The following is a 288,358-nucleotide window of genomic DNA, read 5'->3' as shown; positions in this document are numbered from 1 at the left end:
AAGAAGAATATGTGGCCAGGAGCAGTGGCTCACACCTGTAATCCCAGCACTTTAGGAGGTCAAGGATCACCTGAGGTCAGGAGTTCAAGACCAGCCTGGCCAACATGGTGAAACCCCATCTCTACTAAAAATTACAAAAATTAACTGGGCGTGGTGGTGAGCACCTGTAATCCCAGCTACTTGGGAGGCTGAGGCAGGAGAATCGCTTGAACCTGGGAGGCAGAGGTTGCAGTGAGCCGAGAATGTGCCATTGCACTCTGGCCTGGGTGACAGAGTGAAACTTTGTCTCAAAAAAAAAAACAAAAGAAAAGAAAAGAAGAGCATGCATCGAATTCAGGAGATCCATTAGGGTGTCTCTTAGTATTACCATGCCTGGTGATTAAGGTCAATGGGAAACTACAACAGTCCAATCCAGGGAGGATCAAGACCCTTCAGGAATGAAGGTTTTGGTCACTCTACCAGGAAAAAAACTGGGACCTGCTGAGGTGCTTGCTGAAGGCAAAGGGAATACAGAATGGGCAGTAGAAGAAGGTAGTCATCAATACTAGTTACAAACACATGACCAACTGCAGAAATCAGGACTGTAATTGTCAAGAGTATGTCCTCCTTCTTTTGTTAAAAATACGTTTGTGCATGTATACACTTGTACTAATAAAATATCTTCATGTTATTCCCTTTTCCTTTATCATGTGACATAGGATTTATTGACTTCATATCAGCATTTAAGTATTGTTAACTTTATGTAATAAAGTTAAAGAAATGTTTCTAATCTGACTGTAATTTTACCTGATGTTTTATTTTCTGATTTTATTATTTCAATAGTTGAAGATGTAAACATATCAAAATCTTAGAAAAAAACATTTTAACACTTTTATATCATTAAATGACTTGTACAAATATTGGTGGTAATAGGACCCTCGAACCTATTACAGTGCTTAATAAATTTAAATTATAAAAATGTATGTTCCATATAAATATTTTTTAATAATTTCATATTTGACATCCAAAGCAATATTATTTATCACAAAATTTGGTGGAATTTGTTTCTTAATTTTTGTTGTAACATTTTCATTAAGATGTTTTGAAGTATTTTTTTAAGTATTAATTCCTATTATAGGACATCTTAAACATATTGCTTGCTATTATTTGTTCTAATAGGATAATTGTGGCTCTATTTATAATGTGTTTATTTGAATATTAGATTGAGCAGTATTTTAGGGTTTTTTGAAGTTTTACTATCTCAATCAATCTTTACATATGGAGTTACGTTAACAACTTTTATTTTTACTTTATCTTTAAAGTTATCTGATAGATAAATTATGCAATACATAGGTATCCAAAGTTAAAGAGGTTTTGAGTTGCAAAGATAAAAATGCGAAATGAACTTTAGAAAACGTTCTTAAGTACCTCGTTATCATGTTAAGTACACGTGTGGCAAACAATAGCTATATATAGAGAGATATTTTATATACATATCAAGCTATGCTATAAATAATGGTCAATATCAGTGGAGTATGAGTAAAACCACAAGCTCAGATATACCTATGTCTTGAATATCACAAGGACATATATTTAGCATGACATTTATTTCCCTTTCTAATTCTCTATATTATGAACTGGATGCCTATCATAAACTGGATGCTTTCTGACCCATCTAGCCATAAATTGGGTCATGCACAGCAGCATTCCACTGCTATGTACGTGATTGGGCTCAAGCAGGCCTTGAAGGCACAAGTTACATGAGGAAGTGGTTCAAATGCCCCTGGTCTCCACTAAAATTCTAAAATTTTTCTAAAATTTTTATTCTAAATTTTTTTCCTAAAATTTTTATTTCTGAATATAATTTTAGGTTCTTGTTTTGATCACCAATTGCAATATATTTAATCAGGCTTTAATAGGGGTAACAGGGGTGGAAGTGGAAGTGGCACCACTCACCGTCACCCCTAGTGATCCATAAGCAAAATTTTTGCTTCCTTTTCCCACAACATTATGTTCTGCTCGCCTAGATGCTTTAGTTGCAGAGGGCAGAAACCTGCCACCAGGAGACATAATAAAATTGTCTATTTAGTTTTAAAAGATAATAAACTGTTAATTTTAAATAATATTCTTCCATTTGGGTGTCAAAAAATTAGCATTCTAATTCACTTTTTTGGTAAGAACTGTAATGTAGTATGTCTTACTAAAGAAAGTCTCTAGTTCTGAAAACTGTAATGTAGTCTATCTTATTAAAGACAGTCTCTGGTTCTAATTAAATGTCTAAATTAATGAAAGTCGCATGATGTGTCCTGTGATCCTCCTAAAAAAATGGACCTTGCCATGAAATATAATTATTAATATATTTATATTTAATGAACTTTTAAAATATATAAATAATTAAACTTTCTGAATCAGAGAGTGTACAATTAAAATTTGATAGAAATAAGAATTTAGTTTTTCAATAAATAAAAATAAATATCTGTATATAAAAGGATACCATTTACATTACAAATATTGATAACACATATCATTGGATAATCAGTAAAACTACACATTCAGGTATCAAAATATGAGGGTATCAGGAAATGAGAGCAAAATGTGAAATAGAACAATGGTAACAGGGTAGAGATCTCCAAAACGTGTTTCATATGAAAAATGACAAAGGCTAAAGGACTTTCAGGAGCAGAATTATAGAGTGAGAGGGTTTTCTTGTTTTGTAATAAGTCTGGGTAATGCTGCACGCTCTATAGTCTTCTTGGAGTTTAAAACACTTATAATCATATGAAAAAATATGGAAAAGCTCTGTCTTAATAAATCTTGTTTTTTAAAACTCATTTCATAAACATATTTAGTTTTATAACATTTGTTTATCATATCTTTGCAAATCTATTAATGTTTTCTGAATACTTTACTGTATAAAATACAACTTGGGAAATGTTGTAATATTTGCATTTACAGCCCGCTACACTGCTGCTATATAAAGTGAACACAGTAAACATTTTAAAATTGTTTTTCCACCAAATACAATTATGCCCAACACTATCTTTAAAGTAAAAAATATGTGTACTGGATATATAATTGTAAACAGCCTTGTCACCTTTAAAAAGTTAACAAGATTATACATCTAGCATAAAGTGAAATTTGATAATACTTATAACATAACAATAATTACATAATAATGCAATATGCAATTATTTTGAAACAAATGTTTTAAGAACATGTATGAAAAGGCTATTAAAAATGCTATGTGCATAAAAAGCTATGATTTATAATCATTTATATCTGGAAATAGTTGTCTTTTGTTTGTTTGTTTATCTTGTTGAATGAAAGAATCAGTAGTATTAGGGAAACTTTAGTCCATCATCCATGAAGCTTATCTTTGTTGCTAAAACACATGAAGAAACAAATATGATACAAGGGGAGAGATTGGATTGTCTTGATATTATTGAGATGACAGAGAGGCAAAAATTGCATATGTCTGTAAGGAGTTTATATAAATGAATGTAATAGAGAAAATCGAGGCAAGGGTTTGATTTATGAATATAAGCATATGATTTAAGCTTTCAAGCATGAAAACAGTACCCACACTTGATTCTATCAGCTGCAGTGGTAGTGAAATTACAAGTAACCTAAGGGATTATGTGTCTGTGTTGCCTCATCTCTCTTGCCTTTTGGTATTATTACATGGTTGAAACCCCAGAGTAAGAGATGTGACACTCATTTTCCAAGAGGCTTTTGTAAAGTGATTTTGGTTGTTAATTTGTGACAACCTGGTTCTGGAATGATCCTCCTGACATTTGCTGCCACCAAAGTGAATAATGATGACCAAAACAGCAAGAAATGGTAAGAACATATTTAAATGATCTATTTTCAGAGATGAGTCACTAAGAAGAAAAGGGGGCTAATAATTAATTAAAAAATACTTTGTGATTAATCCTGAGAGTAAAAAGAAAAAAAGAAATTAGTTTTCTTTGTTGTGGGTACTTTTTAAAACCTTCCTTCTGAAAGCTATCTCAGTCACAGTTTTTAAATCTATTGTCTAATTTTCTAATCTACTTTTTTCTTATCTCCTCTGAACTATTCGTGCAGAAGGGTGTAATGGCCAGATTTTTTAGGATTTCATATCATCCACTATCTTGTTTCAGGTTTAAACTTTTCTCTAAAATTATATCTAATTTTCTGAATATTCAATACTGGCTATTGAGCAATATCTTTAACACAAATAATGAATGTTAACTAGAAATGTTTACTTTTCATACTGGCCTATGGTGAGGGTTAGCACATTTCAAGAAAAACTTTAACTATACAACATGTTTAATCTCTACTTAATTCCAAGTAGATGATGTAAAGCAATAGCTTTGTAGTTGTGCAACAGAATGAACCGTAGAGTTTGTTAAAGTCTTATTCCTAGGTCCCACCCTTAATAAATAAGGTAAATCAGGGTGGAGCCCAGGAGTTCAAGTTTATAACAAGTGACCTAGGTTACCCAGACAGAGGTGGTCACTGTGCCACAATTTTTGAAATACTGGTTTGAAAGGTGCAAGTTAGACGGCTTGTGTCCAGTGAGAAGTTGATGCATTATAAAATTTGCATTTTGAGTTTGATTATGTCTAATTCTCTTTCAGCTCAATTTGCCACAGATGACAAGTGGTAAGTAATAATATAACGTCCTCAAAGAAAAAGGAACATTGCAAACAGAGAAAGATAAAAAATAGTAACAACATTTATTCAAATCCTTGTATACCCTGAGATTCTTTACTGAGCTTGACAAAAAAGTAAGTTAAAAATAATATAGGAATTAAGAAGAAGTGCTCTTAGTAAAAAAATAATTTAACTCTGCAATCTAGGGCTAGTGTTGGAATTTTGTTGCATAGAGCACTTGATGAGCCATAAAGTAGAAAGAAATCATTCTTAAAGCAAACAGACTAGCTTGATATAGTAGCCGCTAGAAAACATTATGAGGAACTCTTGGTATATTTTGGTGCCCTGATTGAATGAAACTTAAAATTCAGGGAGTTCTTAAAGCAAAATACACCTTCTAAATTTATAATGACAACTATGATCCTTCTCATCCACTTCTTCACTCATTTCAGGTTCCCCACCCCCAAGTATCCTTTCAGCAATGCCTACCATGACCCTCATATTAAAAACTGAAAACTTACCTCATATTTTTGTGATCCATCTTTCTTGCTGCATTTCGTTTTGTTTTTCCTTATTACTTAACAAGCTCATTTACTTGTTGCATTTATGGATTGCTGCACAACAAATGACCTAAAATTCAGTGGTAAAGAAGATAATACTCTTCTTTGTTATCACTCATGGCTTTTATAAATCATAAATTCAGGAAATACCATGTAAGTGGTTCTGGCTCAGGCTTTCTATTGTGCAATAGCTAGAGTTGGAGCATCTGGAGGCTGGTCAGGAATTTCCCTCTTTAGGAAGTCTTACAGCTTCACTATGGTGCCTCTCAGCCGGGGCTGGTTTAATCTTTCCTACAGTATGGAGGACTTAGGGCTATCAGATTTCTTACATGACACTACAGGGCTCCAGGGTGAGTGCTCCTGCAAAGAAAACACCTCCTTCACCTTTTGTCACCTATCCTTGGAAGACATACCACATTGCACGCTTCTGACTACAAAGGAGTTACAACTTTGCCCACATTCAAGCAGAGAGGTCCTGGGCCCCACTTCTTCACTGAAGGAATGTCAGATGACATTACACAGTAGCACAAGGGCATGGGAGATACTGGTGAGCTGTCTTCAGAAAATACAATCTGAGACATTCATTTATTATATTTATGACTATACCACTGCAACATATGAAGACGTGAGAATGTAAATTATATGAGGGCCGAGCCATTTGTGTGTTGTGCTTATCTGTTCATTTATGAAGTTATTAACTTGTATCTTCAAATCAGGCACCTTACTAAACTCATGAAATAATGTTTCAGTTATCATCAATAGTGTTGCCACTTGGAATATCTTGTAGTACTTACTATATGGTAGACACTCTTAAATATGATATGTATATTCATGTGATATATAGATTTGTAATTTATTTTTCTTATCTCATTGTACTGTGGTATATACTATTAAAATAATGTTGAATAACAGAGATGGCAACCATATTTTTTTATAACATCAGTGATGTCCCTGTATTCAACAGTACACACTGTACAATTTATACTTTTTTTTTTTTAATGTTTTAAATGGAGCCTCACTCTATCACCAGGCTGGAGTACAGTGCCACAATCTTGGCTCACTGCAACCTGCGCCTCCCTGGTTCAAGCAATTCTCCTGACTCAGCCTCCTGAGTAGCTGGGACTACAGGTGCCCGCCACCATGCCCAGCTAATTTTTGTATTTTTAGTAGAGACGGGGTTTCACCATGTTGGCTAGGATGGTCTCGATCTCTTGGCCTCGTGATCTGCCTGCCTCGGCCTCCCAAAGTTCTGGGATTACAGGTATGACCCACCATGCCCTTCCCAATTGATACTATTTTATCCCCTCTTTTTAAATTGTCTGGTACAAATGAATCACTTTGAAATATTTTTACATTTATTTTATATTGATGAATTTATCACTTACTCATGTCAACTTTAAAACAGATATCTGTGAGCACAGGAATAGTGTTCCCTGAGTTCTTCAAATTTGTATAAGTATATTTAAGGCTTTATACATTAAATATAATAATACATATTAACTACTTATTAAGTTGCCTGTTACACAAGAAATAGATGATTTATAAAAACCATTGTTCTTTTATCTTCCTGTATTATCTGCAATTTGTATTCAAAATGTGTCAACTGTTCTAGGAACTTAATATCAATGAACAAAGCAAACAAGCATGTACTTATATAGCCAAGAAATTCATACAATTTAAAAGTTTATTTGCATAGAATGTAAGTGCAACAATTTAAACTACAATGCTATTTGATAATTTCAGAGATCCCACATTTTTACGTAATATGCTAGTAAACAAAATTGTTTCATTTTGAAGATGTTTTCTTTACCTGTGTATATTTTATTCTTGAAAACATAAAGATAACAGATGTTAAGGCTCTTAGCCCAAAAATAATAACTATGTGAGGTAAAGCTTTTGTGAATTTACTAGATTTAACCATTTCACAACTTATATATACCTTAAAACATCATGATGTACATGATGGAAACATACAAGTTCATTTGTCGATTACAAAATAAACTACGACCATCTGCTCTTCAACAAGGTTGACAAGAACAAGCAATGGGGAGAAGACACTCTGTTCAATAAATGTTGCTGAAATAACTGACTAGCAGAAGAATGAAATTGGACCCTTGCCTTTCACCATATATGAAACTTAACTCAAAATAGATTAATGGTTTAAATATAAGACCTCAAACTATAAAAAATCCTTGAAGACAACCTAGGAAATACTCTTCTCAACATTTCTCCTTGTAAAGAATTTTTGGCTAAGTCCCCAAAATAAACTGCAATGAAAGCAAAAACAAACAAGTGGGACCTAATTAAACTGAAGAGTTTCTGCACAGCAAAAGAAACCTACAACAGAGTAAACACACAACCTACAGGAAGGGAGAAGATATTAGCAAACTATGCATATGATAAAGATCTAATATTGAGAATATATAGAGAAGTTAAATCAACAAGCAAAAACCAAATAAATCAATTTTTAAAATGGGCAAAGAATATGAACAGACACCTCTCAAAAGAAGACATACAAGTGGCCAACAAACATGAGAAAAATGAAACAATGCTCAGCATCACTCATAATAAGAGAAATGCAAATTAATACCACAATAAGATATAATCTCACATCAATCAGAATAGCTATTAAAAAGTTGAAAAACAACAGATATTACTGAGGCAGTGGAGAAAAGGGAAAGCTTATAAACTATTGGTGGGCATGTAAATTAGTCCAGCCACTGTGGAAGGCAGCCTAGAGATTTCTCAAAGAACTTAAAACAGAGCTGGGAATGTACTCAAAGAAAATAAATAATTCTACCAAAAAGACACCTGCACTCATATGTTCAATGCTGTACTACTCACAATAGCAAACACATGGAATCAACCTAGGAGTCCATCTACGGTAGATTGTATAAAGAAAATGTGGTACATATACACCATGAAATACTACACAGTCATAAATAAAGAATAAAATCATGTCGTTTGCAGAAAAATGGATGGAGGTGGAGGCCATAATCCAAAGCGAATTAACACAGGAACAGAAAACCAAATACTATGTCTTCTCACTTATAAGTGGGAGTTAAACATTGAGCACACATGGACAAAAATATGGAATGAGTAGACACTGTGAACTACTAAAGGATGGGGTATTGATTAAGAAACTACTTATCAGACACGATGCTCATTACCTGGGTGATGGGATCCATACTCCAACCTTCAGAATCACAGAATATTCCTATGTAAAAACACACACATTTTTCCCCATATCTACAGTAAAAGTTGAAATAAAAATAAATAAATAAACAAATGTTTTATGTAAGATAAAAAATTAATTAAAAAGTTATAAATGTGTTATAGGTGATGTAATAAATGTTTCATAGTAAATTAAAATAAACTTTTACATTGTCATTTACATTATCTAGTATTATAGTACTTAAAATAATATTTTTCAGAAAATATAGCTTTTTCCTTATAGGATGCTATATAAATTTTATTATTTTAATAGGAATAATATAAAAGGTTATAGAAATAGTAATATGAAGAAATTGAAAACAAATGTTAGAGTATGATATGGTTTGGCTGTGTCCCTACCCAAATCTCATCTTGATTCCTACATGTTGTGGGAGGGACCTGGTGGGAGGTAACTGAATTATGGAGGCAGGTCTTTCCTGTCCTGTTCTCATGATAGTGAATAAGTCTCATGAGATCTGATGGTCCTATAAAGTGGAGTTTCCCTGCCCAAGCTCCCTTCTCTTATCTGCCACCATGTGAGACTTGCCTTCCACCTTCTGCCATGATTGTGAGGCCTCCCCAGAGACGTTGAACTGTAAGTCCATTAAACCTCTTTCTTTCATAAATTGCCCAGTCTCTGGTGTATCTTTATCAGCAGCATGAAAATGGATGAATACAGTAAGTTTTTACCAGTAGAGTGGGGTGCTGCTGAAAAGATACCTGAAAATGTGGAAACAGCTTTGGAACTGGGAAACAGGCAAAGGTTGGAACAGTTAGAATGGCTCAGAAGAAGACAATAAAATGTGGGAGAGTTTGGAAATTCCTAGAGACCAGTTGAATGGCTTTGACAAAAATCCTGATAGTGATATGAACAATAAGGTTTGGGCTGAGATGGTCTCAGATGGAGATGAGGAACTTGTTGGGAACTGAAGCAAAGGTGACTCCTGTTACATTTTGGCAAAGAGACTGGTGGCATTTTGCCGCTGCCCTAAAGATTTGTGGAACTTTGAACTAGAGAGAGATGATTTAGGGTATCTGGCAGAATAAATTTCTAAGCAAAAAAGCATTCAAGATGTGACTTGGATGTTGTTAAACCATTCAGTTTTAAAAGGGAAACAGGGCATAAAAGTCTGGAAAAAATGAGGCCTGACAATGTGATATAAAAAGAAAATCCTATTTCTGAAGAAAAATTCAAGGTGATCACAGAAATTTGCATAAATAATGAGGAGCCAAATGGTAATCCCCAAGGCTATGAAGACAATGTTTCCAGGGCATGTCAGATGTCTTCAGGGCAGCCCCTCCCATCACAAGCTCAGAGGCCTAGGAGTAAAAAGTGGTTTCATGGGCTGGGCTCAGGGTCCCCATGCTGTGTACAGCTTAGCTGTGTCCCAGCCACTCCAGCCATGGCTGAAAGGGTCCAGCATAGAGCTTGGGCCATAGCTTCAGAGGGTGCAGTGCAATCCAAAAGCCTTGGCAGCTTCCATGTGGCGGTGAGCCTGGAAGTAAACAAAAGTCAAGAACTGTGGTTTGGAAACTTCTGTCTACACTTCAGAGGATATATGGAAATGCCTGGATGTCCAGGAAGAATTTTGCTGCAGGGGTGGAACCCTCATGGAGAACCTCTGCTAGGGCAGTGTGAAAGTGGAGCCCCCACAGAGAGTCCCTACTGGGGCACCACCTAGTGGAGCTGTGGAAAGAGGGCAGCTGCCCTCCAGACCCCAGAATGTAGATCCACTGACAAGTTGCACCATTTGACGGGAAAAGTCATACCACGCCAGCCCATGAAACAGCCATGAAGGGGGCTATACCCTGCATAGCTAAAGGGGAAGCTGCCCAAGGCCATGGGAGCTATCTCTTGCATCAGCATGACCTAGATGTGAGACATGGAATCAAGGACATGATTTTGAAGCTTTAAGATTTGACTACACCATTGGATTTCAGACTTGCATGTGGCCTGTAGCCCCTTTGTTTTGGCCAATTTTTCTCATTTGGAATGGCTGTATTTACCCAATGCCTGTACCTCTATTGTACGTAGGAAGTAACAAACTTGCTTTTGATTTTGCAGCATCATAGGCAGAAGGGACTTTCCTTGTGTCACATGAGACTTTAGATTATGGACTTTTGAGTTAGTGCTGAAATGAGTTAAGACTTCGGGGGACTGTTGGGAAGGCATGATTGGTTTTGAAATAAGAGGATATGAAATGGAGGGGCCAGGGGTGGCATAAGATGGTTTGGCTGTGTCCCCACCCAAATCTCATCTTGAATTTCCACATGTTATGGGAAGGACCTGGTAGGAGGTAACTGAATTACGGGGCCAGGTCTTTCCCATGCTGTTCTTGTGATATACGTCCCATGAGATCTGGTGGTTCTATAAAGGGAAGTTTCCCTGTGCAAACTCTCTTGTCTTGTCTGCTATCATGTGAGACGTGCCTTTCACCTTCCGCCATGATTGTGATCCCTCTCCAGGGTTGTAGCTCCATTAAATGGTAAGTCCATTAAACATCTTTCTTTTGTAAATTGCCCAGTCTCCAGTATGTCTTTATCAGCAGCATGAAAACAGACTAATACAGACTATAAAATTAAATGTATTATAAAATAAATAACTAGATCTCTTCCCATTGTTTCTATTCAATAAATATTTTAAAAGTGCCTACTTTATCCTAGATACCATGTGAGGCAATGTTGAAAATACAATGAAAAGAACAGATTTTCAATGACATAATAGGGCTTATCATAGAGCAGAAGAAAGCTGAAATACACAAAATAATGAAAAATCTTGTTCAAAAATTGTGCAAAGGTGTTGATATTAAAATATAATACTAAAATGGAGAATAATAAAAAGAATATATGTTAAATAGAATGGCAGAAATTACTTGACATTCCACAAATATATTTCCATTTTCTTCTTAGCAGTAGAACTCCTAGAGATTAGATGAACGTGTGAGCACTCAGAATGAAGACTGACTTTGTATATTTTCTTTGACATTCAGAGTGGCCAACTTGACCAACTTCTAGCAGAGGAAGAGAAAGACAAGTTTCTCTCCTTTATCTTCTACCTCCCATGTGACTGTGATGTTAGATCTGAAGCAATCATCTTGAAACATGAAATGGGAGCCATATGTTGAAAAAGAAGATAAAGAGGAAAAGGGTTAGGTCATGGATGACTGTGAAGCTACTAAGTTCCCCCAAGACCCCCTGTCAGGAGTTTTATATGAGAAAGAAATAGTCCCTCAAAGTTAAATCATAGGACATCAAAAAGAACCAGTCTAGTTAAAAAAATATATGTATGTTGTGATGGAGTAACAAGAACAAGGAGAAATAAGACATACAAAGGCAGGAAAGAGCTTTGCCTTAAAGGGAAGAAAATTGAGTGGATCAACTCAGTGCATTAGCGAGAAGGGATTAAAATATACAATTTTAATAAATGTTAGGAAGATGCACACAATTCATTCATCAATGATATATTTATTCAACACCTACTCTGTATTTGCCGTTTTAAGTTTAGGAATATGATGCTTAACAAGCCAGAAGGATACCTTTTGTGTCACTGTACTCTCCCCTTTAGAGGAAGAGTAAATGATAAATAAATATTGTACAGGCTAAACATGTTTGATTTCTAGGATACAGGGGTTCTTGTTTCAAGTACTTAAAGAAGCTCTGTTTAAGAAACTAGATTTAAGCAGAGACTTATATGAAAAGAGTAAAACAGCCATGTCAAAAGTAGTTAAGAGAAGAGGTTTAAAAACTGGGTTGGGAATAAATGGCAACTGGCGATATATGAACTATATAGGGATCAGATAGGATTGTCTATCAGTGCAAGAGATCTTAGAATTCAATGTGAAATAATTTGAGAGTGCTAACAGTGAACTGATATTACCTGAAATATCAATCTACTTCTTACCTGGAGAATGGAATAAAGAGCATAAAGATACCTAGTAGAGGATGCATTGTATCATGATGAAAGATGCTTGTTTGGGACAGAAAAAGGATTGTAAATATAGAGATAAAATACATAAATTCAAGATGCATTTGGATTAAAAAACAGGACATGCTGCCTTTGATTTCAGCTGTGACTTGCAAAGTGCTTAGAAGTTAGTCCCGACCTTACAATAAGAAATAGACTGACTTTCAGAATAAATATTGATATCAGTAGTGGCCACATGACAAACTAAATATCAACAAACCCTATTAAATGCATAAGAGAATGAGATTGCAGAGTAAATCACTAACCCCAAATCTTGAGAGTTGGATCTATACAGACAGTCACAGCTGAGATCTGCTTATGTGGCGCAGAAGCCACCATTTGCCATAAACTGGTAGGAATATCCCCAGTATATTGACAAGTTACTGAAAGCTAAATGCAGACTAGCATGAGACTGAAAAACTCGTGGGATCTGTATTCCTGGTGATTTCGTACAAACTTGCAGATTTTTTTTCTTCATGTATCTGACCAGGTTTTCAAGGTGATCAGAGAAAGCTCCCCAGGTAGAATCACCAAGAAAAAGAAAGAAGTAGCCATTATGAAACCTACCCAGACTCTTCACCCTAACAAAGGCCTGACTTCAGGAGAAAGTACTTCACCACAGTGGAATCTGAAAACCTTAACCTAGTAGAGTAATGAACTTCCACACCAAACCAGTTATCTCTAGCCTTCCTGTCTCACTTAAGAAAAACATAAATAAATACAAGCCATAGTCAACAGGGAAGAGGGCTTTGAAGAAGGAGTCTGCAAATATTACCCAGGAAGAGACTAGGGGGCAGGAAGGGGAAAAAAAGGGACAAAGTACTTCTGAAGGGCACAGCCCCAGAAGACAGGCCCACTAAATAAAATAAAATTTATATAGATAGTTATATAATGTCTCCCTAAGTCACCAAAACAATTCAAACTTCTGGTGCCTATAATGACAATAAACTTTAAACACCTTTCAGTTTCTAGAAAGAATCATAGAAAATCTTGCTCTTTAGAGGTTTCAGACTATTTATCTCAATAAATATTACCCTATACAACATGTTTGGTTATTCACAAAAAAATTACAAGGCATTCCAAAAGGCAAGAGTAAAAAAAAAACATCTCTGAAGCGGCAAAACTATCATCTGAAACACATTTAGATATGACACAGGTGTTGGAAATATCAGACAGAGAATTTTAAAGAACTATGATTAATATGTCACAGCATCAGTGATAAGTCAAAATAATAGCACCTATTCTTTAACTGTGGCATTGAAAATGACACTTCACCTTTGTGGTCTTCCTCTCCAAACCCAAAAATCCAGTGTAACCATGAGAAAAACATCAGACAAATCCCTTTCCCACTATTTCAATAGTGCTCTAACCTCAAACACAAGAATCAGAAATAAAAATGTTGAATCTGTGAGAAAATACAAGAAAACAAAGCAGCAGGAGATTATTCTAAGCATAATTAGAGCTTTCTTATGTACATTTGCCTAAAGAGAAAATGCAGGTTGGATACACCATGGACTCTTCTTCTGAGGCTGTCAAGAGCTCAGCTGAGCTGGAAATGGGGGAGAGAGACTGAGAAGGAAAAAAAAAAAAAAGCGTGCCAGAAGTGCTGAGCTGTCTGGTGTCAGAGTAGCCAATTAAAGCAACACCAAAAAAAATAAAGAACTTAGTCTTTAATCACGTACTGGAATGATCTAAGCATATTTTAAAGCAGGAAAAGGTGCTGACTCCCTGTTCCATGTTCCGCCATAGAAAAACATACCAGTGGAGGGTCAGGTGGATTAACAGAGACATAGAGGTTATCTCATTGAGGAAGAACCCTCACCCCGAAAAAAAAAAAAAAAAGGCTCAGGCAGTTGTGTGGACCTTGGTGGATTATGGGTGGTCGTGGAGTGGAAAAGTACTGGGTAGTGGAGTGCTAGAAATGAAAATGTCAGAGTGGGGAGAAGCATCTTTTAGGTTTTCCCTTCTACCTACTCCCTCCTACCCTGTAAGAAGGCTTCAGTAGAGAAGCCTGAAGAAGAGCTCTGCCAAATCTCAAATAAAGAGAGCTGGAAATGAAAACCAATAGGCTAGGAATACAGCTATGGAAAAATCATGACCTGTCAGATTGTCTGAGTCCTTGACTGTAACTCCTTCCAAAGAATGCAGTGCACTGGCTGTGCAACATGTCTAGTGTGGGGAAGACAACTTTGCCCTGTGAGTCCTGCCAGGTAACGCCTTTGTAAATTGCCTGTGGTTGGGCTTGTAAAATCAGTCATGGATTTTTAACCAGGAGCCAGACTACTTACAACCTAACTACTGTAGTTAGATTACGGAAAAGGGGATTCAGCCAGGATCAGAGGCAGGAGCACACACAAAAAATTTTAATCCTATTTTATATAGAGCATATATTAAATCCATTCCATGATTTAAACATTACTTAGTAGTGACATTCAACTGTTGGATTGCCATATGCTGTGAAATGTCTATGTGTAGCTAAAATATAACTGAAACTTGACTGTGGAAGCTGAAAAAAAATAGAACAGAATGTTATATTGGCAAAAATATAATGAAGATTTCCTAATTAGAAGTGTTCGAAGAGACATGCATAATTATATAATTTTAGATTTGGAAGTGATCTGATATATCAAAGCCAATCTATTGATTTTAAATAAGCATATATATATATATATATATATATATATATATATATATACACACACACTTAAAAAGTAGAATTTTCAAAGTTGGTCTAACCTCACACAATTAATAATGACATATCTAGAGTTAAAACCTACAGCTATTGATTTATTATCCTATAATATTCTACTACACATAATTCTAAAGTCAAGGCCCATATTATGCATTATAAAAATAGTATGAAATAATACTTAACACTAGCAGAGTGTAGAGTACAAATTTTGGAGAACAATATTTTAACTTTTACCTAGAAAAAGCTAGTTAAGAGGATAAAAATATTAACACATGATACCCAGTCATAGCTGGCATACTCAATTAAGCAGATTTCTAAGAAACCATTACTATTTTAGTTTGTATGTATCCTTATTTTATATGTATTTATTGAGGGATTGTTACTGTATTAATCTGCTAGGGCTGCCATAACAAACTTCCATAAACTGTGTGTCTCAAACAACAGAAATTTATTTCTCACCCTCTTAGAAACAGAAAGTCAAAATTTAAGGTCCAGCAGGATTCAGTCTGGTGAGGGCATTCTTCCTGGCTTCGAGGTGGATACTTTCTCATTATATGATCACAATGCCTTTCAACGCCTTTCCTGTGTGCAGGGGAAAGAGGGAGAGAAAGAGAGACAGAGAGAGATCTCTCTGTTTTTTCTTCTTTTTAAAATAAAGTCATGAATCCTATCTGATCAGGACCCTATCATTATGACCTCATTTAACATTAATTGCCTCCTATGGGCCTGTCTAAATACAGCCACACGGAGGGTTAAGGCTTCAACATGAATAAATTTTGAGAGGACAAAATTCAGTTCAGAGTAGTCACTGACAGTAAAATTAATGGAGAGAGCTATTTAAATATGTTACCTCTACTTGGCAAAACAAAACTGCCCAAACCCTCAGGGTTAAGCAAATAGATTTTTGTTTTGAAAACTTACTCTACATTAAAAATCAATGTATAGAGTTATACTTACAAGTATAGAAATAGAGTGAATTAAAAAGTTTTAACTATTTCTTTTATTTTCTGATTTCAGTCCTTTGAATTTTATATTCATTAACATCTCCCTTCATTTTTCTGTACATTTCATTTTAACATTTAAATACTGCAGTTCTTCTGCTTACTTTATCCCTTCTATTCTCTTATTCTTACTGACATTTTACATTTAATTAAATTAGTCATACCTAAATAACCATAGACCTAAGCTTAGTTAGAGCCCACCTCAGAATACGCTCTTACCCAGATAACACTTGCCAAAATATTGCTGAAAAGACCATCTCTTTCCTATAGGGAAACAAAGGTAAGAATTACATCAGATTCTCTTGAGAAATTATGAAAGCAATAATAAAAAGGAGTGAAATATTTAAGGTCCCGAATGAAAAATAAAAACAAAACTGGAATTGTGTATTGCGTATCTAGAAAATTATCCTTCAAAACGAAGGAGAAATAAAGACATCCTCTGACAAACAAAAAATTGATTAAGTTTATAACCATTGGACTTATCTTGTGAGAAATGTTGAAAAATTCTTCAGAAAGAAATCATAAAAGCCAGTTTCAGATCTACATAATGTGAGTGAGTGTCTGCACTAGACATTAAATGAAGCTAAAATAAAATCTTTTATTTTCCCATTCTTTATTGATCTAACAGATAACAGCTTTATCCAAATAACAATACCAGCAATATGTTACATCATTACAAGTTATGACAAGAAAAATGAGTGACAATTTTATAAGTGGTAGGAGGGAGGTATTGGGACACTGTGTTTTATGATATCTTCACTACCCATGAAGCAGTATGGTTTTCATAAGAGTAGACTTGAATCACTTGTAAATCTACACTGCAAACATTAGGGCAACCAGTACAGTTTTTATTTTAATTTTTTAAATTGATTTATTTTAAAAAATAAAGTTTTAAAAACATTGCTCTATTAGTAATTGTCAGATCCAACAAGCAGAAAATCACTAAGGAAATAGTGAAAATCAAGTCTCTACCATTTCTTTCAGATATGGATAGTAAAGGGAATACTTCCTAACTCCTCTATGAAACCAACATTAGCCTCATACCAAAACTAGGTAGAAGCATTGCAAGAAAAAGATGCTATAGAACAGTATCTCTTCTGAACGTAACTACAAATATTCTCAACAAATCATTAGCAAATCAAAAATAACAACATTATATATCACAACCAAGTGGGTTACATTGATTCCATCCATGCAAGATTAGTTTAACATTTGAAAAACAATGAATATAATTAATCATATTTACAGACTAAAGTGGAAAATTGTCTGATCATATATATAGATGCAAAAAAAATCTGATAAAATTCAATACCTATTCATAATCAAACAAACAAAAACACTCGGTAACTAGGAACAGGACAATTTATATAATTGATAAAGAATGTATGCAATATACATTCAGCTAAACATCATAATGATGAGAATTGGGATATTTTTCAGTTTTAAGGATATGCTTTTTCATTAACTATAATTAACATGATACTGGAAGTCCTAGAAGTCAATAAGAAGATAAAAGGAAATAAAAGATACACAGATTGGGAAAGATGAAATAAAACTTTTTTTCACCAAAAATATGACTGTCTACGTAGAAAATCATAAAAAAATTGTCAAGAATCTCCTGGAATGAATTAGTGATTAAAGCAAAGTGGCCATTTCTAATGTTAATATAAAAAATACAATTGTTTGCTTATATAGCAGCATGAATAATTAGAGTTTTAAGTTAAAAAACACAATACTTTTTTTTGTTTATTTTTTTTTTTTTTTGAGATGGAGTCTTACTCTGTCGCCCAGGCTGGAGTGCAGTAGTATGATCTCAGCTCACTGCAAACTCCGCCTCCCGGGTTCATACCATTCTCCTGCCTCAGCCTCCCGAGTAGCTGGGACTACAGGTGCCCGCCAACACATCTGGCTAATTTTTTGTATTTTTTTTTTTTTTAAGTAGAGATGGGGTTTCACCGTGTTAGCCAAGATGGTCTCGATCTCCTGACCTTGTGATCCGCTCACCTCAGCCTCCCAAAGCGCTGGGAAAAACACAATACCTTTCATATTAAAACAAAAAGTTGAAATACTTAGTAATCTAATAAAATATGTATCAGATCTGTATGAGAAAAACTATGACCTCTGATAAATCAAAAGGAGCTAAATAGATATTTTATATTCACAGTAAGAAAATTAAACATTGTTAAGTATCATTTCTCTCCATCTGCTTTTCATGTATAGATTAAATATCATCTCAATTAAAATATTGCTAGATATTGTGTGGATATCAACAAAATGCTGATAAGTTTTATTTGGACAAAAACTAGAATAGGCAATATAGTACTGAAGAACAAGTTGAATAACTGAAACTACCCTATTTCAAGACTTTCTATAAAGCTACAGTCATCAAGAGACAATGATATTGACTAAATAATAGAAAAAAGATGAATAAAACAGAATAGAGATATCAGAAATGGACTCACAAATATATTCAACTGATCTTTGACAAAGAAGAAAAGAAAATTTAGTGGAGAAAGGGCAGTCTTTTCAACAAATGATGATGGAGTAGCTAGAATTCTACATGGTGAATAGGTAAATTTAGACAGAGATTACACTTTTCACAAAAATAAAATAAAAATAGATCATAGTCCTAAAATGTAAACAGTGAAACTTTGAGAAGATAGCATCAATGAAAAATTAGGTGACCTTGGTTTTGTTAATGAGTTTAGATAAATATGAAAAGCATGATTCATGAAAGAAAAATTAATAGTCAAACTTCATTAAAATTAAAAAGTTCTGCTATGTGAAAGACAGTATTAAGAGAATGAAAAGACAAGCCACAGATTGGGAAGAAATGTTTGCAAAATACGTGTCTGATAAAAGACTATCTGAAATATACAAAGAAAACTTGAAAGTCAACAACAGAAAAACAATCCACCCAATTTAAAAATGAGCAAAAAATCTGAACAGACACCTCACCAAACAAGATACAAAGATGGAATATAACCATATGAAAATATGCTCATCATCATATGTCATTAGGAAATTGTGAATTAAAACAAGCTACAACCATACACCTATTAGAATGGCTAAAGTTCTGAACTGATAATAACATATTCTGACAAGGATGTTCAATAAACAGAAATTCTCATCCATTACTGGCAAGAATGTATCACTACTTTGGAAGACAATCTGGCAGTTTCTTTCAAAGCTAAACACAGTCTTACCATATGGTCTAGCAAACCCACTCCTTGGAATTTACTGAAATAAGTTAAAACCTTATGGCCACACAAAAACCTGCACACAAATGTTTACAGCAATTTTATACATAATTGCCAAAAACTGAAAGCAACAAAGAGGCACCTCAAAAGGTGAATAAATAAGGAAACTTTGGTAATCCATACAAAGGAATATTATTTAGTGACAAAAAAGAATAATGTATCAAGATACAAAAATACATGGATAAATTTTAAAAGATTAATGGTGAGTGAAAGAAGCCAATCTAAAAGTGCTAGATTCTGTATGATTCCAACTATATGATATTTTGGGAAATGCAAGTCTATAGAGACAATAAACGGTCAGTGTTTGGGGGCAAGGGAGGAAGAACTAACAAACAAGTGAAGCACAGGGCGTTTTTAGGGCAGTAACACTATTTTGAATGACCTTTGGCCTGGGGTATAGTGACCCCTAAGTAAGCACAGAATTAACACTGACAAAGTTTGCAAAGTGAGTGTCCCTTTTTTGTATGTGTGTTGTCATGTTTGATGATCCTTGATTAGATTCTTCTGTTTTGTTTTTGATCTATGGCAATAAATTTAACCAGAATGACTCAGGTAGGGTAACTTTGCAACACCCCCGTTCTTATTACTGATGTGTTGATTTTACAATTTTTACCCTAGGAAGGCAGTATAATTTTCCTGTTTTTCAATGATTTTGCATAATTTGAAAATATTTGAAAAATATTTTCAATTATTTTTCATATTTCAATGTAGTTTCCATTAATGATGGAACATACATCCTATAGGTCTAATCATTTGATTAAATTATAGACTCCTAATTGGTAAAATCATTGTCTTATTTAGCTTAGCACTTCCAAAGGTAGCACACATTCTACAAAGTAGATGATGTGCCATTAATGTTTTTAAATCAAAGTTAAAATTGGAAAAAATAATTAACATTAAAGTGAGCAAAAAATATAACCAGTTGATGAATTCTTTGACAAGGCTAAAAGATAATTGATATTATACAAGTTATTGAGAAATATATTTTTAAAATTTATTTATTTTTGTTGAAGGACCACTTAGATAAAATGATCATTCTTCAATAGTACTGTCAGAATGACTGTGTACAAACTAATATTTTACTCCCCACAGGCAAAAATTAAATTTTGCAAGGTAAAAAAGACTTGGGGTTTATAAATACATTTAATACTAATTGATCTAAAAACTGTCATATTGAATTTTTCTCATCTCTTCTGGAAGGCATTCGGCCAGGCTCCTTCATGGGAAAGGGAATGGGCAGCAGTCATTTCAGGTGGCAAATGGCTAGCACCTAATAACTACTTTGGGAATATTTTAGACAAGAAAAATACAGTAAGTATACAACTAGGTTAAAACTAAACCCCTTAAAAGGGGTCAAAATAACTAGGTAAGCATTACACAAAGTCTCCTGAAATGATAATTTAATGTTATAATTTCCAGCTGATTCTCTATGCTTTACTCTCGTATAATCTCACACAGAGTTCTTCCCAGAATCTACTGAAAACGTTTTGATAGTATTTAATTAATTCATTCATAAACTCCTTCCCCTTCCCCCGAAAAGAACAAAGTCATTCATTTGAATCCTTACTTCAGTAGTTTTCAATAGAGGAAGCTACATGGAGGATACATGGGAATTTTCTGTGCTACTATACAACTTCTTGCAAGTCTAAAATTATTTTCAAATAAAAGTTAAAAAAATGGAATTAATCCTAAATTGCCACAAAGTTATCAAGGGCTCAAATTTTAGTTTACCTAACATGAAAGGGAAACAACTGTTACATAACTAAATAAATAAATACCTGTTTGGAGTTGTAATGTATTCTGCATATTTTTCTTCTTCTAGATTAGCAAAATGCATGTTTTTAATAGGTTCTTTTGTTTTGTTAAAGTGCAGAAGAGCTGCCGTGTGTGTGTTTGTGTGTGTGTAGAGATTATGATGATGATGTTTTAATTACAATTACTCAAATATTTTCTTACATTTTAATTGTCACATACTAAAAGTCAAGTTCTTATTTTTTCCATTAGTGTCCTCCATTTTAAAAAACAAAATTTGCTTATGAGTGTATAATAATTTTTCATTATATGTACACTTTAAAACATAATTATTAGTGATGAAGCTCAAATCTTTCCAAAACTTCTGCAAAGATTTTAAAAATGCATTTCTATAGCAACATTATAAATGGTAAATAATGAGAGGCATCAAATTTGTTTAATACATTAAAATTGCTATTTTATAAATATATTCTTCATGTACAGACCAAGAACTGGGTAATATGACTACCTTAATCGAATATTCTGCACTAAAACACTGTATTAACTATTTAAGCAACAGTTTAGTAATAATTTGATTCATCATAGTATTTCTTTCTCTGGATGGGAAGTAGTCCCCAAGTCTTATTTTATTTTTCATAGTCACAGATGAAATACACAGCTCCTGAAAAGCAAATGTCAGTGACATTCAGTAACTGAGATATTTCATGTGCAAAAGAGGCTTATGAAATTCCCTCAGAATAATTTTACCAACAGTTGGTGATCCAATCCTCACAAAAAGTGAATATTTTAGTGAGCATTGATGGCTTTCAATCACCATAGAGGATCATCAAGTTCCTCTAAAACTTTCACTAGGTCATTTACCTTGAGAAAGATATTTTTGCTGTATTGTTTTATTTTGACAGTCGCCTGGGTTTCCTTGAATCTGATAAACTGTGAGAAAAACTCTCTCCACTCTTAAATAGCTCCGCGTGTGATGTAATATAGTTACTTTTATTCAGAAATTCCTAAATTGCTAATATATATGTATGAGTGTGCGTGTGTGTGTGCGTGTGTGTGTAAAACAAGTGCAGATCACCTTTAATACATTTAACTAAATTGATGTAAACATCAATAATATAATTTTGTTCACTTTAAAATCATTATTCATTGGAAAAAATTAAGTATATAATTGTTTTTAATGCAATGTATCTCTTAACCTGGATATTATTATTGGTCACCCCTAGACTGCACCTACAAGAAATGCTCAAATTAGTTCTAAACATGGGAACAAACGTATGAAACTTACCATCAGGAAACATTAGTGCAAAGCTCACAGATCCTATAATTATACATTTGAAACTCCAAGGCAACTAGCTAACAACACTATGACACTAGCAAAACCTCACATATCAATATTTAATTTTTATTGTAAGTGACCTAAATGCCCCACTTATGCTTACACATGCATGTTTATAGCAACACCATTTGCAATTTCAAAAATATGGAACCAGCCCAAATGCTCATCAATCAACGAGTGGACAAATAAAACGTTTTATATAAATATACACACACACACCATGGAATACTACTCAGCCATAAAAAGGAACAAAATAATGGCATTCAAAGCAACCTGGATGGAATTGGAGACCATTATTCTAAGTGAAGTAACTCAGGATTGGAAAACCAAACATTCCATGTTCTCACTCATAAGTGGGAGCAAAGCTATGAGGACCCAAAGGCCTAAGAATTATACAGTGGACTTTGGGAACTCAGGGGAAAGTGTTGAAGGGGGAGTAAGGGATAAAAGACTACACATTGAGTAGAGTGTACACTGCTTGGGTGATAGGTACATCAAAACCTCAGAAATAACCGCTAAATAAATTAATGTAACCAAACACCACCTGTTCCCCAAAAACCTATCGAAATAATAATTTTATAAAGATACAGAGTGGCAAATTGGATGAAACTCAAGGCTGAAACTGTGCTGCCAACAAGAGACCTGCCTACTGGCCAAAAACAGCTGCAGAATGAAAGTAAAGGAGTGGGAAAAGATACATCATGCAAATTACAAAAAAAAAAAATGAGTAGAAGTAGATATCCTCATAGCAGATGAAACTGACGTCAAAAGAACAACAGTGGGAAAAAAAGGCAAAGGACATTATATAAGAATAATGGTTCAATAAAACATATATAACTATCTTAAATACATAGGCATCCAAAACTCAAGCACTCAGTTTTATAAAACAAATTCTTTTTTATTTTATTTTTGTTTGTTTGTTTGTTTTTGTTGAGACGGAGTCTCTCTCTGTCACCCAGGCTGGGGTGCAATGGCGTGATCTCAGCTCACTGCAACCTCCGCCTCCCAGGGTCCAGCAATTTTCCTGCCTCAGCCTCGTAAGTAGCTGGGATTACATGTGCACACCATGTGAAACAAATTCTACTAGATCTATGAAAATATTTATACTGATACAATAATAGTGAGAGACTTCAACACCTCCGCTGACGTCACTAGACAGGTCATCAAGGCAGAAAATCAATATAGAAACTTTGAACTTAAACTGAACTATAGACCAAATGGATCTAATAGAATATACATTAATAGACCATTTAATCCAACAACTACAGATTACACGTTCTTCCCTTTTCTGAATGGAACATTCTTCATATGTTTGGCCATAAAGCAAGTCTCAATAAATTAAAAAAAATTAAAATCATACCAACTGTCCTCTTGAACCACAGTGAAATAAAATTAGAAATTAATACCAAGAGGAAACAAAAAAAACTACCCAAATACATGGAAACTAAACAAATTATTCAACAATGACCTTGTGCAAGCAATGAAATTAAGGTGGAAATAAAAACAATTTACAAGACAAATGAAAACAGAGACACAATATATCCAACCCTCTGGGTTACAGCAAAAGAAAATTCTAAGAGAAAAAAAAATTACAGAATTAAATGCCTGTATTAAAAAAGATAGGAATATCTTAAGTGAACAACCTAATTTCATACCTGAAGGAACTAGAATATCAAGAATAATCCAAACCCTAAGCTAGCAGAAGAAAATAACAAAGAGGGGAGGAGAACTAAATGAGAGTGAAATGAACAAAAAATATGTGAAGGATCAATGAAACAAAAAGTTGGTTCCTAGAAAGGATAAACAAAATTGACAGACTTCTAGTTAGATTAACAAAGAGAAAAAGAGAGAAGATTCAAATACGTATAATCAGAAATGACAAAGGCGACATTACAACGGATACTACAGAAATACAAAAGATCATCTGCATCTACTATGAACCTCTATGCACACAAGCTAAAATTCTAGAGGAAATGAATAAATTCCTGAAAACATACACCTTCCTAAAATTGAACCAGGAAGAAATAGGAATCTCAAACAGACCAATAAAGAGTAATGAAATTGAATCAGTAGCCAAAAAGAAAAAAGACATCTAGGACCAGTGATATTCACAGCTGAATTTTACTGGACATGAAAGAAAGAGCTGGTATCAATCTTACTGAAATAATTTTTAAAAATCAAGGAGGAGGGATCCTTCTTTAGTTTATACTATAAAACCATTATCATAGAATGGTATCGCCCTAATATCCAAGTCAAGCAACGAAAAAACAATAAAAGAAAACTACAGGTCAATATTTTTGATGAACATAGATGCAAAAATCCTCAACAAAATACTGGCAAGCTGAATCCAATAGCATATCAAAATGATAATACATCATGATCGAGTGACATTTATTCCAGGAATGCAAGGATATTTCAACATACACAAATCTATAAATATGATTCAGCACATAAACAGAACTAAAACTGAACACCATATTGTCATCTCATTAGGTGTAGAAAAAGCATTCAATAAAATCCAACATCGCATTATGATAAAAATCCTCAACAAATAGGCAGGAACATACTTTAAAATAATAAACGGCATATATGAAAAACTCACAACCAACATCATAAAGAGTGGGGGAAAGTTGACAACACTCTCAGCATTCCTATTCAACATAGTACAGTAAGTCTGAGCCAGAGCAATCAGGCAAGGGAAAGAAACACAAGACATCCAAATTGGAAGAGGGAGTCAAATTATCTGTATGCTAATGGCATAATCATATACCTATAAAACCCCGAAAACTCCTCCAATAGACACCTAGACTTGATAAACAACTTCAGTAAAGCTTTAGGGTACAAAATCAACATACAAAATCAGTAGCATTTCTATACATCAGTATCATTCAAGACGAGAGCTAATATTCAAGACCTCAATCCCATTTACAGTGGCTACCAAAAATTAAAATACCTAGAAATATATTTAGTTGAAGAGGTGAAAGATCTCTACAAGTAGAACCACAAAACACTGATGAAAGGAATCATAGATGACACAAACAGACTGAAAAGCATCCCATGTTCATAGAGTGGAAGAATTAATATCATTGAAATGACCATATTGCTCAAAGCAATCTACAGATTCAACACAACCCCTATCAAATTCACAGTCATTTTTAAATATGTATTTATTTATTGTTTGTTTTTTGAGATAGGGTCTGGCTCTGTCACCCACGCTGGAGTGCACTGGCGCCATCTCTGTTCACTGAGATCTAGATCTCCTGGGCTCAAGCGATTGTCCCACATTAGCCTTGTGAGTAGCAAAGACTATAAGCATGTGCCACCATAACCAGCTAATTTTTAAAATTTTTAGTAGAAACGAAGTCTTGCTATATTGCCCAGTCTTGTCTAGAACTCCTGGGCTTAAGAAATCTTTCCACCTTAACCTCCCAAAATGCTGCAAATACAGGCATGAGCCACCACACTCAGCCTATTTTTTACAGATTAAGAAAAAACAATTGTAAATTTCACATGGAACCAAAAAATAATCTGAAGAGGCAAAGCAATTCTAACCAAAAAGAACAAACCTGGAAACATCACATTGCCTGACTTCAAATTATACCAGAAGCCTAAAGTAATGAAAACAGCATGGTACTGAAGTGGCTATGTTGTCTTGGGTAAATACCCAGGGTTTGTTTTCTCATGCCAAGAAAATTTAGGACAAGGACACACACGAGGAGTTTAGGAATGGAGGTTTAATAGGCAAAAGAAAGAGAAAGAAAGAGAAAGGAAAACAGCTCTCTTTCTCTAGTGAGAAAGGGCGGACTTCTGAGAGGAAAAGGCCAGCTGTCAGTGGATGTGCTGGATTTTACAGTCCTGCTTGAGGAGGTGGTGTCTGATTTACATAAGGCTCACAGATTGCTTCAATGAAGTATGACGTTTACATAGTGCACAGGGAAGGCTGGTTGTCCTACCCTAATCATATTATGCAAATAAACTTTCTCTTTGGTGGGAGCCATCTTGTCTGCTCCTTACTGGACGTGTGGCTGACAAAGAGAAGGGAAGATGGAGCCACCATGTTGAACATGATTGGCACAACTGCTGGCATCTGTGTCCGCAGCTCAATTTTACAGGCTGCTCTTTGTTAGAAAATGATTTATAGCTGTTTTTCATTAAAAGGAAACCCTTACAGAGGACTTCTGTACCCTCTTTATCTGCCTAAGTAATTTCTTCTTAACTCCTATGTCATTGTACAAAAACAGAAATATAGAGCAATGGAATAGAGAACCCAGAAATAAAGCCAAATACCTAAAACCAACTGATTTGTGACAAAGTTGATAAAAATAAACATTGGAGCAAAAACATCCTATTCAATAAATGGTACTGGGATAACTAGCTTGCCATATGCATAAGACTGAAACTAGACCTTTATCTGTCACCATACACAAAAATTAACTCAAGATGGATTGAAGACTTAAATATGATATTTAAAACTGTAAGAATCCAGAAATAATAAAACAAGAAAAACTACATAATGTTGGCCTAGGCAAATAATTTATGATAAAGACCTCAAAAGCAAATGCAACAAAAATAAAAATAGACAAATGGGACCTAATTAAACTACAGAGCTTCTGTAAAGCAAAAGAAATACTCAATAAAGTAAACATACAACCTACAGAATGGGAGGAAATATTTGCAAATTATGCCCACAACAAAGAACTAATATCCAGAATCTACAAGGACCTCAATTCAATAAGGAAAAAAAAAAACCTACCCAGTGAAAAACTCGGCAAAAGACATAGACATTTCTCAAAGGAAGAAATACAAGTAACCAACAAACACATGAAAAAATGTTCAATATCACTGATTATCATAGAAATGCAAATTAAAAACACACTGAGATGTGATTTTGTACCAGTCAGAATGATTCTTATTAAAAAGTGAAAAAAACAACAGATGTTGGCATGCATGTGACGAAAAAGGAATGCTTATACACTGATGTTGGGAATGTAAATTAGTTCAACCTCCATGGCAAACAGTATGGAGATTTCTCAAAAAAACTAAAAATGGAACTAACATTTGGCTTAATATCCCACTACTGGGTATTTCCCCAAAGTATTACAAATCATTATACAAAAAAGACACCTGCATGTGTATGGTTATCGCTGCACTATTCACGATAGCAAAGACATGGAATCAACCCAGTTTCCCACCAATGGTAGAGTGATAAAGAAAATGTGGTATATACATACCATGGAATATTATGCAGCCATAAAAAAGAATGAAATCCTGTCCTTTACAGCAACATGAGTGGAGCTGGAAGCCATTGTCCTAAGTGAACTAACTTAGAAACAGAAAATCAAATATCACATGTCACTTACAAGTGGGAGCTAAACAATGGGTACACATGGACATAAAGAGAAAAGTAATAGACACTCTAGGACTGCAAAATAGGGGAGCATGGGAAGGGGCAAGTATTCAAGTATTGAAATATTACCTATAGAGTACAATGCTCACTACTTGGGTAATGGGAACACTAGAAACCCAATCCCAACCATTGCACGTGAAATGAAACAAGCCTACCCATGTACTCTCTGAATCTAAAATAAAATAATTTTAAAAAATTCCATATTCAAGCATTCTCCTGTGGAATTTGTAATTTGTCATACTTATTTTCGTCTTTATTTCTTCAAAACATGTTCAACATTTTTTTCCTTTTATATTAATTTAATTTCCCCAACTCTGTGACTTAGATTCATTTCTCATCACTTTGTTCCACTAATAACACATTTCCTGATTTGCATCATACTATGGAAATATTCTAAATTTATATGCGTTCAGTTGTTTCTATTGGATTTGGTAAAAGAAAATAAGGAAACACATTCATTTACTAATCATGTGCTAGGTTTCTGTTCTTCATTTGAAAGACATTTTAATGGAAAAGAATTATAATTATACATAAAATTATGTATGTTTAACTGTGATTATGCAAGTTAGTCTGACAGGTGCCAAAGAAATTATGTCATCTTTAAAGGTACCAAGAATTAGGAGCATAATTGTTAAAATTAATTTCACATCTGTTATTAGCAGCAGCATGACACCAAAGCCAAAGGGCGATATCTAAAGGGTCACTAGGGTGAATAATTTTGTGTCAGAGTAATGCTCTTATACTGTATTGTAAAAATTACCCCATGTCTTGTTTTTCCAGTTCCACTGAAGCAAACCCGTGAGTTAAATATGAAAAGTAATATTCTCACTCACTGATAGTCTTTATGTACTTGATTTTTGTCCTGCTTGTATTTGTGTTCTTGTTTGTTGGTTTTTTGTTAAATTGACCTAAAAGGAAGTTAAAAAGAATTTTGTTAGTGTGTGTGATTTAGTATTCAAATGTGGTATTAATTGGTCATTATGTTACCAACCTGAAGACAAGGCTCCTAGAGAACTCTGCTTTCCAATAATCGAGGGATGAACATATACTGGTAGAAGTAGCATCTCACAGAGTGAAGGCTATTTGTGCAGACACTAGGTGCCGAGATCTTTCTTGAAACATGATCAGACCTGATGTTTCAAAAACTTCTGTAACCATCCTCATGGAGTCACATTTTAAATGGAGGAGAGAATTCATTTCTCTGCTGTGAATTCAATTGTTGCAGACCATGAACTGCAACATGAGCTGTCTTTTTCGGACACTCATAAGGCCCATAGAACTAATGTACAGTGCTAATGAGACTGAAAATTTTTTTCAAACTACCCTATATTGTTCTTCTTGCTCTCCTTGTTTAGTGTAGTCTTTAATTGGATTTCATTTAATCTAGGAGAAAATAAGTGGAGGATCATCCTGATATATGAAGCATATTTGCCACAATAGGACATTCTATGAATCTTTCATTTCAGAAATTGTAGTTACTGAGAACGAAACAACAAATCAATGTCCACTTTCTCACTGTTCCCGGACACAGCCATTACATTGCTGTATTCAGTGGCTTTCTCAACTCATTTGACATGATTTATCAGTAGTTTTTGAGATAGTTGAAGTTTTCTTCCCCCTTAACATACTTTTCCCATTTGACTTGTTGGAGAAAACTTTCTTTTCCCTTACTGGTTGCTCCCTCTCTCCTTTCCTTATTCTGGTCTTCCCCTAAACTTCTAAACTTGGAGGCCCCAGAGCTCTCAATCCTTGGGTCTCTTCTATCTATGGTCATCTAGCCTTATGGTTGAAAATAGCATGTAGATACTCAGCACTCACAAATTTATATCTCCAACCCCAGCCTCTTTCCTGTAATTAATAGTGTATATTCAAATTTCTATCCTATATTTCTTCTTGTATATTTTAAAGCATCACAAACTCAACTGTTCTGATTTCTTCTGAAACTTCCTATTTCCACATTACTCCTCATTACCTGGACTCCATTTCTTAATTTGTTCAGGCCAAACATTTTGAATTCATCCTTGACTAATCATTGCCCACTTCCTCATTGTTCTTGGACATAGTCATTACATCACTGATTAGGATTCTTTGAATTCAAGATGGTTTTCGCTCAATTCCTAACCAGTTGCGTGAAATAAGAGTAAACACATGGGTCACTTGTATTTCCTTAAAGTTGCTGCTCAAATGTCACCTTTTAAACAATAGCTACCTAAACCATCCAAATTTCCATTTCTACCTCAAGTACTTGTTACCTACTAAAAATATCAATACTTTATTTGTTTTAATTTTCCCACTACTTTTACTTTCTAAGCTTGTATTATATAATTTTCAAGATTTATTTATTTCCCCATTAAAAGTAGTTCTTCTGATAAGAAAAAAGTTCATTGATTTATTCCAACATCTAGAGTAGTGACTGTAACATATTTGTTAAGTGATTTATGAAAGAATAAATAAATAAAATACACTTCACTATTCAGTGCCTATTATTTTTATTCTTCATAAATTTGCTCACCTGAAATAATCTGCTCAATCTTTTATTTCTTACTAAATTTTAGCCAAATTCAAAAATAAATATATATCACAAGTGTATTTTTTGTTTTATCTTTTACTGTTAATGTACTCCAGACCTTAAGTGACATTTTTTAATTACTTAAGTGATAATGAATTTTTAAAGTGATGAATTTTGACATGATAGAATTTTACAACTTCAATAGCCCTGTGAAATTATTATAATGGGGTGAGGGTAGTAACAATACTGTAGAAATCTCTCTAATCCTTTTGTCCAGTCATTACTTCCTCAAAGTACACCTCTATTTTGACCTATGACATCATAAATTAGTTTTCTCCTTTTAGAAATTTATATACATAAATTTTTATATACTTTTTAAAATATATTGCTTCGTCCTATTAAGATCATGTTAGTGATAATCATCAATATTACTGCATATAATTATTGTTCTTTTGATTGACCCAGGGTAATTGATTATAAATTTTGTACATTTTGTTCAAAATAATTCAAGCTTTATAGTATATTTTGAAGTCAAGTAGGATGATGTCGCCAGCGTTGTTCTTTTTGTTCAGGATCATTTGGCTATTCATGCTCTTTTTGTGGTTCTATATAAATTTTAAGGTTTTTTTCTATTTCTGTGAAGAATGTCATTGGTATTTTTTGATAGAAATTGCATTCAATCTGTACATTGTTTTGGGTAGTATGGACATTTAAATAATATTGAGTCTTCCAATTCATTAACATGAAATATATTTCCATTTTTTTGTGTGTGTCCTGCTCAATTTCTTTTTTCTTCTTATAGTTTTCATTATGGAGATATTTCACATCTTTGTTTAATTTCAGTCCCAGGTATTTTATATTCCTTGTAACTATCATAATTGGGATAGTTTTCTTGTTGTTGTTTTTTTTTTCCCAATTGTTCGCTGTTGGCAAATAGAAATGTTACTTATTTCTGTATGTTGATTTTGTGTCATTTTAAAGATTTCAACTTTACTGAATTTATCAGTTCTAATAGGTTTCTCGGTAGAGTCTATTTTAAAATATATTTTATATATAATATATTGCAAATAACATACATATTGGGCAATATATAATGTAAAATATGATACAATATACAATATAGTGTATAATATATTCTATATCATGTATAATATATTGTGTGCAATATTATATGCACTATATTTAAATATTTTGTGGTTCTTATGTTTTAGAACCCTTATTTTGCTAATTATATATAGATTTACCATGTAAATCATATTATAAGTAAACCATTTTATTGCTTTTTGCACTTTTGGCTAAGCTCAAGTGTAGTATACATAAACCAATTATTTAGACGTTTTATTTAAATCATGATATACAGTATACATACATTACGTATTATGTATAATAATTATTAAGGGTTGATTGTTATATATTATATACTATCACATATTAAATGCTTCTACTATTTCAATAAAATTCGTATGCATTTTCCTGCTTTTTAAATTTTTTTCCTTCTTTTTATTAAATCTAGTTATTTTACTGAACTAACATCTAATGTACTCATCCGTTTTTCTACTGTGTCTAATTTGCTGTCAAAATTCATTTTTTAAATTATTTACTGTCAGGTTATTTTTAACACATTTCAAATATTTTATATTGTGATGTAATTTTTTCTTAGTTCTTAGTATAAAAATGTTGATTAAAAAACCCAAATGTGCTTGTTTATATTGTTCATTTAAAAATTTTTCATATTGTTTCTGTCAACTTTTTGAGACTTTATACATACTTAGGACATGCTATTATGTACATCAATTAACTATTAATATATCTTTTTTCTGAACTGACCCGTTAAAAAAAGCTTTATCTCTAATAATGCATCTTGCCCTAACATTTACTCTTCCATATTAATAAACACACACCTTTTTTATTTAGCATTTTTGTCTTAGTCTTACGTGTTTGAATGTGTTTTTATACATATAAAATCACGTTTTTACTTTCTGCTTTTCAATATTCTTCTATTTAAAGAATGTTTCTTGGAAGTGGCCTAATTTGAGTTTAATCTGCTATTACTGTTATTTTTACCTTTTTATGATCACTTTTTTTTTTTTTTTTTTTGAGACAGAGTCTCGCTCAGTTGCCCAGGCTGGAGTGCAGTGGCGCGATCTCGGCTCACCGCAAGCTCCGTCTCCCGGGTTCACCCCATTCTCCTGCCTCAGGCTCCCAAGTAGCTGGGACTACAGGCGCCCGCCACCACGCCTGGCTAATTTTTTTGTGTTTTTAGTAGAGAAGGGGTTTCACCGTGTTAGTCAGGAAAAAAAAAAGCCATTTTTATGGAATTCATTCACACTGAACATAATCATTTCTATATTTTCCTCCTTTTTTATGTTTTTTTCTGTTTTGTTTGTATTTGTCTTAATTTTTACCTCCTTTAAGGTCAATAATTTTGGCCGGGCGCGGTGGCTTACACTTGTAATCCCAGCACTTTGGGAGGCCGAGGCAGGCGGATCACGAGGTCAGGAGATCGAGGCCACGGTGAAACCCCGTCTCTACTGAAAATACAAAAAATTAGCCGGGCGTGGTGGCGGGCGCCTGTAGTCCCAGCTACTCGGAGAGGCTGAGGAAGGAGAATAGCGTGAACCCGGGAGGCGGAGCTTGCAGTGAGCTGAGATTGCGCCACTGCACTCCAGCCTGGGCCACAGAGCGAGACTCTGTCTCAAAAAAAAAAAAAAAAAAAAAAGATCAATTATTTTTGTTGAGACGTTTTCCTTTAACTTATTAGTGGTTATTTATATTTCTCAGGGCTTGCTTAGTGATTAAATTGGATGTCCTGCTTGCAGTCAACTTTCAATATGTACTTTCATCACTAACAAGAAAATGCAAGGACCTTACACAACTTCCACTTAACCACATTCCACATTCTTTCCATTGTTTTTATAAATTTCAATTTTGCATATATTTTAATCTCTAAATCTCCAAAGGCTATTGTTTTAATTAGTGATGCTTTACATTTCTTCTTATATATTGGTTTAATTCCTTTAAAATTATTTACCTTAGTTTCTTTTATTATTTCTTTTAGTTCAGAATTGCTGTCAGAAAAATGTCTTTATATTTGTCAGAATTAAAAAGAAATACATTTTCAGTAGCTACAGAATTCTAGAATTTTATTTCATCACTAAAAGTTATTATTTCTTTGCTTTCATGCTTACAAGGTTTCTTTTGAGAATTTAGCAGTTACTTTTAACTGCTCCTGTGAAACGAAAGTGTATTTTTTTTCTGATTACAATTGTTAATATTTTTGTTTGTCTAATTTTCAGTAGATTTCCAGGATGTGCTCGATTTTTTTTTTAATTTTTCATGCTTGGATTTTATAGAATCTTTAGAATCTGTAAATTAATACTTTTCAACAGATTTAGAAAATTATCTACTAAAGTTACTCTTCTCCTGTAACTTAAATTATGTATGTATTATGTTTTTCACTGTGTTCCATAAATTTCCTCTTCTGTTTTAATCTGGGTATTTTCTACTGAGATAACTAAATTCCACTTTACTAATCCTCTCTTCTGCTGTTTCTACTCTACTATTTAACATCATTTATATAATACTAAATGTACGTATATATTAACAGATATATACAAATACTTAACATAGTTATATTGTTTTTCAGTTCTAGATGTTCTTGCTTGGTAGAGTCAAGTTTTCTTGTGAAATTCTTCTTTTTCATCTACTCTCCTTAAGATATTAATCATAGCTATTATGGTGATTATGCTTAATATCACCCTTATCAGTATCAGTTATGAGTTGGCTGTGTTACCTGGTTTTTTATTTTGATTTTTATGCTATTTGGTACTCTTTCCTAGTACTCCAGGTAATTTTTAATCATCTGCCAGTCATTACTCATGATAGATGGTAGAGTCTTTGGATATCCTGCAGAAAGTATTTAATGTTTATTTAGTGAACCCATATGCTGTAAGATACAGCTTTCTCTCAGTCCTCCATGCCTCTGCCACACCACAGCTAATGTTGTAACCAGAAAACAAGGGTCTCAGTGTCAGTTTTATTTCATTGAACTTGCCTTTTAGCTGGGATCTTGACACACTATATCATAGCTTATTTGGTTTATGTCCAATGTTTTAAATGGTTCATTTTGTGTTTTATGCGTTTTGCATAGTTGTGTTTAATGCATAGAGAAGCTTAATATTCACTATCTAGCCTTATTTTTATATACAGAAGTTGAAATCACACTCAATTTAAATGTTTTTTGATATCATTTGAATTTTAAAGACATCTACTTGTCAAAGAGTTATCATACATTTATTAGCCTAATTTATTTCATATTCTTAAACACATAGAACACTTTTTGGAAACATGTATCTTTTTATCTCATATGTCATGTTCAGCAGTACACTACTTAACCATGTTAAAACCATGGGATTTTGAGTCAGCTTAAAGCAATGTATTAATTTGACCATACCCTGCAGGTTATAAAATGACTATCTAATGCAGATTATATCTACTTTCCAGGTTTCTTGGAAGATGTATGATATACTGTGCATAAATCTCTCAGCACTTTTCTTCAGACATAATGTCTTGATAAATAGTAATTAGCATTATCACCACTTCTATGATGACAATTATCATTATCACCACAATACTTATCATTATTGCAAAGAACTTTAACTCAGATGAAGTTTTTACTCTTTGCAGATACCCTGTGTAAACCTCAATTGAATCATTTTTAAAATAGAAATAATGATACAGTAGTAGTCCCTTTTTATCTGTGGAGGATGCATTCCGAGACCCCCAGTAGATGCCTGAAACTGCTGTTTTTTCCTATACACACACATCTTTAATAAAGTTTAATTTATAAATTAGGCACAGTAAGAGATTAACAATAATAATTAGCAATAACAACTAATCATAAAATAGAACAAATATAACAATATAAAAAAATTTATTTGAATGTGATGCCTCTGCCTCTCAACCTTTTTTTTCGGTTTCAAAATATCTTACTGTACTTTGCAGTCTTTGATTGACCACAAATAACTGAAACTATGAAAATAAAACTGTGTGTAAGAGGAGACTACTGGACTTCTACAGTGAACATTTAGTACTTATCAGTGACCATCATTTTCCACTCTTTATTCTGGTTATTTAACTTGTTTCTTTGAGCAATTGATGCACTTTGATCCCAAATATATAGCACCTCAACCAGAAACAGGACCACTATAACCATTTACTTACATTTTTAAATCATAAATGTATTACAAATGTATATTAAAATTTACTTCATTTTATTAAAAATGTGTCATATCAAGTATGTTCATCAAAAATCAAATTTTTTGCTATTTGTTTAAATTTTAAAAGTACATCTAATATATAACAAACACCTTAGTACAGCACATCAAAATACAGTGGCATTTGTGCTACTAATTGATGAAATATTGGATATTTAATTCAAACCTGATAAACACATGTAAGCCTGGATCCTTATCTGAAGTGCACTAGAATTCTCAGGTTTTATTATTGTGTTGACAGCCACCTCCCTTCCCTGACATTTTCCTATTTCAAGAGAAGAGGCAGAATGTAATTTCTTAGAACCAGTTAAAATTGAAAGGGCAAAGTTCTAAAAAATAAAATTTAGGAAATAAATCTATCCCAATAAAGTACTAATACAGAGATTTATTTGAAGTAAAATATTTTATAGAAGCAGATATAAAATTGCTTTGACCTTTCACGCACAATACAGAGCAAGCATTTGCATTTTCTTCAATAAAATGCTTATCCGTATATGACAGAATTGTCTGGAAATAGGAAGAAATCTCAACTGAAGTTTTAAGATCTGAATTCTAAATTCTAATTATAAATTAATGTTAAAGTCATTATACATTAACAATATATATTATATATATTACTATTCTTAATCTAAAATAGACATTTCTGATACTGATTTAATAAAAAGAAGCAAAATTATATCCCTTCTATTCAATTGTTGAATTTACAAATATAGAGGAAATATTAGTATGGTATTTCATATTTAATTAAAAATTAGCAATTAGTGATCAAAAGAAAATTTGTTTTCTATTTAATATAATAAATGAGTAGCTACGGAGAGAAAACCAAAAATATAAACCACAATACTTTTGGCAGGACCTCTGAATTCAGTAACTGTGTAGATCACATTTAAAGAAAAAAATTAACGCACAAAAAATTAGATTAACAAAAGGAATACACATCTTTCTCTTTTTATTCTTTACTTTGTGAAATAAAAATTACTGTAAAAACAAAATACAAAATAGAAAAAGTGTTAAATAATTGGGTAAGTGGGTTTGATACAGCTTAATAAGTTATGCATAGGGACTTTGGACCTGTATTGATTATTTTGAATAAAACAATAACTCTATTTAAGCATTTATGATCTTATCGTATCAATATTACATTTCGATATAAATTTTCATATCAATATTACATTTAAGGGTGTGCATTTTCAACAAAGCTTCATTTATCTGGTTGATTTTTGTTTGGTTTATAAATAATACTATTGTTTTCCTTAATGTACTGAATTTTCTTTGGAAAATATATTTTCCTTGAATACCCTTGCCACATTGATAAATAACAAATAAAAACTAAAAATCAGCATAAGTGAACTTTGAAATGGTTTGCTATTTTTTTGAAATCCATAATTACTGACAGCAGACTTTGCTGCCTGTCTATAAATTTGTGTGTGCTTGTGTGTGTGTGTGTGTGTGTGTGTATGTGTGTGTAGATGTACACCTGTATGTGTACTTTTAAATGGTGTTTGGTGTTCACAGACCTGTATAGTTGTAGCTGTATAGAAGTAGGATGCTATGCCTTAGGTTCACCACTTGACAACAATCTTAATAATATTAGGGGTCAACTAAGGATTGACCTTTGTATTTTTGACATTTTGAAATCATTGTAAATGAGCAAGGTAGAAATATCAACATTTGCATTAAAACATTTACTGCAACATAGGACCACTGAAACTTACCCAGGAGCCCTAAAGCTTTTTGTCAATTATGGAAAGCCTAATAATTTGCATTTTAGTTTATAAATCTCATTTTTTAAAGAAGATTAAAATTTACTTGCTAACTTTCTTGGAAAATAAATCAATAAATAAACAAAAAATCAGTATCCTCTTACCATTTGTTTTACATATTTGATGTTGTTACTACAGGAATTACATAGTTAATACAGTAGGCTCTCCATATATATATGTTCTGCATCCATGGATTCCACAACTGGATCAAAAATACTTAGGAAAAAATTTTGTGTCTCTACTGAACATGTACAGATATTATTTCGTTGTCATTCATTATTCCTAAAACAATACAGTATAACGACTACTTTCATAACTTTTATGCTGTATTTTTTTTTTTTTTTTGAGACTGAGTCTCGCTTTGTCACCCAGGCTGGAGTGCAATGGCACGATATCAGCTCATTGCAACCTCCGCCTCCCAGGCTCAAGTCATTCTCCTGCCTCAGCCTCCTGAGTAGCTGGGATCACAGCCACCACGCCTGGCTAATTTCTGTGTTTTTAGTAGGGACGGCGTTTCACCATGTTGGTCAGGCTGTTCTTGAACCCCTGACTTCCTGATCCGCCCTCCTCATCCTCCCAAAGTGCTGGGATTACAGGCGTGAGCCACCACGCCCGGCTGCTGTATTAAGTATTACATGTAATCTAATGATGACTTAAGGTAGATGGGAGGATATGCATAGGTTATATACAAATACTACACCATTTTATATAAGAGATTGAGCATGCGTGAACTTCGGTATCTGCAGGGAATCTTGGAACCAATCAATGCCTATGGATACCGAGGGACAATTGTATTTGCTTATTTGATTTTTGCTTTTTATCTGAAACCTCTTCTATTTTAAGTATAACTACTTTAATTAAATATTAAACAGAAGAAATTAATAAAATGAAGAGACAACCCACAAACTGGGAGAAAATATTTGAAAATCACACATTTGTTAAGGAGCTAATACATAAAATATGTAAGTAAGTCAACTCTACAGAAAGAAAACAGCCAGATTGAAAAATCAGCAAAGAACTTGAAAAGACATTTCTCAAAAGAAGACATACAAATGACCAACAGATATGTGAAAAATACTCAACATCACTAATTATCAGGGAAATGCAAACTAAAACCACAATGAGATATCACCTCAGACTTGTAAGAAGGGCTATCATCAAAAAGATGAAAGATAACAGTTAGAGAAGATGTGAAGAAAAGAGGAGACTTGCATATTATTGGTAGAAATGTAAATTAGTATAGACATTATGAAAGACAATATAAAGGTTCCTTAAAAAAGGAAAAAAAAATAGAACTACCATGTGATCCAGCAATCCCACTACTGAGTATATATCCAAAAGGTATAAAATCAGCAGGTGGAAGAGATATTTGCACTTCCATGTTCATTGCAGCATTATTTATAATATTTAAGATTTGGAAACTACCTAAGTGCCCACAGATGGATGAATAGAATAAAAACGTGGAGTATATGTCCATAGAACAGAAAAGTATTCAGCCTTGTAAAAGAATAAATTCTGTCATTACCAAAACATGAATGAACCCAGAGGGCAGTATGCTAAGTGAAATGAGCCAGACACAGAAAGACAAATACTGTAAGATCTCACTTATATGTGGAATCTAAGTAAATCAAACTCATAATTCTGGACAGTAGAATGGTAGTTACCAGAGGCATTGGGATGGGAGGGAAGGGGAAAAAGAAAATATTAATCAAAGAGTACAAAGTTTCACCTAGACATGAAGCATAAACTGTAGTGATGTATTGCACAGAATAGTGTCAATAACTAATAACGTATTAAAATTGTTTAAAAATTAAATTTAAAGTGGCTTCACCACAAAAGTTAATAAGTATGTGATGTAATGGATACGTTTATTAGTTTTATTGACTCATTCCACAAAGTAAACACATATCAAAATATCACATTGTACCTCATAAATATATACAATTATTTGTCAATTAAAAGTAAAAGAAAATTTTCAAAAATAAAAACAATCATTCTTTCTCATTCAATGCATTCAATTTCATAGACTCAATACCCTCTATTTGAAAGTAAGATTTATTTGGACTATGGTTAAAGGTCTGTATTATTTCTGTCTTCTCTAATATTTTTACACAAATCTGCACCTTAAATTTGTATTATGGAAAGCATATCAGAGTAATCAAGAATTTAGAATATAATGTTTAGAGATGACTTCCATTGACATGGAAATTCATAGTTATGAGAAAAGGTGCTGAACTAAACCCTTTGTAAGACAACCCAAGAAATTAAGATTATGAGGAAAGATATATGGGAGTTAAAGAATGGTTCATTTCTATGACTATAACTGAATCCTGAGCAGCAAAATAATGGTTCATCTCAGTAATTTGGCTCTATCTAAGGACTCTTCCAACACTTCATAATTCCTGTTCTACTGTTATATCATATATAGCAATACACTTGTAAGTTAAACTAGATTTTGTCAATTTACACCTATTAGATAACAAGAAAAGAGGATATATGATGTAATGATAAGAAGAATTACAAGCCTAATATATAAATATGTTTTTCCGACTACACTAAGGAAGCTGTTGTTTTCTGAGGTTTGGAGTTGAATGAAAGTTAATGCGAAAATCGCGTATTTTGTTTTCCTTTAAATCTCATAATGTATTAATTAGAGGAGGAAATGCTGTAGTTTGTTTTTGATGGTGTTTAGTTTTCTTTTTTATTTTTGTTTGGTAATAGTTCAATCTTTCCCCAATAACAGTGAATTAATTGTTCTTAAAAATAAGGAAATCTTTATTTCTTTCATTTCAAATTTCCTTCAAATTAAAAGCTACTTGACCAGTTAAATAAACATGACTCATTCAAAGTGACTTTTTTTTAAAATTTTGACAAGCTATAATAAAAGCAAAGTGGAAGATCTAGGTCCAATGTTAATTCACATCACACATTTTTGGAAATGTAGACTATGGATGCAAAATGATAAATATTTTAATAAAGATCGAAAAGAAATTATTACTTAGATTAAAAAAAAGAAGAAGAACTTTTCTGGCTGAGGAGATTGCCCCTCGTGGGTCTAGCCAGTTCTTACACAGTAAAGGGGTCAGATGGAGCCTGCCTGTGATGTGCAATCTAGCCAATCCAGAGGTGTATCTCCTCTTTTGTGACCACTATAACCCAGAAGGCAATATTTCTTTGATTTACTCATCTTTAAATGATATTTTGCTGTTTGTATAATGCCTCCACTAAATATAACAAATCCACAAGTTCAGGATGAGACTTTAAGGTTAAGCAAATTTTAATTACATTAAGTTGATATTTAATATCTTTTTTTGGTATGTTCCGAATCCCCAATCATGAAAGGTAGAACGGAAGAGTTACTATTCCTTTTAAAATAACAATAAACTTTCACTACCTCCAAATAGAGGCAAAATTATTACGGCCAATGTTTCTTCTGAAAATGAAAGGAAACTTTAGCTCCCCCACTCTTATTATTTTTCCTCCATTATCGCTCTTGGAAACTAAATAGAGTAAGGCATCCATAAATTAACATGATGATAATACAAACTTACGTATATTATTATATTTTACTTTTTTCTTCAAAGAAGATATTAACATTTTAATCCAAAAATGTCCTAATTATTAATATATTTTATAATCATGTTAATACATAAAAAATAAAATATTTATATACTGGTAATTTATAAAAACTTTTCACTGATCTTTTTTTTTGTTTTACGTTTGCAATTGGAAAAAATACATACACATTTTTCTCTCGAAAATATTCTGGTTAACTAACCTCCAGAAATGACTGAGAGATACGAATATTGTATAAAGATTCTTTTAAACCTTGTATATACAGAGCTAAAGTGTTCTTAGTACTGATTATTCTTCACAAGCTTTTCTCTATAAGAGAGATCCACATGATGTTGTGTTCTACATAATGTTATGAATATGCTGCTGAAAGCAATTTGCTATAGGGTTACAGGTACTTGATTCTGCAAAATAGAACACAGAAATAGTAAAATTTAAGTCTATCTCTGTCCGTCAGTCACCAAAATGTGGAGGATTATTCTTATATTTTTGAAATATTTCTTTTAACATCATTTATAATTAAAACACCAGTAAAGTTATCTCCTCATCAAACTGTGAGGTGACAAACAAACTCAAAATGTTTAGAGATTTATAAACAAGAAAAATACGGTAGCCCATAGCCAGGCTGTTCACTATGAATCTTTTAGAAAATGCCTTCCTCACCCTGTGTGTTTCCATCTATTTCTCTAATGAGCTTATGTCTGAATTTCTGGAGCACTCAGTGTTGCATAAACAGGCATTCAAGATTTGCTTATTCTTAAAGTATTAAGCATAGCTATACTGAAATTTCTATTAATGCACTGACAACATGATTGAAATGTTTGAAATAATTAAGACATAACTACTTAATATTTTATTAGATGATGTCCTGGTCTGAAATTTTTAAAAATGTATATACATTTTAGATACTTGAATAAAATTGTCTTAGATCACACATAAAACTGTTAATATATAACATTTTGATCTATCTTACAGAGAAAAATATTCAGAAATAAATGTTTACCTGAACTGGCTGTAGTAACTAGATCTTTGGATATTATAACATAAGGACTATAGAACTAGGTATTGTATGCTAAATGTTTTCTTAATCTTGACTAGGTTGGTTTTCTTACAAATTATCTGTAAGATATTAAATAGCCTTCACAGTAATACATAAAAAATACGATTACTAATTTTTCAGAATTTTCTATTACCTGTGAAGTTTATTTTTAGGTTAATGAATGTCTACGTTGGTAATTTTTGTGAAATGTGATCTTGAGAACAACTGAATAAAGTCTTATGTCAGGTCAAGAAAGAAGACACAAACAGGGCTGCCCCCCAAAAGCGTCCCTCTAAGCCAATGTTCTATGTACATTTTTTTTGTTTTTACATTGAATAAAGACCATATTTTATAACAGATAAAATAAGTCTTTAAAAATGTAACCAATGAAGCATTTGTATTTTATACAGAACAAATAAATGATTTCGAAGAAAGATTAATAGTCCAATGTCCTCAGTTTCTAATATCCAGTTCCATTAGCTCTGGTGTGCCAACTTTTATGACGATGCCCTGGATGTGACTCATTCTGAAAATTAATATCCTGAAGAATCCAAACTCCCAAAAATAGGCAAAGTGGTTATATAGAAAATCTCATTCAAAAAAATTCTGGAGGCTAAATTTGGGTAAGAACTGGAATGTTACAGCATTTTAAATTTAGGAGAAATATTTTTATACCTCTGAGCAAGGAATAGATATTTGGGTTCAGGAAATCGTTCTGAGATGTTCAATGAAGAAGATATACTGAACAGGCTTAAGACATTCTCTGCCACTCTTCTCAGAAAACAAAAGCCCTACATAAATTATAACATTCACAAGTAATCTCCAGCTACTAAGACTAGAATGGAATCTGTAACTACAGGTTACCTCTCTTTGGTTTTGTTCTTTCTTCTAGCACAGTGATGTGTATGTAGCACACAAGCAAACAGATATTTGTGGTTAAGTAAGGTAGAGACCCTGTTTCCTCATTGATAGTGGTGTAGGAAGAAGAAAAAGAACAAAATGGAGCCTCAAGTATTTTTCTGCTCTATTACTCTCTATAACATTCTATAAGTTATTACAGTTTTCCACAGCGAAAAATAAAGTGCATTGACCAATGTATTAATATCCATTTGTGCACTTATTTTAAAATTTACAACGTTTGAGGAAAGTGGGTATTTAAATCCTACTAAAGTTTTTATTCTCTCGGTTATCCTCTTCTCTTACAAAATCTTAAGAAAAATCTATCTACCTTCAAGTAAGGAGAATTTTAATCCTCATTTCATCCTATGAATCTTAATGTCTGGTCATATTCCAGTATTAATTGCTTTATCTCCACACTAATGAGCTAATTTGCATTTTTTACAGCAAGAACTTGCTGTCAAAACATCCATATGAAACTGAAATTTAGTCAATCATCTGTATATGTGTTCTCATGCTTCCAAACATCTGGCTGTTTTGAAATTGCAGGGTGTTAGAAATAACATTTTAGCATTCTTCTGGAGTATTTTTTATAAACTTTTGGGGTCAAAGGACTGTTTGGCAATAGATGATAGCTATCAGCCTAATTGCCTGGGGAAAATTGCTTATTCACACAATTGCAAGATTTTGCATGCAATTTCAGACTAATGTCATTTGAAGTCTGTCCATGATCTCAAGGCTAATTATCTATGATCTTGAAGTTTACCATTTTATAGTCAATATTTTTGGATGGATTATTTTGATGATATCAAAGTTTTATCTCCATAGTTCCTGGTATTCCAATCATTGTAAGTATCTATAACATATCATATGTCTAAGAATATCGTTGTGTCATTATTTGCTTAATATCTACCTTCTCCATTAATGTGCTTCTGAGGTGAAGGATTGTTAATTTTGCTCATCAATTTACAATCAGCACATAAGACATTTCCAGAGTGTTTGTTAAACTAATCAAGTGTATTAGTCCACTCTCACACTGCTATAAAGAACTACTCAAGACTGGGTATTTTATAAAGAAAAGAGGTTTAATTGACTCACAATTCTGCAGGCTGTACGTGGCTGGGGAGGCCTCAGGAAACTTACAATATGGTGAAAGGCAAAGTGAGAGCCAGCACTTCATACATGGGAGAAGCAGGAGGAAGAGAGAGAGCTAGAGGAGATGCTATACACTTTTGAACTCTGTCATGAGACAGTAGGGCTAACCCATTAGAAATCATACCCATGATCCAATCACCTCCCACCAGACCCACCTCCAACATTTGGGATTACCATTCAACATGCAATTTGGGTGGGAACAGAGAGCCAAATAATATCACCATGCTTATGACTGAGTCATTTATTCACAGTTGAGAATTTTAAGCATCATTTTCACTGTAGGAAAAAAAATTATCTCTCTCTCTCAATATACATTTTGAAACTAAGTCTTATGCCTATCCCAAAATATTAGTTATTAATCAAATTCTGTTTTTGAAAATATGAAGAATAAACAAAATTACAGTTTAAGAGGATATAAATTTTTCTAAAAAGATTCAGATTTAAGAATTCAGAAAAATCCACTGCCTCTGGGTACAGTAGATTAACTTTACCTGTACAGACACCATCTAGCTAAATTATCACGAGAGGAAAGCACTCGAATCCAAATATGGGTTAATCTAACCAAATACAGGTTAATCTAAGTTTTTTTATTTTTTCATTTGAAATAATGCATTACTCCTTCCTTCTTGATGTTATTCCTTCACTTGGGTTTTTGAATCTTGTATCTTTGCCTCTTCTTCCTCTTATCCATGACCAGGGCTAATGTTGACAAGCATCACAGCTCAGTTCTTATTCTTTTTCTCTTCTTGTTTACACTGATTTGTGTGGTGATTTCTTCCCACCCAAGAGCTTTAAATAATAATTACATGCAAATAAATCCAAATCGTATATGTGAATAGTCAAGATATCAAATGTAATGTGTTCAAAATTAAATTCCTGAATTTGTCTTTGTTTCTCTCAGTCTCATGCATTCTCTCTGTTGGTGGTAACTGCATCAGGCCAAAAATCTTGGATTATTCCAGGACTATTCTTGACTTACATTCCATATCCTAAAATCTATACCCATTGCATCATGGAAAAACTATTGGTTCTACCTTAATAATATATCCAGCATTGAATGCCTTTCATTGACTCCCATAATCTGTAACTTGGATTGCTAGAATGTGTAGTTTCCTGCTTTATCTCAGAAAGTTTGCTCTTAATACTGGAGACACAACCATTCTTTTAAAATAAAAATAACACAATGCCATCCCATTACTTTAATCCTGCATAACTTAAATAAGTGCCAAAAATATCTAAACAATGGCTATAAATCCTCATATGACAAGGCATCCCACCCCTTTTCTGAATGCTGCTTCTTTTACTATGAAAAATTTGTGGAGAGGGCCGGGCGCGGTGGCTCATGCCTGTAATCCCAGCACTTTGGGAGGCCGAGGCGGGCGGACCACGAGGTCAGGAGATCGAGGCCACCCTGGTTAACATGGTGAAACCCCGTCTCTACTAAAAAAAAAAAAAAATACAAAAAATTAGCCAGGCTTGGTGGCAGGCGCCCGTAGTCCCAGCTACTCAGGAGGCTGAGGCAGGAGAATGGTGTGAACCCGGGAAGTGGAGCTTGCAGTGAGCGGAGATGGTGCCACTGCATTCCAGCCTGGTCGACAGACTGAGACTCCGTCTCAAAAAAAAAAAAAAAAAAAAGTTTGTGGAGAATGTAATTGTTTAACAAATAACACAATTATATTTTATCTAAAATTTTTTTGTTTATTTAAATAATTCGCATAAATATCTACTTGGCATAACAAAGAATGGAAAACACAACATTTTCCAAAAAAAATGACATTTTATTTGGAGTTGGTATAGCTTTGTCAAATCTGAAGCTCAACAGATGACAGAGAATCTTTGTCACTTTTTTAGGGGGTTTCACAAGTAGTCATTGAGTGTAAAGATATTACACAGAGTCTTTTGTCATTTAATTGATTACTAAAATTTATCAAGGATTTCTCAATTTCTCTTTTCCATTGTCAGTGCTTTATGTACTTAATGATAGATAATGGCTTAAGTTATGGGTTGAATTGCGTTCTCTAGAAAGATATGTGGAGATCCTAACCTCTGCCACCGTGAATAGGAATTTACGGGGTAATAATCTTTGCAGATATAATTGAGATGTACATGTAAATTATAATGAGTTCATACAGGAATAAGTGGATCCTTGATCTAATATGACTACTTTCTTTAAGAGAAGAGGCAAAGAGAAAGGGACATTTGCACACAGAGCAGAAATGCCACCTGACAACATAGGCACAAATTGAAGTGATGGATCTACAAGACAAAGATCAAAGATTACCAGCCAAGCCTAAAGCTTAGAAAAAGGCATGGAAATGATGGTCACCTAGAGCCTTCTGTGTGCATGGAAATAGCAATTCTTGATTTTAGACACCTAACCTCCAGAGATAATTTTTGTTGTTTTGAGCCACAAGTTTGTGGTAATTTGTCAAGGCAGCCCTAAGAGAATAATGAAGTTTCCTGGACAGAAAGGGTCATTTCCATTCAAGATGATAAGTAAATGCATGCATTTTCCTGTTAGAACCTTTAAATTGTAGACTACATTTAGGTGGATTGATACACTAAGTGCATAATCACCAAAACCTATATATTGTAGACTCTGAAGCTTGGTTTTAACAGTTGACAGTGTATTTTAAAAGACACAGGCTCATATTAAGCATGCAACCAAATATAGGCTGATAACACAGGCACCAACTTACTAATCAACAAAAGATATAGATAAGTACACTGGGAGCAGAAACATTTATGTTCAACATAGTCAGAATTTTTACAGATGTTTTCTTTGAAAAATATAATTATCAGATCATCATTAGAATGATTAAGTCAGCAATAGCAACAAGAACAAAAATTGACAAGTAGGATCTAATTAAACTAAAAGCTGCACAGCAAAGGAAACTATCAATGGAGTAAATGAATAACCCACAGAATGAGAGAAAATATTTGAAAACTATGCATCTGACAAAAATCTAATGTCCGGAATCTATAAGGAACTTAAATAATTCAACAAACCAAAAGCACATAACTCCATTAAACAGTGGGCAAGAAAGGTGAACATGAATGTCTTGAAAGAAGACACACACATGGCCAAAAAAACATAAACAAGTGCTTAACATCATAAATCATCAGAGAAAAGCAAATCGCAACTACAATGAGATACCATTTTACAAAAGTCACGTGGTCATTATTAATATGTCAAAAAACAACAGATGCCGGTGAGGCTGTGGAGAAAAGGATATGCTTATACATTATTGGAGGAAACGTGAATTGATTCAGCCACTGTAGGAAGCAATTTGGAGATTTCTCACAGAACTTAAAACTGAATTGACGTTTGACCCAGTAACCCATTGCTGGGTATATATCCAAAAGAAAATAAATCATTCTACCAAAAAGACACATGCACTTACATGTTCATCACTGCACTATTCACAATAGCAAAGATACAGGGTCATCCTAGGTGCCCATCAATAAAAAGAATCCATTCATAAAAAGAATGAAATCAGGTCCTTTTCACCAACATGTATGCAGCTGGGTGCCATTATCCTCTAGGAATTAATGCAGAAACAGAAAATCAAATATCGTTTGTTCTCACTTATTAGAAGGGACTGAACATTGGCTACTCATGGACATAAAGATGTCAACAATAAACAGTTGAGACTATTAGAGGGAAGGAGTAGGGAAGGGGGAAACTGTTGAAAAACTACCTATTGGTATTATCCTCAGTACCTGGATGATAGGATGATTCACATCCCAAACCTCAGCATCATGTAGTATGCGCATTCAATAAACCTGTATATATATCCACAAATCTAAAATAAAAGTTAAATTACAGAAAACAAAACAAATAAGCAAAACTTTCAATCACAGTCAGTAGTGTACTCATGTTAAATCCTTTTTTGCATACAGTGATCAATCTGTCAAAAGGGCTAGAAAATTTGCCTTCATTTATTCATGGAATTACAATGAGAACTTCCTAATGCCAATTTTCTGACTTTAAATGTCCAAAAACCACCACTCTTAAGTTTAGACCATGTATTTATCATCATATGCACATACACAGACCCTCCCACACACACACACAAAAAATTATTTCTTAATATTTAAATAAAGCAAGATATCAATGCTTGAAGTTAGGCTGTTTGTCAGTGGTAAAATAGTTATATATTTTCAGGATTTATGGTTTGTGCTGCCAAAAGATCCGCGACATACAATAAGGAGGCCTTGGGAGAGAAATTTTTACAAAAGCAGAAGTGACCAAGAATGCGATTTCCAGAATGGCTAAGAAGCTTACCAAAACCTTTTTCTCTATGCGCGATAAGATGGATCAAAATTATTGAAAAACAACAATTCAGAAGTCTGGAAATTGATCAAAGGCACACACAAAATTAAGAGTTTTTATTTACGAAGAAACAACTGAACCTTAGTAAGAACAGTGGGAGTCTTTGATATTCTAGGCTGGGGCTGATATGACTCCTATTCCCAATACCTCCATGCTTGAGTTCTATTATGGCAGGGAAGGCCAGGAAGAGTACAAAAGTTCAGTGCCCAAATGGATGACTTGATGTGAATAGAATTGAAAAAAAAAAAGACAAAATCATGACCATGTATGTTGTCTAAAACAATATATTTCTCATTAAGGACAATTAAGGAAGGCCGATATTAAAGTGAGTTTAGCATTGTGAAATAGACTGGGACAAGCAATACACAAACCAGAATTGCACAAGAAGAACCAGGGGAAAAAGACAGTCACAATGGGCTTTAGTATGTTTCTGTAATAATCTGGAAGGCTGCACTTATGGCCAAGGAGGTAAGTACACTCAGGAGACACTAGAAAGGGCTGAACTATCAATACTAGCTTAACGTAAGACCTTGCAAAGGGAAAAAGTAAAAGTTGGGCCAACATGTAAACTGACATATTGAATGTGTTCAACCTACTTACACACCCAGTGACAAAAAGCCCAAGGCTTGCAGGGTCAAGATGTTTAAGTGCAACTTCTGACTACTTACTGGCAGACACTAAACTGTGGTGACCCAAAGTGACTCAAGCTTGAAAACCGTAAACAAAACTGCAACAAGAACAAAATATTCATGGACATAACTGGCCATACCCTGCTAGTGTGTCATATCATCAGGGAGACAAACCATACAGAATTTTTCTAGTGAGTTAACTAAACAATTACATAAACAAAAAGGCAGCAATAATAATTCCTGGGGGAAGGCAGTCAGTATCCAGAATCAATACAATGTAAAACCAAAAATGTCAGGTTATTATAAATGATTATGAGATATGCTGAGATACACAAAAGTATTATCTATACAAAATAAAATAATGCACAGGGCACAGTGGTTCATGCCTGTAATTCCAGCACCATGGAGGGCTGAGGTGGGTGGATTGCTTGAGCCCAAGAGTTTCAGAGCAGCCTGGGCAACATGGAGAAACCCCATCTCTACAAAATTACAAAAATTAGCTGGTCACTGGTGGATACCAGTAGTTCCAGCTACTCAGGAGACTGAGGTGGGAGAATCTCTTGAGCCCAGGAGGTGGAGGTTGCAACTAGCTGAGATTGCACCACTACACTCCAGCCTGAGTGACAAAGCAAAAGCCTGTCTGAAAAAAAAAAAAAAAGAATTGAATAGATGACCTCTTACTGACCTTTTTGATTTTAAAATTAAGAAAAAAATAATAGATACTGCTTCTGAAAGTGTCTAGATATTGGACTTAACACAGACTTTTCAGGAATAATAACTATGTTTTAAAAAACAACTATAGAAAGCTGTGTTTAAAGAATTAAAGGAAAATATGACAATAATGGCTCATCAAATAGACATTATAAAGTAATAGTAATTATATTTTAAATAATACAAATTCTAGAGTCAAAAATACAATAATTGAAATACTTTTTACAAATCACTGGACTGGCTCAACAGCAGATATTAGCTGAGAGAATAAAGAATCAGGACAACATGGCACATGGATACATATGTAACAAATCTGCACATTGTGCACATGTACCCTAAAACTTAAAGTATAATAATAACAATAATAAAAGAAAAGTTCTTAAAATGTAATCAATAGAAAAAAAAGAATTAGGAAATGGAAAGATAGATCAATAAATTTTATCCAATCTAAAGAACATACAGGAAGAAAAGCCATTATTTTTAAATAGAGACTTGGAAACCTATGGGACACTATTGAGCCCACCAACATTTACATAATAGTAATATCAGAAGAAAAGGGGAGAGAAAGAGGAAGAAAAAATATTTGAAGATAAAAAGGCCAGAAACTTTCCAAATGAGATGAAAGTGTTGATGTTTACATCCAAGGAACTGAACACACTCCAAGTAGGATAAATGCAGACAGAATCATGCCTACACTAATTATAATTAAACTCTTGAAGACAATGACAGGGTGCAATCTTTAAAGGAGCAAAATTAAAATGACTCATCACAAACAAGGGCTATTTGCTTATGAGGCATGGAGAATGACTCAAAAGTGACAAGAAAACTTTCTGGTGACTTGGAACCCTTCCATATCCTGATTCATTTGGGTCTTTGTTACATAAGCATATACATGAGCACATACATTTGTCAAAACTCATAGAATGACACTTTTAAAATGTCAACATTTCTTGTACATTAATATACCTCAGTGAAAAATAGGGAAATAGTAAGAAAAACAGATTTGGTGAAAACTAAATGTGAGTTGATTGAATATGTTTCATACATCATGATCCACAAGGGAGCAATGTCCTAAATGCTCAAGGAATCAATCTGGGAAATTAAAAACTTGATAAGATGTGACTCTTTTAGTTGCCAATATAGTTGTAATGGCAGAATGCAAAATGATCACTGAATTACATTTGAATAAAGTGGTTTATGAAAGAATATGCTAATAGAAGACTATGTGATCTGATGAACAACCCGATATAGGGATCTTGATGATGGCCCCTATTGTCACTATTTCCTTAGAAGTCAGTCTGCTTTGCATAGTTTCTCTTCAAGTTCTAGATGCTTAACTGGAATACACAAGCATATAGACAGTTTAAACTTACTATACTGTGCTTACAACTCACTGTCTTCAGGTATTGTGAATGTCCCTGTTGTTTCCTTATTTGCAACCAAGTTTATGCTTTGATTTGATTTATCTTTGAATTTCCTTCTGTCAGCTCCCTCAGATATTCTACGTGCTTAGGGTCCTACAGAAGAATCACCACATAATTTTTTCTGATATAGAAGCAGCTGGTCTTTTCGTTTCCTCTCCAAGTTCTATGATATAAAGTAGTATATTTGGATCTTGAATAAAAAAGTTCATCCAGGGTATTGTCCAAACTGTAACATTTTAGATAAAAATGTACACTAGAATCCTCACTCAGAATGTGCACCATAATATTCCCATAATATAGAACAATTTTAGATCGTATTAGCAACTTTGCTAAAAACTTTCACGTTTGCAATTTCTCAATGCACTTTTCATATAAAACTCCACCAATAATGTCTAGAAGATACACCATGAACCCAATTTCTGCTAAGCCAAGCAGTGATATTCTATGTTTCTGGTAAAAGTATAAGCTAAAGAAACACTATTTACCTAGAGAAAACAAACAAATAAAAATAATAAGTCTCTAATGATAACAGGTGTTTCCTGGGTAGCATCTGTACAATATGTCTATTGATGTGACTGACATCGTGCAGTAGGTTAGTTTTGTATTTCTTCTTTTCCTTTTCTTTAAAAAAACTTTTATTTTAGGTTCAGAGGCATCTGAGCAGGTTTGTTATATAGGTAAATTGTATGTCACAGGTGTCTAGGGTAGAGATTATTTTATCACCCAGGTAATAAGCATAGTGCCCAATAGGTAGTTTTTCCATCCTCACCCTCCTCCCACTCCTCTCCCTCAAGTAGGGCCCAGTGTCTGTTGTTCCCTTCTTCGTATCCACGTATATTCAATATTTAGCTCCCACTTATAGGTGAGAACATGTGGTATTTGGTTTTTTGTTCCTGTGATTGTTTGCGTAGTATATTGGCCTCCAGATCTATCCATGTTGCTGCAAAGGACAGGATCTCATTCATTTTATGATTTCATAGTATTCTATGGTGTATATGTACCAAATTTTCTTTATCTAGTCTACTGTTGATGGGCACTTAAGTTGATTCCATGTCTTTGCTATTGTGATAGTACTGCAATGAATATATGCATGTGTTTATTTTATTTTATTTTTTTTGGACAGAGTCTCACTCTGTCACCCAGGCTGGAGTGCAATCTCGGCTCACTGCAAGCTCCGCTTGCCGGGTTCATGCCGGTTCTCCTGCCTCAGCCTCCCGAGTAGCTGGGACTACAGGCACCTGCCACCACGCCTAGCTAATTTTTTGTATTTTTAGTAGAGATGGGGTTTCACCGTGGTCTCGATATCCTGACCTCGTGATCCGCCCACCTCGGCCTCCCAAAGTGCAGGGGTTACAGGTGTGAGCCACCACGCCCGGCCGCATGTGTGTATTTTTATGGCAGAATAATTTATATTCCTTCGGGTACATACCCAATAATGGGATTGCTGGGTCAAAGGGTAGTTCTGTTTTAAGATATTTGAGAAATTATCAAACTACTTTTCACAATGGGTAAATTAATTTAGATTTCTACCAGCAGTGTATAAACATTCCCTTTTATCTGTAGCCTCACTAGCATCTGTTATTTTTTGTCTTTTTTCTGACTGGTGTGAGATAGTATCTCATTGTGGTTTGGACTTGCATTAATAATGATTAGTAATGTTGAGCACTTTTTAATATGCTCATTGGCTGCATGTCTGTCTTTTTTTGAAAAGTGTTTGTTCATATCCTTTGCCTACTTTTTAATGTGGTTGTTTGGATATTAGATATTTGACAGATGTATAGTTTTCAAATATTTCCTCCTTTTCTGTATGTTGTCTGTTTACTCCGTTGATAGTTTCTTTTGCTCTGTAGAAGCTAATTTATTTAGGTCCCAATTGTCAATTTTGGGGTTTTTTGTAAATGCTTTTGGTGTCTTTGTCATGAAATTTTTGCCAGAGCCTACGTCCAGAATGATATTTCCTAGTTTATTTTCCAAGGTTTTTATAGTTTTAGGTTTTACATTTAAGTACTTAATCCATCTTGATTTGTTGTTTGTATATGATATAAGAAAGGGTCCCCATTTCAATCTTATGCATATGGCTAACCAGTTATGCCAGCACCATTTATGAAATAGGGAACCTTTTCTCCATTGTTATTATTATTATTTTACTTTTTTGAAGATTAGTTGTAAGTGTGTGGCTTTATTTCTGGGTTCTCTATCTTATTCCATTCACCTATGTGTTGGTTTTTGTACAAAAGCAAGTACCATGCTGTTTCTGTTACTGTATACTGTAGCCTTGTAGTGTAGTTTGAAGCCAAGTAATGTGATGCCTTCAGTTTTCTAGTCTAGAATTCTATTGTCTGCAAACAGATAGTTTGACTTCTTCATTTCCTATTTAGATGTATTTTACTATTTTTTTTCTTGCATGATTGCTCTGGCTAGGACTTCCAGTACTATGTTGAATAAGAGGGATGAGAACCATCATTCTTGACTTGCCGTTTTCAAGGGAAATGCTTCTAGCTTTTGTCCATTCAGTATGATGCTGGCTGTGGGTTTTTCATAGATGGCTGTTTTTATTTTGAAGTGCATTCCTTCGATGCCTACTTTATTGAGGATTTTTAGCAGAAAGAGATGTTAAATTTTATCAAAAGCCTTTTCTGCATCTGTTGAGATGATCATGTAGTATTTTTTAGTTGTGTTTATGTGATGAATCACATTGATTATTATGCATATGTTGAGCCAACCTTGCATCCCAGGGATAAAGCTTACTCCATCATGGTGGATTAGCTTTGTAATGTGCTGCTGGATTTGGTTTGCCAGTATTTTGTTGAGAATTTTTGTATCTATGTTCATCATGTATATTGGCCTGAAAGTGTTTTTTGTTGCTATTGTGTCTCTGCCAGGTTTTGGTATCAGGATACTGCTAGCCTCATAGAATGAGTTAAGGAGGAATTTCTCCACCTCAATTTTTGGAGTAGTTGGAGTAGTGTCAGTAGGAATGTTACCAGCTCTTATTTATACATCTGGTAAATTTTGGCTGTGAATCTGTCTGGTCATGGACTTTTTCTGGTTGGTAGTTTTAAAATTCTGATTCTATTTCAGAACTCTTTATTGGTCTGTTGAGGAATTCAATATCTTCCTGGTTTAATCTTGGAAATTTATACATTTCCAGGAATTTATTCACTTCTTTTAGGTTTTCTGGCTTATATGCATAGAGGTGTACATAGTTGTCTCTGAGGGTTTTTAAAATTTCTGTGGGGTCAGCGGCAATGTTCTCTTTGTCATTTCTGATGGTGTTTTTCTGCATCTTCTGCCTTTTTTTCTTTATTAATCTAGCTAGCAGTCTATCAATCTTATTTGTTTGAAAAAACTAACTCCTAGACTTGTTGATCTTTTGTATGGATTTTAATGCCTCAATCTCCTTCAGTTCATCTTTTATTTTTGTTATTTCCTGTCTTCTCCTAGCCTATGGGGTTAGTTTACTCTTACTTCTCTAGTTCCTCTAGATGCGATGTTAGGTTGTTAATTTAAGATATTTCTAACTTTTTGATGTTGGAGTTTGGTACTATAAACTGCGCTCAACACTGCTTTAGCTGTATAGAAATGTTGGTATGTTGTATGTTTTTTTCTCATTCATTTCAAAAATATCTTTTTTTAAATAACTAATTTCATTGTTTACCCAAAGATTACTCGGGAGCTGGTTGTTTAATTTTCACATAATTGTATGGTTTTTGAGTGATTTTCTTAGTATTAATTTCCATTGTTACAGCACTGTGACACAAGAGTGAAAGTGGTGTGATTTTGATTTTTTGAATAGGCTGAGGATTGTTTTATGGCTGATTGTGTGGATGTTTTTAGAGAATGTCTAATGTGCAGATGAGAAGAATGTATATTCCGTTGTTTTGGGGTGAAGAGTTCTGGAGATTTCTATTAGGTCAGTTTGATCAAGTGTATAGTTAAAGTCTCAAATATCTTTGTTAGCTTTATGCCTCTATGATCTGTCAAATACTGTCAGTGCGGTTTTGATATCTCCCACTATTATAGTGTGGTTATTGAAGCCTCTTCATAGTTCTGTGATAACTTGCTTTATGAATCTGAGTGCTCCTGATCTGGGTGCATATATATTTAGGATAGTTAGATCTTCTTGTTGAATGCAATGCGCTTTTTTGTCTGTTTTGATCCTTGATCATTTAGTCTATTTTGTCTAAAATTAGAATTTTTAAAACTCTGCTTTTATCTGTTTTCCATTTAATTGGCAGACTTTTCTCCATCCCTATACTTTGAGCCTATGTGTGTCATTGCATGTACAATGGGTCTCTTGCAGAGAGCATACCATTGAGTCCTGCTTCTTCATCCACACTGACACTCTGTGCCTTTTAATTTGTGAATTTAGCTCATTTACATACAAGGTTAATGTTGATATGTGCTGACTGGATCCTGTCACCATGTTGTTAGCTGGTTATTATGCAGATTTCTTTGTGTGGTTGCTTTATAGGGTCAACAGTCTATGTACCTAAGTGTGATTTTGTGGTGGCTAGTAATGGTGTTTCCTTTGCATATTTATCACTCCACACAGAACCTTTTATAAGTAAGGTCTGCTGGTAATGAATTTCTGTATCATTTACTTGTCTGTAATGGATCTTATTTCTCCTTTGCTCATTAGCTTAGTTTTGCTGGATGTGAAATTCTTGATTGGAATTTCTTTTTTTTTTTCAGAATGTTGAATATTGACCCCCAATTTCATCTGACTTGTAGCATTTCTGATGAAAGGTTCACTGTTAACCTAATGGTATTCCCTTTGCAGGTGACCTTCCCCTTCTCTCTAGCTGCCTTTAACATTTTTTGTTTCAAATCAACCTTGAAAAACCTGATGATTATGTGTCTTGCGGTTACTTCTCTTGCATAGTATCTTAGAGATATTCTCTGTATTTCCTGAATTTGAATGTTGGCTTCTCTAGCTAGGCTGGAGAAATTTTCGTGGAATATACCCTGACATATGTTTTCCAACTTGCCTTCTTTCTCTTCTCTTTTAGGAATGCCAATGAAGCATAGATTTTGGTTTCTTTATATCCTCCCATATCTCTCAGAAGTTTTGCTAATTCTTCTTTAATCTTTTTTTCTTTATTTTTGTATGACTGAGTTATTTTTGGAGAACAAGTTTAGCTCTGAGATAATTTCCTCCATTTGATTGATTCTGCTGTTAGTACTTGTGATTGTATTCTGAAATTCTTGAAGTAAATTATTTTGCTCTGAGATCGGTTTCCTTCTTTCTTAAAATGATCATTTCATGTTTCATCTCCTTTATCATTTTATTGTATTTCTTGGAATCCTTGGATTCAGTTTTGACTTTCTCCTGAATCTTGATGATCTTTGTTTCTATCTATATTCTGAATTCTGTTTCTGTTAATTTAGCCATTTCAGCTTGATTAATAATCATTGCTGGGGAACAAGTTCAGTCTTTTCTAGATAAAAAAACACTCTGGCTTTTTGTGTTGTTAGAGTTCTTGTGCTAATTCTTTCTTATCTGTGTAGGCTGACATTCCTTCAATCTTTGATAATTCTGTCATTTCAATTGACAGTTTTTCCTTATACCTTCTTTGATGCCCTTACAGTTTTGATTGTATTATAAGGTGGGTTCAGTTGATTGGCTTTGTTTTCCTTCCCCAGGAGTCCTTGAGGACCAGGAATGAGTCCTGGTACATTACAGCTCAGTGCAGCGTTCTCAGCTTCCTCTCACTTCAGCCCAGGGTCTGTGTCCCCACCCCATTTACTCACAATGCCTTCCCCGCAAAGATCTGCTCAGAGTGCACCAGTTTGTACATGGTCTATTGTCACTTATACAAAATCATTTTTAATCAATATGGTTTTAATCAAAATGTGTTGATGAATCTGTGAGTGGGTTTAGTGGAGGCAACAAGTAAAAGGGATATAATGCAAAAAAACTAAAAGGTTAAAATATACTCAATATAAATTTCATGATGTGTTTTCTTTCATTTATTTTTCTTTTTTTGACACTGGGTTCTGATGATCATTTTAACTTTAGAGAAAAATATAGTAATCTCATCATTGTACTGTGATTAAATAGTAAGCATGAGTATTACTTTCATAACTTATTACTAGATGGCTACAAGCATGGAAACTTTTCATAAAAATGCAAGACTATGCTTTGGATTTGCCAAAGAGCCATGCAAGTTGTGAAAAGTGAGGGCTCTTCCTCCTCACCAAGCTGACAAACAGCAGCATTTCAGGAGGCCTTTCTAGTCAGCTGCAATGAGCAGAAACAACTAATTCCACTGAACACATGATAGATGAGGCAGACTCTCTGCTCATGGATGTCACCTACTAAAATGGGCAGTTTCATAACCAGCTGATAAGAGAATGCTCTTAACGATTCCTCTGCTCAGAGAAGGTGTGTACCTTCCCCATATGGGATGTGACCATCTATTTTGAGTCTAAGTTGACAAGGATTTTGGGGATAATTTGTTGTGGCTGGTGGAACTACTTGGGAAGGAGAAGCAACAAGATGATTTTTGTTTTCCTGCCTTTCTCTTGAGTTCACCATTATGATCCCACACAGTGAGCTCATCCTATATGAAACCCACTTTTCTTCAGACCTTTTCTCACAGCCTCCTCTACTCATCATCTTTATCCTAACCTGCTGCCTCAAGGTCCCCAAAAAATGGATGTATTCCCCAGCCTGTGGGAGAAATTTATTTAACAAGTTTGTAGGACAAAGGGCTTTGTAAAGCTCAAATTAAAACCTAAAAGCCATCACAAGAGAGATAATAAATTCAATAACATTGAGAATATTTAAGGAGAAAAGCAAAATAATGTGAAAAGGCATATGACAAACTAGGAAGAAAAAATATTGTATCTCAAAAAGCAAGACTAGCTACAATAATATAGTAAGCAAGAGCTCCTACAAATCAGCAAGAAAAAACATCCAAGAAGGTGAAATATGAATAAGCAAAATATTTGAATAGAAAATTTACATATAAGAAAATATTAGTGGGCCCTAAAAACTTTAAAACATGCTAATCTCACTGATAATATGACAAATGTAAATTAAAACTTCAATAGGATGTTATTATTTTCCAAACACATTGGATATATTAAAAGTTTGATAATTCACTATATTGAGAGGGATATGAAGAAACAGGAACCCTTACACTGGTAGAAATATCGATCAGTGCAACTTGGCAATATCTATGAAAATTTTAAATGCAAATACTGTGTAAACGGCAATTCTACTTCTAGGAATTTAATCTTACATATGTTCTCAAAGGTATAAAATGATATTAGTTCAAGATTTTCATGGCCATATTGTTTATAGTAGAAAAAGATTGAAAATAACCTACACGTCCAACAACAGGAGACTGGTTAAACAAATTATGACTATCCAAAATTCACAATGGAGCACAGTGTAGCTATTATAAACAATAAGAAATCTCTTTATGTACTGGTTTGGAATGATCAACAAAATATGTCATTAGGTTATGAAAAAAGTAAAGTACTGAGGTGTATATAAAAATATGATTTGCATAAAATCAAAAATGTCATATATATGTTCATATATATATATGGAGTGTATAAATTTCTTACATTTGTGAATATACATTCTTATAAAATACCTATGAGAGGGAGACCCCAAAATTGGAAACAGTGTCTACATCTGAGAAATGGAAATGGTGGCTGCAGGTTAAGAGGACTCAATTTTTACTGTATATCTTTTTGTACTTTTAAAATTTTATATTATGTGCCAGATAGGAATAAAAAAGAGTTATCAATGGTTCTTCTTTTACACAAGTGCTTCTTCTGAAGTATGCCCAGAGTGTTATGAGGCCCCAGAGAAAGAACACCTCATTTGAGTGTTTAGGAAGGTATGAGAAATGATCATTCTAGGTTGCCAAAGAATGTTGACTCTTAAGCTGAGTTTTTCAGGATGAGCAGACATGAGTAAGGTAGACTAAATTCTGTTCCAGAAAGCCAAGGGAATTTGGGGATTTGCATACAATTTACTATATATTGTTGCATGTTCATTATTTTGAGTACCCATCTTTGTATTGCTCAGTGTCAGGCAATTTTAGGTACCTAATATTTGCTGAATCTGACTGGTTATACGAAAAAAGAATATAAGGCAAGAGATGCAGGACCTATCCTTATAGGATACACCTTAATAAGGAGTAGTTGTGACGGTAATGAGCAGGAGGAAGAGGCAGTGGAAGTGTAGAAGGACTTCAGCAAAGACTATACTAATCGCTCATTCTTAAAAAGTGAGGTCCTGCCATTTGCCACTACATGGATGGAACTGGAGGACATTAGGCTAAGTGAAATAAGCCAGATACAGGAAAAACATATTGCATGATCTCACTTATATGTGAATATGTATTTTTAAGAAGAATTCAGATACACAGAGATAGAGAATGAAATAGTGGTGATGTGGTTTGGCTGTGTCCCCACCCAAATCTCATCTTGAATCTCACGTGTTGTCAGAGGGACCTGGTGGGAGGTAATTGAGTCATAGAGGCAAGTCTTTTCCGTGCTGTTCTCATGATGGTGAATAAGTCTCATGAGATCTGACGTTTTTAAAAATGTGAGCTTTTGTGCACAAACTCTCTTTTTTTTCTTTTTTTTTTTTTGTGCCTGCCACCATCCATGTAAGATGTGACTTGCTTCTCCTTGCCATGTGGAACTGTGAGTCCATTAAACCTCTTTTTCTTCCAAGTCTCAGGTACATCTTTATCAGCAGCATGAAAATGGGCTAATACTAGTGGTTACTACAAATGAGGAAAGGGAAGAAAAAAATGAGGAATATAGGTTAAAGGATACAAAATAGCAGATATATTGGAAGAACAGGTCCAGAGATCTAATGTACAAGGTGAAGACTGAAATTAATAAAATGGTATTGTAATAGAAATTTTCATTAAATAAGATTTTAGTTGCTCTTTTCACAGAAAAATAGCTATATGAGATGGTAGATATGTTAATCTGATTCAATATTGTAATGTTTTTACTGTCTATATCTATCTTATAACATCTTGTTGTAAACTTCAAATATATAAACATTACGTAAAAGGAATTAAAAGTCTTATGAGTATATTATAGAATAACATAAAAATAGTAGAAAATACATTTCCTATGGTATTGTCCAAGGTATATTTCCTTTGACTTGAATTACTTTTGAGTGAGCAAAATGATAGATTGGAAAAGAAATATATTTAATATTAATTTCATTTTCATAAGATTTGGTTCATAAAAAGTGATATAGTATTATACGTGCCCTATATTTAACAAAAACAACATATGTCAATTTAAAAACTAAGTGATTTAAATAGATATTTTAAAATATTTCTATTTTATTTCTTACAATTGAATAGCTAAATCTCCTTTAAAAATGGTAATATAAATAAATGCTAGAGTTACTAAAGTTACTGAACAGTAAGCCTTCAAATCAAGGTTAAAGAACTGGAAAGTTTACTAGATATTGCAAATATCAGTCTGCATAGGGAGAAAACACATAAATCGTACTGGTGTATAATCATAACTTCAATATATTTTACCCTTGGCTGAGGGATAAATTAAAATACAATTAAAAATGTTTGTTTGTTTATATGGCATTTGGCATTGAAGTCACAACTCAGAGATACTCTGAACTGATTTAGCTAACCTTTTGTTTCTTGTTCTTTTGGATGAAGTAATATGTAGTAATGCAACACACCTAGTGTTAAATATTCAATATTTCTATGAAAATTTTTCTGCTTCAGTATTCTAGTAGGCAGGTGACTCAAATATATATATATATATATATATATACACATATAAAATATATAAAATTTGAGTTTAAAGTATATATATTTTATATTAAATTTTGTGACTAAATTTGCACTCTGCTCACTCTTCCCACACAAAGTCCTGAATACATTTTGAGAATGTGAGAAAAAGAAAGAAATCTTACATTTATAAATTTAAAGGTTGCTAACATTTCTTAAGTAAAAAAAGAAAGTCTTTGAGTCTCTTTAAAAAGATCTCCAAAAAGAAGGTGAGAGGGGGAATAGAGATGAGAAATTACCTATTGGGTACAATGTATGCTATTTGGGTGATAGTTACATTACAAGTCCAGACTTTACCTCTCTGTAATGTATCCATGTAACAAAACTGCATTTGTACTCTCTAAATCTATTTTTTAAAAAAGATCTGAAAGAACGATTGCCAAACTAATCAAAAGTTAAAACAAAGAGTGGGCAAAAAGTATCGCTATTTTGGACAAAGGCAAAACATATACGTGGTGCATTTTTCACTAGTCAACTAAATTGTACATACATTAAATGTATTTTTAAAAATTTATAATATACAAGTTCACACACACACACACAGCCAATATTTTTCTTCAGTAGCAAAAGTGGCCAACATTTGTTGATAATCTACTATACTCTTAACTTTGTAGAGTTGGTACCCATTTTTCCCTTAAGGCATAAAACTTAAGTAAGTTGCCCAAGGCAAATTATGCCTCAAAGTGCATCTTGATGACAAATGTTTTATACTGCCAGTTGCTGTTTTTACACTGCCTTTCTTTTTTTTTTCTTTCCTTTTTTTTTTTTTTTTCTGAGACAGTCTCACTCTGTCACCCAGGCTTTAGTGCAGTGGCACGATCTCGGCTCACTGCAAGCTCCGCTTCCCGGGTTCACTCCATTCTCCTGCCTCAGCCTCCCGAGTTGCTGGGACTACAGGCGCCTGCTACCATGACCGGCTAATTTTTTTTTCTTTTTTTTGTATTTTTAGTAGAGACGGGGTTTCACCATGTTAGCCAGTGTGGTCTCGATCTCCTGACCTCGTGATCCGCCCGTCTCAGCCTCCCAAAATGCTGGGATTACAGGCGTGAGTCACCGCACCTGGCCGACACTGCTTTCAGTACAACAAGATGATGCCACGTATTTCAAAATTAATAAATTATGAAGACATTAAAAGAAAATAGAACACATAGAATCTGTACGTGTTAAATTATCATTTGCTATAATATTTTGGATGTTTTTAGTATGTTATTGTGATTAAAAAATAATTGAATGCAAATTATTTTCTAAAATTTATTACACCTCATTCCTATGATCCAATTAAACAGGAAGGACTAGGAAATGAATGGATATCATCCTGGCTTCTGAATTAAAGAGTTGGTCAAACTAATTTCTAATGGAATTCTATTTAAAGAAAACAGCTTTAAAAATACATCTGAACTATTTTGAATGCATCTGAATAAATTCACATGAACCATGGCAAAAATATACCATATTTAAAAAAATGTAATGACTTTCATTTGTGAAAGCATGTCAGATTCAATTGTATTTGTATACCTAGGCCTACCTGTCTATCCTTTAGAAAGTGTTCTTTCATGTGTTTAATTTCTACTTTCATGTATCAAATCAATGATAATTTATTGAGCAATGGTGATTAGCCAGGCATCATAGAAGGGGCTGGAGATCCAGTAGGGAACAAAAGAGACCCTGCTCCCATGGCCGAAATAAGATCAATGATGCACAAAGCTAATAAGTAAAGTGTATGTGTGATGTTGAGGGTAAGTTGTTGCATTTTTAAAAAAATAACATCATATTTTTTTCTTTTTTTGGGGGGGAGGGGAATGGGATCTCACCCTTTTGGTCTCCCCAGTAGCTAGGGCTACAAGTACACACCACTATATTCATCTAATAGATGCAATTTTAAATAGGAAGGTGGAAAGGCTTCACCTATAACATTTTATTTTGAATGTTGCAAATATAGAACTTTGTGTTTTTAAAATACATAAAAATTGTTTCTTCATGTTGCTTTATGTCACTGTTTGATTGCAGTCTAACAATTTATTTACACTGTTTCACATATTGAGACTTTTGGTTAGATTCCTTAAATCTTCCTTTTATAATAATGATAGTTTCTTAGCAGATAAATCACTAGGTCAAATTTTGAGGAAAAAAAATTCAAAGTGATTAAGGTGATTCACTAAATTGATCATCAAAAGAGTTGTCTGATTTACCATTAATTTTGCTTGTAAAGTGTTAATTTTATTTTACAATATCCTCAGCTACATTTAGAGCAATAGCCTCAATATTGTCAGAAAATTTAAAGTACTGCCTTATTGTAGTATGTGTTTTTCAATAGAAAGCTTGAACTTTATTCCAAATATTTTCATACTTATAATTCTGTTTTTAAAATGTAATAAATCCTGTAATCATTATCTAAGTATTGTTTTCTACTTTATACATTTCAAATAAAATTTTAAATAAAATAAATAAAATTTGTTATTTTACAGATACTCATCCTATCACATCAGAAAATTTTTCTCTTATATCAGGGAGATTTTTATTTATAGAGCATTTCAATTTTTAGAAAGTCTTGTCATCAGTCATCTTTATCGATTTTCCCCCTACTAATTCTAAACACAAACAACTTTCTTCTTCATCGCTTGGTTAGGTAATAGGTTTTCCCCTTTTCTGAGTTTGTGTGTGTGTGTGTGAGATCACTGCTGTTGTCTACTTCTAACTTCTTTGGGCCTTTGAAATGAGGTAGCAGTCTAGTGGTTTTCTTTTCTATAATTGCTAAACAGTACTATTTTATGGTGACATTTGAGCTTTCTTAGCTGAGAAATCTAATTTCATTCTTGACTCTGAATTTCATCACAAATATCACTAAAATATGATGCTGTAATGATTAGAAAATGGGCTCAAAACATAATCAATAAAATTAGTTGATCAGGAGTTCTGCAATTTTGAGTAGTCTTAGTAGTAGGTCCCCCTCATCAACTTTCTTATTCCATATCAAATCTCTGAATTCATTTTGACAACGCTTCTTGATTTCATTCTCCTCATTAGATTTGCCTTTTGCCTCAATGTATTCATTAGTTTCCTTATACAGTCTTACTTTTAAATGTGTTTCCTATCTAACTGAAATGATACCTTTTCAAAATGCAACTCACACAGGTACTTATCCAAATTTAATATTGCCTTGAGGACTTTAATTCAATAACTTAGTTGATTGATTTTTCTAAAAGTATAGGATTATACAGTATCATATTGTTAATGCATTATTCCCATATCAGTATATAAAAGAACTGTGAGCAAAAGCACACTCTACTCAATCTAATTACATTTCAAGGATTAATAGCTTATGATCAAATGAGTTCCTAAATATATTGATGGTAAAAATGTCACACGGAATTTGTACGGAGAGCAAGAATAAAAATGTGTTCTCAAGACTTTACAATGCCTGTTTTCTATTATAATCACAATATAAGTTGAGTTACATTGTGAACGTTACATTTTCTTGATTGTTCAGCATTTTTCTCAAAGAAGGGCAAACTTTGATTGACCTGTTATTAACACCTATCTGGGGGCTCTTCTGTAATCTACTCTGTATTACCCATTTCATCATCAACTTATCCTTGGCAACTATCATGTCTAACTTTTGGCTTCTCTCCAATATTGTACAGGATAGTCTAACTAGTAACCAGCTTATTATTCATCTCCCCTACTCCTTTCCCTGGAATTTTCTTTATCTTGCTTGAGTATGTGAGTAGGAAGATTTCTGGAGAAGTCATTAAAATGTTGAAACCTAAAAGGTTCTTTATACTTTCTTACAATGAAAACTTATTTTCAAAAAAATTAACTTTTTATATGTGGGATAATTTGTTATTTCCTGGCTCTTTAATGCAAGTTAACACAATGAGATTAACTGCTAGCTCAGGTCAAGATTAGAATGAATGATAGTTCTAATCGGTAAATCAGAAAAAGGAAATGAAACGAGGACATATTTCACCTAAGAAATTCTTGCGAAAGCGCAAGCCTCGGTGATCAATTAATGAAGATTGACAGAACAAAGGTTCTCCACTGGAATAGGTAAGATTATGGTAGAGGACATAAAGTGTAAATATGTTTAATAGAAATTTATTGTTAGCTAAGATGTCTTTTAAAATGTGATGTCTCTAAACTTCAAATTATGTTATTAATAGTTCAAACCTGTGTCTCTAAAATCTTGAGAATTCTTATGTGAGACAAAGAAGGAAGCCATTTTAGCTGATTGGGCAATTTGATATACAACATCAGTGTAATAATATTCAAAATCAGTATCAGTGTAATAATATTCAAAATCAAATACTAGGTAGTTAAAAGTAATTAAAATCAAATAATCTCCAAACTATCATAATTTAAATGAATTTAACAAGGCCACTCACTAGATAACAAAGTCAACATACTTTTGTAGCAACAGAACCTCTACATATTAACAAAAAACAAATACAAAAAACACCTAAAAATCTAATGAAAGGTGTGCAAGAACACTTTGCTGAAAACCACAAAAATAGTTATAAGAAACTTAACAAAAAACTTAAATGAAGAAATATACCATGTTAATGAATAGGAATATTCAATATTGTAAAGATGTCAAGTGGTCTCCTGATTGGTCTACATATTCAATGAAATCTAATCAAACTCTAGCACTTTATTTCATTAAAGTTGACTAGCTGACTCTAAGATGTCTTTTATTTCTTCCTTTCTCAATCTTCATGCTCTATTTCTTGCCAAATTGCTGTGCTGGGCAATTCTATTAGGTCATTCTCACTTTGCTAATAAAGACATACCTGAGACTAGGTAATTTATAAAGGAAAAAAAAGTAATTAAAATCATATTGTAATGTCAGAATTATTTTAAAATTTTACAAAGCAGTATGTTTGTATATAAAATCATGGATGTGCATTTATAAAAGCCTAAGGATTTATTAGTATTTTTAAATAATATATTTCTTTGCTAAGTATTATTCATCAACATAAAATCTTCTGAACAGCCATAAAGGAGATGTATTTTGTTAATTGGAGGAAAAAAAAGCAAACAGCTGAGATTAGTAACTCTCTTAGCATTTCACAAAAAGAACAATATAATTTTTCTTTTTGATAAACTAGTAACTAATTGGCACGAAAAATGAAAACAGTCTGGGGATCTGGTTATTTGTGGCAACAGAAAGTCATTCCATTCACATTTTCTGACAACTGTGTAAACTACAGCGTTTATCACAAATACTGAAGAAAACATGAGACTACACAAAAGGCTCAGACTCTCTTTAAATCATTTAAATATTATTACCTCTTTGAAGCTTATGAACCACTTTGCTTTGTAAAACAGAACATGTGTGTGTAACAGAGAGAGAAAGAAAGAGAAAGAGAGCTTCATTGTCATAGATAGTTGTCATAGGATTGCTACCCTAAATCTTCACCTGTTAACATACCTATGTCCTACGCCACGTGATGTGATCCTGGAGTTCCTTCCACTGGAGACTGGATTTACTTCCCACCACTTGACTTCGAACCTACTGAGGTAACGTGCTTTATCCATGGAGATATTAGCAAAACTGGAACAAGCATATTTTAAGGCAGATTTTTGTTGTATCTTCCTGCTCTTGCCATGAGAATGAAACAGCTTGGTACACCACTTCTACAAGAAGAATGAAAATCATAAGGAGTAGATGTAAATCAACACTGAGAATCAACTATATCTCCCAAACACAAGCCAAACAAAATATGTGTGAGCAACATAAATAATTGCTGATTATTTTTTAGGCTATAGAGTTTTGTTTTGATTTTGTTGTGGCGTATTATGGCAATAGCCAACTGAGATATAAACAAATTAATATATATACCTAAATAATCACCAGAAAATAGAAATTATTATTATGGCTTACCTTTTCAGACAGCTTGAGATTTAATCCACACAGCACCCAATTCACCCAGTTAAAGTGTAAAATTTAATGGCTTTTAGCATATTCATAGAGTTGTGCCATCTTCACCACAACCAATATTTGAACATTTTCAACACACCCCAAAATATCCTGTGTGTCTTCACACTCACTCCTCTTTTCTGCCCCAATCTTACCCACCTCAACCATAAGGAACTACTAATCTATATTCATTGCAATTCTGCAATAGATGTAAATAAATTTTGAATTTTATCAGACTTCTCTTGTCCTTTAAAAAAATCACTCTATTGAGAGATATTTCAGATACCATAGAACTCAGACATTTACTGTGTAAAATTCTATGGTCTTTAGTAGAGTCACAAAGTTGTGCAATTCTCAACATAATCTATTTTTGGAAAATTGTTATTGCCCCGAAATGAAACCATGTGATTAATTAGAAGCCACTGTTTATTTGCCTATTCTGAACATTTCCTATAAATACATCACACAATATGTGGTATTTGGTGACAGTTTTCTTTTACTTGGCACACACTTTCAAGGTTTATCCACTTTACTGCATGTATCAGTATTTCAACATTTTTATTGCCAGTAATATTCCATTGTATGGATATACTGCATTTTATTTATCCATTTGAATATTCATTGAACAATGGAGTTTAATATATTTTATATACTAAATCAATAAAGTGAAAAGCAACCCACAGAATGGGTGATTTGTAAATCATATATATAATAAGTAACATATCTAGATTATATAAATTATTCTTATAACTCAATAATAAAAAAGACAAATAGACCGGGCGCGGTGCCTCATGCCTGTAATCCCAGCACTTTGGGAGGCTGAGTTGGGCAGATCACAAGGTCAGGAGATCGAGACCATCCTGGTCAACATGGTGGAACCCCCATCACTACTAAAACACAAAAAATTAGCCAGCCATGGTGGTGTGCGCCTGTAGTCCCAGCTACTCTGGAGGCTGAGGCAGGAGAATCGCTTGAACAGGGGAGGCAGAGATTGCAATGAGCCGAGATGGCGCCACTGCACTCCAGCCTGGAGACAGAGTGAGACTCTGCCTTGAGAGAAAAAAAGAAAAAAAAAGGACAAATAACCCACTTATTTACTTATTAGGATAAATAATTGAATTTAGCAATAATTAATAATAATAATCTGTAGATTCCTTTGTATTTTCTGTATACACAATCATATTTCTAGAAATAATGGCACATATGTCTTTCTAACCACTATTTATTTTATTTCCTCTTCTAGACTGATATTGTGAGCTAAATCCTCTAACACAATGATGACTAGAACTGGTAATTGACTTTTCTTGTTTGCAATTTCAGTATTCCACAATTCTGTAGGGAGTGGCAGCAAATCTTACTGAATTAATTTCCATTGCCTTCTAAATGAGCATTGGGCTTTTCAAATACTTAGTAAATTGATAATATCACATTATTTTTCTACCTCATTTAATATGGCAAATTCTATATAATACTTATAAAATGCTAAAACAAATATACGTTTTAGCAAAAATGTAATTTAGTTAAGAGAGATCTTCCTTCCTAAACAATGTTTGATTTCAATTGGTTGACTGTTTTCAAGACTTTCACATCTATATTTATGAGAGATATCAGTTTATAATTGCTTTATCAAAATATTCTTGCCTGGCTCACTTGAAGAATATAATTGTCATTTTTTATAATAGAAAATGTGGAAGCATATGAGAAGTTTCTTTGTAGGCTTTCCCATCCAAGGGAATATGTCTAGTAGACGATTGTAAGGATGAGTCTGAAGTTCAGTCATGACCAGGCTTCATTGTTTGAAATTGCTTTGGAGTATATGGGATGGGTAGACATTTATAGTGTTTAAAACCAGAAGACTCAGTTCACTCACCTAAAGAAGAAGCATAGAAAGAAAATGCAACTAAAGATACATCCTTAATACTATCAAATTTAAAGTTTAATGAAAGGAAGAGGAACAATAAAAGGAATTGCCAGTATTCCCCTGAAAACAGAGAGAGAATGGAGCTTATTGTCATGGGGCTTACAGTCCAATGGATTCTTCCATGGACTGTCACAAGGACATTCCATGGAATGTTATAGGGACAGTGATAGTGGCATGTACGAAACCCTAAGGGAGCACAGGGCAGACTAATATATATTACTCTGCGTTGGATAAGGGAAGGCTTCCAAGATAAGTGCTTATAAGCCTACATTTTGAAGAATGAGTGTACAATAATTTAAGTAAATAAGGTAATGTAAGAGCAAGTGACAAAGAGAATGTTTTTATATTTTCTAAAAATAACAGTTGCATAAATAAAAACATTTTAACCGAATTACTCATAAGTAAAGAAATAAAAGAACCTCAGATTAATGCTATGAGATTTTAAATATATATGATTTTATTTTCATGATCAGAAAGTGCATAGAGATTGCAAGGAATAAGTTGGAGAATCATATACCCCCTAAAAGAATGCAGGCACTATATAGGAAGAGAACACTAAAGTTTGGCAGATACCCATGGATACCTAAAATCAAAATTCTAAAAATGTAGCACCAGTAAATTAAAGCTATAAGTTGTTTATGTAGCTATTTTTGATGTATATTGCAAAATATACATCAATGTATTGAATACATTATGTGTATTTAATAGTAATTATTTCTCCTTATAAAAACCCATTCAGTTTTACCCAGAGATTTCTAAAACTTATTTTAAAATAAAAAGTTTTATATTTATTTTGTTTAATTAAGAGAGAACTTTTTAATGTTTCATCTTACACAAACTTTCTATTATAATTTATTTGTTATAATAATTTGTTGGGTACTCTATAATTCAAGTCAGGTAATATGCTAGATGTGCAAAGAATATAGAAATGAGTAACAGACAACTGCTATTAAGGAGTTTAAAAGTGTGTTTGTGTGTGTATGTGTGTGTGTGTGTCTGCACACACACACACACGGAAAATTCACAGGTATATATTATGTTCATTAATTCTTCTAAGCTAGGCTACGAATAGGCTTTTTTAACCCACATTACTTTGAGTATTTATAGAATAAAAATTACAGCATTTTGTAGGGAAATCCAGAAGAGGCTTCATAAAGAAAAGACAATTTAAGACTGATCTTGCAGATTTGATTTTGACAAGCAATGACTGGGGTTGGGGTAGAGGAAAGGGCATTCTGTTGATTGGATTCATGTGATTAAAGTCACAATGATGGGGTGGGGCAGATGTCTTCTGTAACCAGAAAGTCAAATTTTGTTAGTAATTAAATCATGTGGATTGTCAAGTATGTAATCTCTATGCCAAATATGTTGTATTGTTTCTATACTTCTATTCACTTATTAATTCCACAAACATTTATTGATCTTCTATTACATTCCAGAAAGGACAGCACAATCTATGGATACAAAGGTAAAGGAAACATAACCTAGAGCAAATAAATATATTTTAATAGGAAAAATGACACATAAACAACTGCAGTATCATGTGATAATTAGTATACAATAACAATATTGCAAGTGAAAGTAGCACACAATTAGAGGAATGGGGAAGGTGGTACAGGAAAACCCATCCTGAGTTTTGGTTCTGAAATTTAAATACCACCTTATTGATAGAATAAACATCTCTCTGTTAACTACAGGACTATACTGGAAAACAGGCTGAACTGGTCAAAAATCTACAATTTAAATTCTGGCTTGTTTATTTATGATTTCCTAAATGAACTCAGCCAACAGAGCTGACTGACAGATGAAGCGGTCCAAGGGTTTTGATTTTCTTAAGTCAGTAATTGGAATCTTGGCAGTTTGTGGTTAACAAAGCCATACATTATCCAAAGTAGGTAGATTTACCTGTTCGCAGAATCTCTGAGGGCTTGTAAACATTGTCCAGAAACGTCCACTACCTTTAATTGCATCACACGTGACATTTATGGTTTCAAAAGTTTTGGAGCAGCGTTATTTTTAATCTCTATGGTTTGAAATTGCATGAGAAAATCAATAGAGCTTGTTTTATGACAGTACAAATATTGCAGTTTTGGACTGAATATTATGTCTGTTTTAAATATTCTTTTCATATTAATTAATACTAAAAATTATACTTGTTTTTCTGTCAATGCCATAATATTGTAACAACATTTTTATTAGTTTTTAGGAGCTTAAATATTAATGCAAATGAATTCATTTAAAATTGTATATGATAATATACTATAATATAATTAAGTTATAATATACTTCCACTAATTTTATATTTCTAATTTATGTCCTGGAAATATCCTTTTATGGAGTCACTTTGTATTGAAAAACTTTCTACATTTTTATCTATTATGAGCCTGTAAAATCTATATTTTATTTCAAAAATGTTACATTAAAAATTACATTTTTATGTTTGAAAACCTATGGAATAGAATATGTTTTGTCTCCAAGGCATCACTTCTATTATGCATATTTTAATATTCATCACTTAAATTTATGCAAGTTATTTTCTCACTACACTTTACAACTCACTGATACTGACTTTAAAATATGTAGAAATAGGAAATTACCAAGATAGCTTCAGAATAAGTAGATTCACAAAATATTACAATTAGCACTATATCTCACTAACTTATGCAAAATATAATGTATTTATTGTTAGTATTTCATTGTTTTTAGTAATATAATGATGAATTACACAAACTTCTATCAAAACAAATTTTGTTTTGTCATTGTTACTCCTAAAAGATAAATCCTCCCAGTTAGATCTTTATAAATCGGTGGATTATTTTACTGTTTTTTAGTACATTTCTGCAAAGGAGGCACATTTTAACTGACTGCCTCTGACTTTCAAAGTTTTCTATCTACTAAAAAAAGTTTACATCTCTCTGTTTTGGTACAAATGTCCCTGGAGATCCCCTGCAGCATTTGATCAGCTTGGTCCCTAACCAAAAGGCGACATGAAGTACATTTGTGTTGTTACTTCAGTTTTTCACCCATGGGGCATAAAAAGAGCAATACAAATCCAATTTCCAACCGTATTCAATTGTGAGAATAAAGTGAAATAATATTTGAAAGTGCTTTGAAAACTATAAAGCACTGTGACAATATAAGGCACTGTTATCGGTATTAGGTAAAGGACATTTTTCAGTCTTTGTTACATTTCCCTTCATCCTGAAAATTGCTACTTTACATTGTATTCTCACTACCTCTGATTTCTATTCCTCACTAAAACTGTTCATCAAATTCAGGGCAAGTTTCAGAGAAACAACCACAATCATTGGGCTCCTTTAATTTCAGTTTTAGATGCAGAATTTACAGAAGTTTTGCATATATCCATAGACAAATTTGAGCAGAGATCCAATGGACTTTATTCAATTTGATTCAATGATCAATTTGACCTGGCAGGCTCAACAGAATGTATGTAGCAGTATCACCTGGGTGTTTGCTATAATACAGCTTCCTTGGGCCCCTACTAAATCTAAAATCTACTAAATCAAAATTTTAGGAGATGAGGCCAAATAATGTACATTTCTTTTCTTTTCTATTTTTTTTTTTAGATGGATGGAGTCTCGCTCTGTCACTAGGCTGGAGTGCAGTCGTGCGATCTCGGCTCACTGCAACCTCCACCTCCCAGGTTCAAGCGATGCTCCTGCCTCAGCCTCCCCGGTAGCTGGGACTGCAGGCACACACCCAGCTAATTGGAGACGGGGTTTCACCATTTGGCCTGGATGTTCTTGATCTCCTGACCTCGTAATCCAACCACTTCAGCCTCCCAAAGTGCTGGGATTACAGGCGTGAGCCACAGTGCCCGGCCAATAATGTATATTCTGAAGGTCCCTACTTGATGTTTATTATACTAAGTATAAGAACTCTTGTTCTGTGGAAAGCTAGTATAGGATAGTATGATAATAGTGTGTAGTACAAGCCCAGATTTTAAGTAAATTGTAGCCATATTCCGATTTTATATATATATACATATATACACACATATATACATATATATACATATATACACATATATACATATATACACATATATACATATATATACATATATACATATATACACATATATATACATATATACGTATATATACATATATACACATATATATACATATATACGTATATATACATATATATACATATATACATATATATACATATATACATATATACATATATATACATATATACATATATATACATATATACATATATATACATATATACATATATATACATACATATATATATAATTTTTTTTTTTTTTTGAGATGGATTCTTGCTCTGCAGTCCAGGCTGGAGTGCAGCAGCGTGACCTCGGCTCACTGCAAGCTCCGCCTCCCGGGCTCAATTCATTCTCCTGCCTCAGCCTCCTGAGTAGCTGCGACTACAGGTGCCTACTACCACGCCTGACTAATTTTTGTATTTTTAGTAGGGATGGGGTTTCACCGTGTTAGGATGGTCTCGGTCAAACATATTTTTAAGGAAAAAATATATTGAAATATATTTTTTGGTTTCATGATTAAAGGGCTGAAAGCCTTTTCACTGAAATCATATGTTAACATTAACTAAATGAGTTGCAAATTTATCCAGTTTTTCTTATGATTTTTCTTATTTGAAACATAAGTGATGTATCAATTTATATTTGAGTGCCGTATTTTAAATGTTACCTAATAACAGTGGATACAGAATGGGTGAATAGTAAAAGCCTAAGATGCTACAGCCAGATAGATGTGGAGTATCATTTTAGTAGTAGTATCCAATGCCTATGTCTACGAATGATGTAGATTAAACCTGGAAATCATTTTTCCTCACAAAAGCTAGAGCAGAAGGAATCTGTGTTTTCCACCCTGCCTCAACACCGGCAGAGATACACGATCACAAAATTCAGGAATTAGATGCTATAGACAATTAGTGAGAAAGCTTAAAATTCAAGGCATTAGATGAGGTGTGATTACAGAATCAGAACCACTTAAAATGATAAGGAATAAGAAGTCTACTGGAGGTATGATACCCTATATCATTGTAGGTTCTGTTCAAGTAGTCTGTATAAAGATGTTGGTTTTTGGTCTGTTGTTGGGTCTGAAACAAGCAGGACCAACAGCTGAGAAGTTGAACATAAAACGTCAAATAATAAGGACTCACTGGCCCTAACGATGACAATCTGAAACTGAAAAGAACAAACTGAAATATGCATCTGTCACCATCTTCAATTTCAGTGGCATAGTTGATCCATGAATTAAATTGGCACTCTTCACCAAGGAGTCACCATTGTGTTTGACCCATGATTTTAGAAGAGCTGAAGAAGGAGATCTGGTGGGAGTTACAGAGTTATGAACATGGCTGCTACTCCACAGCAAGTCACTCAGCAGATGAGTGACAATGCACGGAAACTGCAATAGCACTTGGCTTTCGGTAACCTTCAGAAAGTAAAAATGCACTTCTTCACTTCCACCTTCCCAATCTTATGTAAACTACTGTTTAATCAATTCTAATTTAGAGCCATATGAAGAAGAAAAATCACATTTATGTTTAACACAATGCTATTCACCCACATACAACCACAAATACAAAACTCCTTCCCAAGAATAATACAAATTCCTATTTTTTCCCTAAATGATAATAAAATGTCCATTCTTCTGCTAGCTGAATTACCCTCTCTCTTGTAACAACCTATAACTTAAGTGGTAGATATAAAATTACCTAAAATTTACATTTATTAACTGGTAGAACAAAACAAAAGAAAAATAGAAAGTGGTATATTAGCATATATACAAATACATTCTGATCAAAATAAGGAAGAAGTATTCATAGCAATTGCATTCCTCATTTCTGCAACTGGACACATTGTCACAGTTTATATTTTTAATGGTGTCCGTTATTAACTACTCAATACACATTTCTTTCCCCTTAGCAAGTAATTCAGGTGGTCGTGGATGCTTGCTTGGTGGGCTTGCCCAAAGCTTTGGTCCTAAGGAACCTGGGTCATTATCTGCACTCTTAACTTTGGGTTGTTGTAGGTTTCCATTTTCTTTAATCACAGGACATGGTAGTATTTATTAGTTTGGTGCAAAAGTGATTGTGGTTTTCACGATTACTTTTTATTTTTGGTGAGGAGGGGGACAGAGTCTCACTCTGTCACCCAGGCTGGAATGCAGTGGCACAATTTCGGCTCACTGCAACCTCTGCCTCCAGGGTTCAAGCGATTCTCGTGTCTCAGGCTCCTGAGTAGCTAGGACTACAAGCGCATGCCACCACACCCAGCTAATTTTTGTATTTTTATTAAAGACGGGGTTTCCTCAAGTTGTCCAGGCTGGTCTTGAGCTCCTGATCTCAGGTGATCCACCCGCTTCAGCCTCCCGAAGTGCTGGGATTACAGGCATGAGCCACCATACCAGACCGGTTTTTGCAATTACTTTTGCACTAGTAATAGGGCAGATCACAAGGTAAGGAGATCGAGACCAGACTGGCCAATATGGTGAAACCCTGTCTCGCCTAAAAATACAAAAATTAGCTGGGAATGGTGGTGGGAGCCTGTAGTCCTGGCTACTTGGGAGGTTGAGGCAAGAGAATCACTAATCGCTTGAACCAGTGAGGCAGAGGTTGCAGTGAGCTGAAATCGCGCCACTCAGCCTGGGCAATAGAGCAAGACTCTGTCTCAAAAAAAGAAAAAAAAAAGAAAAAAAGAAATACTGAATGGATCTTCTGAATGCCAGACATAGTCCTTCTCACCTCCACTGAGCAGTCACAACCCAGTTTTCACTTTAGTCGGGATAAGTCACTCTATCTATGCTGAGGTAATCATTTTCCCTGTTGATGCATTGGAATGGGGAGGCAAAAGTGGCCAGATATGGTGTCTTGACTTCAAGTTTAATGTAACCCTTGCTGGACCCATTGATGGGACAATTTCCTTTTTGAAACTTAGATCTTTGGAGTGATAGACTTGAGGTGAGATCAGTAAGGCCAATGGTAAAGGAAAGTACTCCAATTTCTACTCTTAATACATGGACACCTGAGTCTTGGCTCTAGGATAAACAGTACTTGTATTGGTACTAATTTTGAATATCATCCTTGAGGGCATGAGATAATTTTAGCCAGTTTCAGCCACCCTGCTTGCGTATAATTAATATGAAAAATGGCAGTCTGCCATTTTACTGAGACAGTTACCTTATGGTAATGGGAACATTATAAGACCAGTGAACAACGTAATTATCAAGCTTATTGTCACACTTCACCTGCTGAGATATTAATTCTTTGATCAGAAATTTTGCTGTGTGTAATACTAAGATATTGAATGAGGTGTTTTGTAAGTCCAGTAACTGGTTTTAACGGAAAGTTTGGGTCAGAGGAGGCACATCCAAAAGCAGAGTAATTGCCTATTCCAGAGAGAATGATCTGCTGTCCTTCTGTGATAGAGCTGCTCTATCAGGATCAACCTGCCAAGAGGAAGCTGGCTGACCCCACTTGAGAATAGTATGATATGGACTCAGTCAGGGTTGTTTCCTGATATTGACAAGCTGTACACAGATCGGTGGATTTAGCTAGGGAGGACTTCAAGATTACAAGGCATTTTGCTCAGTCTATATATAAAATTTACCTCTGACAGCATGGCTATTTTGTGTCTGAACCAATTAGGCAATAAAAGAGAGGACTGGAAAAAGTCTGATTGTCATCCCCAGGGTTTATCTTGTTTATTTTTCTTCCTTCTCTGCTGAAGTCATTCTTTCCTGAGTATGTATATGGAACACAAATATTTGGATAGTCTGCACCCATTCTGAATGGTATGTGCCCATACCTCTTTACTAGACCATCTTTTTACCAAGCATTCTCTCTAAGTCATTGCCCATCAATTAGATCCACACCTCTGGCCATCTTTCCTTCCAGGCAAAATGTGCAACCAGATATACTGACCAAACTTCTGTCTTCTGAGAGGGATAAGCTGGTGCCCATCATTATGGAGCCATGCACAGGCCTGGCTCAGAGTTCGGATATGCTGATAAAGAAGATCTGGCAGTTCAGGAGAATTTGCAGACCAGCTGCTGCCCTTCACCAACAAGGATGGTTAGCAGATTAGTGATAATGCGTAAGTCAAAGGCACTTGGCATGGCATTTACCTTTAGAGCATAAAGTGACTGATTTTCCAGTTCTGCCTTGCAAATTTCAGAAATTTATCTCATAGAAAACTTGTCTTGGAAATATTCAGTGAAGATAATTCTGGGAAATTCAGGTAAAGTTCAGTGCCTTGCCATTATAGAATTGGAAGCTTCAGTTTCTTGCTTGTTACAGGTCAGAGGCTGTCCTCAGCTCCAAGAGGCTGCTCACATTTTGCTTGCTAAGGGATGTTCCCAAACGTAGACATTTGCTTATGTAAAGCCCATAAGGGAGAGAGAGCAAGATAGTGAGAAAGTAAGACAGAGAGAGAGAGACTCTCCAGTAAAACAGGCATTACATTCTTTCTCATGTAACATAATCAAATCACACAAACACACACACACATAATTATGTATATCCTGCCATATTCTGTTGTAAGGAGTGGCGATCACAGAAGGGCATGAATACCAGGAGTGAGAGATCATCAGTCCTCCGTCAGAGTGTGTCTGCCACATCAAGGTAGTTCCACTATTGTACAATAGTAACTAAAGACCACCATGACTCAGACTGTTATACAAATTTAAAGACCACTAAGAACACTCTTAGGTGCTCAAACCAAAATACTAAATCTTTAATTCTGAAGAAGTGCTTCCATGTCACTAAATATAGCCCAATGAAGCTTTGTATTTGATCTGTTGTGATGCTATGCCCTTCGACTCTGCCCCCATACATAGACATTCCAGACTTTTCCCATTACTGTTCGGGGAAGCATTTTACATGTTGTGTGAATCAACATAAAAACAGGTAAGGCTATTCAAACATATGGGACTATTTGATACAGAGACTATCTTCCCCTGGAGCAGGCCATAGACTTTCCTGAACTGAGCTGTGCTAATATCTAACGCTTGTTAGTGGTAGGTCTGAGCACAAAGGGAAAGAGTGAAGTTCAATTTTGAAGAAATTCAGCATCGGCTTGTGAAGGTATCTGTCCTAGGGTTACCTTTGAGATAATTTTATTAATTCATTTAATTAATAAGTAAGTAATCAATTAATATGTTTGTTTTAATTAACGTCAGAGATATTTGAAACTAAAATAATATACAGAAAATGGCTTCCTTTCCCACTAGGGTGTTCAGTGATATTTGTTGATTGAAACAACAAATTATGTGGCTGTCATTTGAGGACTCTATTCTTTACTGCTACTGTCTCTATGTTGCCTGGAAAGGTTAAGATGTAATTCTGTGATTCTCAAAATTAAGTTTTAGACTTTGTAATCACTCGCTTTTTTGGTAAATATTAGAAATGGATGCACTTTAACATTTTTTATTATTTTATAAATATATATATATTAGTGGAGGGGGACAGGGTCTTTCTCTGCTGCACAGGCTGGAGTGCAGTGGCATGATCTTGGCTCACTGCAGCCTCAGCCTCCCAGGCTCAAGTAATCCTCCCACCTCAGCCTCCGAGGTAGCTGCGATAACAGGCATCCACCACCATAGAAGGGTAATTTTTGCATTTTTTATAGAGTTGGAGTCGTGCCATGTTGCCCAGGCTGGTCTCAAACATGTGAGCTCAAGTGATCTGCCTACCTCAGCCTCCCAAAGTGTTGGCATTACAGGCATGAGCCACTGTGCCTGGCCAGGATGCACTTTTTAAAAAATGCCATGGAGGCTTTCTGATTTTTTCTTTTACATTGATTTCTGCATTCAGATTTCAGTGTTTCCTTTTATTTCTAAGGCAATTAGAAGAAACAAACTGATAACAAAGTCTTCATAAAATCTGTTTTAATGTTGTGTCCAAGTACTAGAAACATTTTTTTCTATCAAGGCCCTGCCTTCAGTCTGGATTTTGTCATATAATAGCATAGACAAACAGTTTTAGGAACCTTGATATTACTGAATGACACAGATCACTGGAATTTTATTTACAGATAGCAAGGAGGTTTTTCCATGTTAATCAAAAATTTTTAAATTGCATTTCAACGACATGTTTTTCCAGGTCAATTCTTGCATTACTATGACCGCTTCAGAAGAGAAGCACACACTGAAATTGAAAATGTAAAGAGTTTAAGAAAGAGATAATTTACATAGCTGTGGAAATCTTTAAGGACACCAAAAAAAAGTTCAGAAAAATAGCGTTACTATCAGAGAAGAAGTGTTACCATCCCTAGGCCTAGAACAGTTCTCAAAAGAGAGGATTTTGCCCCCATGAGACACGTAGCATCTAGACATTTTTAATGTACAGTTGGTGGGGAGGATTGTACTATTGGAGTACAATCTGTAATGGCCAAGGATGTTGCTAAACATCCTACAATCCACAGGACTGCTTCTCCCAGAGCAAAGAATTACCTGTTCAAAAATGTCAATAATGTCAAAGTTTGAGATACCCTGGCATAAGAAGATAAAAGTTAGGGAAGCCTAATTTAAGAAATTTGAGAAGAGTACCTCTAGCAAGAAATGCCTGAAATTATGCAAGTATTTCAAAATTAACTGGCAGAACAAGAGTGAAGGGAATAAAATCCAGATAAATTTTTCCATTGTTTTTCTATTCCTTGCCTATGCCTCCAGATAGGAGAGAACTCAATCGTATATTATATAACAAGGAAGCTGTGTTGACATTGTTCATAGAGTTCAGCCTCTTGAGGAACAGATAACAATGAGGTCAGGTAGAGGGTGAATCTGGAATGGCAAAATGGAAGAAATCTACTTTATTAATATGGCTTTAGAGTATACATATCTATCCAGGAAAGGAGTATAAATAGAAAAACAAATAGATGACATGATAAGATTTTGAGGAATAATATATAAGTGGAGAGTAAACTGAACTTTACAAAATATCAAATAGTTAAGCGAAGATATGTAAGGAAATACAAAATACTTTTTCTAATGCCAAAACCACAAATCTAGATGGGTAGCCCAAATGCAAAACAACATGTTTCACTTTTCTTTCTTTTTTGTCTTTTTTTTCTTAAATTTGGCTGTGCGTATATGCTACCCAACACCCTCAGACATTTTGCCTTGCGTAGACATTTGGTTTCCTATAAATCAGTAGCTTTCAAATTGTTTTCACTGGATAGCAAAACACTCTTTATGGAATACTCAAATTACATTCCCCCTAAAAACAAATGAAAGCAAAATCAGCATAAAGAAAACATGTCTTTAGGCTAAATATTTTTTAAATAGAGCACTCACATTATTTTCATTTTTCTCTCCTTGGCCAAGAGTTTCAAAACCATAGAGAATCCTCATATGAATGACATCTAAGTAGAACACTTGCGGCTTTTGAGTTTAATTTCTTTGGAAGCACTGAATGTGCCATGAATATATGAAGAAGGGAAATAACTGTTTGCAAAACAAATTTTCTTTCTATATGCAGACTTTGAGAGTAATAAAGCAACTACGAAAACTAAAAATATAAGGACCTTAGGTCATTAAAAAATGCTGTGACAATAACATAAACACATGTTTTCAATAACCCTAAAATTAAAGGCACTATTTCAAAATCAACTTTATTGTTTCAGTCATATCAGTTTTGTGTTATGTGCACACACTTTGCATTTGCTTATGACATTGAGCAATTTTAGTGAAATCATTTCATTTATATGCATGTCCACCATTTACTTGCAAATGTGAACTGAGGTGTCTTACGAACATCTGAAGTCTGTATTTAGGGAAAAATAACATCTGTTTAAAAGAGAAGCTTCGCAAAAGCTTCAAGGGATTTAAGATTAGACCGTTTTGTGGTCTTTGCAGAGTCAACAGTTAAAATATATGTGTGCATATGTGGGATATTTTGTGTCTTGTTTTAATGTCAAAGAAGAAGAGTGCAAGACAAAGAGACAGAGAAGCTCTTGAAAAAAGGAAAAATTATATTTGTTTGCAGATTCTGGTTTGTTATTCATAATGTATACATAATGGTAACTGGGAAGCACTGAGACATAAAAAGAATACTTAGATTTACACAATTAATAGCTACTAGAAATTATTTAAGACTTCATATTTGTAGATATCTTTAATGAGACTAATTCACCTAGGAATATACCCTTAACATTTTGATTGTGCTGTTAATTTAGGGTGTCTCTATAAACACGATTATAGTATATTTTTCCAGGAATTGTTGCTCAGGAAGAATAAACTGTAAACCAGTAAATAACTTCATTGTTTGTGTTGGAAACTTCTTAAAAATCAATTTATCTAACTGTTCAAATAGCCACATGCTAATGACAACAGATTGATGGTGTGGACAAACAGCATACTTCTCATAATAACAGATCTTTCAACTGGGCAAACCTTTTACTGATCAAAACCAGTTTACATATCAAGATTCACTTTAAGCTTCTCTCAACACTGTGTCCACTCATCATAGACTCTTACTAGGGAATTTTGCCCAACCATAATCAGATCCCCAAATTAGAACACTTGACTAAAACCACTCTTACACAGAACCCCAAACTCTGTAATATATGTTGACGTTCCCTTTCTGAGTCACTGAAACACTCCGTTTAGTTGATGCTCATCTTTATTGCTGGCGGCAAGAAACCCAGTTTTGCTTGATCAGTTGGTTATTCTAGTCATCTCTTGGGGAATCAATAGTTGAAACAGACAAGGTAGTGTATTATACTGTAGTGCAGAGTTTACACATATTTTTCTATATGGCTCTTTTTGGTTTGTTGGTTATCAATGCTTTTCATAGACATTAGAAAACCATCAGTTACACATCATTGAATTATTAATTTAAAAATTAGGAATAAATTCTACCCATCTTCAGTAGATTTCAAAACTGTGAAAATCATGCATGTGTTTGCATTTTCCTTAGGGAAGTCAAACAAACGTTACTTACATTTAGGTACAATTAAATTATATAACTTGAAAAATGGTCACAAGAAATTCTGGTGTATTATGACCCATTTAAGTTTCAGTGGGAAATAGTCACCACCGTCAAGCATGTAGGAAACTCTGCTTGACACCTAGTTTCTGGGAAACAACATGAAGATCCAAGAAACAGAAAAAAAAAGTATGAATATATAGGCATTAAAGCCACCTTTACAAAGAATGCACTTTAAAGAAGCAATATGGCATGCATAAATGGCCTTGGGTCAAGTTTGAAGTGATCAAATTACACTTAAAATGTGTGTTAACAATGTGAGAATATAAGATGCCCCATGACATTTGACCAAGGCAGCCTAATATTTCTGTGAGCATGACTTAACTTTACTGTTCTTCTCCTGAATAAGGCCCTCTACCTCCCTTTCCTTAGAGCGCTTACTTTAGATAATTTTCAGCTGTAACTTTTTTCTTTTCTGCTTTGTGATGTAAATCTACTTCTAGCTTCTGGTCAGTTTCAAAACCCAGGAGTGTCTTTCTCAAGGGCCTGAGAACCATCATTGTGAAATGTAATCAGCAAGGCTATCTCCAGCTTTCTGTGGGAGGATAGAAGCCCAACTTCTATAAGCAACAATTGGCAATTACTAATGGGCCAGGCACAGAGAAAAACATTGGTAAAATCAGAACTAATGGTGAAATTAACAGCAAATCAGTTTTTTTTCTTTTGTTTATAAAATTCTACAAGGGGAGACTTTTTAAAACACATGTAAACAGTAGAAAATCAAAGCTGTTTTATGCATCGTAGAACATTAAAAAAATCTCAAACTCCATTAAATTCTTAAATAAACTGTTTACCCATGAATCAATAGATCCAATAGATCAATAGGAGATAGTAGATGGAGGCCTTGAATTGTATAACATTACATACAATTTTGCTGTGACTATATTTCCCTCTTTCCAAATTTCCCCTGAATGATCCATGTTCTTCTTTGACTGTCCTGAAGGTCATTCTCTCAATTCTCTCTTTCCAGGTTCTGTTTCTCACACCTATGCTTATTACCCTCATCTTCTAAAGAATAATTATTGAAGGAGCTCTAGTTCTTTCTTATGTAAATTTAAGAGTCAGCCATATTGCCTTTTCTTTATTTTACTGATTGGACCAACGATGATGTAAGAGTAAGATACACAAAACATCCATGTAAGGAAGACTTTGGACTCACAACACTGTGAATAATTGTTCTTAATATCTTTTAGTTATCAAATAAACAATTCCTTTTTATTGAATATTCATTGAATAGGTTCTCATAAATAGAATATTCACATTTATGGTGCTAAATGTATGATTTACAATTGTAACATATCTTCCTTTGATAGTATAGTGAAAATAAAGAGATACCAAAATTGTGAACAAATTCTGTCAGTAGGAAAATAATTGAGATAATACAATGAGAAAATAAATATGGATAAGTTTGGGTGCTACATATTTTACTAGACAAGACACTCATTGATTATAAGTGTTACCTAAGTTTCTAATTGTGCCACTTCCACAAGTTTCTCCTCATTGTAAAGCATCTTGTACATTCCTGCCAGTGATGTTAACAAAGCAGAACTCAGGCACCATGATATCCCATTTAAAAAAATTGGTGTGATGCATCAAGATAATAAAATGCTATAAAATACTTGAAAATCCACATTTAATAGTATGAGTAATAAAATGACACGTTACTAATATAATTTGAGTAACTAAAAGCAGCAAGATAAAAATAATATGTTTATATGATCTCATTTTGCATTGCAAGAAATGTCTGTAAAAATACATAAAAATAACTAGCATTGACCTGTGTTCAGTAAAATTTTAAGTAATATTTACTTTACTCATTATTCTTAAATGTGCTTTCAAATGTTGTACAATGATCATGTCTTTTATTGCCAGGATTTTTTTTTGTTTTAGACAATAAATATTACTATTAAAATGAAGGGAAACAACAACAAACAAAACAAACCAAACTAAACAAAAATTATGGTGACAATGAGAACACAAATATTAAATAATAGATTTTATTTGTATTTTCACAGAATGTATACTTCAAAGCTATATTTTTTAAGCCCTCCAAATAACACTGGATATAAATGGGGCTATGTCAAAAACATTTGTGTGTGTATGAATTATGAAAATAAAAAAGAAGACTCAAATTAGGACAAATAGAAATTGTTTTTTCAGAGTTTGCTATTGCAAGAGAGTTGGCTACAGCCACTGTCCCTTGAATTAGGAAAGAGATTAAAAATCAAGCAGGGGGTGTATTAGTTCGTTTTTATGCTGCTGATAAAGACATACCCAAGATTGGCCAGAAAAAAAGGTTTATTGGACTCACAGTTCCACATGGCCAAGGAGACCTCACAATCATGGCAGAAGGCAAGGAGGAGCAAGTCACGTCATACATGGATGGCAGCAGGCAAAAAGAGCTTGTGCAGGGAAACTCCATCTGAAAAAAACGTCAAGTCTCATGAGACTTATTCACTTGCAGGAGAACAGCATGAGAAAGACCCGCTCCTATAATTCAATTACCTTCTGCCAGGTCCCTCCCACAACATGTGGGAATTCAAGATGAGATTTGGTGGAAACACAGCCAAATTATATCATTCTGCCCCTTGCCCCTCTCAAATCTCATGTCCTCACATTTCAAAACCAATCATGCCTTCCCAACAGTCCCCCAAAGTCTTAACTCATTTCAGCCTTAACTCAAAAGTTCACAGTCCAAAGCTCATCTGAGACAAGGCAAATCCCTTCTGCCTATGAGCCTGTAAAATCAGAAGCAAGTTACTTACTTCCTAGGTACAATGGAGGTACAGACATTGGGTAAATACAGTCATTTTAAATGGGAGAAATTGACCAAAACAAAGGAGTTACAGGCCCCAGTCTGAAATCTAGCAGGGCAGTCAAATCTTAAAGTTCCCGAATGATCTCCTTCGACTCCATGTCTCACATCCAGGTCATGCTGATACAGAGGTGGGTTTTCATGGTCCTAAGCAGCTCTGCCCCTGTGACATTGCAGGGTACAGCCTCCCTCCCAGCTGTTTTCATGAGCTGGCATTGAATATCTGCAGCTTTTCCAGGTACACGGTGCAAGATATCAGCAGATCTACTATCCTGGGCTCTGTAAAATGGTGGCCCTCTTCTCACAGCTCCACTAGGCAGTGCCCCAGCAGGGACTCTGTGTGTGGGTGCCTACTCCACATTTCCCTTGCACTGTCCTAGCGGAGGTTCTCCATGAGCACCTGTCCCTGCAGCAAACTTCTGCCTGGACATCCAGGTATTTCCATACATCCTCTGAAATCTAGGCAGAGGTTCCCAAACCCCAATTCTTGACTTTTGTGCACCCAAAGGTTCAACACCACATAGAAGCTGCCAAGGCTTGAGGCTTGTACCCTCTAAAGCCACTGCCTAAGCTATACCTTGGCCCCTTTTAGTAATGGCTAGAGTGGCTGGGATGCAGGACACCAAGTCTCTAGACTGCACACAGCAGAGGGACCCTGAGCCCAGCATATAACACCATTTTTTCCCTCCTAGGCCTCTGGGCCTGTGATGGGAAGGCCTGCTGCGAAAGTCTCTCAAATGCCCTGGAGATATTTTCGCCATTGTCTTCGTAATTAACCAACATTAGCCTCCATGTTACTTAGGCAAATTTCTGCATCCGGCTTGAATTTCTCCTCATAAAATGGTATTTTTCTTTTCTACTCCATTGTTAGGCAGCAGATTTTCTGAACTTTGGTGCTCTGTTTCTCTTTTAAAGGTGAATGCCTTTAATAGTACTCAAGCCACCTGTTGAATGCTTTGCTGCTTAGAAATGCTTTCCACCAGATACCCTAAATCACTTCTCTCAAGTTCAAAGTTCCACAAAATCCTAGGGCAGGGCAAAATGTCACCAGTCTCTTTCCTAAAACATAACAAGAGTCACCTTTGCTCCAGTTCCCAATGAATTCCTCATCTCCATCTGAGACCACCTCAGCCTGAATTTCATTGTCCATATCATCATCAGCATTTTGGTCAAAGCTATTCAATAAGTCTCTAGGGAGTCCCAAACCTTTCAGATTTTCCTGTCTTCTGAGTTTTCCAAACTGTTCCAACCCCTACCTGTTACCCAGGTCCAAAGTCAATTCCCTATTTTTGGTTATCTACAGCAGCACCCCAGTCCCAGTACCGTTTTACTATATTAGTCCATTTTCATGCTGCTGATAAAGACATACTTGAGACTGGGAAGAAAAAGAGGTTTAATAAATTCACAATTCTTTGTGGCTGGAGAGGCCTCACAATCATGGTGGAAGGCAAGGGGAAGCAAGTCACATCTTACATGGATGGCAACAAGCAAACATAGAGCATCTGCAGGAAAACTTCCCCTTTAAAACCATCATCTCTCATGAGAATTATTCACTATCATGAGAACAGCAAGGGAAAGACCTACCGCCATGATTCAGTTACCTCCCACCAGGTTCCTCTTACAACACATGAGAATTCAAGATGAGAATTTGGTGGGGACACAGCCAAACCATATCACAGGGACAGGAGAATTTTTAAAAAGGGATGGTTTTAGGTATACTCGGATTAGAGGTTATTGGCATGGGGAAGTCAGGGGTGGACTAACTAGAAGTGTGGATCTTATTTAATTAATTTGGTAATCCTATTTGGCTTTTTCTGGTTGGCCTTAATTTGGATACCGGTGTAATACAAAAGAGAAACTGGCAGTCGTTAATAAATTCCTCATCATTTCAGTCAATGGCTACAGAGGTAGTGGGTCAGAGTTCTATTGTTGTACATCATCTGTCATTTTTAATTTGTGTGTTGAGTCTCTCAGTCACCCCTTTTGATAATTCTCTCTCTTATGAGTTGCTTATCAGTGCAAAGATGGCCAGCATAAAATTCTGTCTCTTGTTTGACTGCACTCTAACTTATGATTTATAAAAGGGTAATATGAAATTTTTGATAATGTACTCTGAACAAGTTAATATTATTAGATTTCATGTATCAAGGGAACAAGGGAATACAAGCTACAGTGTTCTTAACGTAATTTTTATGCCTAATCAATTGAATATAAAATAGACTGATGGTTTAGTAAAATTGTACAAAATGAATTTTAAAAGGAGGTATCAGAATCTTGAACTAGACTTTTTTAAAAACTTGTATTTTAATAAGTGCTCCTAATTAGATATAAATGCTCTCAAAAGAAGGGTTATAGGTACTCAACTGTCCTTAAATATTCCACTTTGAGGTTAGGGGGATATATTAATATCTCATCTTTTCCCTTTCATCTATCTGTTCCCTTGTGTAGACAATGATCTGCCTTATTTTGTTCTAGAAAACTCAAATTCTTCTTTACACCTTACTAGTTGATGATCTGTAGGTAGAATGTGTGAAAACACAGAACTTAGCAAGGAGGAAAGGGAAAGAGGAGAGTATAAATATGAGTCATCCCAATGATCACCTCCACCCCATAACCAGCATCATCTGGCATCTCGTGTACCATTCTTAGCTTGAGAGGCATCTTAAATTTGTATTTGTATATAAGTATTCACAGCAAACTCATTGATAGTAAATACTCTCTTAAATATAGATGAATCTTACCTTTTTTATTTATACTAAAATGCAATTTGATCACCAATGTGTACATTTTCCTTTAGGGTTCAAAATACATAAAACAGAAGCAGATATGAATATGAGAGTAAAATGTTTTCTGGTCTGTGTATCATATATGTAGCCCTAACTTCTTCCATAAGCTTCAATAGCCATACAAAACTCACTTCTTGACATCTTCATCATGTTGGCTAAGATGTTTCTCAATATCTACATGTCCAAATTTGAATTTCCCAAAAGGATACTTCTAACTTTTCCCTTTCCACTAGACAGTGCCTTCATGCACCCAATATTTAAGATAACATTTGTGAATTACACTTGAGTTCCCCTTTTATTTTCTCTCTTATATCCAAAGATATTTAGTAAGAATAGCAAGGACACCCAATAATAAGAAACTATGCCGACGTTTCTGATGATCAAGACATTAATACTGCATTGATGGTGTGTTGAGATATCTGGAGTGTTCTGGGGAGAAAACTCAATGTGATCAGGGGAGGTACTTGGGAAACTAAAGACTGATTATTTACCAATTGGTACATATAAATTTTCCTATTTTTAAAAAACCTATCATAACTGATGACAAGTACTGGGTGAATATTGTTACTGATATTCATTTCTCAAAAGTTTTTCTGGCTGGAATTGTATAAGACATCTTAAATCTCCCCTTCTCCCCATCATTATGGACACCACCCTACTCAATCCAATTATTGTCTCTCATAGTCAGCTTCAATCCCTGCTGACCTTGTGGACATCTACTATAGAGTAGATAGAGTAGTTTGTTAAAACTGTAAATCAGATTATATCAGTCTCCTGACTGAAGGCATTCTATGACTTTTCTTTGAAGCCAGAATAAAATAAAAACTTTTACTTTGCCAGCACATTCCTGCATGATGTCAATCTGGTTTGTTCCAAATTTTATATTTTATCATTGCCCTCTTGCTCACTATTATTTAGCTACACTAATCTGATTTCTCTTCTTAGATCAAAACAAATTTATTCCTATTTCATGAGCTTTTGCGCTTCCTTGTTTCCTTCAATGAACTGTTTCTCTACTTTCAAGGCTTACCCAAAATGTACAACTCAAGAGAACATAATTTGGAGTAACCCATGAGTTATTTTCTATCATATTACTGTTTGCTTCCTTCATGTCATTTATCAAAATTTGAAATTATTATTTTACTCTTCTATTTTTATTTTTCAGTATCTATGTTCCTTAAGAGAGAATATAGACAAATTTAAGTGGGGGAACTTATATTATTCTTCACAACTCTACTCATAATGTATCCACACAGTAGAACCACAATAAATTCTTGTTTAATAAAGATATTCCTTGTTCATAGTAGAAAAAACAAATCTTCTCACAACCTCCAAAATAAATTATGGTTTCTTCTTACTGGATAGTAAAGGCTATCTTTTTTATTTCCACTTCCAGTATAAATTTTAGCAAGATTTTAGCATGATAAAATTACACTTGTGAGAAACAATTGAACAGATATTAGCAGGGACAAGTGAGATAAAAATTAGGACACCTGAAATCTATACACAACATTGATTTTTAAATGGTGCCTAAACTACATGCAATTCTCCTTCACAGGATAATTATTCAGATTGAGTGCCTATTCTGTGAATCAAAGTCTATTCATCTGTCCCAAACGCATTGACTTTCCAAATGATTTTGAACATAGTTACTGAGAGTTTTGAAGAAAAAGACAGCAAGGTTTCTGTCATAATGTTTAAAGCATTTGTAGCTCTATCCCTTTCTCCTCCATGCTGGATTTAAAAAGAAAAGAAAAAAGACTCACCAGGTTAGAAATATACGGCTTTATTATTCTATAACCCAGTGAAACATTTAAAAATCAATTATGGTTGATTTTTTTTAGCACAAGAGAAGTTGATACATTTTATAGACTGCTTTCTGTATTGCTTTTGAATAATTCACAGTGGCCATGTGTGGTAGAGCTTACTGTGGGCCACTAATTGTTCTCATTTAATCTTAATAATTATTTCACGACATTGATTAGAATAGTCAGTTGTACAAATGAGAGCTTGAGGTGCAGAAAGTTAGTTAAATCATTTAATGTATACAGCTCTGAGTAATAGAGATGTATTTTTTTTTACTTTTGTCTGACTATAAATGCTGTGTCTTATTCATAAAAAATTGCTTATTTCTTCACCTATAGATATATGGCAACATGGCCTTTAGTACTTATTTATTAACTTTTTCTCTCTTTTTAATACTAAGCATCACTAGTCATCCTGTTATTTTAAAAAGAGTTATCATTGTTAAGTTCTACAAGCATTTATTTCAGAATAAAATAATGTTAGCACTGAAAATGGACCTTTAAGATAGTATAATTATAGTCCAGTAAAGGGAGTATATATTTGTAAGATCTAATTAAAAAACAGTGTTCTAGAAACTATAAAATATATTCCTTATTGTAGGATATCTACTTCTAGAAATAAAATCTGAAAGAAAAATTTTGAGGGACAAATTAAGTGTAATGATTTTATTGTATTACTACGGAAGAAAAATTTACAAAAATTTAAGTATAACCCACTAGTCAATAATCAATATAGGATTTGTTAAATGAATGATTGAATGTTAGGTAGTCTTGGAAAATGTGCTTTTGAAGAATACCTATATACATGAAAAAAGTTGACATAATTTTTTAATTAATTATTTCAAATTTTACTTTAAGTTCCGGGATACATGTGCAGAACATGCAGGTTTGTTACACAGGTATACATGTGCCATGATGGTTTGCTGCACCTTTCATTGGGAATACAACATTGAATATCCTATAGTAATAAAATCCTAATTTATCACTATGCATTAAACTATATACTAGAATGAAATGAATGAATGAAGAATATAATTATTACATGTCTAGTTAAAGATAATTTTTGTGGTTGAATACAAAAGTCTAAAATGATGGATAGTTTTTGTGTTTCTTTCCTTGATGAGTGAACAAACATTTACATAGAATCACAGACTGACTGAGTTTGAAAAAGCAGATGTAGTCTTTAATGTTGCCTTAAGTACACTGAGAAAAAGTGGGGAAGCCTTGGGGTGAGTCATCTGCCAAACATGAGAGTCAAGATGTTAATTCTTTCTATACCAAGCAGATTCTCGTGGTCACCTACTGCTGAGATGAGTGGATTAGGCACTGGTGCTATTGAAGCAACATGAGTATCATTAGAATGATAATGATCACTCTGGTTAAACAAAGGACAGGCATGTCCATTAAGACATCTAGCAGACCTCGTATTAGGTTGGTGCCAAAATAATTATGGCTTTTGCCATTGAAAGTAATGGCTAATTCAGATAAAAGGGAAAAGCACTGTGTCCTCATTCCATTCTCACACTTTCCCCAACACAGAGAAAATAAACTAAATGGATCAGCTCAATGTGCTCTGACCTGTTCCATAATATCCAGGCATTTGGCATTAGGGGGTGCACACCTTAATCTTATACAGGATGATGGGTAAGGTACATATAAATATAGCATCACAGCCTGTATCTCTGTTTCTATGTTTTTTTCTCTCTTTTTTTTTTTTTGGTTTGGGAAGGGGGTTCTGATGGTGGCAGGACATAACTCAATGGCCCCAGCATAAATAAAAGACAAATGACTTATTACTCACAGGTCTGGAGAATAAAAGGCTTCCACACAGGACCTCATAGGGTATTGCTCCAAGGAAAAGATAAAAACAAGTGGAGCTGTAAGGGGTAGCTTCTATATGGCAAACTGGCTTCCTGTGGATTGGGTATTTTGAATAATTCCACAAGCTTAAGGAAGAAGCACCTGTTTCTAGATGTTTGGCATCTGGGACTTCTGGCAGCTTGGTATATATGTTGTAATTCAGGAGTGTTCAATCCTGGTAAGGGAAGAATTAAGAGTTTTTAGCCATAAAGTCAAAACTGGGTCAAAATAGCACCTATAAGTATCACATTACAGTCTCTCTAGGTAACAATAACTTTTAAAACATAGGCAATAATATACAAAACATAGCTTTGATTCCTACATTCAAACTGTTTTATTGCAACTAAGCTGTATCAGCAAAAGGTTAATGTATGTGTGTACAGATGTTGAGTGAGTGTGTGTGTATACACTCCGTCAGTCTTTAACTGCTTTAGAGGCAATTATCACAAGAAAGCAACTTGTATTTCAAAGCAGCTTTTGGGAAGAAACAAGGTAGGCCCTGGAAATGGATTACTCCAAAGCCTCTTTATTAAGACATTCACTTATATTGTAAAACCGTTACCATTTGCTATCTTGCAGCATTTTTATTTTCTTTTTATTTGTACTTATTTTATAACTTTTCTTCAATGTGCATGTTTAGCTTTTGTAATGGGCCAAAATAATTATTATATAAAATATCATCCAGTTTAAAGATTATCATGTTTAGATATACCCAAGGTAAAGAATATGCTAAATATTAGCTTTCTGAGATCACATTAAGACATTAATGTTTTCTGAAAAACTATGCTCATTTTTACAAGAGATTATTTGACATTTCAATCCCGCTCATTATCATACTCTTTATTAAACATTCTCTACTGTCATAAACCCTGTTCACATGACGAGAAAATAAAAATACCTATTGGAGCTTACTTTCAAAGAGCTTTGACCTTTATTTTTTAATGAAAGTTTTTATTTATCACTTGGACTTTTCATGTTATTTTTCAGTTGATACGATTGTGGGATGACCTTTAAGATTTTGTTGATTATAAATCTAGCTCATCACCAATTCATATGCTTCTGTTTCCCAGGAGAAGCACAAATATAAGTAACAAAATAGAAAATAGAGAATAGAGATCGTATTAATAGTAAGTTTTTGTATCTACTTGCAATAAATAGGGAAGAAGATCTAAGATGGGTAGGTGATTGGAAAATGAGGCAAATTTGAGTTCAACATAGAATTTGAAACGCAGAATGGATTGATTTGAAGAATTGTAAGCTCTTAAACACACACACACACACACACGTAGAAGTTGTTTTTTTAGTTATATTTCAAATGATTATTTTTAGAAGGTGAGTCTGATAATTTTTAATATTATTTCCAATAATGCTATTCAGTAATTTTAATAATTTAGAGAGGTAAAATATTTTTTCTGTAGAAAACAATGACCCTTTTATTAAGACATAAACAATGATTAAGCTATCTGGGACATTGGTTTTTAAATATTTTAACCCTAATTATAACAGAGATTATATGATGTATACAGATATTCTGAGGAGTAACAATATCACATTGTTAAATTTTTTCTTTGAAAACCTATTAGACATAGTAAAATTAGTAAAGACACAGAATACAAAATCAACATATGAAAACCCATTGCATCTGCTGTACAGAAGTTTTTCGTTTGATATAGACCCATTTATTTATTTTTATTTTTGTAACCTAAGCTTTTTGCACGATATTTGTAAAGCATTGTTTAGGTCAATCTTCTTTTCTAGGAGAAAAGGAAACCTACGGATTTATAAAATTATCTGTAAATCATATATCTGATAAGGGCTTAATATTAAAAATTTAGAAATAACTCATACAACTCAAAAACATAAAAACATAACCCAATCTAAAAAGGTGCACAGGAATTGATAAGCATTTATGCATAGAAGACATAAAAATGGCCAACAGATATATGAAAATATGCTCAACATCACTAATTATCAGGAAAATTCATGTCAAAACTATTATGAAATAATTATCTCATGGCTGTTGGGTTAGCTACTATGAAAAAGATAAAAGATAAGAGAATACTTGTACACTGTTGGTGAGAATGTAGATTGGTACAGCCACTGTGTAAAACAGCATGGAGGTTCCTAAAGAAATTTAAAATATAACTACAATATGAATCAGCAATCCCTCTGTCGGGTCTATACCAAAGGGAAATTAAATAATCACCTTATAAAGATATCAGTACTCCTGTATTTATTTCAGCATTATTCTCAATAGCTAACATATGGAAACAAAGTGCCTATTGACCAATAAATGGATAAAGAAACTGTGATATCTATACATATATGAATATTACTCAGCATTTAAAAAGTGGAGATCCTGTCATTTAGCATGTGGATAAATCTAAATAATATTATGCTAAGTGAAATAAGCCAGAAAGAAAAGCATTGCATGATCTCACTAGTTTGTGGAATGTCAAAAATAAAAAATTCAAATATAAAAATATAGAGACGAAAACAGTGGTTACCAGAAGTAGTGTTGGGAAAGACATGGGAAGATGTAATCTGAAGAAGACAAAGTAGCAGAAAATAGAATGAACACGTCTAGTGTGTGTGTGTATATATATATATATAGAGAGAGAGAGAGAGAGTACTTTTAAATATATAAATTAGAAAGTAGAATCAACATATCAAAATATATTAGATTTAATATACAACCTGAGGACTATAGTTAATTGTATTGTATTCAGTATTTTTTTATAAATGAGTATTTTGTAACAAACAAAAATGGGTAACTACATGAGATGATAAGCATGGTAATTTGCTTCAATATAATAACTGTCTATATGTATATCAAACATGATGTTGTATACCTTAAATATATACAATAACATTTATTTTAAAGTTAATAGAGAAAAGTAATGTAAAACATATCATTAGTAGTTATTTTGTACTGACTACCTGCTGAAATAGTAGTATGGTTGATATATTGGGCTAGATAAATAAAATCTCTTGATATATTGGGTTTAATAAATAGAATCTTAAAACTTTAAAAAATCTGTTTTCTTACACTAGCAATGAATTATTTGAAAAATAAATTAAGAAAACTATCCAATTTACACCATCACAAAAAGAATGAAATATTTAGGAATAAACTCTATTTAGGAGGTTAGAGACTTGCTTACTAAAAACTACAAAACTCCAATGAAACAAATAAAACAAGGCACAAACAAATGGAAAGATATCTCATATTAATCAATTTGGAAGACAATATCGTTAAAGCGTGAATACTACCCAAAGCAATCTAAATATTCAATGCAACCCCTATTAGAGACCCAATGACATTTTTTAGAGAATTTGAAAAAACAATTACAACACTCACATAAAACCACAAAAGACTGCAAATAAGCAAATCAATCTTGAAAAAGAAGAACAAAGCTAGAGGCATCGTATTTCCTGATTTCAAAATATACCACAATTCTAAGCAATCAAAACAGTTTGGTACTAATAAAGACAGATACACAGACAAATAGAACAGAGGGCCCAGAAATAAATCCAGGCATATATGGCCAACTGATCTTTGAAATATATGCCAACAATACACAATAGAAAAAAGATTGTCTCTTCAACAAAAGATGTTGGAAAGCAAGATATCCACTTGCAAAAGGATAAAACTGGACACTTATATCTTACTACAAGTAAACCCAATATGAATTAAAGGCTTAAACATAAGATCTGAAATATAAAAAAATGGGGAAAGATTTATGACTTTTTTTTTGCAATGGTTATTGGATACAACACCAAGAGCACAGTCAACAAAACCAAAAATAAACAAACAAAACTACTTCAAATTTAAAAATTTCTGCACAGCAATGAAAACAATGAGTAGTGAAAACACAGGCTATGGAATGGGCAAAAGTATTTGCAAACCAGACAGCTGATAAGAGGTTAATCTTCAAAACACGTAAGCAACTCCTAAAACACAATAGTAACCCCACCAACCCAAATTAATAACTCAGTGAAAAAAACAAAGGATCTGAATATTTTCCAAGGAAGACACACAAATAACCAAGAGGTATATAAGAAATGTTCAATGTTACTAATCATCAGATAGATGCAAAGCAAAACGACAATGACACATCACATCACACCTGTCTAGATGGCCATAATTACAGACTAGAGTAAGAGACTCAAGGCCAAAAGGATAGGAAATTCTCTTTTTCTCTGGCACTACCAGCAACAGTTTTGCTTACAAGGTAAAATTCCTTGCACAACCATTGGTGTGCAATGATAGAGTTTACATCAAATTCAGCTGTGCAAACTGTTCTTTGTAGTTCTTCCTAATTCGTGGTAAAAGTTTCCACATTATACCAGTTCTGTGGAAGATATTGTTTATGAGGAAGCCATGATATACTGAAGAAGCAGTTTTCAATTTATGTTTTCCCCACCATGGACAATTCCTTTTACATTAATTTTTGCTTGTATATTTTAATTGTATTGTGTGGAGGGTTTTGTTCTTATTGTTTTATTGAGGCTATTAATCATTTGGGAATTGCATGTATTTCAATTTTCGTCTATTAGTCTGTAACTATTACTGTGTCTTTTGACTCATAGAAGCTGTGTTTCGTTTATTAATTCATAGTTTTCTTAATGATATGTTTTATGCCATGCTTTAAAAAGTCCTTCCTTCCCCAAAAGTCATAAATATATTCGCCTATATATTTTAAGTATTTGAAAAACTCTTTTTTTTTTGCATTTAGATCGTAAATACAAACAATATAATCCTGGTGTGTGGAGGAGAAGGAAGCTTATTTTCCATGTGGATAATCACTTGCTTCAATTATTAAACGGTCTACTCATGCCCATTTATCTGCAATGACATGTTTGTAATATACCAAGTTTCCATAAAAACATATGTTAATTTCTAAGTTCCCCATTTCATTCTGTTAGCCCATTTATTACATCTGTTTCGATACTAGATTGTGTTATTTTTCATAATACTCATAAGATGTTTTGAAATCTGATAAGTCAGTATGCACACTTTTTCTTCACAATTTTCTTGGATATATTTGCCCTCGTGCTTTTTCATATAGACATATTTTGTCAAGTTCCATAAAAAAGACTATTAGTAATCTGTCCAGAATTACAATGAAGTTTTGGACTGATTTGGAAAGAATGGATATTTATATGATACTGTGCCATCTTATCCATAGGCATTATGTATATTTTCACTTTGATGGATCTTCTTTAATGCCTTTTAATAAACTACTACCTTTTTTTCTACATAAAGGTAATAAAGATACGTCACTAGGCAAACTGTATGACTTGGCTGTGATTTTAAACATTATGTTTTAACATGTTCTACTTTTACAACTGCCTCTTGCATGTATAAATCAAGCTACTCTGCTGAACTTTGTAGTAGTGTTGCACATTTACAGAATTTCTTCGGTTTTCATGTATACAATTGCAAAAAAGAAAAGACAAAATTGTTCCTTTTAAAGTCTTAGTTTTATTGATTTTTCTTTTTCTTGACTCACTGTACTGGGTAGGAGCTCCAGCAAAGTGTTGGGAAAAAGTTATGTCTCTGTTTTAGACTTTAAAAGAAATGTTTCTTATACCTCTCTATTATGAATGATGCCTACTATGGGCTTGTATATTTATTTTATTCATTTTTACATTAGCTTTTGATTGTGGTGTAACAAATTACCACAAACTTAGTGGCTTAAAACAACACATATTTATTATCTCAGTTTCTGTGGGCCAGAAGTCCAGCATGGTTTAGCTTTGGCTTGTGCTGAGGGTGTCATAAGACTAAACTCAAGGTATGAGCTGGCCACATCCTCACCAGAGACTCCACTGAAGAAAAAATCTTCTTCCGTTGTCACTCAGGGTGTTGGCAGAATTGAGTGCCTTAGAGTTGTGGAACTAAAGTCCCCACTTTTTTTCTGGCTGACAGCTGAGCACTGCTCTTGGTTTGGCTCTAGGGTCCTTGCTACAGGCGTTCCAATTTAGATCTCTTCCTCCAGGAATGATCCAGTCTCTTTCAAAGGCTCACCTGTGTTGCTTACTCTCCTCAAGATAATTCCTTTTCCTAACTTCAAAGGAAATTCATTTAGTAATTTTTCTGCATCTATTGGGAATATTATGTGTTTTTGTTTCCTTTCTTCTGCACATACAATATAGTTTTACTTTTGAATGTTAAAGTAACCTAGCAGTCCTGTTATAAAATCCATTTCATCATGTTATATTGCTTTTTAATATATTATTGAATTACATCTACTGAATTATATCTACGTCAGTGAGATTTCTTCACCTTTGCTATAAAAGTAAATTAATCACAGAAGTGGTTTTGTTTTCCATAATAAAAGCCTCTAACCAGGAGTGGTCGGCTTGCCTGTAGTACCAGCTGTTCAGGATGCTGAGGTGGGAGGATCTGGAGCTCAGGAATTTGAGTTCAAGGCTGCAGTGTGTGATGATTGTGCCACTGCACACCAGCTTGGGTGTCAGAGTGGGACCTCATCTCTAAATAAATAAATAGTCCTATCCATAGTCAAGGATAGAGAATTATACAAAGGTGTATATACAAGGGACCAAGAGTCTTGAGGTCCAATGTAGAATCTGTTGTTACAACATTCTTTGCTAAATTAATATTATCTTTTTTCAATTCTTCATTTCTCTTACTTTTAAATATATTTATGTTTATATTTATTACTCAATAATAAGAACTATAAGGCCATACCCTTAAAGTAAATCTTGAAATCAGACAATATAAATTCTTTAAATTTGTTATTTTTCAAATTTGTTTTGAACACTCTTTTTTTTGCATTTTCACATACATTTTAGCTGTGATTGACTTATTTTTTATAGATACCTTGTATTCTCTGACTTTATTAAACATTATTTCTAGCATCTTTATAGTGGGATTATTAGGATTTTCTGTGTACACAATCAAGTTGTCTGAGAATAAAGACAGCTTTTCGTTTTCTTTTCCAATGTGCATGTCTTGTGTTCATTTTCCCATTTAGTAAATTGTTTAGGTTTTCCATTGTTGATTAGAAGAGATGATGGCAGAAATCCTTGTCTTCTGCAAAATCATAGAGAAAAATAAAATTAGTTCTTCACCTGTAAAGAAGTTATTGGTACTTTTTTTAATCATCCTCTGCATCAGATTAAGGAATTTCCTTTCTAATCCCAGCTTCATGAGAGCTTTTAGCACAAATAATGCTGAATTTAGCCATATGTAATTTTCTGTATCTATTGGGAGGGATTATTATGTTTTTGTTTCCTTTCTTCTGCACATAAAATAAATTATAGTTTTACTTTTGAATATTAAAGCAATCTAGCAGCCCTGTTATAAAATCCATTTCATCATGTTATATTGCCTTTTAATATATTATTGAATTATATTTGCTACGTTTGTTAAAATGTATTGCATTACTGCATCTATGTTTGGGACGAATATTTGACTGTAGTTTTCTTATTTCTTGTTGGTCATGTAACACTGTTTTCATCAAATGGCTTGGAAGTATTTATACTTCGCTATTTTTTTTAAACAGTTTGTATTAAATTGGTGTTATTTTCTCTTTAAATCTTTGGTAAACTTTACCAGTGAAGTCGTCTAGGCTTGGTAACCATACACTTAGAAACTGAAGTAGGCTTTCGTTCAGTTTTGCTGTATTGATGATATTTGATGAGAGTAAATAATAATTTATTGCAGTTCCTTTTTGGGGATTCTAATATATTCAGACAAATGAAAGGGGTAGATTTTGTACTTTAGGGAGGCTATGATTTTGTTGGACTTATAGTCAATATTTTTGGGTTTAATTGCATAATCAATAATCACATTTTACGATTTAAAAATGAAATGATTAGGGTCAGGTGCCGTGTCTCAAGCCTTTAATCCGAGCATTTTTGGGAGGACGAGGTGGGCAGGTCACTTGAGTCCAGGAGTTTGAGACCAGCCTGGCCAACAGGGTGAAACACCCTCTCTACTGAAAATACAAAATTATCTGGGCATGTTGGTACACGCTTGCAATCCCAGATACTTGGGAAGCTGAGGCATGAGGATTGCATAAACCTGGCAGGGGAAGCTTGTGTTGAGCCGAGATCACCCCACAGCACTCTAGCCTGGGCGAAAGAGCAAAATCTCCATCTCAAAAAAAAAATTAATTTAAATTATAAAAAAATTAAAAAATATAAATGAAACTATTAGGAAGATAACCTTTAGCAGAATATTGATAATTGAGGCTAAGTTTACAGGTAAAGAGATAACTAAAGTTTTAGAACTGAGAAAGCATAGAGAATATACAGATGAAAAAAAGTAAATATGTTTCTAGGTGTGATAAGTTCTTAAAGATTAGTGTTTCCCACATACAGTCAGATAACTGTGTATCATGTTAAATAAGCAACCATGTTTACATAACAACTGTATCAAAATTTAATTAATAGTTTTCTTTAATCAACTATTTTCTAATTACATAAATTGTATAAATATATTAAATTTATTTAACATGTACACATCTGTGTGTATATGTGTGTGTATGTGTGTGTATGAAAAGGTTTATCTGAACATAACCCAAAATTATTGTACGTATTACCAGTGCCATTACTCATGGCAGCTTGATGACACATTGTGAAATGCTAACAATGTTTATTAGTGAAAAACCTGAAGCACATTACAGTGACCACGTAGACAACCTCAAATCCCATATTAAAGAACTATTTCTTATTTCAGCAATTGATGTGGATCCACCAAATTTTCTCTATGGCAGTTTGGCATAAACAGAAGTATGCTTTAGAATGATGGATCTTGAGAGGATGGATTAGAAGTCTGACTGGATGGTGAGAATTCTTCCAGGCATGCAGGTAGGAAGCTACTAAAAAACTTTTGTTCTTTTATGACACAGATTTAAGTTAATTTGTTGATTATAATGTCCGTAAAAACTAGTGGCTTAGATTTACTTTTGTTTACTTCAAGACAAGAAATTTAATAGTGAAATATATTGTTTCTATAGTACCCATGATAGGTTTAACACATGACTTAAGGGAGAAAATGAGTTGTTAAAATAGATATTTTTATATTGAAAATCCTCAGAAAGTCAATTTCATGTGAATTTTCTTAAAGGCAAGAGGAAATGTGCCTGCTAAAATAATTCATATTTGTCAAGGAATTTTTTTTTTTTTTTTTCAGACAGAGTCTTGCTCTGTCACCCAGGCTGGAGCGCAGTGGCATGATCTCAGCTTTCTTACTTACCTCTTCCTGGGCTGTATACACTTGTGAACCACAGAATTGCCTGAGAGTTATTTAGCAATAATTAGAATTGAAATAAACATAAATTGAATATTGAAATGCTGAGAACTGAGTGGGAAAATTAAAGCATAGAGGGGGGCCTTGATCTGAGGAGGATTTCATATTCCCAAAGGAATTTGAGCTAAAGAGTCAGTGGCAAGTAGGGATAGTGGGTATTTAAATAGATTTCTTTATAAAGTCAGATATTTTAGGTAACCACCTCATTTACTTATAAGGCTAGTGAAGATCACACATGATGTAAAATCAGAAAAGAAATATGAAACTAAATTTTCATAAATACTTCTATTTTAATTCTTATTCATCGTCTTTCCCTGTCTGTGAATCATATTTATTTGTTTTTGTTTTTTGTTAGCATTTTAATTCTTCCCTTCCTAAAGTGGTCTACGTTGAATTGAAAAGTGTGAGTGCTGAAAATACGTTGACTTTGAAAGTATTTCTAGCTCTACCACTAACGGGCTTTGTGATCTATACTAATAGCACTTAAACTTCCTAAGCATCGCTTTCATTACCTTTAAAATGAAAGAATTGTACTTGTTATATCTTAAAATATATGGAACACTTATAATCAGTCCTTACAGAGAAGATGCTAGCAAATGAAACAAAGAAAAATTGTGTGGTCTGCGTTATTCCAGCGAACTTCTAAGTCAATCAGTGAAACAAATAATAAAACCGAAAGTCTTAATTATTCAAATTATTAAATATTATAATCATTCTACATATTGATTTTTGAATAGTAAGTTATCCAAAAGTGATAAAATACTATGTGGCATGTTTAAGAATAATTTCATAAGTAAAATTATATAACTTTCCATTCAAAATGTAAAACTGAAACTGTAAATATGGTATCACAAGTTATACTGTGTTCCCAGGGGAGCATTATATGTTATAAACTCATAAATTGAGCTCTGATATTCACTAATTAAAATGAATATTAAGGAAGACAATATCAAATATCTGTAATATGTTTAAATTACAATATTAACTCAAAGTGTATTTGTTTGTGATATACATTTGACCAATTCATTATACAGATATTTCCCTGTATCTATCGAGATTAGTCACTAACGTATTCTAAAACAGAGTAGGAGTACTCAAGACTCGATTATTTAAATAATAATAACGTACCAGGTTCTCATAGTACATTCGAATATGTTACATTTTAAAAGAATTGTGATTTTTTAAATGTAACATTGTTTTAATATTCAATTGACCATAGCTCATTAGTTGATATTTTCTTTTATTGAATCTTTTGCTTGTGTATATTTTAACATCAGTGACAATGTTATTAGAGTAATCAAAATGTAATTCACTACGTAATTTTAATTCCCATTGTAATGGATGAAACATAAATGAACTGTAAAGGGGACATCGCATAACTGACCCTGTTTAATGTCCTTTAAAACTTTTTAGAGTATCAGTATAAGTAGTGGGTGTACGGAAAGGGTAGATATCAATACAAATGGATTTAAACATAATTATAAGTTTTTCCTTTTATATCAAGCCTCATGATTAATCTTCATTGTCTAATGGAAAGTTTTCCGTTACAGAGTATATTACTATTTAATTACTTGCATTTTATAGTATCCTGAAAATAGAATGGAGGCTTATGGGAGCACATTAAAAATCAAATTTAAAATGATGAATTTACTTTTCTTACTCTTTTTTATAGAAAACATTTTCCAACCACATGAAATGCCTGGGAATGTATTCAGAACTTTGAACATAAACAAAGCTCTTAACCAATTGTCACACAGAAAGGACTTAAAGAGTGTGATCACAGTTCTGTAACACATTAATCAGAAATATCCTACTTTATTCTAACAAAAAAATAGGAGAAAATTAGACAAAATATTTTGATTCTTTAAATGAATATCATATATCAAACCATTTTATATTGATTTTAAAATATAAAATTAGCTGGTATTTTAAATGATCACTTGTACATTTTCAAAGCAAAAAAAATTGGGTGGCTAGATAATCTGCTAAGGAAGTAACAATAATTCTCTGCAACCAAGGCATTCCTTCAAAGAGAATTTTTGGAAAAGATTTCCTTCCCTTGGGAAATGAGAAGAAGTCTTAAATTTTTTAATAATGAAATCAAAGTGAAGCATAAAATTTAAGCAACATGTTCACGGAAATAATGTAGAGAAAAATCGTATTTGTTAAAGAATGAGATGTTTCAATGTTTTTATTTAGCATGAAAAATCGTGGGTTTTTGCTTTTAAAGGCATCACTTCCTTTCTCAATAAGTATCATATTCTGGGTGTTTGAAATGTAGAATAGAAAACAAATGGCTTTCAAATCATTTTAAACCATAAATTTTATGAGCTTGGCAGTAAATTAGTGTACTTTTTAAACCTTATTAAAGTATAGTAAAGTATATAATATTAAAACATTATTTTAACCTCCCCATCTCTTAATATGTGAATATATACTATTCTAAGTCACTTCAATGATAAATCTCAATTTGCATAAAGTGCTCATTATATAATATAAATAATAAAATAATATAGCATTGCTCATATCTGTGAAGAAATAAAAACAAAATTCATTGTTATTTGTATTTGACTACTGCTATATTGGCTGAGCAATGTATAGACAAACACTTCAAAATGTTTACCTACCAGGCTACTGGTTTATCACTTAAGTCAAACAAAGTTTTCTTATAGAAGAGTTCATGCAATACTCTTCTAGTCATGCATTTAAATGGCCATAACACATTCTCGTAATATAATAACACATGATCCATATTTTAGGTGTGTGTGAGAGATTACAATGTGTGTTTCATGTTTAAGTTCCATACACTACATATGCAAAAATAAGTGTTAAGGGGGCCATAATGTGTTAACCTGATTCAACTCACTTGGATTTGCACTCTTTCAGGTATTCGCATTGTACATCTGTTTTTCAGAAGTCCTTGGCACAACTCTAGTTTCTAGCTAAACTTTATTCATCTAGAACAATGGAATATTCTTCATATATATTTTGATTTCATCGGTGCATATTAAAACTCTGTTTCATTAATTATTTGGTAAGTTTAAGAAAATATTCGTATGTTTCAGGGCATAGCCAGTGAGACATATCACCTCACTTTTATATACTTTATTTTGCAATTGGCCTGTGTAGTTTTACAACAGCTCTAATTGAATATGTTAGTCACTTCATTTTTAGATATGGTCATATGTGTGTAGCAGATTACCAGTCTCAAACAGGTGTTAAGAAACGTTAACACCTGTTACTAATCTCTTAACACTGATTTGTTATTGATTTTTCTCTCCAGAGTGGCTTAGTTTCCATTTTTGCTAACCGGTTTGTTACAAAATTTGAGAGAGAATGCATGCAACTCTTAAATTTATTTTTATTGAACCTATGGCTAATTTTATTCATGTGGTGGATTAATCTGCTCTTGGAGAGCAAAGCAGGTATAATCATTTCAATGATCCTTTGCTTTGCGTTACAGACACCTTCTTGGCTGCTACAATGGAGTGGAATATAGGGAGAAATATAAATATTAAATACATATTCATAAATAATAGATATATATTGAATATTACACATATATATTTATATGTTTGTGTGTGTGTGTGTTTGTGTATATGCCAGTGTTCTTTTCTCTTTTTTTTTTTTTTTTGTTTATTTTGAGACAGTTTTAGGCTGTTGCCCAGGCTGTAGTCCAGTCATGGAACCACAGCTCCCTGCAAACTTGACCTCCCAGGCTCAAGTGATCCTCCCACCTCAGCCTCCCAAGTAGCTGGGACTACAGGTGTGTGCCACCATGCTTAGCTACTTTTTTTTTTTTTTTTTTTTGTAGAAAGAGAGGTCTCATTATGTTGCCAGGGTTGTTCTCGAGCAATCCCCGCACTTGTCTCTCAAAGTGCTGGGATTGCAGTAATAAGCCATGTGCCCATCCCTCTCTTTATTTTGAAATCAACTTAAGCCAAAAGTGAAAGGCCATTTCACTGTTATTTCAGCCTAAATTAAATAATGTGCCCTATGTACTTAGTCAATGTACATGGCAAGGATACTTTATAGGATATTGTACAGTTGTGTCTTCTTGGCCAACTAAATACCAGAAAACAACAACAAAGTTTTAAATAGATGTTAATATTTCCTCAATAAAATATTAAAAGTAGATATGAAATATCACAGAGTTTTAATCTTATCAGAATAAAAGATATTATTATTTGCATTGGGCAATTTATATTTGTGTTAGGCTGGTCTTTTGAAGTGAAGAACATCTGGAAAATCATCAGCTCAAACAAAATTATTTTGTTTCCTTTCGTCTGCCAATGTATGGGCAATAACTGGGCCAGTTTATGCTATATTGAAATCCTAAAATCATCTTTTCCTTTCTTTAAAGCTATATAATTGATCATCAGTCCTGACAGTGGAGCTCTGAACCATACTTGTAATCTTTTTCCTCCAATGTACCATCATTAATGTAGTTAAATTCAAGTTTTGTCCATCTTTTCACAATGCAATCTTAGTAACTTCTAACCTTTTATCTATTTTCCATTTTCTACTCCTTCATTATATATTCTACATGTTAAAACATTGTAGTAGCTTCTCTAGCATCAGTTCGTATTTGCTGTGTATCAAACCACCCCCATAACGTGGTGGCTTAGAAGGAGCATTGACTTAATTATACTTCTTTGGATTGGCTGAGCACTTTATCTGATCTGCACATGCTCAGTTGAGCATTTTGGATTCTTTTCTTCATCTGTTGTCAGGTGGTAGGTCAGCTCGTAACTACAAGATTTAGAACAGCCTCACTTACTTGTCTGGCATTAGGCAGGCTATCTTGGGCTTTATCTCATGACGTCAGTCACAAAATCACAAAAACAACTCAGACAGCTATATCTATTGTGCAAACATATTTAAATCTCTGCTTGTAAAACTATTGCTAATACTGTTTTGGCCAAAATGAGTTCACATAGCTAACCTTGAAACAAAGGGTAGGAAATATAATAGATGATGCTAAATCTTGATGAAAGAGGAAGAACTTGTGAGCATAGTTGCAGTTCACACCAAGTTCCTGGATGAAAAACATTGAATGCCTCTTCATGACAGACAGCTCCAAACTCTTAAGCATGACACATAAAGACGTTTTATCTTGGGGTCCCACACTTAGCCATATCACACGTCTTCCAGAGCCTTGTGCTGCACTCCACATGTGCTTTGTCTATCAAGGAGGATTTATGATCCCACGAAGGGCTTATTCTTCTATTAACACCCTATTCACACTTACTTCCTTTTCTAAATAACTGACTCTTTTCATTCAGGATCATGTCCCTTTCTCCAAACAATCTTCTTTAAAGTTGCAATAATGCCTCCAGTAAGGTTGATTAACTTCACTTTTGCAGATCTTTATATTTAAAAAAATCATATAAGAACAGAGTTAGTTTCTTACTTTAACATTTCTCTCACTGTCTCTTCACTGTAACAATCTAAGGTCTGAATTATGAAGTATTTAGGACAGGGATGTTAATGTTGTTCTATCTTTTTGTCCTTAGAGCCTAGAATAGTGCCTCTCATATAAATAGAATTTATTGGGTTATTATTAATCCTGTGTATGTTATAACCACAAATGATTATATGCTACCTATGATTTATTTTTTTGAAATGGAGTTATATATGTTATATATGCATTTCATTTCTATAACTTTTTCTGTCATAACACTGCACATTCCTTCAAGGGAAATGTACATTTTTTTTTTGTATGGTTTAATGTCTTTTGGAAAAAAGGCAGACAATCTAACAATAGGTTTTGAATTGAGAGTTAAAATTTCCATCTTGAAAACTAAAATTATATGTTAAATATCAAACTAATTTCTATATTTGGTTGATAATTCAATGTATTGGATTTTTAAAATTGTAAAAAGAATTTTATTTTCTCAATTATAAATACTGCACTTTTGCTCTATCAAATTTATAAAAGTTTGTGGAGTTCAAACATTTATGAAAACCCTAAGTATATTTATTTAAAAAAAAAGAGATAAATATGCAGTAAAAAACATTTACAAAGCTGTTTATTTTACAATTTCTTGTTGCTCATAGTCTGATTACAAGATTGATAAAAAATCTCAGTTCAGTTTATTTAAAGAAACAGCTAGAGTCTAGATATTTTGAATAAATGCTTGCTTTTGTAAAATTTTTATTTAAGTCCTTGACCCTATTTATTCAGCTAACACTTGTGAAGAATTTAGTTGCTTAGATCAACAACTTGTGAGGAAAAACACAATAATGTATTTTGGTTGAGTGAACTTTGAGCTGAGAACTAACATAAGACATGACAAGGCTTCTGATTGTTTAACTACTTCTCTGTTCTATTCCATACTGCTGCCTTAGTCTCTTTTCTGCCCTTATAATATTTAACTTTCAAACCTTCTCTTGTGATGGATTATATCATTTATTTTGTATTATCTCCAATAAATAATAGGTCAGCATAAACATATGTACTTGTCCCTACCACTGTAAAGTTTTCAGCAGTAAAGATGCTGATCATCGATATATTATTCAAATATATATATAAAAAACCAAAAAACACATGAAAAAATGCTCATCATCACTGGCCATCAGAAAAATGCAAATCAAAACCACAATGAGACACCATCTCACACCAGTTAGAATGGCGATCATTAAAAAGTCAGGAAACAACAGGTGCTGGAGAGGATGTGGAGAAATAGGAACACTTTTACACTGTTGGTGGGAGTGTAAACTAGTTCAACCATTGTGGAAGTCGGTGTGGCGATTCCTCAGGGATCTAGAACTAGAAATACCATTTGACCCAGCCATCCCATTACTGGGTATATACCCAAAGAAGTATAAATCATGCTGCAATAAATACACATGCACACATATGCTTATTGCGGCACTATTCACAATAGCAAAGACTTGGAACCAACCCAAATGTCCAACAACGATAGACTGGATTAAGAAAATGTGGCACATATACATCATGGAATACTATGCAGCCATAAAAAATGATGAATTCATGTCCTTTGTAGGGACATGGATGAAGCTGGAAACCATCATTCTCAGCAAACTATCGCAAGGACAAAACACCAAACACCACGTGTTCTCAGTCATAGGTGGGAATTGAACAATGAGAACACATTGACACAGGAAGGGGAACATCACACACCAGAGCCTGTTGTGGGGTGGGGGGAGGGGGGAGGGATAGCATTAGGAGATATACCTAATGCTAAATGACGAGTTAATGGGTGCAGCACACCAACATGGCACATGTATACACATGTAACAAACCTGCATGTTGTGCACATGTACCCTAAAACTTAAAGTATAATAATAATTAAAAAAAAAAAGAAAAAAAAACTTGTGTAATTCTTAGTTTTGACCCATGGTGGAAAGGTCAACTCCTAACAGATAACGCAAATAATATGTGCTCTTCCTGGTCAAAGTATTGTAATCATTATAATGAGCCATATCCATGGTGGTCAATATTATTTTGATGCGTTCAACAGCTTAACCCTGGAGTTGGTTAAATTGAATTGCTTGTGTCTCAATTGAAAGTAAAAAACTCTTGCAAATCAATTGTAAGTTCAATAATCTAGATAAGCTATATCCAATCTCAGACTCATATTGAAAAATCACTGGGTTTTTTTTCTACTTTAGTACACATAGAATAAATTTAGAAGTCAAATATCTCACATCTGTAATGTTGCAATTTAGGCTGTTAAAAGGATGATTTTTTAAATTATTTAAGTGCCTTCTTGGTCCCCTAAAGGAATTTTAGAAAGTCTTCTGATCTATCCTAATCTAAATTTAAATAAGAATAATACAAATATTCACAAAATATTTTGTTAATGTCTTCATGTATTTTCAACCTCTCTAAAAAGAGATTCTGTATTTCTGAAAAGCTTCCTCAAAGTATTCAATGAATATACATTATTTATATGATTTATCATATTGAAAGTCATATATAATTTCTCACTTGATGAAAATCCTGTCCTAAGTTTCTCTCACCCTGGAGAATGACTGTCCATTTCTAAGATGTGTTTTACAGGAGACACAAATTGAAACTTGCCACTGTCACATGACCTATATTTTAAGCAAAACCTTCTTAAACTTAACCTTCAAAATGGTTTCAGATAAATCTAGGTATTTGCATGGAATGTAGAGGGAAATTTATCTATTTAATGGTCAGTTTTGTTTTAGGTTATTATCCCAATTTGGAGTTTAAGCCTAAAAAGTATTAAAAATCCACACATTACCTAAGGAGATCAGGTTACATTATAAGAACACACACAAAAGTAAGAAGAAAAAAGGCACTGGCTAAGTTGCACATGCAGCTCACATGAAAAGGTGGTATCTCACATCATTCAGAAAGCAACTCTTAGATTACCTAGACTCTGGCAATCCCAGGGAAAAAAAAATGTAAAAAGAGTGTTCCTCATGACCCAGCTATCTCTTTGTCCCTCAATATTTCCTAATCTAGTTCCTCTCTAGTATATACATATGCTCTTATTTTATTTTATTTTTTTTCTGTTGGAGACGTTTTTACACAAAGAGAGACTCTGACTGTGGCCACACATCCTAGTGAATTTCAGTACTATCCATTTCAAGTTCCCAAGCCAAGTAGCTAAAGGCCTATCTTGTGTTTTACATTTAATCTAGAGATAATTCATTGTGAACAAGGTCATAGGATTTCATAATTCAAAGGATAGTCATGTATCCAGAATATTTTCTATAAAAAGGAAATTTGGGTACAGGAAATATGTAAGAGTCTTACAGATTCCTATGCAGGGCCAAAAATAATTATTAACCATAATCATTATAATGTCTTTATTGTAATAATTGCCTATTCTGTTATAGGTATTAGGCAAAGTGCTCTAAATAACATTTTTCAAATACTAATCACAACGTATAAGCTGGGTATAATCTCTATTTTAGATTTATTGAAATCAATCTGAGTGATCAAACATATTGTCCAAAGTTCATATGGTTAATTAGAAACTACACTGGAATTTTAACACAGGTGTTTTGCCCTTTTAACTTTGTATGTACTTTCCTCAGTTTACCACAATATGTATTTTCGGAATTTTCTCTAAATATGCAAATGAAAAATATATTAAAATACTTAAAAATATGCTTGAAACAAATTTTTCTCTCTCTTTAGCATGGGGGAAAATAAATATTCCAAAATAGATGAATGTTTGAAATGTTAAACCATTTGGAAATATTTTAATATTCTGACTGATACATATTAAAAAGTAGAAAGTCATAAAAGTAGGTACTGTAGCATATACAATTTATTGTAACATACAAATCCTGGACCTAAGACAGAAATTGCTTAGAGATAGCCTTATGAAGCTCTTATATTTTATATATCATGCCCTTGGGATTTTTAAATGTATGCCTTCAGTTATGAAATTGTCATAAGGGTTGTACGTGTATGTTATTAAATTTTCTCATACACGTTACTATCTCAAATCTGAATTTTTTTCCTTTGTCCTGGAAAATATTTTCTCACCTCTTCTCTTGCCCGCCTTCCTTTCCTCCCTTTTTTTTCTTTTCTTTTCTTTTTTTTTTTTTTTTTGAGACAGAGTTTCGCTCTTGTTGCCCAGGCTGGAGTGCAATGGTGCGATCTCGGCTCACTGCAACCTCCACATCCTGAGTTCAAGCCATTATCTCACCTCAGCATCCCAAGTAGCTGGGATTACAGGCACCCGCAACCACACCCAGCTAATTTTTGTATTTTTAGTAGAGATGTGGTTTCACCACGTTGGCCAGTCGGGTCTCAAACTCCTGACCTCAGGCGATCTGCCGGCCTTGGCCTCCCAAAGTGCTAGGATTACAGGTGTGAGCAACTGCGCCTGGGTCTCCCTCTTTCTTGACTTATATTTCAACTGTTTGAAATCCTGAATTTCTTTCTATTTATTTTTTATTTGTATAAATTAATGGGGTACAAGCAGAATTTTGCTACACTTCTTTCAGTGCATCCATCACCTGAATAATGTACACTTCTACCCACTGAGTAATTTCTCATCATCCACTCCCCGACCTCTCCACAGTTCTGAGTCTCCATTGTCTATCATTCCACATTCTATGTCGACGTGTGCACGTAACTTAGCTCCCACTTGTGAGAACATGTGGTATTTGTCCTTTTGCTTCTGAGTTGCTTCGCTTAAGAGAATGGCCTCTTTTTTTTAGTATATGTGCTGCCAAAGAAAATGTTTTCTCCTTATGTTTATCTTATGTTTTTATCTCCTGGTATTTTTTTGCTATGCAAAATTTAAAATTTAGTGTAGTCAAATTTATGGATCACTTTTTCTTAATAATTTCTGCTTGTTGAATCTTGTTTAAGAAATGTTTCTATACCCCAAGGCCATTTATTTAAAAATTACTGTGATTCGTATGTTAAATAACAGATGTCAAAATGGAAAATTTTACCAGAAAATGAGAATTTATAAAACATAATTAAGTGGAAATTATAAAAATAAAAATAAAAATATAATAAGTGAAAAAAAAAGAGAATGGCCTCTAGCTCCATCTATGTAGCTGCAAAAAAAAAACCTTCCCTCTCTTCCCTCCCCTGGATGATGATGATGATGATGATGATGATGATGATGATTATGATGATTATTATTCAAGACAGAGTCTCACTCTGTCATCCAGGCTAGAGTGTAGTGGTGTCAACATAGCTCACTGGAACCTCAACCTCCTGTTCCCAGGATTATTGAAATGAGTTTCTTTCTGGTCTCTCAACTCAATTATTAACCAATGCCAAGAATTTTACAATGAAAATAAAGGAATATCATTTTACAATTTAAAGACATTAATGAACTCACTCTTGTGTTCTGCTTCATACTTCCCTTAAGATCGTGTTCAGAATCTGTACTATGATCCATAATATTCTGCATGATTTTGCTTACTTATTATGTTTAGTCTCTGCTATAGCCACCATTCCTTAGGCAGTTTTAGCTCAAGGAATATGGAACTACATTTTGGTTATATTCCATCTTGCTTTAGAACATTTACAATGCTACTTTTGGTCTCTTTCCTCTTTCCTTCATTACCTTGCCCAATCCTATTTGTCTTTTATGACTCATGTGAAACGCTGCTACTCCAGACTAGGCTCATTGTTTCACTTAGTTGCTCCACAGCTCTCTGCACTCCTTTTTATTAGGTTGTTCATGATTAAGACATTTTTCTTTCAGATGACAGATAAAATGTTGGGCAGGAATGTACTTGTCTTACTTGCTTCCGTATCTCCCATGCCTGTTATGATAAAATATTGTTGAATGGTGCATATCTTGCAATATTAACTAATTGTGATTTTGTTTGCTTGTTTGCTGTTTTCTTTTTCTCTTGGTGAGTTTTGTGTGTGTGTGTGTGTGTGTGTCTAGTCTAGTGTTTGTGTGTATTATTTAATTTTCCTTTTCCTCTTATATTAGGATTATAGCAAATGGTGGTATAATTAAGCATCCTGAGAAAAAAAATTAGCATCCTGGTTGAGACCAAATAGATTATCCTGCTTGTAAGCATTTGCACACTGTTTAAGTTCATGGAATAAAAACTTAAGTCACTCACTTTAACTACTTATGATTTAAAGTAAATTTAAATTTAGTGAGTAAAACTATTATTCGAAGTAAATTTACTTTATATAGTAAATTATTTAAATTAAAGAACTTCATTTTAATCTTTTTATATTTATGTTACCTTTACTATACCAGCTACTAAAGGCCTTTTAAAAAGTAATTCAATAATTATAATTACACATACTGACTGATTTGCTAACTTGTATTTCCTCTGCCTCTGTAAGTCCACTTTTTAATGCCAGTAATATAAATACCAATATTGAGAAACTGAAATGTTGTTGAAGTAAATTTTATGCAACATGTGCATTTAATTGCACATGATAGCAAATTTTGGTGTTTTTTCATAAGTATACAGATTGTTCTGATGATGTGGGTATGTTTAATACAATATATCTGACCTCACATCAAGTGGAACAATGATATTGACAATATTCTATGAAGCATATGGCCCAAACATTTTCTATTTGATTAAGTCACCTTTAATGATGTGAATTATGAAATGTTTTAAAACACATTTTTTAGTAAAAACTATGTTTTTTACTCTAGATATTATAAGTTCTTATAAGGGTAATTTGTAGAACCATGTAAAATATATACTTTCTCATCAAAAGAATAATCATATGCATTCTTATAGCACTGTTAATTCCTTAAACTTTAAATTGTTATTTTTAATTCATTAAGTAGCAAATCCTGAACAAATACATGGTTTTCATTCTCCTTATTTTATATATGAAAATCACTGAGCTTAAAAATTCTCACTTAATTTTCTAACAAAGTTTTTAAATAAAATGTTTTATGAATTTACAATGTTTTGTGAATTTACAATTCAAATTTTTAAATATATTAAAATGCTATATGGTTTTTTTTTTTTTTTTTTTTTTGAGACGGAGTCTTGCTCTGTTGCCCAAGCTAGAGTGCAGTGGCGCAATCTCGGCTCACTGCAAGCTCCGCCTCCCGGGTTCATGATGTTCTCCTGCCTCAGCCTCCCGAGCAGCTGGGACTACAGGCGCCCGCCACCACGCCCGGCTAATTTTTTGTATTTTTAGTAGAGACGGGGTTTCACCGTGTTAGCCAGGATGGTCTTGATCTCCTGACCTTGTGATCTGCCCTCCTCAGCCTCCCAAAGTGCTGGGATTACAGGCTTGAGCCACCGTGCCCGGCCTAAAATGCTATATCTTAAAGTGAAAATGAAAATATAATCTGTTCACATAGACAAATAATACATTCAGGTAAAAAAATATAATCTAAATCCCAGCACTTTGGGAGGCCAAGGCGGGCGGATCACGAGGTCAGGAGATCGAGACCACGGTGAAACCCCGTCTCTACTAAAAATACAAAAAATTAGCCGGGCCTGGTGGCGGGCGCCTGTAGTCCCAGCTACTCGGAGAGGCTGAGGCAGGAGAACGGCGTGAACCCGGGAGGCGGAGCTTGCAGTGAGCCGAGATTGCGCCACTGCACTCCAGCCTGGGCGACAGAGCGAGACTCCGTCTCAAAAAGAAAAAAAAAACAAATACAATCTGAATATATCTATTGAAGGACCAATGAATAAAGAATGGGCTGTACTGAGGGTGCATTATCCTAACTTAATAAGTTAATGCATTTTTAAGTCAGTAGAATGTTGGTACTCTTTTTTTCTCATAGAGTAACACCCCTCTTGCTCAACTATGGGCATTAAGACACTTCCAGATCTAGTCATTCTTGCTGTGTCACTGATTCTGCCCTTATCCAAGTATCCAGAAGTTAGCTGTAAAATTGTGATTACTGAAGCTTGATATCTGATATATTTGAGATGAGTACGGAGAACCTCTCACCACTAAGCTGGATTTTTTTAAGGAAGTGGCCATTATTTTCCTAGTTCATTGGAGAAGATTTCTGCCTTCCTAAGTTTTTAAAATTTTTCTTAAGGTAACCTATTTAGTAAGGACCTGTTGTTTGATCATAATCTTTCTATCTACAGTCTGTATATTCTGCTCTTTACTTTGTGAACATGTTCAAATGTTTCAGGACCATCACAATGAGGATAATGCCTCTGATTAATTCTGAATATATGTACTTCCTGAAGTGCTCTGGAAAGACTGAAAAACTCTATACCAAGTTCATTTCCCTTTCCTTATGAACCCATAGCTAGTCAATATCTCCCAGCCTCCCGCACAGGTAGATATGGCAGATAATATACTACGGTCAATGAATGTGAATATATTTGATGTACATTCTGTCCTGGCTGGGCATGTAAAAATTTCCTATGGAGTGATTCACCTTCTCTTTCTGTCTGTCAGCTATATGTCAACACACATAGTAATTTGCCCCTGATAAATCTTTAAATAAGAAATAGCTAGACTTCCAAAATATTAAGCTATTGCGATTTCAAGATTTAATCTCTTTCAGCAGCTAGTGCTATGGTAAATAATTCATCCACCAAACAGTTGAGTACCTTCCTTGGAAACCTCCTTTTGCCTGAGATCATATTCTTTTTTATTTTTTAATTTTGGTCTTTTTTTGAACACTTAAATTTTGCCTACTGCCAAACATACCTTGCATCAGTTTTGTCTTGACCATTGGTCTAGGAATCAGCCTAGACCAATCTCCTTTGTCCTACCAGCAAACAGGTGAATTCTCAGCATGCTTTAAAGCTGAGTCCATTCAAGATAGAATGGTATGTAACTTAATGTATTTCATTTGAGTAAATAATAATTAATCACTATATAAAACATTTTGAATTGAGATTTAACATTAATCAGGCAGGTGAGTTTTAATTTATGATTAGTATTAATTGAGATATTGTCTGTAGTAACTACATTCTTGACATTGTTTTAAATATTTTACTTATAAATTCATTTAATTCTTAAGAGTTACTGAAAATAAAAAAATGTTTTGAGGTACAGAAAAACTAAAAATATTTTAAAATGAAACCATAATTCTTCTAAAGTCCTGGCACATCCATAGAGAATTATAGGCTCTTATATTTGCATTTCATATGTAAGAGCAATCACCGAAAGTGTCACAGAAACTTTGATCCCAAGATACATATTGAGTTGAAGTACATATCCTACATTCCAATATCATTTATTAAAATGCATTTACCTATCATAAAATATATGTGTATTTTAATAACTAGTTATGTCATCATATTGTAATTTATATATGTTTCAGTATGCACTATAAAATTTAGAACATACAATTACAGTTAGAAGCATTTTTAAATATGACATTAATTGTATTCATCATAAAAATGGACTTGTGAAGATAATTAAGAACTGAGAAGAAATTTTCCTTTTTATAAAGTCAATAATTGTTATATATCTTTAGTTTAAATTTTCTTATTTCTCTTTGTATCTAAAAACCCTATTATAATTCTTTCTCATGTATTTCTCATTCACTACTCAATTTTGGTGCGCTTGAATTTGCTAGACATTCCAATTTCAATCCAGCAGTGCAAGAAAAATAAATCAACTTATTGACAATCAAATCTCATATCCAATGTGGTTGCACAATGCACTTGAAAATAACTGCCATTATGCTGTACCAAAAATAATATGTTAGTACTTTGAAACATAGCTGCCATTTGAATTGGAAAATTAACTTCACAAATTTCAATCATCACAAGATCTTAGATTTATAACTAGCATGATCTGTTACTTAGTGTGACTTAATTTCCTCATATTGGAAGACTATCACTATAAATCAAGGTACCCGTCTCAAATAATAGGGAAGAATGTGGCAAATGAACTAAACACAAGTGAAACGCAATATTTGCTAGAAAATGTCTTAATATTTCTAAGAAATCACCAAAACAAATTTTAAATTAGTGATAGCATAATCTGTAACAATGTAATGAGATTTTTCATATACAAAAACACAAAGCCCTATATCCAAATAAACCTGAGTCAAAAATTGGGAAAATAGAGAGAAATTGACCTTCCATTCAGTAAGAAGCCAAGCAATAGACGCTGTGGAGTGCTGTCATCAGCTGTGGTTTTTTTGTGAACCCATTAGAGTGTATGTGAAGGGAGAATTACTTATGTAACCAAAAAAATTAATTCAGAAATTTTCTTTCATAGAGCCATCTTCATGTAATGTTATTTATTTCTTTCTTCTTTCCATTTTCTTCTATTTTTGCTTGAATAAGAATTTATCAATTACCCATAAAGGGCAAAGCAAAGTCCAAATACTGAAATACATGTATGTATATAAACATATGCTATTAATAATAATTCTGTATAATTCAAAGTGACAAAGACAAGAAGTAAACATGCTTGGATATATCTATTTACCTGAGAAAGTGGGAGAAAGCACCATAATTTATAGATTTCCATAACCACATAGATTATGATAAAAATTGCCCAAAGGAAATAGAAGATGTATTTTACTGGAAGAGATAAAAGAGACACTGAACAACTAAAAAATAACTAAACACATGTACTGAATTATAATTTCTTTTACCTTCTTAGGGTTCTATATGTATTCATTCAATTTCATAACGTTACACTCAGTTGCAATAATATTTGTTTATAATATAATTCACTGTTTCTATATACAATTGAAATTATACTTATTCTTTCCCAAAGAACGGTAGTTAGCCTTTTATAAAATTGCAAGTATTTTAACATAGTCTTTCTGTTTTGATGCAATAGTGACTTCTGTTGACCTGTCATTCTGAGGCTAAATAATATGTTCATCCCACCAATTCACCCAAACATAATGGCAGAGTGAAAACAAAATATCTTCAATATCACATCTTTGGAAAAAGAGCAAAATGGGAAAAATAAACCACTTTGTAGCATACTATCAATTATCAAAAGATAGGGGAAAAACAATACAAAACATTTTCTGACTGATGGAAGAGTGTGTGCATGTAAAAGAATTTGACTGCCTCCTGATTTGCTTCCTGGGATTATATTTATTAGATATTTACTTTTTATGAGGCAAGAAATTAGGGGCAGGTGTTTGACAGATTTATGTTTTCTCTAGTAATGAACTTCATCTAGAATCGTGGTAAGCTGGATTTCTTTCAAGTTCTAGAAACTGTTTTTTAGTTTGTTTCTTTGTTTGTTTTTTAAAATAAAACACCAGATATCTGATCATGGTCTTTGTGGCCTTATCGCTGCAAATGTTAGCCATATACATATAATTTTAAGTATTCTATTAGTTACATGAAAAATAAAGTAAAAATTAATGGTAAAATTAATTTTAGTGATATATTTATCTAACCCAATGAACCCAAAATAGTATCATTCAACATGTAACCAATGCAAAAATTTTTGATAACATTTTAACTTATGTGTACAGGTTTTTGAATTATCATGTGTTTTGTACAGTTAAAGAACATTTCATGTGCTCAATAGCCACATGGATTAGTCAGTTCTCACATTGCAATAAAAAACACCTCAGACTGGGTAATTTATAAAGAAAAGAGGTTTAGTTGACTCACAGTTCTGCAGGCTGTACAGGAAACATGGCTTGGGAGGCCTAAGGAAACTTACAATTATGGTGCAGGTGAAGAGGAAGCAGACGCATCTTACATGGCTGGAGAAGGAAGAAGAGAGAGCAAAGTGGGAGGTGGTGCACACTTTTAAACAACAAGATATCATGAGAATACACTATCATGAGAGGAGCAAGGTGGAAATCCTCCCCTATGATCCAATCACCTCCTAACAGGCCCCTCCTCCAACACTGGAGATTACACTTCGACATGAGATTTGGGCGGTGACATAAATTCAAACCATAACACCATATCACTATAATATCAAACAGTGTAGAGAGATCAAATTTTCCCCATTTCCCTAGATTCCATTTTTACTCCTTGCTCTTGTTCAAGATTCACTCTCAATTTTGCTGTCAATAACTTTATCTTGGATCAGAAAGATGAGTCTTTTTGCATTTCTATTAATGTAATGCAAAAAGATATGAGCCACTCACACCCAGCCAGTTCATTATATTTTACTTCCAAGTTTATCAGGGCCATACAGTACACATATGTAGGAATAAGAGGTATATTTTTCCACCATCCTTGTTTGATGAAAATTAGTAAAGAGGTTATCTCCATATAACAAAGAGTTATATGTAGATTTTTTTCCCTCTCCCCACTCTTCCACTACGACTGCATTACTAGGGATCCAAAGTTTTTCCCTCTGTTATGAGCATCTTAAAATTCTTTCTTAGATCATTCGAACATATGTAGTCAACACAGCATAAATGAAACAGTGAATGAGTCATAACTTAGGACAAGTTCAGGTTTCATAATTAAGGGATACATAATTATTTGGCCTGCAGCCCTCTCAGATTATTGGCCATAAATCAAAAAAAGAATGCTGTTTCTTATGTGTCTTTATAAGACCATTGTATAACAACTTTTTAGCTGCCAGAAGTATTCAACCAACTACAACATTTTAAAATATTTCTTCACAGTGTTCTAAACCTCAATCCTCAGTGATTACTATATCCCAAAAATCAAGTCAGTAATATGTTTGTCACCTGCCACATTCTGTGTCCGTTCACTTATGTATTTTCTGTATTGCACAAGATACTTTTGTTGAAAATAAGAAATCCACCTCCAACTTTGCTACTTAAAGGGTTTTCACTGGAACAAACAACTGCAATTCCCAGTGATAAGGACAAGCTAGGAAAAGAATGGATTCAATAATACAAAATAAAGTATTCAGGTTCTGTCTTTCCCTCTATCTTTTGGTTCAGGTTGTCGCTGTCAGTACTCTTTGTTTGAAATGATCTATGTCATGAAAAATTGAAGTTAGAGATCTGTGTTTAACACATTCACAACTTAACCGTCAGTCTTAGTCCATTTGTGTTGCTAAAAGGAATACCTGAGGCTGAGTAATTTATGTACAAAAAGAGATTTATTTGTCTTACAGTTCTGCAGGCTATACAAAAAGTATTGTGCCAGTATATGCTTCTGGTGAGGACCTCACACTGCTTCCACTCATGATGGAAGGTGAAGGGGAGCCAGCATGTACAGAGATCACATGGAAAAAGAGGAAGCAAGGAGGGGGTTGGACACACCAGTATCTTTTTAACAACCAGCTCTTGTGAAAACTAATAGAGCAATAACTCCCCGCACACCCAGTGAGGGAATTAATCTATTCACGATGGATCTGCCCCCATGACATAAACGCCTCACATTAGGCCCCACCTCCAATCCTGGAGATCAAATTTCAACATGATTAAATTTCAACATGAAGTTTGTGGGGGGTAACAAGTATCCAAACCATAGGACCATCTCTATGAAAGGAATTTTGTCTTCCAGGCCTCCAACTATCAATCTAGATCCAGTTCTATTTAGTTGCTTGTTCATCCAAGCATCAAACAGGTATGGTATACAGCCAGGTATACCCATTGAATGTGCCAAATCCATAATGGTTCTATAGGTACATACAGAAAATAATGTATAATCTGCTAAAAGAAGCTTTCACCTCAGGACATAAGCTTCTACATTATTTACGTGGTCTGATTGCTCAAGGCAAAATATCTTAGGAGAATTATTTTCTTTATTATACCAACTCACAGCAATTCTATCATTTTTTTCCCTCCCTGTTGTAATACATGTGTGATAAGGTTATATTTTGCCTGCAAACTGATGTGTTCTTCTTGGTACTTCAATGATCTTTTGCTGTTGTTGTTTTACTTCTTCTTTGATGGCTCTTTCCCTTAGGAAGTCATGTAAACATGAGCCAGACACTAACTTAGGCAAAGATTATCAGAGGGAAACTAGAGAAAAAAGACTGTATACACTTTTTAGTTTTCAAGTTTCCAAGCTGTGGTCCAAGTGTAAAACAAAAAATATTTTAGAACTGATCCAAGTCATTTATTTCTGCTCTTAGATCAAAAATTCCATGGACTTCAAAATGAGTTTAAAGGGAGGACTGGACTACGTGTGTGGTAATCATGAAGAAACTCACAGCTCCACTTTCACAAGCGCCAATTTTCCCCAGGAATGTCATCGGAGCCATTGTCTATAAACCAGCAGTCTCCATACAAGAGCTCAGCACCTTATCTTTGCCACAGCTATCTTAAGTCTAGATGTCCCTACCTGGTGTCTGACTTCCCTCTGTGGAAGTTTACATTTCATTCAACAGTAAAGCCTGTACTTGTCCTGAAATATGGCTCATTCACTGTTTCATTTATGCTGTGTAGACTACATATTTTCCAGTGATCTAGGAAAACATTTTTAAGATGCTCATAACAGAGGCAAAACTTTGGATCCCTAGGAATGCAGTTGTACTGGAAGCATGAAGAGAGGGAGGAAAAGATCTCCATATAACATGGTTATATAAAGATTACCTTTTTACTATCTTCCATCAAACATGGAGAGTGAAAAATATACCTCTCTTTTATGCATACATGTAGTGTAGGACCCCCGCTATTTTGGAGGTAAAATATAATGAACCTCAGGCAGAGCATCTTCCAGGTTGACCTGAACTAGCTTTTTAAAAACACTGTTGTTTAAATATTCATCAGGGTTAAGATAGAATGTTAATGTTAATATAAATGAGATTCTGAAATTATAAAATTATTGTCCTCTCCAAATGCTCACATCATCCTGAGGACTTAAATATCCATATAGATGACATATCAAAAACCCCTGACTCAGTATTCTTGTGTTTTTAAATATCAATTATGTTTTCTTCTACTCCTTTAGATAATCTAATTTTTGTCGTATTTCTTCTGAAAGTTTAAAGTATTGTGATGTCTGAATACAATGACCTATTGTTTAGATTTCCTAACTTTCTTATTCTCCATATGTTTACATCATCATCACTATCTTCTAACTTTCTTACTTGCTTTTTCTCCTAATCAATCTTTCCTTAATATTTTTTCATTCCAAAAAGCCTAGATTGCACTTTTCTATTTTCTCTTTCTATCATCCTTAGTTGTCTTGTTGCCTATAGGACACATGTTTTTCCAAATTAAGCTCAAGCCTAGAAACAATCTTCCACATGGCATTCGATAATTGCACTTCGGTGGAAAATCCTACTAAAGAAATACATAAACAGAATCATACACCCACATCCACACCTACTCACACCCACTTCCATCCACCCTCTGCCAAACCACACACTCAAATATAGTAATACATTTAATTCATTTTCTCTAATCTTATAAAAACGGCGACATCACTTAGCCTTTGATATGGCACTAGGCGGTTATTTATTCTGTGTTCTAAAAGAGCCATTCCACTCCTTGTCTCTCTATCAATCTCTTATCTGTTTCTCTGCTCTAACATCAACTACATCATTCACAAACACTTCAACACTTCATCAGGAAACAAAGAAAACAGAAAAACTCCAAGTCACTCAGTTGGAGCCTCACTTGTTATTTTCTTCCATGTACAAAACAAATTTCAATCACCTATTATCCTTTTCATCTTCCCTTGTTTCATTATTGGTTAATATCTTCATCTTTCCTCTAAGTTACACAACTTCCCGCATAGATTCTTAAATTTTTCTAACTTAAAACAAATAAGCAAAAATACATCCAACCCTATGTTTCTCTTTAGTAAGGACACCCCAGTTGGTTTGTTGCAAATAATTTACAGGTACAACTGGAAATATTGGCCCTCATAGTCTAAGGGGTATCCGGATGGGATTTAGAATAGTTTAGATTTTGTGGGCTAGATGCCTGTAGCAATTTATGGTTTATGGGAGTTTCACGAAATTCATCTATTTCTGTAAACATGCTCTATGGCTAGCACAATGGCATCAGGAAATCATGCTCAATGTGATTTAAAAAAAAGGCTATAATAATTGGAAACTTACTTTAGCAGCCGGCTGTACAGAGCACTACTATTGATAATAGACAAGAGGACCATCCATGGAGCTGCTCAAGAAATGTGTATTCTAGATGTCAGGAAGAATGTTCTTTGGTCCTTAGAGGCAGTAAATCTAGCTGGGAAGGCAGGGTCATTTCATGACTAAAGTTTCTTTATCAAGAATAGAATATACACATTTAAAAACAAAATCTAATATGTTTTTGAGAATAATCTCATGTTTGTCATTCCTAAAATTAAATATTGAAAGGATTTGATTGCTACGTTTGACTCAAATACAATTTCAATACTTTTCTATATTTCATTTTTAAGTGTAATTCTATAACACAAATAAAGTGAGATTGATATTTTTTCAACAGTCTCCAAAATGTGTCCCTAAATCCCCTAAAGTTTTCTCTGGTGTGCTTTACAAATACTATCATTTTGTGGTGTGTTACATTGTAGAAAAGTTGCAAAACACTATCTTGTTACTTCACTTTTCACCTTCTTTTTTTATTTTTATGTTTTATTATACTTTAAGTTCTGGGGTACATGTGCAGAACATGTAGTTTTGTTACATAGGTATACATGTGCCATGGTGGTATGTTGCACCTATCAACCCGTTATCTACATTAGATATTTTTCCTAATGCTTCTGAACTTCCTGTTTAATGTTCAGCCTTCCATAACTAGTCATTCATAATCATTACTCGGTTACAAAATAATTTGAGGTCATCAGTAATTTTCTGGTTGTCAAAGCTAGTGAATGGTGCTAGATATACTATATAATTTCTCGTAACCTTTTAGCACCATCTACTACTGTAGCCTTAAAAAAAATCAGTTTTTACTTTTGTGGCACCATTTTAACTCCTAATTTCCTTGTCATTTTTTTCCAGCTCCACTGTAGATTTATTTTCCTTAATCTGCTCAATGGATGCTGTATTCTCCACAATTTCCTTTCTGTTATCTTTGCTGGTACACACCCATCTTTAAAAATCAGCTACGTACTGACGATTTGACATTCTTTTTCTCCAATTCAAAATTTTCTTGAGTTCCAAATATGTGAAAGGTTATTTTTAAAAACACATATTTACCTGTGTTCCTGTGGGGTACTACCAGCTCAAAATTCCAAAAGTAAATTTGCCATAATTTTCTGACTAAATGTTCTTCTATTTCATTTCCTCTGCCAGCCAAACCAAAACCATGGGTTTCGCTTTGACTTTTTATTCCCTTTACACTTGATATTCAAATTAACCTGTTTGTAAATTCTACTGCTTTACTATTAATAAATCCTTTCAATCTCCTACAAAATAATCCCTTTATTTTTTTTCAAGCAATTATTTCTTCCTGTTAATCTCAGAGCCTCAAGGTCTGTTTGTCATACTGATGCTAAAATGTTCTTTATAGAACTCAAAATTCTTCTTGTAATTGTTGTAGTGATTTTTCATGAAATCCTTATTCCTCATATCCAACCTCTGAAACATAATATGTGAAGCCATTTATAGACTAATGATTTTCAAAATCCTAGATTTTACTCACTTCACTTATTAACTTGAACAGGTTTTCAATACATATTTTTACTATAGTTGAAAGCACTTATCTATAATTAAAAATTTAATTCTCCATAATTATTTGAAAAATGTAAGTTGTATTTCAGTATTTCTTAAACTTTTAGTTGTATTAAACCATGTACAAATAATTATACATCTCAATATATTTTCACAAATAAACAGATGATAATAAGATGCACAGAGACTTACGTAATTTTTTAGTCTTCCTCTTAGGGAATTTTTTTTCCAATATTTTGTCCTTGAGTATATTTGCTATAGATGATATTTATATTTTATTAATTATATGAAGAAAATATTCTTCTGTGTTCAGTATTGAATTTCTTTATTGAACATAAGTAAAATTTGGTCAAATTATTTCTCTGTAATTTTTAAGAGGAATCATACACAAGTATACATGTACACACACACACATTACCAGAAAACAAATATTGGTGGTAACAAAGTAAGTAAAACATGTAGGCAAATCACCATTAAGTCAGTATAATATGTGTTTCAGATTATACTGGTCACTGCTTACAAATAATTCTCCTAAATATTAGGTAAAAAGATGTACATTTCCCAAATTCCATAACAATATATGTGCTATCTCTAAACTTTATATATTTATGAATTTCATAATTACAAACTAAATTAATCTGTACTTTTGCTTCCACAAAGGCTGTAGTTGTAGTCAGAATGATTTGGAAAATAATAACTTCTGCTGTAACAACTAGGAAAAACATTATTTATTCAACTATATTTATTTTTTTAAACAAAGGCCTCAGAGAGCTAAGTACGCAAGAAATATAATACAAATTAAAATTTCAGACTCTCAAAATTTTCTAAAATGAGCTGATCTCTGATTTTATTTTCCACTAGGAACTTTTGCTTATTCTGGGCACGTCTAAAAATCTGGCTTGACCCAGGCAAAGAACATGGCTGAATGAAGAACTCAGGTTTGTATTTGTAATGCTAAAAAATCCTGGGCTGCTCTTCCCCAGAGCAAAAATACTAACTTTTGTGGTTCTTAGGGAGCTAGTGGAAAACATTCTTTTTCATATCTTCTTAGAAACATGTGTACCTACATTAGAGCTAGAATATATACAAATAAAATTTAAGACAAGATAAAAAATATATTCTACAATGGAATGTATCTGTATTAACTTATATAAACCATTTTCTCTCTTGCTCAGTATTTTCCAATATACTTCTAATTTTTCTTAGAAGAAAACAATCTCTTACTCAGAATTTGTCCACACTGTCACCCAATCTTTTACACCACAGGTTTTTCTTTTCTATCTTTAGACCTTAGCTTTCTGGTCATGACATCAGAAGACCCTTCCTTGGCCAGCCTATTTTTAAAAATGTTTCTTAAATGAACTTTAGCAAATTGCATTTATTTCCTACTTGTAAAAAATTTATGAATGGTTACCACACTGGATAAAATATATTTGCAATATTTGAAAATCTCATATGTTAAAAAAATTGTATTTAATTTTTAGAATGTGGTTGTCACATGTTATATTCACATTTCTCCATTTTTTATTGTTCATTGATTTATTTATCTCCTGTAAATTTTCTTTCAATGTCCTCATCTCTTTTAGATTGAGGTTTCTGAGATTTTTTTACTAATGTATGAAGATAGTTTCTTGCTTTTAAATATAGAGACGTTAAATAAATGTTTGTTGTATTTGTTATTACAAATATAACATGCTTTTTTATCTTTTAAAAAGTGATTTTTTGTAATGTATAATAGTTCTCAAAATGTTTCTAAACAAACATTTGAACTTTAATAGCTTTTAGGTTATCTGACGGTGTTACAAACTTCATTTCCAAATACTAATACAATTTTTTATTTCCATAATTTTTTTAAAAAATTATTTTTTTGGAATAAAAATAAACATTTCCTCATGTTCAAGTGAAACTATTGATTAATTAAGAAATAATCTGAATCCACATCATTTACATTAAGGAGAACATTGACATGCACTCATTTTTAAATAAATCAACAGAAAAAATGTAATTTATTGCTTAAGGGCACATTTCATCATACAGAATATAATTTGCTATGCATTATCATGTAATAGTAAGAGTTAATCTGTGGGAGAAGTATACTGTAATTACAAAATTTTAAATAATTGAAATAGGGCGATATGCTAGATGTGGTGTTGCATAACAGTAAAATATGTTATTTCTATAAAATAGTCTAATTTTGGCATTTTATAGTCAATACTAATACATATATATATAATTAGCCCAAAAGAAAGTAAAGATACAGCTCTATGAAATATTAATATTATTTCTAACAATGTTGAAATTAGGAATTAAACAGTTCCTCACTCTCATAAAATGATTTGAGATTGAAATATGTGAAGTAATTAATAATGATTTGGTATTTGAAACACTTCACTGAGTAGAATCATAGAGAGTTCATTTACAGTGTTAAAAATGATATTTCAACTTTAAAAATAGACATAGATATTTGAACAATTATTCCTATTAAAATGTATATTGTATAAAATTTAACATTGAAACTTAGAAAGTAGAGTCAAATTTTTTACTAACCTATAACCAGAAACAGTACCATAATTGTTTTGTTTCATGATTTCTATAAAGTGTTTCATACTAAAATTCAATTACAATATGCACAGTATTTGTCCTGTCAAAAATAAGATGCAAATTTATTTTACTATGTTAATGGTTGTCTTTACAGAATAAAATTATTGAAAATTTCTAACAACAAAGTTAGAATTACAATGACATCTCTTCATTTATCTTCGAAGTTTATAAATAAAGATTTCCCTAAATTCAAAAACTACATTTTTATCTCTAAATACAAATTCTAAGGTTGTTCCTGGACCACTAAAACTATTTGGAATAAAAAGGACATCAATTTTTTTTTTTTTTTTGACAAAGTCTTTTGCTCTGTTGCCCAGGCTGGAGTGCAGTGGCACTATCTTGGCTTACTTCAAGCTCCATCTCCTGGGTTCAAGCCGTTCTCCTGCCTCAGCCTTCCCAGTAGCTGGGCCTACAGGTGCCTGCCACCATGCCCAGCTAATTTTTTGTATTTTTAGTAGAGACGGGGTTTCACCGCGTTAGCCAGGATTGTCTCCATCTCCTGACCTCGTGATCCGCCCGCCTGGGCCTCCCAAAGTGCTGGGATTACAGGCATGAGCCACTGTGCCTGGCCAGGACATAACATTTTTAAACAAATAATAGTATGCTGTGATATTCATGGAAGAATGATATTAAAATGATGTTTTAATAATAGCAAATTGACAGGGATAAATATTTGAAATTTGTATATGTATAGGGTTAATTACAAAATTTAAAATGCTCTGTTCTACTTATATCATGTAAGCATTTATTTACATATCGTGTAATTAAATAACTCATGTCTTATAGTGTCACATGAAGTATAAATATATAACTATGTTCTGAATTGCAGTTGTTGTACCCTTAAATGTCCTTTATTTAGAATTTCATTTCATTTCTTATTAATTGTTATTACCTGCCTAGCGTGTATCCTTAAGCAGAAATATACTACATGGATAAGAGTATCATTTCAGTTTGCAAGAGACTGCATTTTTAATATATTGTACTACCACATGGAATATAATACTATACATTCTCTAGTTCTTCCAGTCCCATTCCTAATAAATACACACACAGTTAAGGATAAGTAAAGGAAGGGTTGAAATTATGTTAGTTACAGTGAGTTAAGGAAAAAGTAGCAATGGCCAACTTCCCCACTGTCACTTCCATTCAATTTAACATTTCAAAATAATCAAGGCTTTCTGAAGACAATTGCCATGAATCCCTCTAGGTGTTAGTTACAAACAGCATATGTCAAAAAATAACCATAATTACAGGTCAAATTGGGGGTATTTTCCTTTAGTAGATTTTTCTATATTATATTCCTTAATGATCCAAAATATTAATGCTAATTTGTAATAAATGCAATTTTGTAATTTGCAGGTACACACACATAAAAATAAAACACACACTGAAAGCTTTAAAAAAGAAACCAGTTACTTTAAAGTACTACCATTTAAAAATTACATTTGTCACTGAGGATATGAACAGTGTTTGATAAGAAAAATCACATAACTCCATATTTTATTTTCCTGCCTTCTTGGAGTAGCAAAGCCTTATCTTGCTTTAAGGCAGGACCTAAGCACAATAGTTTCCTGCTCTATGTTTCTGGAAATACAACTCTCCAAGAGGCAAACTCTTTCAAAGCTAGCAAGAAATTCCAGCTATCTAAGCTTCACTTTTTCTCAGGATTTCAGCCATTGATGGCAATCTAGAGAGAGCTCAAAGTTTTGAAAAAAAAATTTAATTTAAATGGAAGATAGGGACAATCAAAGAATACCAGAATCTCAGTGACCTTATATAGACCCATGCTGTTATGTCCCATAATCTTACCTAAATGGAAATTGAGTCTGAAAGATTCTAAATATGTTATTTAAGGTAAAATGCATGGCCATTGGCAAGGTCAGGTAAGGTTGCCAGGACACTGCAAATCCTTTTTGCAGTGTTAGTTTCTAAAATACATCTTCGGTTTCTAGAAAGGATGCTATATATTTGCCTTATTGAGGAATTTCTTCTCTTCTTGTTTCTATTATGACTCATGCAGATAACAAAAAAGCATGCTTAATTTCTATAATGACAGAGAACATTGCCATTTGTGTATTCTCTAAAACTGTTTGGAATTTAAATTACTGATTGCTTCCTTAAACTTATGAATTATAACAGTTTAATAGAAAGAAATCCAGTTTTTCATTATTCTGTCTCCAAAATGCGGATTTCCCTGCTCCCTTTACTGTGGGTTCTTCCTTGGCCTCTGACACAAATACAAAGAAAAATACAGTTTCCATGAAGGAACTCTCCATGGTACCCTTACAATACTTTTTTTTTTTTTTTTTTTTTTTTTTTTTTTTTTTAACCTCAAATGCCTCAAATGAACACCTTAGGTTCACTTTTGCTTAGGTCATGTACTCTTAACTTTAACTGACAAGTCTTACAATTCCCTCATTTTAAACTGAGAAATAAGTTATTTTCCAAACTCAACATATCTGGAATATATACTTTTTCTCTAACGTATTAAATCCTGTATTTGACACTTCCCATGACAGATTTTTCCTAATGTAGGTTAAGTGAAAAAAAAAAAGCCTTTCATTTGTGTTGTATTTTGGGTGAATCACAGGTGATCAAATATTCAATTATACAGCTATGTCTTTGTTGTGGATGTTATGTGTCACCATGTTTGTGTTAGATAAGTCTATATACTAGGACTGTCTACCATCATCCTTAGCAGAAACCTCTTACTTGAGATGTGACCACTTCATAATCTTTGTTTATATTTTAGTTACATTTTTATTTGATATTTTTATTTGATAGAGGCTTTGCTAAGCATAATCAATGAATTATCCAATTATAAAATTAGTGATTTGCTAAATACAACATAGGCTATAAAAATTGGATCTTTTTGTTGTGATCAGTGCGTAGGTAAATTGGTCAAGAGATTTAGAAACCCTCTTTTGCTATGAATGAGCAAATCTTAAGCATTTGCAAGCCCTACTGCACATAGCTTTAGGGCTGACTCCTGATTACTTAGCTCTATGTCCACCATTGAATCTAAGCATTCTGGTGAGCTGATATTAATTTTACATATAAGCAATTCTTCTAGAAAACATTTCCTCTTTAGAATGGATCATTTAAATTAATTATGAACATAGCAATTAAAATAACAGAATAAGTTTTGGTAACGTTTTGGGGTAATTAAGGTTTTTTTTTGTTTGTTTTTAATTAAGCCTCCAGAATAGTACGTGTGTAGTATTTTATACCAGCTAGCTAAAGAAAAAGTGTGTTTAATAAATACCAGCATAGTAAAAGGTTCTTCAAATTTTGTTCATTAATATCTGGAAGGAATAGCAGAGAATTGCAACACTAAACACAGGCTACTCCTGCTACCTATTACAAGTATATAAAAATTGACTCAGGCCAGCTCACAGCAGGATAACCTTGACATCATATAAAGAAAGTTCACTTTTCCCAAACGTCCTTACCTATGCCTTGACTCGTATATTTTAGAAACATTCAGAGTGCAAGATACTATGGATTAGTATCCTTTGACCCTGATTATTTGATGTAAACTTACATTAAATAATATCATTATTATCTTGAGATATCTGCATTCTATATTTCATAGGAATAACTAAAGAACACATTTTCAAAGGGATCAGTGGAGTCTACAACTGTACAAGGAGAATCACGTTAAAAATACGAGTGGTAAGAGAGGGCCTTCTTGTCTTGTGCCAGTTTTCGAGAATGCTGTTCTAGCTTTTACTTCTTCAGTCTGACGTTGGCTGTGAGTTTGTCATAGGTAGCTGTTACTATTTTAGGATATATTCCTTCATGTTGAGAGTTTTTAATAAGAAGGGGTGTGGAATTTTATCAAAAGACTTTTTTTGCATCTATTGAGATAATAATACAGTTTTTGTCTTTTGTTCTGTTTACATGATCAATCACATTTAGTGATTTGTATATGTTGAACCAATCTTAAATTTCAGGGATGAAGCCTACTTGATCATCGTGGATTAGATTTTTGATGTGTTGTTGGATTCAGTTTGCCAGTATTTTGTTGAGGATTTGTGCATCAATGTTCATCAAGAATATTGGCATGAAGTTTTCTTTTTTGGTGTGTATGTACTGGCCTCATAGAGTAATAGGGCGAGGAGTCCCTCGTTCTCAGTTTTCTTTTTTTATTATTATACTTTAAGTTTTAGGGTACATGTGCACAACGTGAGGGTTTGTTACATATGTATACATGTGCCATTTTGGTGTGCTGCACCCATTAACTCGTCATTTAACATTAGGTATATCTCCTAATGCTATCCCTCCCCCCTCCCCCCACCCCACAACAGGCCCCAGTGTGTGATGTTCCCCTTCCTGTGTCCATGTGTTTTCATTGTTCAATTCCCACCTATGAGTGAGAACATGCGGTGTTTGGTTTTTTGTCCTTGCGATAGTTTGCTGAGAATGATGGTTTCCAGCTTCATCCATGTCCCTACAGAGGACATGAACTAATCATTTTTATGGCTGCATAGTATTCCATGGTGTGTATGTGCCATTTTCTTAATCCAGTCTATCATTGTTGGACTTTTGGGTTGCTTCCAAGTGTTTGCTATTGTGAATAGTGCCACAGTAAACATACATGTGCATGTGTCTTTATAGAAGCATGATTTATGATCCCTTGGTTATGTACCCAGTAATGGGATGGCTGGGTCAAATGGTATTTCTACTTCTAGATCCTTGAGGAATCCCCACACTGACTTCCACAATGGTTGAACTAGTTTACAGTCCCACCAACAGTGTAAAAGTGTTCCTATTTCTCCACATCCTCTCCAGCATCTGTTGTTTCCTGACTTTTCAATGATTGCCATTCAAACTAGTGTGAGATGGTATTTAATTGTGATTTTGATCTGCATTTCACTAATGGCCAGTGATGATGAGCATTTTTTCGTGTGTCTTTTGGCTGCATAAATGTCTTCTTTTGAGAAATGTCTGTTCATATCCTTCACCCACTTGTTGATGGGGTTGTTTGTTTTTTTCTTGTAAATTTGTTTGAGTTCATTGTAGATTCTGGATATTAGCCCTTTGTCAGATGTGTAGATTGCAAAAATTTTCTCCCACTCTGTAGGTTGCCTGTTCACTCTGATGGTAGTTTCTTTTGCTGGCCAGGAGCTCTTTAGTTTAATTAGATCCCATTTGTCAACTTTGGCTTTTGTTGCCATTGCTTTTGGTGTTTTAGACATGAAGTCCTTACCCATGCCTATGTCCTGAATGGTATTGCCTAGGGTTTTTATGGTTTTAGGTCTAACATGTAAGTCTTTAATCCATCTTGAACTAATGTTTGTATAAGATGTAAGGAAGGGATCCAGTTTCAGCTTTCTACTTATGGCTAGCCAGTTTTCCCAGCACCATTTATTAAAGAGAGAATCCTTTCCCCATTTCTTGTTTTTGTCAGGTTTGTCAAATATCAGATAGTTGTAGATATGTGGCATTACTTCTGAGGGCTCTGTTCTGTTCCATTCGTCTGTATCTCTGTTTTGGTACCAGTACCATGCTGTTTTGGTTACTGTAGCCTCGTAGTATAGTTTGAAGTCAGGTAGCATGATGCCTCCGGCTTTGTTCTTTTGGCTTAGGATTGACTTGGCAATGCGGGCTCTTTTTTGGTTCCATATGAACTTTAAAGTAGTTTTTTCCAATTCTGTGAAAAAGTCATTGGTAGCTTGATGGGGATGGCATTGAATCTATAAATTACCTTGGGCAGTATGGCCATTTTCACGATATTGATTCTTCTACCCATGAGCATGGAATGTTCTTCCGTTTGTTTGAATCCTCTTTTATTTCATTGAGCAGTGGTTTGTAGTTCTCCTTGAAGAGGTCCTTCATGTCCCTTGTAAGTTGGATTCCTAGGTATTTTATTCTCTTTGAAGCAATTATGAATGGGAGTTCACTCGTGATTTGGCTCCCTGTTTGTCTGTTATTGGTGTGTAAGAATGCTTGTGATTTTTGCACATTGATTTTGTATCCTGAGACTTTGCTGAAGTTGCTTATCAGCCTGAGGAGATTTTGGGCTGAGGCGATGGGGTTTTCTAGATATACAGTCATGTCATCTGCAAACAGGGACTTCCTCTTTTCCTAATTGAATACCCTTTATTTCCTTCTCCTGCCTGATTGCCCTGGCCAGAACTTCCAACACTATGTTGAATAGGAGTGGTGAGAGAGGGCTTCCCTGTCTTGTGCCAGTTTTCAAAGGGAATGCTTCCAGTTTTTGCCTATTCAGGATGATATTGGCTGTGGGTTTGTCATAGATAGCTCTTATTATTTTAAGATATATCCCATCAATACCTAATTTATTGAGAGTTTTTAGCATGAAGGTTGTTGAATTTTGTCAAAGGCCTTTTCTGCATCTATTGAGATAACCATGTGGTTTTTGTCTTTGGTTCTGTTTATATGCTGGATTACAGTTATTGATTTGCATATGTTGAACCAGCCTTGCATCCCAGGGATGAAGCCCACTTGATCATGGTGGGTAAGCTTTTTGATGTGCTGCTGGATTTGGTTTGCCAGTATTTTATTGATGATTTTTGCTTCGATGTTCATCAGGGCTATTGGTCTAAAATTCTCCTTTTTTTGTTGTGTCTCTACCAGGCTTTGGTATCAGGATGATGCTGGCCTCATAAAATGAGTTAGGGTGGATTCCCTCTTTTTCTATTGATTGGAATAGTTTCAGAAGGAATGAGCTCCTCCTTGTACCTCTGGTAGAATTCGGCTGCGAATCCATCTGGTCCTGGACTTTTTTTGTTTGGTAAGCTATTAATTATTGCCTCAATTTCAGAGCCTATTATTGGTCTATTCAGAGATTCAACTTCTTCCTGGTTTAGTCTTGGGAGAGTGTATGCGTCAAGGAATTTATCCATTTCTTCTAGATTTTCTAGTTTATTTGTGTAGAAGTGTTTATTCTCTGATGGTAGTTTGTATTTCTGTGGGATTGGTGGTGATATCCCCTTTATCATTTTTTATTGTGTCTATTTGATTCTTTTCTCTTTTCTTCTTTATTAGTCTTGCTAGTGGTCTATCAATTTTGTTGATCTTTTCAAAAACCCAGGCCCTGGATTCACTGAGTTTTTGAAGGGTTTTTTGTGTCTCTATTTCCTTCAGTTCTGCTCTGATTTTAGTTATTTCTTGCCTTCTGCTAGCTTTTGAATGTGTTTGCTCTTGCTTTTCTAGTTCTTTTAATTGTGATGTTAGGGTGTCAATTTTAGATCTTTCCTGCTTCCTCTTGTGGGCATTTAGTGCTATAAATTTCCGTCTACATGCTGCTTTGAATGTGTCCAGAGATTCTGGTATGTTGTGCCTTTTTTCTCATTGTTTTCAAAGAACATCTCTATTTCTGCCTTCATTTTGTTGTGTACCCAGTAGTCATTCAGGAGCAGGTTGTTCAGTTTCCATGTAGTTGAGCAGTTTTGAGTGAGTTTCTTAATTCTGAGTTGAGTTCTAGTTTTATTGCACTGTGGTCTGAGAGACAGTTTGTTACAATTTCTGTTCTCTTACATTTGCTGAGGAGTGCTTTACTTCCAACTATGTGGTCAATTTTGGAATAGGTGTGGTGTGGTGCTGAAAAGAATGTATATTCTGTTGATTTGGGGTGGAGAGTTCTGTAAATGTCTATTAGATCCACTTAGTGCAGAGCTGAGTTCAATTCCTGGATATCCTTGTTAACTTTCTGTCTCGTTGAACTGTCTAATGTTGACAGTGGGGTGTTAAAGTCTCCCATTATTATTGTGTGGAAGTCTAAGTCTCTTTGTAGGATACTAAGGACTTGCTTTATGAATCTGGATGCTCCTGTATTGGGTGCATATATATTTAGGATAGTTAGCTCTACTTGTTGAATTGATCCCTTTACCATTATGTAATGGCCTTCTTTGTCCCTTTTTATCTTTGTTGGTTTAAAGTCTGTTTTATCAGAGACTAGGATTGCAACCCCTGTTTTTTTTGTTTGTTTGTTTTCTATTTGCTTGGTAGATCTTCCTCCACCCCTTTATTTTGAGCCTATGTGTTTCTCTGCACATGAGATGAGTTTCCTGTATACAGCACACTGATGGGTCTTGACTCTTAATCCAATTTGCCAGTCTGTGTCTTTTAATTGGAGTATTTAGACCATTTACGTTTAAGGTTAATATTGTTATGTGTGAATTTGATCCTGTAATTATGATGTCAGCTGGTTATTTTGCTCGTTAGTTGATGCAGTTTTTTAGAATAGTTTCAGTAGAAATCATACAATGTCTTCTTTGTACATCTGGTATAATTTGACTGTGAATCCTTCAGTTCCTGGGGTTTTGTTAGTTGACAGACTTTTTAATTACTGATTCAATTTCAGAGCAGGTTATTGATCTCTTCAGTGAATCAGTTTCTTCCTGGGTTAGTCTTAGAAGAGTGTATATGTTAGATATTTATCTGTTCTAGGATTTCGCATTTATATGCATGGAGGTATTTGTAGTAGAGTAGTTTCTGATAGTTATTTTTATTTTTGTGGGTTCAATGGTGACATTCCCTTCATCGTTTATAATTGTTTTTATTTGGATCTCTCTTTTCTTCTTCATTATTCTAGTTAGCAGCCTATCTAGCTTATTAATTAAAAAACAACTCCTGGATTTTTCTGATCTTTTAGCTTCAGGGTTGATTTATTCTTGCTTCTCTAAGTATTTTAGTTGTGATATTATGTTGTTAATGTGAGATCTTTCTAACTTCTGGATATGTGCAATTAGTGCTATAAATTTCCCTCCTAAAACTGCTGTAGCTTTTCCCCAGAGATTCTGGTATGTCATGTCTTTGTTCTCATTTGTTTCATAGAACTTCTTGACTTCTTCCTTAATTTCATTATTTACCTAAAAGTCATTCAGGAGCATGGTATTTAATTTCCATCTAATTGCATGGTTTTGAGCGATTTTCTTAGTCTTGACTTCTCTTTTTATTGCCCTGTGGTTTGATAGTGTGTCCAGTGTGATTTCAGTTCTTTTTCATTTGCTGAGATTGTTTTATGTCCAAATATGTGGTCAATTTTAGAGTATGCATCAAGTGGCAATGAGAAGAACGTATATTCTGTTATTTTGGGATGGAGAGGCCATAGAGGTCTATCAGATCCATTTGGTCCAATGTTGAGTTCAGGTCCTGAATATTTTTGTTAATTTTCTGCTGCAATGATCTGTCTAATATTGTCAGTGGAGTGTTGAAGTTTTCCACTATTATTGTGAGAGAGTCTATGTCTTAATCATTTTATAGAATAGTAAAATCAAGAACAAACACAAAATAACAAATTTATTTCCCACCTCTTTAGTTCAATTATTCACACAGGGCAGTTGATATGGTTTGGTTCTGTGTCCTCACCAAATATCACGTCTAATTATACTCTGTAATGTTGAAGGTGAGGGCTAGTCGGAGGTGGTTGGAAAATGGGGATGGATTTTCGTGAATGATTTAGCACCATCCACTTGGTACTGCTGTCATGAGTGTAAGTTCTCATGAGATCTTGAATCTGTGTGGCACCTCTTCTCACTCTCTGTTGCTACTGCTCCCTCCACGTGATATACCTAACATTTCCTTTGCCTTTTATCATAATTAGGATCTTCCTGTTGCCTCCCTAGAAGCAAAAGGTGTTATGCTTGCTATATTGCTTACAGAACCATGAGCCAATTAAACATATTTTCCTTATAAATTACCCAATGTCAGGTCTGTTTTATAGGAGTGTGAGAATGGACTAATACAGAAATTTGGAGTGTGGCATTGCTATAAAGCTACCTAAAAATGTAGAAGCAACTTTGGAACTGGTAATAAGCAGCAGTTTTAAGAGGGTAGAAGGCTCAAAAAAAGACAGAAAGATGAGGGAAAGTTTAGGACTTCCTAGAGACTGGTTGAATGGCTATTAACAAAATGTTCATAGTGATATGGACAGTAAAGGCCAGGCTAATGAGGACTCAGATGGAAATGAGCCATTTATTGGAAACTGAAGCAAAGGCCACTTTTGTTATATCTTAGCAAATAACTTGGCTGCATTGTGCCCTTGCCCAAGGGAGACTAGGAACTTTGAACTTGAGAGTGATGATTTAGGGTATCTGGTGGAAGAAATTTCTAGGCAGCAAAGCATTCAAGATGTGACCTCGCTGCTTCTAACAACATATGCTCATATGTGTGAACAAAGAAATAACCTAAGGTTGGAATTTATTTTTAAAGGAGAAGCAGAGCATAAAAGTTTGAAAAATTTGCAGCCTGGTCAAGTGGTAGAAAAGAAAAACCATTTTCAGAGGAGAAATTTAAGAAGGCCACTGAAATTTGTTATGTAAAAAGGAGATAAGTGCTAATAGTCAAGACAATGGGGAAATGGCCTCAAAGTCATTTCAGAGGGCTTGCAGCAGCCCCTTCCATCATAGGCCCGGAGGCCTAGGAGGGAAGAATGGTTTCCTGGGCCAGACCCAGGGCCTGCTGCCCTCTGCAGCCTGCCTCAGGACATGGTTTCCTGCATCTCACCCACTCCAGCTCTAGCCATGGCTCAAAAGGGGCCAAGTACAGCTCAGGGCACTTCTTCAGGGGGTGTAAGCCTTCAAGGCTTCCATGTGGTGTTACTCCTGTGGGTGGACAGAGTGAAAGAGTTGAGGCTTTGAAGCCTCTACCTAGATTTAGGAGGATGTATGGAAAAGCCTGTATATCCAGGGAGAGGCCTGTTAGAGGGACACAGCCCACATAAAGAGCCAGTACAGAGGGCAATTTTGGGGTTGGAGCCTGCACACGGAGTCCACACTGGGGTACTGCCTAGTACAACTGTGAGAAGAGGGCCACCTATCCTCCATACCCCAGATTAGTAGTTCCACTGGCATCTTGCACCCTGATCCTGGAAAAGCTGTGAGCACTAAAACCAAGCCCTTGGGAGTAACATCAGGGGCTGAACTCTGCAAAGCCACAGTGGCAGAGCTACTCAAGGCAGGGGAACCCACCCCACGAATCACTGTGGCCTGGATGTGGAACATGGAGTCAAAAGATACTATTTTGGATCCTGAAAATATAATGATTGCCCTGCTGGGTTTCAGACTTGCATGGGGCCTGTAGCCCTTTAATTTGGATGATTTTTCCCCTTTGGAATGGAAGTAATTACTCAATGTCTGCATCTCATCTGTATCTAGAAAGTAACACACTTTTCTTTTATTTTGCAGGTTCACAGGCAGAAGGGATTTTTTTTCTTTCCTTCATTACTTTACTTTAAAAGTTCAGATCAGAGTACCAATAGAAAGTCTATCCACTCACATTTACTTTAAACTCACCTTTCACAAAGCTTTTTAATGTGAAAATGATCTTCAAGATGGCTAATCTCTTGGTCTATTTACACTTTTATTTCATTTTATTGCAATAAAAAAATAACACTTAAAGCTCTCAGAACCTTCTTACAAACCTACAAAAATGCTTTCTCCATCTTTTCAATGGGTTATGATCCTGCACATGAAGGATGTTAATAGATTTGGAACTGGGTTTTTTAAATACTTACAATTTTTACTTTTTGTGGCTACACAGTAGGTGTATATATTTATGGGGTACATGAGATATTTTGATACAAGCATACAATGTATAATAATGACATCAGGGTAAATGGAGTGTCAGAGGGAACCAGAGGTCATTATTTTATGTTAAGTAAGCACAGGAAAGGAAAAAAAAATCATAGAGGAAATAGATAATGCAAATTAGGAGAAAATATTTTCAACCCATACATTTGATAAAAAGCTAATATCCAAAATACATAAAGAATTTAACTGAATAGCAAGAAAAAGAAATCTCAATATAAAAAATGGGCAAAGGAACTAAATTCTTCTCAAAAGAGTACATTTAGATGGTCAACAGATAAATGAAAAATGTTCATCATCACTAATCAGAGAAATGCAAATTAAAACCACAATGAGATATCACCTCCCATGTGTTTAAGTGGCTGTTTTTAAAAATACAAGGGATAACAAGTGTTGCATAGTGTGTGGAGGAGAGGGAATTATTGGGTTATGTTGGTGGGAATGCAAATTAACATAGCCATGATGAAGAACGTGTGTATGTTCCTTAGAAAACTAAACATGTATTTACCATAAGATTCAGCAATCCCACTTCTGGGCATATTATGCAAAGGAATTGAAATCAGTATGTGGTGGAGCTACCTGTACTTCTATGTTTACTGCAGCATTATTTATAATAGCTAAGCTAGAAACCACCTAGGTGCCCATCATCAGATAATTAGATAAAGAAAATGTGGTAAATCCTTTATATATGATTTATGGGAATACTATTCAGCCTTATGAAGGGGGAAATCATGTCATTTGTGACAATCTGAATGGACCTGGAGGACATTGTGCTAAGTGAAATAATCCAGACAAAGAAAGACAAATACCATATGATCTCACTCACCATGGAATCTAAAAAAGTTTTGTCATTTGTTAGAGTATTCCTTCTGGATTGTTATATGGATCTTGGGCTTTAAACACAAAATGGGGCAACAATAATAACAACTGGAGCTCGAGTTTCCTTGGGGCCATTACATAGTATGCAATGTTCAATAATAACTGTCAGTGGACAATTGCAGTAACCACAATCCAATAAAGACAAGAACCATGTAGGATTGAATGTCCGGGTCACCCCACCATCAAGCTACTCAAACTGGCCAAGTTACTGGCTAAAGATAATGGAATACTAGAATACAAGAGAGAGAAAGGAGAGGATGACTATCAATTTGATTGAGCCTGACTGGAAAATTAACACTTAAAAACCTATCTTTTTGTATTTGCTTCCTAGTTTTGTATACTTCACTTCCTTTTTCTCTTTCTCCTGTCCTGGGATTATCTTTCAGAATAAATAAAGCATCAAACTCTATTTTGCCTTCAAGCTCTTTATTCTAAGGAAGCTGCCAGACAAAGACATTCCCTAAGACCAAAGTTACATCACTAGAATGCAGCAGGTTTCATGACTGAGTACAAGAAATGAAATCCCATTTAGCATAAATCCAATAGGTGGCAGTCAGAGAAACAAAGATTTACATTTAACTATACTAATCAAATATCTGTTTAAAAATGAGATAGCTGTAGTGTTTACCCACTAAAATTCTTTACACAATCAGCATCTTTTTGAAAAGGCATTATTTTAATTAAAATATTTGAAACTCAATTTAAAAGTAATATTATATTCCATGCATAGGAATTCTGCAGAATAAATAGCACATATTCTATGCAGCAGGCAAATCAAATGGTAATTAATATAGAACAGACAAAGGAATCCCCTTCACAAAAGAAGCCACTTGGAATCATAAGTGCCCTTTTAACTTGTACATTTTATAATAGACTTCATTATGCAACCTCCAAAGATTTTTCTAAGGTCAAAAGTACTGATTGGGAATGTGTGTATATGTGCATGCTTTTTTTCCCTCAGCTTTAAAAAAGCCATTTAAATTCTTTGTCATCATCTCTAGAGATGATATATCCTGACGTAAGGGCTGAAAAAAATCTTTCAAATGAAATTGCCTATTGTAACACTCTGTGAGCATTCATTTGTGCATATGAAATGTAGAAGGTTTCAGGCAATTCTTAAATATTTAGTGCTAATACTTTCTCACTAATTGGATAGAAAATGAGTCAGGAAATACAGGAGAATAAAAGATGGAAGGTTCATTAAAACATTATGGAGAGGCCGGGCGCGGTGGCTCACACCTGTAATCCCAGCACTTTGGGAGCCCGAGGCGGGCAGATCATGAGGTCAGGAGATCGAGACCATCCTGGCTAACACGGTGAAACCCCGTCTCTACTAAAAATACAAAAAATTAGCCTGGCGAGGTGGCGGGCGCCTGTAGTCCCAGCTGCTCAGGAGGCTGAGGCAGGAGAATGGCGTGAACCCGGGGGGCGGAGCCTGCAGTGAGCAGAGAGGGCGCCACTGCACTCCAGCCTGGGCGACAGCGAGACTCCGTCTCAAAAAAAAAAAAAAAAAATTATGGAGAAATTAAGAGTATTTCAAATAAAGCACAAAATCCTATATGAATGAATTTGCCTACTTGCTGTAATTCCACCACATATGTCTCACTAATTTAACAATTTTTTCCAATAATACCCCTGTAACATTTTGCTTTTATCTCTATCATGGTGTAAATACTACTGTATTATTTTGCTTTCTATTTATTCTTCTCATCAGCATATTTCAACCTAAAGACTAGTGTATTATACAAATGCTGGACATCAATGTTATCATATTAAGTAGTTTACAACCTGGCAAGAAGATAAGTATCTTTCATCTCACCTCCCTCAAAAAAAAAAAAGCAAACAAAAAAGTAACTCTAACATAATAGTATAAAACTACAATAAAGGTGTTTTACATGTTATTAAAACTCAATAGACATATTTTTCCAGGAAAAAAATGCAGTGCCTTCACAGAGGAAGTATCAAGCTGATAATCGAATGGCAAGTTGTATTTGTTAACATAAATTTAACGTTTGCAAATGAAAATAAAAATATAACCACCAGTCTCGGGTATGTCTTTAACAGCAGCATGAAAACAGACTAATACTGGTAAAACACATTTTAGTATTCTATTTAGACTAGGCAAATTTGGTTTCTTGCTTTCCCATGTCATCTAACTACTGTTTCCTTGCTTATACAGCTCTAAATTAAGAGACAAATATAATAATTAATATCTAAACTTTTTCTAGTTCTAAAATTCAATGATTCATTTAAATAAAACTTTTAGATCATTTGAGCATTGTTTTGGTCTACATCCAGGTGTTGTTTTAACAATTGATATACCGAGAACACAGAATTTAATTACTGCCACTAACAGCATACTAAAATAGCATTGTTAAGTAAAGATTTATTATCTTTTGAAACTAGAGTAAGTGAACACAGAATAGTACATGTGTTGCATTAGATAATTAGAAGTTATAACAAATTGCTGGATATATATGCATAACTAAATATTAATTTAAATACTTATTAAAATTTCAAAAATGGCAAAATAAAAAATCCTGAAAGTAGTGTAACAAAAATAGTAATATTGGTAATTTAAATTTGTTCACCATTTCTTAGTGTAAAAATCAAAACATAATTTTAGTTGACTTTTTAAATTTTATTTTATTTTTTTTTTTTTTTTTTGAACGAGTTCTCTGTCACCAGCTGAGTCAGTGCCATCTCGCTCACTGCAAGCTCCCTCCGGTTCAAGCATTCTCCTCACCTCTGAGTGCTGGACTACAGCCCCCACCCCGCTATTTTTGTATTTTAGTAGAGACGGGTTTCACTGTCTGATTCCTGACTCGGGATCGCCGCTGGCTCCAAGTGCTGGATACAGCTGAGCCACTGCGCCCGGCCTAATTTTTTTTTTTTATTTTTTTGAGACGGAGTCTCACTCTATTGCCAGGCTGGAGTGCAGTGGCACGATCTCGGCTCACTGCAGTCTCTGCCTCCCAGGTTCAAGTGATTCTCCTGCCTCAGCCTCCCGAGTAGCTGGGACTACAGATGTGTGCCACCACGCCCTGTTAATCTTTGTATTTTTAGTAGAGATGGGGTTTCACCATCTTGGCCAGGATGGTCTTGATCTCTTGACATCGTGATCCACCCACCTCAGCCTCCCATAGTGTTGGGATTACAGTCGTGAGCCACTACACCCAGCCAATTTTAGTTGACTTTACATTTTGGTAATATACATAATTATATATACATATGCCTAATATGATTACACCTTTTTTAATCTAGAAAATGGAATGTATATATATATATATACTTATTTGTCTGTATTCTTTGAATATTTCAAACAATATTCTATATTTGTTAGTAAAGGGTTTATCATTACTCTTACTCTCATTTGTTAATCGATATTTATTGAGCACTAAATATATGCAAGCAATGTAAATTAAGAAAACTTTTTAAAGCACCTTTTATGTAACAGGTACTTTTATAGTTGCTGGTGATAGAATTGTAATAAAAAGACATTTTTTAAAAAGCTGGCCCTTACCCTTCTCAAAGCAGACAAGAGAGAAGACAGATAAGAAATACATATATTATGTGAGTATTATAAGTTGATAAACACTATGGAAAGAAACAAAACACGGAGAGGGGACTAAACAGTTATAAAAAATGGCAGAAGATTGCATTTTATTTAAGGGAGCCAGTCAGGAAGACCACAAAAAGAATGACATTGGGTCCAGAACTTTAAGAAAGTGAAGCACCAACTGAAAGGATGTGTGGGAAAAGAATGTTTAAGCTAAAGTGAAAGGTCTGGTCACCTACAAAGGAAAGCACATCAGACTAACAGCAGACCTCTCAGCAGAAACCCTACAAGTCATAAGAGATTGGGCGACTATATTCAACATTCTTAGAAAAGAAATTTTCACTGATAATTTCATATCTGGCTAACCCAAGTTTCATGAGCAAAGTAGATAATAAGATTGCTGTCAGCAAGCAAATGCTGAGGGAATTTATCAGATCTACCCTACAAGAATCCCTGAAGGAAGCACTAAATATGGAAAGGAAGGACTATTAGTAGCCACTGAAAAAAACCACACTGAAGTACTCATACCAGTGACATTATAAAGCAACCACACACAAAAAAAGAAAAAAACCTCTGCATAATAACCAGCTGACAACATCGTGACAGGAGGAAATTCACAAATATCAATACAAACCTTGAATGTAAATAGGCTAAATGCCCCAGTTAAAAGGCACAGAGTGGCAAGCTGCATAAAGAACCAAGAACTACTGGTATTCTGTCTCTATTGGTATTCTCTTGAAGACAGAATACCAATAGTTCTTGGTTCTTTATGCAGCTTGCCACTCTGTGCCTTCACACATGCAATGATGCCCATAGACACAAAATAAAGGGATAAAGAAAATCTACCAAGCAAATGAAAACAGAAAAATCAGTGATTGCAATCCTAATTTCAGACAAAACAGACTTTAAATCAACAAAGATAAAAAAAAGACAAAGAAGGGCACTACATAAAGGTAAAGGATTCAATTCAACAAGAAGACCTGACTATCTTCAATATATACGCCTCCAACACAGAAGCACCCAAATTCATAAAGCAAGTTCTTAGAGACCTTCAAAGAAACTTAAACTCCCACACAATAACAGTGGGAGATTTCAACACCCCAATGATATTATTAGATCACTGAAGCAGAAAATTAGCAAAGATATTCAGGACCTGAAATCAGCACACTGAAATCAGACAGAAAACACTCCTCAACAAATGCAAAAAAAAAAAAAATTGAAATCATAACAACCAGTCTCAGAACACAACACAGTCAAATTAGAAATTAAGACTGACAAATTCACTTAAAATCATACCATTAAATAGAAATTGAATAACATGCTCCTGAATGACTTTGGGTAAATAATGAATTTAAAGCAGAAATCAAGAAGTTCTTTGAAATTAATAAGAATAAAGGTACAACATACCAGAATCTCTGGGACACAGCTAAGTCACTGTTAAGAGGGAAATTTATAGCTCTAAATGCCTTGTTGATACAAGGTAGAAAGATCTCAATTTAACGACCTCACATTACAACTAAAAGAACTAGAGAACCAATAAAAAAACCAACTCCAAAGCTAGCAGAAGACAAGAAATCACCAAAATCAGAGCTGAACTGAAGGAGATTGAGGCACAAAATCCATTCAAAAGTTCAACAAATCCAAGAATTGACTTTTTGAAAAAATTAATAAAATAGATAGACTTCTTGACAGACAAATAAAAGAGAAGAGACAAATAAAAGAGAAGAGCAGAGAATACAAACACAATTAGAAATGACAAAGACCTTATTACCACTGACCCCCACAGAACTATATGTAACCATCAGAGAATAATAGAAACAACTCTATACACACAAACTAGAATATCTAGAAGAAAAGGATGAATTCCTGGACACATCCACGCTCCCAAGATTGAACCAGGAAGAAATTGAATTTCAGAATGGACCAATGACAAGCTCCAAAATTGAATCAGTGATAAAAAACCTACCAATAAAAAAAAAGCTCAGGGCCAAATGGATTCACAGACAAATTCTACAAGATGTACAAAGAAGAACTGGTACCATTCCTACTGAAACTATTCCAAAATATTGAGGAAGAGGGACTCTTCCTTATCTCTGGCCAGCATTATCCTGATACCAAATCCTTGCCAAGACAAAACCGAAAAAAGACCTTCAGGCCAATATCCTTGATGAACATTGATGCAAAAATCCTCAACAAAATACTGGCAAAGCGAATCCAGCAGCACATCAAAAGCTCATCCACCACAATCAAGTAGGCTTTATCCCTGAGATGCAAGGTTGGTTCACCATATACAAATCAACAAATGTGATTCATCACATAAACAGAACTAAAGACAAAACCACATGAGCATCTCAATAGGTGCGTAAAAGTCTTCTGATACAATTCAACATCCTTTTCTGTTAAAAATCCTCAACAAACTAGGCATTGAAGGAACATACTTTAAAATAATAACTGCCATTTAGGACAAATCCACAGCCAACATCATACTAACTGGGAAAAGAAATATGGAAGTATTCCTCTTGGAAACTGGTACAACACCAGGATGTCCTCTCTCACCACTCTTATTTAACATCATATTGGAAGCCCTGGCCAGAGCAATCAGTCAAGTGACAGAAGTAAGGACATCTAAATTTAAAGAGAGGAAATTCAACTATCCCTCTTTGCAGACAATGTAATCCCATATCTAGAAAACCCCATATTCTTGGCACAAAAGCTCCCTAAGCTGATAAACTACTTCAGCAAAGTTTCACGATATAAAATCAATGCACAAAAATCACTAGTGTCTCAGGATATTTAGGGTATCACTTTTCCTGCTAGAAATGTCTGTGGCTGGTGACACCTTTGCCTGAGTTTTTGCTTGGGCCTTCTGGGCTTGTTCTGCCCTCTCTACCTGGCTGGCTGTGGTTTGCTTGCACTGCCAGCTTGTATTCCACACCTGTCAAGGGTGAGTCAGGCATGAGTAGCGAGGGGTGTGTGAGTGAGTGAGCATGGGTTCTGGCCACTGCACACAGCCAGACACGTTGGCTGTTATGGCACAGCAGGCAGCTCCAGGGACCAGCACAGGCTCCTGCTCCATGCAAGGCTGCGGCTAGATCAAATATACCACAAGTGGTTTTTGTTGCAGGCACCTGTGTCTGGATGAGGGGAATGAAGTGGCACCTGGAACAATGGAGATATCAGGAACCACAGAGCTCCAAAGAAGGCGTCACAGCCCTGGCTCTGTGCCCTAGGTCTGGGCTCCCCAGCTGGCTGCAGATCTTCTCACCTTCTCTTCACTCACCATGTGGCAAGCTAAGGAGCATTTCAGTAGTGTTTGTGTTACAGCTTTTTCAGTGCTGCCATTCATCAAGTCCTGAGTTCTTGTCTTGTGCCCAAGAAGAATAAGGTATGCAAAAAATTGCAGGGTGAGCAAGGTGAAGAGGAGCTTTACTGAGACACAGAACAGCTCTCAGGAGACCCATAGAGGGCAGCTCCTTTCCACAGACAGGTCATCCCAATGAGCATCCAGGTCTCAGCAGGATAGTATTTAATTGAGTTGATTTTTTATGGTGTAAGGGAGGGGTCCAGTTTCAATCTTCTGCATATGGCTAGCCAGTTATCTCAGCACCAATTATCGAATAGGGAGCCCTTTCCTCATTGCTTGTTTTTAATCAGCTCTGTTGAAGATCAGATAGTTGTAGGGGCTACCCACTACGGGGTAGTGAGACACTAGTGATTTTCTGCAGGCAGTTCATCCTGACAAGTGGAAGAGATCCAAAGTGCATAGCTCCTTCCCACAGCTGGTAGTCCTGATGTCTTTCCGAGTCTGGCTGAATCTGGGGTTGTTATGGACTCAGAACAGAGGAAGTACATGCTGATTGGTCCATGGGTGATGATAAGCAACATAAGTTCTCACTCCGGGCCACGGACTTCACCTGGAACTGGCAGCCTGGCCCCAGGCTTCAGGCCATCCCTGGCTTGAAGGTGGGGTTTCACCCTGGGACCTGCCCCTTTGTGCCCAGGAGAGTGTTTGCCTCCATCGCCATCAACATGCCATCCACAGCGCCCAAGCTGTTCATGCTGAGGGGTACATGCAGGCCCACGTTGAACCACCCTCGGCCCCCCTCCAGGCTCCCTCCCATGCTCATTGGAGCTCAAAGTTCGGAAGGGACTAGGGTGGCAGGGGGCTCGTGTGTCAGCACTGCCGCAAGCATGCACACACCCAGCCAAGTCGTGACAGTGCCCAGGGTCAGCCACAACTTTGCTTCACCCCAGAGCCAGCACCAGGAGCAGGGAGAGGCCAGGAAGCAGGAGCAGCCACTTTCAATCCTGCGGAGGCAAGGAGCTTCCTGGGCCCCCTAGAGTGCAGGGATGCCGAGGTCTGGAGCCATAGCTGAGCAGTTGAAGCTGTGCCTGGAAGCACTGGCTCCTCCTCTGCTGCAGCCAGCGTCCTCACAGGGGGCGGTCCAGATGGGGCATTGCTGCCATCACTAGTATTCCTATACAACAACAACAGTGAAGCTATTGCCAAATCAGGAATGCGATACCATTCACAATTGCCACAATAAGAATAAATTATGTAGGAAGACAGCTAACCAGGGAGGTGAAAGCTCTCTACCAGAACAACTACAAAAGACTGCTCAAAAAAATCAGAGATGACACAAACAAATGGAAAAAAAAATCCCATGCTCACGGATAGGAAAAATCAACATAATTAAAATGGTCATACTGTACAAAGTGTTTATACATCCAATGCTGTTCCTATCAAACTACCAATGACTTTTTTACATAGAACTAGAAAAAAAAAGCTATTTTGAAATTCATATGGAACCAAAAGAGAGCCTGAAGAGCCAAGGGAGTCCTAAATAAACAGAACAAAGCTGAAGCCATCGTGCTACCCTATTCCCAACTGTCCTACATGGCTGCAGTAACCAAAACAGCATAGTATTGGTACAAAAACAGACACATAGTCCAATGGAACATAATAGAAAACCCCAAAATAAGACCACACAGCTACAACTATCTGATGTTCAACAGAGCTGATAAAAAACAAGCAATAAGGAAAGGCCTCCCTATTCAATAAGTGGTGCTGAGATAACTGGCTAGCCATATGCAGAAGGTTGAAACTGGACCCCTTCCTTACACCGTAAAAAATCAACTCAATTAAATACTTAAATGTAAAACCATAAACTACAAAAATCCTAGAAGTCAACCTAAGTAATATTATGGACACAGGAATGAGCAAATATTTCAGGATGAAGATGCCAAAAGCAATTCTGGCAAAAGCAAAAATTGACAAACAGGATCTAATTAAAGAGCTTCTACACAGCTAAAGAAACTATCAACAGATTAAACACACAACCACAGAATGTGAGCAAACTTTTGCAAACTATGCATCTGACAAAGGTCTAATAAGGAACTTAAACAAATTTACAAGATGAAAACAACCTCATTAACAAGTGGGGAAAGGACGTGAACAGACACTTCTTAGAAGACAAATATGCATCCAACAATCATATGAAAAAAAGTTCAATATTGCTGATCGTTAGAGAAATACAAATCAAAACCATAATGAGATACCATTTCACACCAGTCAGAATAGCTATTATTAAGAAGTCAAAAATAATAGATTCTGGCAAGGTTGTGGAGAAAAAGAAACACCTTACATGCTGTTGGCAGGTGTGTAAATTATTTAAAATATTGTGGATAACAGTGTGGCAATTCCTGTAAGACTTGAAAACAGAACTACCATGCAACAGAGCAATCTCATTACCAGGTATATACACAAAGGAATGTAAAACATTCTATCATAAAGACATATGCATGCAGATGTTCATTGTGGCATGAATCACAATAGCAAAAATATGAGATCAACTTAAATTCCCATCAATAGTAGACTGGATAAAGAAAATGTGGTATATATACACCATGGAATACTAACTAATGAGTGCTAGGTTTAATACCTTGTTGAACTAATCTGTACAGAAGCTTCCTCTGGTTTGTGGACTTAATTAAACATTTTAGACATTTAAAATTTAAAGCTATTCTAAATTTTAAAAGCTTATTGAAAATATTTGGCATTATTTAGCCTATTCGACCGACCACTAAAAAGAATAAAAATAACAATATTTTTAATATCAAGCTGCATATATTCTTTTTTTTTTTTTTTTTTTTTTTTTTTTAGAGAAAGAGTCTCACTCTGTCACCCAGGCTGGAGTGCAATGGCGCAATCTCAGCTCGCTGCAAGCTCCTCCACCTCCTGGGTTCATGCCATTCTCCTGCCTCAGTCTCCCGAGTAGCTGGGACTACAGGCTCCCGCCACCACGCCCAGCTAATTTTTGTATTTTTAGTAGAGACAGGGTTTCACTGTGTTAGCCAGGATGGTCTCGATCTCCTGACTTTGTGATCCTCCCTCCTCGGCCTCCCAAAGCGCTGGAATTACAGGCGTGAGCCACCACGCCCGGCCCAAACTGCTTATATTCTTAAAGTACCCATATGTGGTCTGTGGTCATGGTATATTATTATTTAACACAGTGCTGATTATTATTTGCTAATATCTTGTGTTGTTGAATCAATATTTGAATATAAAATTAATCTATACATTTCTTTTGAATGTATTGGAATTTTTTCTTATAAAAATTGAGATATTATATCCCTTCATCAAGCTCTAATAATTTAAATGTGACAATCATACATCCACCAAGGGCTTACAAGTATTCACCTACAAATAATCGAGTATAATTATTTTTATAATAATCTGTATAATATTTAATGGTCTTGTTATTTTGGGAAGTACAGTAGTAATCAGGCTGTAACACATTAATATTTTTTGAAACTCCTTTTAGGATTTTGCTTTCCTTTTATTATATATTTTTTTAAATCATTTCAGTAATATGTGTTTCTTAAATGATTGTGTGTTTCTAAATATATTAACATATTAATGTATAAATATATTCCTATATTAATTTTCTATTATGGCTATTGTTATTTTCTCTTTTTTTATATCTCACGATACAAATTTTATCTTTGTTTTCTCAACCTTTGTAATTTCTGTCTGTAATTCTTCATTAGTTGAGATTAACTGATGATTGTCTCTTTTGTGTTTTTCTGCTAAATTTGTAAATACTATATTAATAAAATTTGCCTTTATTTTCTTTATTACTCATATATTCACTTGAAAATATGATTTTTGTTCTATATTTTGCCAGGCTATGCTACATCCTGGGAAGAAATGATCAACAAAATACGTGACCTCTACCTTCATGGAGCCAATAGTCATTTGCAAAAGATGGACCTCAATTAATTAAAACAAAAGGGAAGTATAATCTGTGGAAATCTTTTGAAAAAATATTATGGAATATGTAACAAGATCATCTAACGTAGTTAGATTAGACAGGTGAATGAAAATAAAATTAGATTTTATTTGTGCATAATTTTTCAATACCATTATGGAAATTTTCTTTCTGGTCTAATACAGAATAAATTTTAGGAAAGAGGCCATGTGTACCAAATATATAAAAGTGTGTCTTTTTTTCAGTTTGAAAATTTATAATTGTTCATTTTAGAGCATCTCTTTGTATCTTCTCTCTCTCTCTTTATAAATACACACACACAAGCACACACACACACTTTTTATCTGCCTTACTAAAGTGTAATTTATATACAAAAAATTGCACATATCATGTATATAATTTGTTGGGTTAGAATATATGAATGCACCAGTGGAACCATTAACACATTAAAGAAGATAAACATATTCATTACCTTCAAAAGTTTGTTTCTCCACTCAAACTTTTTTTTTGTGTGTGTGGTAGGAACAATGAACACCAAATGTAATGGTGATTACCAGGAGTGGGGTGGAGGGGGTCAGATGGAAATGAAAAGTTAATGTTCGATGGGCATAAAATTTCACCTACACAATATGAATAAGTTTTAGAGATGTGCTTAGAATACAGTGCTTAAAATTAACAATATTGTATTTTATATTGAACTCTTGTTGAATATTTTAACACCAGAATTTTATGTCTGTTGGAGTATATTTTGTAGTTTAAAATATCCCGCTAGTATTGTTTTACCTGTTAGCATCTGTGCTGTATGTCATTTGATTCTGCTTCAATTGCACACAGAATTGTATAATAGTTATGTTTGCTTTCAGAAGGATACACTTTATATTCCTATAGGGGGCCAGTTTGTAGACCAGTGGAACCGAAAAGATAACACAGAAATAAATTCGTGTATTTACAGTCTACTTATTTTTGAGAAAGAAGCCAAGAATATCAAATTTGGAAAGCACAGTCTCTTCAATAAGTGGTACTAGGAAACCTAAATATTCATATGCAAAAGAATAAAGCTTGACTCCTATCTCTCACTATATACAAAAATCAAATCAAACTGCACTAAAGACTTAAATGTAAGATAAGAAACTATAAAACTACTAAAAAATAAACAGGAGAAGCAGTTTAGGACATTGACCTAAATAAAGTTTGCATGAATAAAACCTCAAAAGCACAGGCAACAAAAACAAAAAGAGGCAAATGAGACTATATCGAACTAGAAAGCTTCTGCCAGGAAAAAGAAGTAATCAACAGAGTGAAGAGAGAATTGCAGGATGGAAGAAAACATTTGTAAACTATTCATCTGACAAAGGACTAATATTCAGATGACAAAAGGAATGCAACTCAAAGGCAAAACAAACACACACACACACACATAATTTGATTTTGAAATGGGCAAAAATCAGAATAGACATTCCTCAAGAGAAGACATACAAATGGCCAAGTGTATATAAAAAAAGTTCAGCATCACTAATTATCAGGGAACCACGATCAGACATTTTATCACCCCTGTTAGAATGTCTGTTAGCAAAAAGAAAACAAAATAACAAATGCTTATGAGGGTGTGGATAAAGGGGAACTCTTATACACTGTTAGAAGGAATGTAAATTAGTACAACCTTTATTAATAAGTTTTAGAGATGTGCTTAGAATACAGTGCTTACTATGACAAGCAGAGATATTTAAGTCCAGGTTATCAATATTCAGTTTGAGTAACATCAGTAAAGTTTAAAAGACAATCTCAAGTTTACAGTATTTTAACTGATTTCTGGTTTTCATAAAATGGTTTAATACTAATTTTAATACATTATTTTCATAAATTCAATCAGATTCAAAGGTGACCAAATTATTTTATTTATATGCTTTAAGGATGTCTTAGTGTTTCATGTACAACAAGGAATTCAATAGTTTTGTAAACCTAGGGAAATAAAGAATGTGAAGAAACAAAATAGAATCAAATCTGTAATTATATGTCTTGCTGTAAATGTGCTACATATATAGTCTAAAGTCTCAAAAGAAAATGGGAATTGTCTAGCAGGGCATAGTGGCACACGCCTGTAATCCCAGCTACTTGGGAGGCTGAGGCAGGAGAATCGCTTGAACCTGGGAGGCAGAGATTTGAGTGAGCTGAGATCGTGCCACTACACTCCATCGTGGGCAACAGAGTGAGACTCTGTCTCAAAAAAAAAAACACACAAATGTTTCTACCTGAGGACTCTTGTATCTCTGTATGCTTCTGTTGTTTTTTTCCTGGTCTTTCTCATTTAGTCTTATCTTATGGAATGCCTAGTAAACTTTTATCTGCCTCCAAAAAAAAGGGAATTATAACATGCTTAATTAAAATAGTTTAAGAAATGTGATTTTCTACTTCATTCTACACATTATAAATCTTTTTTGAAAAAAATGTTTGAGGACATGTGCTTAAATTAGAGACCACTGGAAGGAAGAGCAAATGAGTCATTCAACATTTAGCATTTAAATTCCTAAATATTCAGGCTAATATTGATCTAACCCCATAATCCACATTCTGTAGATTTATGTTTTCTAGATATACACCTAACTAATGATTTCTAACATGTGTGATGTTAAGAACTCTGAAATACTATCTTAGATTTATCTGTGCACAGTACTATAGTTTCTATGATAAATAATACAGTTATGTTTTTCCAGTTAGCCAATGATATTTTAGAATTATATTTTGCCAAGAAGACCTTATTGACTGGGTTCAATCAGATTCCACTTTATTTTGATCAGCTAAATGAAGAAGTAATGTTGGCTTTACCTTTTAACAAGAGTATTCTGAAATGGTTATGTTGTTGGCTAAAAAGGGTTTTTATTCATAGGAATGCATATATATATAATGTATAAACATATAATGTATACACATGTATACAAATATGATGTATATGCATGTAACATATGCAAATAGTATATTTTATATACATACATTATATATATAATGTATATAGTGTAATATAATGCACTTATTGCTACATTTTAGTTATCTTTCTATATAATATATATTTATAGATATAGTTATATATACATATATGTGTATATTTTATATATATGTGTGTGTATATATATATATATATATATATATATATATATATATATATATATATAAAGTTCACTGCAGCCCTGATCTCCCAGGCTGAAGCAATCCTCCCACCTGTAGCTGGGACTACAGGTGTGTGCCATCATGCCTGGCTAATTTTTTTGCTTGTTTCTTGTAGACACGGGATCTCACACTGTTGCCTAGGCTGATCTTGAACTCCTGGATTCAAGCGATTCTCTTGCTTCACCCTCTAAGGGGCTGAAATTACAGGGGTGAACCACTGTGCCTTTTCCTAGTCCATGACCCAGAACGAGAAATACCTAAAAGCTGTCTCTACTTTAAAATTAACAGGAAAACAATGACTCTGGTTTTATTTATATAAGCATTATAAATTATATATACATATATGCATCTATATTTACATTTTCTTTACAGTATATGTGTATTTATATATATATATACACATATATATGTTATTTCCATATATATACACATATATATGTTATTTCCATATATATACACACATATATGTTATTTACCCAATCTGTTCACTTACTTTCTCTCAAATCTTCTTAAATGCACATTCCTAACTCGTGCTTGTTTATTTATATGTTTATTCATTTATTTATTCGGAAGTTTTAAAGCATGTACTGCGTGTCGTTCGATGTGCTAATTATTAGAAATATTGAGATGAATAAAACACTGTCTTTGTGTGTCATAGGACAGACAGTCATGATACTATCCCTTAAGTGTTGTAATGGAAGCATAGCATGGTTGAAATAGATATAGAGAAAAAATATGTCTTTTTTGATTACTCATTCTGTACTAGAAGCTACTGCTACATTTTAGTTATCTGTTAGTGGCATAGAACAACCCGATTTATTATCCCCAGCATCTACAGCACAGAAGTCTTTGTGTGGCACAGCTGATTTTTTGTTCAGGGCCTCCGCAGGCTAAAATCAAGGTGTGGAGCAAACTGTATTTGCATCTGGAGATACACTCTTCCAGGATCATCCAGGTTGTTGACAGAATGTATTCCTTTCATTGTACGTCTGAGGTCCCCATTTCCCTACTGGGTGTTGGCCAGGAGTCACTGTGTTAGCCTCCAATAGTCTCACTCAGGTCTCAACCATGTGGACTTCTCTTAAGATTCTAGCTTATGTTTTTAAGGACAGCAGGAGGAACTCCCGCCAACCTGCTGCCTGTTTCAGATACAAGGGAATTTTATATGTTTTGTGCATATTTTATGATTATTTCTACTAGATTTGCTGTCTACAATGTTCTCTTGAAATTATTATGGAAGATAAACTAATGTGTTCTACAATAGAAGTAAGGAAATCAACTAATTAAAAAGCTATCATACTAATCTTATTAGAAAAAGTGATGGACTTAAGTAATACCAATAGAGGTAAAAAAAAAAAAGTTGTTTTCAGATCAAACTATTTTCTTTTCCATAATGTCTGATATTATTAACCTCTTCCAGTAACTGAGAACACACATTCTTTGAGGAATAAAGTAGTAAGTAGAAGATCAGAGACCAATATAATCTATAGACAGTAGTATATTCACTGCTCTCTCAAATTTCCTTACACATTCCAGTATTATTAAACTCATATTTCTCTTAACAAAACTTGACACGTTCACTTTTGAAATTTACTAGCAATGTGTGGAAGATGACATATGAACATTGTCAACATATTTGGGTATGTGTGTATACATTAATCCACTAACAAATAAAAATGTATGTTAAGCATGCAAATTTTAATAAATTTTCCTAAGAAACTAACACTACAAACAAAAATAAACCTTTATGTATAACATTAAATATTTTACTATAGGCAAGAAATAAATAGAGAAAAAATACTTTTTCTGAAGGACATACATTGGGTTTTAAATGATAAGCCTTCTGGTTTCTTTTAGTTGGTTAAGCCCGCAAAAGGGAATACGATAATAAACTACATTTTATTGCACTAGACTTCAATAACAACTTAACTTTGAAAGAGGTATTAGAATTTTCAGGGTAATTTGTAGGCATTTGTTCAAATATCTTAATTTCTAAAGATTTATTACCATGATTTAAATAATTTTGAAACTTTACATTAAATATATTAAATGGATATATATTTGTTTAAATGGTGCTGTGTTTTGAAAATGCACTAGAAGTAAAATAAGACACAGATTCTACTCCACGATAGGAGTAGAATAAGAACCAGAAAAAATGATAACAGCAAACAGTATACTAATAATAGCAATCGTGGCTATATCATTGAGGGCTTAGTACATATAAGATACTCTTCAGTGTTTTGTGTAATTAGTATCTATCTACAAAGTAAAATTTTCTTAATATATCTTGTTGTTTTCTCAAAATAATATGAAAGATTTTATCCAAATCCTTTATTTGAAGAGAGTAAATGGAGAGTAATTTGGTCAAGATTTCACACTATAGTGTAGTTGTACAATTATGGACTCTCTGGGCAAGAGAATGTAATTTTTGGTTTCAATTATCAAAAATCGTACAATGGAGTTAAAAATAATTCACACCTCATAGAATCGTAAAGAATGTTTAAAATAATAAATATATTAATAAAATTCAAAATGCATAACAAGTATAGGGAATTGATGAATATTAATTGATAATACAGTATCTGAAATATAATTAGGTATTATCTACATATTACTGGAATGCATATAAAGCATTATAGTGCACATATATATTTGCATATTAAAAACATAGCAAAAATTATGAATTCATAGGGATATAAATACAGAGATATATGATAATAGCATTTTATAGTTTATGGTACAGTATCTAATATTTCTTTTTAATTATGAAGACTATTAACCAGAATTAAAATGTAATTTTTGTAACTTCAATAGCATTTACTTTTTATTTTTTTTTTTTTTTGAGATGGAGTGCAATGGCGCAATCTCAGTTCACTATAACCTCTGCCTCCTGGGTTCAAGCGATTCTCCTGCCGCAGCCTCCTCAGTAGCTGAGATTACAGGCATGCGCCACCACACCCTGCTAATTTTTGTATTTTCAGTAGAGATGGGGTTTCACCATGTTGGCCAGGCTGGTCTCAAACTTCTGACCTCGTGATCTGCCTGCCTCAGCCTCGCAAAGTGTTGGGATTACAGGCGTGAGCCACTGCGCCCGGCCACGTTTACTATTTTTATATTGCCATTACCACTCTCAAGAAAGTAAGCACACATTTTAAACTTTCTTTCATTTACTTTTTAAATTCTCGACATGGGAGTGATGTATTATAGTACCTCAAAAGTTTTGTTTTGCTCGTTCATTTGATAGTAATGATTTTTTGATGGAGAATATATCACATGTTTTGGGTTATCTTATATCTAGGATTTATAAAATTTTTCACTTACTGTTATTTACATTTTTGAATATAAGTTGCTATTTATATCAGTTTTTTTTTTTTTTTGGTTTTTTTTTTTTTTTTTTTTTTTTTGAGACAGTCTCGCTCTGTTGCCCAGGATGGAGTGCAGTGGTGCGATCTCGGCTCACTGCAAGCTCCGCCTCCCGGGTTCACGCCATTCTCCTGCCTCAGTCTCCCGAGTAGCTGGGACTACAGGTGCCCGCCACGATGCCCGGCTAATTTTTTTTGTATTTTTAGTAGAGACGGGGTTTCACCATGTTAGCCAGGATGGTCTCGATCTCCTCACCTCGTGATCCACCCGCCTCGGCCTCCCAAAGTGCTGGGATTAGGCGTGAACCACCGCGCGCAGCCTATTTATATCAGTTTTAACAAATAATTTTATTTTGATGTAAACTGTGGTTGGTGCATTTTACATTGACACTATTTTCTGAAAAAATATATGTAAAAAAACTGGTTTGGCTATTAGTAAATTACTATATTTTCTATCTTTCTAGTTTTCATTTATATTTAACTTGAAAAAATATAAATTTATCCTTCTGTGTTGACACTTTGGGTCATAATGTATAATTTTGTGTCAATGAATATATGAATTTTCAATTCACCTGTGCATTATTAGGGCTGACTTTTTAACCTCTAAAATGTGATAAGGTATTAACTTTCATGATGAGAAATATATTTTATATCTCAGAAGTTTAATCTCCTATGCTGAACTTATTTTTCTTCACGACAACTAGGCAAAGTCTAAATATTTTTTCTATGAGCTTGCCATCATTTGCATTACATGAGTAGATAAATAAACATAAATCTGGAAGAATGTACAAAATCAATTAACTAAACAAATCATGCATGTAACTCAAAAGATGTAAATTCTAAATGCTAAAAATGTATTCAACCAAAAACGTTAGGTTTGCTGACATTTTAATAATTCTTATTTAATATAATTTTTTATTATAACATTTTAACCAAAGTTCATTTCAGTTTTGAAGGACATAAATGTGAGAATTCTGATTCATAATTATTTTTCAGTTTTTAAAAAAGAAAAATATATGTTTTTAGATCAGTGTCCATATTAAAACATAGCTCAGACTTCCCAAATATAAAATAAATCATTCAAAATAATAAAAATGAAATATTTTGTAGTTATTTCACCTTCATGCTTCTTGAGTATAGGAATTAAAATATAAAACTTTATCAAACTTCTATGTGTTTGACATTACTTAATACAAATAGAATGATTGCCAATAAAAAGATAGTGAAACTGTCCCAATACTCTCATGGACTGCTCTTTTGGATAAACATAGAAATGTATCCTTCTGCTGTCAAAGCTTGAAATTTGCATTTGTTTTATCTGAGGTCCTTCCTCAGGAAAGGACCTTCAGGTCTCTTGAAAAAAGTATCAAAGAACCAAAACTCACTAAATCAGGGCCCCAGATGAAATCAGGGCCCCAGATGCCTCCTTGCCTCTCCCTAGTTCTGGTTTTCTTACACATTGATACATTTCTTTCCTTGTATATATGCCCCTAGTTTTAGTCAGTGAGGGAAATGGATTTCAGACTGAGCTCCCACCTCCTTGGCTGCAGCACCTGATTAAAGCCTTCTTTCTTGGCAAAACCTGTCCTGTTAGTGATTGGCTTTCTGTACAGCAAGCAGCAGGACCTAGACGATACCCCTGGTGTTTCAGTAACAATAGAGCTTGGCTGTTTAAATCTTTATAATACAATGAATATTTAAAACATTATTGAGACTTCAGTATTTTCTTGGTCTGATTATCCCCACCAAGACTGTATCATACACCCTATTAATCAAGGCCTTGAATAAGTATTTTTTTCTGAACTCTTCTTAAGGTACTTAGTCAGCAATTAGTAAGTGGCCTCTGCCTCCAGCTGATATACAGAGATTGTTAAATGGCCATGAATCTAGTAAGTTGCCAATACAATTTTCCAATGGGCTCAATTTACTCTTCCACAGAACTGGGACTTAAGTTTCTGAATAATATAGTGAGCTTTCAATTAGTTCAATAAATTTTTCATAAGTACAGCTTATTAATAATAAGGATATCTTATATTTGAGACTTTTTTCAGACAGCATAGAAATAATAAGTTCCAATTTTTTAAAGAAGGGAGTTTCCATAGGCATGCCTTTCCTATTATTCAATTTGACCTTTGTACCATTTTATGGAAGGCATGATTATAATTACGATTTCTCCTTAATTTTTCTTCAATATAATAATTAAAGCAACAATTTTCAATAGCTGAGACTAATTTCCTCATCTTGTATCTCTATGTCCTTCTTTGTGTTCTCTTGGGATTAACAAATTGATTTTACTTCCCACCATACAATATTGTTCATGTTTCCTGTTGTCAGTTATGTTCAGAGTTCACTGTTGAGGATCTCTAAAACATCATCTGAGAGATTAATCCCATTGTAAGTTCCAGGCTGGGTCTTTAGGTGAAAATAAACCCTTAGGAGGCAGGAAAAAAATAAACAGGCTTCTGAACCTACGCTCCACTTATTTGAATAATTTCAATTTTGTTGTTTGTATGCTTTTGATATTATTTGTTATTTATTTATAATGAGTTGTCCACACTTGCTTAATTTCTGTTACCAAATCTCTGGCAGATACACTTATTTTAATATATTTATGCTTTATCATCCCATACCTTATCCTTGACCCTGTGCGTAGTTTTTTCTATTGCCCTTCTCAAGTCTACTTGTAGCTGAGTGGCTCCCTTTTATATTAATTTAGCATAATTCAAGCTATGTGATAATTTGTCAACTGTTTTTATCAACTGCTAGATTGCATGGTTGCAGATGTCATTGATATCACTTTTTAATCAATTTGCTAAGTAACTCAGTTACTGCAATTTTCAGATGTAATTGTTGGCCCAAACACAGCAAGCTTGCTGCAAGACCATAACCCATTAAGTTTTACACATATGTGAAGTCTTCTTTGTTTCATCCATTCCCAGTGGATCTATTATTCTTTTTATTTAATTATATTCTGTCATGTATTATTTTAAATGTACAAAATAGAAATAAAATTTTTAGGTATTCATACTAGCGTGAAAGGAAAATAAATCTTGGGGCTCCAAAATCACTAAGCTAAAAAGAAAAATCAAGCTGGGAACTGCTTGACTGCCTCCCATTCTATTCAAAGTCACCCCTCTGCTCACTGAGATAAATGCGTATCTGAATGCTTCCTTAGGAGAGGCTAATCAGAAACTCAGAAGAATGCAACCATTTGTCTCTTATCCACCTATGAGCTGGAAGCCCCCTCCCCACTTCGACTTGTCCTGCTTTTTTGGACCAAATCAATGTTCATCTCACATATGTTAACTGATGTCTCATGTCTCCCTAAAATGTATAAAACCAAACTGTGCTCTGACCACCTTGGACATATGTCATCACGACCTCCTGAGGCTGTGTCATGGCATGTGTCCTCAACCTTGACAAAATAAACTTTCTAAATTAACTGCGACTTCTCTCAGCTTTTTGTGGTTCACACTAGTATTCATATTTAGGCAGGGAAATTAAGTTCTTTATCTTGGCAAATTATTAAATAATATGTAGACGTGTTAAAGTAACCACAAAAAATAATATATCTTTTGAGAGAGATACTTTGAGACTATGCAAATGCACCATTTCTCCTTAAATTTTTGCCCACAAGTTTTATCATTAATCATTGGTCTTGCCTGCAGCAATTGTTATTATGGCAGCCTAGTGGTGACTTTCTATTTCCAGTATTCATCCTACATTAATTACCTGGAATTGTTCTATAGGAAGATTACCCTTTATTGGTATTCCCATTTTAAAATTTTCTATACGTTACAAATGATTTGTTTATTGCTACTTACCTATTCAACTATGCTTTATTTCTGGCTGATATATTTTTATTTTTGATACTTACACTTTTTTTGTCAGAATTTCAATTTTCTTACTTATCAAATATTAGTAAGGACAATGATAGGAATAGCAGGTTAAGTGCTACAAAACTTAATAAAATTAGTTTTACCTTTTTGACATAAATGTGTGTGAACCAATAAGAATATTTCAATAAATAGGTAGATTCCAAGGCACAGTGGGCCCCACTCATACATTTTAATATGAAGATACAGGCCTCAGCACAGTGACCTAACACATATTTCAATAAACAGGTGAATGCAGAGGTACAGTAATCTGACACACACATTTTAGCAAATGGGTAGATCTTGAGGAACAGTGAACCCACAGATACATGTAAATGAATTTTAAAAAGTCAAGGCACTGGAACCAACACACACACATTTCAAAAAATTCTGATAGTGCTTAAATATGGTTTCTCTAAAATGCAAATATGGCTGGGCATGGTGGCTCATGCCTGTAAACCCAGCACATTGGAAGGCCAAAGCGGGTGAATCTTTTGAGGCCAGGAATTCAAGACCAGCCTGGCCAAACATGGTAAAACCCCTTCTCTACTAAAAATACAAAAATTAACTAGGACTAAAATAAAACAAAATGCAAATATAATTTTCAGGTATATTTCCAGCATTCCTAATTTAGAAAAAACACAGAGCTTCTGATCTATATTCTGTGGGAATACCCACATCAATAATTCGACAATGCCATAATTTTAATTACAGACAAATTTCATTACAAACTTATACCTTACCAAACCCTGAGTCCCACCTAGTGACAGGTTTGGTAATTCTCCATTTTACACATAAAAATGTTGAGACATAGAAAACATAATATTCCATGGCTTAAAGATAAACAGAGTGGAAGAATTAGTGTTCAGTTCATCTGATAGTCTGATCACGGAATCTGAGTTCCTAGCCACTATTTATTATAATGAATAAATACTGAGTTTCTGCTAGATTTTGTATCTCATAGAAATGCCATTGTAGTCCAAAAGGAAACACAAGAAAATTACACATGGTATTTGTCTTCATATAATTTGCATCTCATTTATAATTTTTCTGGAAAAGGCAAATTAACTTATTAAATAAAATATTACTATAAAGGACCAATGTAATATAAAAGGCATACCATCCCATGTGGACAATATAGAGATAGAATCAATGTACATTATCGTCAAGGAGTTAAGAGTGGGCAGATTATAGAATGTACCTGTAAATGCAAAACATAAGGTAGAATGTAATAATAGTTAAAAAGAGAAATACAGATTGCTCCTATGCTTTTTTGGGGTATCAGTTTAATATACTTTTAAACTATTTGTTTTTGAAACCTTCTCTGGCATTTGCGGATATGTACAATTCACTCAATTTATAATCTAATAGCACATAAATTCTCAAATTATTTATCAAAGTTATATTAATTGTTGGGTGATCTGAATAACGTCCATTCTACCAAGGATAGCATAAACTTAAGGAAAACAGGAAGCACATTTACAGTAATATTTAACTTGTATATTTTTCTCATGACTTTCAGATGCCAATAAAACTAGTATTTCAAAACATAAAAATGAAAACATGTTCTTGTAATACAAAAATTTAGGCAATGGCATATAAAAAATATGTTACAATTTATTTTATTTTGTTTTTTCTTTCCTTTTCTTTTTTTTTTTTTTTTTTCTTTTTTAAGACTGAGTTTTGCTCTTGTCACCCAGGCTGGAGTGCAGTGGCACGATCTCGGCTCTGTACAATCTCTGCCTCCTGGCTTCAAGCAATTCTCCTGCCGCAGCTTCCCAAGTAGCTGGGATTACAGGCATGCGCCACGATGCCCAGCTAATTTGTGTGTGTGTGTGTGTGTGTGTGTATGTGTGTGTGTGTATGTGTGTGTGTGTACTTTTAGTAAAGACGGGATTTCACCATGTTGAGCAAGCTGGTCTTGAACTCCTGACCTCAAGTGATCTGCCTGCCTCAGCCTCCCAAAATGCTGGGATTACAGACATGAGCCACAGCAGCCGACCAATCTGTTACACTTTCTAAATTGTGCTTTCCTCAGCCTTTCCAAGTGAAAAAAATTTTATATAATTTGTCATACATTTTATATTCACTCAACATATAGTAAGAAACTCCTATTAATCCATAATATTAATAAGGAAATAATTCTGTAATATAGAGTGGTAATACTATATCTTCCTAACCAAAAGCTTAGTTTTTGAGTATTTAAAAGTAATTTCCAACTTTTATTAACATTAATGAAATGGAAGAATATGGAAATTCATGAAGCTACTCTTTAGGATTATTTTTTGGTCTAGATTCCTAGCAGTATAAATGTAAGAGCTGAGTGGGAACATTGGCATATTGAAAAAGGATGATTTTCAGATTATGTAGAATGTTTCCTGGAGGCACCTCACATATAATATTAATAAGAAAGATGAGGTTTATAATTGTAGTATTTTTCAACTGCAAACATGGAAAAGCTTTATAAAAGAAATTACATATTTTAAAATTACATTTTATTTCTATACTTTCTTGTGTCTAATTACAGTACACAGTAAGAATTAAAAGTTTTTGACTGATTCTAGCATTTGCAAGAGCAGCTGATTGAAAGGAGAACCATTCATGCTTATTTTAATGTGCTGTAATGAAATGAATACCCAATCAGGTTCCTGTCACTGTGTCTCTTGAATTGCATCTTCTCATACCACATCCAAGTTTAGGTTGGAAGGGATTTGGAGGCCCAATAATTTTATACTCAAAATTTACATTTAAAAAATTCTGTTATATGAGCTATTTCCTTGTGTATTAAGTGAGTGACAAGAAATAGAAAATACTCTCTGCATTAATGCAGAGAGATATAGGTCTTAGAAAATCAATATTTGACCTGCCGGTAGGAGTGAGAATCAAGATCCACAACTGGAATTACAAATTTTAAGAGGCCAGGCACGGTGGCTCATGACTTTGGGAGGCCGAAGAGGGCGGATCATGAGGTCAGGAGTTTGAGACCAGCCTGGCCAACATGGTGAAACCCCGTCTCCACTAAAAATAGAAAAAAGTTAGCTGGGCGTGGTGACCGGCCCCTGTAGTCCCAGCTACTCAGGAGGCTGAGGCAGGAGAGTCACTAGAAACCGGAAGTTGGAGGCTACAGTGAGCGGAGATGGCACCACTGCACTCCGGCCTGGGCAACAAGAGTGAAACTCCTTCTCAAAAAAAAAAAAAAAAAAAAAAAATTAAGAACAAATTGTCATTGCTGTCAGCCAGGTATCACTGCTCCAACTGCTGCTTGCAACTGAACTAGTATCTGGCCACTGAAATGCTGGCTTGCTTGCCAGAGAAGCACAGCAGAGGATGGCTGAACCTCTTCTTAAACTTTTCTCTGAATATCGATGTTTACTTTAAAATGTAACTCCCATCCAAATGCAACCACAAGAAAGTAAGAAAAAATAAGTTTTGAGCTTTTGGGTCTCTGTGGTTCAGGAAGGCATAGTAGGAGAGGTAAGGACTAATACTGAGAACCAATGAGCCATATCTTACACTGTGTCCCTACTGAAGTTCTATACAGCATACTATATACACATTTAAAAAAAACAATAATAAGAGAAGCACTGTTTCCACCTGATGTATTTCTCTCATTCCTAGGGTTTGTGCAAATACATGTGCCCCCCCCCACACACATATTAAATATCTTCCCAAGAGATAATCTAATATCTTTTTAGTCACTATTCATCCATGAATGATTGTTATTATTGTAATTCAATTGTAGTATCAATTTGATACCTTATAATTTAGGAGTAAATAATTAAGTACAGTATAAAACCTCTAGCACACAACCACTTAAGCTGTTAAAGGGTGGGGGGTGGGGACAAGGGAGAAGGCAGATAACAGAGGCTACAGTCTTAGTTCTCTATGACCATAGTTAATATTTTGAACTTTGTTCTTCCCTTACACTTTCTTTGTTTGATTAGTTTTTCAAATGGCCAGAGTTGTTTCTTTGTGGGGTAGGGGAAACCAGAATCTCTATTCCTGAGACGTCAGAATTTTATTGATATTATACCTATATTAGAGTTCTTTAATCAGTAATTATGTCTTTACTATTAGGCATAATCATTATTAGGACATGTATCAGATTAATGGTGTTGTCTAGGTACCTTGTAGAGGAAATTCAAAATAAAATGTATTTGAAAAAATTGAAATAAGAAGTATATTATTTTAAATTTGACATATAAGGCTGGGCATGGTCGTTCATGCATGTAATCCCAGCACTCTGGGAAGCCAAAGCAGGTGGATCACTTGAGGTCAGGAGTTACAGACCAGCCTGGCCAACACGGTGAAACCCCATGTCTACTAAAGATAAAAAATTAGCTGAGTGTGGTGGTGTGCACCTGTAATCTCAGCTACTCAGGAGGCTGAGCCAGGAGAATCGCTTAAACCCAGGAGGCAGAGGTTGCAGTGAGCCAAGATCACACCACTGTACACCAGCCTGCGTGACAGAGTGAGACTCCAAAGTGCTATAATTATTGATGTTTTAAAACAAAACTTATTTTGCTTACGGTATAGAAGGTTGTGAGAACTCTTCTGCACTCTAACAACATGAACAAGACATCTGAGAGCTTATTTGACAAAGAAACTAAAATCCAGTGACAAGTCTATCTTTGGGGGGGAGGGACCCAGAATGGCTTTCATTCTTGAAGGAATAGCAGTAGGTACTTGGAACTGCCATAGATTAAAGAAATAATATTGAAGAAATTTGTCAAATTTTTAAAACCTGAGAGTGGTGTGGTATGATACTTAGATACATAAGGAATCTCCATACAATTTTGGTTCTGTCACACAAACTTCCACACAGAGCTCATGAGAATAATCAAAGGCATAGCAGGAGACTAAAAGAGACTTTGAGGAAAAAGTGCTGAAGTCTGAGGGTGTAGCAGTGGGAGGTGAAGCCAGCTGGACTTCCTGGGGTGAGTGGGGACTTGGAGAACTTTTCTGTCTAGCTAAAAGATTGTAAATGCACCAATCAGCACTCTGTAAAAACGCACCAATCAGCGCCCTGTGTCTAGCTAAAGGTTTGTAAATGCATCAAACAGCACTCTGTAAAAACGCATCAATCAGCACTCTGTAAATGGACCAATCAGCACTCTGTAAAATGGACCAATCAGCAGGATGTGGGCGGGGCCAAATAAGAGAATAAAAGCTGGCCACCCAAGCCAGCCGTGGCAATTTGCTTCTGCTTGATTAATTCTGCTATTAAGAGATTCTGGCTCATTCTTCATTGTGTCAGTTGCATTTTTTGAACTCTAGAATTTCTGCTTCATTCTTTTGAATTATTTCAATCTCTTTGTTAAATTTATCTATTATCTTGAATTTCTTTGAGTTTCCTCAAAACAGCTATTTTGAATTCCCTCTGAAAGGTCATATATCTTTTATTCTTTAGGATTTGCACCTGGTGTCTTATTCGGTTTATTTGGTGAGGCCATGTTTTCCTGGGTGGTGTTGATGTTTGTAGATATTCTTTGGTGTCTTGACATTGAAGAGTTAGGTATTTATTGTAATTTTCACAGACTGGGCTTATTTAGTCTGTCCTCCTTGGGAAGACTTTCCAAGTATGTGAAGAAAGTTGGCCCCCAAACTCAATAATACTATAGTTTTTGCAGACTTTTAGAGGTACTGTCTTGTTGATCTTGGATAAAATCTAGAAGAAATTTCTGGATTACTGGCAAATACTTTATTCCTTTTCTTTGCTTTCTCCCGAACAAATGGAGTCTCTCCTCTTGTCTCCCCTCTGCTCCCCTCCCCTCCTCTCCTCCTCCCCTCTCCTCCCCTACTCTCCTCCTCCCCTCTCCTCTCCTCTCCTCTCCTCTCCTTTCCTCTCCTTTCCTCTCCTCTCTCTTCCTCCTCCTCCTCCTTCTCCTTCTTCTTCATCTTCATCTTCTCTCTCTCTCCCCCGAACCACCTGAAACTGGGGGTGTGGTCTGTGGCCACCACCACTGGTACTGCACTGGGTTAGAACTGAAGCTAGTACAGCACTGGGCCTTGCCCAAGGCCCTTTCCTTCAGGGTGGCAAGTTTTCCCAGGAATTGCAGTCCTTGTGTCCTAGACTGCCTTTCAAATTTACCTAGGACCCCAAAGCACTTCAGCCCACATTGGTGAGGCTTGCCAAGAAAATGAAGTTCAGGTTGGGCATGGTGGTTCATGAATGAACCCTAGCACTTTGGGAGGCTGAGGCAGGTGGATCACTTGAGGATAGGAGTTGTAGACCAGGCCAACATGGTGAAACCCCACCTCTACTAAAAATATAAAAATTAGCTTGGCATGGTAGCATGCACCTGTAGTCCCAGCTACTTGGGAGGCAGAGGCATGAGAACCTCTTGAACCCTTGAGATGGAGGTTACAGTGCACCAAGATCATGCTGTCATACTCCATCCTGGGTTATAGAGCAAGAACCTGTCAGAAAGAAAGAAGGAAGGACAGAAAGAAGGAAAAAAGGAAAGAAAGAAAGAAAGAAAGAAAGAAAGAGAGAGAGAGAGAGAGAGAGAGAGAGAAAGAAAGAAAGAAAGAAAGAAAGAAAGAAAGAAAGAAAGAAAAGAAAAGAAAGAAAGAAAGAAAGAGAAAGAAAGAAGGAAAGAAAGAAGAAAGAAAGGGAGGGAAGGAGGGGGAAGGAAGGGGAAGGAAGGAAGGAAAAAAAGAAAGAGAAAGAAACTAAAGTTCCCACCACTGGGATGAACAATTTCCCTCTGGCTAGGACTGGTCCAAATGCTCTCTCTATGTGTGCACAGGTGCTAAATGAGCCAAGAACAGTTTTATTATCTACTTTGACAGGGAAGTACTGAATTCAACATAAAGTCCTCTGGTCCCTGTGCTCTCCCCGACAAACTGCACAGATTCTCTTTCTATGCCACATGGCTACTGCCAGGGAATGGAGGACAGGTGGTGTCTGCAACTTAAGACTGTCTCTCCTGCCCTTCTCAGTGCCTCTTTTCATTATATGAAATTAAAATCAGATACTGTGATTGCTCTCTTGATCTTTGGTTCTTTTGACAGTATTGTTTTGTGTACAGACAGTTGTTAAAATTTGGTGTTCTAATGTTGGGGGTGAATGGTGTAGGCTTCTATTCTGTCATCTTGCTCTGCCCTCTCTCATATTTATTATTTTATTTAATTCTGTGTCCTTAAAAGAAGCTGAGAGAAGAAAGATGATCAAGTACATATTTATGTATTTTTTAAATTTATCTTTTTGTAAATCTTATAATTTTCTTCATTTTCTCCTAAGGGTCTTAATTACCATCCTTTGTTATTTCCTAACTCAATACAAATGTATGTTTAGTCACCCACTTTGTGCTGTTAATGTCAACTGTATTATATTTCTGTATGTTATATGCACAATAATATATACATGACCAAAGATAACTGTGGCTTTAGCTAGACTGGCTTTGATTATCTCTTTCTCTGATCTCTTCTTTCTTCATCAAGCTCCCAGCATGTCTGTCTCTGTTGTTATCATACCAAACTCTTAGCCTACCTTAATTGTTAACTAATGGCCCTACTGTTTTCAAAAATGCCCTGGGTATAAATCCTCTATACCTTGATCCAGTAAAATTTGTACCTCTTTCGCAGTGGTAGAGTATTGCCAGGCATTAAAGTTTGCTGTAATGTGAAGATGTGAAGAGGGGTCCTCTTAGCCTTCTCTTTCCCTGGTAAACTATGTGACATTTTAAGCCAGGCTACTAGTTCATCTGTTGCTACTAGTATCATGGATCTACCTGCTCTTACTTTTAATTGCCAATCAACAAAACCTTTTTTATGGTGTTTCTTTCTCTTCTGGAAAAGCTACTTTGCCAATGTCTCAGAGTTATTTAAAAGGAAAGTGGCCCACATTCAAAGAGTCACACTCTACATGTGGGATGCTGAATAGGGGTTTTCTCAGCTCTCTCTTTCTTGTGTGGAACCTCTGCCCTCTGAACAAGCTGAGACAAGACTGATCAGGGCCCACTGTTCTCTGTCTCCTGGTCTGGAGTAGAGTTTTTATTCTTTTGCGTTGGTTCAGCGTGGTGGAAAGGGAGCTGACTCCTCCTATGTCTACCTGGAATAGTTTCTGCAGCATAAAGCTGTGGGAGTCATAAGAAATATCGGTGAACTGGCAGGCTTGGGGTGAAAATTTAACTTTAGTTGGGAACCTTGAGGAAGAGGAAGCTCTGTGTTCTTAGATGTAACGTCTTAGACTAAAGCCTCTGTTATGCTAATCTGGAGGAGAAAGGGTAGGAGCATGTTGTGGTTCAAGTGACATAGACTCTCATCTTTAATACTGAGATTTAGTCATTTTTATGAATATGTGTTTATTTGTTGTTAAGTCTTAGGACTATTTCCAGAAACTTCAGTTTATACATACACCTGTTAAATGTGTATTTCAGTAGGGAGAAGGTATGCCAAGCTGCCATATCAGAAATCTTTGTTCTTTTTCACTGCAGTGCTGAACCATTGTGTATCTCTTTAGTTCCCTAGTTTTTGCATTTTTTTTTTTATGAGACTCTTGACCACCAAAGATAAGAAAATGACAAAAACCTTATGGAAAAGTAAAGACACAATATCAAGCACACCTGTCAGAAGCTTCAGGGTTTTTTCTGGCATCTTGACCTCTGAAGTCTAGCACATATCCCTGATCTCCAATGTTTGTCCAGCCACATAAGGCTGCTATAGTTTTGATCTTCTTTCTGCCTGACCTCCAAGCTGAATACCAATTAAGAATCAGCAGTGTCTCAGAAAAACAAGCAGCAGAGAACATCATGTTCACTTTGCTGTTTTTCTCTCCTCTGTGCTACATTGACCCTTAAATCTCAACTGTCTTGGATGCTTTTTAATGCCTTCAGATGTCAGCATTTTTGGATTTCATCTAGTTTTTAGAGTTGCATTTATTGTGTTTCTGTGCAAATCGGTCATAGGCAGGGTTCACGTCTATCTAAAAAATCTTAAATTAAAAAATGCACCTTGAAGCATTTTTATAGATAAGTACCTGAAATATGTCACGTTAACTGTGTTAATCTCGTTAATGTACCTATTACTTTTGGCACAGAGTTTTGTTTTTTTTTTTTTTTTGAGAGTCTCACTCTGTCACCAAGCTGGAGTGCAGTGGTGTGATCCTGGCTCACTGCAACTTCCGCCTGCTGGGTTCAAGTCATTCTCCTGCCTCAGCCTCCTAAGTAGCTGGGACTATAAGCATGCACCACCACACCCAGCTAATTTTTGTATTTTTAGTAGAGAGGGGGTTTCACCATGTTGGCCAGGATGCTCTCCATCTCTTGACCTCATGATCTGCCCGCCTTAGCCTCCCAAGAGATATTTTTAAATAAATATTCCAATTTATAATTAAATTAATGTTACATGCTTACTAGGAAGTTGTTTCAATTATCACTTTTTTTTTTAGATGTTGGCTGCTGGTGTTATGATTATCTCAGGTGATTGAAGAACATCAAAATTTGGAAAAGAGATGTAGCAGAAAGAATGTATTTTGTGCATTTCGATTTAGTTTTGTTTTATCTCAGAAAATCATGTGATTCAAGGGTGAATTTGGTTATAGCTTTTCACATAATTCTCACTTCAATTGAATTGGATGCACTGTGGTCAATCAATGTGTTAAATTGGATTGCTATTTAAGTCTTCAAGGAGATTGGGTTAATTCAGTATTACTACGAAAAGTTATTGTATAGAAAGGACAACAGAGCAGAGAAGTGTAATTTGTTATAATTGAAGCAAACATTTGTCTCTGAAGAATGACTATAATTCTACATTTCCTTGAAAAGCAAACAAGCATTTTATAGTTACTAAGAAAAATATATACTTATAGGTAGATAAAGCTGTGTTATGTTTTATTGCAGAGATACATACATAGGAATTTCCTATCATATGCTAAGATAGGCAACGATGCAAAAAGAATGAGAAAGTCCATGGAATAAATAACAATATTACAAAAGAATATAAATAAGAGACAGGAAGAGTTCATGAGTTCTGCAGGGTTCTTTTTCAAAGTATCGTATCATACTTTAATTGCATGAGTTTTCCAAGTTGTATATAAAATAACTTTACATCTTAATAATGGATTGTATCCTCAAATATATGAAATGTGGTATTGATCTATAAATTCTTCTCTGTGCTTAGCATACAATGCCTTGTATATCAACATGCTAGAAAGATGTTTGTTCATGTTTAAATTATCAGGTTTCTCACTTATACTTAAACAATGACTCCATACTTACTGTTTTAAAATAGCGTATTAAAATTATCCCTTAATTTAAAAGTTTAAATCCTTAAACTTACACATAAAGTTTTATGTGAAATTTACATTATGTGTTTAATGAATATTTGATATTTTGAATCCTTTAAAAGATTTAGAGAAGATCAATAACATATACTGGAGGTCTTTAGAAAACGTTTTCATTATTTAAGGACAACAAAAATCTCTGATTACATTTTTGACCATTTTTTCAGCAAAGACATATAACTAGTATTTGTTTGTAAGTTTCTGTTGATAAAATGCTGACACAGAAACTGTCAAGCCGCTGTAGTCAGTTGTTCACAAAGTCAACATTTAGAAAAAACTCAATTTTTCCTTCCCATTGATTTTCAAAAAAAATTTTCCTATGATATTTCTTCATATTATTAGAGAACTTCAGAAAATGTGGCAAATATTTTAGAGGTTATGGTTTGGATAAAAGAACTATTATATATATATTTATTCTATTATGTATATATAATAATCTATTATATATATTAAACTACTATGAAATAAAGAGTATGAAATTATAGCTTTTAAGCCTACTACTTCTTAGTGGAGTGATTCTGGGCTAAACAGTCTGTTTTTTCAGAATGCACTGTGTTCATCTAAAACTTGGGATTTGGCTGATAACTGAGTTCTCATACTTCCAACCATATCTGTTGTATTCTCTCTCTTTTGTTATAATCTGAATATAGTTATTTAAATTCTTATTATACATGTCAGAATACACAATGAGAGTTTTTACAATAATTATAGTGTTTGGAGGATAAAGGCACCCAAATGAAAAGTCATTGTTTTTAACCATTTACTTGGAGAATTAACCATGACTATGTGAATGTGTTGGCAGCAATTAATTGTTAAGACAGTGGAACGTCCATTATAAAAATTATATAACATTTTTATTCTAGAAAATATAGGAATAAGGGAAGGGATGGCACAAAAAATGTAAAGGAAATTTTACAATCCAAAGTACATTTCACCAATAATGCACTACATCGGGGCCTTTGTTATATTTCTCAGCATAATTTTAGATGGAGTAAGCAGAATTTGCAACAAATTCCATTTTAACATTTTTTTCAATCCTTTCTATAACTTAAGGAAGAATTTTAGTCATATAGCAAACTTATAAAAACAGCTTTTAGTCTGCAATAAAATGTATATTAATCCCATTACTAGTCAGTATCTGCTTTGGGTATAGAATATTGAGATCATATAGATCTTGAAGTGATGCATGCCAATTATTTAAGAGCCATTAAACTGACCTAATTAGGTTGCTGTGGAAAGATTAGACTAGCTTTTCTGCAATCCTGGATATAAAGTGTATATCCATCTGCAATTTAAAAAAGAAAAAAATATTTGAAGAATCATTTGACTATCAGCAGCCAAATACCTTGCATATTATGTCTTTCATTTCACTTCATAATTGTAGATGTAAGTGATGCATCTTACCCTTACTTCCTTTATTTTTGTCTATGTGTCTTATAACTTGGAATCCAGAAGAGCTATTTGAATAATTTGTCCCTCTTTCTGGATAAACCAATCATTACTTGACAAAACAAGGATGTAACTCATTAATCAGTAGTGCCTACATTTGAACATGTCACAATGATCTTGAAATATCTGACCATGCTGCATTGCCATAATATAGTTGATTGAAATAAAACATGTAGTTTTCTGTGCTTTTGAAATTTGTAGTCTGCTGGTCTGAATTTTTTTTAAACTAATGTGGTGAATATAGCATAATGAACTTATTTGGGTAAATAGCAAATTGAATTTATTCATTGCTGCTATGGGGTGTTTGATTTATTATAATCAAAATGTGATTCTTAACATGTTTTGCAGACAACATAATCTTAAATATGGAAATCTCTAAAGACTCTACTGAAAAGCTATTAGAACTAATAAAAATATTCAGTTAAGTCACAGGATACAAAATCCACAATAAAAAAATCAGTAGCATTTCTAGGCAGTGATGGTTGACAGAAAAAAAATTAAAAATGTATTTACAATAGTTACAAAAAATAATATATCTAGGAATAAACTTAACCAGTGAGGTGAAAAATCTGTACACTGAAAACTATAAAACACTGATGAAAGAAGTTGAAGAGAATACAAATAAATGGAAAGATATTTTACATTCATGGATTGGAAAAATTAAAATCGCTAAAATGGCCGTAATGCCCAAAGTGATCTACAAAGTTAATGCAATTCTTGTCAAAATATCAATGACATTATAGAAATAGAAAAAGAAATTCTAAAGTTTGTATGGAACTACAGAAGACCCTGAATAATATACTAAAATAATCTTTGAATAGCACAACTTCACTGTATTTACTAAAGACATACCTCTTAAGACATAAAGTTATGACTATAAAAATTGCTTGCTTTTTTAGTGATATGTTTCAAATGCAGAACTGAGTGATTGATTCTGATATGTCTGACTGTAAGACCTGGCTTTTAGGAATACACCAAATTTCAGTGAAATATTACTAGATACAGTTAATTTTATAAAGGTTTTCTTTATTATTTTTATTGTGAGAAATAGAAAAACAAGTCGTAGATGAGATTTTTCACTTCATATACTAATAATGATTGTATGGATGGACATGATGGCTGCCTCACCTCCTTTCATTCCCCAGCCAACAGTCAAGATGCAAGGGACCAAGAAAACAAAAAGTTAATTACTTTAAGGACAAGATCGGTATTAAGCACCAATTATTGCTAGCCGCATGCCTCAATGATCAGAACTCAGTTCCATAAGCATATTTAGCCACAAAGAAAAAAAATGAGAAAATTTAGTTGCTGCCAAACAGCAATTTCTTATGCTAAATTTCTTTTACTATGAAGAAGAAAAAAAAAAGAAGTGAGAGTGGGGAGTGTGTAATGTCAGCACGAAGAACCAAAGGACTGCCTTAGTAATTGGTTTTTATAAAATTCAGAGGAAACAATATGGTCAAATTGAATGGATAAATTTTAAAAACTAACTTTACAATAAATCCATAGCTATAATATTCTTTCTGCAATTTTGATATTTCAAATATTCAAATAATTACAGATTACAAGAACACTTCCATCAGGCCTTACTGGATTTCCACATTAGTAATGCAGTCTGGCATGAGAAGTAACACATAAACTCTAGGGACTGTTTGATTCTTAGACCAACTACTTGCTACTCTGTGAATTTATCCAAACTTCTTTATCTCCTTGCGTATTAGTTTCCTCATTTGCAAAATTAAAAAAATACTAATATGCCTTTCGGGTTGCAGTAAGAATTTTATGAATAAACATTTACGTTATTGCCCAGACTACGATAAGCATATTATGGGCTGGGCTAACTACTTACCATCTATATTATATCATCATTAACATTTCTAAGTTTAGATATCTGTTCTAATTTTATAGCTTTAATAACATACACAATTATCAATTTTAAAATAACTATATTTTAAGACATTGTAAATATGAAAATGAAAATATAAAGCATGCTTAATGCCCAGAATACCTTATTTAAACATAAATGTCTGCTTCCAGAGAACTATTTGCAATAAGATAAATTTTTCAGTATTATAATGTCAACTGTAAAATATTATTTTTAAGAGTTCTGATGTTAGGCACTGATGAAAATTTGAAATTTCCAAATAGTTTATTAAATATTTTGAAAATAAATGCCAATTCAAATATTAGAATTGATTTTATAGAAAATGAATGTCACTTAATCTACAGGTATATTTGGGTACCATTTAATTTAAAAAGGACAAAACCAGGATATTTAAACAATTTTTTAAAAAGTATTCAGAATATTTACTTTATTACTTATACCTGGAAAGTGAATAATATGTTTTGGTATTGAAAGCAAAATTGCCTAACCATGTTTCATTCAGAAATCTGAGTGGGATAGTTACTGATGAAGTTATTTAGATGAAGCATAAAAGCATTATTTTAAAAGGCTCTTTAAAAAGTTTGCAAGAATTATGTGATGCATGCCTATCACTGGATACTATCTAGTACTTGAAGTTTAAAAATTGCAAATATTGTTCCTCCAATCTTTCTTATTCCTTTATACTTAACAGAATTAACCCACAACCATCAGACCAAGCAAGAATATTTCAATTGTCATTTGCCACTAGTTGTTCATATTCATCAAGCACTCTGAATCTTGTATTATTACCTTATTTCATATGGCTCTCCTATTATTCTGTTTCCCTGAAATTTTATAGTAATATTTTAATGGGTATCCCTTTTTTCAGTTTAATCCCCTTTAGAAACCATCCACCATACTGTTATCTGAATCTTTCAATATCAAAAACTAAATTAAGAATTTCTCATATTTTACATTTAAACTGTTTTCAATAACCTTTTAAATAAAGACTGGGTGTACCAATAAGGGACATAATACCATTTATACTCTACTGCTTTTTCCAGTCTGATATTTTCTCAACTCCACACCTTATATTAATTAGATTATGATTTTTTAATGATGCTGAAATGATTCCAGTCTTTTCAAATCACCACAGATGTTCACATTTCCACCATGTCTTTCTGCTGGTACTTTTTCAGCTTAACCTGGATTAAATTTTTATTTTCTCTGAAAAATTGCTGCTTATTAATTATTTTGACAGTCATCTCTGGGAACATTTTTCATAGCTTCTCAGAGATAATTTATTCTTCTTTTTCTTTTTGCTTGTTAAGGTTCAAGTTCAGTTTGATCATAAACCTATTAGAATACTTACATCTCTTCAGAAGAATATGTTCAGTTAATTGAGGACCAGTATGATGTCTAAATAATTACTTTATTTCTATGAAATGTAGAGGATAATCCTTCATTTTTTTTTTTTTTAACATAGGGACAACTCACCCAGGCTGGAGTGCAGTGGTGGGATCATAGCTCACTGCATCCTTGAACTCCTGGGCTCAAATGATCCTCCCATCTCAACTTCAGGAGTAACTAGGACAATAGGTACCCACCACCATGTCTGGCTAATTTTTATTTTTATCTTTGGAGACTACATCTCTCTATTTTGTCCAGGCTGGTCTCAAGCGTCTTGGCTTTAAGCCATCTTCCTGACTCAGCCTCCTGAGTAGCTGGGATTAAAGCGTGAGCCATTGCACCCAGCTGAAAATCCTTATTAGCAAACAATTTTAATAAATTATTTATGAATTAGCATAATGTAATAATTTAATAAATTTATAATAATTGTTACTGTAATAAATTTTATACAATAATTTTAATGTAATTTAACTTTTTAACATAATAAATTTATACAATAAATTTTTATGCAATAAATGTACAGTATTTTTAATGTAATAAATTTTATAGATTGATAATTTTGGAGTATGGGAAATGTGATGAATATGGGATATATTTTATTGTTACATATTGGTCGCAATAAAATAAATCCACTGGCTGGGCACGGTGGCTCACGCCTGTAATCCTAGCACTTTGGGAGGCTGAGGTGAGTGGATCACGAGGTCAGGAAGTCAAGACCATCCTGGCCAACATGGAGAAACCCCATCTGTAATAAAAATACAAAAAAAATTAGCTGGCTGTGGTGGTGCATGCCTGTAATCCCAGCTACTCGGGAGATTGAGGCAGGAGAATCGCTTGAACCCGGGAGTCACAGGTTGCAGTGAGCCGAGATCACACCACTGCACTCAAGCCTGGCGACATGGTGAAACCCTGTCTCAAAAAAAATAAAAAATAAAAAATAAAGCTACCAAGGAGACATAGATTAAGCCATCATTACTTTATAAGAAAGTATATATACATATACCTGATGCTTTATCATATACTTTCTTATATATTTTCATACTTTCTTATATACACATGTATTATCATATATACATATATACATACATATATATTTATGTATAAATATATGTCCATATACTTTCTTATATACATACATACTTTTTTATAAACTAATGAAAGCTTAATCTATGTTTCATTGGTAGCTTTATTTTATTCCTTATCAGTATGGCTTGATGGTTATACCATTTCAATACACTTTAAAGTAATTAATTTAAAAAAATTATGGCACTGCATTCCATTATGTGGGTGTAACATAATATATTTAATCAATCTCTTTCTTAGATTTTTAGTTGGCTGGAATATTTTCTACATTCATTATTCACATATATGCATGCATTATTTTAGGATTAAATTTTATGATTACTGGGACAAATGTGTTGAAAAAGTTTGTTGAATTTACCTCCATAAATGGTATGCAAATTCATTTTATAAGCAGCCTTCTGTGAAATTTTCGCTTTAACTAATAATTTGAAATAAGTTGTCATAAACCTTTTTGATTCTCCAATTCTGATTTCAAACACAATAGGTAATTTTAAATTTAACTTAACAGTTTTCTTTTACAATAGCTATGTTTAAGAAGCTTTTTATAGATTTATACCAATAACATACTTTTTCTATTGGGTTGTTGGTTTTCTTCTCATATATTCTTATTAACTTATATATTCTCCTTTCAACTTAGCAACATTAAGGTCATGTCATCAAACCATATCACTCTTTAACTGTTGATCTACAGATCCCCTTGTAGCAGTACTTTTAGTTATCTCAGTAATATTTCCACAACAAACACCCTGCCAATTATCTTGACTATTTCAACATGCTTATCTATACCTGGACTTCTCAGTTCCTTAACCTACTTTTAATAGATCTTCTCATACACATTACCACCCATTGCCATGCTTGTGAATCAGTGTCTCAACCATTGTTTTGATATAATGATCTCCTCAGCAATTAGGGGATCCAGTTGGAACCACAGTACCGGTAGTATCTGAACAGTCTGCTCTGGGGCTTTTTAAGAGAATGGTCTAAGCAGAACAACAGTGATGACATCATATGGTCCCAATGCAGAGCAAACACAAGCATCCAGGTCTAGCATTGTTTATTCGATGATAACTCTAAGTATGACTAGGAACACACCCCACAACGTGGATATCTACTTCAGCAGACAACTGCAGAACAGTAGTTCACCATAGAAAATGAATTTCTGGTAGCCTGGATGAATTTATGTTCCATTCATTGAAAAAGAGAACAGTGTGGCCAGGACCGGTGGCTCATGCCTGTAATCCCAGCACTTTCGGAGGCCAAGGCGGGCAGATAATGAGGTCATGAGATCGAGACCATCCTGGCCAACATGGTGAAACCCCGTATCTACTAAAAACACAAAAATTAGCTGGGTGTGGTGGCACGTGCCTGTATCCCCAGCTACTCAGGAAGCTGAGGCGGGAGAATCGCTTGAACCAGGGAGTCAGAGGCTACAGTGAGCCGATATCACATCACCGCACTGCAGCCTGTCAATGGAGTGAGACTCCATGAAAAAAAAAGGAATAGTGTATGGTATAGAACTGGGAAAAAGTTGTCAGTATAGCCACTTATCTCTGTTTTCTCTGGCATTTGATAATTCAATATGTCCTCTGAACTACATGTAAGATAATTGCTCTAAATTATCTTTGCAAATTGCAGAGTCATTATGTTAGAAATACCTGATATGCAAATATTCACTTGGTTTCAAATTATTTCACATTATCCAAAATATTTTAGTGAAATGCCAGTTCAAATCTTTCATCCATCATTGTATTGGGTTGATCATAATCTCATTAATGGTGACAAAAATGAGAATAAGGTTTATAATTAATGAAGATAAATGTATGGCAAATAACCAGATGAAAAAATGTTCAGTCTCATTAATGAAATAATTACAATCTCAATATGGTATCACAAAACCCTTACTAAAATGGATAAAATTAAGGAGACCTTATACATTTTGAACTAGCTTCTACATATTACTGAAGGGATACAGTCATTCTAAAATCAATAGAATATTTGTTCTTTGTTTTTATGTTCAAAAAAAAAAGAAACGAAGTTCAATGTGGGAATAGCTGGTATGCTGAAGCTCCTTTACAAAAAAATAAGTGCGTTTGGTTGCTGATTTTTATTTTCTGAAAGTATTCATGAATGAGGACTTCATTCCCACACACATACACACAAAATTCAAAACTGCAAGAGTAATTTTTGTTAGCATCCTGATGCTACTCTTTATCTAATACCATATGTAGTCATAAGAGTAGCATAACCAATTGGTTCCCTTACACTCATAAATTCTTTGTATATGAACTAAGGATTCATTAAAATAAAAATGATTCATAGTAAAGGAATAAACTTAGTGTCATTTCCTTTTTTAATTTATTTTAGTTTAATTTTTTTAAATTTCAAATTTATTGTAGATTCAGGGGCTACATGTGCAGTTTTTGTTACGTGAGTATATTGTGTAATGCTGAGGCTTGAGGTGTGATTGATCTCATTATCCAAGTAGTGAGCATTGTACCTAATAGATAATTAGTTCTTCAACCACTGCCCCCTTTCCTCCCTCCCTCTTTCTTTTAGTGGTAGCAAGGGACTTTTGTTCCTAACTTTATGATCATGTGTACCCAATGTTTAGCTCCCACTTTTAAGTAAGAACATGAGGTATTTGGTTTTCATTTCTGTCTTTAAGTATATGCATCATATTCATACATTTTCAAAGTTTCAAATCCAACATTTTTAATAGTACATCACTTGCCAGAATTGAATTGAGAAATCAATAGGCAAGAAAAAAAATATTGGGTTGGGCGCAGTGTCTCACGCCTATAATCTCAGTATATTGGGAAGCCCAGGCGGGTGGATTGCCTGAGGTTGGCAGTTCAAGACCAGCCTGACCAACATGTAGAAACCCCATCTCTACTAAAAATACAAAATTAGCCAGGTGTGGTGTCACACGCCTGTAATCCCAGCTACTTGGGAGGCTGAGGCAGGAGAATCGCTTGAACCTGGGAGGCAGAGGTTGCAGTGAGCTGAGATCGTGCCATTGCACTCCAGCCTGGGCAACAAGGGTGAAACTGTGTCTCAAAAAAAAAAAAAAAAAATCACCTAACAAGTATCAACACATGCTTTTAAATGATGTCAAGTATTATTTACCTCACTGTCAGCAACTGTGTGTTTAAATCTGAGAAGCAGCTATGTAACACATATTATTCTAAATTACATTCACTCCAATATTGGACATTTTTGCTAGAGTTACTCTTCTCTAAAAAAGAAAGTATAATTATAACAAAAATTACCTTGAATAGAGTAGAATCTTGACAATTTGAAAGAAAAGTGTAAGTTATCAGTTCATGACCCAAGGTATTATCACAGTATGTTCAGGTTACAGGTGATTTACACGCACACACACACACACATATTTTTTAAAGAAGAAAACCACTAATATTACCTCTTTGTTTAGATGCTAGCATCAGAATCCATTTATGAATTTTTGTCTCTTGATCTTTATGTCTTAAACTTCAGGGATGTTGAGAACAATCACCATAGATATATGTAATATCTCTTATTGCTTCACCTAGTGCAAAAGCCTTAGGAGTAACCTTAGGGGAAAATCCACTCTCTTGTTGTGTACTTAAAAATCATTTATGCTCCCTGGATTCAGCATTCAAGCAGGTCATACTAACAGAGCAATGCAATTAACCTTTCCTATAAATTAAATGTGCAAATATTCTATGCAGTACTTGGTTAGAATAATTCTCCATCATTTATAAAATGTTAGAAAAGTAATTTTCCATCATCTGCTAGGCAGTTTAAAGATTAATTATAGAGTTACATTTTTATTTTTTAACAAATTATCTGTTTTCAGAGGCAAGAGGATCATAAGTGTGTGTGTGTGTATGTCTGGTTTCTCTCATTTTATCACATTTTCAAGAGCACATAAGTCCTTCTTAAGAAAATGAGATTGAAATAGACATGTAATTTTTTGAGAATACACTTGTATATTTAATGATCAGTTTCATTAATGTTCTTTCTAAAGTAATGCATATTAATTAATTTGACACACATTTACTTAGCACTTTCTGTAAAAGTTCAATGACAGTGCTGAATATAAGAGAGAGTTCTTATCCTCCAAAACTATCTATGTATGTATGTATCTATCTATCTATAAAAAACACTAAATACAAGTAACTCAAAAAACAAAACAATATGTATATATTGTTTATATGGATATTTTGTTTATATATAGTGTTATCTATGTATAACAATTATATATATGTCATTAAGGTAGATTATTTCTTTCATATATGTGTGTAACATACTGTGGCTTTGCCACATAGTTATAAAATTATAAATAAGTAAGCAAATGAAACATGCTCTTTGGAAGTAAATATTATTTTGTTGGGTTAGCTGTTGTTTAATTCACTTCCCACAATTAACTAATGAATATACTTTGATAAATAATTGATATCATAGTGCATAAAACAAGATTCTATTAAAACATATTAATTGATAACCTTCATATGAAACATAGTTCTAGATATGCTAAGATCATAAAGCTAGACATATTAAACCTTTGTTGCAGGACTTTTTCTTAGTTCAGCTAAAGACGGGGTTCTTGTCCATCCCAGGGCCATGAAAATTTAGACTCACAGATGGTTTAAAGGGTGAGTAAATCAGGGTTTTATTGGGTGAGAAGGGGAAAATAGGGGAAACAGGAATCCTCTGCAAGGCCAGACTTCCCTGCTAGAGTGCTTCCTGCCAGGGAATTGGAATACCAGTTTCTACACAGGAAGAGGAGGGGCCAGACTGATTTTTTTTATTTATTTTGCTGTGAAACCACTGCTATGGAATCAGGTTTTATTAATTAATTAATATTTGCAATGATTAACATAAAAGAAGATAGTTCATTTCTGTTAATGTAATACATTAGCCGTTTTAAGTCAGGCAATCTCAGAAATGTAACAGTAGAATTACAGAAGTATACAGTAATATGCCGTACAATGTAATATGTTGAACTTCCCATGGAAACTTACTGTTTATTTTGTATAAGATATTTAATGCAATGTCCATTGACAGAACAGAAAGATGGCTCAGTGAGATTTTCAAATTAATATTTATTTTATCACAGTTATTAAAAATACATTTGTTCCATTTCACTTCATTCCTTATTTATATAGTTCTTTTGAGTACTACATTCTATTCACTTTCTAAAACTGAACACATCCACTCCAATCAACAAGAGTTGATAGCAATGGGCATATGGCCTACAACGATAATTGTTTAAAATAATATAATGCATTCATAATAGAAATAAGATTCACTATTCCAATGATAGCAACTTAACTTTCTATCTGAAGTTAAATTATGTGTCTAGGTAAATTGCTGGAAAAGATAGAAGTATGATGCAATGACTATTCTCTGCTCTATTGTTTTCAAGTCCTATCCCACATTATATTTTTTTTTCAAGATATATATGGAAACTTCCAATTTTCTTCAACTTTCCTCTTCTTTACTCTTTGATTTACTTTTTTCATCTCATTCACTTTTTCCTTTTGCTTTCTAAAATGCCTTTTTTGTCTTCCTTGGGGTTTTCTAATTAATAATTTTGTTTCTCATTCCATGGCACATTCCTGTGACACTGCCAGCCCCTGTAATTAACTAATATGTTTTTGTACTTCCATATATCTTATATTTCAACTAATTACAATTTGTCATGGCATTCTCAGAGGCCTTTGAAGCAGAGCAATTCCATCTAGGGCAGAGGCTTGGTAAAATAAGGCTGAAAACTACAGGGCTGCATTCCCAGATGGTTAGGCATTCTAAGTCACAGGATGAGACAGGAGGTCAGCAGAAGATACAGGTCATAAAAACCTTGCTGATAAAACAGGTTGCAGTAAAGAAGTCCGCCAAAACCCACCAAAACCGAGATGGTGAAGAGAGTGACCTCTGGACTTCATCACAGCTGCACTCCCACCAGCGCCTTGACAGTTTACAAATGCCGTGGCAACATCAGGAAGTAGCCCTATACGGTCTAAAAGGGGGAAGCATGAATAATCCACCCCAAGAAATGACCATGAAAATGGGCAACCAGCGGCCCCCAGGGCTGCTTTGTCTATGGAGTAGCCATTCTTTAATTCCTTTACTTTGTTAATAAACTTGCTTTCACTTCGCACTGTGGACTTGCCCTGAATTCTTTCTTAAGATCCAAAAACTCTCTCTTAGGGTCTGGATCCAAATCCCTTTCTGGTAACAGCATCATATACAAAGAAATATTGCCATTATCTTGGAATACATGAATTCTGAAAATCAACATCTACATATATTAGTTTACTTAACATAAACTTATAAAACACGAAATATAGTGCTCAAGTAACTTAGAAGAAATCCATAAGTCAGTAAAAGGGAATCTCAGAAAATAAACAACTGTATGTACATATACATATATATAATATATGTAATATATATGTATTGTTTTCTCATTAAATGTTTATTTTATTATTACTAAAAAACTTGTTGAAAATAATTAACTCCTAGCCACAACTTACACTGATAAATGATAAAAATAGTGGATATATAATTGATGAAGTAAATTAATTGGTTCTTTCCACTGGACCTTTCTATCACATAACAATAAATAATAAATCCATAGTTTATGATATGAAGAAGCACTTAACTATGTTACCTTCATAGGCAAAATAAAGTTAAAAAAATTGGTAATTTTTGGAATAATTCTGCGTAGCAATTTTGCTTTGCTACCTAGATAATTAAGAAAAGCAGTTTTTTATTCTAATTAGCAAGATAACTTCTTTTATTTACATTTACTTAGTAGACATGCTACTGTCAAAGTAAAAAGTGCACTGGGAAAAGTGAAACAGGTTTGAAAAAAGACTGTATTCAAGACTATTGCAACAACTAGAGACTAGAACTGGACTGCATTAAAACAAAGGGTGGGAGAGCTTTGCAGTGAGGTGGAAAATAGACCCTCTGCATTTCTAACTGGCCTTACTCAAAGGAAAAGTAAACTTTCTCAAGTCTTCATTACAGAAGGTAATTTTACAACGTGGAGCAAGGCACCCACTTAATTTAGGTGGAGCCTTCCCTCCCACAGAGACTAAGATATGTCCATTCTGTTTCTTGGTGATGACCTTTGAAAGGCATGGTCCCCAGATCCTTAAAGAAGACACACTTGGGTTTTAAAGCCAGCAAGAGTCTTTCAAGGATTTACATTTTTAAGAAAGAAAGGACTTACAAGTTTTCAGTATTAAATACTCCAGGAAAAGAGAGGCCAGGGGCTTAGAAACAAAAAGAAGCTTGTCTAAATGTGATCAAGCTGAGGTAAACATTACATCTTCCTTGGTCATTAGATATAACAGTAAGGTACCACATAATAACTTTCTCATTAATATTTAAAAAAATAGGTATTTACTTGTAGCCGCAGCTACTGGGGAGGCCGAGGCAGGAGAATCACTTGAACAGGGGAGGTGGAGGTTACAGTGAGCTGAGATGGTGCCACTACACTCCAGCCTGGTGACAGAGCAAGACTCCGTCTCAAAAAAACAAAACAAACAAACAAAAAAATTACGTAGTTACTATAAAATGTTTGCCTAACAATCTTTATAGTTCTGCTTACGTTAGCTATTTCTTTCAAAGAAGCTTTTTAATTATGTTTCCATAAGTGTATTCATATCCATCTTATCTATTTATTTTATGGCATTATAATTTGATACTTCACTATTTTTGTCAATAAAGACTTCAGTGATTCACTTAAAATCTGTATAAATTGTGTTATTTTGTTTTGCGCCGATGACTTTCCTTCTTTATATTTTATGTTTTCAGGTAAAACTAAACTTTTGGTTATAGTTTTCATACAAACTTTTAATTGACCATATCACATTCCGTAAAAAAGTGCTAGTTTTTCTGCATATTTGATTTACTTCCCTCATTCTTCTTGACTTAATTTTGGAACATATATAAATGTTAAACTTATCTGTTCTTTATTCTTAGTTAAATTATCCTTAATTTGTCAGTTTATCAATTGAAAGTAATATGCTCCAACCTATTGTTTGGATCAAATGTTATTAAATTTTCTTCTCACTTACATATGTCATTTTCCTGCTGCATTTTAATCATTCTACTATGCTTTACAGAATTAATAAACAGAAAAAAAGCAACTTACTCATGCCCTTAACAGCTGAGCTTAAATAGATAAATATTCATGATGTGTATAAAATGTTTGTTGCATTAAATTTAATGTACCATTCTAAAAAATATAATGAAATTCTGAGTTTCCAAAAAATATAATCAAATGCATTATATTCTGTGTGACTCATGAGTTATTCAACAATTTCCTTTAAAGCTTCATGGTTATAAAAGTTGTATTATCTACAATTGTATTTAATTTTATTTAGGTTCTCTAAGCTAACTTTTAAATCATTACATAAAGAAAGAAAAATATGTAAAAATACGTCTAATATTGTTAGTCTCTATTATTAGTTTTGTATCGTATTTTAAAATTAGAATATATGTGCGATGTGTATAACATTTCACTGATGCAAATTGTTTAAATAAACAATAGGTACATTGGCTTCTTTTTATATCTAGATGTTGAAAAGTTGTCAGAAATATACCCAATATCACAAGACCCAATAAATTTAAAGGGCCTGAATTGCTTATGGTTAATTTCTTTCTTCTTTTTAGTGGGGGGAGGGTGGGGAGCTGAGACGGAGTCTTGCTCGGTCTCCCAGGTGAAATGCAGTGGCCCCATCTTGGATCACAGCAACTTCCATCTCCCGGGTTCAAGGGATTCTCCTGCCTCAGCCTCCCAAGTTGCTGGGACCACAAGTGTGTGCCACCAGGCCCAGCTAATTTTTGTATTTTTAGTAGAGACAGGGTTTCACCATGTTAGCCAGGCTGGTCTCAAACTCCTGACCTCAGGAAATCTGCCCGCCTCGGCCTCCCAAAGTGCTTGGATTACAGGCTTGAGCCACTGCGTCCGGCTGCTTATGGTTAATTTCTAAATAAATAAGATTAATCACTAAGAGTTTCTTGTTGAAAGTGATTTTGGCATCTCTGACTGGAGTTAGGTAAGAAAAATTGACATGGACAAAGTGACTCTGATTTCCTCATGCTTACATGCTACAAATATACAATTAAAAAAAACATGATAGCTTAGGTTCATGGTTAACAAGCATATTCACATGGAATACTATGGTCTGGATGTTGTTAGTACTTGCCGAAACTTATGCTGAAATTTAATTGTCAGTGTGACAGTCTTGAGAGGTGGTGGGAGCTTTAAGAGGCATTTGGGTTATGAGGCATCTGGCTTCATGAAGGCATTAATGCAGTTTCTGAAGGGAGTGAGTGAGTTTTACCTCTCAGGAGACACCTCAAGAGCAGGTATTTGATCTCTTCTTTTTTTTCTTTTTTCTTGTTTTTGCATAAACCCCCTCCCCTTCCACTTGCCACCATAAGTCAAAGCAGTAAGAGGCCCTCCACAGATGGAGAACCCAATATTGGACTTTCTAGTCTCTGTAATTGTGAGCCAAGTAAACTTATTTTCCTCATAAATTACACAGTCTCAGGTATTCTGTTACAGCAACAGACAACAGATGAAGACAATGAAGCTTTTACAGTTAACTTTATGGACGATAGATGCTCTCATTTTGTTGTAGTGTGTATTCACTTTCTAATCATCAAGTTCCAGCTTTTGCCTTAATAACTGCTCCCGGGTTTCCTCGTTAATCCTTAATTTTGTTCACCCTCAACTTTGCTATTGAGCTATGTATTTTGACTAGTCTTACACATATGTCAAAAGTGATACTTAATATAAAGCCACCTATCTATTGGTACACATTCATCCATTTAACAAGTACTAAATTTAACAAGTACTAAATTTATTTGCACTAAAGTTATTTGCACAAGAAGTCAATTGTTTTAAAAATTGAGTATGACTATCTATAATCATATAAAAATGACTTTACAATCACTTTACATTTAATGTCTAAAAACATTTATTTTCAATTACCAAAAATTAATATGCGCTACATGCTACACTAAGTAATTTATAGATACAGTTTATTTCTCTTAAATAACATTTAAGAAACGTATGTAAACAATTATATAAAATGATATTGAGACTTAGAAAAACGTTAAGATACTTGTCATCAACAGACTTCACTATGTAGGACTGTAAGTTGAAACAGCAAAAACAGAGGTTACCTGACAATGAATTAAAAGTACATTTATAGAAATTTTGATTAAGATTTGTTATTGTTGTGCTTTGTTCCTTTAGTGTATCTAAATAAAATTGAAATCATCCAAGGACATAAATAAAAGCCTTGTTTTTATAGAAAAGCTAAAAAAAAATTTGTTATCTCTTTAATAATGCATGAGAGATATATCACTGTTCACGTGGTTTTGTTCATTTAGTTATTTGTTGTACTATCCTACAACAGATTGTCTTATTAAAGCCATGACTTATGAATTAGTCCAGAGTGGCAAGTGTCAGAAGTGGGGAAGAAACAAAGATGGTGAAAAATATTTAGAAAGAGAGATAGGAAAGAAAATAAAACATCTGGGCCAATTAAAAATACATTTTATCTCTTTGTACTGACTTATCTATGGAAATAGTGATTCAAGCTACAGTCCTGTTCCAGTCTGCTCTAGTCTTATTTTTTTAATAAAATTATGCTGGAATACTGCCACACTCATTTATTTTCATATCATCTGTGGATGCTATTACACTACAGTGGCAGAGCTGAGTAGTTACTGAAGGGACTATGTGGCTTCCAAAGCCTAACATATTTACTTTTAAGGCCTTTACAGAACAAAGTTTACCATCACTAATTCAGATTAAAGAGGGCAAGATTTACTTTGGATTTAGAATTAAAACTAACAGAAAATGAGTATTCCTATTTTATAGCACATTCAAAAATATTTACCTATTTCCTTTCTGTTACGGATAGACAAATGACATTCATTGAGGCTAATTAACATACCCAGTATTCAAAGTTAATAGTCAAAAAGTTCAAGTATCTGAAAGATTATATAAAATCATTAGGATGAAACTGAAGTTATCTAAACACACAGTCTCAAAAAAGAAACACAAATAGTCACTAAGAGAAAAATAAAATAATAAAACCTTAATATATGGCTATGTAATAGGTTTAAGTGTTAAATTTTTTGGAATATGAACAATTTGTGAATAATTTTCAAGACCAGTTCTGAAACTTCTCAGAAACATGTAGAGCAAAAAGCCAGATTCCATGCAAACTTTTGAATTTAAATAATGATTAAAGAAATTTTAATATGAATATACAGTTTTTCATTTCATTTTCTTCAAACTGTCTAAATCATTTTAGAACATTAGCAACAAATGATTCACACTCAGTTTTATTTTCTTCCTGGTTAAATAATAAATAGATTGACACACAAGAGGGCATTCTGGTCAGGTGTGGTGGTTTACGCCTGTAATCCCAAAACTTTGGGAGGCTGAGGTGGATGTATCACCTGAGGTCAAGAGTTTGAGACCAGCCTGGTCAATATGATGAAACCCTGTCTCTACTAAAAATACAAACAATTAGTGGGGCATGGTGGCAAGTGCCGGTAATCCCAGCTACTCAGGAGGCTGAGACAGGAGAATCGCTTGATCCCGGGAGGCAGAGGTTGCAGTGAGCCTAGTTTATGCCACTGCACTACAGCCTGGGCAACAAGATCGAAATTCCGTCTCAAAAGAAAATTTGAAAAAAGAGGGCATCCTGTGACATTCTCTGGCAATACATAAGTTTTGAAAATAAGTATAGTCTAAATCAACAGAAAATAAGTAAGTGTCTTAGGAAAAAGAAGTCGATACAAATTCCACTATATCACAAAATGAGATAAAGATTGAAAATGCAAAATAATGTGTAAAATGATAATTAATATACATGTTGAGAATAAATTTTGACTTCATTTGAACTTCATATTCTCTTGGTAAAAATATTGTGGTTCCCTTCTAAGGTTGCCAGATGAAACATAAAATAGTTACATTTCAATTTCGGTAAACAACAAAAAAGTTTTTTAGTACAAGTATGTCCCCCCAGTATTCACAGGGAATACCTATATTATAAGAAAAAAACAAGTGTTGTTTATCTGAAATTCAAATTTCACTTGCTTTTCTGTATAATTATTTCCTGTAATCCGAAAACATTATATTCCCTGCCTAATTCTGCTGATGCATTTCAGTAGAAATATTGAATACCTTGTACTAGCACTTACCCACAATTCAGGTTCAGTGTTCCTGAATAACATCAGTTGAAAAAGCAAGCAAAACAAACAAAATGTGCAATTGTAAGTTTGTAAATTGATATTTAAAAAATATACTGATTTCTCAAGAGAAGCACATATTTTCTTTAAACCAAAGGTTGTACTAAGAAAGGAGGAGGGTATGTAGTAAAAACATACAGCATTACTTTCATCTCGGTGATTAAAAGTTTATGAGAGTCTGCTTAATCATGGCAGATTTAGAATAAAAAATGGAAAATTCATGAAAAAAAACAAACAAATCAATAAATAAGAGGATTTTATATATTAATAAAGTGTCAGAAAAAATGCAAAATTGAATAATGGATTAGAGAATGTCTGGAGGTCTCTGTCTGCAACCAACTGAAGCTGTTTCTCATTTAATGGAAAATTTATGTAGATGTGGGAATACTCAAAGAATTTTTGAGAAGTCTGGTGAATTGGATTCAGAAAATAGGACAGAAATGAAGAGTGATACTATGCAGCCAGAAACACAGCAATGGCAAAGATACTGAATTAGCGCCTGAATGCGGGGCTGCTGGTACTGACTGCAGAATCACAGCACCGGCACTGCTGACTCTGCCTACCATGGAAACTTGATAGTGTTGCTGCTTCTACTACGTCTCTTAGGACAGATTTTGTATTCTCCCGAGAGTCACTAGGAAACTTTATTCAAAATGAATACATCTAATGAGCTGAGATTGTGTCAGTGCAGAGTACAAGGGAAATTGAGGACATAATATTCGGGGTTTCCAGCTATTATATTAGGAAGCAGGCTCCATCTCCCACCTAGACAGAGGAACTTCAAAAATGATTAAACCATTCCAGATTTTGGACAGATAAAAAGTGGAGGAAGAGAGAGGAAAGAGAGAGAGAGAGCAGGAGGAAAGAAAAAGAGTGAGAAAAAGGAAGGAGAGAATGGGAGGCGAGAAGGAGGGAAAGAAAAAAATACATTCCTAGGTGTATGGAAACATCTGACTGACCTGAGCTGTGACCACACAAATACATAGGAATGAACTACCAAAAGCCTTCCAATAATTGCTTTGTAGAAATCTTGAACAGCAAAGACAAATGACTTGAGATGGGAATGAAGTTGGTGTGTTAAAATAATTAGGAATACAGCACGGTTCTTATGGCTCAAACCTGAAGGACTGACTCCTCTTTGCTGGGTGACGTGACTGCTGTGATAGACAGGATGCTCAGACCCTTCAGAATTTTGCATGTCACAGTAAAACTTTGGATTTTATTTAAGGTAAGTTATTCAATATATTATTGCCCTATTTTTTAAAAATATTTTTGTCTGTCCTTCATTTTTTGTAAAAGGATAATTTTAAAATGATTTAGTTTTAAAATATCACTCCACTGGAAATTGACTTGGGACATAGAGTGAAAAGAGGTAGATGAATTAGGAGCCTTTTGAATTATATAGAGAAAAGTGTATGGTGGCTTGGATTGGGATGAGGTTTTGAAATAATGAGATGTACACTCACAGACTACAAGACTGACTAAAGAAGCCGAAGGAGTTAATGGAATCTAGATACCTTTGAAGTTTATGTCTTTAGTAAATATATAGATAACATGTACTCTAAATTGAGGTTGGTAATTCCGGAACTGAAGCGTGTTTGGAGGGGATTGTAAAAGATGTGGTCTGTTTTGGGAATATTAAGTTTCACATGCTTATATACACATCCAAATAGATACGTAGGCTTAGTATTTAGATTTAGAACTCAAGGATCAAATCAAGATTAAAGTAATACATTTTAATATTAGATATAAATTGCTTTACTTATAGCCATTACTGTGTGAAAGAGTCTGAAGAGAAAAAGATACATTCTCTCCAACATATTAAAGTCAGATAAAAGCATGTTCAGCATATGAGACTTTTCAAAAAGAACGAAGTTGGTGATAAACAAGGAAGCCAACAAAAGAAAGTGTTTTAAGACAGAAGTAGTACATAATTGTTGCAGAGGCTTTAAAAGGCTGAAAAAGATGAAAACATTTGATATCCGGTAGATTTTGACAATGCAATGTACTGGTTGTTTTTTAAGACTATTCAGAAAAGATAAGTGAATTAAAATGTTTTATTCAAATGAGTTGAAGAAGGAAAATGTTGATTGGCAGGAAATTTTTTGTTCATCTACTTAGTATAGAAATACATGTCCCCAATTAATGGAAAAATATCTGACAGTGTTAATAATACTTGCTGATACTTATTAACGTGCTAATGTGTATAATGTTATTTTCATGCTCAGGCAATCCTGTGATGTAGCTGGGACAAATATAGAACAAATCTATATGAACAATTTTTTTTTTTTTTAAGATGGAGTCTCGCTCTGTTGCTCAGGCTGCAGTGCAGTGGTACGATCTCGGCTCACTGCAAGCTCTACCTCCTGGGTTCACGCCATTCTCCTGCCTCAGCCTCCCGAGTAGCTGGGACTACAGGCGCCCACCACCACACCTGGCTAATTTTTTGTATTTTTAGTAGAGACGGGTTTCACCATGTTAGCCAGGATGTTCTCGATCTCCTGACCTCGTGATCCACCCCCCTTGGCCTCCCAAAGTGCATGAACTTATTTTTATGTTAAAAAATGAATTAGAAGAATGATGTGGTTTAACCTGTTTTTCACACCCAGTAAATTATTGAGCAAGAATTGTAGCTTAATGTTGTCTTTTTAGCTTTAATGTTCTTTCTGCAATACGATGTCTATTGCTATACATATATATATACACACACACACATATACATCTTTATATATTATATTCATATATATGGATAAATTTAGGTTATTATTCCAATAATAATAACCTAAGGTAGATGAATTAGGAGCACTATTTTCCAAAAGCCAGTAAAGTGACATAATTAAGAACTTGCACGTTCACATCAATTGGCTGGTATGTGATGTCCAGATTAGCCATTTATTAGCTATGTGACTTTGGAAATTTACTTGGGTTGGTTTCCCAATATACAAAAGTGGATTAGCAATAATTAATTTTTGGTTTTACTTTAAGTTTAAAATGAAATAATAGTGTCAACTCTATGCTATGCTAGATTTTTTAAATTGAAAATAAAAATAAACACCAAATAATAATTATTTAATTAATAAAGTGAGTTAAGTACCCTTATAAATGGTGCTTAGCTTCTTCCTATTAAAAAATGTGTTTAGCAATGTAATAGGATTTTAGAAGATCATTCCTAAATTAAAAAGCTGTTCTCCAAGTTTTGGTTATTTTTGCACTGATATTAAGAATATAATTGTTAATGCAAGTTGTTTGGAAATGCACATTTTCTAAGAACAAATTTCAAGATTGTTTTACTGAAATGGCTTTGTACACTGTTTTTAATTAGTTGGTAATAATTATAATTCATAAGATATCTCCTCACTTAGGAATCTAGAAAAATTTGTTTCATGCCATAAATTGAGCAATACAAGATGAAGTGTAGCTTTTTATGTTTAAAGGTTATACTCTGTATGGTAATTGAGTTACATTGGTTCAAAATTCTGAACGTGAATTTTAACAATTGAGGAGAATATTTCTGTCTTCTGCATACTGGGTGATTTTATAATGGGTACAACTTAGAGCCAGTTATCAGAGATTTCCTATAACAAAATCTATTTACTTTTAGTTAAGATACTTGAGATAATTAAAAAGTTATCTGCATTGCAGAATAAAATTAGTTGGTGACATGTGGATTAAGAAACTGTTTTTCTCTGAAAATGTTGCAAGTTGTCGTGATGGGAAGATGCTAAGTCAATTGATGCTTAAGTTGATATGAAATTATGGCACATTTATTGCCCAAGCAACGTCATTATTGGGGTAAATGTATAGTTGTGTTTCTAGAGCATTTTCTTAAGGAGAATTAGGGGAAAATGCTATAGGCCTTCCTTATTATGCTAAAATAAGAGATGTAGGAATGAGAGATGGTAGACACATTTTGATTTTGTGGGATTAGTGTCATTTGATGACCATTAACATGGGTTATCTCTTTACAGTGAAAAACTGGAGTTTGATACAAACATTATTCACTTCACCCTGTACTGTATTCCTCTTTATTAAAGCAGCACATCCCCATATCTACAATTTATAGCAAAATTATACCTATATCTTATGACAAACTTTATTAATTTGTTCTGAAAAAGTTATATTTACATCATGGAACTTCTAATTGCTAAGTAATCTTTTCCTTTTTTTCTTGCTTTTTTTTAAAATAAGTTACGTTGTAAAATAATTTTATAGGACTCAATTATATAAATCACAAATAAATTGTATATATTTGTGATCATATTTTTTGACCATTCAAAGTATTTCAACCTATGATAAATAATATTAAGGAGACAGCGAAGTTTATTTTGTGCTATATTATTAATATCACTTCAGTAAATGAATATGGTATTTGCTAAATACCACAGTAAATACATCAGTTTATTTACATAAAGCGATGTTAGCTTGAGATTGACTATATTTATGGCACCAAATAAAATGTTAAAACATTTTGGATTGTTTTCATTGAAATAAAGTTATCAATTATTTTAGCAAGAAATATAAAGATTATTTGTCAATCCAGTTCTGTCTGTTTTATATGTATTGAAGATTAAAGTTCAGAATATAGGAGAAAACATATGTAGGAAAATAAAATAAATAAAGGATCCCATGTATGCTTTGAATATATTTGAAAACTGATTTTTTCATAAATACCATAATTTAGATATAAAATAAAATGTACAGAGAAGGTAATAATCTTTTAAGCAATGGAATAGCACTGACTTTAAAAAGCTAATTGCTTTTAAACAATTAATAAGGTCAAATACCTAGGTTACTCTAAAGGTATTATTATCTATAACGAATTGACTATATTTTTATTAGGTAAGCTTATATAATTTGTCTTCTGTTCTTTTTCAAACCAAAATAAGTAGAGATAATTAAAATTGTCCAAAATTCAGTCAGACTCTCTAATAAAATAACCAAGACATATGTTTTTTTTTTAGGATTATCAAATTCCTCTATATTATAAATGTTTGCATTTTTTTAAATTATTATTATACTTTAAGTTTTAGGGTGCATGTGCACAATGTGCAGGTTTGTCACATATTTATACATGTGCCACGTTGGTGTGCTGCACCCATTAACTCGTCATTTAGCATTAGGTATGTCTTCTAATGCTATCCCTCCCCCCTTCCCCCACCCCACAACAGTCCTCGGAGTGTGATGTTTTCCTTCCTGTGTCCATGAGTTCTCATTGTTCAATTCCCACCTATGAGTGAGAACATGCAGTGTTTGGCTTTTTATCCTTGTGATAGTTTACTGAGAATGATGATTTCCAGTTTCATCCATGTCCCTACAAAGGACATGAACTCATCATTTTTTATGGCTGCATAGTATTCCATGGTGTATATGTGCCACATTTGCTTAATCCAGTCTATTGTTGTTGGACATTTGGGTTGGTTCCAAGTCTTTGCTATTGTGAATAGTGCCGCAATAAACATACATGTGCATGTGTCTTTATAGCAGCAGGACTTACAGTCCGTTGGGTATATACGCAGTAATGGGATGGCTGGGTCAAATGGTATTTCTAGTTCTAGATCCCTGAGGAATCGCCACACTGACTTCCACAATGGTTGAACTAGTTTACAGTCCCACCAAGAGTGTAAAAGTCTTCCTATTTCTCCACATCCGCTCCAGCACCTGTTGTTTCCTGACTTTTTAATGATGGCCATTCTAACTGGTGTGAGATGGTATCTCATTGTGGTTTTGATTTGCATTTCTCTGATGGCCAGTGATGATGAGCATTTCTTCATGTGTTTTTTGGCTGCATAAATGTCTTCTTTTGAGAAGTGTCTGTTCATGTCCTTTGCCCACTTTTTGATGGAGTTGTTTGTTTTTTTCTTGTAAATTTGTTTGAGTTCATTGTAGATTCTGGATATTAGCCCTTCGTTGGATGAGTAGGTTGCAAAAATTTTCTCCCATTCTGTAGGTTGCCTGTTCACTCTGCTGGTAGTTTCTTTTGCTGTGCAGAAGCTCTTTAGTTGAATTAGATCCCATTTGTCAATTTTGGCTTTTGTTGCCATTGCTTTTGGTGTTTTAGACATGAAGTCGTTGCCCATGCCTATGTCCTGAATGGTAATGCCTAGGTTTTCTTCTAGGGTTTTTATGGTTTTAGGTCTAACATGTAAGTCTTTAATCCATCTTGAATTAATTTTTGTATAAGGTGTTAAGGAAGGGATCCAGTTTCAGCTTTCTACATATGTCTAGCCAGTTTTCCCAGCACCATTTATTAAATAGGGAGTCCTTTCCCCAAGTCAATCCTAAGCCAAAAGAACAAAGCTGGAGCCATCACGCTACCTGACTTCAAACTATACTACAAGGCTACAGTAACCAAAACAGCATGGTACTGGTACCAAAACAGAGATATAGATCAACGGAACAGAACAGAGCCCTCAGAAATAATGCCGCATATCTACAACTATCTCATATTTGACATATGATTTTTTAAAGGATAAGACCAACATTTAAAACACTCCTTAAATAGTGTAATAAAAATATACCATTTATCAGTTCCCTAGTAGTAAATTTTCCAAACAATGTGTATAAATGGTATGCAAAAAATTATGTTCACAATGAGTTGTTAGATTTCCTATACTTAAGTGGAGATTTATTCCCATATAAATTAAAGGTATTGTTTCTGAATGAAATAAGAATAATTGCAGTAGGATATTTTGAAAAACAGGGCAGCATTATTCTAAAATTTGCGTTAAATAACAGATCTCACTACTTCAAGAAAACATTGTTGAGACAAATCAGTATGGTTGGGAGACTTTTTCTACCAGGATTGAAAACTTAGACCATGCTCTGACATGTAAGAGAGTATTATATTAATATAGTGATTGCCAGAGAGTTAAAGGGAATAGAGTACCTAGAAGTGACCCCAGACGATATAGAAACATGAAATATGATAGAATTAACATCACAGATCAGTAAGAAAGAATGTTCAATAATTGAAGTTAAGGCAAAGACATGCATAGCAGAAATGTTAAAATGAAATAATGTTTCTAAGTTATGCCACACATAAAATCCAATTCTCCAAACACAAAACAATCAGACAAGACATACAGTACAATTGTTTACTATATATAAAATATCTGAAGAAATTCTACACATCAATGAACATATAAATAACCAACTTAAATGACTGACCAAACTATGAACAGTCATTTTAATGAAGAAAGTGGTATGACTAATATCCTTAGAAAGAGATGATTTAAAAAACATAAAGACTATAAAATAAGGTAGTATCACCCACTCACTTGGAAAAATTATAATATCTGATAATATCAAAAATTTATAATTTATTTAAACTCTGATCTTTTCTTAAGTTGTTAAAGCAAGTGGAGTGTAAAGTGTGATCTTGTTAAAGTTAGGGGTCAGTATAAAACTGATGGGCAGGATTTAGACTACAATTATAATCCTTCTGAAATTGTCTTTGTGTTTTCTATTTCTAATATCTAGAAGAGAAATGTTTTAAAAATAATCAAGGTATGATTTTTATACCTTTTATGTTATATTCTCCAACATCTATTTAAAAGAAAGTATAATTCACATGTTCTAGCTATTTAGTAGGTATAGCTATTAGCTTTAGCATCAAGAAAACCCTATTACTGCAACTTGTGCCTGTAATATGAAGCACTAGTAGACTATGCTATAATACTCACAAAAATAATGCTAGATAAAATATAACAAAAATATCTGTTGAAATGTATGCCTGGAGTCACAAAATAAAAGGAAATTTTATATTTCAGAAGAAAATTAAGAGCTGAATGACATAGCATTGACTCAGAAGCTAATGTTCCTGCAGCTACTCTGTGGAATTATTGGATCCTTAAACTAACAGCTTGGGCTTTACTGCCTACATATGGCCTGGGCAAAGGTTTTGAGACTCAACCTAACATTATATATAGTGCTAAAATATTCTAGGGTGAGAGGATATAGAGTCACTTTACAACATCTAAATAGTGTTTAATGCTCACAATTTTTGGCATGTAAAAAAAATTAAAGGACGACCTTCATGAAGAACAAAATGTAGTAATTGAATGCAGTTAGTGATGGTGAGAAGAAAGTGGGGGCAGATATGTAGACAAAAAAAGATGATGATGATGATGGTGATGACTTTGAGGCTGCTGTTTAAAAATATATAAATATATATCTGATAAGAGTAAAACAGGATTTGAAGGAGTAATTGAAGGAAAAGCCTTTTAAGAACAGTGCATTTTACAAGAAATACTCTTGTGGATCCTGCATTTCTCCAGCTGTATCTTGAGTCACTCTCTATTGATTTTCAAAATCCCACTGTTCTTTCCTTTTATTTCTTCCAAAATACCATCTGTTCTCCCATCCTAAGCCTTATACATATTTGACTGCCTAAAATATATTACCCTATTATTTTACTAAATACTTTTCTCATATCTCAAATCTATTATTTTTCAGTGAAGCTTTCACTGATGACATCAAACATGTTTGAGTTTTAGGTAGTTGTTTAGAACTCAAGTTCTGGCCCACAATGTCTGGAATTATTCCTAGTTCAGCCACTTAATAGCTATATGGCTTTGGGTAAGTATGTTACCATTTCTGTATTTCAGTTTTCCTCACAGTATGGTTGTTTGAGGATAAAAGAGTTAAGATATATAAAATACTTTGAATAGTGCTGGAAACATAGTTAAAGTTGAATCACAGTTTTAATACTTGCAACATATCAAAAATCTTTATTCTTTTATAGCACAATTATATCATTCTTGTCTCACCAAGATAAGTTATCACTGTAATTCTTTTCTTGGATAATTTGATTTATTTCTACTTCACTCACCAGCCTTTAGCCTCCGTGAGGTCAGGTACTATGCATGTTCTTGGTCACCATTTACTTACTGCACATAGCACTGAAAAAAGTTCATGCCAAATGTCTAGTCAATTAATGAATTAAACCATGTATTATTTGTCTTTGCCATGATCTTTTCTAAAATAATTTAAACATTTAGAAACTGAATGACTTGGGAATATAAAACATAGTCTTCTATAAATCCATGAAATATAAACCTGAGCTGCTCCTGTATCATGGAGCTCTATGCAAAGCAATTATTTTTAGAGACTTCTGGACCTATGTACTGACAAGGCAAGAGAAAGAGGTGAAGGGCTAGTGTTGTAGATTCCCAGTGCCTGCCTATAGAGGTCAGATGACACAACCAGATATGTAGAGGAGTGAAGAGTTAAGGAGTACGGGGATGGACTTTTTCAGTCAAATATTGTATTAGTTTGTGTTGCTGTATAACAAATTTTCACAAACATAGTGGCTTAAAGAAAGATAAACCTGTTTTTCACAGTTTTGATGATCCAGGAGCCTCAGCACAGTTTAGTTAGGTCCTCTGTTCAGGTTCTCACAGGGCTGCAATCAAAGTGTCCCCTGGACTGCACTTCCATCTGCAGGCTTGGCTGGGGAAGAATCTGCTTCCAACTCATTTAGGATTTTGGCATAATTTACTCCCTCGCAGCTCTATGACTCAGGGTCCTCACTTCCCATGGTTGTTGGCTGGAGGCCACCCTCAGGTTCTGGGGACTGTCCTCATTTCCCTACCCAGTGACCCTCATTATAGCAGTTTATAGTATGGCCCTTTGCTTCTTTAAGGACATCAGAAAATTATGTTTCTGTAGTCTACTAAGAAAAATTCATAACTAGTGAGACATAATCACCTTAATGATTATTTTTATCATCCCATTTTATGACATGAGTGATATCTGATCATGGTTGTGATAGAATGTAACCTAATCAAGCAAGCAAAAATCTTTTCACCTTCAGTTATAAGCAAGTCACAGTTTCCACCTGACAATTAATGGGAAGGACCTATCCGATAATTTATTCACCCCCTTTCCTATTGGTCTGCCCTAGGACAAAGTGAGCTATTGTGTTTATTAAAGAAGCCACTTGAAATGAAGCAGTCAGTGGTACCTGTTAAGAAGCTGTGGCCAGTTCATTACCTTCTTGGATTTTTTTTTCTACTTTTATTTTAGATTCAGGAGATAACAATTGCAGGTTTGTTACCTGTATGTGTTACATGATGCTGAAGTTTGGAGTAAAAATGATCTCATTACCCAGGAACTGAGCATAGTACTCAATAAATAGTTTTGCAATCCTTGCTTCTTTCCCTCCCTTACTGCTCTAGTAATCCCCACTTTCTATTGTTACCATCTTTGTGTTTATGACTATCCAATGTTTAGCTCCCACTTATAAGTGAGAACACTGTGATGTTTGGTTTTCTGTTCCCACATTAATTTGCTTAGGATAATGTCCTCCAGCTGCATCCATATTGTTGCAAAGGACACGATCGTATTTTTTATGGCTGCATAGTATACCACAGTGTATGTGTACCACATTTTCTTTATCCAGTCTACCATTGATGGGTACCATATTGGTTGTCTTCTTGGTTTTAATCTCTCTTTCTCTGCCTCCCATCTACTTTCTTCTTAACCCTCTTTTTCTGAGATTTGAGCATATTACAATTTTGTAAAAAAAAAATTTAAAGACAGGTTCAAGACAATTGTCCAGCTACATGACATTGTAAATGTCAGTGAGCCTCTATGAAAGCATTAAAGGAGACTGTCATCTCTTGCAGCTGTGTGGTTACTTTGCCAACAATCCGTTTTAGAAACTAATAATGAGAGTGACAGAACTGCAAATGAAACAAAATGTTCACACTCACTGATATCTTATGTCAAAATCTGAACCTTCCATATGGGATTTGTAGGTCACTGGGAAAAGGAATGGAAATGAACAAAAGAATTTTGAGTCTCTAAATTTCTCAGCTGGCAGAAATCATCTCATTTGCCTTTACAGAGGAAAAGAGACATCTATTGTTGAGAGAAACATAAAGCCAAGATGGTACAAGGTGTTTGCATTTTCTTTCCTCCTCCACCAACCCTGCTTTCTACAGGCCAGTGATGAGGGAATTTTTAACTGAAGTCCAAGCAAAGCAGTGCAACCTCTGTTCCAGAAAGAAATACCATACAAGCTAAAGAAAATGTGTGTCCTTGGTAATAGTTACCATAAAGAACTGGGGTTGCATCTGTGAGAATCTATTGTGTTGGTGTCTGACTGGAGAGGTGGATGGGACGTAAAGCTGTATTGGGAAGAATTTCTTGACATGGGTTATTCAATCATGATTCAAGATTCAATGTTTGGCAAAAACATCTTGAGTGATTCTAATTGTGAACAAAACGAATAAATATTGTAGCTCAACACTAATTTATGTAACAAATTAATGACCATACTCTATACCAAGCATTGCTCAGGGCACATGGTAATATTGTAAAACAAAAACTATTTTCATGGAGCTTACGTTGCATAGGAAGAGAGTTAGAAAATATATAACATGCATAATAAATATGTTATTTTTCTATGAGGCTATAACTGTTATAAAATTGGAGCAGGATCAGGTCCAGCGGGAGTTCTAAGAATCATGTTTGAAAATCCCAATATGTTGGTCAGGGCAGTAATCTATGTAAAGTTAACATATGAATAAAATCTTGAACGCAATGAAAAAGTTAAGCACTGAAGGTCTGGAAAAAAAATGTGTTACATGAAATAAGAATGAGTAAAAAGACACTAAGTTTGGAGGGTGCCTCACTTGGTTAAGGAACAACACAAAGGCCGGTGTCTGAAGCAAAGTTAAGTTACCAAAAGCAAGAAGAGAAGAGACAAGCTCAGAGAGTGAAGAGAGTAAGGCCATAGAGGGACAAACTTTTATAATGATTTTGGCCTGACTCAACATTAAAAGGAGAGCTCTCAGGAGAGTTGCAAGTAGAGGAGAGTTTATATACCATAAAGGAATTAATCTGGCTGTATGTAATATTAGATACTGTATGTGTGTGGAGTATAGGGGGAGCTAATGTGAGACCAGTTAGCACTGTATCACAGGAGACCAAGTGAGGCATAATGAATAAAAAATAATCTGCAGAAAAAGGAGAAGATATTTGTGAAATATATAATCAATACATCTGAAGAACTCATAAATTTAAAGAATGACAAGAAAGAGATGAATCAAACAGATGCAATTAAAAAATGATAAAAGGGATATCACAACTGATCCCACAGAAATACAAATTACCATCAGAGAATAATACAAACACCTCTATGCAAATAAACTAGAAAATCTAGAAGAAATGGATAAATTCCTTGGCACATACACCCTCCCAAGACTAAACCAGGAAGAAGTTGGATCTCTGAATAGACCAATAACAGGCTCTGAAATTGTGTAAATAATTAATAATAGCTTACCAACCAAAAAAAATCCAGGACCAGATGGATTCACAGCCGAATTCTACCAGAAGTACAAGGAGGACCTGGTACCATTCCTTCTGAAACTATTCAGATCAACAGAAAAAGAGGGAATCCTCCCTAACTCATTTTATGAGGCCAGCATCATCCTGATACCAAAGATGGGCCGAGACACAACTAAAAAAGAGAATTTTAGACCAATATCCTTGATGAACATTGAGGCAAAAATCCTCGATAAAATACTGGCAAACCTAATCCAGGAACACATCAAAAAGCTTATCCACCATGATCAAGTGGGCTTCCTTCGTCCCTGGGATGCAAGGCTGGTTCAACATACGAAAATCAATAAACATAATCCAGCATGTAAACAGAACCAAAGACAAAAACCACATGATTATCTCAATAGATGAAGAAAAGGCCTCTGACAAAATTCAACAACCCTTCATGCTAAAAACTCTCAATAGATTAGGTATCGATGGGATGTATCTCAAAATAATAAGAGCTATGAATGACAAACCCACAGCCAATATCATACTGAATGGACAAAAACTGGAAGCATTCCCTTTGAAAACTGGCACAAGACAGGGATGCCCTCTCTCACCACTCCTATTAAACATAGTGTTGGAAATTCTGGCCAGGGCAATCAGGCAGGACAAGGAAATAAAGGGTATTCAATTAGGAAAAGAGGAAGTCAAATTGTCCCTGTTTGCAGATGACATGATTGTATATCTAGAAAACCCCATCGTCTCAGCCCGAAATCTCCTTAAGATGATAAGCAACTTCAGCAAAGTCTCAGGATTCAAAATCAATGTGCAAAAATCACAAGCATCCTTATACAACAATGACAGACAAACAGAGAGCCAAATCATGAGTGAACTTACATTCACAATTGCTTCAAAGAGAATAAAATACCTACGAATCCAACTTACAAGGGATGTGAAGGACCTCTTCAAGGAGAACTACAAACCACTGCTCAATGAAATAAAAGAAGATACAAACAAAAGAAGAATGTTCCATGCACATGGGTAGGAAGAATCAATATTGTGAAAATGGCCATACTGCCCAAGGTAATTTATAGATTCATTGCCATACCCATCAAGCTACCAATGTCTTTCATCACAGAATTGGAAAAAACTACTTTAAAGTTCATATGGAACTAAAAAAGAGCCCGCATCAGCAAGTCAATCCTAAGCCAAAAGAACAAAGCTGGAGGCATCACGCTACCTGACTTCAAACTGTACTACTAGGCTACAGTAACCAAAACAGCATGGTACTGGTACCAAAACAGAGATATAGACCAATGGAACAGAACAGAGCCCTGGGAAATAATGCCGCATATCTACAACTATCTGATCTTTGACAAACCTGACAAAAACAAGCAATGGGGAAAGGATTCCCTATTTAATAAATGGTGCTGGGAAAACTGGCTAGCCATATGTAGAAAGCTGAAACTGGATCCCTTCCTTACACCTTATACAAAAATTAATTCAAGGTGGATTAAAGACTTAAATGTTAGACCTAAAACCATAAAAACCCTAGAAGAAAACCTAGGCAATACCATTCAGGACACAGGCATGGGCAAGGACTTCATGTCTAAAACACCAAAAGCAATGGCAACAAAAGCCAAAGTTGACAAATGGGATCTAATTAAACTAAAGAGCTTCTGCACAGCAAAAGAAACTACCATCAGAGTGAACAGGCAACCTACAGAATGGGAGAAAATTTTTGCAACCTACTCATCTGACAAAGGGCTAATATCTAGAATCTACAATGAACTCAAACAAATTTACAAGGAAAAAAAAAACTACCTCCTCAAAAAGTGGGCAAAGGATATGAACAGACACTTTTCAAAAGAAGACATTTATGCAGCCACAAAACACATGAAAAAATGCTCATCATCACTGGCCATCAGAGAAATGCAAATCAAAACCACAATGAGATACCATCTCACACCAGTTAGAATGGCCATCGTTAAAAAGTCAGGAAACAACAGGTGCTGGAGAGGATGTGGAGAAATAGGAAGACTTTTACACTCTTGGTGGGACTGTAAACTAGTTCAACCATTGTGGAAGTCAGTGTGGCGATTCCTCAGGGATCTAGAACTAGAAATACCATTTGACCCAGCCATCTCATTACTGGGTGTATACCCAAAGGATTATAAATCATGCTGCTATAAAGACACATGCACATGTATGTTTATTGCGGCACTATTCACAATAGCAAAGACTTGGAACCAACCCAAATGTCCAACAATGATAGACTGGATTAAGCAAATGTGGCACATATACACCATGGAATACTATGCAGCCATAAAAAATGATGAGTTCATGTCCTTTTAGGGACATGGATAAAGCTGGAAACCATCATTTTCAGCAAACTATCGCCAGGACAAAAAACCAAACACCGCATGTCCTCACTCATCGGTGGGAATTGAACAATGAGAATACATGGACACAGGAAGGGGAACATCACACACCGGGGACTGTTGTGGGGTCGGGGGAGCGGGGAGGGATAGCATTAGGAGATATACCTAATGCTAAATGATGAGTTAATGGCTGCAGCAAACCAACATGGCACATGTATACATATGTAACAAACCTGCATGTTGTGCACATGTACCCTGAAACTTACAGTATAAAAATAATAAAATTAAAAAAAAAAAACTAAAGTCATAATTTAAAAATTTTTGGCCGAGCACAGTGGCTCATGCCTGTAATCTCAGCACTGCGTGAGGCTGAGGTGAGTGGATCACTTGAGATCAGGAGTTCGAGACCAGCCTGGCCAACATGGTGAAACCCCATCTCTACTAAAAAAAAAAAATACATAAAAACTAGCTGGGTGTGGTGGTGGGCACCTGTAATCCCAGCTACTCAGGAGGCTGAAGCAGGAGAATTGCTTGAATCAAGGAGACAGATGTTGCAGTGAGCTGACACAGTGCCACTACACTCCAGCCCAGTCTTGGCGACAGAGTGAGAGCCCATCTCAAAATAAATAAATAAATAAATAAATAAATAAATAAATAAATTTTCACAGTAGCTGCACTGGCAAAACGAAGGCTGAAAATATGATGATGAAGATGAGAAAGAACACAAACTTTTACACAGTGCTAATGAAAATGTAAATTGATATAAAAGTTTTATAAAATAGCTTTTTGTTACAGAGTGTAAGTGAATGTACACATTAGTTATGATACAACCATTTTACTATGAGGAATAGCCCCTTACCTATGTACAAAGGCAGGGATTTTTATATCTGCATTATTTGTCATAGCAACAATCGAAATAAATTGAATGCCCAAGATAAAAATATAAATTGTAAAATATCACATAGTAATACAATTAGAGCAATTACAGTAATATAAAACAGCACATTTGATCTCAAATACAAACATTAGGAGACAATAGCAACAAATGAATTTATGCACACTATCATCTATCATCTGTCTGTCTGTCTATCTATCTATCTATCTATCTATCTATCTATCTATCTATCTATCTATCTATCCATCCCAACATTTCTCTTAGAATCAGGGGGCATATGTGCAAGTTTGATACAAAGGAATGTAGCATGATGCTAACGTTATGAATCTGTCCCCCAGGTATGGAGCATAGTACCTAATAGGTATTTTTTCAATCCTTACCCTCTTTCTTCCCTCCCCACTCTTGAATATCACATTATCTATTATTCTCATCTATATGTTCATGTGTACTCAATTTTAGTTTCCACTTATGAGTGAGAATATGCAGTATTTGGTTATCTATGTTTGCATTAGTTTGCTTAGGATAATGGCTTCCATCTGCATCCATGTTGCTGCACAGAGCATGATTTCATTCTTTTTATGGCTATGCAGTACTCCATGGTGTATATGTACATTTCCTTTATCCAATCTACTAACCCACTGTTGACGGGTACCTGGATTGATTATTTGGTGTTGTAAATAGCGATGAATTAACATATGGGTTCATGTGTCTTTTTGGTATAACAATTTACTTTCTTGTGGTTATATCTACAATAATGGGATTGCTGGATCAAAAGGCAATTCAACTCTTAGTTCTTTGAGAACTCTCCAAACTGCTTTCCACAGTGGATGAACTTATTTTCATTTCCATCAATAGTATATGTGTTCTCTTCTTTCTGCGTCTTCACAAACATGTTACTTTTTGAATTTTCAACAAAAATCATTCTGACTGGTGTGAGATGGCATCTCATTGTGGTTTTGACTTGCATTTCTCTGGTAATTAGTGATGATGAGCATTTCTTCATTTGTTTGTTGGCTGCTTGTATGTCTTCTTTTGAGAACTGTCTGTTCATGCCCTTTGGCTGTATTTTAATGCGTTTATTTTTTGCTTGGTAATTTTTGTTTAAGTTCCATATAGATTCTGGATATTAGCCTTTTATTGGATGCATAGTTTGTAAATATTTTCTTTCATTCTGAAAGTTGTCTGTTTACTCCAATATTGCCTCTTGCTGTGCAGAAGTTCTTTAGTTTAATTAGGTCCCACTTGTCAATTTTTATTTTTGTTGCAATTCAGTTTGAGGACTCAACTATAAATTCTTCATCAAGGCTTATATCAAGAAGTGCTATCTTCTCAAAGATTTTTCTCAGATTCTTATACTTTAAGTTCTTACATTTAAGTCTTTTTAATCCACCCTGAGTTAATTTTATCAATGGTCATAGGTAGAAATTCAGTTGTTTTTTTTTTTTTTTTTTTTTGCATATGGCTGGCTAGTTATCCCAGGCACAATTTATTGAACAGGGAGTCTTTTCCCCATTGCTTACTTTTGCCAACTTTGTCAAAAATCAGATGATTGTAAATGTGCAGCTTTATTTCTGGGTTTTCTATCCTGTTGCACTGGTGTATGCATCTGTTTTTATACCAGTATCATGCTGTTGTGGTAAATATCATCTTGTAGTGTAGTTTGAATTTGGGTAACGTGACACCTCTGGTTCTATTCTTCATGTTTAGGATGGCTTTTGCTATTAGAGCTCCTTTTGGTTCTATATGAAGTTTGGAAAAGTTTTTTCTAATTCTTTGAAAAGTAATATTGGTAGTTTGATAGAAATACTGTTGAATCTGTAAATTACTTCAGGAATGTGTCCATTTTAATGACATTGATTATTCCAATCCATGAGCATGAAATGTTTTTCTACTTATTTGTGTTACCTCCGATTTATTGAAGCAGTCTTTTGTATTTTTGTAGAGATATTTTACCCATTTAGTAGGTGTATTCCTCGATATATTATTTTTGTGGCTATACTAAGTTAGATTGCAATGGCTCAATCTCGGCTCACTGCAACCTTTGCCTCCAGGGTTCAAGTGATTCTCCTGCCTCAGCCTCCCGAGTAGCTGGGATTACAGGCATGTGCCACCACGACCGGCTAATTTTGTATTTTTAGTAGAGACAGGGTTTCTCCATGTTGGTCAGGCTGGTCTCGAACTCTTTCGATCTCAGGTGATCCACCTGCCTTGGCCTCCCAAAGTGCTGAGATTACAGGTGTGAGCCTCTGTGCCTGACCGATTGCTTTCTTGATTTAGATCCCAGCTTGATCATTACTGACGTACAGAAATGCCATTAGTTTTTGAGCATTGATTTTGTATCCTAAGACTTTTCTGAAGTCATTTATCGGTTCTAGACATCTGTTGGAAGAGTCTTCAGGGTCTTCTAGGTATAGAATTATGTTGTAGGTGACGAGAAATGGTGTAACTTCTTCTTTTACTATTTGGATGCCTTTTCTTTATCTCTCTTGCCTGATTGCTTTGACTAGAACTTCCAGTACTATGCTGAATAGGCGTGGTGAGAGTGGACGTTCTTGTCTTGTTTTATTTCTCAAGGGAAATACTTCCAGCTTTTGCTTGTTTGATATTGGCTGTATGTTTGTGATATACAGCTTTTACTATTTAGAGGTATGTTCCTTTGGTGCCTAGTTTGTTGAAGGTTTTTATCCTGAAGGATGTTGGATTTTATTGAAAGCTTTTTCCATATCTATTGAGATGATTATATGGTTTTAGTTTTAATGATATTTACGTGATGACTCATATTTCTTAATTTGTGTATGTTGAAACAACATCACATTCCAGGAATACAGCCTACTTGATTGTGGTGAATTAACTTTTTGATGTGCTGCTGGATTTAGTTTGCCAGGATTTTGTTGAGGACTTTTGCTTCTCTGTTTATCAGGGATATTGGCCTGTAATTTTCTCTTTCCATTGTTTCTCTGCTAAATTTTGGTATCAGGGTGATACAGGGTTCATATAGTTAGGTAAGAGTGACTCCTCTGAGTTTTTCAAATAGTTTCAGTAGAATTTATGCTAGCTATTCTTTGTATGTGTGGTAGAATTCTACAATGGATCCATCTGGTCCAGGGCTTTATTTTTTGGTTGTTGATTTTTTGAAATTACTTAATCAATTTTAGTACAGACCAATTTCAGTGGTCTGTTCAGGTATTCTATTTCTTCCCAGTTCAATGTTGGGAGGTTGGGTATTTCCAGGAACTTAGCCATTTTCTCTGGATTTTCTAATTTATGGGCAGAGAATAGATAATAATAGTCTCTGATGATCTTTGTATTTCTGTGTGATCAATTGTACTGTCATCTTTGTCATTTTTTATTTTGGACATGCTTTTTTTTCCTTGTTTATCTAGTGATCTCCCAATATCGTTTATTCTTTCAAATAACCAGCTTTTGGTTTTGTTGATCTTTTGTACGGATTTTTGTGTAGCAATTTCATTCAGTTCTTCTATGACTTTTGTTATTTATTTTCTTTTGCTATTTTGGAGGTTAGTGCTTATTTTTTCTAGTTACTCTAGGTGTGAGGTTAGGTTGGTAATTTGAGATTTTTTTAACTTTATAATGTAGATATTTAATGCCATAAACTTTTCTCTCAACATTGTTTTAGCTGCATCCCAAAGATTTTGGTATGTTGTGTCTGTTTTCATTCTTATGTCAGGTAAAACAGAGTGTCAACAATAGTCAAAATAGACAAATAAGGGCATTACATAAAGATAAAGGGTTCAATTCACCAAAAAGGCTTAACTATTCTAAACACACACACACAATATTGGAGCACTAAGATTTATAAGACAATTTCTTCTAGTCCTACAAAAGGACTTAGAGAGCCACACAATAAGTGATAGAATTCAACACCCTAATGACATATCATCAAGTAGAAAACTAACAAAGAAACCTGGACTTCAACTTGACACTGGATCAATTGAACACAATGGACACCTACAGAATACTCCACCTAACAACCACAGAATATACCTTCTTCTCATCAACACACAGAACATACCCTAACATGGACCCCATGCTCACCATAAAACGAGTCTGTATAAATTAAAAAATATGTATCATACCAAGCACACTCTCAAACCACAGTGCAATAAAAGTAGACATCAATACCAAGAAGTTCTCTCAAAACCACATAATTACATGAAAATTAAACAACTTGCTCCTGAATGACTTTTGGGTAAACAATGAAATTAAGGCATAAATACACACTATATTTCAAATCTATTATTTAGATACATATACCTGCCTGATAAAAATATGGAAAAAAGTAGAATGATTTAATAAATTATTAAGAAAGTAGATAATTATTGTCAGAAAAATGCAATCACTTAAGGTCTCAAATGAACTTAAAATATACTGGTATTCTTCCATCTGATAAATGGGTAGTTATGGGTAAATTAATGTTTTCTTGTATTATATATTGCTCATTAAAATATCCATATTGCACATATAAATATATATGTATATATATGGCAGTACATTGAATATATTAGTTATATTATTGGTGCATTTATTCAGCATTTCATAAGAAAATGTTTTTCAGGGCATTGACTAACAATGCCCTGAAAAACCATACTTTTATAGTTCTGTTCACTTATTAGTTGTATGCAATTTTTGGATAAGCATTGTAGGACTAATTTTAGCAGGTAACATTTTTTAAGCCATTGGAGATTTTTACAGAGCCTTGTTTCCCCAAAGGCTTTGTTCTAAGAAAGAAAATGTCTCACAATCTGTTTAGAAATCTTTACAATTATAACATCAGAAATATTGGACATGATTGGGTACCAAATATAACAAAAGGTGCGCCAAAAATATCATCATGATTTAATTTAGTTTAAAATGAGATAAATACAAACAAGGCAATAAGATGATTTTTAAAATCCATAATTACCAGCTTATATGCAACCATTCTCTCTATAAATAACTTATACTCTACAAACTGGCATTGGAAGAAGGTAGATAGACAGAGTGAAATCGAAGGGAAGAATAAGATTGCATACTACACCCTTTCTTATTGTTACCTGACTGGAATATCAGGAGAAGGCCGTTTATAAAAGAAATATTTTGAACTTTTGAAATCCACTGACTTTGATAAGTGTGGCATCAAAGTGATTCTCTTCATTGTTTTTATAAATAAGGAGCATCTCAAACTTACTACTCTCCTACAAAAGACACACATTGAAAACTTACAAATACTAATTATACCCCAGCCATACCTGATTTAAAAATGAAAATGGCATGTGTCTTTATAAAGTAAACAACACAATGCCGGCTATCACACTGTTTGCTAGTGAGAACAGCCAGCGAAAGTTAAAATGTGTTCATTTATGGTTAAGAAATTGGGGAACAGATGCCAGGATAAATGGAGCATATCAAGAGTATGTAAATTTTTGACAAACATAGTAAACACAATGTTTCCAAAATATGGCCTCTCGACAAATTTTTATCTTACGAAATTTTAATTTGTCGCTCTAAATCCATGCTATTTTTAAAGGATACAAATGAACTTACATTCCAATGTAATGGAATTTGAAAATTTCCTGGGTAAATATGATAAATGAAGAAAATTTATTACTGGTAAATAGTAGTGACAGAAAATGCTACAAAATGAAAAGGTGTCAAAGCTGGCCCAAACTGCAAGTAAGAAAAAAAAACCTCTTTACTGTCTAGCCATCAATGAGCCTGCTGAAGCCAGGAAAAATCTGGCATCTCTCCCAGATGAATACAAATGAAATTTTAAAAATTACAAGGCACAGGTTACTGCTTATCAATGGGCTTGCATGTAATATTAGTCACATGAGAAAATATATAATTGCTCCTACTGGGATACAAATTTATTGCAACGAATATATCCTCCCCTCAGAGATGCGAATTATGAAGAAAAATTTAAAAAGTTAAGCTAGTTCTCATAGGAAATAGAATGGTTGTCACTTAATTGAAGTTTTAAACCCAGCAGGAATCAACAAAATCATTCCAAGTGAACTCCTTATATTTGTAAAAGGGAGTGAAAAACAGGATAAAATGTTAGCAGAATGTTATTTCAAGCTTAACTGTTTTATAAGTCAAGGGATGCATACTATTTTGCAGCAATATTCTTTATTTTACTATTTCTTATTTTTTATCAAGCTTGTTTTCTAATGGATTTGAAATCATTTACTTGTTTCTATTTAGCATCATTTGGGAATCACATGAAACAGAAAATCAGAGGTGAGTACATTGCAGTGGATGTCATAAGTCAGCAAAGATGAGCCCATTATCACAATTGTGCGCTAGATTTGATTTATGGTTTAATGACACTACAATGTGTATACCTTAAATCCAAAAATGGTACAGCATTCTTTCTTACATCCCCACCACCACCAACATTTCTTGCACTGAATATATCTGAATTAATGAATGCAAATAAAACAAAAAATCATAATTATTATTATTTAAACGTTAAACAATATTTGTTCAAAAACAGTATTGTGCAAATACTTGTGCCAAAAATTCAGTGCTGAGCAAGGCCATATGCTTGACCTCAAGACGCTTATGGCTTGATGAGAGAGAGAGAGCCAAGAAAATAGATAGTTTCAATTCACTGTGGGAGGTTCAAAGACAGGGCAAGTTCACATGTTGCATACACACATTGAACAACCAAACCAAGAATCAGGAGCTAGAAAAAGTTTCCTGACACATTTTACATTTAAGAAAAATAATAAGTAGAAATTAAACAAGAAGACAATATTCAGATTAGATGGAGTAATAAATTCATTTGCAAAAGCATTGCTATCCAGAAAATTGTTATTAATATTTCTATATGAAAATGATTTGACATATTTTTCCTATTTCCTATATTCTGTTTAAATAAATTATTTTAATTGATTTGAGCAACCTTTTCTCTATTGAATTCATAATAATAAAAAGAGGTGGGACCATTATGGAGTTAGATCTAATTTATTATATAGATTACACATTCAGCATATAAAATATTAATTATGCTTAGGTAAAAATTATCCAGAGAGTTTCATTGCCTATACTGAATAAATGTCTATAATTCTGCCACACATTAATAACTTATATGCATTTTCCAATAAACTCAACTCAGTCCTATTTTTCTTCATTATTGACACAGATCAATTTGGCTGAGCTTGCACATTAAATGATGGTACTGGCTTGTTTACCAGCAATGTTTTGTGGGAAATGACCTTCCTTAAACACAAAATCCCTGTCAGTATTGTGTAAAATTTATTCTGTGAACATTGTGAAGAAACTAGAACTTCTGAAGAGAGTGGGTTCCTATCTTTCATCATATGATCACTCACCTCCCTGAATAGAAGCAGAAGAAATTAGTCTATTCATTCCTATTTATACTGCTTAAAATAATGTCTGTCTGTACCTCTATCTCTGTTTCAGTCCCTGCTTCCCTCTCTCCATCCCTCTTTTCCTTTTCCTGATTCTCTGTTCCCTTATGCACAATTCATATAATAGTTTTTTAATTCTCTTTTTAATTCTTTTCTTTCATGGTAATAGCTTTTTGTTAATTGTTGCATAGCAAATTGCCACACAGTGATTTAAGTAACTCTTGTGTATTATTTCACATTTCCATAGTTCAGAATTTTCGGTCATGGGTTCTCTACTTATTTTCTTACAAATCTAAAACCAAGATACTGAAAAGTTTATATTCTCATCTAAAACTTGGGAGGCCTCTTCCAAACACATGCAGTTATGGTAGATTTCTGTTCTTTGCAGATTTAGATCTGACAGCCATGTCTTCTTGTTGGTTTATCTGTCCAGGAAAATCTCCCTACCTCAATGTGAACTGGTTTAGAAGCTTAATTACATCGACAAAATACCTTTACCCTAATACCTAAATTGCGTTTGATGGAATAACTGAAAGAAGCTATGTGTATACCAGGCACTAGGAATTGTGAGGGCTATTGTGAAATTCTGCCTACAGCACACATGGTTAAGTTTACTCAGATTAGAAAAGTTGTGTTGTAGTTTCACTGATATAAAGGGTATGAACACATTTTAAAGCTTTGCCTTGTTAGGGTCAAACTGCTCAAGTTTATTTTAGAGTTAAGTGCAAATGGCGGTCTGGTAACTAATGTAAACATTCTTCATTATATCTTACCCTGAATCAACTTATGACAGATAGATTTAAACTTAAAATAAAAATAGATTTTGGAAAGTTATATCACTAGGTTGTCTCTGGAGTGTATCTTTCCACAGAAGTTTGAGTTTAATCTAAGGCTAATGAAAAGGCTTGGAACACTAAATAATACAAACTAAACTTTACCATTCTGCTTTTTCAAAGAATTTGACACACACGGATGAAAAAGCTTTGTATAACAGCACTGTCCAAATTATAATACTAAGTGATCTTTGGGGTTGGTCTAAATAGGTTCTCAGTAAAAGCTTTGCAGCCTGAAAAACAGTGTGTTTCAAGGAACTATGCATGAAATCATGTTATGCCGAGTGCACAGACTCACAGTAATATGTGACCTATTTTTAGGAGTCTAATAAATACCTAGGAAAATAATGTGTACACAAATGTTCATGTCCAAAACTTTATATAACTGCTATAAATGTGATACAAAAATGCCATAAATATTGGAAAGAAAGAGGTATTTCTGGTTTCAATGAATAAAAGGGAGGGGCTCTTTATAGTAGAAAATATTTAAGTTGAATTTATAAGGACACCCAGAATCTCAGCTGAAATGTATGGAAAATAGATTGAGAAAATATAAACAATGTCTCATTGAGTATAGCAAGAGACAGTATAGTTCTTTAACAAACACTTCATGGTTTCCATGGCAAATGCTTGACTTACGATTCATACATAGATAAGCTTTAGCATTGTTTAACAGGTTCTGGCAAGTTGTGTTCTAATAAACTATTTCTAGTTATTCCAAAGTTTCAGATTATTTTAACAAAGGCAATAAGTGAATAATTTATTATTAATATATTAAATATGAAAATATGAATTCTAAAAAGGTTAAAACAATATTTTATAGGAGTTAAATATTATATAATTAACATAAACATTAAAACAAGCAACCTCACTCATATCATTAGTACTTTTCTTGCTAGAGCTAACCACGTTTTTCGGATTGGCGAATGTATCTAGAGATTTTATTTCCAGTATACTCACATAAGAGTTTTAATGGGACTTTCTTTGTGTCACAGAATATTTTTTAGAAAACTTCTATGATATTAAATACAGTATTTATTTAGTATATTATATTTATTGTGTAGTATTTGATGGCAGAGTGTTCATGTGTTTTTTTTCAATCATTTCCCCTTTTAGAGAAAATGAAGATATTTCCAATTTTTGATCATTGTACATATTGAAGCAATTGCTATCCTTGCTTATTTTCTGGGAATGTGTACATTCACTCATTCATTTATCCAACAGCTACTTTTCAATGCCTCCTGTCAACCTAGTACTGCTCTAGGTATCGGGGACCTACTTGTTCACTAAGAAATATAAAGTTCCTGAAATAATAGTTACAGTTACTTTAAAGTTTCTGCTTGACGGTTCCAACATCTGTGCAATATCTGATCTGGTTTATTAGCTGCTTTACCTCTAGGGAACAGGGGTGTGTGTGTGTGTGTGTGTGTGTGTGTGTGTGTGTGTGTGTTTCTGTGTGTTTGTGTGTGTCAGTAGTAATTTTTTGTTTAAATGTGAAACATGGGTTTTTAAAAAATGAAATGAAAAGTTAATAGATAGAAGTGTGAATATTCTGTCAATAATTGTGGAAAGCTAAGTCAATCTAGCCAGTAGTTGAGCTGAATTTCAGTTTTGTAGTTTCTATAGCTTTCAGTGCATTACAGACTGCAACGTCTTCCATTGATGGTTTTTTGTTGTTTTACTTTGAGTGTCACGTAGTTTCAGATTTTTTCTTAGTGTTTGAGGTGCACCACCAGCTTTCAGAAATGAATATTTCTCGATGCACTTGTCTTTCACCCAGCAACACACTGCTGTTACTTGTTCCTTAGCATAAGGTTCGTAATAGGAATTGGAAGATTTCTCAGTTTTCCGTCATAAAATTACTTTTAGACAAGCCACGGAACCTCAGACTTAGGCGTGAGGTCTTATTAGCATTGCTCCTCTTTCCCCTGTGACAACTAAACCCTGCTTTGACATTTTTGGATAGTCTTGGGTAGGCACATGATTAAGTCCCCCTGCCACTCAAATTATAGTAGACCACTGCTTATTATGAAGTCAGAGCCCTGGTCCCAAGTGCTTTTTCTGCTAATCTCCAGGCAGATAGCATTTTCTTCATATTTAAAAAGAGTCTGAGATCTTAGTAGTGGTCTGGGTTCTATACCTGTAAACAAATAAAAATCCCTAACATTTCCAGACTTGTTATCAATCATTCCCTGGTGGACGTCCCATGTGTTTGGGGCATTAATGGATTCCAGGCTATCACGTTAGTCCAAATTTAAACTTTGAAACTAATTTTTAAAAATCATTTGTCTTCTATTTAACCATTTTTCTGGATGTCTTTTTTCTTGCCAAAAGTGAAACAATGTGTGTCTCATACCTATTTCTAGCATGTTTTCATTATTTGGAATTAAGTGCACCTAGTTGCCTTGTGAACTCACTTTTCTAACAAGCTCACAAAAAGAACATGATTAAGTTACTCAGCTCTTTCTTTCTCATTGTTAGATGGGGAGTAATGATCTCTTGAAGGTTTCTACATCTTAAATGGAAGTGGAAACTCCAGTTATTTTTTTTTTCAACTTTAAGGTTTATAATTTTTGATTGTTTTCTAAGCAGCTAGATTTTGTTTAACGGCCAATTCAACTGGATAGCTTTGTCCAACTAACTTTTTATTATGGCTTTTAATATATTGTGATCTATTTTTACTATCATATACTATTTACTATAATGTTTTCCATGTCATCTTCCCTATTTGTAAACCCTCTTTTGAATTTTTGAGGCATGATTAATCCTTTTATCTTCATATGGCTTTGGAAAACTGTAACTTATTTTATGTGGCATTTCATGTGGCGTTTCCTCTGTACCTATTTTATTATGTAATAAATATTTCATAAAAAATGTGTTAAGTTGGTCGCTATACCTTTCTTCTTCTCCAAACATAAAGAATTTAGAAGTTGCAAAGCCAAAATCTTCCATCTCAATTGGCATATATTGTTAAACAGTATTTTAATTCTACCTCATTCTCTACTGAAAATAACTCATTGTTCTTATTTTCATTATTAGCAATATTATTTACATATAGAATGCTTTTCTTAGGTACACCAATGATTTCTAGTTTCATTGTTTACTGATTATTTATAAATTATAAATTTTGTTAAGATTGACAGAGCATCTCTCTTTCTGTTTTTAAATTTACCTGTCAAATTTTTCCTTGTAGGCTACAGTTTTTTGTAACAAATCAAGTAAATGTTTCTTTTTAAATATTTTTGAATCCATTTCCAATATCCCTTTTTGCATATTTTATCTACCTATCTTTATTCTTTTGTAATTTTATTTTCCAGGTTTCTTAAATCTGTCACACCTGCCACAATGTTTTGACCAGCATATATGCTAATTATTTCTGCTTCTCATATGGCTTCTTAGAATTTTTTAAATTGCAAATTTTATCTTTCTGATTTATTCCTGGAAGTCTTATCTCTGTTTGGCTCCCATATCTTTTATTTGAATTTTAGTTTCACATATCACAATTGTGTTTTCAAAGGATAAAATAATAAAACTATGTTTAAAATAATTTTATTTTTCTACCAAAACTCATATCATGTGTACTTTTATGAGCTTTTGTTGATTATGCTTTTCATCCTATGTATACATGTATAAATTGACTTCATACTAGTTTTTGTTGTCGTTATTCTTTATAAACAGTGCCACATTTATGGTTCTTTCTGCCAAATAACAATAGAGAGTAGCACTAAGTTATTCTAGTCAGCATTAATATCTGCTCTCTTTCAGGAAAAACAGAAAAGCAAACTTTAATATAAGCACTTTTCGCCAGTCACTGTGCCGACATCTCTAGAAGAAAGAGCAGAGATGAAGGATCATGCAGAAAGACCAACTTTGAAGAGGCCTAAAAAGAGTTTCTGGACTCAGTTTCTCCTCTATCAGGTCCAAGTCTCAAAGATCTGTGATTTCCCTTCAATAAAGTCAGCACTTGCTGTTCGTATGATACATTGAGAAGGCCTCCATAGGTTTGCCTGCACCTGCAAAGGAATTTCATTTGTGGGAAAAATTGTTAGTGGAGTTGCTAAGCTCTTGAACTGGGACAGAAGTGCTACATGTACATGTGAAGATGACTTCCAATAATTCTTCTAATCTAACAAGCCTACTTTGTGGCTCTGGAAATAGTGATAAAATGGGTAGTTGTGGGCTGTGTAGGCAATGGAGACAAAGGCTGTTCATCTTTTCTCATTATTTTAACTCTAACCTCACTCTGCAGCTACTGGCTCCTCCCAGGTCATGAACAAGTGTTCTCAAGGGATTAAAGAAAAGGCATTTTACTTTACTAGGTCTTTTGTAATCTGGCATTGATGCCCTCTATGTGACAGATAGCCCCATATTCAAATTCTTTTTCATAAAGGTCATCACTGAGTTGTTCAGGTCTTCTACAGTGGGAATAATTAGCATCACAATACCCTGATACAGGGGATACACATTTCATCTCCCTTTTTTTTTTTTTTTTTGAGACGGAGTCTCGTTCTGTCGCCCAGGCGGGAGTGCAGTGGCGCGATCTCGGCTCACTGCAAGCTCCGCCTCCCTGGTTCACGCCATTCTCCTGCCTCAGCCTCTCCAAGTAGCTGGGACTACAGGCGCCCGCCACCACGCCCGGCTAATTTTTTGTATTTTTAGTAGAGACGGGGTTTCACCATGGTCTCGATCTCCTGACCTCGTGATCCGCCCGCCTCGGCCTCCCAAAGTGCTGGGATTACAAGCGTGAGCCACCGCACCCGGCCCCCTTCTTAAGACTAACCTCTCATCCCCGAAAGTCTGCTTATGAATAATATCATTATATTCTATCTATAATAGGTACCTCCCTAGATTTACTCAGCACCACTAGCTCCCAACACTTTTCTTTTTCTTTTTTCTTTTTTTTTTTTTTTTTGAGACAGGGTCTTGCTCTGTCACCCAGGCTGGAGTGCAATGATGCAATCATGACTCACGGTTATTTGGACTTCCCCAGCTCAGTGATTCTTCCGCCTCAGCCCCCAGAGTAGCTGGGACTACAGGTGTCTACTACCATGCCTGGATAATTTTTAAATTTTTAGTAAAGATGGGGTCTCCCTGTGTTGCCCGGACTTGTCTTGAACTCCTGGGCTCAAGCAAATTTCCTGCCTCAGCCTCCCAAAGTACTGATATTACAGGCATAAGCCACTGTGCCTGGCCACTCTCTACCTCTTGATTTTTTTCTCAATGAAGACTCTTAGCTACCACCACAGTTTCATTCCAGACATCACCCGCATGAGCTTATCTCTATTTCAACAGACATAGGGGCTAGGTCTATTCCATCATTTTGTCACAAGACAATTCTAATATCCTGCTCCACCCTTATTGGAAGCTGGACATTTATTGGCTTCCACAGTGATAGCCCGAATGGGCCAGATAAGGAGACTCAGCAGTATAGTGGCACACTGTGTCCAATGAGAGATATAAGAAGGAATGTTACAAGGTAGATTCTACTACAACTACTCTACAAATAGCTCTCACAGCATGCCCTCCTAATTTGAACAGAACTCTCTACAGCTGTTTTCTCTGTATATCTTACTAATTAATTTATTTCTTTTTCTCTAGACTGGATATAGGCGATTGGGTAAGGAATGAAGGATCATATTTGTTCTCATTTAATGAGTTCTCAATTGGTATGTCCAGAGCCTTTGTCAAAATGATTTTTACATAATGACTATGATTTGAAGACTTAGATGGATTTCAGAAGCCTAGGAAATTTCTTGCTCTCCTATTATATCACATTTATTTTTTATAAGAATCTAACAATGATCAATTTTATTAACATTACATTTATTCTTATTGCTGTTGCTATTGCACCATTGCATGAGAATATTTAATATATTTTAAATCTTTTTACATTGCAGATGATGTCTTTTTAACGCCCACACAATACTTATACACACAAATATCTTACCCTTTAATAATAACTATTGACTTACTATTCCTGAGTAACCTGCTTTGGCTTCTTCTTAATTTATTAATCCTTATCATTTAAAGCACTATATAAATGTAAATATAGCATTTCTTGTCTATTTAAAATATTATCCATCATATTACATTCCTTCCAGCTATATCCAAGGGTTGAAAAACATTTTCTTATATTTAGTGTTAATAGCCAAGTTATTAACTTCTTTCATATGTTTTAGCTGGAGACCCTATTTTATTATATATCTAAAAATAATAATTTTTTATTACAATTCCCATACTCCCCAGGATATACAATCTGGAATGTCACTTATTATCCTACTTAATATACATGTCCTCAAGTTCCTTTCCATATAATTTTAATCATGTATTTACATTCTCTTTTCATTATAGGAACAGTCCACACATCAACTTTTAAATATTTGATCACTTTTATTTAAGAAGTACTAACATTATCATGTCGGAATCCATCCTAGTATGCTTATTTGGTTGAAAACTAATATTTTCTACTTGCATAGCATTTTAATGCAATTTAGTAAAATAATGTTAAAATTTATTGTAGGTTATTCTTAATTTAAAAAAAAAACAAATTTCTAAATAAGTATCTCCTATTAGCTTTGTTTCATTGATGTAGCTCAACATTCTTTTATCTATTTGTTCCTGAAAAAAAAAAAATGTTGTTTAATGACTTTCAAATGTCAGAAACAGCGTTAGGTCTTTTAGGACTTTGAAAGTTCGGGAGTTGGTGCTATAGGAAATTGCAAATGTGAAGCAGACACCGTGTCTGCTAATAGGAACCTAAACATATTGTGGAGCAGTTACATGCATGCAGAGTCTAGCATACAGCAGAGTGTCTTATATATAATTTGATATGTTCATAAATAAATGGATTGTTCGTAATTACAGAGGAATAAAGGAAAGAGCAGACCCTTCCTACCATGAAGTTAAGTAGTACAAAGTATATGATTCGTGGAAGTAAGAGATGAGTTTTTCTTAAGGAGCATGTGAAAAATAGAAAGGTGGCAAAAAAGTTAAAGGAGCATTGCAGGAACAGGGGGGTGATACAGACTAGGTCATCTTAGCATAATGCAAAAGGCTACTCTCTTCAATCATTGACAAAACATTAAAGCAACGTGACAGTAATTTTCTATCATCATGAAATCTTAAGAAGCAACAGAAAGAGTCATCCTCAAAAAGCATTCCAGGAAGATTAAAGTGGCTACCTGGCTGGAAAAAGACCTCAACCACCTGACAGTGACTCTGCAACAGAAAGCAAAAGCTTAGGAGGAAAGATGCTGTGATTGCATTAAGTGAACTGACTTCAAGTATGGGTTACAACTACTGCTTGTGGCCTCCTTCACCTTGTAGCTTGTATATTGCACAATATTGCAATGTTATAAAGTAGGCTTGTTTTTTTAATATATGTTTCACAATTTTTATAATTATTATAATTTGATACCTCCTTTTGTAATCTTATAACATTCCTTAATTTCTGCTTTTTAAAAAATCATCCCCTTCTGAGGAATTAAACATGTTTGTTTAGCTTTAATATAAATATGAAGAAATTTGAATGGAACAAAAAACAATATTATGTTTTTTTTTTTCTTTTTTCCTTTAGCAGAGAGCATACAACTACTGATGTAAATTTGTAGTGTTATTGAGAATTATAAAAAAGTCTAAGGTCAGATCAAATAATTATCCTTTATTTTTCCCTCTTTTCTATGAACTGGCGTATTTGGAAATTATAGTCTTGATCACTAATTTGACTCTATCTCTGTTCCTTTAATTCACAAGCAAACAGAATAGCACATTTTTGTAGTTTTTTTCATGTACTTTATATCATTCCAAATATGTTCCCTTTCCTAAATTTCAAAAACAAATATGCTTTCTTTTTTTTGCATGTGAAAACAAATTGAGTCCAAATACATGTAACTTTAAAATCATGACAAATAATAATAAAAGAAACAGAAGTAGATGTCAGAAAGAGACAAGTCTGGTAAGAAGGTTCTACAACATTTGAGAATTTTTGATTATACTCTTGGGAATGACAAGAAAAATGGAAAAAATTTGACTTACAGTAGAACTACATTTTGAGTTTCTTATGATAGAAGAAAAAAGATTTCTGAAATTGAATCTACATCTTTGAAATCAAGGTGAAGTTTTAATGGTAGGTATCAACAACAATATAAATAAGTATCAGATACTTGTAGAAAAGTGTCCACTTACTTACCTAGAGCAGCATATTTTAAATGGAATTACTGTTGCTTATTTTTATTTTGATACTCTTTACAGTTTAATTTAGTAATTTAAAATATACGTATAATGGGATTAATAGGTTGACATTTAATTTTGCTTCTGTACATTAAAGATTTTAATATAAATTTCCTTAGGTTGTATTTTTCAGGAGTCTAATCCCATGAAGCCAGGAAAAGACGGAACACGGTTATTTGTGCTGAATAGTAGAATTTTTGCCTTTCTTTTGTATGTTATAAATATTTTTTGATAATATTTTGAGAGGAAAATATCATTTCAAAATGTGTTGATGCAAACTTTCATGCTTCATAAACTGATAGTATCATTCTCAGCACAGTGTGATTTTAATGTATACATATTCTCTTTCTTCCTCATACACACATTTGCACACATAAACACCTCAAGCATAGATGATTATGTGAATCACACTTTATCAATCAAGAAAGAAGAACCACCAGAAAGGTGGTTGATAAAATTTATTTCCTATAAAGAGTCAGAGAGTAAATATTTTAGATTTTGCGGGCCATATGGACCCTCTCTCAACTACTCAACTCTGCTGTTGCAGTACAAAAGCAGCATTAGATAATAATACTTAGATGGCTGGCTGCGTTCCAGTTAAACTGGATTTACAAAAACAAGTGTGCTTGATTTGGCTCCCAGGCCACAGTTTGCTGATCTCCGCTTTGGAGAAGCTAGGGATTTAAGGGTCTAAAAAAGGAGTAACAGCATCAGAGGAAAGTCACTAACCAACCCTCCTGAAGCCAAGAACGTTTACCAGCAGGAGTGTAACCATGAGAGAGCAATGGTGGAAAGGCAAAGGGAACACTATTGCCTCTGCATCTTGGGTGGTTGGACTGGAATTTGTTGGACACCAGGTTACATATTGGGAATAAATGCTGCAAGTGGAATAAAATGAGAGCAAGACAAACTGGAACCCACCTCCATCTCCACATCAGTTTCCTGTCTCCATTCCCCACTTCCGCCAACAGCCCCACATCTAACTCCTATGACCTCCAGAGAGTAATAGCTATGGCTTCGATTATTTTCATCAAATCTACCACTATTTTTTTTTTTTTTTTGCCAACTGTAACTTAAAACATACAGGAAAGGGGATTCGGAAGACTGTGGTTACAGTTCAGTCAAACTGATTCAATACAGAACTACCACAAATACTTTTCAGGTTACTAAAAAGTTTCCTTAATAGTCCATGCAAGATCATTTTCCTTTCTTGTTAGTTGAATTAATTTATTCTCATTATTCTTCATATCTCACTCTCATTCCCACACTTCTCTTAGGCAACCATTCTAATGGGTTTAATGTTTGTAATTGTATTGTAGGTTTTATTGTAAATTGCATATTATGTGCACATTTATTTTCAGTTATTGGTATGTTATATGTTATATTTGTATGTTATTATATAAGTTATATTTGTCATTGTGTACTTTTTCATTTACATATTTTGAAGAACTATTATGCAATGTTTTCATTTAATCTAGCCCCGTTTAAGATTTATTTGCAGCAGTTTACCTATACGTCTCTACTAACACAAACATTGCTAAAATGAGTAGCCTTAAATAGGTTCCATTATTGACCATTGTGAGTAAAAGTCCTTACTAATACTTGTGCATTTACTTAATCTGATTAAATATTGTCTCCAAAATGAGTGGAGGGACATCCTTCTTATTCATCAACAACACTTGCTTCTCTAATATTGGCCAGTCTAATATTAAAAAGTGTTTAATTTTATTTATCTAATTAGTCAATATTATACAGCATCTTTTTATGTTCTAGCTGCTTTTTGGATTTCTTCTTCAGTAATTCAAATATGAAGATTGTTCTCTTTTTCTTGTTTAATTACCAGAAATCCTTTTATAATTTGTTAATCTCTTATTTTAGACAGTCAGCTAACATTGTCTATAGTTTTCTTACAGTGAATAAAATCTTTAATTTTATTCTTATCAAAATAATGTTTAATAATTTTTAAAATAACTTTTTGAAGTTTTACTAAATTTTTACTAGGTTCCTTATTAATGTTACATGTTTTACTATTATAGTTAGATTTCTAATGTTTTTAATGTCTGTCTTTTTACCTTTTAAATATAGGTACCTTTTTATTGTCTTGTAAAAAACGTTTTCCCAACTCCTATATAACAACTCTATTTTTTTCCTCATTTAGTTTTGACTTATTCTGCTTGTATACTAAGTTTCCATTTATTATTGTTCTACAACTGTGGTCTCTGTTCCTTTCCATTAGTCCTAACTTCTCATCTTGAACCAAAAATACTATCTTAAAATGGTTATAGATTCTCAGTATGTCTCATAATTGAGAGTAAGAAATATTCCCCCTTTATTCTTCCTTTTAAAAAACAACTTAACTATTTATGGACCTCTGTCCTCTGTAACACTGTTAAAACTTTAATACACATTTATTGAATTTCTAAATAATCAAGAAACAAATACAAATGAGATTTAATGCATGGTAACTGAGCACAAAGAAAGTGAAAAATTAGAATTACTATAAGAAAAATATGTGTGGAGCGATGAATGCAGTTTAATGGGTTGGCAACGAGGGAAAGACGAAAAGAAAGACAAAGAGAGCGAGAAAGAGGCAGAAGAAGGAAAACGTGATACATTAATTTCATATTTTGCCTTCGTTACACTATTCAAATGAATGCTTATGTTTACCTGGTTTTTTTCCTCTTCCAAAAGAAAAAAAAGACTAATTTAATTAGAGTCTGAGATCTAGTCCTAAAAATAAATAAGACTTTTAGGGTTTGTCTCACCACAAAGATGTCATAATAGGCATCTTTTATTATAATCCTAACATTGGAAAACTGTAATTATGTCAATGATTTTCACTAAGGCAGAGAGTGCTGCAGAATATTAAAATATCATGAGGAGTGTTTCAAAGGATAGATTTAAAATTCTGTGTCGCTTGATTATAAATAGCATATTAAAAACATAAAAGGAACTCTGTATTAAAAAGGAACTGTGTTTCCAGAAACACTGGAGTAAAATATGATACCAACATATTCCAAGAAATTAATCTTACTGAAAGAAGAGCTATAAAAAAGAAGTATATATATATATCAAACACAAAGAAAATTAGCAAATTAATAAACAGTGTATTTAATAATTATAACAAATGGCATTAAGAAACTTCAAATCGGGTTAAGATGAGAAACTTATAAGATGAGGGAGAATGGCTATCTTTATCAAAGTTTTAAAAGAAATTGTCTCTCTGAATATGACATTTGATGAGAAACATGAATGAAGTTAAATGTAGATTGTTCCAGAAAAAATGAACTAGGTTCAAAAGCTCTTGAGGCAGGAACACACAGGTGTGTTTGAAGCGGAAGAAGAGCAGAAGAGCAAATACAGCTGGAATGCAATGAATGGAATGGGAAATGAAGTCAGAGAAATAAGACTTGCAAACATAGTATCATATACTTCCTTGGAACGTTTAATTTCTAGACATGGGCTGAAGAACTTTACTGACACTTGCCTGATTTTCTATAGAAGGTGCTATTATCCCTCATCCTTGTGGGGATGCATGTGTCAGACAATATGTAATGATGAAAAGAGTTGGATTATATACATACACAGAAATCTATACAAACACAAACACAGAGAGACAGAGACAAAAAAGCCAGATTTTGTTTATTATAGAATAAGTTAACTTTCTATGTGCAGTTTCATAAATTGAGTGGACTTTAAATGAAATCTTCTTTTCTTTCCTTGTTTTTTTTTGAGAAGATTTTGCTCTGTCACACAAACTGGAGTGCAGTAGCAGGATCATAGCTCGCTGTTGGCTTAACCTCCCAGGCTCAAGCGATCCTCCCACCTCAGCTTTCTAAGTAGCTGGGACCACAAGCAAGTGCCACATGCCTGGCTAACCTTTTTCACTTTTGTAAAGATAGGGGTCTTGCTATGTTGCTCAGGCTGGTCTCGAACTCTTGGGCTCAAGCGATCTTCCCAATTCTGCCTCCCCAAATTCTAGGATTACGGGCATGAACACCTGGCTAAATCAAAATCTTAACATCAGGAGACTTGGTATATAATAACACTGAGTAGTATAGCAAGTCTTTATTAAAATGGTAATGTTTTTCACACTCCGTTAACTCATTTAAATAGCACCTAACTTGTCATTTATATTCAATGGTATAAGACAGTTTATTTAAATTTTCATTAAAATCCATGCAAACTACCATTTATGTAATCTAGTAAAACCAATTTTTATTAGTTTTTATAATTTGACATTATTAAATGCTGTCTTTTGTGTTTTGTCTTCAAATTTCAATTCATGTTTTTTACAGTGATAAAATACCACATAGTTACACAATTTTATTGGAAATTTTTAATATATATTTGCATTTTAAAATAGTTTTTAAAAGCAATGCACCATGCCAAAACCTACACTTACAATGTACAATAATAATTTTAATATTACCTCCAGCAATCTATGTAAATCACCATAGATTTCAGTCTACACTATATAATCATAAATACAAGTATTTACACTTTGTTAAAGGAATTTTATAAATAATCTAATTGAAAAAATATCACATTTCATTTTTTAATTATAGCACATGTTAAAAATGAATTCAGGTGGATCACACATGGATTTAGGTGTATAGGAATTATGTTTTAAAATTAAATTCTTAAAAATAAAAGGAAACAATAGGTGGCATACAATATTATATAAATGTTAATTTCAAATCATCCTATTACTAGTTAGAGGTAGACCATGTAGTTGATGTGAAGATACAATGGTTTAATATGGACAATCATTATTAATCTTATGATCTTTTCTAAATTATTTAATTTTTGTGAGTACGTAGTAGGTGTATTATTTATGGGGTGCATGAGATGTTTTGATACAGGCATGTAATGCATACTAATCACACAATGAAAAATTGGGTATCCATTCCCTCAAGCATTTATTATTTGTGTTTCAATAGGCTTTATTTTTAGAGGACTTGTAGGTCCACTGCAAAATTGAGCAGAAAACCCAGAGTTCCTACATATCACTGCTGTCACACAAGCACAGCCTTTCTCACAGTCAACATTCCTCTCTAGAGTAGCACATTTGTTAGAGTTGATGAATATCTGCAATGAAACATCAACATCACCCAAAGTCCACATTTTAATTTCACTTTTAGTGTTTTACAGTCTATTGATTTAGATAAATGTATAGAGATATATTGGAACATTATAGTATCATACAGAATAGTTTTTCTGTTCTAAAAATTTTCTGTGCTGCACCTGTTCATCCCTCCTTTCTCGTTAACTCCTGGAAACAACATATATTTTTAGTCTTCTTAGTTTTTCCTTTTCTAGAACATCATATAGTTGCAATCATACACTATTAATATGGTTTGGCTGTCTCCCCACCCAAACCTCATCTTGAATTGTAGTTTCCATAATCCCCACATGTCGTGGGACTGTTTGGTGGGAAGTGATAGGATCCTGGGGGTGGTTTCCCCCATGCTGTTCTCATGATCATGAGTTCTCACAAGATCTGTTGGTTTTATAAGTTTCTGGCATTTCCCTTGCTTGCACTCACTCTCTCTCCTGACACCCTGCGAAAAGGTGTCTTCAGCCGTGACTGTAAGTTTCCTGAGGCTTCTCCGGCCATGCAGAACTTTGAGTCAATTAAACCTCTTTTCTTTATAAATTACTCAGTTTCGAGTTTTTCTTCATAGCAGCCTCAGAACGAACTAATACAGTAAATGGGTAATGCAGAGAGTCGGGTGCTGCTATAAAGATACCCAAAAATGTCGAGTCAATTTTGGAACTGGGTAGCAGGCAGATATTGGAACAGCCTGGAGGGTTAAGAAGGAGACAGAAAGATGTGAAAAAGTTTGGGACTTCCTAGAGACTTGTTGAATGGCTTTAACTAAAATGCACAAAGTGATATGAACAATGACGTCCAGACTGAGGTGGTGTCAGATGGAGATGAGGAACTTGAGTTTGGAATTGGAGTAAAGTTCACTCTTGCTATGCTTTAACAAGGAGATTGGCAGCATTTTGCCATTGCCCTAGAGATCTGTGCAACTTTGAACTTGAGAGCAATGATTTAGGGTATCTGGTAGATGAAATTTCTAAGCAACATAGTGTTCAAGTGGTGGCAAAGCATAAAAGTTTGAAAAATTTGCTGCCTGGCAATGCAGCACAAAAGAAAAACCCATTTTCTAGAGAGAATTTCAAACTGGATGCAGAAATTTGCATAAGTAATGAGGAGTCAAATGTTAATCACTAAGATAATGGGAAAAATGTCTCCAGGTCATTTTAGAGAATTTTGCAGCTGTCCTTGCCATCACAGATCCAGAGGCCTAGGAGGTCTGGGTCCAGGGCCCCCCTGTTGTGCTCAGCCTCTGGACTTGGGAGCCTGCATCCCAGCTGCTCCAGCCATGGCTAAAAGGGGCCAAGATACAGCTGGGGCTGTAGCTTCATAGGGTGCAAGCCCCAAGCTTTGGCAGTTTGCTTATGGTGTTGGTCCTACAGGTGCACAGAAGACAAGAATTGAGGTTTGGGAACCTCCACCTAGATTTCAGAGGATGTATGGAAACACTTGAATGTCCAGGCAGAGGTGTGCTTCAGGGATAGAGACCTCACTGAAAACCTATGCTAAGACGGCGTAGAAGGAAAATGTGAGGTCAGAGCCCCCACACAGATTCCCCGCTGGGGCACTGCCTAGTAGAGCTGTAAAAATAGAGCCACTATCCTCTAGACCCCAGAAAGGTAGATCCACTGACAGGTTGCACCATGCACCTGGAAAAGCCACAGACAATGCCAGCCTGTGAAAGTAGCCAAGACAGGGGTGGGCTGTGCCCAGCAAAGCCACATAAGTAGAGCTGCCCAAGGCCATGGGAGTCCACCTTTTGCATCAGGATGACCTGGATGTGAGACATGGAATCAAAGGAGATCATTTTAGAGTTACAAGATTTGACTGCCCCACTGAAAATCAGATTTGTGTGGGGCCTGTAGCTCCTTCATTTTAGCCAATTTCTCCCATTTGGGATGGGTGTATTTACCAAATCCCTATACCCTATTGTATGTAGGAAGTAACTTAACTTGCTTTTGATTTTACAGGATCCTTGGTGGAAGGGACTTGCCTTGTCTCAGATGAAACTTTGGACTTGGACTTTTGAATTAATGATGGAATGAGTTAAATTTAAGGGACTGTTGAGAAGGCATGATTGTGTTTTGAAATGTGAGAACATGGGATTTGGGAGGGACCAACAGTGAAGTGATATGATTTGGCTGTGTCCCAACCCAAATCTCATCTTGAATTGTAGTTCCAATAATCCCCATGTGTCATGGGTAAGACCCAGTGGGAAGTGATTGGATCCTGGGGTGGTTTCCCCCAGGCTGTTCTCATGATAGTAAGAGAGTTCTCATGAGATCTGATGGTTTTATAAGCATCTGGCATTTCCCCTACTTGCACTCATTCTCTCTCCTGCTGTCCTGTGAAGAGATGTCTTCCATCATGATTGTGAGTTTCCTGAGGCCTCCCCAGCCATGCACAACTGTGACTCAATTAAACCTTTTTATTTATTTATTTTTTTAACAAAATAACCCAATCCTTGGGTATTTCCTCATAGCACTCTGAGAATGAACTAATACAACTATGTAGTTTTTAGATTGACATCTTTCCCTCAGTAATAAACATTTGAGTTTCTTCGGTGTCTTTCCATGGCTTGATAGCTCATTGCTCTAAAGTGCCAAATAACATTGCACTGTCTGGATGAACCAGTTTATTCATTCATTTAGCCACTGAAGGACACCTTAGTTGCTACAACGTTTTGGCAATTATGAATAAAGTTGCTATAAACATCTGTGTTGCAGGTTTCTGTATGGACATAAATTTCCAGCTTTTTGGTAAGTAGAAAGGAGTAGGATTTGTGAATTGCATGACATGAGTATGTTTAATTTTGAAAGAAACTGGGCCGGGTGTGGTGGATCAGACCTGTAATCCCAGCACTTTGGGAGGCTGAGGTGGACGAATAATGAGGTCAGGATATCAAGACCATCCTGGCCAACATGGTGAAACCCCATCTCCACTAAAAATACAAAAAATCAGCTGGGTGTGGTGGAGGGTGCCTGTACTCCCACCTACTCGGGAGGCTGGGGCAGGAGAATTGCATGAACCCTGGAGGCAGAAGTTTCAGTGAGCCAAGATCATGCCATTGCACTCCAGCCCAGACAACAGTGCAAGACTCCACCTCAAAAAGAAAAAAAAAAAAGAAACTGTCAAATGGTCTTCCAATGTGACTATCCCATTTTTGCATTCCCATCAGCAGTGTCTGAGAGTTCTTGTTTCTTCACATCCTACTAGGTATGCAATAGTATCTCAATATTGTTTTAATTTGCAATTCTCTAGTTACTATCACATCATGTTGAACATCTTTTCAACTGTTTATTTACCATCTGTATATCTTATTTTGTGAGTTGCCTGTTCATATCTTTTGCCCATTTTTAATGTACATTGTTTATTTTATTATTGTTGTGCTTTAAGAGATTTTTTTGCATATTTTGGATAACAATCTCTTGTCAGATATGTCTTTTGCAAATATTTTTCCTAGTCTATGCCTTATCTTCTCATTCTCTTGACATTGTCTTTCACAGAGCAGAATTTTATAGTTTTAATAAAGTCCAGCTAATCATTATTTATTTTATGCCTTGTGGCTTTGAAGGTGTATCTAAAATGTCAGTACCATATCCAAGATCATCTCAATTTTTCCAAAGAGTTTCATAGTTTTGCATGTTACATGTAGTTCTATGATTCATTTTGAGTTAATTTTTTGTAAATAGTTTAAGGTCTGTGTCTATATTCATTTATTTTTGCATGTGGATGGCCAGTTTTTCCAGTACAATTTTTGAAAGGTTATACCTAAAATTTTCATACCTAAAATTGCAAGTGTTAGTTATTTAAACATAACACGAAAGATGCAAAGCTACTTTTGAAATTGTAATAAAAAATATATGCTATGGTTTCTCACAGGTCTTATAGAAACAAAGCTGTTACATGCTATGCAATACATCTTTATGGTAAATAGAAAATATTTTGTTTGTACAGCTTCCTTCAATGTACACCAGTGGAAGATAATTAGTAAACAAGAATTTAATGAGTTGCAAGCATCTTTTTTTGTTTGGATTTTTCTAAATAAAAAAAAATTCAAACCAAAAATTGTTAAATTTTGATATATGTGCACACACACACACACACATGCACCCACACATATATTTATATATAAATGACATTTTGTTAAAGATTTTTTTTCTATAAAGGAAGTGTTCATAAGTGTTGAATGGCAATGAGTTTAAGGTCATCCTTGCAATAACAATCTGTAATGAAAAGTATTCTTTATTCCAGATTATGTGCAAAAATTCTTAAATATTCAGCTAGAGCAACGTTTATTTCCTTAATCCTAGCGATTTGTTTTTTGCTATTTATCTTTATGAAATGAAAGAATTCAACAAAAACATATTACTTAGAATGAGGTACTTATTGTACAGGACAGTGTTGGAGAGGACCTAAGATATAATTTTGCAAACTAGTGGGAGGATGAATGATTGAGGCCATCAAGTTTTATGACATAAAGCAAAGATAAATGTGATCTAAACACTTATCTTTTGAAGCAAATGCCTCCACACAGTCTAAGAAAAAAAGTGAATCTCATTATACCCAATTTCTTATGTACACTAGATTCAGCTTTCTACATATGGCTAGCCGGTTTTCCCAGTACCATTTATTAAATAGGGAATCCTTTCCCCATTTCTTCTTTTTGTCAGGTTTGTCAAAGATCAGATAGTTGTAGATATGCAGCATTATTTCTGAGGGCTTTGTTCTGTTCCATTGGTCTATATCTCTGTTTTGGTACCAGTACCATGCTGTTTTGGTTACTGTAGCATTGTAGTATAGTTTGAAGTCAGGTAGTGTGGTGCTTCCAGATCAAGTGGGCTTCATCCCTGGGATGCAAGGCTGGTTCAACATATGAAAATCAATAAACGTAATCCAGCATATAAACAGAACCAAAGACAAAAACCACATGATTATCTCAATAGATGAAGAAAAGGCCTTTGACAAAATTCAACAACGCTTCATGCTAAAAACTCTCAACAAATTAGGTTTGATGGGACGTATCTCAAAATAATAAGAGCCATCTATGACAAACCACAGCCAATATCATACTGAATGGACAAAAACTGGAAGCATTCCCTTTGAAAACTGGCACAAGACAGGGATGCCCTCTCTCACCACTCCTATTCAACATAGTGTTGGAAGTTCTGGCCAGGGCAATCAGGCAGGAGAAGGGAATAAAGGGCATTCAATTAGGAAAAGAGGAAGTCACATTGTCCTTGTTTGCAGATGACATGATTGTATATCTAGAAAACCCCATCATCTCAGCCCAAAATCTCCTTAAGCTGATAGGCAACTTCAGCAAAGTCTTAGGATACAAAATCAATGTGCAAAAATCACAAGCATTCTTATACACCACTAACAGACAAACAGAGAGCCAAATCATGAGTGAACTCCCATTCACAATTGCTTCAAAGAGAAGAAAATACCTAGGAATCCAACTTACAAGGGATATGAAGGACCTCTTCAAGGAGAACTACAAACCACTGCTCAATGAAATAAAAGAGGATACAAACAAATGGAAGAACATTCCATGCTCATGCGTAGGAAGAATAAATATCGTGAAAATGGCCATACTGCCCAAGGTAATTTACAGATTCAGCGCCATCTCCATCAAGCTACCAATGACTTTCTTCACAGAATTGGAAAAAACTACTTTAAAGTTCATATGGAACCAAAAAAGAGCCCACATTGCCAAGTCAATTGTAAGCCGAAAGAACGAAGCTGGAGAAATCACGCTACCTGTACTCTAGAAAAGAATGTGTTCAGATACCACAGTTAGGTAATTGAGTAGATTTTTTTTTTTGTTTAATGCTATTTCCACAAATTTAATATTCATTTAAAGATAGATGTTAACTTAAAGGTGTTATTTGTGGTATGAGTTTTATATTAGGCCTGTTATGTATGAGGTTACTACTAGAATGTGTCAAAAAGACATGGTAGCTGCATAAAGGAGCATATTATTTTTGAGCCTATTTAAAGTTATGTCTACATAGCAACGCACAAATGTGAGACAAGAGTCAGAGTAGATTCCTGCTTTACCTCATTGAAAAACTGTAAGCTTATTAAAGCATTAAGAGCATTACTCATTACTACTGATTCTGATTTCAAATTAGCATTAAGGAGTAGATTTTATATAAAATATATAATGGAAAATTGCAGCATAACATATAACAAACATATGTATGCAATGTCAACATTCTCCAAAGCTACAAGCAATTTAATTTGGCCCTAACATATTTCACTTCATTGAATTTATAATTGAATAGTTCAATCCTAAAATATGTTTGTTGTTTTGCAGAATGTTTCTTTGATAACTGAATTTGAAATATTTATGAAAAAAGTTACATACATTCTGTTGGAAGGTTTGGTAAGCTAATAATGGTTTAATTTAAGAATAAGAGAGTATGACATTTAGAGAATGAGTTGTCATTTGAGTCAAACTAAACTTGGCTATGCTTATATATATATATATATATATACATTTTTGTTTTGTTTTGTTTTAGAAAATTGGATCTTACAATCTCCAGAAACTCTTGAAAGTCTGTGGGGTAACAAATATCCCCAAGACCACTAATTATATCCAGTCTTTTAAGAAAGTATACTGGATAAGAGAGTGTTCCAGAAGCACCTTTCAAAAAGAGCTCTGGAATTCACCATATTAGACACAATTAACATTCATTATATTAAAGTATCATGAAATTTATGAAAAATATTTTGCAATAAATATATTTTTCACATAAGACAATAAAAATCCCATATTTTCAAGATACAGAGCTTGTAAAAGAAGTTCTGATTATAAACAATTACTAATGCAAAGAGAAAAGTCAGTTTCCTTGGAGAGCATATGGTAAAATATTTTCTTTAGTACAGATTCTCTAATATACTTTGAAAACTCTTACATTAACATAACTTGACTTCTAATACTTGCCATTTAATCATAAATATACCTTGCCACTGAAGTAGAATTGTCAGAGATTAAATTAAAGTTTTATTATAATGATCTTAAAGCTAGAAATTAGCAGAAGGAAAATTAACTCGATATACAGGCGCTCTTTGACAACCAAGGGAGCATTTTTGAAAAAGTACTTAATTTTAAAAAGCTTGTCAAAAGCAATTTTTATATGAAATATTGTCTTCATTACATAATTTTCAAGATGCCAGACACTACAGCAGATTAATTGCCAGAATGTGGGCTGTGGTAGAGTGGCTAAGGCAGTCCCTGCCTCTGTCTACACTCAAAGGAAGAACTGATATCATGTGCAGAGAGGACCAGATCATACATCCCTCCCATGTACTCCTCCCATATTCGTGTTCTACTTCAGACTGAAAGCAATTGTAATGAATGGCTTTTATGCATTTTTGTCACGAGAATTTTTCAATGAATTAGAATCGTTTTCCTTTGATAGGTGGCAAGGGCAAATCACAAGTGGTCAGAATATCAGAGTCAGCTTTAATCACTGCTGATGACCATAAAGATCTATTAAGAGCTATTAGAGGCATGAAACAGATAGAGCCATGTGAATGATGACACTGTAGGTTTCCAGTCACTGGTGATAACTACTTGTAATGATTCTGTGTCTGTTCATATGTGTGGCTTGAGATACAGTCTATATTATGAGAAACATAATAATCAAAACACCTGGGTCAGGTTAGGGAGATATATAAAATTGTGGAAAGTAACTAGCTTGCCTAGAGAAGAAAACCTTATCTGCAGTAAGTCCCTCTCAAATTCATCTGTGCATCTCCAGACTGGTAATTCTAATACACCATCATTTTTCACTTGAAGCATCTTTTAATGTTGGTTCCTCCCTTCATAATGCGCACCTATGATCTTCAAAACATTATGGTTTTTGTTTTCTGCTTTAATTCATTGAGTTTACGTTGGCTGAACTATTTTATCCGTCATCTTTTCCCTAACATCTAAAATATTAACCATTGGTATCCCTTAATATTTCAATCAGCTGAGAAGCCATCCTTAACCATGAGATAATTTCAATTACATATCTTGATTTTTTCTGCTCCATTTATCCTTCCCATTCCCTTATTGTAGTACAATACGTCTTTTCCATTTGTGAACCGTGACCTTTCACTCAACGTGATATTTCTGAATCTGTTGACAATAAAGTGATTTCTTTTCCATGAGAATGAGCATATTTGCTAGGCTAAAAAAGTTTCCTCTCTCTCTAAAGTCAAGGATTGTGCTAAGAAATGGCTGCATGCCTTTAGAAGGAAATTTAGAATCCTTTGTGAATTTTTTACGCAAATGATAAAGGAAATGATACAAAAATAAGCCAGCAACAGAAGAAAATGAAGAGATAGAGACCAAGTGAACAGCAGGGTCCTGACAGCATCATGCTGGATTTACCCTTTCCTGAAAGCAGTCAATAATTCAAATCTAGAGTTACATGCAGAAAAATACAATTTTTTAAGTAATTTGAGTACTTTTTGAAATTTAATTTATACTTTATAATATAGCTCCATTTTGCCACTGTCAATATATTTCAAACAGTCAACTGAAACTTTCTGCTTACTCCCCTGTATTTCCCACTAGACTCTAAAGCAGAGATAAAATTTGCTAGTTAGCTATAACGTTCCCAGGGTTAACTAAAATAACTATCACCTTATATTATTTAGAAAATATTTCTAAAAATATGAATCCAAATTACAACAATTTCCATCACATGTTCTATGTCACTCTATATCAAAACCCTGAGTTTGACAGATCAGTGGGTCTATGCTGAGGCTTCTTTTGTTTGTCTGTCTGTTTTCCCTTTCAATTCAATGGATTTAATTCCCCACTTCATCCCTCCTGTGTGATCTTCGTAACCACACACTACCGGGACTGTATATTTCTTTCCTTATAATAATTCTAGGACTATTCAGAATAGTTTTAATAATCATGAAGATTTTCCTATCATTTTATAATATATGGGGTGAGAACAAATTTCTGATTATCTAGATCACAACTATAAATACAGAGAGAGAGAGAGATCTAGTGACTCATCTCTGAAGAACTTCTATTGGTTTTATAAGTACTAATTCTCTATGTTGAATGCATTTTTGTTTGAAGTACCTAAAGTATCTTTTGTTTTCTTTACACAACTCAGAATGAAATAGAATATTGTACCATAAGTAGTAGCAAGAGCTAAACCATCAAAAAGATAACTGGGAATTGTTTATCTCTTCAAGTGGTTTTGGTTGGTTCCAAGAGTCTCTTTGTCAGTGGAAAATAGGTATTGACATTCTATCGCATGGAATGACAAATAATCTTTAAATTATCATATGTACCTCAGTAAAGTACTCTTTGGAGGCAAGGCTTAACCACAAAACGCCACTGATACAAAAAAATATGGAAGAATTAGTCACTACAAGATTTTATAGTGGACTGGCTACTTTTGTGTATATGAAATATCTTACAGATAAAAAATAACTAGTTCATGGCTTTAAATTCTCAGCCTATGTATAATCAAAAGGCTTCTCTGTCTACCCTTATATGAATTCTTATATTTTTTAGAGTGTAGGTAGCTGCAAACAAGAGACATCTAATTCTGTAGGTTCCAGAATTAAGGGGCGAGTGAATTCACAGCATAGCTAAGTCTCTTATGACATTTAGGGCATTGATTAGGAAAGAGTTACATCCTTACATTTCAAATGAATATATATGGAAGGATAAAAAATCTTTCATTATCATGGAAGAGTGTATTTTGACTATTAAAAAATCATAATCACTCAGAGATGGATAGAGTGACTGATCAAACTTTAGATTTTTCCTTTGAAGAGAAAGCTTCAGAATGCCTTCACTTATACAAGTAATGGCTTGCATTATGTTAGGTCAAAGCATGCTATTATTGATTTTGCCATTGTTCACAAATTTAAATATAAGCTATGGGTTGAACTGTTGGAGAGAATTGCCTTTTGGCAATGAGCATCAATTCCTAAATTATCTGTGCTCTCCCTAGTGGTATAAGTATTGTGAGCCTAGGAATTAGATATTTCAATTCCCTTGCCTCCTGATTTCTCGATGGAACTTACAGTACACCAATGAGATAAACTTGCATGAGGTTCAGAAAGTGGTAGACAGGGAATGCCATATTAACCTTCATCATTTGTAATGAGCAGAAGTGTGTGCTTTTGTAAAATTGAATGTTTTGTTGCTGATGATGGTTGTTTATTTGTTTGGTCATCAACCTGAGGTCATTCATTTGTTCATCTGTCATTCAGTTGCCTTGATGCTACATGGAAGGACTATTAATTGGTGACACTTTCTTGATCTGATGTAAGAGGAGGAACACCAATTACCTGCTTCTCTAAATAAAAATTGATGAGTAAAATCTGAAAGCTACAATATCTCCTCTTGACTTTCACTTAATTAGTCCCTAAGCAATTTTATAAGTGCCTGATTCCCTGTCTTTTATACCTTTGTTCTGGAAAAACCTTTACTATTTCTCTCTTCCAGAGTAAATACTAATTGATGCAGGTAGCCAGTGTACCATTAACTAAACCAAAATCTTTTTCTCTAGCAACTGGCACAGTGTGAAATTCTGAATGTGGGGCAGTAATATTTCTATAATCTGTATCAGTTTCATGCATATGTTATTGAATTACATATGAGAATAAAACATCTGTATCTGAATATTTAGTATTAAAACATTTATGTTTCATTGGAAAAAATTAGTTTTCAAAAAATATAGTGAAACACATTAACACGATCTTTAAAATGATGATTAATTTTGTATTTCTGTAGCTTACAATACTTCTGTAAACATTGATTGTACTGAAACTGTCAACTGAGGTTTCTAATTAGCAAGTCCCTGAGCAACTTACATTAGACAAACAAAAAGTTCCTCAAGAACTATCAGTGGAAGAATTGTAATCTGTCACAGTGATTCACTGGGAAAGCCAGAGATGAGATTCAGACCAGCCTTATGAGAGGTCCTTAGAGGAGTACTAAACATGGAATTGAAAACAATGACACCTGCTACCACAAAAATACACTTAGGCACATAGCCCACAGGTATTTTAAAGCAATCACACAGTCAAGTCTACGTAACAACTAGGTAGCAACCTGATGACACAATGAAAATCTAATGTATCAATACTACCCTGAATGTAAATGGGCTAAATGCTCTGCCTAAATGACATAGAGTGGCAAGCTGGATAAAAAAACAAGACTCAACCATCTGCTGCCTTCAAAAGACCCATGTAATGACACCCACAGGCTCAAAGTAAAGGGAAAGAGAAAGATACACCATGCAAATGGAAAACAAAAAAGTGCAGGAATAACTATTCTTATATTGGATAAAACAGATTTTAAGCAATACAATTTAAGAAAGACAAAGAAGAACATTACATAATGATAAAGTGTACAATCCAACAAGACGGCTTAATTGTCCTAAATATATATACACCCTACATTGAAGCACCCAGATTTATAAAACAAGCTCTTCTTTTCGTACAAAAAGACTTAGAGAACCACATAATAATAGTGGGAGATGTCAACACCCCACTGACAGCATTAGATCATCAAGGCAGTAAACTAACAAAGAAACTAGACTTAAACTTGATACTTGGCCAATTGTACCTAAAAAACATCTACAGACCACTTCACCCAATGACCACAGAGTATACATTCTTCTTAGCTGCACATGGAACATATTTTAAAATCAGCCATATGATCAGCCATAAAGCAAGCTGCAATAAATTCAAAAGAAATTGAAATCATACCAAGCACAATATCAGACCGGGTTAAAAAAGAAAGAAAGAAAGAAAGAAAGAAAGAAAGAAAGAAAGAAAGAAAGAAAGAGAAAGAAGGAGGGAAGGAAGGAAGGAAGGAAGGAAAGAAGGAAGGAAGGACAGACACCTCTCAAAACTATGCAAATTAATAGAAATTAAATAATTTGCTCATGAATAGCTGATAGGTAAACATCAACATTAAGGCAGAAATAAAAAAATTGAAATTAATGAAAATAGAGACACAACTTACCAAAATCTCTGGGATGCAGGTAAAACAGTACTGTTAAGGGGAAAGTTTATAGTGCTAAATGCCTTTGTCAAAAAGTTAAAAAGATCTCAAATTAACAATCTAACTTTGCTTCTAAAGGAATGAGTAAAAAAAGAGTAAACCAACCCCACATCTAACAGAAGAAAAAAAGTAATTCAAATTAGAGAAGAACTTAATGAGATTGAGTTGAAAACTCCATACAAAAGATAAATAAACCAAAGTTTGATTATACAGAAAGAAAGAAAGAAAGAAAGAAAGAAAGAAAGAAAGAAAGAAAGAGAAAGAAAGAAAGAAAAACAAAAAAGAGATTGAGAGAACACAAGCTAGATTAATTAACAAAGATAAAAGGCACTATGCAAATAAGTACAATGAGAAATTATAAAGATGACATCACAACTGATCCCACAGAAATACTGAAGATTCTCAGAGAATACTATGAACAACTCTATTCATCAAAATTAGAAAATCTACAGGAAATAAATTCCTGGAGACACTCCATCTCCCAACAATGAATCAGGAAGAGATTGAACCCTGAATTGACCAATATTGAGCTCTGAAATTGAATTAGTAATAAAAACAACCTACTCACCAATAAAAGTCATGGACCAGGTAGATTCATGGCTGAATTCTAGCATAAATACAAAAATAACGGAACGAATCCTTCTGAAACTAATACAAAAAATTGAAGAGGAAAGTATCCTCCCTAAATCACTCTATGAAGCCAGCTTTCACTAATATCAAAATCTGGCAGAGACAAAAAGTAAAAATAAAAATTCAGGCCAGTATCTCTGATGAATGTAGATACAAAGTCCACAGTAAAATGCTAGCAAATCGAATCCAGCAGCACAAAAGTTAATTCGACATGACCAAGTATACTTTATTCCTGGGATGCAAGGTTGGTTCAACATATGCAAATCACTAAAGTGATTCACAACATAAAAATAATTAAAACTAACACCCATATGGTTATCTCAATAGACATGGAAAAATATTCGATAAAACTCACAGTCCCTTCATGATAAATATCTTCAGCACACTAGGCATTGAATGTACATATCCCAAAATAATAAGAGCCATCTATCACAAACCCATAGTCAACATCATACTGAACAGGAAAAAGCTGGAACCATTGCCCTTGAGAACTGGAAGAAGGCAAGCTGGCCTACTCTCACTATTTCTATTCAACATAGTATTGAAAATCCCAGCCAGAGCAATCTGGCAAGACAAAGAAATAAAAGGCACCCGAATAGGAAAAGAAGAAGTCAAAATATCTCTCTTTGGTGACAATATGATTCCATACCTAGAAAATCCTAAAAATTCCACCAAAAGGCTACTCAACTGATAAACTATTTTAGTAATGCTTCAAATACAAAATCAGTGTGCAAAAATCAGGAGCATTTTGATACACCAATAATGTCCAGGCTAAGAATCAAATCAAAAGCACAATCTCATTTACAATAGCCACCCACTCCGCCACACACACACAGACACACAGACACACAGACACACACACATACATACAAATATTCAGGAATACAACTCACCAAGGAGGTGAAATAACTCTACAAGGAGAACTACAAAATGCTGCTGAAAGAAATCTGAGATGACAAAAACAAGAAACAGAAAACAGAAATACATCGCATGCTCATGGATTGAAAGATACGATATCACTAAAATGGCCATACTTTCCAAATATTTTACAGATTCTATGCTATTCCTATCAAACTACCAAAATCATTCTTTACAAAATTAGAAAAAAAAAACTTTTCTAACATTCATATGGAGCCAAAAAATATCAAAAATTGCCAAAGCAATCCTAAGCAAAAGTAACAAAGCCAGAAACATCACACTAAATTCAAACTATACTATTAGGCTATAGTAACCAAAACAGCGTGGTTCTCCTACAAAAACAGAAACAAAGGCCAATGAAACAGAATAGAAAACTCAGAAATAAAGCTACACACTTACTAACATCTGATTTTCCACAAGTCTCACAAAAACACACAATGTGAAAAGCACCTCTTATTCAATAAATGCTGCTAGGATAACTGAATGAAAAAAGACATATAAGCATCTAGCAAACAGGAAAACATGAAAAAATGTCCACGAAAATGGACATGAAACTGGTCCCTGAAAAAATGCTCATTGTATTAGTTTGTTTTCATGATGCTGATAAAGACATACCAGAGACTGAGCAATTTATAAAAGAAAGAGGTTTATTGGACTCACAATTCCACGTGGCTGGGGAGGCATCACGATCTTGGCAGAAGATGAAAGGCATCTCTCACATGGCAGTAGACAAGAGAGGAGACGATGTGTAGGGATCTCCCATTTTTAAAACCATCAGATCGTGTGAGACTTATTCATTATCACAAAAACAACATGGGAAAAACCTGCCCCCATGATTCAGTTATCTCCCACTGGGTGAGATTTGAGTGGGGACAGAGCCAAGCCATATCACCCCTCATCACTAACCATTAGAGAAATGCAAATCAAAACTAGTGAGATACAATCTCACACCAGTCAGAATAGCTATCATTAAAAAGTCAAAAAACAACAGATGCTGTCAAGGCTGTAGAGAAAAAGGAATGCTTACAAACTGCTGGTGGAAATGCAAACAGTTTAGCCACTGTGAAAATCAGTTTGGAGATTTTTCAAGGAACTTAAAACAAAGCTACCATTTGACTTAGCAATTCCATTACTGGGTATTTTTCCAAAGAAAAATAAATCAACATATCAAAAAAAGACATGCACTCATATGTCTATCACCACACTATTCATAATAGCAAAGACAAGTGATCAGACTAGGTGCCCATCAATGGTGGATTTGATAAAGAAAATGTGGTACATATGCAACATGGAGTATTATGCAGCTATATACAAAACATCCTGTCCTTTGAACAACATGGGTGGAGCTGGAGGCCATTAACCTAAGCAAACTAACACAGGAACAGAAAAGCAAATACCACATGTTCTTACTTATAAGTGGGAGCTAAACTTTGAGTGTTATGGGAAAAATAGACACTGAAGACTGCTAGAGGAGAGAGAGAGGTAGTGGGGCATGGGTCGAAGAACTGCCTATTAGATACCATGCTCACTACTGTAGTAACAAACCTGCACATATACCCCATGTATCTAAAATAAAAGGTGAAAGAACTAGAGGAGAGAGAGAGGGAGTGGGGCATGGGTCGAAGAACTGCCTATTAGATACCATGCTCACTACTGGAGTAACAAACCATGTAACAAACCTGTACATATACCCCATGTATCTAAAATAAAAGGTGAAAGAACAACAACAACAAAATAAATCTTGCTGAAGCTTACATGATCAAGGCAACTCTGGTTGCATTCCAACAGCCATGATTTGAAGAGTCTTAAGGAAACAGTGTAAGAGAAAGAAGAGCGGTATTCAATACTGAAGCCAGCTCTTAACATTGCAAGGTCTAGTCTCTCCCTAAACCCAAAAAGCTCAATACCATGAAAATGCTAGCTGTCCTGGAGTGTTGTGCAATTTCTCTGACATTATAATAAAATGGAATGAAATTAAAATATAGCTGAGCACAGTGACTCATGCTTGTAATCCCAGCACTTTGGGAGGCTGAGGATTGCTTGAGCTCAGGAGTTCAAGACCAGCCTGGGAAACATGGTGAAACCCCGTGTCTACAAAAAAACACACAAAAAAATTAGCCAGGTATGGTGACACAAAACTGTAGTCCCAGCTACTAGGAGGTCTTAGGCAGGAGGATCTCTGGAACCCAGGAGGTCAAGGATGCAGTGAGCCGAGATCGTGCCACTGCACTCCAAGCTTGGTGACAAAGTGAGATCCTGTCTCAAAACAAAAATAATTAAAGTATAAAAAATGAATAAAAACCCCTTTAAATGGCCACTAGTAAATGCAAACAAAAGATACATTCTCATTTTGATCATACAGAAGCCAAAGTTAGACCACAAATAGGAACTTTTATTTTCCTAAAAATCAGCAAATAACATATAGTGACAAAAGACGGTGTTATCATTTTATATTGGCACTGATAGCAGCAGGAGGCAAATAAATTCCTAGGCAGATAGGGGCTTGTCCTGGTAAAACCCAATCTTCTAGTAGAAGACAACCTGAAGCCTGAAAACCAGGCTGCCAGTTCTAGGTAGAATTCACGACCCTGAGCGAAAATTTCCTTGATGCCTTTCAGCCAATCAAATGGTATTTTTTTTCCAGGTCTGCCCATGGACTAATCAGCACACATTTCCTCCCGCCCGTGAACCAATCAGCATGCACCTCCTCCAGTCTGAACCCATAAAAATCCCAGATTCAGCCACACCTTGGGACTACCCAACTGTAGGTAGGAGCTACACACTTCGGGTCTCCTCTTTGCTGAAAGCTGTTCTGTTGCTCAATAAAATTCTTCTCTGCCTTGCTTACCCTCCAGTTGTCTATGTAGCCTCATTCTTCCTGGATGTGGGACAAGAACTTGGGACCCACCAAATGGCAGCAAGAAAAGGGCTGTGACAATTTCCTGGCCAACTCACTGAGCTGCAGGTGGGAGCCAAAGGAGCTGTAACACTACAGGCGGTGATATGCTCCCATTTGCTGGACTGCAGGAGTGAAGAGTAGAAACCCTTCTGGGGGCCCAGACCTGGGGATTTTCCAAGCCACAGTAGTAACACTATAGCCCTCCTGCCCTCCACCAGTGTGAGGTGGCCATCTCACATGACGAGAAGCAGGGGCAGGGGCGGGCCAGGCTGGGAGCTGCAGGCAGGAGCTAGGCAACGGGACTGAAAGAGCTGAAAACATGCCCTCCACCCTGTTCTCCATGCAGTGGGCAGCAGGAATGAGAGTGCTGTAGCACACCCCACACTCACTCCTTGGGGCTTTGCGGTTGCTAGTGTCTCTGAGATATTGGACGCCACTGCGTTCCCCTCATCAAGAAACCAGTGCCCACAGAGGAAGCCACATGCAGTATGCGTGGTCTAGCTGCAGCCTCACAGGAAGCCAGCACCTGTGTCGGCACCTGGAACTGCCCACCCCACTGCAGCAGCCAGCGTGCCGAGCTCACTCACTTACGCACCCCTTGCCATTCCACACCTGAATCACCCTCAACAGGAATGGGATCTGGGCTGATAATGTGAGCCGAGTGCAGCCTGCTGGGCCGAGTGGGCAGAATGAACCCAGCGGGAGCAAGTCAAACTCAAGCAGAGGTGCCTCGGGCCACAGAGGTTTCCGGCTGGCGAAGTGACACCCAAAGGATTCTGTGACAGTACTTATAATTTTGGGGAGTATTTTTGTATCATTAAAAATTACTCATTGCAGGACTATAAGCCTTTAACCTAAATTCTGAATTATATATTTTTTTATACTTGGGTCACAGAGATTTTGAGAATTTATTTGGAATAGTCTCAAATTTTACAAATGATGTCAAATAAAAAAATCCACACCTAAGCGTATACTTTACCATTTTAGTATGACTATACCTTACCATTTCAGTACCAATTCAGTAAATTTTATACTTTACCATGCCATTTTAATATTCTACCTAGTTATTAATGAGATAAACTTGTATAATCAGTATGCCTATATTTTAGTAAGTAGTTATGTATATAAAATATTACCAAAAGTATTACAGTATTTGTGGTAACAACAAAGAAAATATTGTATATTTTAATAAAATTTTCCTAAATTATGTCTACTAAATTAAAGACATATTGAGCCTCTACTCATTCTAATATAAATGTGTGTTTACAATTATGTTAATTGCATTGAGTAACATAAATATGTTTTCAGAATTGGGACATTTTTATAACCACATAATTAAAAGCCTGTTTTCTTAATTTTTCTCATAGTAAAGTTATAATAGTGTTTGCAGCAAGAGAAAATCTCATTCACATCTTTTTTGTCTGTTAAATAATTTCTGTCGGATTAAATTTAACATTAGCGAATATTGTAAAACGATTAGATGTAAGAGGTTGTTTGCCATTTAGATTATTTTCTTTTTAATGTTTCTTTTTTGTATAGTTTTATGAATATCACAATATTTAAACATTTGTGTGGGTATAAATGAAAAAGTAAGAGTAAAGGATAAATAAAAGCAGTGTTTTTATCAAAAACAGTTGTCTGCATAAATACACATATTCCCATTGCATACCTATTCCCATTAACTTTTTATATTACCAGAGGAATCACAAACTCAAAATAACAACATTTCTTTGTAAAAAAGTAAAAGTTGATTGTGGTTTCTCCAGATTTATATCAATTTCTCTCCAATATTTGTAATTAACTTATATGACACCGAGATAGTGTCAAAATAAATATTTTCCTCTGTTAACTGATTTTTACCAATGGCGCAACCATTGTATTTTAAAACTTAAATGTGAAAAGATTAAATGAATTAAAATATTAATTACACTGAGTGTATACTGTGATTTATTATGTGTAAAGTTTGAATTTGGGTATTCTTATTAATTAAATATTTTATTTTTCTCTTCATAGATTGGCAATGTTTAATGATAGATAAAACAAAAGAAAATAAAAATCTTGATGGTTCATAAATACCTTAGAAAGAATATGTACTAATAAGGACTCCATTAGCTTTGAAATATCATAGCCTTAAAATACAACTAGTGTAAACTGAAGGCAGAACTTTCTGTAACAGATGCCATTTGGGCATATTCTATTGTTTATGTCCTAAATAAAAGTCACCAAGCTAATATCTACCTCAAAAATAAATAATAGCCAGGAGCGATGGATTACACTTGTAATCCCAGAACATTGGGAGGCCAAGGTGGGCAGATTGCTTGAGGTCACGAATTCTAGACTAGCCTAGGGAACATCATGAAACCCATCTCTACAAAAAATATATATATAAAAATTAGACTGGCATGGTGGTGCACGCCTGTGGTCCCAGCTACTCAGGAGGCTGAGGTGGGAGGATTGCTTGAGACTGATGGGGCAGAGGTTGAAGTGAGCTGAGATCATACCACTGCACTCCAGGCTGCATGATGGAGTCAGACTTTGTCTCACAACAAACAAAAAAAATCAAAAAGAAACCCCCCCCAAAAAAACCAACTAAAATAAGGATTATTATTTTTTCATTAAAATATAATGCAATTTGTTTTTCTATAGAAAGTTGTCACAATTTATAAAATTTTCACATTCAATGCCAATAACCACACTACATTTCATGTTGTTATTTCAAATTCATTTATGTGAAAATTGAGATTCTGATTAATTAAGAGACTTGCCCAAATTTTTACCACTATTACTATAGAGCTAGTATTCAAATTTGTATCAATTCACAATAGCTAGTATTCAAATTTGTATCAATTCAAAAGCTATGCTTTTCCATTTTGTTTTCAATACTAATTCTTTTCAAGGAGCATAGATCATATTGGGCTCAGTAAATGTGTTGAAATGTACTTCATTATGTTGGTTAAATATTTAGAGAATAAATATGTTGACCAAGCTGATGACTGACAGTAAAAAAGCAAACAAACAAAAACCTATAGTAAAATCTCATGTTTTGAAATTTTAAATATAAAGCTGATGATTCATTTTCTGCTATTTTCACTTTTTAAAAATAGCTGGAGAGGATGTGGAGAAATAGGAACACTTTTACCCTGTTGGTGGGGCTGCAAACTAGTTCAACCATTGTGGAAGTCAGTGTGGCGATTCCTCAAGGATCTAGAACTAGAAATACCATTTGACCCAGCCATCCCATTACTGGGTATATACCCAAAGGATTATAAATCATGCTGCTATAAAGACACATGCACATGTATGTTTATTGCAGCACTATTCACAATAGCAAAGATTTAGAACCAACCAAAATGTCCATCAATGATAGACTGGATTAAGAAAATGTGGCACATATACACCATGGAATATTATGCACCCATAAAAAAGGATGAGCTCATGTCCTTTGTAGGGACATGGATGAAGCTAGAAACCATCATTCTCAGCAAACTATCACAAGGACAAAAAACCAAACACTGCATGTTCTCACTCATAGGTGGGAATTGAATAATGAGAACACCTGGACACAGGGTGGGGAACATCACACACCAGGGTCTGTCATGTAGTGGGGGGAGGGCAGAGGGATAGCATTCGGAGATATACGTAATGTAAATGACGAGTTAATGGCTGCAGCACACCAACATGACACATATATACATAGGTAAGAAACCTGCACAGTGTGCACATGTACCCTAGAACTTAAAGTATAATTACAAAATTAGATTAAAAAAATAAAAAAAATAAAAATAGAATATGGTCTTCTAGCTGTTAAGCAGAGCACTATCAAGGGAAGCTATTCAAATATTAGTCATTCACTTTTATGCAACTTTATTAATATAAATGCTTTAATAAGTGTCCGTTTTCTTTAGGATATAGATCCTATAACTTTACTCATATTTACCTATCCATTGATTTATCTACTTACTTCTCTCTCTCTGTCTCTGTGCAGTAAGTTAATTTTGTAAATCAAATGCTGTCTTTTTGGCCTATTAATCTATACTATTAGGTTGGCTAGTAATATTTATTCTACATTGATTTCCTTGATCCTGATAACATTATTTTTCTCATCAATACCATTAAATAATTTGATGAATTATTTCTAGTTCCACTTATCAAAGTCGTAAGTTAAAGTGTTTTTATAATCCCAGGTCTGTGTTTCATGCTTTCCCATTTCTTCCTTTGTATCAAATACTTCTAAAATGACTGTAGTCAATCATGCCTCCAAAGGAGAATAATGTGTATCTACAAGTGAGTTATTTGATAAACACAGTTCTAACAAAAATTTTCTCTGATTTCACGTCTTATAAAAAAGATAATGAATTCACAAGCTGCCTGAGAAACAGCATATTATTTGCTAGTCAAGAAGGGAAATGCAAGTCTTTCCTCAGTCTAGGAAAGATTATCTATGGAAGTTATAGATATGACAAAACTTTAAAGATTTTCTTCAGAATATATGTGAAGGCAACTTCTTTGAAACAAGGCAATCAAACAATTAGCTATCTAATTCCAATATCAAAATGTAGTGTAAGAAACATTATTGAGATACGATTCCTACTAGTATTGTTGCTGCTCTTAACACTGTCATTTCAACTAGTGCTGACTTTTTATATTGAAGAACGTCTAACATGCATTACCATTGTGATTAGCATGTATCTAAAATATCTTTTAACACAACATTTATGAAAATAGGTGACACGATTAATTCAATTTTACTTACATTCATGCATAGAAGGGTTAAATAGTCTATATAGTATCATACAGTGACTAATTATTTTGGACCTGAAACTAGGACCAAAAGATTTTTTATTAAATTATCCTAGCTAATAAATTAGGTTCTATAATAATTATCCAAATTAGCCAGGTAAACTAAATTAGGTTATATAATAATTATCCAAATAAACCAGGTAAACTAGATGCTCATTCTCCACCAGCATACATGTAATAAACACGCACCTGTACCCCCGAATCTAAAATAAATTTTAAAAAATTCAAATAAATTTGTGAAAAATGTGACTTTTTAGTAATCCTGTTATTGAATTTAGAAAAGTTATGATCATAATGCCATATAACATATACAATTATATTTTAATAACCTTTCTTAAAGTTTAATTAGGTCAATAGTCTTGAAAATAAGTAGAATAGAAGATGTGTTTGAAGAATAATTATCCCTGGTGTCTGGATGCAATCTCAAGCCAGTAGAATTAGTCTGACATGTCTAAATATTATTCTGAGCTTCTCATGCTGTCACTATTACAAGAATAGTTGCTCTAACAGCTTAAAATATTAGCTGTTATTTTCTTCATTATTTTACTTTGTAAACGTATAGAACTGTAAGTCGTGTATTAATAGGAAAGGTTTTTTTTTTTTTTTTTTCTTTTTTTTTGAGATGGAGTTTCACTCCTGTTGCTCAGGTTGGAGTGCAAAGTTGCAATGACAGCTCACCGCAATTTCCATCTCCCGGGTTCACGCGATTCTCCTGCCTCAGCCTCCCGAGTAGCTGGGATTACAGGCATGTGCCACCACATCCAGCTAATTTTGTATTTTTAATAGAGATGGGGTTTCTCCATGTTGGTCAGGCTGGTCTCAAACTCTCGACCTCAGGTGATCCACCCACCTCGGCCTCCCAAAGTGCTGGGATGACAGGTGTGAGCCACTGCGCCCAACCTAATATGAAAGATTTATGGGGAATGTCTAGGGATTATTTTTGCTCTCTCATTAATGCATATTTTCTTCCTGGCTAAAACATAAGGTAAATTATCAACAGTACATTTTTGTATCAGCTCAAGATAAGATTACTTTAGGTTTTGCCTTTCTCACAAATATCTGTAAGTAAAACAAGGACTTGACCAAGAAGGCCTTAACATTCTCCTTAGCTTGACTAAAATTCCGACAATTTTCTTCTTTACTTTTTTCTTACAGCACATACTTTAGGAAACCAGCAATTTAAGTTATTTCTGTGATCTTCTGAGATGTAAATCATCTATAACCAAGACAGTCTTTCTCAAGGACTTGGGAGTCATTTCTTTGATTCCCAAGTCATTAGGAAAGACAGGGCCCCTACCCTCTATGTTTCTGTAGGAGGGTGGGAGTCTCACTTCCATAAGTGACAATTTGCAAACTCAGATGGTGTAATCACATTGATCAACCTCTTCATTTACATCCTGCAGTGCTTTTTCATTAACTCAGTCCAGTGTACAAAAATCCTCCTGCTTCAAAATCTCCTCAAATTTGAAAACTTCTCTTTCAGCAGAGTCGAGTTCAATCTCTCTCTTCTTGCAATAGTCTTAACCCCTTATTGTAATAGCCTTAAATAATTTCTTGCCTGTTTTACTGTCCCTTTTTTCTTTGGAAGATGTGTGACTCTTTTATTTTAAAAATAATTTTAAAAAGAAAGAAATTTTACTCTCAAAATCCATAATAGCAGATAGTTGATGCTATTTGTGGTTAGCAAGTTTCAGTTAGAAGTTTAGAGTATTACATATTTAACAAAGTGATGGTCTCCCAGTTGGCTTTATTTTGATATTTTACATAATTTATGCAAATTATTTTTAAAAAATCACCAAATTTTAAAGAAAGGACAACTTTTTAAATCAAGTATAAGAAGAATTTTAGAAAACCAGCATGATATTAGGTCAAAAACTCCTATCAATCTTTTTGGCAAATTGGATTAATGTTAAAAATACAGTTGATTCTCCACTATTAAAATAAACAATAAGACATTTACAAATTTATTTTAATCACATATTAATTCCAAGTTCTTTTAACTAACATTTGTTGAGTATACTCCTCCTTTCCTCAGCTAACACCTACAAGTTCATTATTAGATGAATAGACTCATCAATAATCTAATCAAATGAATGAATCACTCGTGCACCATCATTATCACTTCACAAATGTTTTAAGCTTTATGGGTAATTACATCATACCATCATATGCTTTATAAGCCACTCAACTAATATTATTAATGTATTAGAATATTTCTGACTCACATCAGAATACTTTTTATGAAATATAAATATTCTTTAAGAAAAGAATTATTTTTTATGAAAGAAGTTTTATCATTATTCTAAAAAAGTGATTAATCTCACCTGGTATACCATTTTAGAAATAGTGAAAATTATTTAATAAAAATGTTTGTCTTGAAACACCCGTAATTCTTTCCCCATCAGTACAATCTTCTCTTAGAAAAGTATTTCAACCTTAATATGAATATTAATAATATCCTTCTTCCTTCCCTTTCTCAGGCAGTATTAACAAATAAAAATATTTACATTTTAATTATTTGAAAATAAAACAAATTATTTTGCATGATATAAATAAAAGTCACTGTAATAAAATAAAAATACAATGAAAATCTGGAAAAATACTTGAAATACTTTCAAAATAAATAAATTTTGTGATAATAAAGAAAACAGAATTAACAGGCACTAAGTAAGGGAGTACAAGTGGATGTTAAGATGAATATAAATTAAATGTTTATGAGATAAATGCATTATATGAACAAAAATTTTAAAGCTTAATAACAAACAGTGATGGTAGAGATGTGGAGAAAGAAGCACTCACACATTGTTGATGGGAGTACAATTAACACACTCCTTTAGCACATAATCTGACTATATAAAAATTTAAAATATACATATTAGGTTCTAGTTTTACTAGAAACATCATAGCAGTATAGTTCTCTCTCTCTCTCTCTCTCTCTTTCTCTCTCTCTTCTGTGGAGAGTGTAGTTGATTTATACAGAGCCCCATAAACTGTATATTTATTTCTGGGGAAATTTGTCTTTATCGGCCAAAATAAGGAGATTTTGATGTGTGGTTTAAAGTCCAAAAATCTGGTAATCCCCAGGATCAGTTGATTCCCTGATGGTTTTCACTGACCTAACCAATTACATAGACTGGCTTAACTACATAAAAAGAAAGATAATAAAAGAAGAAGAAAACAGAAAGGAAAACAAAATGGAAATTTCTGTTTCGTGCTCTCTCAAGTTAAGATTTTGCACAGATCTTGACGGTTCAACACAGAGACAAATACTGGCTTTGAGTGAATAAGGAACTCACAGTCGTTGCCTTCACTTTTGCTTTTGCTACATTGTATCCTTTACCATTAAATACAATCAATATGTGACTATTTATTGCAGAGTCTGGTGAACTCTTTCAAATATTTAAACTTGGGAAAAATTTACAGTTGCCTTAAAATAATTGAGAAAAAAATAAGAATCAAAACCCAAAAAGTAAATTTTGGATAAAATTAGCAGACATAAATCCATGTGTTTATGAGTCCTGCCAGATGGGCCCTTGTTAAACTATCTTTGGAAAGAAAAAGAAATGTTCAGAGGAGGTGAAGATGTTTACAGATATCAAACATCTGTAGTAAATGAGAGAGACCCAATCTAAGAAAGAACATGTATAAGCAGGAATGGAATTGAATAGTTTTCTGTTCTCTGAGGTATGTGAGGATGGCTCTGTAAGTGTTACTGGCACATGAATAGGCAGAGGACATGATCAGATGAGAAACTCCAGATGTGCACTCACATGCAAGAGTAAATTTGTATAATTGTACAATTGTACACTTCAGTGGGATAAATATTACTACTCTAAACATGACAATGAGAGGAAGGAAGGAGTAGCCACTGAAGAAAGGAAGGAAATAAGAAAGAAAGGAAGAAAGAGAGGGAGGACGGGAGAGAGGGAAGGAGAGAAGAGAGAATAAAGGAAGGAAGGAAAGAAGAAAGAAGGGAGGGAAGCAGGAAAGCGAAAAAAAGAGAAAAAAGTAATCTTGTATCCATATTTCACAACATAAACCAGAAAAGAAACCCAAAGTGATGAGTGATTTTAAATGTAAATCACACAAATATTGAAATAATATGTAAGTGAATTTATTCACTATCTTAGCTTGAAATATTTCACTTAAATATAATGTAAATATGACTCAAAATCCAGAAAGTTCAAATGAAAAAGGACAAAACTATGTAAAAAGTAAGTACTTCTACATAAAACATCATAACAAAATCTAAGTAAAAGTAAAGACAAACTGTAGCAAAATGCAGAAATATCATAGACAATAAAATCATTCTTATATTTCAAAACTTCTAATAATTAAGAGGGGAGACATGATCTAGCAGAAAAAAACGAAACAAATATAAAAATAGTCCTCAAAAAGTGAAAGATCAATTGCTTTTAAGTATATGAAAAAATAAATCCAGTCATAATAAGAAAAATTCAAATAACTACTCAGATAGATTTTCTCCATTTCTCTCTATTGGCAAAAACTCAAAACATTGACATTTACTAACTCTTTGACTTATCTGTGTGTAACAGACCTTTTTCATCTCATTGTATAATCATAAAAAACACTTAAGTAATATCTTAAGTAATATTACCTAATATTTTGTCTTACCACATTTTATCTCAGGCTGTAGATGTTAGATAATACGCCATTTCTCCTAACTAGATATTAACTTCCTCAAAGACAGGAAAATTCTCAAGACACATATTGTTCCTTGATTTTTTATTTTTCTTATTATACTTTAAGTTCTGGGATACATGTAGAGAACGTGCAGGTTTGTTACATAGGTATACACGTGTCATGGTGGTGTGCTGCACCCATCAACCCGTCATCTATATTAGCATCTCCTAATGCTATACTTCTCCTAACAGGCCCTGGTGTGTGACGTTTCCCTCCCTGTGTCCATGTTTTCTCATTGTTCAACTCCCACTTACGAGTGAGAACATGTGGTGTTTGGTTTTCTGTTCCTGTGTTAGTTTGCTGAGAATGATAGTTTCCAGCTTCATCCATGTCCCTGCAAAAGACATGAACTCATCCTTTTTATGGCTGCGTAGTATTTCATGTTGTATATGTGCCACATTTTCTTTAATCAGTATATCATTGATGGGCATTTGCATTGGTTCCAAGTCTTTGCTATTGTGAACAGGTCTACAATAAACTTATGTGTGTATGTGTAAACATAATTTACTGTAACTAGAAATCAGTTCATGACATTCCTTCACTCTCAAGTTTCAATCAGTTTTTTCAACCTAAAGTTGCTATTTTTTATAACTGTGAACAACTCAGAATGTCACTGATTGGGGCACATATAAAAATGTAAAAACAATCATAATAAAGATAATTTGATTACAAGAAAAACTTGTTTCTGTGTTAGTGGAAGAGTTGGAAGTATCAGGGTTCCAATGCATAATTATGAAGCAAAAAGGCCAAGAAAGAGTTTGCATGTGTGAAAGGATGAATTTCTGTGCAAAAGCACAAAGAGAAAATTATATTTGGCCAAAGAATAATATATAATGTTGTGGAGTTTAGTATAAAGAAAATTTTTGCCCATTAAAAATTTTGGAAATCTAATCCCAAGTATAAAAATTTATAAACTTGTGATCAGACTCTGACTTTGTTTCTTCTGTTTTAAAGAATATATACTAATACCTAACTTGCATGACTGACAGCAATAAACTTTAATTTCATCAGGTGTAACAAAGTGATATCCAAATTTCTTTACCACTAATTGTAATGTCACTTTGCTACCCAGGCTGATATGGGCAAGGTGTTTTCACAAAAGAAATACAAAATACACAAATTTTTTTGTTGAAAAAATTGTGAACAATTTCTGCATTATATTTATCAAAGTCTTAAAAATTATGCTTTTATGTATTGACTAATACTATAAGTAATTCTAGATGATGATGATTATAGTACTGAGCAAAATGACCAGTTCACTAATGTGAGGTCTTAATAATGCAGTGTATGTGTGAAGATACATAAAAAAGCAGTATCTGGGAATGAGTGTTATTAATTAATGCAGACACAGTTTTGGGAGGTTTTTGTTTGTTGTTTCAATTTTTTAAAATCAGTGATCGAATCCCTTTTTGCAAAAGCCATATATTGGACACATTAAAAGTCTTATCTCTGTTTATACATGTTTTTGTAATTGATGTTTGGCATCTTGCTAGAAAATTTTCTACTTCTCAGTAGGATTTGATTATTGAGCAGTCGGCCCTGCTTGGTATGTGCCATGATCAATTGCATGAATGCCTCATCTTTTTCTCTCTGGGTATGTCATACTTCATTTTGCCTTGATCCAATTCTACTCCCAGCTTCTTCATTACTGGCATTTGTCTTCCTGGATCAGTCTCACCTTCTGTTCTGAAAAAAGTATGTTGGCAAAAAAGCATTGTCCCACAGAGAGGTTCTTTCCTATCTTCTAATTCCTGATAACAAATACCTACGTATCATGTTGTCTATTTGTATTATGAATATTGCAAGGCAAATAGGAAATATCAAATTGATAGATATTAACAAAATAAAATAAACCCTTTTATCCACAGCTTAAAAATTGGAAATATAAAAGCTTATTTTAAAAGTTGCTGTAGAAGTCATTTATCAACTCTTAAATATAACTAAAGGTTTATGTAATTTTACAATATTCTTCATAGTTTAGCACTTTTTCAAAATGTTTTATTTACATATTATTTAATCTGACAAGTTTTCAGGATTTGAATTATCTTTATTTCCCTTGCAGGTAAGGGAAAATAAATTACTAATAAATATTTACTATTTCTGAAGTGCCAAGTGTACTCCAAAGTAGTTATAATTTATATGAGCTCAAAGATGCTTAGGAGATCTCGTTTGACAAATTACATTTCAAAAAGTGATTTACTTTTGTTTTATTTGGAGTTTATGCCTGTGGTCTTTTTAATAGCTTGATAATTGGATAAATGTATCCTTTTGTTATCAATATGTTTGTCTTCATTAATATTAGGCAACTTTATAATTAATAACTCTTCCGAAGCAAAAACTGAACATTTTATATGTTGAAAAATGCTCCTCAGCTAGGAATGTGTCCATTTTCAAATAGAAATACAGATTCACCCTTATTCAAGGGTATGGAAGATGATTGCAATATATCTTAAGTATGAACAGAAGTAAGGAAAAAAAATAAACTGCTTATGTCTTTCTTCTAGAAATAGTGGTTTGGATTTGGTGTAAATCCTTACAAAATTCCCACTTTACTATCCATCCTTACATACACTTTCTGTTGATACATAGATAGAATTTTCATTTGTTAATTTATATCAAGTGGCATGGAAGAAATATTTCGGGGCTTTGTCATATGACAAAAACTGTTAAAGATCACATGTGGTTAATTCCAAGAATGTTGGAAGAAGAGAAGGTGGAAGGAGAAGAGAACAAGAAGGAAAAGGAAGTGTAGCGAAGGAAAGGGGAAATAAACCACTCTAAGAAAATAGAAGGGAGATAAGCCTATATTCAAATTCACTAGTGATATGAAAACCACAACAACAACAAGCCAAAAACAGATTTGAATTTGTTTAAGGGGAACTTCACGTCAAGCAAAATACACAAAAGTATTCATTTTTAAATCCATCTTAGATTTTCTGCCAACAGATTTTTGTATGTAGTTATTATCCATTTAGTCAATATAAATGGCATATAAAAATGGCACAAAACTGATTTTTGTTTTATTTTCCTGACTAGCTTGAAGAGAAAACGTGCTAAGGATATTAAGCCAGCTATGAATCGTGATGTATCAGCTTAATTCTCTAAATTGGAAAATTGCTATGGAATGAAATTACTTTTGCTAAAATGAATACATTTATAGATTCAAAAGAGTTTGGGGTTGAAGAAATTTTTAATAAAAATAGGACTTCAATATCAGAATGGAAAAAGTTAGAGTCTATGTTTCATAATATTCTATTTCAGGAGTTTGCAAACTAAGACCTGCATTCCAAAACTTGCCTGCCATTTGTTTAATATAAAGTTTTATTGGAACACAGTCTTGCATGACTGTTTATATATTGTCCATGGCTCCCTTTGTGCTACAACTGTGTATTTTAGTAGTTGTGGTAGAAGTTGTATGACCTAAAATAATTTACTATTTGACCTTATAAAAAATACATGCTAACCTCTGTATCTATTTAAAACATACGTATCATTCTAGCTTCAATGCGAGTATGTCTTCTACTTTTTTTTGCAATTTTGACTGCTTACACTGTTCTTTGCAACTATAATTTGCCATTAAAATCATATATATACTATTCACTGCTTACTTTTTCACTGTTTCTTTTACAATTATATTGTAAGCACTATAAAGGTCAAAGGTCAAAATTATATTTCTTTGATTTTTTTTTTTTTTTTTTTTGAGATGGAGTGCACTCTGTCTCCCAGGCTGGAGTGCAGTGGCACAATCTCAGCTCACTGCAACTTCCGCCTCTTGGGTTCAAGTGATTCTCCTGCCTCAGGCTCCCAAGTAGCTGGGATTACAGGTGCACACCATCACACCCGGCTAATTTTTTATATTTTTGGTAGAGACGGGGTTTCACCATGTTGGCCAGGTTGGTCTTGAACTGCTGACCTCAAGTGATCCGCCTGCCTTGGCCTCCCAAAGTGATGGGATATTTTTAATTACAAAGCCCAGAATAAATATTACATCACTAAAAGATAGCGTGGGCTACACATCATCTTTTCAGAGGCAAGTATATGTGATAAATAAGATTAAATCATCAATTCAAGTAAAAGTTTGTTATTAGATAAAAGGATAATTTTTAGTTTTTCTACATATGCCCCAATGATAGATTTTGTCATTTGTTACTTTGTTTTCATTAACTGAAATCAAAAGACATATTGGCTGTAAGCATAAACTGTGTATTATTATTGATAAATTAACCAACTGAAGTCTCGGTAACCTCTCTATAAGGGCGATATACTAGAACTCTCATTTTTGATTAACTGAATTAATGTTGATGTGTCTTCATTAAAGCAAGCATTTAACATCTCGATTTTATGAACATGAATAAAAAAGGACAAATTATGAAAAGGATAATGTGATTTTTTGAGAAAATAATCATTACAAGAAGAAATTCTACCAAGTTATTTTACGATAATAAAATAACTCCTTTCAATATTTTCTGAGACTCATTAATTCAAAAAGTGCACACTCGAGTGTAATCACACCATGCTGAAGTTTCACCAACGGAACCTATCCATGCATCCAACAGCATTCAGATGAAGAATCAAATATTACCACATTCTAAAAGATCATTACTTTCACCTGCAAGTGAGTACCTTTCAAGGAAAACTGCTATCCTGAATTCTACCCACATAAACTTATTTTGCCTATGCTTGAACTTTAAACAGGATCATAAACAATATGTGTGTGTGTCTTGTTTTACTCAATAGTATGCTATTGAGTTTTATCTATATTTTTGCATGCATTTTAGTGTGTACAGTCTTATTGATGTATAGTATTCTATTATTTAAAAAATATATAACTGGTTCCTCTATTCTACTCTTAAGAGAGATGTTTGGATAGTTTCCAACCATTAACTGTTACAAATAATGCACCTGAAGGCATGTGCACACAATTTTTCTAGGAAATTGTTATGTTATAGGGGTGCATAGGTTCTACCAATTTACACTCCAAACAGAAGTTGAGCATTCGAGTTGCTTAACACATTAACTACCTTTTGATATTTTCTGTGTTTTTAAATTTTAGCCATTGTATTGTGTATGTAATGACTCTCAATTTGGTTTTAATATACATATTTCCTAATGAGTAATGATGTTAGACATATAGGTTTATTGTCATTCCTTTGTTCTGCTACTTTTGGTTGGGGTATTTGCCTTTTCCTACTAATATGTTAGGAATCTTTATATTTTGGGACATTAGTAATATATATTATATATTATATATACTTTTAATTAACTTTATTCAAACTTTGACCTGGGTATTTACTCTTACAAAATGTCTTTAATGAGCAGAAGTCCTTATCATGAATATAGTCCAATTTTCTATGTATTCCTGTATGGTCATTGCTTTTCAAACTGGATTAAAAAATAATTCCTACTTTAATATTTAGAAGATATTTTCCTATGTTTTATCTTCTAAAAGATGTGTTTGTTCTTTCACACTTAGATCTGTAACCTACCTGGAATACATTTTTGTGTTTGTTGTGAGGTATGGATCACAATACATTTTTTCCATATGTTTATTTAAATGAACCAGTAGCATTTCTTTAAAAATAACACTTTTTTTCTTCTCACTTTATTGCATTGTCCGATTTGTTGTATATAGGGTACCCATATAATGGGTGTCTGTCTAGTTTTACTGTTATTTTATTTCATTGTTCATTTTTTCTATTCTTGTCTTCATGCATCACTGTCTTATTTATCAGTGGTTCATTACAGGCTTGATATCTGGAATTAGATGATGGTGATACTAATAATTGTTATAAAAACAATTTATGTAATTTTACCTTATGTTATTAAGTGGAGAAACTAATTTATCATCCTAGTAAACATTTTGTTATTAAATAGTGACAACCTCACATTTAATACTTTTTCGTCTTAAAGTCAATTTTGCCCTATCTAATTTTGTTTTCAACACTAATACGAAGAAATAATAGTAAACAACTTCAGGGTGAGAAAGCTTTCCAAGTGAAAATAAATCACTGAAAATACAGTGTCCTGGGTCATACTATATAACTAGGTCACATGTAGGAATGGTTAACAATTATCCCAGATCTATCCACTTACACATGACTTATTTATTGATACTGTCTTCAGAATAATAGCTAGGGATTTCCTGCAACATCTCAGATCTGTCTGAGGAGAGCTTAGTCACAGTGACATTGCTTGCTACCAAAATCATTAACATGCCTTTTGATTCACATCTTTGAGAAATTGTCTGTTTCTAGACATGGGGCACAGGGCAAAAGGAAGTCTAGATTGTTTCTTATAGCTAGAAAGGACACTTGAAGCCCTGTTCACATCAGACATACTTTAAATTTATACTAAACACCTGTTTAATATGTCAAAACTAGCATATATGTATATCTTATTGTATATTAAAATATTATGAGTATTTCAACAGTCAATAAATAAGCACATTAATATTAACTGAAAATATTTTCTGCATCACTTTTATAATTAGATAAATGCTGACAATTAAAAAATCAAAAACTTCGAGATATTTCACCTTTCTCATATTAGTCACCAAGTTCTGTTTTACACTGCTTGTAAACAAACAGTGTTGTCCTCATTTTTCATTCATACAAGTTGGTTTACTCTAACTTGTATGTATGTATAACTTGTATGTATAACTCTTACTCTAACTTGTAACATTCTCATTTTCACCACACTACATATTGTTGATGTAATTTACTTTACCAACATCCAGAATAAATAAACTCCAAATACATCATATTTATTCAAGAGCTTTTATTTACAGGAATTGCTTTTCTTTTGTTTGGCAATATCCTTCCTCTTTTCATGAGTATGGAATCACTGGATATACTTTAAAAATCAGTTTATGCTTCACTCGTAATTCTTACATTTACCTTCCACATTTCCCAGCACAACAGCAATTTCAACACAAACCAAGAATCTTTTACCATGGACTCTGAAACTCTTTTGTCGGATTGTCGTTTTGGACCTAACCCTTGCACTATATTAGATTACCATTAGCAAATAATTTAATTCCTTTATTTCCAACTGTGTATCGGGATGACAATAGAATCTACCTCCTAATGCATTCTGATGACTGAAATAGTGATAATAGGCTTAGATTACTGTCAGGAACATAAGAAGACCCCAATGACTATTGTTAAAAGTATTATACATCTATGTAGCTTATTAAAATAAGATCTTTTTTTTCTCATCTTGAATATCTGAGACACTGTGAACTCAATGAAGAGTATTGTGACTTCTTCATACCATGTTAGGGGGTCAATCTTCATGTAACCTAAAACTAAGGCAACGCCTAGTGCCCAAATTATGTTTACTAATCTTTAAAATAAACTGAACTCTGCCTCATCCTATGGTTTTATCAAAGATTGAGATAATGTATGTACATTTCTTGGTAAACTATAAAGTGCTATACAAACATACGCTGATATTCCTAAATTGTATATAATAAAATTTACCTTTGTTGTTTTCCTCTCCTATCTCTTTTTTAAAAAAGTGATATTTCCTCATCTTTAGGAAAACTAGATGAGTAAATTCTGTCAAATTTAAGACAAATTCTGAAAAACTTTAGAAACAGCTCTCTGGAGAAAATATGCAGAAGCCACCATATGTTCTACTGTTTTTACCTTTCATGATTCACGTGTCCAGAGATAGTTGTTATAGATATAAACTTCATATGAAACTGGACAATATATTTATGCTCAGTAAAAATCATGGCTCACATTAGCAGTTTTTAAGACACTGAGGAAATGTTCCCCGAACTTTAATCTCACCAAATGCTTTACATTCACCTGTGATATTATTTAAAAAATAATTTAATATCATAAAATTACTCATAAATATTTAATGATTTTTTAAGTATGCTAATAATATATTATTTTAAAAAAATCTAACAGATTTCAGGTATTTACATATTACCACTTACAAGGCATTTAATGAACTTTTATGTATCTAGAAAATTATTTAAATAAATTATTTAAATAGAATTTTTAATGAATATATTTGACATACACCAGGGTGATACAGCTAACCTAGCATACATAAAAATAATGCTTTTTCAAACTCTTTAATTTGCTATGCCACTACTGAGAGAGAAAGAATCAGAAATCATAAGCAGGTGGGATTTTACTGCTTATTATATCATGCTCTAGTTTCTTGCTTTTGGCTACTATTGCCTACCAGATGTGCTTTTTATCTTTCTTTTTAATTAAAAAATTAATGTGATCTATATGTTTACTTGCTTTCACACCCAGAAAACAATAACTTTATATACTATTTAAAATCACCATGATAAGAAATACTGTAGAGTTAAAGGAAATAGGACTAGGTTAATGAAATATGTAGAAATTAAGTCTCCAATAAATATTGGACATAATTTCCATTACTTTTAAAAGATTGGAGTTTTAAAAGCAAGTAAGCATTTTAAAATTTCATCTTCTAACATATTTAATGGTTACATATTAATAATAGTCAATAAAATATAGTTAGGTCACTGTATATCAAATGTTTCAATGATAGATGGAACACATTTTCAACATTTAAAACTTTCTCCCTACCTGTACATGATATGACCCTAAAACATCAAAGCTTACTATGCTACTTCTCTGTTGAGATTCATTTTGTGAAAGAATAATAAAATATTTTTTCCTCTTTCTCCTAAATTATGGAATATTAATGAAAAATTAAAAGGATTAAGTCACAGCCCTTAATTGATTTTTTTTGTTTAGATTAAATGTAGATGACTTGGTTATTCTTTTAATTATTTTTTATTCATATCTCTATAAGGTAGAAAAGCATATAGTAAATGTAACAGGTGCGAATTATTTAGATCTTATAACTATCCAGAAATAAATGTTTTTTTAACCCACAGGTGAGTCAAATTGTTTAAGGTACCAGAGCAAAGGGAGGTTGAGGAAAGGGATTGCACCTATAAAACTGTAATAGAAGGATTAGAAAGGTAATGTCAGATTGTTATTGAGACCTAACAAAAAATAGAACTGAAACTAGAACAATATAAGAAAAAAACATTGTAGAAAATGGTATATTTTTTATATTTTTCATGAGCGAAAGTTCTCTATATGAAGTGGTTAAAAGGAAACATATATATGGGAGTTCTGGTGTGGGGAATATTTAGAAGAAATTTAAGAATTGGTTAAGGTCTGAAGTAGTTGGCATAGATAGGAAAAATGGAAGCTGCTAAAATTGGATGTGATTTTAAACTCCTACACACACACGCACACACACACACACCACAAGCATACAACCTTCTCTCCTTTATTGAGTAGAGATGGGAAAGGAGACAATCTTGGGGTTCAGACATGGAGACATGTAGGTAGAGGAAAAAGGAGAGATGCATTTCTATTTCTCTGCAGTATATGCAATCTTATCAGATTAAACACACACACACACCCTCACACGCATACTCTCTCTCTCGCACACACACTGCCAGACAAAAGCATAGTTTTCTTTGCACTGGAGACAACATGCTGTTTTCCGAGTACTCAAAGAGAATAGAAATAGAGTCAAGATAACTTATGGCACAATGAATTTTACAGAGCCTACAATCCTGTCTCCTTGTACAGACTCAGTTTCTCCCTCAGCACTTCTCAAGTTCTTCAGATTTAGAAATACTGATGCCTAGAACTATCGTACATTTGGAGTAAAGTCATGTGTTCAAATAGTGCATCTCATTTATAGGCTTGATTTACAAAATGCTAACATTCTTACAGTATATATAGTATCTTTTTCTGGGTTAAGCTTTCTATTAAATATTTTGCATTCCACTGGAATTTTGTTCTAGCCCTAAGCATAATGACAGCCAGTGTTTCCTAATACAATTGACATTCCCTTGCAAAATACTGCCTCAATATTCTCTTGCAAAGAACTGCCAAAATGAATTCACCACCGACTTTTCAAGCAAGGGTCATCTCATTTCCCCAAAGGAAGGAAATGATGTGTAAGAAAAGCTCATGGAATGTTCACAGATTAAGTGTAACCTACCAGTGATGACAGCTGTGGACTGTCTGGAGTGGCTGCTGCAAAGATACTGGCTGCAGTAGGAGAGGCGCAGCTGGGGTCGCAAGTTCTGCAATGCCAGTGGGAGCCTGGAACAGGCAGGACCCCTTTCTCCGACCAAGTTGGCAGGGTGGGGGGCCCCATGCTCCTGGGGGCAGCTGTAGCCACCCAACTATGGCTCTGGATCCAGGCATCCCTGTATTCTCAGGGGCCTGGGAAGCTCCTGCCCCTCCAGGCTTGGAATTGCCTGCTTCCTCTGTCTGGCTTCTCCCTGCTCTAGTGTGGAGCAAAGTTGCGGCCAAGCCCAGGTGCTATTGCTACCTAGCCAGGTGTGTGCACACTTGAGGTACTGACACACAAGCTCCCTGGCACCTCAGCCCCTTCTGCACTTCGGGCACCAATGAGTGTGGGAAGGAGTCTGAGGGGAAGTGAGGCTGGTTTGGCACAAGCCTGCAGTCACCCCTTGGCACAAATAGCCTGGGTGCCATCAACAGCATGTTGATGGTGGGAGGCAGACAGGCTCCTGGACAGAAAGGGGCAAGAACCTGGTGAAATCTCACCTTCAAGCCAGGGACGGCCTGAAGCTAGGGGGCCAGGATGCCAGCTCCAGATGGAGCCTGTGGGCCAGAGAGAGAACTTGTGGTGCTTTTCCTGGGCCTGCTCATGGCAACCTGTGGACCAATTAGCATGCACTTCCTTCTGAGCCCATAAAAACCCCAGGCTCAGCCAGACTCACACAGACATCAGGACTACCAGCTGCAGGAAGGAGTTATCCACTTCAGGTCTCCTAAACTCATCAGGACAACCTGCTTGTGGAAAGGAGTTACCCACTTCTGGTCTCCTAAGAGTTGTTTTGTCACTCAATGCAGCTCCTCTGCCCCACTCATCCTCCAGTTGTCCACATACATCACTCTTCCTGGATGTGGGACAAGAACTTGGGACCACATGAATGGTGAAACTGCAAAAGCTATAACACAAACAAGGCTGAAACACACTCCCCAGTTGCCATGTTGTGGGTGATGAGAAGTAGAGAAGAGCAGTGGCCCTTCCAGGAGCCCATACCTAGGGGGTCTCCAAGCCGGGGCTGTGACACTCACTTTGGGGCTCTGCAGTTCCTGGCATCTCCAAGCTTCTGGGCTCCACAATGTTCCCCAGTGCCCACAGTGGGAGTCGCTTGCAGTACTCCTCATCCAGCTGCAGCTTCGCATGGAGCTGGCACCTGTACCAATGCCTGGAGCTGCCTTCCCTACCATAGCCAGTACACCTGGCAGTGCACTGTGGCCAGACCCCATGCTCGCTCACACACTCCTCACCATTTTGTGCCACGCTCACCCTTGGCAGGTATGGGATTTGGGTTGGTAGTGTGAGCCAAGCACAGCCTGCTGGGCTGAGTGCAATGAGGCCAATGGGCCTAAGCAAAACTCCAGCAAAGGTGCCACTGACCACAGAGGTTTCTGGTTTGAAAAGCAACACCCTAAGGATCGTGTGACACTGGTCATTACGCTAACTCTCAGATTCTATTTTACAATCAACATTACACATTTAATACAATAGTAGATTTCAAATTACATTATAATTTTACCACCTGCTTTATGATCAAACTCTATTTCTTAATTCCAGATATATATTTTCTGCATTTCCAAAAAATAAGATGTTTTTCTTACAGAATTCATAGAAGTCCTGTGGTTTTTTGGCTCATACTGAATTTTTAATTTTCTTCACTTTGATATCTTCAGGTTAGTAAGGAATAATCATCTGGCTCAATCATCATTGTAGTCTATAATTTTGACAAAATATGTTACACCAGCTATTAGCTTGCTAACTATGTATTATCAATAAATACTTAATTTTACCATTGTTTTCCATCCAATTACTTCTAGTATCCTAGCTCTATGAAAATTAAAACCATTACTCTCATAATCTAACCAAATCAGTAAACCAATTCCAAATTGCTATCTTTAGAGGTCTATGACTGTTATATGCTTTCTATTTCGTCTCTTTCTTGATTAATTTTTCAAGAAAACAAAATGTTAAGTACACATTTACTTCTCATATATTTAATCTCTTTTTTTGCTTTTATTTTAGGTTCAGAAGTACATGTGCAGGATGTTATATAGGTAAATTGCATGTCACAGGGGTTTGGTATACAGATAATTTCATTACCCAGGTAATAAGCACAGGATCTGTTATGTATTTTTCTGTCACTCTCTCCCTTCTCCCACCCTTCAACCTCAAGTAGCCCCCAGTGTGTCTTGTTCTCCTTCTAGTATCCATGTGCTCTTGTTGTTTAGCTCCCTCTTACAAGTGACAACATGCAGTATTTGGTTTTCTGTTCTTGGGTTAGTTTGCTAAGGGTAATGGCCTCCAGCTCTATCTATGTTGCTGCAAAGAACATAATCTCATTCTTGTTATGGCTGCATAGTATTCTATGGTATATATGTACCATATTTTATTTATCCAGTCTACCATTGATGGGAATTTCAGTTGATTTCATGCTTTTGTTGTTGTGAATAGTGCTGCAATGAACGCATGTGTGGATGTGTCTCTATAATAGAATGATTTGTATTCCTTTGATTATATATCCCAAAATGGGATTGCTGACTCAAATGGTAATTCTGTTGTAAGTTATTTGAGGAATTGGCACACTGCTTTCCACATGGCTGAACTAATTTACACTCCTACCAGCAGTGTAAAAGTGTATCTTTTTCTCCTCAGCCTTGCCAACATCTGTTATTTTTTGACTTTTTATTAATAGCCATTCTAAGTGGTGTGAGATGGAATTTCATTGTGGTTTTGATTTGCATTTTCCTAATCTCATGTATTTTATACCATTGGTGTATTTGTGTAGCTGTTCCTTTCATTATTCCCCCCCAAAATATGTAAATGTGAAAACTTATGTGGTACCCCTCCTGAGGAAGACAGTGTCTGAGAATATCATATAATCCAGCATATTTGAAGACAATCCAATCTACTTGGTTGAATTCTAGTTCAAAGTTATTTTTGTTAAATACATTGAAGTATTGTATCCACATATCAAATATTTTTATATAAAACTGATGACAGTGTGATTTATGTTTCTTTGTAGATAATCTCCTCTCTCTTTTTAGAAACCAGCATTTACAGAGTATTTTTTGTTTGCTCAAATTTTAATCTGTATTTTGTTTGCTTTTTATTTATTTGTCCGTTTTTCTTTTGTGTTTGCATTTTGGCACTCTATGCATATTTTCAATGTGGTTTTTAAAATCTTTCCCTAATACTGGGTAAATATTTTTATTTATCTATCAAGACTTTCCTTCCAGAGCTCCTACAGCCACAAATTTTAATATCTACTAATATATTAAGTATATTCCTTATCAATATTTTCTTTATTTTTCCTATCTTTCTCTATGTATCACTTTTTGCTTCCTCTGTTAGAATACTTCTGCTTGGTCTTTCAAGTAAGAAATTTATCTTTTATCATTATTTAAATTAGTTTTTCAAAATTTTATTTTTCTCTTGATTATTTACTTACTTTTTACACTTGTTTGATATATCCAATACGGTTCTTTATCATCTTAGGTATATACATGCTTCAAAAAGTTGGAGCATTTTTATATTCATGTATTAGATAATTGTTTTTAAAAAAAGTTTTTAAAATAGTCATAGTATTTAATGTCATGCCACCTCTAGAAATATCAGCACTGTTGCCTGAAAGTGTAGAGAGAGAAACATTTGCAGGCAAGTCCTTTGCTTGTGTCATTTCTAGTTTATGTAAAAATGAAAGGTCAATTGAAAAAAAATTCCTATTATTTAAAGAGAGCCCACAAAAGTATTGCTATTTACTTCTATGTTCCATTACCTACAGGGAAACTCCATTATTAATGATTGGAGAGGTACTTCTTTCATGGGGATATTGAGAGAATAGAAGATAAGTGAGTGCCCAGGGGCAGCTGGTTAGTCCACACCAATATGCATCTGTTTTGATATTGCCCTATGGATATATAGACCAGCTGTCACTATCATTTTGGAAGAAAAAGAAGAAAGTGATGACTGATCCTCAGTAGCTGAGAGAAACAAAAGGCCAATGTAAGCTCTCTATAATGTTCTATTTAATGCATATTCAGTTAGATATGCATTTTAATGCTGATGTGCATTTAAGTTGTTTTTTCCTGTAAGTTGCTTTTAAGAACATTGTTATATGTATCTCTTTGTATAAGAGTAATTATAGGGTATACCGTCTGGGAGTATAAATTTTGGGACATTATCAAAGGAATCTTCAACCTTACTAGGTATTGCCTAAGTATAATTCAAAATTATTATAACATTTTTCTATTTATATGCCGACAGTGTATGGGAGTCTCCTTTGCTTTACATTTCATTAGAAATTTGTATTGTCAGGCTTTTATTTAAAGTCAGTATTGTAGGTATGTAATGGTATCATGTAATGCTTTTAATTTAAACTTTCCTGATTATCATTGAGATTGATTATCCTTTGTTTTCTGACTATAGAGCTTCTCTCTTCTGTGGACTTTACGATAGCTCAAAAATTTTTTCAGTTGGGTTATTGATTTCTTTAAATTTATGTGTATATATTTAATATATATCTTTGGAACTAATATTTTTGGTCACATACATTGAAAATATTTTTGTAGTCTTTATAAACTAAAGTATTTTTTCTGTAATTTGTTTTTCACAAAATATTTTAAATTATCATATAGCCATATTTATTTATTAATTGTCCTTTATATAATTTTGAAAACTTTTCTGATATTTCTAGTCATTCTTTCCTCTACATAGATCATAACTATATTATCTTATAACTTGTAAAAGCTTAAAGTGAAGATTTTTATTTTTAACAATTTAATTCACTTTAATGTATAATTGTGTTCCTTGTTTATTAGGAATCTAATTTTTTGAAAGGTTGTAATTCAGTGTCTCCCATGTCTCTACTGATTAATGCGTCCTTTATCATAAATTATTCTTCTGCTTTTGCATTAGTGTCTTTCCACTCTTTTCATTTGCCTTTAATGTTTTCTTTATAATTTCCCATAATTTCCCCACTTCTTTTTTCCATTGTTTTAATTCAGAAGTTATGGAGAACTAACCTAGTAGACTTTTATAAGCTTAATCTATTGGTTAATAAATAACTATAAAATAATTTGTGAAAAAAACTTATCTAGGAGTTATTGTTATACTGCTTTCTTAACTTTGGAATATTTTTATATAAATTAATTGTGAAGCATATTTAGAAAGTTAACAATTTACCATTACTCTCAGGAACCACACTACTACCACTCTATTACATCCAGATGTCTGCTCTAGCATAATTCATATTCTCACTGCACTTTCCAGAGTGGTCTCCTCTTCACAATTTTGTGTGTATCATACCCTTGATATTTTAAAGTACTTTATTTTCTTATCAAAGCATTTATAAACACTATAATATCATCCCTTTCATTAATTGACTTCTTGTTTTTTGAGTTTTAACTTTCCTTCAGCGACTATATTTTTTACTACCAGAATTTCTACATTAATATTTTAGAATTTGCACTTAGATTAATGTTCAGTTTCACCATATGTTGTTTCATAATTTATTGCCCTTAAAAATAAAGTTTGGCTTTCAGTCGTAACTTTGAATATCTTTATCAAAGTTATTTAAAGCCTTTAAAAGGCTTTAATCTTATATACTTATACATATACTGAATTATCACTTTCATCTTTACTTTATACTATTTCTATTACATGTGTTTCATTGCTTTTCTCTGAATGAGAAAAGTAACAGCAAGTCGGATAAAAACATTGTACTTTTGCATAAAGCCTAACAGGAGCCAGAAAAGTGGTGACTCACTTTGGCCCATAACAACACCGTTGAAAACTTAAATAAGAAGAAAATATTCTTGACAATCAAGTTTTTTGGTACCATTTGTGTTCATTTTATAATTGTATTCAATTACTCATGAATTCTGATGTATTTGTTTATTAATAAGTATTATCTAGTTCAAATGCCTTATCTTAGAAATTAGAAAAACAAGGAGCATATTTGTGATATATATTTGCAAGCTTTTGTAGCAAATGGAAATTTATTACTAAATCTCACTAAATAAAGATTTATAAGTAAAGTGGTACAATTTGTTGCATTAAACATTGTAAATATACTGTAAAATGTCTGTACTACCATTTTTAATTTATAGTCCAATATTAAATAAATTTGTTTTTTTCTAGTTTTTAAAACCTGATTATTGCTCACAAAATATTGTACACTGTATTGGATTACTTTTATTAGATACCTCAATTTTGAGTAAACATAATTCAGTAAAAACTAGGTATATGATGGCTGCTTCAATGTCCTGTTTTACTATGGCACTTAAATGACTCTGCTAGGAAAATATACTTTATCAAAATGATGGTTTGATAGTACATAAATAAATTCCTTCACTCTTTGACTGCAGTGTCAGTTTTGCTGACTTTACTGTTAACATAATTCTTCATTACTTACAACAATGCTTGGCCTATGCAAAACAAATTACATATTCTACTACCTCACCATTATGAACTAATGTCAGCCATGAAGTCTTCTGAATAGTAACTTTTAACCTTGTTAGGCAAATTAAATAGGATAAGGATGTGTAGCCAAAGTATCGAGCAGTGAAGAACGATGTATTCTATTTTGATTGGGCTATGTGACTTTAAAAAGAGACTACTTTTTTTTTTTTTGAGGCAGAGTCTCGCTCTGTCACCCAGGCTGGAGTGCAGTGGCGCAATCTCGGCTCACTGCAAGCTCCGCGTCCTGGGTTCATGCCATTCTCCTGCCTCAGCCTCCTGAGTAGCTGGGATGACAGGCGTCCGCCACCACACCCGGCTAATTTTTTTTTGTATTTTTAGTAGAGACGGGGTTTCACCGTGTTAGCCAGGATGGTCTCCATCTCCTGACCTCATGATCCACCCGCCTCGGCCTCCCAAAGTGCTAGGATTACAGGCGTGAGCCACCGCGCCTGGCCACAGCGATTTTTTAAATTCCATAAAATTGTTATTTTCTACATTATAAAAATGTTCTTAATTGAAGGCTTAGCCTGAACTTTTTTTTTTTTTCTCCCAGATGGAATCCCACTCTGTTGTCCAAGCTGGAGTGCAGTGGCATGATCTCAGCTCACTGTAGCCTCCACTTCCTCGGTTCAAGCAGTTCTCCTGCCTCAGCCTCCCGAGTAGCTGGGACTACAGATGCGTGCCACCATGTCCAGCTAATTATTTTATTTTATTTTGTTTTTGTATTTTTAGTAGAGGCCGGTTTTCACCGTGTTGGCCAAGCTGGTCTTGATCTCCTTGACCTTGTGATCTGCCTGCCTCAGCCTCCCAAACTGCTAGGATTACAGGCGTGAGCCACTGCACACAGCCTGGACTTTTTATATATATCAGAATAGTAAATATGCATAAGACTTCCACTTAAAGGTGGCAGATTAAACACATTGACTTATTTCCACCTAACTCAAATTGTAATGTAATGAATATAATTTTTAAAATGCATAATCACATAAGAATAAAATACAAGAGGTGACATGTAAAAATAACAAAACTAACAACAACAAAAACCATCCCAGATGGAAACCAGAACTAGTGACTATTAATAGCACATTATGTGTTTTGTAAGTGGGAAAGTTTCCATATTTTACCACACTTTTTATGAGAATGAGATACCTTTTCCTGAAAACTTACGACTTTCCCCCCCCGCATTCTTTACGTTTTCCTGGAGAGTTCGCGTGGGTTACATTTTCTTAAGTGTGTTGCTAATTTACCAATCAATATTACTAAACTCTGAGCACTTGATGTCTCTCTTTCCTTCTCTGTCTGGATAAGTGTGAGGCATTAACCCAGATCTACAACACTGGATAGACTTTTATAAGGTCTATATGGGCACAGAAGTCCCCTCACTTGTTTGGACTGTCATAATAAATATACACCAACTAGCTTCTGTAGAGTGATAGAACTGATGTTTCATTCTTTAACTTGGTGACACCTTTGTCTTATTTCAACTGATTGAAAACGTGGTTTATTAACAGAATTGTTACAATTTCTCATCAATTACTTTATTTGTATTATAAATATAGATTTAATTATACTTAAGTTACTTTTACATGTTTTCTATATTGACTCCTTAATTCTGTGCTGTTTCTCCTTTATATTTTCGCTTGTAATAATAATAAAGTAATAATAATATTAATATTAATTTCATACCTTGTTGGATGTACCATTTTAAATATTTTATATACATATATAATTTATTCTTTACAACAATTCCATGAAACAGATATTGTTATTAATCTCATTATGCAGACAAGTTACAGAAAATTTAATCATTTCTGAATCACAGAGCTATTAAATGGTAGAGTAGGGGTTCAAAGTCAAGCAATCTAATTCCAGAGTTCACACTTAAAAAAATTCTTCCATATCACAAATAGAGATTTTTCTAGTTTCTTCATTAAAATAACATACAAAACAAAATAAAACAAATGTTCTTTGGTTCTTAAAATAAGTGTATCATCTGAAACAACATATTAAAAGTTAAATATATATCTATTATTTCGAGTTACAGATGATGTACTTTGTATTAAATGTCAAGAATCAGAGTTAAATGCTTCTCATGGTTATCAAGCAAGTATAGAAAAGAGTATTAAATGTCAAATAATTCACGGAAAGTGTTTGCTTTATATTTCATTAACGGTGTTTATGTGCAGATAGTATCTACTTTTGTGCAAATATATTTAGAAAAGTGAAACATGGATTTGAAGTCAATAATTTGCATTATTAACATCAATGCAAATTTACTAAACTACTGAACTACCTAATAATTATCAGTGAGTTTAAGAGAAAAATGGCAAGATAATTCTTTTTTAAATTAATGTACCAATGAGAATTTATAAACTAGAATTTTGCTTCTGACTATGATGAAATAAAACGTCCAGACATAACTCCCACTATACAGTTTCTGAGATTAAATACAGTTAATCACACAGAAAATCAAAAAGTCAACCTATTGATTAATAATAACTACATTAATTATCAACAATTATCGATAACTACAGTATTATCAACAGAATCTATTAAACTGGAATAAAATAGCCACATGCGGTGGCTCACACTTGTAATCCCAGCACTTTTGGAGGCTGAGGTAAGCAAATCAATTGAGGTCAGGAGTTCGAGACCAGCATGGCCACACTGGAGAAACTCTTTCTCTACTAAAAATACAAAAATTAGTCTAGCGTGATGGCAGGCACCTATAATCCCAGCTACTCGGGAGGCTGAAGCAGGAGAAATGCTTGAACCTGGGAGGCAGAAGTTGCAGTGAGCGGAGATCGTGCCACTGCACTCTAGCCTAGGCAACAGAGCAAGACTCCATCTCAAAAAATCAAAACAAAACAAAAACTGGAGTACAATGAAATAATGCTTTCAATTTTATGAGAAAAAATGAATTACAACCTATAATACTATACAAGCTAAAATAGATTTTAAATATTGGAATAGGAAACATCTTTTTAACACACATAAAGCCTAAAATAGTGTACCTCTTTTTGCATTTTTCCAAAAAGATAGTTAAGATTGTGCTCTCATAAAATCGGTAGTAAAGTATGGGAAAGAAAGGCATAGCATGTTGTTAACGGGGCACCAGAAACAGGAGATTTAAAAGTTCTCAAGATCACAGTGAATGTAAATCTAACAACCTATGCAGAGGTTTGGGAATGCAGCTAACCTATACTAGAGGAGCAAGAAGGAGGAATGTATCCAGTAGATGAAATAATAAATTAAACGAAGCTGGTATGCGTGACAACATACGAAAGAGTATTTAGCATTATTTGAATGTTTAGAGAAGAATTACTAGGTACATTGCAAAAAAGAAGGAAAGGCAACCATTAAAACAAACAACTATTAAAAGGAAGATTTCTGGCGAAAAACATGGATAAGCAGTACAATTTACAAAGTCAAAACCCTGTGGTCACTGTGTGATAAATACCCTGGGAGCTTAGGCAAGATGGAATTTTTTAGAAGGATACTCAAATATGGTGAAAGGAAGTTCACACAAATTGTCTGACATTCTCAGTGTTACAAAAAGCAAGAAAGCCCGGGCAAAGTGGCTCATGCCTGTAATTCCACCACATTGGGAGGCCAAGGTGGGAGGACTGCTTGAAGCCAGGAGTCTGAATCTAGCTTGGGCAACATAGTAATATCCTACCTCAATAAAGTATAAAAATTAAAAATAAAAATAAAAAGCAATATAAGCATATAACTTAGGAATATAGATAATTATCAAAAGAAAATGCTAAAATATTGAAAGCCCTGTTTTATGGGTAAAGAGGCATGATGATGCTGTTTGTCTTTATTACTCTGTAGTAATATTTGACTCAAATACGTCCGACATATTGGATTTTTTAAAATAAAAAAAGAAGGTTCACAAATTTGAAGATCAATAAAATGATGTGAAACTGATATGCTATGATCACATTAGTCCAAATATAATATTATTGGCCAGTATTCAAAATATTGTTATGGTTTAAGTAAGAGAAGTTGCAGAAAATATTGGAATAAAAGAGAAGTTTGGAAGTTGTGAAAGAAAAGAAAATCATGTTTTATGTGTGTGTGATGGGCAAAATTAAGGTTTTGGGTTTTATACTGTATCCATGAGAAATGCAAATTACAAATTTTCTAATGAAAATTCTATTTAACATGCTATTGAGCTACTGAAATTTACTTCTGCAATTGAAGAGACAAACTCCTGTAGCATTAAATTAAAACTTTTTTCTGATTATAAAATCAATGTATGATTTATAATCAATATCTTCTGAAATTAAATTTTATAATTCAAGAGTTTATGTAAGTTTTCATGAGAAGGTATCCTAAGAATAAGTATAAGTTTAGTTTGGCTTAAGGAAATAAAGGAATGAATAAAAATCTGTATTATTCACAACATAGTGAATAAGCTCTGATAATACATCAGATTTGCATTATAATTAGAAAGTTACGCTTTTATAGTTTTCATTTACTGCTTGAGCTGAGCACTGTGCATCATTAGATTTCTCATAGTAAATGGCCTTATGTTAGTGTCAAGGAGATTTCCATATATAACTAAAATGTTAAAAATGTAAACAAACCTGGCCAGGCGCGGTGGCGCACGCCTGTAATCCCAGCACTTTGGGAGGCCGAGGCGGGCGGATCACGAGGTCAGGATATCCAGACCATCCAGGCTAACACGGTGAAACCCTGTCTCTATTAAAAATACAAAAAATTAGCCAGGCGTGGTGGCGGGCGCCTGTAGTCCCAGCTACTCAGGAGGCTGAGGCAGGAGAATGGCATGAACCCGGGAGGCGGAGCTTGCAGTGAGCCGAGATAGCGCCACTGCACTCCAGCCTGGGCCACAGAGGGAGACTCTGTCTCAAAAAAAACAAAAAAGTAAGCAAAACTAAATACATGTTGATTTTTTTTTCTGAGAAATGTAAACAATACCAGAATTTGTACACTTGTATTATTACTTTTACTAGTATTATTTGATTGAAAGTATTTTGATTTACTTACAAAGACATGAAAATAACTGAGATAATCTTTTATCTGTTATGCCACCCATGAATAGAATTAGACAAATATGAAGATTTTGGAAAAGTCAATAATATCAAATCAAAGGAAATTTGTTGGTAAATTATACATGAAATTGCTAGATGACAGAAAACTAAAATTATTGCTTTATTTCATGTATTTTATATCATATTTCTAGGATTTCTGGAATTACTCATTTGTAATGCAGAGGCAGTTTCAGCAGAGACTTCTAATGGTACTAATGTCTAATTAGACCAATCTATGAATGTATCAATCCCATAATTACTAAATATATATTTTGTGAGAAAATTCTGATCATTGTCATAAGTCTCACAAAATATATATTTAAACAAAAAGAATCAAGTACTCAGGAAAAATAAACTTTCATTAAGGCAATGCCATTATTGAGAATTGATAGGCTAAGCTTTCACCTTTTGCCTGGTTACTTTGCCAAAAGCTTGGATATTAATGAAACCAAGCATAAAAGGTGAATGGAGAACAGCCAGAGAATTTATTAGCTCTTCAATTGAGGCATCAGTCTGTTCAAAGGCTAATTAGACCAATCTGTGAATGTATCAATCCCATAATTACTCAGACTAATTATATTAATCATCTAAAATATGTTCATGAGAAACTGCTAATGTATAACCTTGTGGTTTTGACATGACCTTAGCTCAATTAGGACATGATGTCCATGCATGATTTACTAACTGTGGCTTTTGATAAGTAGACAGAATAAGATTAAAAAAAAAAACAGATATAGATTGAATAGCAGATATACAACTGAAATTGAGTTAGTTAATATGATTTAAAATATTTTCAGTTATCGGGAACTTGGCCAAAATTGAGAATATTTGACAAACCTTTGGAGACATTAAATGTAAAGATCACTCAATATTTTTCTTCAGGATTTTATTTATTTTGTTTTACTTATTTTTGTGAGTACATAGTACAGTGTGTATGGGATTCACAAAATACTTTGATACTGGCATACAATGCATAATAATCATATTGGAGTAAATGGGGTATCTATCACCTCAATTATTTATCCTTTTTTTCTTTGTGAATTACTTTGTGTTTTTGTATGTGTTCATATGTGCATGTATACCTGGGCAATCTATGTATGTGGATAGTTACTATTAGCAGAAATATATACTAAACTCAGATTAATTCAGCAAATTTATTGAAATATCGACTATACACTAGGCATTAATGCTAGATGTTGTTAAGTTATAAGTAATAAAGAACCATCCTTTGCACTCTAGGAGCATCAAGTTTGCTCGAGGACAGGAACAGATAAATATGTAATAATGATTACATGTAAAAAGATTTAAATATTTTATTTCTGCTTACATCGATACTGGGATAGCCACCACACCCAGCCTAATTTTTTTGTTTTAAGAGAAAAATAGGTAATTCGTGCACCAAGAATACGATTATTGGAACTTGAGTAAAATAGAAACAAAATAACATATTATTTGGAAAATATTTTGTGATTTCTATGCAAACAAAATTTCTCTAGATGCTTTTGCCCGTTAACTTTTTATCTTACTCCCACTTTCTCTGCCCTTTCTTAGTTTCATACAATGAACAATTGGGGTGAATGAGTTTAATCAGTAATAATTGGAGGTGGAAATGAGAGCATAAACATATGGAGGCCGTGGCGGGCAGATCAGTAGGTCAGGAGATTGAGACCATCCTGGCTAACACGGTGAAACCCCGTCTCTACTAAAAATACAAAAAAAATTAGCTGGTCGTAGTGGCGGGCGCCTGTAGTCCCAGCTACTCGGGAGGCTGAGGCAGGAGCATGGCGTGAACCCGGGAGGCAGAGCTTGCAGTGAGCCGATATAGCGCCACTGTACATTCCATCCTTTAGATTATTTTCTATTTTCATTAATGCAATCAATTATCCTACACAATTCATAAATAGCTAAGGGAATTAAGGATCAATAGGGTAATATGACCTTCTTCAAGGTCACTCTCTCAGCATGCTAATGCTGCCATAACAAAATACCAGACTGGGTGGCTTAATCATTTTTGTTCTCACAGTCTAGAGGTTGAAAGTCCAAGATCAAGGTGTCAGAAAGGTTGGTTTCTCCTGAGGCCTCTCTTCTTGGCTTGGAGTTGACTGCTTTATTTGTATCCTCGCATGGCCTTTAAGGTGTGTGTGTGTTCACCTTCCTGGTGTCTCTTTCTCTTCTTCTTAAGTACACCAGTCAGGATGGATTAAGACTCCCCATACTACCTCATTTACCCTTAATTACTTTTTAAAGGACCACTGTCCAAACACAGTCACATTCTAAGGTATTGTGGGTTAGGACTTCACCATATGACTTATATGGGGGGGCACAATTAAGTCCATAACAATCACAGAGCTATTAAATCAACTGAATTTACTTACTTTCAGACTCCAATGTACACGTTCCTTCCACTATACCACAATATGTATGAAATTGAACATAGGTCTAAGGCTAAAGATAGAGGTAAGAATACGGAATGCATAGAGAACAGAAATTACCCAAGGAGGCTTGTGTTAAATTTCTTCTCCTTGAATTATTGTCCACTCTGCATTGAGTTAAATTACCTTTATTCTGTCTTTGGATTAAAATAAAAATAATTCTTGTAAAAAAATTCTTATAACTCTTCTGGTAAAAACAAAGTATGATAGCAGCAGCGTAAAAAGATTACAAAATTGACTCATAATTAAGCTATAGTGCTGTTGAAATTCTCTTCTTTCAGAAAGATAATTCTTAAATATTTAGAGCAACATTAAAAATTTATAATAGGATTACTCCTCAAAATATGCTTTGAAACCTGAATATCCTCATCTTATTCTCTTTTCATGCCTTGGTGACTTTACTTCTTATACTTCTCTGGACATTGGAATTATCTTTGTGCTTTAACCTTTAAGATAGAGCCCAAAACTCTTCATACCAAAGGATACATGATAAAAGCTGACCTTAAAAAAAAAGGTACATGATAAAAGCTGACCTTAAAAAAAGTCTATATATCAAGTCTCTCTCTATGTAACAGTGATTTTTAATTAAATGAATGTGTGTCTAAAAAAGGAAATTCCTGTTTTCCCAGCACATGGGTAAACGTTTTAAGGCTGTTAATAAATTCCTGATATTACGTACAGTTAACAGTAACTTTACATGCCTGCATCCATTGTTTTTTTTTTTTTCCCCCTGTTTGGGACACGTAATGAAATGAACACAGATTTAGATGTAGATATAGAAATTATAAGATGTGCATATATATTTTGTACATGTTAATGTGTAAAGATGAATACATCTATATATATATATTTTTAAGCAGCTAATTTTATTTAAGATGAGAATTTTATGGTTAACTTTAAAATAGAGTTTGTTGTCTTTTGGTAATCTTCCATGTATTAAAAATAAATAGTGTGGCTTGAGTAAGAATTTTTGCACAGCTCCATCGCTCCAAAAAACTAAGTGACATCTGGGACCCATTCAACAATATAACACTCAGTAATAAACAATTGAATGAAAATAAATCTCCTTTAAATAATCATTGTATTTTTGGAAATTAAACAACAAGAAAAAGCATGCCAGAAGCCATCCTCTAAAGAAAATTAAAATCCACCTAATAGCATTCCTCCATTTTCCTGGGAACTTTATTGCTTTCAGTAATAAGGTAAAAAAGTATTTTCTTTTGGCCAGAAGCTTAGAAAAATGGATCCTACAAAATGCTTCAGGTCACGATTTTTATTTTTAGTGTTTCCAGCTGTATATTGTTGATTTTTACAGTTCTCATATTGATTTTTGCTTTAAAAGATTAAAGCATTTTACAATTATGAAATAAATATAGTTTATTAGCACTGAATTTGATTTGTTTAATGATATCACCTACATTTATATCGGAGATATAAAACATTCATAATACTATATGGCAATTCCTAAAATTTTAGAGAGCATATTAAAGTAGCCATCATACCTAAGTGGACAAATAGGCATGGTGTATTTTAAGAGTTTCTGATGTTTAAAGACACATTTTATAACTAAAATTAAAAAATTACTTTTGTTTTTATGGCATTTGATTTTTGCATAGCTTTTGCTTAACATATTCTAATTTAAAATTGCATATATATGTTTTAATTTAGAAAATACATACTTAGGAGGGAAAAAAATCCATTTCACCCCATCAGATTTCACTTCTCTGTTAGGAATATTCCTTGAGTCTTGTGTGTTCTTTTAGACCTTTTCCTATGTGTTTCCATAAATAACTTATTATGCATATCTTTTCATTTTCATAAATGTCACTATACCATATATAGTATTGTTATGACTTTTTCTAATAGCAGTAACATAAATTATATACTCAGTGTTTTAACTTTATAGGAAAGCATAAAACTACCTGGTATTGAAATTAGAACATTCTGATATTTTAAAATGTAGTAAGCAAGGCCCATGGGAAAGGGGGATGCTGGAAATCCAGATCTTAGGGCCCTGCCCTAGATGCTGGGTTTTGGATAATCACCATTGGCAGGCAAAGCTAACACAAAGCCCCAAGAGAATAGTAGTTCTGTGATTGAAATAGAGATCAGAGAAAGAAGAGAAACCCCACAACGAACTTTTTTATATTAAATTTGTGCAATGAAGTCTGCCATTATATATGATTGCATTGATTAGACAGCCTTCTTTTAATGAAGCTTCAGGTACTCAGTTTCTGTCTTCATTATTGCTAATTGTGTTTTTTTTTTGTTGTTATTGCGTCAAAAAACGTTAACGAGCAGTGTCTACAAATAAACACAAGGTAATACAATGTACTTTTTTGCCAGTCTGCTTCTCTCCCATTCAAGATAATCATTCCATAATTACTGCATGTAAAGATTTGAGTTGATAACCACTCCTGCGTAGGAATATAAGTACTCCTTCATATAATCTTATAAAGAATTCAAACCATTCTGATTAATCACTCTATTTTTTCATAGTTTTTCTTTTGTTAAAATATCATCACAGAGTAGATTATAATGACTTGAGCAAAAAAGGTTAGTCGAAGGGCCTAAATATGCCCAAGTGGCACTATCTACCTCTATATGCCCGAGATTTAAGTCAAGAAGACAATAAGTTAAGCAATTATTCTTAGGGATGGAATGATGAATTTCAAACACACTTTTCCATTTTTTTGTGCTACATGGAATCATCTAGTCATATTCAATGTGAATATTTTAGTAAGGACATTTCATCTCATGAGTTCTAAAGCATATAAACAATCCTGAGAATATTTAGCAGGATAAAATCCCAAATTATCACTGCACATAAACACAATTCTTCCTGTCTTTAATGGACATTTCTCAAATGTGTACAGTTTGTCTTTCTACAAAAAAAATCTGCTTTGTTATGTAACTCACATCACAATATCCTACATCATAAATCTTCCTTTTTAATGCATAAGCTTGGAGTCACACCAAGAACAAACTATACTTTGCTGAGCTCTTTGAAGACACAGAGAGCTTTGGAAATGAGTAAAGATCTCTAAAGAAATGTCCTGACAAAGCAATAATGAAAAGATCATGCCATTTTTAATGCTAAGCATTTGTCTTTTTAAATAATAGCTGTGTACTAAAATTAGTTTAAATTATTGATAATTAGAAACATATTAAAAGAGAAAATCAGAACTACCTTAATACTAGATTAAGTATACTGATGTAAATATTTTATCAAAATGACATTCCTTTGATACTGACATTCAGATTTATTCTCAAAGCTTTTTAACTTTTCCTAAAGATCAAGGGCAGAGAATTTTGCATTTTCTATTTTATTGTAACTTGGGGCCAATTTTTAACTATTATTGCTTTAAGAATAATGGCTTATGTCTGATACTGAAATAAGAACAAATTATACAAATACCAGATTATGAATTTAAATGAATACATGGAGAATATAAGATGTATGGAGCAAACCATAAAAATAGTAGTGTATTTGTTAAAATACTTTAGCACACTGCTTTGAACAATAAAATATTTAATATCTTAAGTTATATAAAAATAAAATAGAAAGCAAAAACTGTCAGGTACTTTTTATTGAATTTCCTTATAGGAGTTAATTTAAGTATCATGTAGTTGAGAGACAGATGACATGGCAGTAACGTTTGTCTTCCTGCTACAGGATTACTTTGGTCAAAATTTCTATCAACCTAAAACAGCTTCAAACAATAAATCAGACACAATTGCAAACTTCAAAATATAGCTGGATTAAAATGCCTGCAATGTATTTGTTAGCTTGCTTACCAAAGTAGGCTACCTACTTTCTTTTAATCTGCAGTTCTTCATGTGTAAAATAGAAAAAAAAAAATCATGTGTGCTTTTCAGGGCTGTTGTGGTGTGTAAATAAGCTGAGAGCCTGCTGCATGATAGCTTCTCAATAAGCGATATGCCATTGCATCTATCTTTTCACTGAAGATTCTGGGAATTTTCCCATCCTTGGGTCTAGGCCTTATGTTTTTAAATGGTTACAGAAATATTTGCAGTGGCCCTAGCATGAACTATGAAATAACAAGATATACAGTTTACAAGATTTTTCTAATATGTTAATTGACTCTGAGATTGGAACAAAAGAATGGTTTCAGTATAGAACCACCTGTGGGAATGAAAGGGAGTTTATGTAAAAGGTATTTAAAATCCTCTGGCTAAATGCTTGAGAGTTTTGATCTTGAAGGTGACCTAAACATAAAATTACCTAATTTTCATGTGGAAAGAGGGGATGAGGAAATGCCTTTTAAAAAGAAACTTTAATTTTCCTGAGATAAGCATTTTATCAATTGTTGTAATTAATTGCTTATTTCTAGTTTAAGTATAAATACTTACACATTGTAAAAAAGCATTCACGAACATGAAGGTATAGCAATAGAAACTCTCTACAATAAACACAGTGAGAGAAACATCAAAATTTCTAGTTTAAGTTCATATAATTAAACTAGAAATAAGCAATTAATTACAACAATTGATAAATTATATATATATATCTTATTGAAAAGGGTGAGATTAATAAAGATCAAAAGATTGACACATCTATCTTATATTTAAACTTATGTATGGCCGACTGTGGTGGCTCACGCCTGTAATCCCAACACTTTGAGAGGCAGAGGCGGGCGGATCACGAGGTCAGGAGATTGAGACCATCCTGGCTAACATGGTGAAACCCCATCTCTACTAAAAATACAAAAAAATTAGCCAGGCGTGGTGGCAGGAGCCTGTAGTCCCAGGTACTCTGGAGGCTGAGGCAGGAGAATGGGGTGAACCTGGGAGGCGGAGCTTGCAGTGAGCCAAGATAGCACCACTGGACTCCAGCCTGGGTGACAGAGCAAGACTCCAACAACAACAACAACAAAAAAAATTATGTACTATATAAAATATATCCAAGAAAAAGGACAAATACATTTTTGTTTGATATGTATGTATGTGTAAGAAAGTTATTCCATGTCTTACGTAGATAGAAGCCTTACTGAAGTGGAGACAGTATTTAACACATTTACAACTACTCCAAAAATGATTTGAAATGACTTGAATATTGGGCAAAAATTGTGTTATAAACATACTATACGTTGTGTGCTATTAAAATATGTAAGTATTTGTATTGTAAATTAATGTTTAAACCCAATTTTACATAAGATAATGCATTGCTGGGCATGTTGGAGTTAATCTTCTTGACTCTCAGTGAGCTGAGCACAGGTTGAAAAGGTATAACTGAGAGTTCAGGGAGACTACAGGGAGGCTAAGGTTAATGACCATAGGTCAGTGGATCAGAGAGAGGAATTGCACAAAGAGAATTCCAGAGATCTGCAGAAGGTTCCTTCAAGCATTCAGGTAAGTAGTGATCAGTGCATGGGTGTGAGGTAACCGCTTGAGGCCAGGGAAACAAACATCAGAAGGATCAGATTTAACAAAGCATGTCACTTAACGCAGGGCCTGTATAGGTTAATGTTCTCATCATCCAAACTAAAAAATATCAATATTTATGAGGTATTGATATTATATACAGAAGAGTATTGCCTCAGTGGTGGAAAATAATAAGGCAGAATATTGAAGAAGTTCCCATTAATAAATCTTAAAAAGAAGACAGAGAGGATCAAAAAATTTCCAAATAATTCAAATAAATCTCCAAATAGAGTACAAGAATATTTATATAAATACATATCTATAGGACAGAACCATGTAAACTTCACAATGTCTGAAATCCAATAAAAAGTAAGAAGCAAGTATTTAAAGTAGGACAAACGGACATTAAAAGACTTATTTTAACTCAATTGCGTGTGTTCAAAAGTAGAACAAAGATGACATTAAATAATGCAAATTAAACTTTCAAACTTCTAGAGATGAAAATTACAATGTCTGAGATGAAAATACATTGGATATGATGAAAGACAGATTACACATTGTAAAAAAGCATTCGTGAACATGAAGACATAGCAATAGAAACTCTCCAAAATAAACACAGTGAGAGAAGAAAATTAAAAAGAGAAAACAAAAGTAACAGGATATTATTGAGGTAGGTGATAACTTTAAGCAAGCTGGTAAATATGCAGTCCTGAAACAAGAAATGCAAGGTTAGAATCTTAACAATGTTGAAGAAATTATAATTTAAACCTGTCTCCAAATGTGATGAAATCTGTACACAATAAGATTTCACAATTTTAGCAATCTCCAGCATAAGAAAAATGAAGAGAAAACCACAAGGAACACCGTAATCAAATTGTAGAAAAGCAGTATTAAGGAGAAACATATCTTTTAAAAAGGGCACAGAAAAGAAGATGTGTTATTTACAGAAGTTTTAAAATATGAATTACGTCAAAATTTTTATTGAAAATTAGTAGATGGAACAATTTAACCAGATAGGCCATATTCTAGGACAAAAACAATTTCAAAGTCTTCATGTCATTCAAAATTTTTCCAATTACAATGTAAGTGTATTAAAATAAAATTTTCCATAAAATCCACAATTATTTGGAAACTAAAACCCTCTGAATACCACATGACTAAAATTAAAAAAAAGAAAAGGAAAATTATACATATTTAATGCCTGCATAAAAATGTACAAAAGTCTCACATTAATGTCTTCAGTTTCAAATCAAGGAAAATAAAACAACCTAAGCTAAAAATAAGTAGTTGAAAGAAAATAATACCTCAATAATAAATATCAGAGAGGAATCAATAAAATATAAAGTCAAACTATCTAAAAGCAAGAGCTATTTGTTTGCTAAGATCAATAATATTGATAAACCTTTACCCAAACTGAACACACGCACACACACTCACATACCCCTTTAGACTCTTAATTAAAACTCCAATGAGGTATAAAGCCAGACACTTTTAGAATGACTAGAATTAAAAAGCCTAACCACAGTATATATTGATAATCTAATGAAACTGGAACTTTCCTACATAGTTGTGGAAATTTAAATGGTACAATCGCCTTGGAAAATGTGGTACATATATACCATGGAATACTATACAGCCATAAAAAAGAATGAGATCATATCCTTTGCAAGAACATGGATGGAGCTGGAGGCCATCATCCTTAGCAGACTAACATAGGAACAGAAAACCAAATACTGCATGTTCTCACTTATAAGAGGGAGCTAAATAATGAGAACACATGGACACAAAGAGGGGAACAACACACACTGGGGGCTTTTGGAGGTGGGAGAAGAAAGAGGATCACAAAAAATAACTAATGGGTACTAGGCTTAATACCTGGGCCATGAATTAATCTATACAACAAACCCCTTTGACACAAGTTTATCTATGTAAAAACCTGCACTTGTACCCCTGAAGTTAAAATAAGTTAAAAAAAAAAGAAAATAACATTAACCACAAAGAAAAAAACAATAAATTTAACTACATTAAAAAATTAAATGTATAAGAAACAAAGAACGGATGTGGCCTAAAACAAAATAAAATAAAATTGAAATTAAATGTACACCCATCAAATGCTCCCTACTTGGCTCTGTTTATTATTTTGATTGTGGTGACAGATTCACTGTTGTATACATGCAATAAAACTCATCAAATTATACACTTTCAATATGTGCAGTTTGCTGTATATCAATACACCTTAACCAAACTGTTTGTTTTTGTTTGTTTGTTCATTTGTTTTGTTTGCTTGGTTTTTGTTTTGAGACAGGGCCACACCCAGTCATCCAAGCTGGAGTGTAGTAGCACAATCAAGGTTCACTGCAGCCTGGAACTCCCAGGCTCAGGTGATTCTCCCACCTCAGCCTCCTGAATAGCTGGGACTACAGGCACGCATCACTGCACCTGGCTAATTTTGTATATTTTCAGTACAGATGGGATTTCATGCTGTTGCCCAGGCTGGTCTTGAAATTCTGACCTAAAGCTATCTTCCCACCTCAACCTCCCGAAGTGCTGGGATTACAGGCGTGAGTCACCACACACAGCCAATCAAGCTGTTTAAAATACTTATATGAAAGCAAGCAAAGTATGTAATGGATTTTTCTGTCTCTTGCCTGTTCCTGTTAAGAACTGAAGCTATCACTTTAATGTTCAGGAAAGCATTTTTGCAGAATTCACCACTGTAGAAGTCTGTATACCTTCATATTTCTTGAAATTAAAATTACAACATCAATTCTAAAGGCTATTTAATCATTTTGTAGAAAACTGCAACCATGTGCAGTGAGACAAATATCTATGAATCTCTGGCATATTTTCTTGTGAGGAGAGGTAGTGATGGCTATTTTTCTAGATTACCTTTTCAAATATGTTTATATAGCAAACACCTTGGTAGACATTGTCACTCTCCCCAGGGAACAGTGTAAGTATGCTGATTGTACAATATAATAAAGATTAGGACAAAGGTTACGTAGGCCCATTATAAAAGAAAACTCAGTTTATGTTAATTCAGAGGCCTTTTCTGTAATACATCCCTCTATCTATTCTTGTTTATCTGTCCTTTTTCTCATCACACTGAGAATTTAGGCTTCAATATCCAGCAAAAAAAACTGGTACTTTTGTTATAACTATTACTGTGAATAGCAACCTGTCTTTTGTCTCTGATCCAGTTGTCTTGTTTCTTCTACCAGCATCCCTGAAATTGTGGCAAACTGACAGGTTAGTTTACAAGTAGGGAAAGATTTTGGACCTTTCATTGTTCTTGATATCACTAAACTTGTATGGAAAGCCAAAAACATGTGGATTAATTTATTGAAAGAAGGCTAGAGTTCTAAAGACTAAACCATATTTTTAAAAATTCTATAAGGCATTCAACTTCATAGAAAGTTTTTGTAATCCAAAGTTTGATGAGCTATCTGATTTTTGAGAAATTATTCAGTATCTCAGAAGTTTGATAACCTCAGAATATTTAAAGTCCATTGACTGATTAGAATGCTTTCATTTTTTTCTTGTCCTTACCTTTGTTGCTTATAAGAAATTGTACATATAGATACAAGAAAAATATCTAAAACAGATTTTAAAAATGAAAGAGCTGTTTTATATTTCTAACTAAAGAGGACGTAAAATCGTACCTATTTATTTCTCTGCCACCACAAGGATAATTCCCAGAAATCACTTTATAATCCCATGAAGGGGAAGCTAGACTAGATCATCTTTAATTCTGAGACAGTATGATATCAATTTTATCTTCTATTATTGTGTGAATTATTCTAACTTACTGTAAATCTGTAAATGCATTCATGTTTTGTTTTTTTGATGGAGTTTGGCTCTGTTGCCAGCCTGGAGTGCAGTGGTGCAATCTTGGCTCACTGCAACCTCCGACTCCTTGGTTCAAGTGAAATTCATGCCTCACCTGCTAAGGAGTTGGGATTACAGGCACGCACCACCATGCCCAGCTAATTTTTGTATTTTTAGCAGAGACAGGGTTTCACCATGTTGGCCAGGATGGTCTCGATTTCCTGACCTCATGATCCACCTTCCTCAGCCTCCCAAAGTGCTGGAATTACAGGCATGAGCCACCGTGCCTGGCCTGTAAATGCATTCGTTTAGGAAAACTATAGTAGAATGAGTAAAGTTATGTGAAAACAAATATTAATTTTTACCTGACAAGTCTCAATGCATTTGAATGGTCATTTTAACAAAAAAAATGGCTTAATATAAATACTGAATATTTAAGAAATATACAACAATCCCATTACTGGGTATATACCCAAAGGATTATAAATCATTCTACTATAAAGACACATGCACACGTATGTTTATTGCAGCACTATTTATAATAGCGAAGACTTGGAACCAACCCAAATGCCCATCAATGACAGACTGGATAAAGAAAATGTGGCATATATACATGGCATATATACACTATAGAATAGTATGTAGCCATAAAGAAAGAATGAGTTCATGTCCTTTTCAGGGACATGGATGAAGCTGGAAACCATTATTCTCAGCAAACTAACACAGGAACAGAAAACCAAACAGTGAATGTTCTCACTCATAAGTGGGAGTTGAACAGTCAAAACACATGGACACAGGGAGGGGAACATCACACACCGGGGCCTGTTGGGGGGTGGGGGACAAGGGGAGAGATAGCATTAGGACAAATACGATGACAGGTTGATTGTTGCAGCAAACCACCATGGCACATGTATACCTATGTAACAAACCTGCACGTTCTGCACATACATCCCAGAACTTAAAGTGTAATAAAAATATAAATAAATAAATAAATATAAACAAAGAAAAAAAATAAATGTACAATATATTATAACTTTTCATTGGGCAAATAAGTTTGCAAGATACTAACAAAAGCATTTGATTATTAAATAACATTAATTTGTTTACAAAATAAGAGATTATTTACACATTATGTTGAGTCAATTTGATAAATTTTTTTACCTGAGCTCATCACTCGGCTTCAATTATTTCATAGGTTTGCTAGACACACACAAACATACGCACACACACAGGCACACACACAGCTACATCTAGGTTTCTTCATCTATATTCGTATTTTGCTATCTTATTATTAATTCATAAAACATAAATTTGTTACTCATCTTAAAAAATAAAGCTCTTCAATATCAAATTTGACCTCTAAATATTTTTTTATTTTTTTCCAGTGATCAAGATGCTTGTAATCTTCAAATACAGTATTATACTGTTCTTATTCAATTATCTCAAAAATATCTCAACCGAGGACATATTTAAAGGGATTTCTAACCTTTCAGTAATGTACAGCTCAAGTTATTAGTCCAAGCGCATCATAAATACACCAGATTAAAATGAAAGTCATCTAAAAAATACTTAGGACATTCATGTGGCTGTCTCATGAATTTATAATGTGTCAGAATATATGCTACCTGAATTATTAAAAGAAACTACTAGCTCTACTCTTCCGATGTAGTAAGAACAGTTATCTGAGCAGAAGAGGAAATGCTGTCCTTGTTAGAGATTGCTGTGATAGTGCAGAAACTTAGTAGTATAATATATGTATCCCAGGAATGATTCATGATCAAATTTAACCAAACATTCCAAAAATGAAGCTATCCATACAAACAGGTTCTATTTCTGACAAAATTGTTGAAAACATTTCATAAATATATATGCATATTCAGGCAATTAAATTTAATGTAAAATATAATACTTTTATTTTATCTAAGATATATCACATTCTTTAATCACTTTCTCATGGGCAAGGATGAAGCTGGTCTGAGTTTTCCAAAAACAGAAAGAATTAATATTTGCCTCCTAAACGAAGTAGATGTGCAGCAGATGATTTCCTTCCTTGGGGAAAGTTACCTTTTCCTGCTCCACTCCCATGAGTCATTTTTTTCCCCAAAGAAATTCTTACTCAGAACCTACCATATACCATAAGCTCTTCTAGGTTATACAGATACAGTATTAGTCAACAAAACAAACAGCATTGGAGAAATGTATTTTTTTCTTTGTGTGAGGGAAAGACAGATAACAAAGGAGGATGCAAGTGAATAAACAAGATGGTGATAAGCACACTGATAACTATTAATTGCCTGAGGAAGGAGAGTAAAAGTGTTAATGCAGATGAGTGGCCAGAGAAGACCTCAGTGGGGAACAGAGTTATGAATCCTAATATGAAAATACCCAGCAGGTATTACTCCAAAGGCTAGGGCAAAAATTTTGAATTTGACCCATCTAAAATGAGAGGTCCTTCAAAGTTTTAAGCATGGGAGAATGATATTTTATTGACTCGTGTATTTAAATCACGTGTATTGAGGTATTTTACATACAATAAAATTCATCAATTTTAAATGTTAAATTCAAGAAGTTTTGAGAAATGTTACTATGACCACAATCATATTCTCTACAGTGATTTAAACATTTTAAGGAAACATTCTGACTGCCAAATGGAGAATGGATGCAAAGGGCAAAAGTGTGAGACAGACTATTTAGAAAAATATTAAAGTAATTTTGGTGTTAAATATCTGTGAATGGATAAGCACTCAGCAATGGAAGTGGTAGAACTTTTTTTATATTCTCTCAAGATATATTTTGTCTATATAACTGACAGCTTTTACAAATGAATTAGATTTCAGTGTATGAGGAAAAGGGAGAATTTAACAATGCCTTGAGGCATAAAAAGCACTTTGAATTATTAGTAACCACTGAAGTTCCCTTCTAGAGATTCTTCCAAGAGGATAGAAAGCTGAAAACTATATTTTAGACTTCTTGCATATAGTTAATGTTCTGCCAAGAAGGATCACCAGCAAGAGACCCATAGTGCAGAGGGAACGATGTGAGTTGGCAACCACGACTGGGAAGAAGTAATATGTAATGGAGAAATACTCTTCTTTGGGACAGTTATAATAGAGGTGGTTCTTCCTAGACCATTTTATCATAGGTGCTCAGTGGTAGGTGGCATTGGCAGTGGGCTTTTTGTTAGAAATAAACTGAGTCTTTTTCTAGACTGTGTTGTTAAAAGCCATACAGCATCCATGCCTGTGTCCCGGTTTTTCTAGAAATATTGAAGTTCCTTATTATTCTCCATAAACCTCTTTCTGCATAAACTAGATAGAGTGGATGGTATTATGACAGATCGAGTGGCAACCAAGATCCTGGATAATATAGAGATAACATTGATTATATGATAGAATAGTTAGTGACAGATTGAGTAATTTCTCCAAATTCTTGACCTTACCCTATATCCACACGTTTGACCATGTGATTTTCCAGTTTCTTCCAAAAACAATAAAGTGAGTTTTCCCCACCTTTTTGATTTGGCTTGGCCATTTGTCTGATTTTGGTCCATAGAGTACTAATAGACATGCCATAAACCAGAGCTTTATGTGTGTTCATGCAAATGGAGCTTGGTCTCTTACACTTAATACATTGAGAAGAGTGGCCTAAATAGCTTCTGCCCCTTTGGGATGAACATCAAATTCAAGAATAGAGTTCTCTCAGCTGATCAGTCTATTGGTCTGCATACAAATCATAGTCATTCCAGATGCCATTGTTTGAATCCGATATGCTCAACCCTCACCAGTCAATCCCAAGATCTATGAAAAAAATAATTGTTTTAAGTTACTGAGTTTTGGTTGTTTTGCTGAGGTACTATCAGAGCAATAGATAACTCATTACTATATTTAGTCGCATACTACATACAAAATCATTGAATATATTCAGCTATTATTTACTTGTTTATTCATTTAACAAATATATATACATATATATATATATTTTTTGAGACAGAGTCTCACTCTGTTGCATAGGCTGGAGTGCAATGGCGAGATCTCGGCTCACTGCAACCTCCACCTCCCCAGTTCAAGCAAGCAATTATCCTGCCTCAGCCTCCCGAGTAGCTCGGACCACAGGTGCCTGCCATCACACCAGGCTAATTTTTGTACTTTTCTTA

Source organism: Nomascus leucogenys, chromosome 9 (assembly GCF_006542625.1).
Source record: "Nomascus leucogenys isolate Asia chromosome 9, Asia_NLE_v1, whole genome shotgun sequence".
Lineage (NCBI taxonomy): Eukaryota > Metazoa > Chordata > Mammalia > Primates > Hylobatidae > Nomascus > Nomascus leucogenys.
This window is presented reverse-complemented; position numbering follows the sequence as displayed.